The 288,358-nt window shown below is 40.9% G+C and overlaps 3 protein-coding genes across 4 annotated transcripts; 2 read left to right on the top strand and 1 right to left on the bottom strand.

The window, feature by feature from the left end:
• Positions 1-49,406: 49,406 nt before the first annotated feature.
• Positions 49,407-72,139, top strand: TRPV3 (transient receptor potential cation channel subfamily V member 3). The gene is made up of 17 exons (XM_063443512.1): positions 49,407-49,513; positions 52,614-52,697; positions 55,854-55,913; positions 57,640-57,794; positions 59,690-59,866; positions 61,088-61,228; positions 61,493-61,773; positions 62,191-62,367; positions 62,503-62,661; positions 63,333-63,431; positions 64,888-64,961; positions 65,684-65,849; positions 67,265-67,331; positions 67,759-68,030; positions 68,239-68,351; positions 69,518-69,597; positions 71,487-72,139. The coding sequence occupies exons 1-17, from the start codon at positions 49,407-49,409 to the stop codon at positions 71,597-71,599; spliced, it is 2,325 nt and encodes a 774-aa protein (XP_063299582.1). The 3' UTR covers positions 71,600-72,139.
• A 13,533-nt stretch (positions 72,140-85,672) lies between these two features.
• On the bottom strand, positions 85,673-272,247 carry ASPA (aspartoacylase). 2 transcript variants are annotated; one of them, XM_063449350.1, is made up of 7 exons: positions 272,227-272,247; positions 109,233-109,484; positions 103,758-103,953; positions 101,160-101,253; positions 99,318-99,425; positions 91,748-91,857; positions 85,673-87,263 (listed from the first exon to the last, which is right to left on the bottom strand). In XM_063449350.1, the coding sequence occupies exons 2-7, from the start codon at positions 109,463-109,465 to the stop codon at positions 87,060-87,062; spliced, it is 945 nt and encodes a 314-aa protein (XP_063305420.1). In that variant the 5' UTR covers positions 109,466-109,484; positions 272,227-272,247; the 3' UTR covers positions 85,673-87,059. The 2 variants fall into 2 exon arrangements, with proteins under 2 accessions (XP_063305420.1, XP_063305412.1); XM_063449342.1 differs by lacking the exon at positions 272,227-272,247 and adding an exon at positions 110,658-110,961.
• SPATA22 (spermatogenesis associated 22) lies at positions 116,879-151,201 on the top strand. The gene is made up of 9 exons (XM_063441509.1): positions 116,879-116,985; positions 119,599-119,736; positions 121,490-121,538; positions 124,677-124,754; positions 128,292-128,346; positions 128,503-128,592; positions 149,529-149,658; positions 150,120-150,217; positions 150,675-151,201. The coding sequence occupies exons 1-9, from the start codon at positions 116,940-116,942 to the stop codon at positions 150,864-150,866; spliced, it is 876 nt and encodes a 291-aa protein (XP_063297579.1). The 5' UTR covers positions 116,879-116,939; the 3' UTR covers positions 150,867-151,201.
• Positions 272,248-288,358: the final 16,111 nt, after the last annotated feature.

Below are 288,358 nucleotides of genomic sequence, written 5' to 3'. Positions count from 1 at the left end.
CTGCTTCCGGCTCGCCAGGGGCCCTCTCCGGGCCGTCCTGCCCTGGGCCCCGTCCTTCCCGGCCTCCAGTGTAGTGGGTGCCCTCCCGGGCTGCATTCCAGATGGGCCAGGCCCTGGGGAGGGCCGTTCTTCAGCCGCACGCCTCCGCACGCCGGGTGCCACCCTACCCGGTCCGGGGTGCGCACCGTCAGCCTCCGCAGCCGCCACCCGCCGGGAAGCACCTCGCCTAGGCCCGGGCCGCGCCGCGGGAGGCGGGGCCTCAACCACGGGGTCCGCGGGCCTGCTGCACGTGCCGCTTCCGCCCGCGGCCTCCATTCCGCCGACACCTCCATCCTCCAGTCCCGATCCCGGACTCAGACGCCGCGGGGGCCTCCTGGCCCGTTGTGGCCTCTCTCCGCCGCCATCCCTCTCCGCCGCCGCCGTCAGGATCTGGTCCAGTTGGGCCCGAACCCAGCCCGCGTCCAGCCAGCAACCTCTCCACGTCTTCCATGGCCCTGCAGAGGAGACAAAAGGAAAAAACCTACCCAGCAAAGCAGTGAACACAAAGTGCACACAAACTCGGCTAGGTAAGAAATTAAATGTGCTCTGCCTAAAATGGCTGCCTATTTAAGTAGACCAGCCCTATTACCCACAACCACCCAGTCCTGGCCGGCTCCTCCTAAGCCCGCCTCCTAACCCCTGTCAAGGCCCTCCTCCGCTAAGCTGCGCTTTGGCTCCTTGGGGCTACAATATGTAGAATTGTGTGTGTGTGTATACATATCGAGGTGTTCGGTAATGTAGTGATTAAACACTAGTTAAAATATTCAGCAATATCCCCCACCTAAAAACGAAACTTTATTGTTAGTAAATGAAAGACAATTCACCAAGGTCTAAATATCCCCATCCAGATTGCCAAAAATAATCCAGTATTATATGAGGGGATTTGTTTTAAATATGTTTATTGGTATCATATCTTGAGTACTCTTATCAGACAGATTGTTATGAAAGCAAACGGTCGCCTGCGCAGAGGCTTAGGTATCGGTTCAAAAAGGTCAATGCAGAACATCACCTGCGCGGAGGCGAGTTAGTCAGTACATATAAACATATATAAACTTTGCATGAATGCATTAGCACATATTAGCACATAATGCACATTAGCACATAATGAACAGATGTATTATGTTACGCTAGCTGCTCGTGGGCGTTAAGCTTCATGGTTAAGTATCTGATAACTGCGCTTTGCGGGTTCAAACACATATATGCCTTAATAAAAATGCTAAGAACGCCAATAGTGCAAACAACTGTAAGCATGGTATACAAGCTCAGAGTAAGGTATCGGTTCAAAAGGGTTAGTGCAAAGTAACACCTGCGCTGAGGCGAGTTAGGCCGTACATATAAACATATATAAACTTTGCAGGAATGCATTTGTACATATTTCAGCACAGGCTGCGTATAATGAACGGGAGTATTATGTTACGCTGGCTGCTCGTGAAGCTTCATGGTTATGTATCTTATAACCGTGCTTTGCGAGCTTAGACACCTATGATGCCTTAATAAAAATTGAAAGAAACTAATAGTGCAAAAAACTGTACGCACGGTATACAAGCTCAGATTAAGGTATCGGTTCAAAAGGGTCAATGTAGAATATCACCTGCGCTGAGGCGAGTTAGGCAGTACATATAAACATATATAGACTTTGCAGGAATGCGTTTGTACACATTTCAGCACAGACTGCGCATATTGAACAGAGGGATTATGTTACGCTAGTTGCTCGTGAGCGTGAAGCTGCATGATTATGTAGCTTATCACTGCGCTTTGCGGGCTTAAACGCATGTATGCCTTAATAATAGTTTAAAGAAAACCAATAGTGCAAAAAAATAAAAAAAATTTAAAAAAAAATGATGAAATATACATGCTGTTAGGTAAATTAAGCGTACATCTGGGCAGTACCTATGTCTAACTACGCGTGCAAAATTAGGGCTTATTATTTTTATTTTATTTTTTTTTTCATTTGTTTTCCCTGTTTTTTTTTTTTTTTGTTGCTGGGTAAGGCCCCTGGTCCTTAAGTACAGGTCCGGGCGGTCAATCTTTAAATACAGCAGCATAAAAGAGCATCTACATATGCAGAGTACGCTACAGGTATGGTTTAGCTATGAAGCATTGAAAATGAAATATGCAAGATATAGGAGGCAGCGTAGCATAGTCCGTAACGGTCTAAATAGTACAGGCCTGGTTGATGCTATCTGCGTGAAGAGTGAATGCATGAAATAATAAAGGAAAGAAAAATAATAAATGTGAATTATAAAACGGCAGGACCATTATGCAGTCTAACTGGGTCAGTTCAATATGTGGATTGGAGTTACTTCACTGGAGAGAGCGTTATAGCGTCTGGGGGGAGCATCCCATGGCATTGCTATCACACTGTCCCTAGGTCGCCAGGCCTCCTTCCATCACCCCCATGCCGATCCCCGCTCGCCTGTCTGGCCCTCCGCAGTATTGTGGGCACTCAGGAGCACGAGCTGTCCGTTGGACCCCACCACAAAAGTCCTCCGGTCGTCTGCTCCCTGCACCTCCCCAACTCCACGTGGGCCCCTTGAGGTGTATACTCCTGTGTCTCGCCCGGTGCCGGCCACATATTTGGAGCTGGTGCCCAGCCCTCCCGACCACCGGTCCGTCGGGAGGCTGGTGCAGTCCCGCCCCACCGGGCTCACAGCGTCGGGGACAGGGCCTTCCGGGGACCTCCCAGACCCAGAGGCCCGGGTATCCACCTCTCCAGCGGCTGGGGACGCCACACAGGGGATTCGTCGGGCGCTCGGCTCCGCCAGGGCCCGTGTGAGCCGCCCATGGCAGCCCCCTCTGGTGTTTCTCTGTTCGGAGTAGGTCTTCGGGAGGGCTCCATTTCGGTCGCCTTTGCCCGTACAGGCGGTCAGCTCCGACCCCACGCGGTGTCTTCCGCCCTGGAGTGTGCCGCCGCCATGTGGCCGGGGGTGTCCCCCCCCCCGGCCGGTTGGGGGGGGAAGCAGGGGCCGGGCCGCCCCGCGCAACCGCGTGGTCTTCCATCACAGCTTGTGCTTTGTTGCCTCCATGCTGCCTGCTCGCGATCAGTGTGCCGTGGGGAGCCGCCATTGCGATGGTGAGTAGGCCTGCTTCGTTATTCGCGTTGTCCCGGCTCGGAGCCCGTCCTGTTTGGGGTCTCTATAAAGCCCGGGTGCTGCTCAGTAAGCATTTTGTTAGTCCCTTCTGTTTTGGAGCGGTCTGAGCGCTGTTATTTGCAGATTTTTCCGGGCTCAGGCCGGGAGGCATAGTGCTCTGCTGCCTCACGGCTCGGCGGCCCGGCCCCGCCCCTCTATATGAGGGGATTTGGACATTGTAAAATCCAACATTGTTCTCAAGGTTTCTCAATATGTAGAATTGTGTGTGTGTGTATACATATCGAGGTGTTCGGTAATGTAGTGATTAAACACTAGTTAAAATATTCAGCAATATCCCCCACCTAAAAACGAAACTTTATTGTTAGTAAATGAAAGTGTCAGGGTACTCACCTGTGAGACAGACGGCAAGACGTGGTCGCCCCTGGAATTCCCAACAGGGGACTTGAACCGGGGTACTTGTCTATCCCAGCCCTGCTCTCTACCTCTGAGCCACAGCGGCTTTACCTGAGACTTCTGATTCCGGCCTTGTTCATTCTGGCTTGGCTACTACACCGGGGGCTGCACCATGACTTGCCTGCTTCTCACCTGACTCTGATCTCCATTAGCAGGGTATTTAAACCCAGCCTCGCCCTGCACTCATTGTCAAGTCTTTGATCTTTGTTCCTGTGTCGTACCAGTGTTCCTGTTTATTCTGCTTCGTGTATTTGACCTCGGCTTGTGACTCGTTTATTCTACCTCTGGCATCCTTTGACCTCGGCTATCCCTCGACTATCCTGCTGGTTCTGTCCTTGCCTGTCCTGCGAATTTGGTACTGCATCCTGCACAGCCCCCGTGCACAGACCCACAGGTCAGGTGAATTCTTACCTGACCACCTCGGCCTGTGGCTATCTGCAAGGGTGAGCGTCATATCTGCGCTACAGACTCCCAACTCAGGTAAGACCCTGACAAAAGACTTGACCAATATGGAGTCCGCAGAAATGTGCTCACCCTCACTCCAGCAAGTGTCCAGCCTGGCCCAGATTGTTTCGGAGTTGCAGCAGGAACTTTTATCTCTTAAAGGCGCAGTACATCCAGCTCCGGAACCCTTTGTCATCATGCCCGACAGATTTGATGGTAACTACACGTCCTTCCAGTCATTCAGGATGGATTGCGAGGTATTGTTCTCTTTAAAGCCTCGAACTTACGCCACGGATTTCATCAGGGTCAGAGCGGCTATCAACCTGTTGTCTGGACGCATTAAAGCTTGGTCTTACCAAATGTTGCAGAGGAAGAGTCCGGTCCTTGTCAGCTGGGAGTCCTTTATTGTTGCTTTGGACTCACAGTGCAGGATCACTAAGCCCAAGCCAGCTCCAACTACTAAAAAATCGCGGAGTCTACGTCACCACACCCCAGTGATACCCTCTTATGATCCAGTTCCCAGGAGAACTCCAGAGGTATCCTGTGTTCAACTTGATCCTGAGGAACCTATGCAAATTGGACGTGTCCACTGCAAAGTCACACCGGGAGAGAGGGACCGAAGGAGAAGCCATGGTCTGTGTTTTTACTGCGGAGAAGGTGGACACTTCATCACGCTTTGTCCTGTTCGCCCTCCTAGACCTCCTGCTCCAGAGTCGTCTGCCTTTACTACCAAAGTTGCTTCCTGTATTACCACCACTACTTCCTGCCCACTTGAAAAGGATTTACCCAAGGATTGTGTCATTGCTTCTAATGGCACTACAGTCTGTAAAAAAGACCTGGAAGTGTTCGAAAAAGCACTGCTAGCTGCGAGCACTGTCCCTCCCGAAGTGGTGGAAGTTTTTGTCACCCCTACCCGGAACCTAGACCGATCGTCAGCTGTACCAGAAGCTGGTACTGGGAAATCCCGAACTAATCAGGGATCCCATACTGAGGACTTTCACTATGGGGACTCGACGGATTCTGAGAGTGACACTGGTGAGACGGATTACTTCGATGAGGAGCCTGCTTACGCCCAGAGGTCGTTTTTGAAGGGGGAGGTACTGTCAGGGTACTCACCTGTGAGACAGACGGCAAGACGTGGTCGCCCCTGGAATTCCCAACAGGGGACTTGAACCGGGGTACTTGTCTATCCCAGCCCTGCTCTCTACCTCTGAGCCACAGCGGCTTTACCTGAGACTTCTGATTCCGGCCTTGTTCATTCTGGCTTGGCTACTACACCGGGGGCTGCACCATGACTTGCCTGCTTCTCACCTGACTCTGATCTCCATTAGCAGGGTATTTAAACCCAGCCTCGCCCTGCACTCATTGTCAAGTCTTTGATCTTTGTTCCTGTGTCGTACCAGTGTTCCTGTTTATTCTGCTTCGTGTATTTGACCTCGGCTTGTGACTCGTTTATTCTACCTCTGGCATCCTTTGACCTCGGCTATCCCTCGACTATCCTGCTGGTTCTGTCCTTGCCTGTCCTGCGAATTTGGTACTGCATCCTGCACAGCCCCCGTGCACAGACCCACAGGTCAGGTGAATTCTTACCTGACCACCTCGGCCTGTGGCTATCTGCAAGGGTGAGCGTCATATCTGCGCTACAGACTCCCAACTCAGGTAAGACCCTGACAGAAAGACAATTCACCAAGGTCTAAATATCCCCATCCAGATTGCCAAAAATAATCCAGTATTATATGAGGGGATTTGGACATTGTAAAATCCAACATTGTTCTCAAGGTTTCTCAATATGTAGAATTGTGTGTGTGTGTATACATATCGAGGTGTTCGGTAATGTTGCCATATTTTTATATTCTGCATGTTACATCTAATACCATGTGATTGTCTTAACGTGAAACAAATAAAAACTAAGTTTAAAAAAAATAAAAATTGTTTGTTATTACAACCTCGCCAACCCCAGTGAAGACACTGTTTGGAAATTCATGTTAGACTGGCAAGAAGACCTCCAAGAAACTTTTCCCTGAAAAAAGAATCGGAGAAAATCTTCGCAGCACACGAGGGATTAACAACCTGTGCCACACACTTTGAGACATCACGAAAAATACTCTATAGGTGGTACATGGTACCCTCTCGCTTAGACTCCATGTATCCCATGACAACAGACGTGTGTTGGCGATGCCACTCACACAAGGGCACCATGTTACACATATGGTCGTCATGCAACAGTGTGAACACCCTCTGGAAGGAAACCATACAACTGATCCAAGAAGTCACTGATTACGAACTGGCACACAAACTGAAGACAATCCTTCTCAGAGTACTGCCAACATTCCGAAGCCAACAAGGAAAATTATATTCCTCCTACTGAGCTCAGTGTCCACGCAAAAACAAACACCCTCCTACTCAGATTCTGAGTATTTTGGGTGTTATGGAAAGTAATGTTTAAAATGTATCCTTTGTTTCATTATGCAAAGACCCCGGGTGATGACAGAGCAGCTTTAAAGCAGTACTAGCCACTGCAAGTAAAATATAACATAGCAAACTCAATTACATAACAACTGCATGTGGATACAATACCTAGGAAATCTATTGAACGCCTTAAAGAAGTACACACACTACAATGTCAATATGGATCATAATAGATTAATTACACACCTGTCACTTGTAACATCAATTCAGTTGATTCTCTTAAACCTTTAAACTGTGATATAATAAAAAAAACTCGCAAAGGTGTCAATGTTTGTTTGTTGTAAACCTTGTAATAAAGGACTACCGAAACATCATAAGATTAACAATGAATCCACAGGTTAGGCTCGGTCTTAAAGGAGGATATATCCTTTATGAAATAATAATCAAGACTGTTGGAAGTGTACTGACATTCCAACAGAACCCAAAGATACCATAAGACAAAGTAAATAATTACGGAGAGGCCTGTGGTTGACAAACCTTGTCAACTTGTGAAGCTCCGCTGTCAACTTTAGTCAAATCCTAGCAGGCGTCACATCTATGAAGGCTCCCTCTGTCTCGCTGGATCCTCCATAGACCTCAGTTTTCCACTCTCGTGCATGCTTCTGGCTAATGAAGCTCCAGGTGCAGAAGAGGACCAGCAGATTTCAGGGTTCTTCTCCTGGATCAAGCACCCACTGGATCTGTCATTTTAGGGGTTCTTTACGAAATATGCAAAGGGACAGCTTTGCTTTAAGACAATAATATTTCTGACTTTAGCAGTGTTACTGTCATATAAGTGGCCAGAAAACATTATCAATCAGATACCATACTTAATATAAATAGAGCCAACATGCGTATTTATGGATTGTTGTGCAATAGGGTGTAGTATCCACAGCTCCCGTTCCAGACATGTATAAACAGAACGTTCCAAAATAAATGAACTCTGCAACTCTTTAATACATGGCTGTTTATTTCATCCAACAAGGACTTGGCCAAAGCTTCAACCTATTCTTCCAAAAGGTCGAAACTGTTGTCTGGTGCTTGCTGGATGAAATAAACAGCCGTCTATTAAGTAGTTGTAGAGTTAATTTTTTTAATAGTTTATATTGATCAATTACTGTTGCTGGACCATAATTAACCCCTCAGTGTCTTATTCCATTTTTTGATGGACCTGTTCCATCAAAGTACAGCTCATCAGATCATTCATGGTTTGTTTTCTTTTTTTTTTTTTTACTGTCTTTTTATCTATCATAGGGTGAGCCCATTTAAGCTTTCAAGTTCAGTACATTCATTGTGTTCTTGATTTATCTTTGACTGACTGACCCAGCGCCATCCTCCATGTCTATATACTCTGATTAGTACACAAAGCAATGACTGCAATGTCTGAAATGGATAAGAATCAGGGAGTGGAGGAAATTGATCTGAATGACATAATTTATATCCAGATGTAGGTCAATATAGATATGCAACACAAGAAAATAAAATGTCAAAATAAGCAAAACAAGATGCAGAATGTCCCATATGGTTATCTGAAGTCTCATATTTTGAGGAAATTAATTAAACTTGGCATCATCGAAACTGAGCAAAACGAACTTTAAATAAATCGCAAACTGTAGTTCCTCTGAATTGATTTGATCCATTACCTGAATTAATCCCAAGATTCCTCTGATTAGCTCAAGAATACAAAAAGAAAACAAACAAGAAAAAGATATACTAAAAATTACAATACGTGTTCAGGAAGTACAGATGAAAGACAGTAAATAGCATGATGCTGTAATCTTCTATTTATCTTTAATTGTATCTGTTAGATGAAAAGCACTGGAGCCCCAGAGGATTGTGGCTGATAGATTTAAGGCTGTCATGAGTTACGAGTCTACACCATTACAGCTGAGATTACAGAGACAGATTTGCAATACCAAGTGGTAGAAGTCAGACATCAACAAGGTCCATTAGCATTTGATTCTCAATCCAATTAAGTGAATTTTATTCTGATATTTTTTTTTCTCTGAATAAGGTAACAAGATTCTGCATACTTAAATAATAAAGAAAGGGGGGAAATGCTAAAAATTGTAGGCATAAATAAAAAGTAAAGTGAAAAATAAAAAGTCAAGTAGCATTAGCAGCATCTCTGTATTGGGCATAATCAGTCATCATCATGTTAAAGTGATTAAAGCATCTCCAGTCCATACTGGTATGGCCAGAATTACCAAAGCTCTGCTCAGAATGGTTATTCTAGAATAATGTGGGGAAAGTCCAGTTATTTAAACTTGCAGCCAGAGGAATGGAAAGATCCACCCATCTACAACCACTTCCATTCAGCTTCAGCTTTCAGTGCTACTGACATCTTTGGTCAGCAACTTTGATGCACAAGACCGTTTAAACATGTGCGTAGGTAGAGGGTATTGTGTATGGGCTGACCAAAGGGAACACGTTATTGTACCACCCCAATCCCTTTACTTCCATAAATAACCAAACCACAAACTTAAAATAGGTGAAAATAGGCCACAGCTTTATTATATATTATATACATATCTTTAACATCAACTTTAGAACATATTAACATATTATAACTTTCTCAGCAAAATTAAATGTCGCTGAGAAACCACCTTGCCAACCAAACACAATCACTTGAGCAACTACCCTCCCCCTTTTGTCCCAACCAGCATTACGGCATTTCTTGGGCCTTCCATTATGATAATGCTAACCACTAGCCGATCATTGGCTCAGTGGGTATCCATTCCTGTACCCGAGGTAAGGGGAGGGATCAGCCCCGACCATACATCTTTTCACGGACCGCTGGTCCAACCTCCAGTTGGCAAGGGTGATTTACCGTCACACTGTGACAAACAAACAAGAACAATGGACAAACGACGACAGGGGAGGGAGGGCGGGAAGCTGTTACCAATCTGGGTAATTAAGATGGCTGCTTGGTCTGCAAAATACTCTCCTATTTATACTGGGAACACCCCTTTGTCCTAGACCTCCACCCACCATTCTAAGACCTCCTTAATATTTATTTCTATACACTTCTCTCACTCTCACATGTCCCTGTTCTGCCTAGGCCTGGCCTGACTCCTCAGGGTCTTGTTTCTCTCCACACCCAATCAGTGTTTAAAGTAAGAGTAATAGTATAATTTAATAATAATTGGGATTCAATTCAGCTCTACATCACAATTTCATTGCATTTTATAAGAATCTTATACTAATATTTTTCTCACTTTTCTCTAAGAGGTTTAATCCTTTATAATACCTGCCTAAAGTCCTATACTTATGTGGTGACTTGCTCTAAGGCACAGTGTATCTTTATTTCATACGACAATTTGTAGTGTATTCCTACTGAATCCGAATATGCTTAGCGTCATTTTGACACCCAATACTGAGATGGTGCTGGCACATTTTTTTGGTTTATGCTTGCTTTTTTGATACAGTTAATGTTTCAATTTCCATACTTGTTACGCGTGTTACTTCTAGATTATTTATATTTAAGGTCATTTGGATCTTTTATTTCTTTTCATTTCTGCTATTGAGTGCTTTGTTTATATCTCAACTAAACAGCGGACTGGGCTCAGTGCTGGATTAACAGCATATTGGACCTGGTGCTGGGGTTTGTGATGAGCTTAATTACAGAATCTTTCTGATATAAAGCACTGTAATAGCCATAACTCCCGAGTGTCTTGTATGTGGTGGAGGTTGTGCTGGAGGGACACTTGAAGAATGTTATTGTATCTCATTTCTATTTCTGTCCATTATACAAGCCACACAGCTCCTATTGTTGTTCACTAATCATAAACTCTGAATCTTCTCTGCTTGGATCTCATTTGTCCTCTCCTCTTCTTTCCTTCGTACTATCAGGCAGAAGCTCCTGGTATGCAGACAGGGGCAGAGAAATTGGTGGATGTAGTGAGTGACTGTAGAAGAAAGGGGACGTGCCACAATGAAACATGATGACCAGGAGGATGCTGGACTGTTAGGGAGACAGAAGCAGCGGTAGCTTTTACACATTGCACCCCTATTTTATAGTCAGCCAGTCCACACATTTATTTATTTATTACTGGTACTTATAAAGCGCCAACAGATTCCGCAGCGCTGTACAATTAGTGGAGGACATACAACATACACAGACAAATACAAAAGGTAAAGAGGGCCTTGCCCATAAGCTAATATCTAGCCATTTTTTTTTATACAAAGTGTTTAGCTAGATAGCCCGTGAGCTTACAATCTAAAGGATACAGTGTGGATTTGAGACAAGAGGTAGCAGGGGAAGTTTGGAAGTGATGGCTTAAAGAAGTTCACAGAGAGTTGCAGCTATTGGTAAAATATAAGGGGAATGAAGAGATGAAGAGGTAATTGAGTGAGAATCTCAAACAGCTGGAGGAGCATGCTATATATTTAGGAGGACCCTGGGTGAGTGGGTGGGTAGTGCTGAAGAAAAATGCAGAGCTTCAGTATTGTTGGTTCTGGGAGTGTGAAGTAAGGCCTGGGAGTTGTGGGAGTTACTGCAGTATTGTTGGTTCTGGGAGTGTGAAGTGAGGCCTGGGAGTTGTGGGAGTTACTGCAGTATTGTTGGTTCTGGGAGTGTAAAGTGAGGCCTGGGAATTGTGGGAGTTACTGTATGATGTTAAATGCAGAGCTTCAGTATTGCTAGTTCTGGGAGTGTGAAGTAAGGCCTGGGAGTTGTGGGAGTTACTGCAGGATGTTAAATGCAGAGCTTCAGTATTGTTGGTTGCTCTTTGCATTCCTTTTAAGTGCCCTTACTGTGAACAATATCAGAGCAAAAGCATACGAGGAGTAGCGAATAATAACAACAACAAATTTATTTATTTTAGGATCAATGATTAGGCCCCGTGTTAATCCAGCCCTGTGTTATAAATGCTATCAGTTTACAGAGCAACCTCACTCATCCTATGATCAACTGTTCCTGAAGAATAAACTATCAATCTCATAGGACAAGTAGTGGTTGTACAGAATAGGGTAAGTACTGAAAAAAGATTGTCATCACTATTTATGCACCAAATACACATGGGAGTCCATTCATTAAAAAGTGAATTAGAAACTGCATTGCAAATTTCAAGCCAACATGGCTTATATTGAAACTTTATCGACTCGCTGTATTCCTGCTTGGATATTTAACCCATAATATTAAAAATTGGTTTCCTGGTCACCACAATAAGCAATGTAGTGATTAAACACTAGTTAAGATATTCAGCAATATCCCCCACCTAAAAACGAAACTTTATTGTTAGTAAATGAAAGACAATTCACCAAGGTCTAAATATCCCCATCCAGATTGCCAAAAATAATCCAGTATTATATGAGTGGATTTGGACATTGTAAAATCCAACATTGTTCTCAAGGTTTCTCAATATGTAGAATTGTGTGTGTGTATATATATCGAGGTGTTTGGTAATGTTGACATATTTTTATATTCTGCATGTTACATCTAATACCATGTGAATGTCTTAACGTGAAACAAATAAAAACTAAGTTTAAAAAAAAATTTAAAAAAATGTCTGTTATTACAACCTCGCCAACCCCGGTGAAGACACTGTTTGGAAATTCATGTTAGACTGGCAAGAAGACCTCCAAGAAAGTTTTCCCTGAAAAAAGAATCGGAGAAAATCTTCGCAGCACACGAGGGATTAACAACCTGTGCCACACACTTTGAGACATCACGAAAAATACTCTATAGGTGGTACATGGTACCCTCTCGCTTAGACTCCATGTATCCCATGACAACAGACGTGTGTTGGCGATGCCACTCACACAAGGGCACCATGTTACACATATGGTCGTCATGCAACAGTGTGAACACCCTCTGGAAGGAAACCATACAACTGATCCAAGAAGTCACTGATTACGAACTGGCACACAAACTGAAGACAATCCTTCTCAGAGTACTGCCAGACAACATTCCGAAGCCAACAAGGAAAATTATATTCCTCCTACTGAGCTCAGTGTCCACGCAAAAACTAACACCCTCCTACTCAGATTCTGAGTATTTTGGGTGTTATGGAAAGTAATGTTTAAAATGTATCCTTTGTTTCATTATGCAAAGACCCCGGGTGATGACAGAGCAGCTTTAAAGCAGTACTAACCACTGCAAGTAAAATATAACATAGCAAACTCAATTACATAACAACTGCATGTGGATACAATACCTAGGAAATCTATTGAACGCCTTAAAGAAGTACACACACTGCAATGTCAATATGGATCATAATAGATTAATTACACACCTGTCACTTGTAACATCAATTCAGTTGATTCTCTTAAACCTTTAAATTGTGATATAATAAAAAAAACTCGCAAAGGTGCCAATGTTTGTTTGTTGTAAACCTTGTAATAAAGGACTACCGAAACATCATAAGATTAACAATGAATCCACAGGTTAGGCTCGGTCTTAAAGGAGGATATATCCTTTATGAAATAATAATCAAGACTGTTGGAAGTGTACTGACATTCCAACAGAACCCAAAGATACCATAAGACAAAGTAAATAATTACGGAGAAGCCCGTGGTTGACAAAACTTGTCAACTTGTGAAGCTCCGCTGTCAACTTTAGTCAAATCCTAGCAGGCGTCACATCTATGAAGGCTCCCTCTGTCTCGCTGGATCCTCCATAGACCTCAGTTTTCCACTCTCGTGCATGCTTCTGGCTAATGAAGCTCCAGGTGCAGAAGAGGACCAGCAGATTTCAGGGTTCTTCTCCTGGATCAAGCACCCACTGGATCTGTCATTTTAGGGGTTCTTTACGAAATATGCAAAGGACTTGCTTTAAGACAATAATATTTTCTGACTTTAGCAGTGTTACTGTCATATAAGTGGCCAGAAAACATTATCAATCAGATACCATACTTAATATAAATAGAGCCAACATGCGTATTTATGGATTGTTGTGCAATAGGGTGCAGTATCCACAGCTCCCGTTCCAGACATGTATAAACAGAAAGTTCCAAAATAAATGAACTCTGCAACTCTTTAATACATGGCTGTTTATTTCATCCAACAAGGACTTGGCCAATGCTTCAACCTATTCTTCCAAAAGGTCGAAACTGTTGTCTGGTGCTTGCTGGATGAAATAAACAGCCGTCTAGTAAGTAGTTGTAGAGTTCATTTTTTAAATAGTTTATATTGATCAATTACTGTTGCTGGACCGTAATTAACCCCTCAGTGTCTTATTCCATTTTTTGATGGACCTGTTCCATCAAAGTACAGTTCATCAGATCATTCATGGTTTGTTTTCTTTTTTTTTTTTTTACTGTCTTTTTATCTATCATAGGGTGAGCCCATTTAAGCTTTCAAGTTCAGTACATTCATTGTGTTCTTGATTTATCTTTGACTGACTGACCCAGCGCCATCCTCCATGTCTATATACTCTGATTAGTACACAAAGCAATGACTGCAATGTCTGAAATGGATAAGAATCAGGGAGTGGAGGAAAGTGATCTGAATGACATAATTTATATCCAGATGTAGGTCAATATAGATATGCAACACAAGAAAATAAAATGTCAAAATAAGCAAAACAAGATGCAGAATGTCCCATATGGTTATCTGAAGTCTCATATTTTGAGGAAATTAATTAAACTTGGCATCATCGAAACTGAGCAAAACGAACTTTAAATAAATCGCAGTTCCTCTAAATTGATTTGATCCATTACCTGAATTAATCCCAAGATTCCTCTGATTAGCTCAAGAATACAAAAAGAAAACAAACAAGAAAAAGATATACTAAAAATGATAATACGTGTTCAGGAAGTACAGATGAAAAACAGTAAATAGCATGATGCTGTAATCTTCTATTTATCTTTAATTGTATCTGTTAGATGAAAAGCACTGGAGCCCTAGAGGATTGTGGCTGATAGATTTAAGGCTGTCATGAGTTACGAGTCTACACCATTACAGCTGAGATTACAGAGACAGATTTGCAATACCAAGTGGTAGAAGTCAGACATCAACAAGGTCCATTAGCATTTGATTCTCAATCCAATTAAGTGAATTTTATTCTGATATTTTTTTTTCTCTGAATAAGGTAACAAGATTCTGCATACTTAAATAATAAAGAAAGGGGGGGGGGAATGCTAAAAATTGTAGGCATAAATAAAAAGTAAAGTGAAAAATAAAAAGTCAAGTAGCATTAGCAGCATCTCTGTATTGGGCATAATCAGTCATCATCATGTTAAAGTGATTAAAGCATCTCCAGTCCATACTGGTATGGCCAGAATTACCAAAACTCTGCTCAGAATGGTCATTCTAGAATAACGTGGGGAAAGTCCAGTTATTTAAACTTGCAGCCAGAGGAATGGAAAGATCCACCCATCTACAACCACTTCCATTCAGCTTCAGCTTTCAGTGCTACTGACATCTTTGGCCAGCAACTTTGATGCACAAGACCTTTTAAACATGTGCGTAGGTAGAGGGTATTGTGTATGGGCTGACCAAAGGGAACACGTTATTGTACCACCCCAATCCCTTTACTTCCTGAAATAACCAAACCACAAACTTACTTGGTGAAAATAGGCCACAGCTTTATTATATATTATATACATATCTTTAACATCAACTTTAGAACATATTAACATATTATAACTTTCTCAGCAAAATTAAATGTCGCTGAGAAACCACCTTGCCAACCAAACACAATCACTTGAGCAACTACCCTCCCCCTTTTGTCCCAACCAGCATTACGGCATTTCTTGGGCCTTCCATTATCATAATGCTAACCACTAGCCGATCATTGGCTCAGTGGGTATCCATTCCTGTACCCGAGGTTAGGGGAGGGATCTGCCCCGACCATACATCTTTTCACGGACCGCCAGTTGGCAAGGGCGATTTGCCGTCACACTGTGACAAACAAACAAGAATTTAATTAAGATGGCTGCTTGGTCTGCAAAATACTCTCCTATTTATGCTGGGAACACCCCTTTGTCCTAGACCTCCACCCACCATTCTAAGACCTCCTTAATATTTATTTCTATACACTCCTCTCACTCTCACATGTCCCTGTTCTGCCTAGGCCTGGCCTGACTCCTGAGGGTCTTGTTTCTCTCCACACCCAATCAGTGTTTAAAGTAAGAGTAATAGTATAATTTAATAATAATTGGGATTCAATTCAGCTCTACATCACAACATTTAACATATGACAATTTCATTGCATTTTATAAGAATCTTATACTAATATTTTTCTCACTTTTCTCTAAGAGGTTTAATCCTTTATAATACCTGCCTAAAGTCCTATGCTTATGTGGTGACTTGCTCTAAGGCACGGTATAAATTTATTTCATACGACAATTTGTAGTGTATTCCTACTGAATCCGAATAGGCTTAGCGTCATTTTGACACCCAATACTGAGATGGTGCTGGCACATTTTTTTGGGTTTATGCTTGCTTTTTTTTGTCAATCTGTATTTTATTGAGGCATAATAGATGGGGTACAGAATAAAGAGTGAGGGAAGGTTGCAGTTCAAATACAGTGCAGGGATCAATAACAATGGCATCTAACATTCCCATAGCATCAATACTCTTTTTTTATTTTTGATATAATGATTTAGGGTCGCATTTGTAAACAGGTTTAGGCTATATGCAATTGGAGTCGCTTAACGTTAACTAGTTGGATGAGAAGCATGTCACGTATGTCATAATACGCCAGAATTTTAGCATACTTACAACAAGATTAACTGAACAGTTTTTAAAGTAGATAAGTTCCAAGCTAGAGTTAGATTGTTCCATGTTCGTGTTGGGGGAGCGTGGTGCAGGTAAGTTGTGTCGGTAGTGCAGGCTATGTGCATGGTAAGGGTAAGTGTCCTGATTAGCCATCTGCTTGGCTTAGGTAAGTGTAGGTTATGTGGACCCCCTGTGGGATGCACACATTATCAGGCTGAGCTAGGTATCAAATCAGACTAAGGCAGGGTTAGTGCAAAGTAGGGTGCCGCAGTAAGCTTTTACAGCAGTCGTAGAGCACGTAGTGAGTTTGCCTAGGAGGCTCAGTAATCTGGACTGGGTATCAGAATCGGCTGCTTGATCAGTAGGTTATCACAGCGTTTACTAAGGTTTTCTGGCGTTTGAAGGGGGAGCGAACATATGTCTGAAATGCACTCACCATAACATTAAACCGTGTAACCGTGAGCGTTTCTCGCGCATTATACATATACTCCTAAGGGGGGGTTACATGTTCGTGTGCGTGGTGTAAATCGATTGGGCACTACCACCATATAGTATTTCCCCCAACCGTTGCACCCCATAATAACATGCTTGACATTGCCCAAACAAGCCCAAAAAACATTCGCTTAAAAACACATTTTGAAGTAAGACAGAATAAAGAAAAAATAGTGATAAACAGTGACTCTTCGAAAGAAGCCTGGCGTCTAGTGATGCTTTCCCATAACAGGATACCTAATGGTGCTAAGGCTAATATACTATGTGGTGAGCAGTCTAGCGCTTAGGCTTGCTTAGCCGATGCCTAATGGTGGCGGGCTGCCAGACCCAGGCATCGTAAGACCACCTGTCAAAGTACGGTGTCGCCGCCATTTTTGCTTGACTGCATGCTCCTACGGGAGGGGTCAGTTGGACTTGTGAAGTGTGAGTAAACATGAGATTACAAAAATGCAGGTTACAAGCCATTTAAAAGATAACTTCACATCTGTAACAGTGCTCGTGAGAGGAGACCACAGAATGTGCCGCCGGACAGCATGGTCTCGCCTCCCGGGGTATGGTTAAAACATAAGGGAACAAACTAGTATTATTAAACAAAAAGATAAAGTCATGCAATAGTGTAGGAGAAGGAGGTAATGTGGCTTCTGCCTGAGTAGGTGACTGCACTGTGTGGGCTTTGGGCTCGATGCCAGGCTCGACCTATACTAGTAGTTGTCATGAGCAAGGTGTCGCCACGTAAACAGGCAGAGCTGGCGCGTGGCCAGGCTAAACATGTATGTCTAGGTTACCGTGCGAATGGCACGTAGTGGTATCGGCTTGGGAACAATAATAAAGCTATAGCAGTAAAGACCACCACCAACAGTTAACAGAATGCTAGTCTTAGGAAGTGGCCTAGTAGACCATGCATTAAACATATATTGGAGGTATCAGCAACTTTCATTGCCAATGGCGTTCTCGTTTGGGATAGCAAAGCTGAGTAACCCTTAACAGTCCATCAGTGTACTGTCCCAATTGGGGGCATATTGTTTCATACCACTCCTGATGGCGTAGTCCCTATGGCCCAGTGGCCCCGGAGCAGCGTTCACGAGGTGAGTGCGGCTGGGTCTAGTCTCTAAGTGTCCCAAAGTCTCTATGTTGTAACAGTTGCATAGGCCTCTGGAGTGGAGCTCTGGGGTATAAACGGGGCGCTCCGGTCTGGATCCCAGGTATGGGTGCGGTCGGGAGAGCTGGCGTCGCCCCTGTTGGCCGGGTCCACCGGCATTAGCAGATCTTGGGATAGGTTAAGGAGCCGGAGGAAGGCCGGGGCGTCCCGTATATCCTGGATGTTGTGTGTGGTCGTCCCTCTTGTGACCGAAAGAGTCCTGGGAGGTCGCCACCTGTAGTCTATTTTGTGGGTTCGGAGGAGTAAGGTGAGAGGTCTGAGCGATCGGCGCCACGCCAAGGTGCTGCTGGATAGATCCGGGAACAGTGAGAGTTCCATGTTTTCAAATTTGAGGGGAGTCTTGCCTCGGAAGGCTGCGAGAACCGCTGCTCTGTGTCCGCTGGTACGGAGGCTCAAAATGACATCCCTTGTAGCAGTGTTTGGAGCGTTTGGAGGTTTGGGGATTCTGAAGACCCCAACTGGGGTGATCGTGGCCTGCCGTCCCTGTGGCAGGGTTGTGAGCAGCATGCGGTCAATTAGTTTTGGTAGTTCAGCTTCGGCGATTTCGTCAGGAACTCCCCTGATTTTTATGTTTGATGCGCGCTTGGCGTCCTCCAAAGTCGCGAGTCGTTGTTCGTATTGCCGGTTCTGGTGTTCCAGACTTTGCACCGTGTGGTGTAGCCCAGCGATTTCCTGGGCTTGGGATAGCGACGAGCTTTCTAGCGCGGTGATGCGGCCTGTCAGGCCTTGCAGGTCTGCGCGAAGCGCTGAGACCTCCTCACTAAAGCTGTTTTTCAGGTCCGCCATCATCTCTCTCATGACCGCCACGGTGAGCGGTTCTGATTCTGCTCTGTTACCACGGTGTTTTGTCTGCCGCGGTGGGTCCGGGGGTTGCAGATATCCCTCTTCCTCCTCCTCGGATAAGTACTCAGAGAAGTCCGAGCACCCTCCGTGTTGGGCCGCCATGTTGGCCTCAGTGGCTCCGCGTGCGTGCATCCACATTTCCCCGATCGTCAGCCCCGGGGTGGGCTTGTGTGGTACCGTTTTTTTCCCCTTTTTCCCCATCAGGGTTCGTGGTGTGTGCCTGTGAGTTGGGGGTAAAAGGAGGGGGTATTTCAGGCGTTTTTCGCTATTTGGGGCTTGGAGCTCCGTTTACATGTGTCTGTTTGCTTCAGCGTTCAAGCCCCGCCGTCATGCTTGCTTTTTTAATACAGTTAATGTTTCAATTTCCATACTTGTTACGCGTGTTACTTCTAGATTATTTATATTTTCTATGATCAATTTGAGACCAAGGTCATTTGGATCTTTTATTTCTTTTCATTTCTGCTATTGAGTGCTTTGTTTATATCTCAACTAAACAGCGGACTGGGCTCAGTGCTGGATTAACAGCATATTGGACCTGGTGCTGGGGTTTGTGATGAGCTTAATTACAGAATCTTTCTGATATAAAGCACTGTAATAGCCATAACTCCCGAGTGTCTTGTATCTGGTGGAGGTTGTGCTGGAGGGACACTTGAACAATGTTATTGTATCAAAAGGTAAAGAGGGCCTTGCCCATAAGCTGATATCTAGCTATTGAAGCTCTTTTATACAAAGTGCTTAGCTAGATAGCCCGTGAGCTTACAATCTAAAGGATACAGTGGGGATTTGAGACAAGAGGTAGCAGGGGAAGTTTGGAAGTGATGGCTAAAAGAAGTTCACAGAGTTGCAGCTATTGGTAAAATGTAAAGGGAATGAAGAGGTAATTGAGTGAGAATCTCAAACAGCTGGAGGAGCATGCTATACATTTAGGGGGACCCTGGGTGGGCGGGTGGGTAGTGCTGAGCAGAGGCGGCTCTCTAATTAGGCGGTTTAGGCGGCCGCCTAAGGCCTCGCGCTGGCGGGGGCCTCGCGGCCGCCTAAACCGCCTGTTGGCAGAGTGTGTCAGGTCCTCGGTCAGTGACCGAGGACCTGACACCAGGAGGGGGCCCGGCGGCTTGCCCGGTATGCCGCCGGGTGCGAGGCCCCTCCTGGCTGCCTGGCCAGCCACCGCAGACACTGGTCTGCAGCTCCGCAGTGTGCAGAGCTGCAGACCATGTGACTCGCGAGAATTGGCCAATCAGAGCGTTGCCGCGGGTTACCACGGCAACGCTCTGAAATCTCGCGAGATTACACAGTCTGCAGCTCTGAGGAGCTGCAGACCGTGAGCAGTGGCCACCGGACCACCAGGGAGCCCACTGGACCACCAGGGAAAGGTAGGCTCTCCCCCCTCAGGCTCACCCCCACCCCCCTCAGGCTCACCCCCACCACCCTCAGCCTCACCCCCACTACCACCATCACCCCCCACCACCATCACCCCCACCACCCTCAGCCTCACCCCCACCACCCCTCCCCACCCTCACCATCACCCCCACCACCCTCAGGCTCACCCCCCACCACCACCATCACCCCCACCACCCTCAGCTTCACCCCCCACCACCATCACCCCTACCAACCTCAGCCTCACCCCCACCACCCTTCCCCACCCTCACCATCACCCCCACCACCCTCAGCCTCACCCCCCACCACCACCATCACCCCCACCACCCTCAGCCTCACCCACCACCACCACCATCACCCCCACCACCCTCAGCCTCACCCCCCACCACCATCACTCCCACCACCCTAAGCCTCATCCCCCAACAACACCATCACCCCCACCACCCTCAGCCTCACTCCCCACCACCATCACCCTCAGATTCACCCCCCACCCCCATCACCCCCACCACCCTCAGCCTCACCCCCACCACCATCACCCCTCCTCAGCCTCACCCCCACCACCATCACCCCTCCCCACCACCATCACCCCCACCACCCTCAGCCTCACCCCCACCACCATACCCCCCACCACCATCACCCCCCACCATCCTCAGCCTCACCACCCACCACCACCATCACCCCCCACCACCCTCAGCCTCACTCCCCACCACCCTCACCATCACCACTCCCCACCATCACCCCTCCCCACCCTCACTCCCACCACCCTCAGCTTCACCCCCTCCCCACCCTCACCCCCCCACCAGCGTCACCCCCCACCACCATCACCCATCACCACCCTCAGCCTCACCACCATCACCCCCCACCACCCTCAGCTTCACCCCCACCACCATCACCCACCATCACCACCCTCAGCCTCACCACCATCAGCCCCACCACCCTCAGCTTCACCCCCACCACCATCACCCCTCCTCAGCCTCACCCCCACCACCCTCACCATTCCCCCTTCACCCTCAGCCTCACCCCCACCACCCTCAGCCTCACCATCCCCCATAAACCCCCGCCACCCTCAGCCTCACCTCCCACCACCCTCAGCATCACCCCTCACCACCCTCAGCTTCACCACCCACCACCACCCTCAACATCACCCCCCTCACCCCCCTCAGCCTCACCCCCCACCACCCTCAGCATCACCACCCTCAGCATCGCCCCTCACCACCCTCAGCATCGCCCCTCACCACCCTCAGCATCGCCCCTCACCACCCTCAGCATCACCCCTCACCACCCTCAGCATTACCCCCCACCACCCTCATCATCACCACCCTCAGCATAACCCTCCGTCACCACCCTCAGCCTCCCCCACTCACATTACCCCCCACTCTCACATTACCCCCCACTCTCACATTACCCCCCACTCTCACATTAGCCCCCCCACTCTCACATTAGCCCCCCCACTCTCACATTAGCCCCCCACTCTCACATTAGCCCCCCCACTCTCACATTAGCCCCCCACTCTCGCATTACCCCCTCTCACTCTCGCATTACCCCCTCTCACTCTCGCATTACCCCCTCTCACTCTCGCATTACCCCCTCTCACTCTCGCATTACTCACTCTCGCATTACCCCCTCTCACTCTCGCATTACCCCCTCTCACTCTCGCATTACCCCCTCTCACTCTCGCATTACCCCCTCTCACTCTCGCATTACCCCCTCTCACTCTCGCATTACCCCCTCTCACTCTCGCATTACCCCCTCTCACTCTCGCATTACTCCCTCTCACATTACCATCACCCCCCGCTCCCTCTCACATTACCATCACCCCCCGCTCCCTTTCACCATCACACCCCCCGCTCCCTCTCACCATTACACCCCCCGCTCCCTCTCACCATCACACCCCCGCTCCCTCTCACCATCACACCCCCGCTCCCTCTCACCATCACACCCCCGCTCCCTCTCACCATCACCCCCCCCGCTCCCTCTCACCATCACCCCCCCCGCTCCCTCTCACCATCACACCCCCCGCTCCCTCTCACCATCACACCCCCCGCTCCCTCTCACCATCAGCTACCCCATACACATAGGGTCTCAGACAAAAACGCAAACATGCTCACAGAGACATACATTCGCACACACAAGGATACTCTCTGTCAGACACACTCTCAGGCACATACACAGGTAGACATTGCATCAATGTGTATATGTGACACTTTTTTGTTAGTGGGGCCTCATGTTTGTGTTTCGCCTAAGGCCTCATAAAGTCTAGAGCCGCCTCTGGTGCTGAGCTTCAGTATTGCTGGTTCTGGGAGTGTGAAGTAAAGCCTGGGAGTTGTGGGAGTTACTGCAGGATGTTAAATGCAGAGCTTCAGTATTGCTGGTTCTGGGAGCGTTAAGTGAGGCCTGGGAGTTGTGGGAGTTACTGCAGTATTGTTGGTTCTGGACGTGTAAAGTGAGGCCTGGGATTTGTGGGAGTTACTGCAGGATGTTAAATGCAGAGCTTCAGTATCGTTGGTTCTGGGAGTGTGAAGTGAGGCCTGGGAGTTATGGGGGTTACTGCAGTATTGTTGGTTCTGGGCGTGTAAAGTGAGGCCTGGGATTTGTGGGAGTTACTGCAGGATGTTAAATGCAGAGCTTCAGTATTGTTGGTTCTGGGAGTGTGAAGTGAGGCCTGGGAGTTGTGGGAGTTACTGCAGTATTGCTGGTTCTGGGAGTGTAAAGTGAGGCCTGGGATTTGTGGGAGTTACTGCAGGATGTTAAATGCAGAGCTTCAGTATTGTTGGTTCTGGGAGTGTGAAGTGAGGCCTGGGAGTTGTGGGAGTTACTGCAGGATGTTAAATGCAGAGCTTCAGTATTGTTGGTTGCTCTTTGCATTCCTTTTAAGTGCCCTTACTGTGAACAATATCAGAGCAAAAGCATACGAGGAGTAGCGAATAATAACAACAAAAAATGTATTTATTTTAGGATCAATGATTAGGCCCCGTGTTAATCCAGCCCTGTGTTATAAATGCTATCAGTTTACAGAGCAACCTCACTCATCCTATGATCAACTGTTCCTGAAGAATAAACTATCAATCTCATAGGACAAGTAGTGGTTGTACAGAATAGGGTAAGTACTGCAAAGATTGTCATCACTATTTATGCACCAAATACACATAGGAGTTTATTCATTAAAAAGTGAATTAGAAACTGCATTGCAAATTTCAAGCCAACATGGCTGATATTGAAACGTTATCGACTCGCTGTATTCCCGCTTGGATATTTAACCCATAATATTAAAAATTGGTTTCCTGGTCACCACAATAAGCAATGTAGCGATGATACCGGAGAAACTGACGGAAGCCAAGCACAGAGAGATGGACACAGGTTTCTTCAGGAAGGAAGAGATTCTTTATTGGATCACCGATCGGGACTCAGAGGGACTAGCGTCACCAAAATACAGCAAATTCTGAGCCCCGGACAATAGTGCAGGCTCCTTATATAGGCATATAACTCCTCCCATATTAAGCTCCACCCGCACATTCTCTTAACCAATCAACACAAATAAGAATTAACTTCCTGTTTGACCGCATGGCCTGTCCAGCACAATGGAGGAGGGGAATACTATATCCTGTATTCTTGCACATGCTCCGTACACTACTGATCGTATCTTGCCTCGTGCAACCAACTGATCGATACGTCAGCATATGCACGTACACATGCCACGTGGTAATCTCGGCCTACTAAATTTATTTTTACCGAGATTCCACCACAGCGATTAAACACTAATTAAGATATTCAGCAATATCCCCCACCTAAAAACGAAACTTTATTGTTAGTAAATGAAAGACAATTCACCAAGGTCTAAATATCCCCATCCAGATTGCCAAAAATAATCCAGTATTATATGAGTGGATTTGGACATTGTAAAATCCAACATTGTTTTCAAGCTTTCTCAATATGTAGAATTGTGTGTGTGTATATATATCGAGGTGTTCGGTAATGTTGACATATTTTTATATTCTGCATGTTACATCTAATACCATGTGATTGTCTTAACGTGAAACAAATAAAAACTAAGTTTAAAAAATAATAAAAATTTTTTTGTTATTACAACCTCGCCAACCCTGGTGAAGACACTGTTTGGAAATTCATGTTAGACTGGCAAGAAGACCTCCAAGAAACTTTTCCCTGAAAAAAGAATCGGAGAAAATCTTCGCAGCACACGAGGGATTAACAACCTGTGCCACACACTTTGAGACATCACGAAAAATACTCTATAGGTGGTACATGGTGCCCTCTCGCTTAGACTCCATGTATCCCACGACAACAGACGTGTGTTGGCGATGCCACTCACACAAGGGCACCATGTTACACATATGGTGGTCATGCAACAGTGTGAACACCCTCTGGAAGGAAACCATACAAATGATCCAAGAAGTCACTGATTACGAACTGGCACACAATCCTTCTCAGAGTACTGCCAGACAACATTCCGAAGCCAACAAGGAAAATGATATTCCTCCTACTGAGCTCAGTGTCCACGTTAATAGCCAGAAACTAAAAGACACCCAACTTACCATCAACACACGAACTTGCAACCCTAATGTCCTCGACAGCAGAATATGAACTCATTATGTGGAACCAAACGGAAATAGGGAAGTTGAGCCCCACCATAGCCACTGTGGTGGTCCTGCCTACAATCTACCAACTGAGAACCCAACACCCTGATAGGAAACAGGGCTTCCACTTCAGACAACCACACAGCATAGGCATGCTGGGATTCCTAACCAGAGTCCCTGCAGCACATACACGAACCACAAGCCACTGCAGGGTAACCCACCATGACTACAGATACTCCTTTTAGGCTTTCCAGACGTATCCCCGCCCTGGTACCACAACCTACCACCCCTCCCTTCCAGTCGCCCCTTGTTCTCTCCCCCTCACCCCCATGCACAAAAGGCGAGCCCCGATAAAGAGCAAGATCCACCGCTTTGAGCACTGAACGGAACCCTAGAACACTAAGGTACCTGACATGTCACAAACCGTAGGAGATTCCGTAAGACAAGATCACAGGGACAGAGCCCTTACAGATGCGCAAATCTCTTCGGACACCTGTACTGAGCAACCCATACAGACTGACCCCCCGAGTGGCGCTAGGGCATATATGAAAGTGATAACCTTCACACACAGTAGAGCTACACGGTGGAAATAGAACAAGCTGAGTTGTCAGTTGACGTTAGAGATGCTCGAGATACCCGACGACCGTCATGCACACACAATGTACCGAAAACCCTTCGGTTTATAATACGAGATGTACTGTACAATAACTGAATCTTAAGTGTTACCCCCCCCCCCCCCTTGCTTCTCTTCTGTACCCCGGATGTTACATGAAAACAATAAAGAACAAATAAAAAAAAAATTTTTTTTACATGTATTACTGTGTTTCTTATTTTGTAATTCATACGTATAAGTAAATACTTTTTTAGGTCATCTCCTGGCTAATTCTTGCTCCATAAGAGTGGTTGTCTTCGAAGGACACTATAGACACCCAGGCCACCTCATCTCACTGAAGTGGTTTGGATGCAGTGCCCCTGTGTTGAGAAAGCACCCGGAGTGGTGCGAAACGCATCCAGGGCTTCTCTAATCTTTCTTTAGGGTCGGCTTCTTTGGCGGTCTCCCCCCTGTACAGCAGCTGCGGGTGGTCCTATGCTCAGGTTTTATACTTTTTATACTTTGTTCACTCACAACCCTCTTTTTTTTCATTTTTCGCATGCTTGGACCAATACAGCATACATGAGGACTGCTGTTCTAGTATCTTGTCATATGTTTTTTTTCTTTTTTTACTTCAATAAAATTAGCATTTTTTCTATGATTTCGTCCTGATGAATTTTTGGGGATTCCCTATGAGTGCGGATAAAACTTGTCCTGCAGTTCCCCTCGTCCCTTTAACATTGCAACGAAAAACAGAGAAACTGTAATGTTCACATTACAGGGCTAAGTCCACCTCTAGTAGCTGATTTCCAGACAGCCTCTAGAGGCACCTATGCGTGATTAATTCAATACTTTGCTATGGGGAAGCGTAAATGCAGGCGCAGAGCTTGCCGCACATGCGCATTAGGTCCGTCTATCACTGTGACATTGCAGGAGTAGGAAACCAAGCCAGCACTGAGGTAGCCTCGGTGCTGGAAAAAAATTAGTGCACAAAGGAGGTAGGGGCAGGAATAATATGCACAGCATATCTGACCAAAGACTGCATAGTTAATCAAGATGTAGTGGGCATTCACAAATCTTGACATCTTTCTCAAGAGCAGAACATCTCAAAACCAGCATTGTGTAGACTGAAAGCAGCACTGCTATGTGCTGTCAGTTTACAGAGCAAAACTGCTTATACTATGTGTTGAGTGGAGCTTTTCATGGAAGGATCATTTACTTAATCCCGTAAATCATTGCTGTGGTTTATGGGATAATAGTTTCTTCCTGGTGTTTGATAGATCGGCCTGCAGCTAATCAGGGAACCAAGGGAAACGTTAAAAAGAGTAATTCATATTTTTATTTTTATTTCTTTATTTCCAAATTAAAATATAGGCAGTAATTTCTCCATTTACAGTTTTATCAAGATAATTGCACAAATGCACATGGCTTAAGATAATCGTATTGAATTATCACTTACACGCTAAACAAAAAAAGAGTGAAGTGTAATCTTTTACGAATGAGCTGCTTAAGTCATGTTGGTGCAAAGCATTTGCATCACCCACAGGCATGATCACACATAAGAATTTTTCGAAATATGTGATATAATTTGCAAAACATGATCCCTCAGTCACAATCCCCAGGTATTAGAATTGTGTCAGAAAATTACATGAAAGTAAATTGATAAATAACAACGCTGACATAACAGTTACGTGACACTTTATATGGGTACTAATCATAACTTAATTGCCCCTGTCAATATAACTACAATAACCTGTCGTGCTAATGGTGGTTTCCTCTGTGCTAAATATATTCTGTTATTACACAACACTATCTCCCTTTAAGGTAGGTGAGTGATGTCATCTTCAAAAAATGTGGTCAAGAATTTGAAACTCCCTTTTAATTTCATTATGTGTCAGATGAAACGCACATGATGTTGAATGTGTGCATACAGTATTATAATATTACGGATGTTCAATGTGTACATACAGTAATAATAATTGCACATGTGGATAAATGGCAGGACATCATTTAAAAGCAAATTAGCGCTCACCTGCATAAATTATCCCACAAGTGAACGCCGCTTGATCTGGTAATAAAACAATGTCTGCAGGAATAACTGAGTCATCACTGACTTTTTATTATTATTATTTTTAAGTAGAAGATGTAAGACAGTTATAATGAAATAAAAAAAATAATATCGAGAGGTGTAAAGCTTGCATGTGAAGGTGGGGGCAGGGCCATGTAGGCACGATAGCCATGACGTATTATCCCAATGTGCATTGAAATCAGGGCTCTAAGGAAAAATATTCTAGAACGTACGAGCACAGCTGAAAGCCTCCGTACCCATGCATTTCCAGTATATTTCTCAGACATTTTTCTCTGGTGTTCCACCGAGCGGGACACTGGAAAAAAAAAATCCAGGGTACTGGACAGGAAAACAAAATTAGTAATGTGCCACCAGACACTGTCAGGTATTGGTTTCTCACATTTCTTTTACAAATGCTTCATTAAAAAAAAAAATTCAAAAATGTCTTTCAATGCTTGATGAAAGGATAATTACATTAAAATATATATTATAATTTTTTTTATATAACACCTGTACAGGGAGTTAAGATGGGAAGAATGTAGAGACTAACTCTCGGTTTTCTGTCCAACCCAAGATGTATGTATATTATTATTATTATTATTATTATTATATTTATATAGCGCCATCAAATTCGGCTGAAGGATCCTGTCGTATGCTAAAGGTAGCAATTGGTTTCTCCCATTTTTACATATGCTCACAAAAAAAATCTATATGTTTTTTAAATACTTGATGAAAGGGTAGTTTTATAAAAAAAAAAAAAAATAGTTTGAGGTGACAGTTGCCCTTTAAGATCCCACAGGGCACTACGCAGGTTACGACACCCCTTTTCATTCTTGACTTAGTGATGGTGAATTGGGCCAAGCAAATTCATTCCTCATTCCCCCTGGCCATGTAAAGAGTTAGAAACTCTTCAATATCCCTCAGCACTGGGTCAGGTTCCTCCTCCGACGTCAGCCAATGGGGGAAACCTAATGTGCATGCGCTCAGAGTGCCGCACACACATTAGGTTTCCACATAGGAAAACATGAGTCAACACTTTCCTATTATGTTTTTTAACACGCTGGACATCCTCCTGCACAGTGTTGTTTCATGGAATCAAACTCCGTGAAATAGCAGAATGTGCCTCTAGAAGCTATCGGATAGGGAGCAACTAGAGGCAGTCTTAACACTAAAATTTAAACATTGCAGTTTTACATTGCAGGGTTAATGGAACAGGGAAATGACACCCAGACCCCCTCAATGAGATCAAGTGGTCTGGGTGATTATAGTGTCCCTTTACAACTGCTGGCCTCAGTGATTATGATTATATCATTTGATAAGTTTCATGAATTCTTGAGTTTGTAGTTTACGGGTTAGAGAAACAGATTTGACAGCATGCCTAATATAGTGTACTGAAGGGACCATTGATGGGAATAAGTTTATAAAACACGTTTTTCTCTTTGTTTCTATACTTAATTTGTTCTTACTACATCTAAAATATGTTCGATAACCAAACACACTGCGAAATATAATGTTTCTTCTGAAACTACATTGTCTTTTATATTTCATTTATTCTAGTTAGTCTAGTACTTTATTTATCATAAGAGCATGTTTTGTCCATTCCTAATATAATGATAGTTAACTAGAATATTAGTGGATTCCTGAATCATTTATGTTGCAGTTGGTTCCAATGACAAATCCAACTGGAATGGGTTACAAGGAGGCGCTCAACCGGATGGACCAGTCATGGAACACACTTCTAGTAGGTGGATCCTTGTGTTAATTACAGTAGTAATGATATATTCTGTTAGACAAAGTCAGAGTCATTAAACTTTGCAATTGTAAGGATATCCAGCTCGGATCACTTGGTCATTTTCTAGATTGGACTTATCCAGAAAGGAATATTATTGATTGGGTTGTCAAAAGAAGAAGAAGGATCTTTTTTATTTTGGCTTGTAGTGGGAAACAAGCACATTGGGGTAAGTCTGACTACGGAAGATGTTAGTTACCATTCTAGATGTTATTTGTAAATCTTAAGTTTTGAGTAGTTATTAAGGTTTTCTACATGTTAAATAATTGTAATATTATGAACACTGATCTCAAAAACTACTGTGTTGGTTTGTTTCTGTCTATTAAATAATGATTTCATATCCCTTACTATATATATATATATATTTGTGGATACACTTTTCAAATGATTTAATATTTTGACAAATATTTTAATATTGTAATATTTTGATATTTTTGACATATTGTTTTTTTATTTCAATATTGTAATAAAGCATTTTAAAAGTTTATAAAAAACTAAATCATTTGAAAAGCTTCAAGGTGGTCACAGAATGAGTTTCCCCTACACTCATGAACTTGCATGTGTCATTAAACCTACAAACCTCAAGCTTTGTAATGGATTGGCAAAGACAATATTCAAGGAGAATTCATTCTAAAATCACAGCTATCAAGCACACAGATCAGTCATTGAGTAATGGACTCACAGTCTTCATATTCCAGTCCCAGGCGAAACTAAACATCATATTGTGTCATAAACTAGTGATAATTACTGTATGGGGTTGATTGCGTCTAGATTTTACTACTTCACATGAACACATTACCATATAATATTAATGAACAGCTACCAGGGTTCTTACCAACCCACTAGGGCAGTGGTTTAAAAACGGAACAACTGAAAACAATAGAAATTGGGGGAATGTGGGGTGATGCAACCCCTGTTTGACTATATTCTTTCTCTCACTTTTAAATGTGCTCCACATAAGAGAAAAAAAAGTGAGGGAATGTGGTGACATTCTGTCATCAAACTAATATGGTGTCCAGGGGTCATGTGACCAAGCTCATGTATGCCTTTCTTACAGTAGGATAAGCTTTACCCTTTGATATAGTAATTGGGTAATTCAATATCTTTACAAGTCAGGAAAGAGGTAACCACTTCACCCCTATCCCCATTCCTTCCTGTTCCTTCTTGGCTGTGCTACTGAGCAGACCCTTAAGCAGACATGGGCTAATTTTTATCATGTGAACTGTGAGTGGGACCTGGTTAATTTTATAAGATTTTGTTGTTCTTGTTAGTTAGGTTGTTGTTGCTGCTGCTGTTGTTGTTGTTGTTGGGATAGTTAGTTAGATTGTGTGTCATTATTTGTTTGTTGTTGTTGTTTTGTCTCTGAATAAATATTTGTTAAAGTAGACGGACCAGAGTTTGTATGTGTATGCGTACATAATAATTTATAGAGTTTGGTAATACACCACATTTGGCGACCATTAATTTTAGACTTCTACAACAAATGTTTGTGAGGCGCAATAACTACCATATTGATACATAATCTAAGAGCTAGAGAGTTTATAGCATAGGATTCATTTTGTTGAAACAAATATACATATGTGTTTTGTTGACTGTTTTGAATTTGTGTACTGTGACCTACAGAACATATTTTGTTGCAAATTGTAGCATTTATAGGTTTAACTTTGTTTCTGTACAATTTGAAAGTATTGGTGATAAAAAGGGAAAATTGAATAGTTTCACTGCATTGGAACCTTTGATGTTTTGGCCATTTTTAATTGCCCATGTGCTGTATTGTCTCTCTCTTGTTGCAACTAACTAGAACTAAACTGAATCGTTTGTAATTGGTTTTAGATGTTTCTTTTTGTACATTTTGTGGCTTCACTGCATTCTAAGTTTAAATAGCAAACAGTTTTTTTGTTTTTTTTGTTATCTTTTGTCTGCACTTAAACAAAGGCAGAAGGGTGGTTTTGTGCTTTGCTATCTGTGGGCATTTGTTGTATTGAGACTGTGAAGTTTTTTTTCTTAAAAGACAAGAGTTTGTTTGAATAGGTTAATGTAATTAAGTTTCTCAAATGGTTCAATCTCTTTGGAGCCAGTTTCAGTTTTTTTAAATTAAAAGCTTGTTGTTTTTTTTACTTAGTCTGCTGGTCTATATCGATTAAAGACTCAGGGAGAGCTCGGTTTTAAAATGTAATTTCTAGGTACTAAGTATTTTTCTGCAGAAGTACTAGAGTACTTCAAGAATGACATTGACAAACATGATGGACCATATGAGCGTCCAGAACCAGCAGGCCCCAATTGTGGAAAATATGAAGGTTTCATGGATGTTTTGACACAGATTGTTACTAATAAAAAGTGCCATATTAAGAAAAGGAAAAGCTTGGTGGCACAAGCGGTTGTTGCTGCAATAGGGGGTTTGGCAAGCATGGTACTCGAATTGCAGCAAGATAATTTAGTAACCACTAATAAAACGGAAGATGCTCTTGATGAAAGAGATTGTTTTAAAATAGCTGCCCTAAGAACAAACAAAATGATTAAGGGGTTGGAGAAGGAATTAAAGGAAATAGAACAACAGAGAGATGCATATAGTGCTAACATCACTGAACTCCAAAACTTAGTCATGGAATATAAAATAAAAACTAAGGAAAACACAAATTAATTGGATAAGGAGATTCCTAAAGTATGCCCAGGCCAGTCTCATTTTATATCTAAAAGTACAGAACCAGTGCTGGGAACCAAACACAAGGGAAATTTGCCAATTGTTAACTGTGTCCCACAAGCCCCTTTAATAATAACTTAACGCTTTAATGCAAGAGAAATGCCTACTAGTTTCTCTAGACCAGGGGTTCTCAACCCAGTCCTCATGGACCTCCTACCAGTCCAGGATTTAGGGATTACCTGGGTGTGTCTAAGGTGTTTAGAAAAAGGAAAAGAAAAAACACCCTAGACACACTCAGGTAATCCCTAAATCCTGGACTGGTAGGGGGTCCTTGAGGACTGGATTGAGAACCCCTGCTCTAGACAGACAAGGACTATGTCAATCACAGACAAAGAAAATTTCCAGAAATGGTGGGGAAGTTTGCCAAATAACGACTGTAATACTTTTACACACTAGTTTATGGGGGGAGCAAATAGAGCTAAAAAAGGAGGTCTTAACTTAGAGGAATGGACAGAACTTTTAGAATATGCTATGGGTCCTTTGGCTAGTAGACTATTGGGATTCAATAACAGTGTGTCTGATCAGGCAGGAAGAATTGCTGCAACTAATTTCTATCTACTCTGCATAGAGAAAGAAATAGCTAATATTACGATGAGGCCAGCAGATGGTCCTAGAGAGGTAGCTCAAAGGATATTTTTCTGGTATACACTACGCTCACCTCAACAGCCCCTGGTGTTGGGCTCTCCAGAACACATTGCTAAAGTAATGGAAGCCCTTCCATGGGAGTGTCAAGAATTTGTCAGGCTTTTTGATCCAACACCAGCAGTCTTAGAAATGGTACTAACTAGAGCTGACAATTGGTGGATTAAGCACCCTTCCTCAGAACAGGCCTTCTCTGTTTCAGCCATAAGAACATTCAAGGTTGACTCTGGTAGAGATTTAGATGGTAAATGGAGAAGCCAGAGGTGGGACAAGAGGGATAATGAGAACTGGAGACCAAAACAGGACTTTGACAAAAGATGGAGAGATCCACAGAGGGACCATAGGAATAGGGACAGTGCTAAAGGAAGCAATGTAATGGGAGATAATTGGAAGAATAGATGGGAGGAGCCTATGGTAATCAATAATAATTGGAATAATAATAATACCTGGGAGAGGTTAAAAAGGAGAGATAACTGGGAAAATCACAGTTGGCAAGAAAAACAGAGAAACAACGGGAACAGTTATTGGGAGAATAATTGGAGAAGGAACCATAGATGGGATGAGCATCAGACCAATAGACAGGACTGGGATAATTGGAGAAATAAAGAAGGGAATAGAGACTACTGGGACCTAAAGAGACAGACTGAGAGATTGGAGGCAGACGTGAAAGCACTTAGGGAACAGATGAGGGAGGGAAATGCTGATTAATTGGGGGTCCCCAGCAATGAATAACTCCCATAATTTTTTGTTGTCCTCTACATCTGTATGTATGTTTGTTTTTCTTTTGTTTCTATATTTTATCTGTCTCACCGTTATCTCGTAACACTCCAGTTTAACAAGGACCTTAGTATGTATTGTTATATATATATATATATTTTTTTTTTTTCATTTTAAGGATACGCCTCTAAATTCATTAATTACAGTCAGGTGGGCCAAATTCCAAAGAATTTTTGTTTTTATTAGTTTAGCACGCCTGCACTGCCAGCTATGTTTTATTTATTTTTTTTGATGCTGGATTAATAATTATAAATTCATAGATTAAGTGAATTGTTGCCAAATTGAGGCTTATATTTGATCACACTGGAGAGATGTGATAGTGTAACTTTCTGTTGGTTTACAACAGTAAAAACATTAAAAGCATTTTTTTTTTATTTGGTTCCCAACAAATATAGCCTCAAGTTAATTTTTTTATTTAGATTTTTCAATAGCAACAGACAGTTTTCTATAGATTGCACGCTGCCAAACTGTGTAATGGTAGCATTCAATCTACTTTTTTTTCTTCTCTCTCCATCTTTGATGCTTTTTTTTGTTTTTTTGTTTTTTGCTTTTTGTCATTAAGAATATAGGGAAATTAGATTGCCTTAAGTGAAGATGGCATAAATGATAAAGTGACAATGTATGCTATTTGTTCTATTTGGCTATCTGCCGGTGGTTAAATAGTTATGGGTATGAGAATTTGCACCTACGTTCAATTGCGAATACATTTTTCACCCTTACATTTTTCCCACTCACAATCATGTATAATAATTTTCGGTTAAAACTATGTACATTTTGTGATTATTGCATGTATTCATCAGTAAATTATAAAATAACTAATATGGTTTTGTGTTCAACTCTCCATCAGGTGTGGAGTAAATGTCTAAATTATTCGAAATTTTAGGAGATATTTGTGGGTCTTGTACCTACCTCTAAAATTTAAACATAGCCTTAAGACACCACAACCAAATAGATTTTATTAGACAAAACTAGTTAAGCCTTTGACACAAGACAATACGCTGATTACTGTTGTACATATTTGATTCAAAGAACATTTTAATTGGAAGGCCCAGAGAGGCGAAGATAACTGACATGTCCTGTCACAGTTTACTATACAGATGAAGAAGTGCTGGGATTATCAAGACAAACTATTATCCTGAAAATGATTACTGTTCAGATGAAGAGGTGCTGGGATTACACGTCAAACTATTAGCCTGAAAATGGATACTATACAGATGAAGAAGTGCTGAGATTACCAAGTCAAACTATTAACGCAGCCCAGAATGAGGGTAAAGTAACAGCAAGAAGCAGGAATTTGTGTCATTTCAAGGTGGTCACAGAATGAGTTTCCCCTACACTCATGAACTTGCATGTGTCATTAAACCTACAAACCTCAAGCTTTGTAATGGATTGGCAAAGACAATATTCAAGGAGAGTTCATTCTAAAATCACAGCTATCAAGCACACAGATCAGTCATTGAGTAATGGACTCACAGTCCTCATATTCCAGTCCCAGGCGAAACTAAACATCATATTGTGTCATAAACTAGTGATAATAATTACTGTATGGGGTTGATAGCGTCTAGATTTTACTACTTCACATGAACACATTACCATATAATATTAATGAACAGCTACCAGGGTTCTTACCAACCCACTAGGGCAGTGGTTTAAAAACGGAACAACTGAAAACAATAGAAATTGGGGGAATGTGGGGTGATGCAACCCCTGTTTGACTATATTCTTTCTCTCACTTTTAAATGTGCTCAACATAAGAGAAAAAAAAGTGAGGGAATGTGGTGACATTCTGTCATCAAACTAATATGGTCACCAGGGGTCATGTGGCCAAGCTCATGTATGCCTTTCTTACAGTAGGATAAGCTTTACCCTTTGATATGGTAATTGGGTAATTCAATACCTTTACAAGTCAGGAAAGAGGTAACCACTTCCCCCCTATCCCCATTCTTTCCTGTTCCTTCTTGGCTGTGCTACTGAGCAGACCCTTAAGCAGACATGGCCTAATTTTTATCATGGTGAACTGTGAGTGGGATCTGGTGATTTTATAAGATTTAGTTGTAATTGTTAGTTATGTTGTTGTTGCTGCTGTTGTTGTTGTTGTTGGGATAGTTAGTTAGTTTGTGTGTCATTATTTGTATGTTGTTGTTGTTTTGTCTCTGAATAAATATTTGTTAAAGTAGACGGACCAGAGTTTGTATGTGTATGTGTATAATTTATAGAGTTTGGTAATGCACCACAGCTTATTTTTTCAATCAGGACCATATTCAGGGATTCAGGGATATCTACTAAAGTGTGAATTGTTGGGAAAGTGAAGTCTGCTTTAAAATCAGTAATTCTTAAATGTAGAATGCATATACTTATCAAAACACTGAATTTCAACTGATTTATTGAACAGAAAAATTTTGAAAATACATTTAGCTGATTTTTTTATAGGGCGAGTCACGGAAAGTGGCTATATTTTCCCTTTAACAGTGCAAGGGTTTAGCGAACAAATGGTTAAAATCAATAAAAAAAATATATATATATATTTTTTAATATTATAAATTTGGTACAAAACATACATTCATTTGATAATAAACATTTCATAACTTTATAAAATAATTTTATAACTTGACTCCACCATGGTGTTAACCCTTTCTCAAATAGATATAACCATCATGATAGTGTTTAATGGACTCATAGAATTCCTAGAATTGACCATTATCTGCCTGCAAATTCAGTCCAACCGTGAAAACTTAGTAAAAAAGAATTTGCTGCAGATAGTGTCCAAGTCTTATTTTATTATTATCAGTCGTGTATTTCCATAATTTAGTTCCCTATTTATTTTGAATGGGTGCATCTGGAATATAATCACGTTAAATCGGAATCAGGATTTACAAAATCTGAATATTGCTTAATGCTGCCATCATTGTCTGCATTCTGTGGTCCAAATTAACCCCCTATGGTACTGATTATTTTTTTTATAATCCAAACTGGAGGAATTTGACATTTTATTAAATAAGCCCGAGGTGTGTTGCTTGGAATTCTCCAACATTCTCCACTGTTAATTGTAATGCGAATGCAGCATCCACTAGCTACGTGTTTTGACATGTGACTAAGTAAACACAGTGACAATTCACTCCTGGCTCACATGTGTATACACTAACAATCATCGTGATATTAGCAGAACCACGTACACTGAACGTAAGGAATATTTCTTTCATGTTATCCTGTGATTAGTCTCATTAATATGTATTGCTGTTCCACAACAAACCATCATTATACCTTGTAGTGTTAAACAATAATGCTGACTCAGGGATGTTTACAACGTTCTAACAGCACATGGTTTGCTGAAAGCAATTGAAGATTTTTTTCAAAAAAGAATTGTTAACGTATGAATGAGTTCACAACCAACGGAAAAGCTAAGCAGTATCAGGTTTTTTTTTTCTAAAGTGAGCGATTTACAGTGAATTTCAAATTTAAATTAAATGCAAAGATGACTTTGATAATTTTTCCATTTTGGCTATTTTGAAATACAATTGAAATTTAAATCGAATTTACTTTGAATTCTCACTTCAGTTAATAAACCTGAATTTTTTTAAACTCTTTACGGATCGTTGACATTTCATAATGACATCACGTTCTGTTGCGTAAAGATTCTATGTCAGCTGTTAATGAACAAGTAGAATATTGCATTTTGTTTTAGGATCTTTAAAGACACGGTTGTTGTGAATTACTTTTCGATTGATCCTTAAAGGGGCAATTTCAGCTAACACGTTAGGGTGACCAGATTTCCCCTTTAAGGGTGATGACATAAAACTCACACTCTGGAGGTTTTCATTTATTTTACTGGATTACGTGTTTCCAAATCTATACCACTTAAAAAGGACATCTGCTCACCCAATATCTTGATGTTGACTGACTGCGTCTTTAAATTGACGTTGATATGTTAATTAAAGAGAACCACTACTAAACAGCCAGTTCAAGTGTGCTATCGGGCTTAGTTTAAATTGTTCAGTTTCATCCTTGGCTATTGGTGAATAATGTGAAGTGAATAATTTGATGGTTGGTATTTTTTGAGTATTGACGTTCCTTTAAGAATTGGCAACAAGATTGATTTTTTTTAAATTTAAGAAACAGTAGTAAAAAAAAAAGGATTTGTTTCAGTGGTGTGTGAGTTTGCACATGCACTGAGCTCTAAAAAGAAGAGAAAAAGGGTTAGCGCTAAAACCAGAACAAGGCAGCAACTTTAAAAGGGAATCCCTCAAAACCCTTAAAACACAATGAAAAAAAATAAAAGTTAAAAGCTGCGCCACTAAAAAAATAAATAAATTAATAAAATAGTCCAGATAAAAGGGAAAGTCCAAGTAAAATAAGTAAAGTCTTAGCTGGATAAATCTTCTTTAGGTAGGATAGTCTATACAATACTGGATGGAGAACGGTGTCCTCGTTGTCCTTCCGCAGGTAAATCCAATAATATGAAAAGATAAAACAAATATCCAAAATAGTGTAATATATTCACTAAATTGTGACAAATTAAGAAAGAAAAGTATAGCACTCACATTTGGTAGAGCTATAGCTAGCTCTAGTGTGGAACGCGTACAGTGGTTTAGATCCCCGCTTGTAGGATATACTGCAGCTTTTTCTTTTCTTCAAAGGAAAAAATGCCACTCAAAGAGAATAAAAAGACACAACCAATAGTGTTCTCTGTATAAAATAATGAATAAATAAAATAAACGAATGAAATGGTACTCACAAGAATGGAGCAGGCTGACTGCTCCTTGATGATAGCGTAGGTGGAATAATCCCCACCAAGGATTGCTTGGAGTCCCGAGGTAGAAAATGCCAGGTAAAAGATAAAGTGTATATCAAGATTATTGGCACAAACAAAAAAGTGACAAAAAAAATCTTTATAGGCGAAATGCGTTTATGGACATTTTAATTGTGTATTTTATATATAAAAGATTTTTTTTGTCACTTTTTCGTTTGTGCCAATAATCTTTATATACACTTTATCTTTTACCTGGCATTTTCTACCTCGGGACTCCAAGCAATCCTTGGTGGGGATTATTCCACCTACGCTATCATCAAGGAGCAGTCAGCCTGCTCCATTCTTGTGAGTACCATTTCATTCGTTTATTTTATTTATTCATTATTTTATACAGAGAACACTATTGGTTGTGTCTTTTTATTCTCTTTGAGTGGCATTTTTTCCTTTGAAGAAAAGAAAAAGCTGCAGTATATCCTACAAGCGGGGATCTAAACCACTGTGCGCGTTCCACACTAGAGCTAGTTATAACTCTACCAAATGTGAGTGCTATACTTTTCTTTCTTAATTTGTCACACTTTAGTGAATATATTACACTATTTTGGATATTTGTTTTATCTTTTCATATTATTGGATTTACCTGCGGAAGGACAATGAGGACACCGTTCTCCATCCAGTATTGTATAGACTATCCTACCTAAAGAAGATTTATCCAGCTAAGACTTTACTTATTTTACTTGGACTTTCCCTTTTATCTGGACTATTTTATTAACTTATTTATTTTTTTAGTGGCGCAGCTTTTAACTTTTATTTTTATGCACTGAGCTCTGACCAGTACTGATTGGCAGCTCAAATCAGTAATGAGTTATGGTGGCATGGGTGGTAAGAACATACTATGCAAAAGCAAAAACAACAAAAAAGAAAAAAAAACGAAAATGTAAAAAAAACAAACAAGGCACAATAATATGGTTGTTATTGAATGACCTTTATTCCGTACCTGTTACATCAACGTTTATCTGGGAATTTTGTTTTGCTCATTTTTGTTAGTGATGGTCAGAGTGTACCCAACATAACTTAAAAAGGAATATGATACCAAAAAAAATTGTATTTATACAACGTAAATATGATTCTAATTCATGAAACCATTGTTTAAGATCAGAATAGATTTACATTTCAGTGTACGAGTGCCATCCAAGAGTAATATTCTTTGAGGTCACATTTAATTTACTTAAGCTTTGATCTGTATTTGACATGATTATGTTTAAATGGGAATCATATGGAAGCAAAGTTTGGACAGATTTAAGTTTAGAAAGCAGTCAATTTAAAAAAAAAACCTCAATCCTAAGTTGCATTTAAAATCGCTATTAAAATAAAAAACAACTAAACGACAAAGCTAATTTACAGAAAATTGGACCTCTCTTTTTAATATTACTTAACCCCTTAAGGACCAAACTTCTGGAATAAAAGGGAATCATGACGTGTCACACACGTCATGTGTCCTTAAGGGGTTAAAGGGACACTCCAGGCACCCAGGCCACTTCTGCCTATTGGAGTGGTCTTGGTGCCAACTCCCACCACCCTTAACCCTGCAAGTGTAATTATTGCCGTTTTTATAAACTACAATAATTACCTTGCAGGGTTAAGTCCTCCTCTAGTGGCTGTATATCAGATAGCCACTAGAGGGATGTCCATCGGATAGGGGCAGGAGGTTCTGCAGTGCCAGTGGCAGGGTTCTGCAGTGCCAGGAAAACAAATATGTTTTCCTGGCACTGGAGAGTTTCTTTAAAGGGTTCTGAAACCACCATGGCAACTTCTGTGATTTGAAGGTAAATGTAGTAAGGTTTACCCTTGCAGGCAGCATGGTTTTCCCTCATTCTCACCTTCTTCCTTTGCTGAAATCGATTTGAAAATAAAAAAATCCCCTCCCTTCCCTCACCGGCTCAGTGTGAAAAGTGGATAGTTCCAACTATTGTATTGAATAAGGAAATTGGAAAATCTCCATTTAGTGATGCAGAGTTACTTATAGTGTTACTGTCAAGATATTTAAGCTTCTTTCCATTCCTGGAGGGTTATTTTGCAAAGTGTGCAGTCAAAATGAATTACAAACTTCAGGCCAGAGTAGCCAAACTGAAAACATAGCTAGCTGAGAATTTTTCAGGTTTGGCTATTTTGACCCTAATTTGAAATTCATTTTAAATTCTCACTTTAGTAAATAGCCCGGTAAGTGTTTTGTTTGTGCTCTGTTTTGCTAGGGTTGCTCTATATATAAGGTATATCACCTTAACACTGAGTTTTGTTCCTTTTGTGTGTTTTTATTTATGCGTTGGGTTTGTGGAGTGCTCAATTGAGTGTTTAGCTGCTATTATACGTCACGATTCTATAAACGCCTGTTAATAACTTTTCTGTGTGTTTCAAATTTTTCTTCAGTATTCATTGTATGTTGGCATTATGCTCATATATAAACATAATTTGAAAAGTTGGGTGACATTTTAGGAATCTACATTCCCACTAATGCCATCAACTTCCTAACAGCTAGCTAGGTCCTAGAAGAAGGGTATTTGGCCATTTTTATTTATCTCTGCCTTTATGTTCACCTTACCTTCAATATTGCAAGATAAGAAATACTTTCTACTTTATAAAACTTTTTATCATTCCAAAAGGTCCGCATCGGATGAATAAATAAAAAAAGGACTTTGTGTAAATTTGTATTTCTGAACACCAATCTATTTACAAAACTGATTTTTTTTTCTGTGTTTATGTACTGGTAACTCATCTTTGGTTTCAAATATGTTATGCTAATTTAATTTAAACAAAGGCAGATTGAAGAGGTTAAATTATAATCAGAAGGCAAACATTTAACCCCTTAACGACGAGTGACGGAAATGCGTTAATGCGAAATGGGGGAATGCGTTAATGACGAGTGACGGACCTCGTCCGTCACGCGTTAAAATTAACGCCGCGATCGCGCAGTGCCGGCGATCGCGGGGTTAATGCTGTTGCTGGGTCCCTCCGAGTCAGGGGCAGACCGGCAGCAGCAAATCCGGATATCCCAGCCCATGTGATCGCTGTGATAGCCAGTCACAGCGGTCACAATGCTGCTGGGATATCTGATCCGCCTCCCTCCACCTCGTGTGGGTTTGTGAAGTGGAGAGAGACGGATCGGTGCTACATTGTGTCCCTGATTTATTGCAGAGTTATACTTAAGTATAAAATTCACTTTTGTGGAGTTAAAAAAAAAATTAACCCTTTCCCTGCTGCTTGATCACTGCTAGCAGTGATCAATATACAGGTCACAGTACTTTACTGTGATCTATTTTTTTTTTTTTACTTTCAAGGGTTAATTTTTAGGTTTTTTGTAACCCTAAGGGGTTAAATTTTATTATTTGATTTTATTAATTTGTGATTTAGTTATTTTGGTGGGTGGAATTTAGTGGGAATTAGGGTATAAAAAAAAAAAAAAAAAAAATATATATTTTTTTTTTGGTTAGAGTTTTGTTAGCTGTGTTAGCTGTATTAACAATGTTTAGAAAGTATAGCGCGGAGGAGGCTTATGCCCTGTTAGCGGCAGACTCAGAGGCGACTGACACTGCCTCAGAGAGTGAAGCAGGGAGTGACGCAGGGGATGCAGGGGACATGGACTATGTGCCAGATACTGCAGGACCATCAGGAGAAATCGACGATTCCCCTAATGCTGACCATGGCGCAGATGACTGGGTACCCCCTAATAATTTTTCCCCAGACATCCCAGTGTTTACAGGCAATCCTGGCATACAGGCGGACCTGTCTGCCTATAGTGCGCTGGATGTTATGCAGCTGTTCTTGGGGGATGAGATTTTTGGGGAGATAGTCACCCAGACTAATCTCTATGCGGAGCAATATCTGGCACGCAATCCAGACTCTCTTATCTCTAGGAAAGAGAGATGGTACCCAACCAGTGTGCCAGAATTTAAACAATTCTGGGCACTGACCATGTTAATGGGGCTAATTAAAAAGCCCACAATTAGGATGTATTGGGCTAAACATCCTATTTGCAATACTCCTATTTTTGCCGAGACAATGACAAGGGAAAGATATGAAGACATACTAAGATTTATGCACTTTAGTGATAACAACAAGTGCCCCCCAAAAGGTGATCCGCAGTATGATCTTCTTTACAAACTACGCCCTTTAATTGCCCACTTTAACAGTAAATTTGCCGCTATATATACCCCCAATAAAAACATTTCCATTGACGAGTCCCTAATGAAGTTTAAGGGAAGACTGGGGTTTAGACAATATATCCCATCCAAAAGATCCCGATATGGGATCAAATTTTATAAACTATGTGAAAGTGGCAGTGGCTACGTATACACCTTCCGTGTATACGAAGGAAGGGATAGCCACCTTGATCCCCCAGGTTGCCCAGATACAGTAGGGACAAGTGGAAAAATTGTCTGGGACTTAATAATGCCACTACTTAATAAAGGTTATCATCTATACATCGATAACTTTTATAATAGCATCCCACTGTTACAAATGTTGTATTGCTTCGAGACCGTGGCCTGTGGCACTATTCGGAAGAGTCGCACAGGTTTCCCAAAGGCTCTAGCGAACAAAAAAATGAAAAGGGGGGAAACAGCAGCTCTCTGCCAGAATGAACTGCTGGCACTCAAGTACAGGGATAAAAGGATGTTTTCATCTTAACCACCATCCATGGTGAAAACACTCGGAGGGTCGCAGTTCGTGGCAGAGACGAATATAAACGGGTGCCAGTCTGCATACGGCAATATAATCGGCATATGGGGGGCGTTGACCTGTCCGATCAACTGATGCAGCCATATTTGATCATGAGAAAGACCAGGGCATGGTATAAAAAAGTGGGCATATACCTTTTGCAGATGGCAATCCACAATGCCTTTGTTATTTTTAAAAAGGCAAATGCTGGGCTGAAAAGCACTTTTCTTTCTTTCCAGTTTGAGCTAATTTCTAAGCTGCTAGAATGCCACACAAGGAGACCTTCAGTGGAGCCTAGCAGAAGAATTGAGGCAGGTCACTTCTGCTTTAAGATTCCACCAACCCCTAAAAAACAAAACCCCCAGAAAAGGTGCAGGGTGTGTTACAAGAGGGGCGTAAGAGTTGAGACCAGCTATTACTGCCCTGATTGCCCCTCTCAGCCCGGCCTATGTATTGGCCATTGTTTTAAAATTTTTCACACCCAGGCCGAATAAGTAGACCAGTTTTGGGGTGTGATTTTTGGTTACCGAATCTTGGCTTTGTCTACCGTTTATCCTGTCTTCTCTGATCCTTGACCTCGGCTTGTCCTATCGTTGTTCCGTTTCTCTTTACTCCTTTGACCTCGGCTTGTACCTTGACAATTCTCTGCTTGTATAGCCCGGCCATTCTAAGGACCGGTATTACAAGTTTCTCTCTCTGTGTTCTCTCTCTTTGTGGTCTGTCTGTGTTTTGGTTTCGGAATCCATGACAGCTTTGCCCGGGACGCAGATAACTGTGTACTACCCCCGGATAAGTTTACCCCAACTATTCTGTATATGGGGGTATCATTGCACTAAGATGACATAGCTGAGCAACATATTAGGTGTTATACTGCCGTAGCACACATAAGGATAGCAAAATATACAGTAACATCTCCAAGTGTGTGTCAAAAAGGCAGAAAAAATGCTAATTGCAACTAGACTTGGTACAAACTAACAAAAAAATGATCCTACACTAAGGTTTAGAATATACCTTTTGAAATACCCTGGGGTGTCTACTTTAAGAAATGGTAGGCCTTTGTGGGGTAGTTTGAATTTAATACCTGCTAAGATGCTTGGAAATTGCACATAGGCCCAGCGTCAAAATTCAAAGTTCGGTAAAAACTGATATGGCTTGGTCTCCTATATGGCACTGTAGCTTCACAAAATAGTCCCAAAGACATACAATAGGGGTGTCATTTTACTCAGAAGACTTAGCTGAACATAATTTGGGGGGTATGAACTTAGTGGCACATGTGAAATATACAAAATGCCAAGCACAAATGCAATCCATATGTAAAAAACGCACAAAATAATTTTACACCACATACTTTGGCATCTATTGGTGAAAAAATGGGGGCATGTTAAGGCACAATATGCACCTTATGAGATACCCTGGAGTGTCTACTTTAAGAAATGGTAGGCCTTTGTGGGGTAGTTTGAATTTAAAACATGCTAAGATGCTTGGAAATTGCACATAGGCCCAGCGTCAAAATTCAAAGTTCGGTAAAAACTGATATGGCTTGGTCTCCTATATGGCACTGTAGCTTCACAAAATAGTCCCAAAGACATACAATAGGGGTGTCATTTTACTCAGAAGACTTAGCTGAACATAATTTGGGGGGTATGAACTTAGTGGCACATGTGAAATATACAAAATGCCCAGCACAAATGCAATCCATATGTAAAAAACGCACAAAATAATTTTATACCACATACTTTGGCATCTATTGGTGAAAAAATGGGGGCATGTTAAGGCACAATATGCACCTTATGAGATACCCTGGAGTGTCTACTTTTACAAATGGTAGGCCTTTGTGGGTTTTTTTTGAACAGTCAAACTGTTATAATACCCCAAATGGAAGCATAGGCTCATTAAATCCGTCTCTCAAAATTCTACTGTGAGTACTGAAAAGGACAGGTCTCCTATATGGCACTGTAGCTTCACGAACTAGTGCCAAAGACATACAATGGGGGTGTCATTTTACTCAGAAGACTTAGCTGAACATAATTTGGGGGGTTTGAACTTAGTGGCACATGTGAAATATACAAAATGCCCAGCACAAATGCAATCCATATGTAAAAAACGCACAAAATTATTTTTTACCACATACTTTGGCATCTATTGGTGAAAAAATGGGGGCATGTTAAGGCACAATATGCACCTTATGAGATACCCTGGAGTGTCTACTTTTACAAATGGTAGGCCTTTGTGGGTTTTTTTTGAACAGTCAAACTGTTATAATACCCCAAATGGAAGCATAGGCTCATTAAATCCGTCTCTCAAAATTCTACTGTGAGTACTGAAAAGGACAGGTCTCCTATATGGCACTGTAGCTTCACGAACTAGTGCCAGAGACATACAATGGGGGTGTCATTTTACTCAGAAGACTTAGCTGAACATAATTTGGGGGGTTTGAACTTAGTGGCACATGTGAAATATACAAAATGCCCAGCACAAATGCAATCCATATGTAAAAAACGCACAAAATTATTTTTTACCACATACTTTGGCATCTATTGGTGAAAAAATGGGGGCATGTTAAGGCACAATATGCACCTTATGAGATACCCTGGAGTGTCTACTTTTACAAATGGTAGGCCTTTGTGGTTTTTTTTTGAACAGTCAAACTGTTATAATACCCCAAATGGAAGCATAGGCTCATTAAATCCGTCTCTCAAAATTCTACTGTGAGTACAGAAAAGGACAGGTCTCCTTTATGGCACTGTAGCTTCACGAACTAGTGCCAAAGACATACAATGGGGGTGTCATTTTACTCAGAAGACTTAGCTGAACATAATTTGGGGGGTTTGAACTTAGTGGCACATGTGAAATATACAAAATGCCCAGCACAAATGCAATCCATATGTAAAAAGTGCACAAAATTATTTTATACCACATACTTTGGCAACTATTGGTGAAAAAATGGGGGCATGTTAAGGCACAATATGCACCTTATGAGATACCCTGGAGTGTCTACTTTTACAAATGGTAGGCCTTTGTGGGTTTTTTTTGAACAGTCAAACTGTTATAATACCCCAAATGGAAGCATAGGCTCATTAAATCCGTCTCTCAAAATTCTACTGTGAGTACTGAAAAGGACAGGTCTCCTATATGGCACTGTAGCTTCACGAACTAGTGCCAAAGACATACAATGGGGGTGTCATTTTACTCAGAAGACTTAGCTGAACATAATTTGGGGGGTTTGAACTTAGTGGCACATGTGAAATATACAAAATGCCCAGCACAAATGCAATCCATATGTAAAAAATGCACAAAATTATTTTTTACCACATACTTTGGCATGTATTGGTAAAAAAATGGGGGCATGTTAAGGCACAATATGCACCTTATGAGATACCCTGGAGTGTCTACTTTTACAAATGGTAGGCCTTTGGGGTTTTTTTTCGAACAGACAGACTGTTATAATACCCCAAATGGAAGCATAGGCTCATTAAATCCGTCTCTCAAAATTCTACTGTGAATACTGAAAAGGACAGGTCTCCTATATGGCACTGTAGCTTCACGAAATAGTGCCAAAGACATACAATGGGGGTACCGTTGTACTCAGCAGAAGTAACTGAACACATAATAAAACTTTGTACAGGAATAGCACACACCAACTTTACAAAATACACATGAGAAGTTCTTTGTTATAAGTTTGTGTGCGAAAACCCCCAAAAAACACAATTTTACTCCAATATTTAGCAGAGGTTGGCGGTAAAATGGCTACGTAGAAAGTGTCAAAACAACCTTAGGTAAATAGCCTGGGGTGTCTACTTTATATAAATATATACTTTTGTGTGGCAATTTTGTTTTCTTTTATGGCTATTAGGCTTACAAGACAAACATACCAAATTCTAAAATCGCTCCACATAAAAAGTGTATTTTACTCCTTGTGCTTTGTGACCTGTAACTACCAAAAAATCCCAGACACATTATATATTCTGTAATTCAGAACAACTAAATGAATTTATTTTTAATTACTTTCCTTAACCTGCACTAATTATGTACACATTATTATGGCAAAAACTGTAAAAAAAACACACAAAAATTCATTTTTTTGCATATTTCTGTATTTTTTTAATAATAAATAAGCATTTATATATATATGTGTTACATCAAATTAAAGCCCTTTCTGTCCTTTAAAAAACGGTATATAATATGTGTCGGTGCAATGAATAAGTAAAAAGCAAATTGCAGTTGAACGCAAATAGCAAAAAATGCCGTTGTCATTAAGTGAAAGACAAGCTTCTGAAGCTCTGTCCTTAAGGGGTTAAATACCAGTATAATGTCATACCTGCCAGGTAGTAGAACAGTTTCCATGTTCCATGTAAACCTTTCCTGATTCGGTCAACATAAAGAGTCATGTTGTTCACTCCTTAGAAACCTGACATTATATAACAGATACCTGTTTGTGTCATATACAAAATATGTTCCACACAAAAATATGTATAAAATTTACAATATATTACATGACTAGGTATTGTTTGTGTCTTGAAGTTGAAGTCAGAATTGTGAATCAGACAGGGCTATTTAACTAGTCATGTATTTTCAGAAACTGGCAAGGGAATTTCAAAGTTCAGGTCAAAATAGTTGGGATTGAAAGACATTTGAATTGGAGATGTTTTTCCTTTCTTGATCAGTTTCAGACAGACATAGTTCCGAGAATAACTGAGCTTAGTCTTCATCTCATATGAAATCATTTTCAGGGAAAAGGCACCCAGGGATACCTCCAGTGGCAGCCACTCAGATGGCCACTAGAAGTGATTCCTAGGGGCATTGGCGTTCAGCATCTCCATGCACTGCATGGAGACGCTGAACATTTTTCATACAGATGCATTGCTTCAATCCATCTCTATAAAGACATTCTCACTGGCCAGCGCAGCTTTTGGCACCCTGCCTCCTTAGCTGAGATCTTTAGAATTGACAATCTCAGCCAATCCAATGCCTTTCCATAGGAAACCATTGAATTGGCTGAAATCTCAGCAAAGGAGGTTAAGTGGGGGTAGGGCCAGTAACGTTCGACCCGCACAGTGCTGGAATAAGGGTAAATGTATTACCTTTTTAAGATAGGCAAGGGGGGTATATAGTGTTTTTAACACTATATGGTCGGGAATACACGTTTGTACTCCTAACCATATAGTGTTCCTTTAATGATGCTGCTGGAGGTGTAACATCACTCCCGTCAACGTCATTAGTACTTTGTTAGCCATCTTAAAACAAGACTTCCGGGCTGGTTTATGCCAATTCTGTGCATGTTTTATGGGCAGAGTATCATTCATTTGCTGAGAGCACCAATCTGACACTTATAATAATAATTAGCGATTTTTAAAGCGCTTTTCTCCCTGTGAGACTCAAAATACTTTACAAATATACAAACATAAAGACATAAATGTTAGGAGTTTGTGGAGGTCAGATAAGCGGACTGAATGCCTGATGGAAGAGGTGGGTCTTTAGCTTTTTTTTTTTTTTTAAAGTCTGTAAGGTCGGTGCCTCTCTGATTGCGCACAGTAAAGAATTCCAGAATGTCCTGGAACCGGTCTGTCTTTATTTTGGGCACTGACAGGAGGGATTTACTGGCTTACCGAAGTGAACGGGATGGAATGTAGGGTGTCAGGAGCTCTTTCAGGTATTGTGGGCCTTGATTGTTTAAGGCTTTGAAGGTTAGCAGGCCAATTTTAAAATAGGTTCGCCATAACAGGTGTTATGTGGCAGGAGCGAGTTTGATTGGTCAGTACTGCATTGTGTAGTACTGCACTGGCTACTGCATTGTGTACAGTCGATGGAAGATGATGGAGAGAATTTATTTAAATATAGGATGCATAATAGGAAAATGTATATATGATTTAACTGAAATTTTGTGTAAAGACCGATGTTCCAAAACACCAACATATAAAAAAACAATGATGTAAAGTACACAGTTTTAATTGTCTATATTTTTGGCCAACCTTTGTTCACATTTTTCACTTAAAATCGGTGTTAAAAAAAATAGAAAAATTAAGAAAACTTATGGCCATTTATCAAGTACACAGTGGCAATTTTGTGAAAACAGCTTTCTTAAAATACCACCAACATGTCAAATAAAATCTATATTTAGGCTTTATATCAATTTACAGTAAGTACAGTTACAACATGCATGTATATTGTACAGGCACTGCCCACTGCTATTGCACTTAATTAACGTATTGCTAGGATGGAAGTGGATGACATGATACCCGCTAATCATAGCTAGCTCTAATCCTGGACATCTCTGCAGCTGAATCTGATGTCAGATGTTACATAGCTGAATGTTTTACTGATGCAAATCCTTTGACCTCATTATTGCCATAATCTAACCAAGCATCAACTATGTGTCATCGCACCCACAACTTTTGGTACAGTAAGTCTGACACAAGTCGATGGCATTACTTGGTATGCTTGATCTAGCATTAAGCTTGGCCATTCTAGTATATATCTAATTATATCAGACAGACATCATTTTTATATGGCACTTAAAATAAAGTAATAGCACTTTGTATGCTTTAGAAACTGGAGTTGATAAAAACTGGAGTTTTAGTCAACAGTATATACTGTATTAAATACATATATGTACATATATATTTTTATATATATATATTTATATAGTAACATTTTGTTTTTGTATTGCATTTTTGATTGCCTATTATTTAAAATGCTATCCATGTGGTAATGTTTCTTTTGTGCGTAGTAATATTTTTCAATGGATTGTACAAAAGGACTTATTTGTACTTCTTTCAGGATCATGAGTAAAGGTCCAAGTGACGTTGTGCCTCTTCTGGTGAAAGACAGAATTGTGCCTGGAACACCTCCAAGACCACACAAGCATATGGAAAATGGGATGAAAAAAGGGTAAGGCTTGATGAAGTATAATTTAGAAGTCGAGGAAGAGCAGACCAGTTAACCATATTGCTTAGACACTATCATTAAATAGACTGTTCACATGGAAATGTCCCCTTTTCTAAATGCATTATATAGGTATTGAATTAAAAATGATTGCAAGAGAAAAATAAAGCGAAAAAGATGTTCTGTGATAGGCACTTAATATATATGAAGAAAAATATACAAAGGCTATTACCACACTTGTGTAGGTTCCTCACAAACTATACACACTAACAACACAACAGCTGTGTGTCAAACCAAGGACAACACCAGAAGTAAAGTGGAGCGCTAGGTAAATAAACTTGATTTTTCTATTTTTTTATGTATGTTGTCCTGACAAACGATTAACACGAGTAGAGCGGAGATGATGTAACGAATACGTCACTTCTTGTTTGCGAGATACCATATTGATGGAGCAGTGAAAAAATGACATGTAACGAAGATCAGTTAGACAATAATTAATCGCACATCAGTGTGATAGACAGAAAATGCTTACTAAGCTTGTTTAAAACTTTGTTGATAGTTAAAGCCTGGAGTGATTGTATCAAGATGGTTTACTCACTGAACTCGGAATTGTTGCAAAGTAAAATCCAAATGGCAAAATTTAGAAACCGTAGTATTTATTTAGATCAGCTCTTTTAGCCTGAATTTTGTCAGATTTTAATTCCTTACAATTTGGAATTTAGTGGATCATAACAAAGAGCTCACATCCTCTTCTGTGGTGCTAATTATAAAGTATATATATATATATATATATATATATATATATATATATATATATATATATATTTTATTTTTTTTTTAAACCATAGAAGTAAGCGTAAAACAAGGTTATTTACCAAAGTGGGAATTCAAAATTAATTCCATATTTAAGGTCAGAATAGCTGAAATGAAAGCATAGCTGTCTTAATGGGACACTATAGTCACCAGAACAACTACAGCTTAATGTAGCTGTTCTGGTGAGTATAGTCAGTCCCTGCAGGCTTTTTGCTGTAAACACTGTCTTTTCAGAAAAAAATAATACTGTTTACGTTGCTCCCTAGGAACACCTTATGTGGCCAGTCCTCAGACAACCAATGAAGGTGCTTCCTCGGTCAGTGCTACACATTGTGCAGCACTGATGTTCAGCGTTACTAAACTTTCCCTGTAGAAATGCATTGATTCAATGCATCTCTATGAGGATATACTGTTTGGTCAGGGCGGTGTTTGGCTCTGACTACCAGGTCCGCCTCCTTGGCTAAGTTAATCAGAATTGATGATCTCAGCCAATCCAATGATGTCCTATAGGAAAGCATTGTGATTGGTTGAGATAATCAATTCTGATTATGTTAGCCAAGGAGGCTGATCAGGGGCCGGGCCAGCGCCAGCAGAGGCACGTGGAGCTGGAAATAAGGTGAGTTTTAACTATATTTAAGGGGACAAGGAGGTGCCAAGGGAGTTAAATAGTGTTTTTAGCACTATAGGGCCAGGAATACACATTTGTGTGCCTGACCCTATTGTGTTTCTTTAAGCAACTGTTCATTAAGTCCACTAGGACTTGACCTTAAATTTGATATTCTCTTTGAATCCTTACTTTAGTAAGTAACCGTGAAAGTTATCACTACTGGTCAGAATCCAACAATACATACTTCTTACAAATGCATTTTAAAGCAGGAAACTTTGTTTTCCTATACCAGCAAATGAGAATTTGCATCAATGCAAATATTGCAATAACTAAATGAATTCAAATCTAATTATATGTTTAGAATCAGCAAGTAGCTGACCCGGTTAAAGAAACTTCCACACCCTGCAGCTGAGGTACCATTACGTAACATATACATATCTCCAGCTGTTGACTAACAATAGTCAGTAGGAAGTATTAAAGAAAACTGACAACTTTTTTTATCATAAGCTAAAACAAAAAATTCCATACATTGTAGTCACTGTGCATTCATTTGTAATTCCTTCATATAATTAAATAAGTTTTCAGTGATAATAAAACATGATAGTTTTCCTTTACGATAAGAGGTACATTGTACATGTACATTGTTAAAGCACCACTTTTACCCCAAAACTTTTCCCAATTGCTTCTGCTTCACTTCCTATTGCCCCCCCAACCCACACCCAGTAGCGGCAGGTGGGGGCCCTAAATGATAATAGGGGGTCCCCCCAGCCCACAACTATTCATGGCATGGGGGGGACCTAAGTAATAAAAGAAGGGGGGCCTTTTGTTACAGCCCCTGCCCATTCAAAGTGGGAGCCCTAAATGATTATCCCCTAGTCACCCCCTCAATAAATAAATACCATACCTCACTCTAATAAAAGTGTGGGGGTGCGGCAATAAAAAAAATACCTGTAAAAGAAAACATTAATACTTAGCATTAGATGTATTCTCTGTTTCTTGAATTTTCTTTTTTTCAGCCTTATAAAAGGCCAAATAAAAATCCATAATATCCCATCATTAAAAATGCCACCTGGAAATACTCAGTCAGATTATTTTCGGTAGACCCTTGGGTTTTTATGTGTAAACGTAAAGGGGCACTTCATTGCTACATGTGAAGAGCGTGCTTTATGTGTGAAGAGGGACTTTATTTTTTTTATTCTACAAAAAGTGCAGATTTCAAAAGAAATGGCCCTTTTATAAATGAACATTGTCACACCCATGGTTGTCAATTCATAATAAAACATTTTCAAGCCTGCTAAGGACTTAGGAAGTTATTTGAGGAGTTACACAAAACTATTGTAATAGGCAATTCCACTTGTCTATTCATCATGATTATAATGATATAATTAAAATGTTGCTGGGCTGATTCACAAATATAAACACACTGTGGTTCGTCATTAACCCAACTGGTTAGTCTACGTCCTGCCCTTATCTGTAGGTATCATCCTGAGTAATCTGTCCTTCACTCAGTCTCATCACAACGTTCTAGCTAGGTCTTCAGAGCTGGAAGAGATGCTCCACTCGCTAAGGGGACTTTTAATATATTGATTTCTCATTGGATCTCTAAACAATGGGTAACTTTCTGGGTCGCCAGACTCTTGTGCGTAGATTTCACAGGAGTAAGTGTATGTCTGTTTCTGATTTCAGTGACACTCCGGACTTCCCTCTAGTCCCCAGCAAGTCATCGCTGATTGTGTTCACAACTAATATGGATTCTAAAATAAAAATGGGGTAAGTAAGCATATTCAACTCAAAACAATAAACTTTTATTGTAGCCATGTGCATTATAGAAACTCTAAAACCTCACAGAGATTTAACAGGATTTCTTCTTTAATATCTTTAAGAATTATCATTGATAAGTTCTTTTATTGGTTAATTTGCTAAACAACAAACTGTGGCAAAATGAACTCCAAATGGCTACATTCTTGGTCAACTGAACTTATCTCGAGAAATGTCCAATTCTATAAGCTGTATTCACGGTTTGGCTTCAGCTTAAAAAATGTTGCCTTTCAGCTTTCAATTTCTTAAAATCTGTCGACTTGTAAATATTTTCATAAGATCTAGTGCAAATGAATTTTAATTTAATGCAATCACGGTCTGTATACGTGATATGTTATTACTAGCTGCAAGGATACACTTACAATACATTTCTGAAACTATATGTAATTATTTGTCATGTTTTAATCATTCATATGTTGCACATCACAAAGGGTTAATAAATAAGTGGTTCATTGAAATTGCTTTGTCCTTCTATTAAATAGTCACATTTAGCATATTCATAGAAAAATGCCTAGTATTTATTTTAAAAGTGCCTTGCACTTTTGTGACGTTATATTAAAGTAACATTTTGTTTTCATGAATATGAAAAAATCCCAAATATGACAAAACTGAAGAAGAAATAACATTTAGTTGAGTTACAATATTTTACGTAATTATAAATGCTTGCCCATATAAGTCTCTTTTTTAAAATTAAAGTAAGACCGATTCTGAAGCTTATTTCTAAAATCACTACAATCAGAAAGAAAATTCTATTGATTCACTTGGTGATAGATCTACAATTTTTAAAAATTCCCCCCAGAATGCTTTTTAAATACACCCTCCCCCCCATTAAAAAAACCTATTAGGATAGCAAGTTGGAGGACAATAATTCAATAATTTGGTAGTATACATGGGACATTTGTTGACAAAGTTTTAACACTAGATCACTAATTTTGCTATTCTCTGAGATTTCCAGCTTTGAACTGATCCAATTGAGCTCCTGGAGCTCGTCTAAATTACTCCAGCAAATCCGAAACTTCTCAGAAACACATTCCCTATAAATTGCTATGGTATCCATTGAATAAATACAAAATTAATTCCAGTGCAATAAATAAATATGAATAAGTCACACATTCTAATAATGCCCAACCCCTTCTCTGCACTATGCCAGAGGTGTCCTACTCCCCAGTATAACAACAACATTAAACCAACTCCCAGTATTATTAAAAAATTACATCAGCGTCTTAAATTTTAACCCTTCACCTGCTGCAAAATTAGTGAATTGAATATATGGGGACCTTTGTGCAGGCCCCACTTATAGACTGTGGGCCTCTATATCATCACATGATATATTTATATATATACAAACTGCATAGGCTTGCACTCCTGGTCAGTTGCAGTAATAAACGGTGCTGGTCTGGAAAATCGTGTATATACAGCAGAAAGAACCGCACTCCAGGGACTTTGTTGAAAGTTTAAATAAAATTTTACTTTTATTTAATCCATTTAAAATGATGTCAACGTTTCAGCTCCTCCAAAAAGAATCCTTGACAAACTCATTGCCCCCTGCGTTGAATGTTCTTTATAGCAGTGTGGGCAGGGCCGGCCTTAGGTGTTCAGGCACCCTGTGCGAAACAATCTCGTGGCGCCCCCCCCCCCCCCCCTACAAAACCCCTGACCAGATCTTCACCAAGCCCCTGGCCACCACTTCATCAAACTCCTGGCCACCCCTTCCCCTTCATCAATGCCCTGGCCATCCCTTCATCAAACTCCTGGCCACCCCTTCCCCTTCATCAATGCCCTGGCCATCCCTTCATCAAACTCCTAGCCACACCTTGCCCTTCATGAATCCCCTCCCACCCCTTTATCAATTCCTGCCACCCCTTCATCAGTCCCCTGCCCCTCTCATCAATTCCCTCCCCCCTTTTATCAGCCCTCTGCCCCATTCATCAGCCCTCTGACCCCCTCATCAATCCCCTCCTACCCCTTTATCAGCCCTCTGCCCCCATTCATTCACCCCCTGACCCCCTCATTAATCCCCTCCCACCCCTTTACCATCCACCTGCCCCCCTTTAATCAGTCCCATGCCCCCCTTTTCAATCCCCTGCTCCCCTTCATTAGCCCCCTTAATACATCCCCTGCATATTAATCCAACCCCTGGCCACCCCTTCATCAGTCCTCTGCCCCCTCATCAATTCCCTCCCACCCCTTTATCAGCCATCTGCCCCCATTTCATCATCCCCCTGATCTCCTCATCAATCCCCTCCCACTCCTTTATCAGCCACCTGCCCTCTTTAATCAGCCCCATGCCCCCCTTTTCGATTTCCTGCTGCCCTTTATCAGCCTCTTAGTAAATCCCCTGCCAATTAATCCAATCCATGCCAACCCTTCATCAATCCCCTGCCCCCCTTAATTAAATTCCTGCACCCCTTCAACAAAACCTATTTAATAAAAAAGAAAAAAAAAAAAAAGAACAGTCACTCACAGTAAAGGCTGCTGCTCCCTGGACTGAGCTGTCTCCGCCGATTGAAGAGCACCAGGCGCCACCTTCACTCACTGAATTGGATCCTTCCGCGGCTCCCGCTGATGACAAAGCATGTCAACGTCACGCCCCCACGCTCCTCCTCCACACTCCATACAGAAGTGGATTCCTGGCCGCGGCTCTCTTCTCATAATTTGCAAGTCAAGTGCAAAGCAGCATTATGCACTTGACTTGCTCTTCACTTGAAATACATAACTCGACCGGCCTGTGAGCTGTGTTGGCCGCCCGGCGCCCCTGTTGCCATGGCGCCCTGTGCGGCCGCACAGCTCGCACACCCCTAAGGCCGGCCCTGAGTGTGGGCTATCAAAAGGATATTGAAAACTCCTTTCTCATCCATTACATCTGTAATAATTGACTAATAATAGATTGTGGTTGGTTTTGGGGCACTATGAATCTGGGATTTTTGTTCCCCACGGATTCCCAAAGAGTTGATGAAAAGTGGGTGTTGTCTTAATATGTATGGTTGGGTCACTGACAGACGCTCCTTCTGTCTTTGGATATCGTTGTTTTTTAATTTAATTTTTTGTTTGTTTGTTTTGCTTTTATCAATATGTTATTTGAACTTTTATTTTTTCCTCTCCGATTAGTGACAGCAGGAAAAGTGAGGATATTGATTCCCCGCAAACACCTGCAAACCCTTTGCTAAGGTACGGTATAATTTGTTAATACGGTTTGTTGTGTCAGGGTGATATAGTAGGTAGTCGTGCTAACCCATCTGAACTTCATTGTCCACTGCTTTAAATCCCACAAGACCTTTTTCAGTCTTACTTTGTTCCCTCTGAGTTCGAGGAATCAGAGTTGTGACTATATTTAGAATATACCCGGAATCAGTGATGGTTGGTGAAGTTTAAAGATGATGGTGAGCTTGACTCTGCCCCATGACTTGTTGGGCTGTGCACACTTAGCACCATCAACATTTAGATATATGATTTTAAGAAACAACTCTCACTTTAAAGAGGACTGACTCCATCCCCTAGAGTTTTTACACACTGACAGTCCTGGAAGATCAAGCTATACAGAGCTTTCTTTTATAGCATTCATAATCTGACAGCCCAATGCAAAGCCAATGGACTGAATCTAGTTAGAGCAGACTAAGCTTGTCTGAGGGGGTCGATACACAGTACGTTATACATTTTTTTAAAAACAAATAATCTTGATGTGATTTGTATCTGCGGGCCATCTCCAGCAATCAACAAAGGGGAGGGGTATGGATCAGCAGAACATAATCTTTCCCTAATACACTTGTTTTGTCCTAACTGTGCAAATAGATTTAATATTTTTATATAACAAAAACGGGGGGCACTGCCCTATCTGCCCTTGTGAACCAGCCTCTCAAGGCTTTGTCCATCATTTCAAATGGACAAAGAGGGTCACTTCAATTTCTGGGTGTTAGTAGGAGTGTGGCAAGGATGGGAGTATTTTAGGTGATTTACTAAAAACTATTTGTGCAACTAAAATGTAATTTAGAACAAGAACAATGGATGTTATTTTCACAGGCTGATTTCTAAACACATTTATTGTAGTTTATAGATACATTACTGGTAGTACTATTGTTTTTGAGCACTAGTATAAGTTCAGACACCAAAAATACCGAGCAGCTGAGCCCCTACTATTTTATAGGGACTGTACCTTCTACATAGGGACAATTGGGCGGTATCCTAAACCTCAATACTTGCTGCTTCAAGAGACTCACATAACATAGTTCTTCCATAGTTTTCATTCTGATCTTCCACTTACACAACATTGACGATTTTAATTAGATACAGACATTATAGAAACATAAAAACATAGAATGTGACGGCAGATAAGAACCAATCGGCCCATCTAGTCTGCCCAATTTTCTAAATACTTTCATTAGTCCCTGGCCTTATCTTATAGCTAGGATAGCCTTATGCATATCCCACGCATGCTTAAACTCCTTTACTGTGTTAACCTCTACCACTTCAGCTGGAAGGCTATTCCATGCATCCACTACCCTCTCAGTAAAGTAATACTTCCTGGTATTATTTTTAAACCTTTGTCCCTCTAATTTAGGACTATGTCCTCTTGTTGTGGTAGTTTTTCTTCTTTTAAATATAGTCTCCTCCTTTACTGTGTTGATTCCCTTTATGTATTTAAATGTTTCTATCATATCCCCCCTGTCTCGTCTTTCCTCCAAGCTATACATGTTAAGATCCTTTAACATTATACATAGTGACCTTTCCTCCCATCTGATCTGCTGTTCTTTCTTTAGAGTTACTTTAACCCATTTCCTAGTAGATATTAGAATCATTTGATAATTAAAATATTCATGGTAACAGACACAACATACATTACCTAGCTACAAATGATAAAACATTGTCAATGAACTGCCAATGTATTTTACTCATTTAGGGAAGGGACTGGAATAAACCCTCGAGGGAATATACGAAGGCCTCCAAAAAACCTTCTGTTTAAGACAGTTTCTGAAGGTGATGAGGAACAATTAAAGAGGCTTCTCGTAGAAGCAAAGGAATCATCTGCTGGGCTTACAGAGAAGGGTGCACAAGGTAAGATTACTGAGTCACCTGGTTTCTAATTAAATTTGGGAACTCACCAAAAATGTCTTCCACTGTTAATTGAGGGGCAGAATGGGAATATGGCAATGGTAATTAGAAAGGGGATAACATGCCTCACCTTCCAGAGGTCCTAATCTCAGTTTTCTCAAAAGGTTAAACCGAGCCTTCAGCATGTAGGAACCATTAGTGGGACACTAGCCTGCATGGCCTAACCAGCTTACATCTAGCTACTGATGTCCTTATAAACAGTGGTATAAACGGGGACTGATTGTAGCCTCCCAGCACCAATGAACAGTTAAACTTTTAAAAATTGTACTGCATAAAGAAATTATTAGCCTGATTCTGGGAGAATGTTTTACTGTTTTGATAACCAGTTAGTTTGAATTCTGTTTCGGTATGTCAAGTGTACGGCTCTCGGGCAATTAAAACAATATTATGTGTCACATGCATCTCTACCATAATATCGTAACTTTTCATGTTGTATTCATATCTAAACTGTATGATAACAAAACTATAAATAAAGAGTTAAAAAAAGAAAGGGGATAACATTTATTCAAAGTTTTATAAGAAAACTCTGGTCACCTTAACAACATCATCTAAATGAAGTTGTTATGGTGCCAGGAGGTGTCCTGGCGCTTTCTAACCTTAAGGGGTTAAACCATTCTTGAATGGTTTACCCTCAAATGTTGTCTCAAGCACCAATCTCCACTTCCTACATGTGGCATCCAGCTTCTGAAACTGAGAACACTAATTGGGAAACATTGCTCTAGGTAATTGCTGCCTCTTGAGTTTAGTTTCACTGAGCTAAACTACCAGGAAGTAACAGAATAGGTTGTCTGATTGACAGCCAGGGAGGGTGTAACAAGGTTCATTCAAAAATTTGCCAATTTCTATTGAAATCTGCATTTTTCATAAAATACATCACATATACATATTGATGGGCAGCACATGCAAAGGGTTGCCTTGCAGTATGTAGAATTCAGAAGAACGTGTATAATATTAAGTAAGTAAGCAATGGAGAATCCTGCGTAATATGCATTATACATACTGCAGGGAAACCCTTTTCATGTGTTTCCATATATATGACAAAAATTATATGTGTCCCTGAAAACATGGTGGGTCTGATAATCCTTGTTACACCCAGTGCCTCCGTGTGATTGAATAATGTGTTTTTTTTTATTATGTTAATGTGTTTCCTTGCTGCTGTTGAAGTATCAATAAGGGAAGGGTTAAGCAAAATATGAAGCATCATGTCTTGCATTAAAATTAGATTTCAACCTCACCCATTCTTTAAAATGAAGCTGTTACCTCTAATCCAGCAGTAATCTCTGCTCCACCCCTGCTCATCACGAGTCAGGCTCAACCTGGTTAATCTTTTCCACAGAGAAGCACTGAGGTTCTATTGAGTATTTGCAGCCAATAGAGTGCTAAGAGTAGCACTGAGTTCCACGTTGAAGAAGCTCTCAGAATGAGTACAGAAAAGCATTCTTGCAGCTCTCTGATTGAAAGCTGGGAGTTTGCAGCCAGAAAAAATGCCAAAGAGGCAAAGGGGACACTCTGTTTACCCTTAAAACACTTCACCACAAGCGCTTTAGGCTTTTGAAGTATTCCTATTGCCCTAAATTTATATTATGTAAAGTAATGACATAATCACATTACTATAACGATGGCAAATTTTTAATGTCATGAGTCTGTCGATAATTTTACGCAGAATCCTGTTTTGTCCTTCAGCAGTCAATCTGCTTTTGATCTAAAATGTTATCGACTTCTGAGTTTATCTAATGGCCACTATTTTTTCATGGTAGAAAAATAAAACAGGTGAAATAACAGCAAAGTTACTCACAAATCACTTACATAGATATGCCTGTTTTACTTGAATGTTTCAGATTTTTTCATGTACAAGCTGACAGCAAAGGACACCGGAAAAACCTGTTTGATGAAGGCATTATTAAACATCAATGAAAACACGCCTGAAGTTGTGCGTAGCCTCATTTCGTTCGCGGAAGAAAACAATTTCTTGGACAGATTTATTAATGCTGAATATACGGAAGAAAACTACAAAGGTATGTTCTAAACTTGGTATCTGGGTGATGCTTGGGTTCTCACTCTCAATATACCTTCTTTAAGAACTGTTCTTTTTTTCTCTTGTATGTTCTACAATTCCCCGCATTCTAGACAAATTGACCTCTGAATATTATGTCTTCTAGGTTCAAAAAAATTAAAAAAATTCTAGGTTCTAAAAAATAGCTGTTTGAAACTATCTGATGATAACGGATTTCATGTTATTTCCTATATATATATATATATATTAACCCCTTAAGGACACATGACGGAAATATTCCATCATGATTTTCTTTTATTCCAGAAGTTGTGTCCTTAAGGGGTTAAAGAAAAATAATTTGTAATAATTCATTTTACTGACCTTACCTTAGTTCTTCAGCATAATGCAATAATAATATTAATAATAATTTTGTTTTAATAAATAGATAATATATAGATGTAGATACGGCTTTATCTCTTTTTCGCTCTGTTGGTTACTTTTTCTCACTTGATCTGTCAACCAAATGGCGGTAATGATTGCTCCAACAGCTTCCTGCAAAATATATACATGATATTTATATAATGTGTATGTATTGCAGCACTTTGGTTGGCCCATATTTATGTCCTTTTGGTTTGTCTGATTCGTTGGCTGAATCAGTTTTTTTGTTATTGAAATTCTGCTGAGCTGAACCACATGTAGCCAAAACGGAGACATCCTAACACATTTTTGATTTTCGGGGGAAAAAAATGGTTCAGACAAACTGAATTTTTCCACCATTCACAAGTCTAATGTGGTGTTAGAGTGAATGGTGAGCTGTACGTGTTTTTGAAAGTTATGTGTTTGGATGCTGTTTGTGTTGTGTGCATGCATAGCTTGTGGGTAAAAAAGGAGGATAAGATCACTGGTGGTCCGGTGGGGGCTAAGTGTGATCTGCACCATAGAAGCCAGTGCTATGCACCGACACACCTGCCTTAATCATTGCATTGAGCAGGTAACCTAGCACGAGGATGCTGGAAATTGTAAAAAAAAAATAACATCACATGGGATTAATATTTCAGCAAAATAGGCCTAGGCCAGATTTGGAACTGTTGGGTTACTGTTTGATGAATCGGTTATTTATCTTAAATGAATGCAAGATGGATGCATGAACTGTGTTGTGATTTTAGAACACGTTGTAATTGTCTTATAAAAAGAATGGTTCTAGTAAAATTCACATGTTAAAAATATAATTTTTGCCTTTCAGGTCAAACTGCACTAAATATAGCCATTGAAAGAAGACAAAGTGATCTTGTGAAATTCCTAATTAAGAAGGGAGCCAAGATTAATGTGCGGGCTCAGGGACGCTTCTTTAACCCAAAGAATAAACATGAAGGATTTTATTTTGGTAAGTTCTACAAGATACAGAATTTTAAAAAATGTTGGATAATAACTTGTTTGTTCCAGGGGGAGATTAATAAACCTGTAGCTAGAACCGTAGTAAACCAGTAGAATGTCCCCGGTACTTTTATTTGCTTCCAATGGGATTTTAGAGTTTTCTTTCCCCTTTTCTGAGATAGTCTCTTTTCTGTTGAGAAAATATACGATTTATCGTAGTGAGACACCCGATCCATAAGATTAATACCATAGATGCTTACGTTCTACTGCACAGGTGAAACTCCGCTAGCTTTGGCAGCCTGCACCAATCAACCAGAAGTGGTACAGCTACTTATGGAAAACAACAAGACAGATGTTACCATCCAGGACTCTTTGGGAAACACCGTCCTCCATGCTTTGGTGACTGTAGCCGAACATTCCGAGGCACAAAACGCCTTCATAATACGCATGTACGACACAATTCTGATGACCTGTAAGAATAAGTCTTTGGAAAGCATTGTAAACAATAAGGGTCTGACACCGATGCAACTCGCAGCCAAAACTGGAAAGACAGAGGTAAACGTACTGAGTACCTAGAGTTTCATCTTGGACTTTTATATTTACAATAAAATATATTCAATTAAGTTGGGTTGGAAAACAAAATCCTCTCTTAATCAGCTTCTGATATGGTTACATTAACTAGTACGTTCTAAACATGTTCTATATCTCTCGTCAGGAGAAATGCATGATATGGAAAAATGGATGTTTATTAGTATTATAATTAGGAGAAATATCGATTTTGTTAAACTTAGTTAAACAAAGTTTTAGCAATATCAAACAATATTAATATGGACTCTTGCTTGTGAATTCAAACATAGACTAACAATCCCAGTTTAAGTTGAAATCTGCACCACTTATTTAGTTAATCCAAATACTTGGAAAATAATTTAGGTTGCATAGTTTCTAATCAGGGTTTTTATTTTGTATTTTTAGATCCTGCATTACATACTCAGTCGAGAAATAAAAGATAAAGAAAATCGAGTACTCTCTAGAAAATTCACAGACTGGGCTTATGGACCTGTCTCGTCGTCTCTGTATGACTTGAATGATATAGACACTACCTCTCGGAATTCACTACTTGAAATTGTGGTTTACAACACAAACATTGATGTAGGTTTTGCTTTTTTTAATTCCACCATGTGTGCAATTTTATATGTAGATACACAGACCAAGTGGTATGGTGTGCTAGTACTCTTATACTAAAATATATTTATATTATCTTTTTTGGCTTTTTTTTTTTTTTAGAACCGACATGAATTGTTGGCTTTGGAGCCTCTTCAGACCTTACTTCAAATGAAATGGAAAAAATTTGCAAGATATATGTTCTTTTTGTCTTTTCTACTCTCCTTCACATACAACATTGTCCTAACTCTTGTCTCATATTACCGACCGCGTGGAGAACAGGTAAAACACACAGTTAAATTTCACAGTACCATTTTTATGAGGATAACTTTTAATCTATACATTTACAGAATATTTGGCAATAATTATACTTATAGTTACTTGAATGCAGACCTTTCCTGACACCTAGTGGACAGTGAGCAAATGACACATACATTTTCCTTTAATTGGTACGTCTGTTTAAATCTATCTATCTGCAAGGGTCATAATATTATTATAATCATTGAACCAAAAAGAATACACTACATAATATTATAATAATCATTGAACCAAGAAGGATACACTGAATCGGGTCTTCTCAATGCTGGACAAGTCTAAAGTCAGTTTTCTCTAATAAACGTTAAATGCTTTCAGCCAATAAATGAACACCTACATCAGCATCCGACTTCTCCTGCTTAGACTAGATGCCCCACAGATGCCTGGAGAGACCCAGGCAAGAGTCACGCCATGCTAGAACCGCTTTACACATTATCCTGGAATGGTGCCAGGGCACTGCACGCAGCATTGATAGTGTAGTGGTGATGGTGCTTCCCAGCATTCCTTTAATAAATTATACTATTTATTCTTGTTTTGTGTGGTTTTTTTTGAATACATAAAGATTCAGAAATATTTTGAGAAAACAGTAAAATAAATATCAGTGTTTTTAATAACCCATTTTTTTCCCATCACTCTAGGCTCTGTATCCATTAAGTCTGGCTCATGATAAGGGATATCTGCAGCTATTTGGACAAATGTTCATCATTGTTTGTGCTACATACTTAATGATCAAAGAGGTAAGATATTCTTTTGTTCAAAACATTTTGTGAAGCAAGCAGTAATTAAGTGACTCAGTCACCACGTGTCATGATTTAAATAAAATGTTCCTAACCGCCTATTCCAGTAATTGTTACATAAACACGTAACTGGAACAATTACCGTATGTGTTTTCCATGTGCAATTTACATGATTGTAACATATTTTGTCAGATTCTAAATTATATTAAAAGAAAATAAAAACAGTATTTCCTCACATCAGAGAAATACAACTTCAAAATGGATTAAAGGAACACTATAGTCACCTAAATTACTTTAGCTAAATAAAGCAGTTTTAGTGTGTAGATCATTCCCCTGCAATTTCACTGCTCAATTCACTGTCATTTAGGAGTTAAATCACTTTGTTTATGTTTATGCAGCCCTAGCCACACCTCCCCTGGCTATGATTGACAGAGCCTGCTTGAAAAAAAAAACTGGTTTCACTTTCAAACAGATGTTGTTTACCTTAAATAATTGTATCTCAATCTCTAAATTGAACTTGAATCACATACAGGAGGCTCTTGCAGGGTCTAGCAAGCTATTAACATAGCAGGGGATAAGAAAATCTTAATTAAACAGAACTTGCAATAAAGGAAGCCTAAATAGGGCTCTCTTTACAGGAAGTGTTTATGGAAGGCTGTGCAAGTCACATGCAGGGAGGTGTGACTAGGGTTTATAAACAAAGGGATTTAACTCCTAAATGGCAGAGGATTGAGCAGTGAGGCTGCAGGGGCATGTTCAATACACCAAAACTGCTTCATTAAGCTAAAGTTGTTCAGGTGACTATAGTGTCCCTTTAAATGAGAACTGTATTAGAGCCTGAAACCGATACAGTAACTAGAGGACACCTTTTTAAGGTGGGGGAGGGAGAGGGGGGGTTCTATTTCACCTTTCCTTATTGAAAGAGGACCGATACAGCCAGGAAATGGGGCCTCTTACAGCTAATGTTACAGCTGACAAAATGTGGCCACTGTTAGAATGTAGCAAAACTCAGCCAGTAAGAGTGAGTAAGAAAAGCAAGTAAAATATAAGAAAGAGAGATGTAGGTAGGTACCGGGCATTAGAGTTATGGAATATCTCCTCACAGGGGCTTAGAAACAGCGCACCCAAAGGCAAACACATAGCCAAGGTCTCATTAGGTCAGGATAACTGATATTCGGAAAACTTATATGACAAGCCAAAGCTAAAAATATAAAAAAAACAGAATAGCCAGGAAGATGAATAGCGCTGTGGAATATAATGCTTGTAATAATAATAAATAATAATCTGGATATCACAGTAGAACATTTAAGGGATAACTGCACATGTATTAAAGTTCACCAGTTAATAATAATACTTTTTAGGTAATAGACAGCAATACAACTTGCTCTGATGTTCAGATTTTCTGGTTTTGCTCTAACAAGCCACTAAAATATGTAACGTATTGTGTCTTAAACAGGGTGTGGTGATATTTTTGGTCAGACCCTCGGATCTACGATCAGTTCTGTCCGATTCCTGGTTCCATGTCTTGTTGTAAGTCATCATGTAATAAGCGGACAAACGCTAATCACGGCACGTTATAAGTCATACACTCAGTACACGTACACTAACAGGGTAATTCACTGTAATGTGAAATGTAGGGAATTCAAAATTAATTTCATATTGTAAATTAATTTTAGATATAGCTGAATTAAAAACAGATCAGGAGGGAAATGCGATGGGAAACATCTTATACTGGGCTGGGTTTGAAGGGGGTCAACAAGTTAAACGTTCTGAGGCTGTGGTGAATCTTCTCAATCCACCTCTTCTGTAAGACAGTCTAGGATGGAATTGTCTGCTTTCTGCTCATGCCTTACCTTCAGAACCATATATTAAACTTGTGTTAAGAACTTTTGCCTCCTGTTGCTAACCCGATGGTAGGCCAGTTTAGGACATTGGTGATGGTGTATGATATTCCCTTTGGCACTGAGATTATGAATTGAATTGCAAATTGAAAGCTGTCGAATTTTGGCCAAAATAGCTCACATGGAAAAACTCTCCAACTCAACTATAGTCTTACCTGGGCTATTTCACCCTAAATTTAGCAATTTGATTTTGGATTCCTTGCAATTCCCTTATGTCTTTTAACAAACTGTGTTGGAACTTAATCTTACTCCCATTCACACCAGAAAGAATATATGTCATTGTGTTTTATCTTACGATTTATAAAGTCTTTAAAACATGTGAAATATTGATTTGGAATGTCCTTCTATCAGTTTCATACAAGCGGTCCTGGTGGTACTGTCCGTCTTCCTTTACTTATTTGGCGTTAAAGAATACCTGGGATTTCTTGTCTTGGCTATGGCACTCGGATGGGCAAACATGCTTTTTTATACAAGAGGATTTCAGTCACTGGGAATGTATAGCGTAATGATTCAAAAGGCAAGTACTGTTCACATTTTGACATGTATGCGGGGATCGTATATTCACTTTCAACCAAAATGGTCTTAGTAATGTGGACAATTGTAAAGATTGTTCCCTGCAGAGTATTGGTGAGATTATTTTTTCTACAGTTCAAATCTCATCAACAAATGTTCTAAAGTCCTTATTCATTTAAGGAATGGAGCACTTGAAGATGATAAAACCATTTTGTTGAACAATATGGCTGAATATTATACAGCGCTATGGAATTTGCTGGCGCGATATAAATAATAAAATAATAATAATATAGAATAGTTGTGTCCAACAGTATTGTTACATTTTCACTCCTGTTTTGTGGATAAATACTGCGTTAACATTGCATCTGGGTCTGTTCATTCTGGGTGCGTTAACATTGCATCTGGGTCTGTTCATTCTGGGTGCGTTAACATTGCATCTGGGTCTGTTCATAATAGCAAAGCTATTATGCATCCCTGAAGTTCACAATAATTATAGGAAAGTGTTAAAAACATTTCAGAAATTGTTATGGAATATATACAGTTGCCAAAGGTCCTGCACTCTGTGCTCTAGAAATTACATATTCTCTAGAGCATAGTGCTTGATATTTAATACGTCCAAGTGTAGCTAACATGTAGCTCTACAGTTATTGATGGACTACAACACCCATAAACTTTTGACAATCTGTGGGTGACTGAGTATTGAATTAATTTAAGCTTCCAAATACCCAGATGGCCACCTTCTGGAGAATCCTTTAGCTTGTGAGAACTTCTACAATGGTAGAAACCCGTGGTTCCGACTGGGGCAAGATATTCTGCAAACAGACCTTAAGCGCTAAGCTATCTCGTCCACTATATTATATGCCCTTGTATTAGACTTAGGCATTGTTTACATTAAAATCCAAAGTGATGGTGAAGCGCTATATAAAAATAATATTAATGAAAATGGAGATATTCAGTGTAATTGTGGGATAAAACAATATCTTTGTATATACCTTTATTATTTCTCTTATCTCAAAATCTTAGAAAATAGTGTATAGTTCCTTAAAAACATAAACACAAAAACCATATCATAGTGTAAAACTGTAAAGTACAGAATTAAAAAATGTGCAAGAGATTATTCCCACTCACAATATATAGAGCCAAAGGATTTTAGCTCAGTTCTTGCGTTTTTAGGGTCCGTAGAGGCGACCCTCTCCCTTCTTTTAAACCTTTTTTTCTTCTTGTTTTCAATCTAGGATATAGAACATATATAGTGCAATACCTTAGGTAGATTCCTTGTGAATAGTAGAATAAAACTGGGGTACTCACAAACCCAGAGCCATCCAAATTGGCCCAGAGCCATCCTTCCCCTCTCTTTTAGATTGTTTACATATTCCAGGTTTTAACGTGCATGTTTTGTTTTTGTTTTTTTACTTTCAGGTCATCTTGAATGATGTGCTGAAGTTTTTATTTGTATACATTCTATTTCTATTTGGATTTGGAGTTGGTAAATATTTATTTCAATTAAAGTAGCACAATTAATGTTTTACATGTGCGCCATAACAAACTGTACTTATTAAATCTGTTTCTCACATCTTAATGGGTAAGGGAAGACCAGGGGTGACCTGTGAGTAGATTCCAAGCTGTTGCAGCATTAGAACATCATGATGCTTTGCCATTCTTATGCTGGTGAAGCAACCTGGGATATGTAGTTCTATATCAGCTGGAGATCAACCTTTTGGCCACCCCTGGACTTGTACCTTACATTTGATCTCCTATAGAGATTATATACGTATAATTTTATTTATTCATTTTTTAAGATAAGTTGACAACAAAGATAAAGGTTGTTAATTAGCTAATTGTAGTATGATTTCACAGGAATATCGTTTGAAATTCTTAAACTTAGTGATGGTTTTGTATTTTTCACTAAACAGCTCTCGCTTCATTAATTGAACACTGTGTGGATGAAGATGAGTGCAGCGCCTACAAAAGCTTCAGTACGGCGATAGTGGAACTGTTTAAACTCACCATAGGATTAGGAGACTTGGAGATCCAACAAGGTTCCAAATATCCCGTGCTATTTCTGCTTCTTCTCATAGCCTACGTTATCTTAACATTCGTGCTCCTACTCAACATGCTCATTGCATTAATGGGGGAAACGGTAGAGAAGATCTCGAAGGAGAGTGAACACATCTGGAGGCTGCAGGTATGTGTGTGTGTAGATTGTATTTTAAATATTACATATTAAAATAATGAGATGCCGAAGAACTGGTGAATAAAATATTTTTCCATTTTTTTTTAAACGTGAAACTCCACATGGGATACCTTTAAAATATTACCTTTTAAATATTAAAATTGGTCAATTAAGTGCTAAAGTACTAAAGAACATTTTTGTTTTATTTTTTCATTTGCAGAGAGCAAGAACTATTTTAGAGTTTGAGAAGAGTTTGCCAGCGTGGCTGAAGTACAAATTTCAGCTCGGAGAATCGTGTTTGGTTTCGAAAAATGACAACAGAACGTGTTTAAGGTAACCCAATAATTTAATTATTTAATATACTTATTATGTCACACTTTTTGACAACCTGAAGTGTCACATTTGGGTTTGTTCACTGAAACAGGATTCATGGAAAATTGACGAGGAAATTGCAAAATCCAGGTCAAAATAGTCCTAGTAGGAAATAACTGATTTGGAAAATATGCCCACTTAGATAGTTTGGTAATTTCCTTGTTAGTTCTACCCAATTTCTAGTTAAGTGAGTAAGCCCCATTAACAACCCAAACAATGACATACCACTCACTGCATTACTGTTTAAAGATATTTTTGTTTCCTACTGTTTTTATGTTTTCGAGGGCCCCTAGTGGAAGATTAAAAAAATGCAGTTATGATTATTTTATTTATTAAATATCACCAAATTATGCCCCAATGTACAAAGGAAAATTGTTCTTCTTTGCTGAAGTGCCAATCCAGTGAAAGTTAATGAAAGTCATTAACTCTCACTGGATTGTTGTCATGATAATAAGCAGGATGTTCAAGATTTGCAAGAACTTTGGTTGCTGGGAGCTATCATTTTGCCTCCAGCTTTGACTAAGTTTCACATGATGTTCAACTATCTGAACAGCTACAATACCAAAGATTAGACGTAATCTCTTGGACACACAGTCAATTTTAGACAGTGGTGCTCAACAACAGCTGAGATGGTATAAACATTGAGTTGGGGCGATTTTTAAACTAATTAGCAAAAATGAAGAATAATATATATGATACATATTTTTCCATTTCAGCTAGTTTTACAATTTAGAACATTTGGCCAACACTTTAGTTGTCAGTCCCCAATAATTCACTATAAGTGTTTAGTTATGTAATCTCATTGGGAGTATAGAAAAAGTTACTTCATCTTCTTGAGGGTTCAGTATGAGTTATCTATCCATGGTTTAATATCTGTACTGATTTACCAGTCAGAGGAAGCAAGCTGGTTAAAGCCAACCACCATGTTTTAATAAAACCCCAAAGTATTGCATTTATTACCAGGAGACAAGCATACATTTGATGAAAATACACGTTTCAACCTATTAATAGTAACAGAACGTTAAATATGTTGCTATAACACAAAATCCTTTTAATACATCTTAAGTTATGCAAACCTGTTTATTAGTGGGTGACTAACTAGTAACAAATATTTTTTTACGCACTAGGATAAATGAAGTTAAATGGACAGAATGGCACAATCATGTCACGTGTATAAATGAAGAGCCTGGTTTTGCCATGCATGCAGGTAAGAGAGTGAAATTGTACACATATTATCCCTTGTTTCAGCCAGCCTAGAACTATGAGATGGGAACCGCTTAACCCCACATTAGCTGTTTGTAAAATTTGCATTCACCTAACCGAACGCGTGTATGATTTTACAGAAAGCAGTTCGTAAAACAAATTCTTTGAAAATGTAAAATATCAGAGGTCTTTAACCTTCCATTCTCTGTTTCCCTTGATGTGCCTGAATACGCAATTTTAATAAAGGAACAATATAGGCTATATTTGATTTATGTTTGCATTGCTAGGTGTGGCCAAAAAGGTAAAACTCCCAATGTTTGTGGAAGTACTACTCTGATTACCATTTGCCCGCTTTAACTCCTTAATGACCAAGGCTATGTACAGTATATGTTGCCATAGCAATCTGTTCTTTAAAAATGTTATTCTAAAATTGAATGTCCCATTCCACGCTGGCATTAATTATTTTGTGACCTAGTTGGGATAATAACTATATTTAACATATGGTCAATAAGGAATCGAGGTGGGATACTCCACGTGCAAATGGTGCTTACAGATGTAGAGTAATATACTGCTGTTGGATTTAACAAATTCAAGTAAGTGCCCTCGAATCCACTGAATTCCTTCATGCAGTCAGTATAAACTTGAATAAAACCCTTTACCTTAAAGGACCACTATAGTGCCCTGAGGGTGCCCCCACCCTCAGGGACCCCCTCCCGCCGGGCTCTGGGGTGAGGAAGGGGTTAAACTTACCTCTTTCTCCAGCGCCGGGCGGGGAGCTCTCCTCCTCCTCTCCTCCCTCTTCTTCCGTCACCAGCTGAATGCGCATGCGCAGCAAGAGCTGCACGCGCATTCAGCCAGTCCATAGGAAAGCATTCTCAATGCTTTCCTATGGACGCTGGCGTCTTCTCAATGTGAAAATCACAGTGAGAAGCGCGGAAGCCCTCTAGCGGCTGTCAATGAGAAGGCCACTAGAGGCTGGCTTAACCCTATTATAAACATAGCAGTTTCTCTGAAACTGCTATGTTTATAGAAGAAAGGGTTAAACCTAGCTGGACCTGGCACCCAGACCACTTCATTAAGCTGAGGTGGTCTGGGTGCCTATAGTGGTCCTTTAAGCCTAGGTTTAACTCCTCTTAAATATTAAACACATCATGTACCACAATACTAACTGTATCTTCACTCTAACCCAAAACCCAATAATTCTAAACACCCCTTGTACCACAAATATATCCCCTCTGAAGCTTTTAATTCTAACACTAAACACCCTATGTACGCAATCTAACTCTAACATTAACAACACTCTAACCTTAACTCACTCACTATGCTCACAGATTCAAAAACAATAAATTACAAGTGGAAATATGCACACACATTTGCAGATCTCAAATTTGAATTTATGGGTTTTAGATTTTTTATTTTATATCCAGTTAATGTTAAACTCACTTTATCTGTCTTTTTTTGGTAGGGGGAGGGTGGAGCATGGGCCCCTAGCATTACGTGCCTGTAGGCAACTGATAAGTTAATACAGCCAATCAGACTGTAGAGGAGGAGACAAGTCAGCAACACAGCTCATTCTGGACCTTCAATGGCTAAACTACACTGTTACCTTCAAATCTGGAAGGTGTCATGCGAAAATAGGGAGCATGGTAAAGGGGGCGGAGTTACACTGCAGAAAGCAGCAACATATTTTTCTTTTTTATTAAGCAAAAATAAAGCGATTTGGTCAGGTAGAAAAACGCAGCCTGAGGCCAAAACATATTAAATGCACTTATGTTGTTTTGGTGCCCAGAATATTACTTTGACGGTATGGCTTTATGATTTTTATCAGCATTATTATATTTATTACAGAGCAGCAATTATACTTGTCTAATAGTTATATTTCTCTTTATACAGGGAGCTGTGCCAATTTGAATTGGGAAGATGAACCTGATAGCTTTGAAAAAAATCATGAAACTACAATTGACTTAGCAGAACAAAACGAACCAGCAATAGAGACCACTGTTTAGACAATTCTTATTTGATTGCACATTTGTACTGAGTTCTCTCAACCAATGAGTGCCTCCGTGCACTGCTGGACTTAGCTCAGTGCAGGAGATTCTGGGCAGAGGAGGCGGTGTCGGGAGACTGGCATACCCAAGGTATGCTGTCAAACCATTCTTATAAGTTTGACTACTTACACTGGGAGGGCGCCACGGCACTATTAGCACCATAACCACTACAGCGGGCTGTACTAGGTATGGGGCTTGGAATGTTTATTTAGAGCAGTGTTTTCCGAACTCTGGCTCTCAATATGTTTCTGTACTATAACTTCCATGATGCTTTGAATGAATTGGCTAGCCAGAGAATCATGGGAGTTGTAGTTCATCAACATGTGGAGGGCCAGAGTTTGGAGAAACTGCTGTTTTAGAGCATTCGGTTATCTACACCTTGGCCTAACGTTTGCTACCTGTGTTTAAGTCACACTACCTCGCCGATTAGTGACTAAAACACCTGGATGTAGAATTTATATTTTGTTTGTTTTTTGAGTAATATCTGTAGAGCATTTAAATACAGAACATAGAGCTGTGAACTGATCACCATTCCTGTTTTAGGGGATTATTGGTTTTATTGTAATTAGTAGTTTAACATTTCTTTTATTTTATATATTTATAAAAATACGATGTTTACCTGCCTGCAACTTGTGAGTGCATGGTATAATACATTTTATAAAACTCTTGAATATTATGCAATGATAGCATGGATTATGCATTTTAAGCAATATGCTCTTAATTTGGCCAGGAAATTAAAAATTTTACGTCAAAATTGCTGAACTTGGTGATATCGCGTTGTGAATGGATGTCTCATTTGTCTCTTGAATAAAGAATTTATTTAAAAAAAAAAAAAAAGTTTAAACGATTGCAGAATTGGAAACATTCTCTAACTCACCGTGGCTATCTTGGCCAAACATTTCTAATTTCCTGGTCAATTCTGATCCTCATAAATGTTTATTTGTTTAAGCATGTTATTGTGCTGAACTAAAATCTGTATTTAAGACAAATTGAAAAAACAAATAAACAAACAAACAAACAAAAAAACTGCAATATTCTTCACCTCGGTTTTGAAAATATTGAAATGTACCAGAATTCCTTGTTTACTGAATAAGCCCTGTGGTCATTTTTTTAAATCTAGGTGAGCATTTATTAGTGATTTTTTTTTTTTTTGCTTTTATGTCTCAGGATTGTTATTTATTAATAGTTTTTCTTGTTCTGAATAAGTACGGTAAAATGTAAAATTTCCCTGGACCATGTGAATATGTCTTCAAACTAAATAGTTTATAGTGTAAATAGAAATGGAACAATGATAAATAATGCTGGTACAGTTCTTCAAAATTCTTAAAGCAACACTCCTGCTACCATAACAACTTCATATTAAAAATAGTATGAGCATTTTTTAATCTGTACTTGCAACTGATGGCTGGTGATAGCCTATCACCCTTGCCCCCTACACTGCTCGCTTTAGCAGGAGATGCAGTAGACAAGTGCCTAGAGAAACCTCTCTAATGTACACGTAATGTATTATAACTTCTTCATTAAGATTTAGTTGTTATGGTGCAAGAAGAGGGTGTGTACATATATCTAAATGTTAGCAGCCCGTATAAATCTGGTAAAAAGATTTTGTAATTTTTTTACTTTTAACCATGACAGTCAAATAACATCAAATCAGTCATACACACATTTAAAAAAAAAAAAAACAGAAGAGATTATATGGATTTATTACAATTTATTCATTTAGACTGTAAAACTTTTGCTGTAAATAAAACTTAACTCCTAATTTGATGAAGCTTGGAGTCTGATAAATATGCTGCTTAAATTGACATAAGTGTTAGAATGGCAAGAGCTGTGGCACTTCAATACTGGTTTATAAAAGCATTAAAAAATCCGAATTCGTAAAACAATTATTCAAAGAATTTAACAAGCTTAGATTATATTTGGAATATTGTCATGTTTAGCATTCTCAAACCAACATATTTGGAATTCAAAACCCATTTTCTTTATTATATCATAATAGATAAGGTCAATTATTAGATCTTCAATTGTACTGCCATTTATAAATATTTATTGTTTTATACAGCTCATAAATGTTGAATACTACAAATAAAAAACAGTCAATATCTAAAAAAAAAAAAAAAAGATTAAAATAATAGCATTTCATTACTATTTAAAAAATAATGCAGAATGTGTAATTTCCATATACCGTATGTATCATTATTTATTTCTTTTTTTTAGAGATGTTAGGGACTGGCTCTGGGTATCTACATTTGATCTATTTTAAGAGTCCAATCATATTTATATTCGGTTTTTTCAATGTTTTCTATATATTTTGTATATAAAATGTAAAAAAGTTTTTATTATATTTATGTAAACTATGTGCACATTTTACCAGCAATATTAAAATAACTATTTATTAAGTAAACACTGTGGATGCTTCTTTATTATTTATACAGTTCCATCTCTGTGTATTATCTTGAAGAAAAAATAATAATTCCATGGTTTTTTTTTTTTATGAGGAACCAGATCTTGATTGCGACGTCCATGCCCAGAGGAGGGGAGAAAGAGTATGGAAGAGAAATAGGGACCAAACGGGGGAATTTGGGTGATAGATGGGAAACAATTATATACAAGGAACGTGAAAAGTGTTTTGTTTTTTCTTCATTATCTATAGAATTATATAGTACAGTTGCCACACCTATGAAAGATTGAGCCACTAGTTCAGTATAACAAAAAAACAGCAATGTCAGGAGGGGCACTATTGAAATTAAAAAATAAAGATAAAAATAAAAATAGATGTGATTCCTTCAGTAATACAAACTGTGGTACCTTTTAAAAAAAAAAAGTACTCAAGAAAGTACTACAATTTGAAATGTGGCAAATATACATTTTGGATAGAACAGTATAGAAAAGGACAGTGAGATGGGAAAGCATAAGAGAATGTAGGGAGAAAATAGTTCTAAAAAAACCCAAAACAAGATGGATGTCACAAAATATAAAAAGTGAAATGAGAAAAATGGTATGTGGAGTTTGACAGACACACAGGGCATGTGCTATCACTAGGCGTACTAGGGGGTGCAATCTCCAGGTGACCAGCCGGAGGGGACTGCACTGCATAACGCTCCCTCTTATGCCAGTCACTTCATGTAGCGTGGCCAGGTGGATCGCAGTAGAGGATCCTCTGTATCCTCTACCCGGTCTGAAAGGAAGCTGCTGGCTGAGAGCAAAGAGCAGCTGCCTGTCAGAGGGTTGGGGTTAAAAAGAGATACACAGGGGGGGCTTAAGGGGACAAAGATACACAGAGGGTCTTGGGGAATGACAAAGAGACACAAAGAGGGTCTTGGGGAGAGCAAAAGGACACAAAGAGGACTGAGGGGGACAATGAGGCACACAGATAGAGAGACTTATGGGGGGACTGGTTGACAGGGAGACACAGAGAGGCTGATAAGACAACAAAGATACACTCAGAGGCATGGGTGTCCGCAGGAGGGGGAAAAGGGATTGCCCCCGCCACTGGATTTTTCAGCTTGTGCTGGTATTTTTCTTTTGAGATTGAGAATACACTGCAATACCGGCGCCGGTGTGTATGGAGTAAGGCAAGGATAGGAAGCTACATCTTATCCCTGCTTCTCTCTCCTGATGAATTCTGCAGGGGAGCAGCACAGAGTGCAGCCAGCAACTCCCGGACTGCAGAGACAGCCTACAGATTAGGTAAGTGAGGCATGGGTGGCAGTTTGCAGATCAGGCAAGTGAGGCATGGGGGGCCAGACTACAGATCAGGTAAGTGAGGCATGGGGAGGGGCAGCCTACAGATCAGGTAAGTGAGGCATGGGAGGGTGCGGGGGCATCAGGTAAGGGAGGCATGTGGGAGGGTAGCCTGCAGATCAGATAAGTGAGGCATGGGGAGCAGCTTACAGATCAGGTAAGTGAGGTATGGGGGGCAGCCTACAGATTAGGTAAGTGAGGCAGGCTGGGTAGTTAACAGTTCAGGTAAGTGAGGTATGGGGGGGGGGCAGACTACAGATCAGGTGAGGCATGGGGGGCAGTTTACAGATTAGGTAAGTGAGGCATGGGAGTGGGCAGTTTACAGATCAGGTAAGTGAGGCATGAGGGGAGTGTGGAGGGACACCTGCTAAAAAAATAAATCTCAATCTAATAACACATGGACTTAACTAGCTGATAATTGTCACCTTCAGGATTATAAAAAATAATTCAGGACTTTATATATGAAGTCAGAGTAGAAGGATGTAGTCCCTAATTTTTTTTAAAGTTCCATCTCTGCAGTATGTCCCATGTAGTCAGTATTACCACATATGTGGACTATGATACATTAGATAAAAGGGAAATGGCTACAGTCACAAAAGGGTTAACCAGGTGCATTACTTCTCCCCACAGTGTGTTTGGGGCTGCACAAAGAATACAAAATACACTGGGAAATGGCAGTATACCCTATAATAATGAACAAAATGTCAGAAACCTGTTGTCTTGCTCCTAGACTGCAGCTGTGAGTCATGAGAAGCCTGTAGTCTTTCTAGCAGGTCCTATCAAATGGCTCTCAGACATTGTCGAAAAATAGGACTTCTCTTTACTTCAGCACACACATAATGACATAACACAAGAGAGACTAACACAACAGAACAAGTGCATAACTTTACTATGCTGCCATCTACTGGAAGGTGGACTGCATAAAACCCCAATACATAAGACTCCCCCCCCCCCCCCTTCCTCCTCTCCCCCTAGACCTCAAAGTCTTTGAGATAACTGAGAGGGTGAATATAATATTTCTTCTTGGGCGCCCAAAAAGCATGTTTAGAGCTGCTTCACCTGGACCTTAAGTTGCGCCCATCCCTTCTTCTTGTGCTCTGTCAGATGGACCACACGGAATTGGTTCTGCAACAACAACTCCTGGAGGACTAAGACCTGTATCATCCAGTGGTTCAACATCATCTGGGATCACAGAAAACCCGGTATGACTGGGACCGGCAGCAGGCACAACCTCATCACTCTGTTCCCAAATCTGATCGACATGCCTTCGTAATATTCTACCATCAGGAATTTTTACTTTGTATGACAAAGGTCCTGTGGCCTCAAGTACTTTTGCAGGTATCCATTTAGGCCCAGAAACATAGTTCCTGGCATAGACAGCACTGCCAGGTGCAAATATTCTCACAGCAGAATCATTATAGTTCTTATTGAATAGCAATTCTTGCTTCTCTTGTAACTCAGATGTCAAATCAGGATGTAAACGATCCAGACAAATTTTAAGACACCGGTTCATAAGGAGCTCTGCTGGACTACTGTCAGGGTACATTACGACAGGGCCAATGGATCCTGCAGGTACAAACACTCAGGTTGGTCCTTCTGACTCTAGGTTCGACGCCATGGATCACAGAATGGACCAGATGGCTCTAGCACTACAGGCGTTACTATCTCGTTCTGGTAATCAACCAGAGGAGATGCGTAATACTTCTATCTCTCCTGCGAGTTCAGGTCTAGAGGTAGCCACTGTAGGTGCTTCTTCCCGTATCACTCCACCTGTACGTTATGGTGGTTCTCCAGAGAAGTGTCGTGGTTTCTTAAACCAAATAGGTATCCATTTCGAATTACAACCCCGCTCCTATCCTACAGATAGGGCGAAGGTTGGATTTATTATCACATTACTTGTTGAGAAAGCTTTGAGATGGGCCAATCCATTGTGGGAAAATGATAATCCGTTAGTATATAATTATAATGCCTTTGTAGCTGCTTTCAGAAGAACTTTTGACCCTCCAGGTAGAAAGGTCAATGCAGCTAGATTACTGTTGCGCCTTAGACAAGATAACCGAACACTTGTGGATTATTCACTAGAGTTCAGGTCTTTGGCGGCAGAGGTTAAGTGGAATGAACAGGCTTATATAGATGTATTTTTAAACGGGTTATCAGACATAATCCTTGACGAGGTTGCTACTAGAGAGCTTCCTGAAAATTTGGAGGATTTCATTTATTTTATTTCTCGCATTGACGAACGTTTAAGAGAGAGGCAGAACACTCGAGAGAGAGACCGTAGACCTTCCTTTAAACTAGCTCCTTCATTTCAAAGTTCTGAATCCACAACCTCACTTTTTCCAGAACCTATGCAGATAGGCAATACTCGCCTCTCAGAAGAGGAGAGACAGTACAGAAGAAGGGAGGGGTTGTGTATGTACTGTGGAGTCAGAGGTCATTTACGCCTAAATTGTCCTAATCGCTCGGGAAACGCTCGCACCTAAGTTTCTCTAGAGGACAGGCCTTGGGTGTTTCTATTTTGTCCTCTAATCTTAATTATAAAGATCACAGGCTTCTGCTACCCGTTTCTTTAACTTGGGAGAAGGGAGTACTAGAAACTATGGCATTGATTGATTCCGGAGCTGCTGAGAGCTTTATCGACCAAGTTTTTGTTACCAAACACGCTATCCCATCCCAGTTAAGGGAGACACCCTTGGCCGTTGAGGCCATAGATGGTAGACCTTTAGTTGAGCCTGTTATTTTCCGTGAAACCATACCCGTTAAATTAACTGTTGGTATCTTACACGAGGAAGACATATCTTTATTGCTTATTTCTTCTCCTTCTGTTCCCATAGTCCTGGGGTGCCAGTGATGCATTTTGGTCTCTGTAATGCTCCGGCAGTATTTCAGGACCTGATCAATGAAGTTCTTAGAGAATTTCAACATGACTGCGTTATTGTATATCTGGATGATATACTTATACACTCTAGAGAGATTGAGACTCACCACAGACAAGTCAGAAGGGTATTGCGCAAGCTTCTTCAACATGGCCTGTACTGCAAATTGGAGAAATGCAGCTTTGACCAATCCCAGATAAACTTTCTTGGTTATGTGATTTCTGGGGAAGGGTTTAAGATGTACCCGGATAAGCTCCAGTCCATTTTGGATTGGCCTTTACCCAGGGGTCTCAAGGCCATTCAGAGGTTTATTGGATTCTCCAACTATTATAGGCGCTTCATTAAGGGTTACTCTTCAATTATAGCTCCTATTACCAATATGACCAGACAGGGGTCTGACACTAAGAACTGGTCTTCTGAAGCCCTCCTTGCCTTCAAAACACTCAAGGAACTGTTTGCTTCTGCACCAATTTTGGTTCACCCTGATACGACACTGCCTTTCCTACTCGAGGTAGACGCCTCAGAGACAGGTATAGGTGCTATCCTGTCCCAAAGGTTAGGTGTGGATAAGCCCTTACATCCATGTTTTTTTTTTTTTTCCAAGAAACTATCAGGTCCTGAGAGCAGATATGACATTGGTGACAGGGAACTACTAGCAGTTATCATGGCTTTAAAGGAGTGGAGACATTTATTGGAGGGCACCTTACATCCTGTTACTATTTTGACAGACCACAAGAACCTGTCCTATATTGGGGAGGCCAAGCGCTTGTCCTCCAGGCAAGCTCGTTGGTCTTTATTCCTCACGCATTTCAATTACGTGCTCACTTATAGACCTGGTTCTAAGAATTCTAAAGCCGATGCTTTGTCTCGACAATATGAACCTTCTGCGATATCGGAGCCGGTTTTGTCTTCTATAGTACCCAGGTGCAATATTATCGCCAACACGAGTCTTAAGATTCACTCTCCGTTGCTTGGTCAGATCATGAAGTTGCAGCATCTGGCGCCTAGACAGACTCCTAGGGCAAGGCATTTCGTTTCTCCTGAACTCCAACTGGAACTCTTACAATGTTTTCACAACAGTAAGGCGGCCGGTCATCCGGGTATTCGCAAGACATGTTCCTTGATCTCTAAAGATTTCTGGTGGCCTTCTTTACGGAAGGATATTAGGGATTTCATCGGAGCATGTGAGGTCTGTATGAAGACTAAGCAACCTCATACGCTTCCATGTGGGTTGTTACATCCCTTGAACATTCCAGAGAGACCATGGTCCTGTTTGGCTATGGACTTCATTGTAGATTTGCCTGTTTCTAAAAAACAGACTGTGATCCTCACGGTGGTTGATAGGTTTACTAAGATGGCTCATTTCGTGCCCTTAACTAAACTCCCGACTTCTCCTGAATTGGCGGAGATATTCGCGAGAGAGATTTTTCGCTTACATGGGATACCTTCCGAAATTGTTTCCGATAGAGGTTCCCAATTTGTTTCACGTTTTTGGAGACCCTTCTGTTCTCAACTAGGCATCAAATTGAACTTTTCTTCTGCCTATCACCCTCAGTCTAACGGAGCTGCTGAACGTACAAATCAAAAGATTGAACAATATTTGCGTTGTTTTGTTTCTGAACACCAGGACGATTGGGTCGGTTTGATTCCTTGGGCGGAGTTTGCACACAATAATCTCGTTTGTGATTCTACTCGTTCCAGCCCCTTCTTCATGAATTATGGCTTTCATCCTTCCATTCTTCCCTCGGTTTCTCCTTCCCAAGGGGTACCGTCGGTTGATCTTCATGTTGCCAATTTGAGGAAGTTGTGGGATCAGACTCGACAAATTCTCCTACATAATTCCATGTTGTTCAAGAAACACGCTGATAAGCACAGAAGGGCGGCTCCGGTTTTTGTTCCAGGTGATAGGGTATGGTTGAGTACAAGAAACATTCGTTTAAAGGTTCCTTCTATGAAATTCGCTCCTCGTTACATTGGTCCTTACAGGGTTCTGACTCGAATTAACCCAGTTGCGTATCGCCTAGCCCTTCCAGCTGCCTTACGCATTCCTAACTCCTTTCATGTCTCCTTACTGAAACCGTTAGTCTGTAACAGATTTTCCTCCACTATATCCCCTCCTCGCTCTGTTCAGGTTGAGGGTCAGGAGGAGTATGAAATCAACTCCATCATCGATTCTCGAATCTCCCGGGGGAAGTTACAATATCTTATTGACTGGAAGGGATATGGCCCTGAGGAGAGGACTTGGGTACCTCAGGAGGATGTACATGCTCCTCGCCTCCGCAGGGCTTTTCACTCCCGTTTTCCATCTCGTCCCGGTTCCTTCCGCCCGGTGGGCGTTTCTGAGAGGGGGGGTACTGTCAGGGTACCTGTAGTCTCTACCTCAGAGGAGGTGAGAGACTTAGACGTTTATCCTCCCAGAGGGGTTGTTTCTTCCGTTCCTCGCGGTTCTCTCTGCCATTTACAAGCCGACCGCGAGGGATCCACTTCCTTATATGACGCGACGCTCAGTAGTCAACGTCATGACGCCAACCCGGGTCGACCTGTCAGTCAAGTCCCGAGCACTAATCAGGACTCGTCGGGGGCGTGATTACCCTCTAGAATCAAGGTATAAAGTAAGGCTTTCGGCATCTGCTCATTGCCCTGTCGTGGTTCTAGCCTGTCTAGTCACTCAGTGCTCTTGTATTCTAGTTGTCTCGTTGGTTCTGACCCGGCTTGTTTGTACTACCCTGTTTACCTCTGTTACCCTTTGACTCGGCTTGTCTCTCGCTTACCTGTCCTCTCGTTCCCTCGACCTCGGCTTGTTCTTAGACCATTCTCTACTTACTCCTTACGTTAAGTCCGGCCATTCTAAGGTCCGGTATACGTACCTACCACCTGTTTGTACTCTGCGTGTTGGATCCCTGTCCCGATCCTGACAACTACTACCAGTGCTTGAGCATGGTGTCACATGTTGTTGCAGAAGGAAATTTGCAAGTCTACGATTCCAATCTCCTTCAATAATTCTCTTTAATGAGTCTTTGGTAGTCTGAACCATACACTCAGCTTGACCATTTGATGATGGGTGAAATGGTGCAATCGTAACATGTCAGAAAAGATTCCTTGCCATGAAAATGTGGAATTCTGATGAGGTAAATTGTGTTCCATTATCAGACACAATTGTATCTGGCAACCCATGTGTAGCAAACAGCCTCCTTAGAATTTTTATGACTCTGACTGAGGTAGCAGATGTAACAACGTCTAACCATTTTGAAAAGGACTCAACAACTAAAAAAAAACATGTGTCTATGAGAAGGACCAGCAAAATCTATATGTAAATGGGACCAAGGTGACCTAGTCACTTCCTAAGGATGTACTGAGGCTTTAGGTGGAGCATGACGAGTGGATTGACATGGTACACAGTTCTTCACCCACTTTTCAATAACTTCATCCATTTTACCACTCTGTTTCCCCATAATAGGCACCCTTTCTAAGCAGATAATTCATGTTGGCGCACTACAAATGGTTTGAACTTGTCTTCCACTTTTGATTTTGGCCACCCCCTCCAAACCCAGTTGAGCACACGGGACAATAAAGGATCCTTGGCAGATATACAAGCAGTCACTTGCATGTAACGGAGGGTTTAGAATGGGTTCCAACATGAGGACCTCAGAAATAGGAGGCACAAGGAAGTCAGGAGAAGGCAAAGGTAATCAGCTTAATCCATCAGCATGTGTGATATCCTTGCCAGGATGATACTTGAACTCACAATCATAGGCATTCAGCATAAGGGACCACCTGAGCATGTGTGGTGAAATAATTTGAGGAGTGGCAGTATTGCTGGTGAACAGACCCAGTAAAGGTTTATGATCTGTTATAATAGTAAACCTCCGCCCACACAAATAGTCACAAAATATTTTTACACCGGACACAATAGCTAAAGCCTCCTAGTCAATTTGGGGCGTAATTCTTCTCTGTAGTAGATAAAGTCCGTGAATAAAACGCAATAGGAACCTCAACCCCATTTCTCAAAGTGTGGCTCAATACAGCCCCTATGCCATACGGAGTAGCATCGCAGGTGAGGTTGAGCGGTTTCTCCAAATCATAATGTACAAGTACACTGAGAAGACAACTGTTTTTTAGCAGCGCTGAAAGCGGTAGTATGAACGTTAGTCCACTTCCATTGAGCATCTTTATCTAGTAGACGATGCAAAGGTTCAGCAACAGTGGCTTTATCAGGCAGGAAAGAATGGTAAAAAATAAGCAACCCTAGGAAAGCTTGCAGTTCTTGTTTGTTTGTTGGAACCGGAACTCTATGGATAGCTTCACCCTTAGAATCAGTTGGATGAATACCCTGTGCGTCAACTCGGTAACCAAGGAAATCCATGCTGCTTACACTAAAAACACTTTTCTTTTTTAAGTTTTAGACCAGCATCAAGAAAACGTTGTAAAACAAGTTGCAGCTGTGCAGCCATTAATTGTCTAGAATCTGCTCCAATAAGAACGTCATCAAAATAAAGCACTACACCTGGAAGTCCAGATAAGAGGTCCTCCATTAAATTTTGGAATATGCCAGCAGCAATGGAAACTCTAAACTGCAAATGTCTTGCTCGGATAGGTCCTTTGTGTGTTATTATCGTTTGTGCATCAGCAGCCTCATCATCCACATGTAACTACTGGTAGGCTTGAGCCATATCCAACTTGGCAAATACTTTTCCTTTTGCCAAAGTAGTTAGAATTAGATTAACAGCTGGAATTTGATAGGGATGCTCTTGCAATGCTTTGTTGATTGTACATTTGTAGTCAGCACAGATTCTGACATCCCCATTTGGTTTCATCACCGGAACTGTGGGTGTACACCACTTTGGGTGTGTTATGGGTTCAAGTATACCTTGTTCCACAAGACATGTAATCTCAGCATCTATTTTTGGTCTGAGAGCTAATGCAATTCTGCGAGGCTTCTTCCGAAATGGGGGTACTGTTAAATCTAATACAAAAGAAACAGGAGGGCCTTTAAACATGCCAAGACCTTCTTCAAAAACTGCACTAAATTTATCAATCACATTCTGTAGAATATCTGTGGATACATTATTTACTTCAGTTAATGAAATTCCTAAGGGTTCAAACCACTTTCTACCTAGCAAACTTGCTCTTTGTCCCTTAGTACTTATTAAACGTAAGTGTCCTCTAAATTTGCCATATTTTACTGGTATAAAACAAGCCCCTTTAACATTCACAGCCTGTTTGTTGTAGTCCACCAGATGAATATCACAAGGTACTATTGAAGGAGAATTATGAGGCCATAACAGTTTAAATGTATGTTCTGAAATCAAAGAAAATGCGCACCCAGAATCTACTTCCATTTTGCACGGAACATCTTGCAGCATAATTTCAGTGTAAACCTTCAGTCCTGATGGCGAATTTTCCACTTTATTCACATAGTCATTTGAGTAAACACCTGTAGTCATTTCACTATCTGAAACGGTATGTGGAGTATTAACAGAGTGGGCTGCGGTTTGTATTGTATTCGCATTCTTATATTGGGTTTGAATTCCACTGGATTGTCTTTGGCAAACTGTCTGTATGTGACCTGTACTTTTACATGTGTGGCAAACTGCATTTCGAAAACGACATGTATTACGCCTGTGTTTTCCACCACAACTATAACAAGTTCCTGTGACATAAGTGCGTGGTGAAAAGTCTTTTGATTTAACATCAGTCTTCTTCACTAGATTTATTTCAGGTGAGTTATCTTTGCTGGAGGAGGATTGTATCTCTTTTGAATGGACATATGCAGCCTGATTTGCAAGCGCTTCCTCTTGCGCAATAAAAAAAGAAAATTCTGTCTTGCAAGAAGTCTCCTCTGCAGTGCTTCATCATGCAGTGCTTCATCATGCAGTGCTTCATCTTGCACCCCACACACAGGCCTATCCCTTAACAAGGATTCTAAGCTGGCACCAGAATTGCAATTTTCAGAGAGCCTGTGCAGGTCTGCAATGTATGCTGCAATGCTTTCACCTGGTTTCTGATTTCGTCTATTGAAATGGAAACGCCTCACTGTTTCCGATGGGGTGGGTGCTAAATGATTTTTTAACAATGCCAGTATTTGTTCAAATGAGTAGTCTTGTAGTTTAGCAGGAGATATCAGTGAGCGGACAGTATCAAAAGGCTTGGATCCAATAACACTCAGCTCTCTTCTTAATTGCATCAACCACACACACACACACACATAATGACATAACACAAGAGAGACTAACACAACAGAACAAGTGCATAACTTCACTATGCTGCCATCTACCGGAAGGTGGACTGCATAAACCCCAATACATAACAGGAAGGAAGACAACCAAAGAGGCTGAGGGAAAGTAAAACACACAACGGGGAAAGTAAGAGACACACAAGGAGTAAGACACAAAGGGGAAAATAGAGAATAAAGTAAACTAAGGGGTGGGGGGGTAGATACACTAAGAGGGGTAAAACATTCCACTCCAGGACCCTTTATTATTATTATTACTGGCATTCTGGTGTTTTCAAGACTATAGCTGTGAATGTCTCCAAGTACTGTGGCAACTGCTGTGCACGCTACCTAGTACTATGGTGGTAACTTTGTGTGCAGTCATTTTTATAATTAAGTCGTAGTGCCTTGATCATGTGTGTATGACTAATGTGGAGCATTGAATTTACGATGTATATGCATATGTATTTTTGAAATCTTTGACACTTTTGTTAAATGGATTTAAATATATATTTAGTGCACAGATACAATCATTAATGCATTAGTATTTGCAGTGTGTAACAATGAATTGCCTTGGCCTAGATGTGCATAGAAAGACATTGAAGACAATGAGTGTTGAGAGTCTAAATTCATTTGAAGTCCAAATTAGTATTTTTGTTCTATGATTCTTTTCTTTTCAAGGTTGGCATGATGCTGTAGGACATCCACGAATATTAACTAGGGCAAAAAAGGGAAAAATCTGAGACAAACATTGAACTTCTTATACTGCATTAACTAGTCACTATTCATAGAACAAACTGTGTTTGTCGGAGAGTTTGTTAACTCATTGAGCTTCAATTCTTTCAGGAAGATAAACTATAAATGCAAGGAGTGGACAAAAAAAACAAAAACGTTTCTAGGACAATGGAGGAGACATCCCGTTTCATAGTCTTCTGTCCAAAATGTCCCGTAAAGAAAGCCCAGTGCACAGTTTATTTGAGATGGGTCATGACTGCCTTGCATGCCTGTCTGGGACAGTCTTATATGGCAGGTATGGATTAGAGGAAAAATGTATACAATGTTGGGGTGTAAAATGTCTTCCTTCTTACTTCCTCTTTATCCTAGGCATCAAACTGCAAACAGCTTGTATAACCCTCTGGCCCCCTTTTTCTTGGTCTTGCCAGCTTTCTTAGCTCCTTTTGGCTTCTTGCTCCCTTTGCTCTTACCTGTTGGATTGTGTGTTTTGTTTCTCAGTTATTGTCACAGCCTTGGAGTCTGCCCTGGCCAGCACCTGGATTAACAGTAGTGGAAGCTAGAACAATGGGAGAGGGGGTTCCTGTTGTTTGTATTAGACAGCAACCGAACTCTGGGTTATAGGAGACTTGCTTGGGGACCAGAGTCCAACAAACTTCAGTCAAGGATTTCAAGCTCAATTATACAGTTTGAATAAATAACGCTGTGGCCAAGCCTTCCCCTTAATTTGGTATTGGTGTCTTTATGGGGGGATTTGGGGGAAAGTGTGGCTTGGTGGTCCAGTCATGCATTGTCAGTGAAGGTTCAATAATGTTAAAATATGGTGATGAAGGAGGCCATGGAATTATTGGCCTTTTTGATGAAAATATTCTTGGCTTTATAAAGCAGATGTATGGACTATTACCATTCAGAAATATGAAAACACAAGGATAAAATATCTCTGGTATAAGGTGCACATGGTCATCTAAAATGGCACCATATGTAATCCATGCAATGCAATAATTCAACATGCCTATGCAAGTGTTGGGCATTAAAGCTGACTCACCAGGTTTATCAGTTGAAAAGAAGCATGGTGGGTTTTGAGCTACTTGCTAGGTAACAAACAAGACGGGTCACGTATTACAGCATTGTAAAGCTTTATCATGTTAGGAAGTTTTTGTTATAAGCCCATAGAAACCACAGTTTCAGTTCTGTACAAATATTTAATGGGGTATTTTCTGACAACTATCATCTGTATTTTTTAACTTTTATTCCATCTATTTGTGGTAAAATTTGACTTCTTCCTCTGTACAGTTTGTCAATATTTTATGTTTCTTTGACTAATGCAATTGCAATCTGGGCTCTCTGATTTTCTTTGGCTCAATTAAGTCTATTATCTCATGTAGCGTGCAGATCTCTTTAATAGTAGATACATAATGCTAACTGACAATCAAATGAACATGACTGAGCTTTGCAGATGCATAACTGTAACTTAGTTCAATCAATGCTATACTTTTATAATTTTTTGTGGGGTCACAACTACTTTGGGCATTACTTTCATCATGGACATCAATTTTACCTAGATACTTCCTGAGGTATTATCTGTATTTTACCCAGCAGCCCTCCAGTTTACAGTAAACCAATGATTAGACAAAAAAAATCACAAGTCTAGCCGTTTTGGACTGCGTTTTGCAGTTCAGAAGGTAAAACACATGAGAAGCAGCCCTACGACAGCTGGGTAACTAAAGGTAACCAACAACAGCTGAAGGACTGAAAAGTTGTATTGTAGGTCCACTGGATTAAACATGTAGACATTTTTCCACTATCACCAAACACAAATTACTCTTCTGAGAGATGGAAATATCAGGTTCTGTTGTCACTGCTGTATTGATGAACATCTCAAAGTTTGTGCCTGTAATGTTACTTTCTGTGTTTTTGTAAATGCGTGATTTTTTTCATAATACGCTGCTTCGTTGATAAATGTTGGGTATATAGTTGATTCTCCTTTATACATTATTTCTTTGCAATCTGGTGTTACAAATATAGGATCACCTGGATTTAATTCTTGCCAGTCACAGTCCTGTAAAAAGACAAAATAATAAAGAAGTCTACTTTCATTTAATATATAAAGAATAAGGGATGAAGGCGAAACCACCTCGTACCACGACGGGTCGTTCTCCTTCAAACCACCCCAAAATAAAACGACTATAGAAAATAAATAAATTTTATTGAGAGTAACGGTATATAAAAAAACCAAATAGCCTAAGGACTCATCAGGAAAATCTGGCCTCTTAGCTGCAAAGTGTATCAGTCAACATTAAATAACGCAATGTAGACTTAGACGAAGTTGATGCCAGAAGTGGTGAAAATATAGACCACTATTGAGTGTGGCACTCTAAACTTTGCAGAAGGCCAAAGATTAGAAAATTACTGGCCTAGAATTAAAGTCAAAAAGGGGGAAGGGGGGAAGGGTTATGGGGTTTAAAGGAATATTATGTGTCAATCACTTAAAACCTAAGTAAAGTTACTGCTAGATGTGATAGTTATAGTAACATATCTTTGGGCTTCCTTACCCGATGGAATTTTTAAACCTTGACTTTGATTTTACTCTACCAATAGTAAAATAAGACTCTTCAGTTTATCACAGCCTTTTTCTTTTGGGGTGATTCTTTTGGGGTGATTTGAGGTAATTGGGTTTGGTATTTACGTTGGGTAGTTGAGCCTATGATACAGAGCTATTAGTAGGTGGATTTATCCAGTCCGTGTGTGTTTGGACTTATCCCTAACCTATATTTTCCTCTTCTACTATATGATCTCCTCTATCCTTTCGATTTCTATTATGTGCTAGCTATTTTTGCACTCTCTGACCCCATACAAGGTCTGGCCTGTACTGTAACCATCACTTTTTTGGTTAAACTGCTACATTTAATAGCGATATGTTACTATAACCTTTTTGACTTTAATTCTAGGCCAGTAATTTTCTAATCTTTGTCCTTCTGCAAAGTTTAGTCCACATTATAACCATCACTCTTAGCATTTAAACTTAACTTAATTTAAGTTTAGAGTGCCACACTCAATAGTGGTCTATATTTTCACCACTTCTGGCATCAACTTCGTCTAAGTCTACATTGCGTTATTTAATGTTGACTGATACACTTTGCAGCTAAGAGGCCAGATTTTTCTGATGAGTCCTTAGGCTATTTGGTTTTTTTATATACCGTTACTCTCAATAAAATGTATTTATTTTCTATAGACGTTTATTTTGGGGTGGTTTGAAGGAGAACGACCCGTCGTAGTACGAGGTGGTTTCGCCTTCATCCCTTATTCTTTATATATTCTGTGCTCTATGCAGGGTTATGCCCTTGTCGCCACCCCTATAACCCATTCCTTTCTGTACCCCCTGCTAGTTTTCTAGCTAGGGAGTACTATTATCTACTTTCATATAATATACTGTTGGAATAATCTAACTACTGCAGTGCTCGCCCTAGTCACATGCAGCAAGCATCAGAATCAATTACATAAAAAGGAAGACTAAACTATAGGGGTAAATCTGTGAGAAAGAAGACATTGTCTCTTCAAACATTCTGGGACTGTGGGCAGCTCATATAAAATTTGATTTATTGAGTAACAGGTCATTTCAGCATATTTCTGGAGAAATTAATGGGATCTGTAAACACACACAATCTAATCCTAATTTATATTTAAGGGACACTATAGGCACCCAGAGCACTTCAGCTCATTGAAGTGGTCTGGATGAAGTGTCCCTGTTGCACTTAGTGCTGCAATGTTAAACATTGTGGTTCAGAAGGGCGGAGCCTGACCGCGAGTGAGAGCAGTCGCCATCTCACGGAGCTCCGTAGGTCCAAGCCGAAAATAGCTTGAATTTGAGGGATTAAACCCATCGCCCTACCTGCAATAGGCTGTTAACCTACGGAGTGTGAGAACCGGAGACAATCTATGCCTTTCATCCAGCCGGCGAGAGGCAAGCGGCAGAAACGCAAACCCGGGGCCTACACGCACTCACGGAGCCCGACCTGGTCAGACCTGCTGGATTGCTGGCAGCCTCACGGGGACCCGGAGGCTGAGGACTTCGCTGACACCCTCCAACTACCCTTCACACAGATGGGCAGACGATCACAGAAGGCCCCCCTGGAGCCACAACCAGGTTCCAGGGACATAGGGGCCTTACTGCAGCGAAACCAGGCAGCTAAGATGGCGGACAAGGCAGATCACAGACCAGTAATCTCTCCTGCAGAGTCTGCTCGCCCAGACCCACTACCAGAGCAGGTACCGGGCACAGCTGTGAATGTGGATGGATCGGCGCTGGTCACTCAGCGGGATTTCCACAACCTAGTACAGGAGATCAAGTCCCTCCTGGCAGCAGACGTGGCAAGTATTAAGGCAGACATACAGGCGGTGGACACTAGGGTGAAGGCCTCGGAAGAGGATATAGTCACACTTAAGCAGGGACTCTCAGACCTCCAAGCCACAGTCTTGACCATGCAAACGCATCAACAAGCACTCTCACTTCATTACACAGCCCTAGACGACAGGTCTCGGCGAAACCACCTGAAAATTAGAGGGATTCCTGACACAATCACGCCGGACGAACTACCTCATTATATGAGGCGCCTGGTGGCCTCCATACTGCCCCAGCCCCAAGCCAAGAAATTCTCTATAGACGGGATATACCGCCTACCGGCGGCAGGTGGCGCTACCTCTACATTGGTGAGGGATGTGATCGTCCGCTGCTCCACCTCACAGGATAAAAGGCTCCTGATGACAGCGATGCATGGCAAGACGCCACTACCCTTTGAAGGGTCCAACCTCTCATTCTTCCAGGACCTTACGAGGTCCACACTGCAATGGCGTCGATCCCTGCAAACAGTCACCAGCCATCTAAGAGCAGCAGGGTTGGAATACCACTGGAGATCCCCCAGGTTCCTGGTGGTCACTCATAAAGGGACTGTACATAAACTTTCTTCGCTAGCTGAGGCGCCTCAATTCTTTAAAGCCCTGGGTCTCCAGGTCCCGCAGACCCACCCGGAATGACACCCCGGAACCAGAACAACGGTACCCTCAACGACCATGGTCCACCCGACTCTACGATCCGAAACCTGAATACCCCAGGGGACACTCCAATACCATGAGGCTCATGCACAACTGTTTAGCTCTGTTAAACCCTGTTATTCTGTTATTCTTATAAGCATAACTATAAGGCTCCTAGGTTGACATGACCGCGACAATACACCCACTACAGACGCACTCTCGTAATACCATAATTGGGCGCAGCCTAATGTGACTGTACGGACATCACGCACACGCCATAGACTGCACTCAACGCCCCCCCCCCCCCCCGCCACCCCCTTGGTTAGGGGCGCATATAGAAGACGGCCTGACTCCATCACCTTGAATTTGACACACTTGACCACACGGCCGATCTCCCTAAGCCAACCATACCCCCATGACTACATATTAATGCACACGGAATTGGCGCAAGGACACATACCACCACTCTGACTAATGTGAAAGCTTATCTTGTATATCTATGTATCCCCCACCCTTCCTTTCTATTCTGTAACCCAAAATGCGTTGATATGAAAGAAAAGAAAAATGTTTCTCAATAAACAGAGATTGACAAAAAAAAACAAAACATTGTGGTTCAAGAGAAACTGGAGAAAATGTTTACATTGCAGCACTAAGTCTGTCTCCAGTGACTGTCTACCAGACATTGGAGGCGTTTCCTGCATCCAAACCAATCTTTGGTACGGTAACGGATGATGGACATCCTCACGCTCTGCATGCATGGAGACATCCAGCATCAGATTTTTCCCCATAAGAAAGCATTGAGGTCCTATGGGAAGGTATAATGCTGCTCGGGACTGAGGAGGCGGAGCCGCACCACAGCGCTAAGGGACATCAGCACTGGATTTAAATAAGGAATGTGTTTTTAACCCTCTATTGACAACCACATGGGGGGTGGGAGGAGGGGAGAGGGGCGTGTGAGGGAAAGGGGAGGCAGAGGAATATAGCTTCTTTGTATTCCTGGCACTTATAGTATCCCTTTAATTCAAGAAATACATTTGTATCAAGAACATAAAGGTTAGCAAGATTCTCTGAGGACTAACGGGACTAGCAAACCACCATGGGAATGGGTTTGCTTAGAAAACGTATCATATATATTAAGACACACAATATTTTAGCTGGTCACATATACACTCACAGGATTAAATGGATACTGCAGACCAGCGCGCACTCAAGTGTTTTAAAATACAAAAACGTAGAGATGTTTTTCATGAATGGAACTAGACTCGGCTACATGCACAGATACTCTCAAAAATGTGTGTCAAAAGCAGTTTTAACCTAGTGTTAATTTCCCAGGACAAGAGTTTTGCTTTTGATAAGTAATCTTCCTAATTATGAGAAAACTAAATGGGCGGCCTTAAATAAACTATTAAAATGTGGATCATTAAATGACCACAGGCTCTCCCTCTTTTCTTGAAATCTAGAATGTTATATCTATGTACTGACAGATGACAGACAATGTAATGAAACAAACTGTACCTGGAGTTTACTATGAATGCATGCAATAAGATCACCATTTTCATCCCTGGGGTATACTTCCTTTTCCAGAACTTGGTATGCATTGATACTGCATGGTGCAAACACTCTACCTACAAATGACACAAAGTGGCATGTTTTAAAAGATTGCATTTATATAAAAAAAATATATACCGTATTTTTCGCTCCATAAGACGCACTTTTTTTCCCCTCAAAAGTGAGGGGAAATGTCTGTGCGTCTTATGGAGCGAATATGAAGCTTTACTTACCTGTCTTGCAGCGTTGGCCGGCAGCACAGGGCGCACCGCGGTACTGGAACTTGAATTTCATGTTCCGGTTTCCGGCGGGACTGAAAGGAAGTGTGCACCAGCTGAGTGCGCACTTCCTTTCAGTCCCGCCGGAAACCGGAACATGAAATTCAAGTTCCAGTACCGCGGTGCACCCTGTGCTGCCGGCCAACGCTACAAGACAGGTAAGTAATTATGGGACAAGGGGAGGGGGACCGTATGGGAGAGAAGAATATGGGGAGGGGGATGAAGTCTATGGGGAGGGGGGGGAGATGAAGTCTATGGGGAGGGAGGGAGATGAAGTCTATGGGGAGGGGGGGGAGATGAAGTCTATGGGGAGGGGGGGGAGATGAAGTCTATGGGGAGGGGGGGGAGATGAAGTCTATGGGGAGGGGGGGGAGATGAAGTCTATGGGGAGGGGGGGAGATGAAGTCTATGGGGAGGGGGGAGATGAAGTCTATGGGGAGGGGGGGAGATGAAGTCTATGGGGAGGGGGGGAGATGAAGTCTATGGGGAGATGGGGAGATGAAGTCTATGGGGAGGGGGTGGAAATGAAGTCTATGGGGAGGGGGGGAGATGAAGTCTATGGGGAGGGGGTGGATGAAGTCTATGGGGAGGGGGTGGATGAAGTCTATGGGGAGGGGGTGGGTGAAGACTATGGGGAGGGGGTGAGTGAAGACTATGGGAGAGAGGAGAAGACTATGGGAGGGGGGGGACACTATGGGACAGGGGAGAAAAAAAAATATTCTGTACAAACTGTCCCATAGTAAGAAACACTATGGGACAGTTTGTTCAGAATATTTTTTTTCTGGGTTTCTTCCTCTAAAAACTAGGTGCGTCTTATGGTGAGGTGCGTCTTATGGAGCGAAAAATACGGTATATTTAAAATGATTTTACCCATTCCAATGCACAATTTAAATAGTTAATGATTTGATTACCCTCCCTTCCCCCACACTATTTGACATTTTATTTTGTATTAATATAATTATTGCAAGTTTAAATTTACTATTAAAAATTACCTTTTCTGTCGCTAATTACAGCGGAAAGGTAGCCCTGGTATAGTTGTGGGAATACAGTATAACACATTTCCATTAGGTATAATGCAAATATTTGCATAGGGTAAAAGCCTGGCATAGCTTCCAATTACTATTTCAAATATCTTACATTTTATTTAGGATGAGTATCTGAAGATCTGGTTATTTAAAGAGACCTAAATATCAAGAGTCGGGGGCGGGGCCGGGCCGCCGAGCTGAGCGGTCGCAGGACAGCTCAGCTCCTGCACATAGGGCCGCAAATAGCCCACAAAAAGCCAATAAAACGCACTTTTAAGGGGAAATCCCGGCAACTACTTACCTGCGACCCTCGATGTAACCGGGCTGCCGAGCTGAGGTGAGGCTTGCTCCCGCAGTTCTAGTCCCTCGGAGGATGGGGCCCGCTGCACCAGGCGAGACCCATGCTGGCGGTGAGTGAAGCGGACGGCCGCCGCAGCACTATCCCGCCCGACGGAGCCCGACCCGCGTGAAGAGCCGGCGGATCCGGTCCTGCTTCCCCCCCACCGGACCGGGGGGGTGATCCCAGTCCAAACCAAACCGAGCCAGACTCCTCTACCCTCGGAGACACGGATAACGGGTAACCCGCGACCAGCACACAAGATGGCGGTGGCCATGCGAGCACAGCAAGCTACCTCGAGCACAGGCCGACCAACAGCCTTCCTGTATTCCTGCATGAGGGGTAATGCCACACGGAGTCCTACACACCCAGAGATGCCCCTGACTTATGTCACCCTCCAACTACCACACCTATGCATGCCACCGTTTAGAGGCCCGCTCACTCTTCTTCTGAGCCGGGCGCTCACAGGGGAGGAATTTTCCCCCCACAGCCTGCCATACACCCAGGGAGAAGCCGGGGAAACTCCTGCTGTTTCGGCACTGATACCTTTAGCCGAACAACTGACCGACTACTGTACCGACCCAGCGGAACCCTGGGCCCACGGACCTGGTGATGGGCCCAATGGCAAAAGGCAAGAGCACCTACACAGGCCTCAGGCCAAAGACCAGCGGCCCTAGACAGCAGGGCAGCCACCAAAGGGAACGCGGCGTAGCGACGCCAGCCCACAGCGACCATCAGCAGACCCGGGGCGCACATCAGCGGACTGACACCTAAGACCTACAAGCCAGGAATCGGCATGGGCCAAATGGGACTGTTCTGTGGACTAGTAATACCTGTTCTCTCTACGTCCCCCTGCAGGAACTCTCACCAACTCACGCTTTAGTTAACCAGTTATGCCACCCCTCACTGATTCTGGAGGGGCTACCATAAAGAAGCCTGCTACCACTCTTGTCTCCCTGCTTACCGCATGGTATAATGTTATCTGGGCTGCAGAGATGCTTTTGCCAGCTAGCTTAACGTGATCTCCCATATAAGCGTGTCTTTAAACTGCATGTAACCTATGGTGTAGTTTTACCGTGTTTTCCAGTAGCCAACACTGCAGAATCTTATGAGCCATACTATACACCTTTTACTGTAATACCCATAGTGTGACATCAGTACTTACAATAGCAAACGTAGTAAAGCAGGTTCACCCATCTAAAGCGAGGACACTCAACGTAAATGTTAAATTAATGCTCTTAACTGATTGATATTCATTTGTATTAACAACAAAAAAAAAAAAGTGCTCTGTTCATCTATTACCCTATGTAACAAATGTTTTGAAACCTACGTATGGAATGCCGTTGGGGTACCATACGTAAGCATGTAATTTCTATAAGCACTGCAAAAATAAAGATTTACAAAAAAAAAAATATCAAGAGTCACCAATATGCTAGCTATTCAAAAAGTTTAAGTTAAAAAAAACAAAAAGCAAAAGTACAAATAAACTTGTAACCTTATTAGATGTTCTAGGACATTTTAGTTCAACTTGGAGTGTAGACAAACTTATCGGTGATAATTCTACCAGCTGCGGGAGAGACTCTTACAAAATAAATATTGCGACGTTTTTATTAGCATGGCTTATGCAAGATGCAGTGACTGATCCCATGTATATCCCAGTGTAACACTAGAGTCACAGATTGTGAGTTCTTTTTTGTAAGCACATTTTTTATTCTGGTCGAATTGTGCAATATTACCATAGATTTTCTTTTTCGGTTTAAAAGAGAATTCATTTGAATATGATGAACCAATTTTCATACCAGAATGTGTTCTATGGCATATATGCATCAGCCTCTTTACTGAACATTTTATATTTATTTTTTTTACAAACATATTACAACAGACTTATTACAAAACACTACAAAAATAATACTAACACAAAGATAATAAAGGGTAATACTTATCAATAATAAAGAAACAGCTTCCCACAGATCACCTCCCAAGTGGTGGTCTCAACAAGTTGTAGAAATATACAAAACACAGTATATATGTATATGCATATAGTAAACTCCAGGTACAGTTTGGGATTCAGCTGATATATAAGATGTTGGAATAAGAAGTGCTCCAAAGGTGCCTCCCCAGAAGTAGATGGGTGGCGGATATTCTTTTTCAGGATGATGGTATCACCGTAATCAGGAACCAGACAGGACCCTGAAAGGTAGATAGGCATAAAAAAAATAAAAAATGACTGGGTAAATTTTTTAGAAAATTTAAAAAAAAGTTTTATGTGTTTAGTCCCAACATTGGAACTTCCTTAGAGACCAAATTGTAAATTAAAGCAACAACAATTATGATGCCCCCAAAAGCAGCCTAATCCCACCCTCCAATGAGTCCCCTTGAATTCATTGGTGCTTCAGTGGGTGTCTTCTTGTCTTTCTAGTCCAATTAGAGGGTCCACTCTCCACTTCACCTGTTTCTTCATTCGTTGTAACGAGCATTTCTTCTCTCAGCGGATTCAACTTCCGTGTGTTCCTTTAGGTCTAGTAATCCAAGATGGCCGTGCGTTCCACTGTGGATCCGAGAAAGTAATAAGATCTCCTCCTGAAATTACCTGGGGATTGGATAGCCGATTCAACAGATGAAGAAAGAAATTAAATTGTCATGCTCTGCTAGAGAGAGTCCATCCACTAAGGGAAAAGTGCAATTAATGATTCCGTTAAAGATTATTTAAATATATTAAAGAAAATGTATAATAAAATGTATAATAAAAAAAAAGTGCAATATATGTATCTGATTTAGCATATGATATTCACAGCTATCTCAATTCTAAGTTTATAATATAAGGCAGCTAACCAGTTAAAATGTAGATCAACTCAGTTGATTTATTGTCTAATTTTAGAATTATTCAATTGGACTGTGAATTCGTACATATTATCACATTGAATGTTAGTTCCACACATACCCATTGGTTGCCAACATGGTTCATAAATCAATTCCCCAAAAGAGTATTTAAATGATGTCATAATAAAGGGATCGGCTACCTATATAAAGCTTATATGCATCCCCATAGTTTATATACAATAGTTGTAAATCGAATTTTTTTTTAACAAATTAGCAGAGACAATATGCATAAAACAATTTACAAAAAACAAACCAAATATATATATCAACATTCAGTCCCCTAGGATGTTGATAGGGTAAAAAAAAATCTCAGCGAGAAACCTATTCGATCCACAAACTGCAAAAATTTAACACTAGGGGACTGAATGTTGATATAGATCTGGTTTGTTTTTTGCATATTGCCTCTGCTAATTTGTTCCAAAAAAATGTTGTTTAATTTTTTTTCATTTTTTTTGGCCGATTATAACTATTGTATATAAACTATGGGGATGCTTTATATAGTTAAGCAATCCCTTTATTATGACATAATTTAAATACCCTTTTGTGGAAAGAATTTATGAACCATGTTGGCAACCAATGGTTATGTGTGGCATTAACATTCAATTTTAGAAAATGTATGAATTCACAGAGTTCATGTACATTTTAACTGGTTAACTGCCTTATATTATAAACTTAGAATTGAGATAGTTGTGAATATCATATGCTAAATAAGATACATGTATTGCACTTTGAGATTTTTATTATACATTTTCTTTAATATATTTAAATTGTCATTTAAGGGAATCAATACTTTAAATTAATTGCACTTTTCCCTTAGTGGACGGACTCTCTCCACCAGAGCATGACAAGTTAATTTCTTTCTCCATCCGTTAAATCGGCTATCCGATCCCCGGGTCATTTCAGGAGGAAATCCTATTACTTTCTCGGATCCACAGTGGAACGCACGGCCATCTTGGATTACTAGACCTAATGGAACGCATGGAAGTGCATCTCAGACGGCACTTTCGGTTTTCTGCTGATCAGTAGAATTTGAATCCGCTGAGAGAAGAAATGCTCATTACAACGAACGAAGAAACAGGTGAAGTGGAAAGTATACCCTCTTATGTAACTAGAAAGACAAGAAGACACCCACTGAAGCACCAATTAATTCAAGGGACAAGCCCTATGTAAGGGGACTCATGGGAGGTGTGGGATTAGGCTGCTTTTGGGAGCATCATAATGGTTTTTGTTTTAATTTACAATTTGGTCTCTGAGGAAGTCCCAATGTTGGGACGAAACACGTAAAACCGATATTTAATTTTTTTTTTTACCCAATAATTCATTTTTTTATGTCTACCTACCTTTCAGAGTCCTTTCTGGTTCCTCATTACGGTGATACCATCATCCTGAAAAAGAATATCAGTCCCCCATCTACTTTGGGGGAGGCACATTTGGAGAGCTTCTTATTCCAACATATTTTAACATGAAGGCCTCAGCAAATGTATTCTGTAGTTTATTGGATTATTATCAGCAATTTAAGACTAAACCTAGAATTTTTGGAATTTACGGTTCTAAAAGAAAACAAGAAAACATGCCTTAGTGGGAGTTCTAAGACAGTGTCATGGTGTCAATATATTATGCTAGATTTGTATATATATATATATATATATATATATATATATATATACACATATACATATACACACACACACACACACACACACACATATTTTTAACATTATACAATAGTGTGGTTCAGGTTTTATACAGTTGGTACAGTAAATACATCGTAAGGGAGATTTGCAGAATTATGTAATTATATTCCAGTTTCCGGATTCTGGTTCCACCATAAACAGTTGTTGTAAAGTAAAACATACATCTTGCCCGACAAAGAGAGAAAGAGGAAGCTACAACTGGCGGCAGAACCTATTTTACAACTACCATCATTCAAGATGTGTTCCCCTGCAGACTGCCATGGCCAGGAGCACAGAGCACACTGCACCCCGAGCCTCTTCGAACTAAATTTATCGCAGCTCCATTGCATGAGAACACTAGTGCAGGGGTTATCCATGGCATGTTAGTTCCCTTATTATATCAGCAGATGAAAGTTGCCATATTTCTTAATGTGAATGGAAGAGCACTTCTTACAGTGAAAAACCATTCCTACAAAAAATTGGTTAATTCAAAAACTGCAGAGAAGCAAACAGAAGTGCTGTACCTTTCTTTATTCGCTTTATAGCTTATATCCCAAGTGCTCTGCAAATTATCCTGTGCATTCCTAATGCGCATGAAGCAAACCAAATAGCATTTTGACTTAATGATGCCAAGGTGGAGCTGGAAAAATGACAGGCAACCCCAGCCTAGAAGGACCTAGCAGTGACTACATGTCATATTTCTATGTATTCTGAATGTTTATAATGATGTAGAAGTCAGTGAAACTGTTCATATTTTATTTGATTATTAACCCCTCACCAGTCCATTTTACTCTATGCACAACACTATAACAGCAGATCCTAAAAAACTATCCTAGAAAATAATCAAATATGAGGATTCAAATGGCAAAGGAAAATATTTACCCTGTAAAAAAATATTGCCATTTCTGCGGTACTACACAAAGTCCCATATACACAAAAAGGTTAATTTAATATTTTAGGCTATATATTGCTTTAGCTCCATTTAGCTCACCAGATCTACATACTATGGTGGCAAAATAAACTGAAGAAAGATATTTCGACAGATTGAGTGTGTAACATTGTAGAATGCCTGGGGAGCCAGAATTACAGGATGACTCTAGGTGATAGCCGGTTTTACATCCACAGTGAAAATGTAGAAACAATAGAGGCTCGTGCAATAAGCAGCATGGGCCCAAAAACAATCAGTCTAGTGTCCAAAAAGAAACCAGTCATATAAGTCACAATGTAAGCTTGAAGATCAAGATATCTCAAAAGGTTTTGAATTTTATTTTTTTAATATTTGACTCAGATTAAAGAAGATAAAAAAAACATAAAACACACACACACACACACACACATTAGTACCTTCATTGAAATACTGTATAAAATCAAGGGCATATTTTACGATCCTCCTCATTTGGTCTAGAATATCCGCTCTAACAATACCATGTGCCTGAGGCCCAACTTCCACACCTGTCAAAAACATTGTAAAGCAGCATATGTTATGAATTGAATAATATTAAACATACATATCTAACTTAAATTTGTGGCATTAACATAAAGTATTTGTATTGTAAAAGAAGTAGTAATCATGTATGTTGTACACGTTTTGTTTAATTATGTTTGTTCTCGTGGATGCAGATTATACAAATTACTTCTTACGCAATATGTCACATTCTGCCTCTTTCACACTAAAGACTCCACAGTCACACCCCCTCCCCCCTCCCCCCCGCCACCCAGAAAAAAAAAATTGGTACTCAATTAAAGAAGCTCTGTTATGCTTTTGTAACTTAATACATAACATATAAACAATGTTATAAGGATTATCCACCCCCGCCCCCTCCTCTCTCTTATTGTTATGTAAGTATAGGCCTTATGCATCTTCTTTCTGAAGTTACATTAATTAGCTTTCAGTGGTTAAAGGGCACCGTCACCGTCTTGGAACTTTGCAGAATTCAAAGAGACCCCAATGGTGACATTGCTGTTGGGAGTCTGGTGGCCGTGGTGCAGGTAATGGGAAGTTCTGAATAAATATATTGCACTTACACATTTCTGGAGCTCAAGATCAGTTCCAGATCACAGCGTATGGACGGTACAATCCCCGTCCATACTCTGATGTGGAGCTGATCTTGAGCTCCGGAAAAGTGTGAGTGCAATATATTTATTCCTTATATTCTGCCTCTGCTGTTATAGACATACTACACAATATTAGTATTCAAGTCCCATTTTGCTTCCTCCCTTATATTGGCTCCATTGGACTCCACACAAGGATTTTAATTGTTAAGCGCTGCTTCCCTACATCCCCCTTTTTACTTGCATCAATGACCAGAAAGAAGAGACTCTGGTTTGGGAAAGCTTTAGCTGCTGTACACATAAGAAACAAGCGCCAGAAATCTCACTTGCTGCTATAAATGGTAAGTTCTACTTACCTAAATCTCTCCAATGCGGGAGAGGCCATCTTCCTCCGGTGGGTCCTCTTCAGCTCCTGTCATTTTAACGCTAAAAGCCGTCATCACTGCTATATTCTGGAGCATGCGCAAGAGTACAGCATTGAGGTCTATGAAGGATCCCACGCCTCCACAGACAGAGGATATTCCCTGCAGCAGTTACCGATGCCGGCTGGGAGATTGGCACTTCTAGACAATGTCTGCGCTACCGCCATGAAGAAGTGTCAGGTATAGGAAATATACAGAGAAAACGTATTCGCTACTTTGTCTCAGTAAATCTCTACTGGGTTGGCATTTCAGTGGATACTCAAAAATAGTATTTCTGATAAATATTTTATGATATATTAATTTTTCAAGGGGAATGGGGGGGGGGTGGGGGGGGGGGGGTGTGACAGTGCATCTTTAAGCCTGACCCTTTATTTGTACAGCTAACTACATGTAACTTAAGTGTTGACTGGCCGGCCATCACACAGGCTGGAAAACCAATGATCATGCTGATGCTACCACAGCTACTAGTAAAATAAATCATGATTTTAATATCTTTCCATCTAATCAGAGTCCAGCATTGTTTTAATGGAATCTGACCAGGTTCCAGAAAGATCTTTGAAACCTTCTCTTGTAAATGAGATATCTTTCACAATGGGGCCAGGGTTTACATTTACTGTGAATGCGGTTAGAATTTGTACATATAGGCAGCAGCAATTGTTTAGTATTAACTTGACATGAACCTTATGTAGTAATCGCTATAGAGGTTGCTTACCAACAGGATGTTTTGATATAGAGCGGGTTGTTGAGTATTTCATGCCAGGGTGGTCAAGCAACAGCACAGTACACTGCAATGGGGCCATGGAGTTCTGTAATATCAACAATGATCAGGATTCAATGCTGATGTTCTGTCATATTTTGTGTTCATCTCAGGTTTTATCTGTTGCGCTCAGTCCTCTTACAATGTCTAGACTGTGTTAATGCAGTAGACTGTTTATGCAAAACACAAGCTAACAACAAAATTAAATAATATAGCTTGTCACAATGTATCTACGCCTCAATTCCCATACTACATTTTTTACCTTTTTCCATAAATAAAAATTACATACAATTTAAAAGAAAAGAAAAGTGAACAGTCTTTACTTGTGCCTACTTCAATAGACATTTCTAATGAATAAGTTTACATCCAAGAAAAAAAAGAGTAATAAAACTATTTTCCTGAACGCTGATAAGATAAAAAAACAACAATTAATATTAGCGGATCATTGATGGGACAGTTTAAAATGCATTATTATTAGGTAGTTTGACCTAAGATCGGGGGAGAGAGGCTGCAGCTACCGAGTAGAAAAGCAGCTACCAAGGGAGACAGTGTGTGTATTTGTATGTCATAATCTTTGTGTGTGTGTGTGTGTGTGTGTATGTATATCTCTGTGTCAGGTTGTATGTATACAGTTCAGTGTCTATATCTATGTGTGTGTCAGTGAGTGTGTATGTAAAGGTGTATTATATCTGTGTAAGCATGTAAGTATGTATGTGGTAGTGTAAGTGCATACATCCCAGCAAACACAAACATTATATACAAACACACCCCTGTATTTAAAAGCCAACACTACATACAAACACACCCCCTGTATTAAAAAGCTAAAACTATAGTAGTGAATTATGGATAACCACACACGAAAAGGATTTGGGAATTGTTATAGAGAACAAATTAGGCAACAATATGCAATGTCAATCTGCAGTTACCAAGATTTTGTCATGTATAAACAAGGGGATAAATTCTCGGGATCAAAATATAGTTTTGCCTCTTTATAAATCGCTGGTCAGACCACACCTTGAATATGCTGTGCAATTTTGGGAACCTGTTCTAAAGAAGGATATCATGGCACTAGAAAAAGTGCCGGGATGGGCTACAAAATTGATAAAAGGAATGGAGCATTTTAGTTACGAAGAAAGGTTAAAAACTTGAAATCTCTTTAGTTTGGAAAAATGGCGCCTCAGAGGGGATATGATAACATTACACAAATATAGTTGGGGCCAGTACAAACCATTATCTGGAAATCCATTCATAACAGGGCTTTACATAGGACACAAGGTCACGCATTTAGGCTTGAAGAAAGGAGATTTAATCTAAGGCAAAAAAAAAATTTTTTCAGTAAGAACTATAAAGGATGTGGAATTCTCTGCCTGAAGAGGTGGTTTTATCAGAGTCTATACAGGTGTTTAAACAGAAATTTAATAAATACTTGCAAAAAAATAACATACAGGGATATAATTTCTAATTAGTGGGAGAATAGCTGCTTGATCCAAGAAGATATCTGACTACCATTTTGGGGTCAAGAAGGGATTTTTCCCTAGTTTGTTGCAAAATTGGAAGCGCTTCAGACTGGGTTTTTTGCCTTCTTTTGGATCAACAACAAAAACATATGTGAGGAATCCTGAACTTGATGGACGCAAGTCTCTTTTCAGCTATGTAACTATTTACAAAACACCAACACTACATACAAACACACCCCTACATTTACATGTAAACACTACACACAAGTACACCTCTGCATTCCAATGGCAACAGTACATACAAATACACCCCTATATGCATACAAACTCTATACAAAAACATGGTACATTCAAACGCACAAACTCTGCTCACAAATACTACCCTGCAAGAATGGGCAAATGGTAAATCCCTAGCTGGCATTGCATTGTGGGAGTTCAACAGATGAAGATCTACCTATTGGCCACCCTTGTGCTAGAGGGGGCCTAAAAATATTCTTCTCTACATTAGTACATCAACTTCAACTGCACCTGTAGTCCGCATGAACTGTGGATGAAACACAAACAAAAATGGAGAGAATGACTATTCTATGCCTCAATTACCAGTCATCTCAGGCACAAATTAAAAACATGGTTTTGCGCAAAAATAAACGATATGGTGTAGTCAAATCAACTGACGATACAAATATCGCTTTTTCCAACTTTGGCTTTTCAAATTATTTTTTTTTTTTTTTAATTAACTTTTAAAATGATTTAATATTATGAAAAATATTGTTATATTTTGATATATGTATATATCTTTTGATAGTTTAAAAAAATAATTTAAAAAGTTTATCCAAAAATAATCAAATCGAGGCCTTTGTCAGATCCTGCACTCACTGCACTTGGTAAGGCATCTCTTTTTAAATGGTATAACTGCAAATGCAGTGGACTTTGTGGTAAGCCTATAACTGAATTAAAGGGGTACTACTGCGGTTAGCAGTCCTCCTTTTTAAGTTATAGTGTTTGCATTCCATAAATAAATAGATTTTTAAAAAATGGGATTCCTAGACCATATGTTTACAATACAGTACAGAAGAAACTGGTATCACACACATACCTGGATATAATGACTCATGTGTATAACAAAATCATCTTTGGAATCTTCCAGGATTAAGGTTGAACCCATGTGTGATGTTGTATTGTGAAGATCAAATATCACATCATATGCTTGGTCACTACCTTTAGGTCCAAATCGGCAATTAATTTCCTTAGCTCTTCTTACTTCATAGAGCAAGGTTGGTGTAATTTCTTTTCTGCAATATTGGGTATATTGAAAATGGAATCACTTTGTGATCAATTGAATTTAATATCATACAGTTTACAGACAGACCTCTAATTAGATTTATATAAAAAAGTGGTTTTATAATGTTTCTCTGAAATATGTAGACACCAGTTTATTTTTTTTGCTGCAATTAACTAGTGCTATAAAGACAGACTAGAAAGTGGCATTTTGAATTAATAAAGCTCAAACTTGGAGAGCCAGCCATCGAAAGTTGAAGAATTGGGTATGGCAGGGTTTCTTTTTTTAATTAGTATTTTATTAAGTTGTTAGCATAGTCGCGCGCTATGGATTGAGACCGGCAGGGGAGATCTGAGGATCTCCCCTGTCGGCTCATGCGCGCCGGCTCTGCTCTAAGCCTCCATAGGCCGGTGGGGACATCAAATATCTACCTTACAGACCCACAGAAGCATGGAGAGGACCCGGGGAGTTCTAGCCAGCAGCTCCGCCGGGTTCCTCTCGCGAGATCTGAACGTTGCCATTTCGCGAGAGTGAACTCTAGCCCCACAGGCTAGAGTTCACTCTCCACTGGACCACATGGCAGCAAGGATCCCCCTCCCTACATAAGGTAAGAAGGCAGATGGGAAGGTTACTAATCTGCCACCACCTCCACAATCCCTCCAAACATACAGCGTACACACACACACACACACACACACACAGCACCCTCACTAACACACACACACACACACAGCACACAAACACACACAGCACCCTAACAAACACACACACACACAAACACACAACATACTACCAGCACCCTCACAAACACCCTCACCCATGTAGCATACTACCAGCACCCTCACACACACACACACACACACACAGCACCCTTACACAGCAGTGTATGTATGTGTGTGTATATACATACATACATACATACATATACAAATATACACGCGGCGTGAGTTTGTGCTTTAGGGTGCACACCCTAATGCAATAGGTTGCGCACGCCTATGGTTGTTCGCATTATACAACCTTTCCAAAATATATGAATAGAAAAACATATTTGAGCACGATAGGGACACAGATGGGTACAGTAACTGAAACAGAATTTTGTATTGCATTATCTATATTTCTCACATTTGCGTATGCTACTGTATATAGAAAGTGGAATTAAAAAAGGGCCAAGCAGCTGTATATGGCTCATCATGAGGAGCATCAGATGGTGTTAGGCACTGTGTAGACAGTCAGGTGACAGTGGGAACTGATGACTGGGACTCTGAGCTGTGGTTCCTGCCTCTTGGTAGCACGTCTTTGTGTCATGTTATGCTTGCGGTTGGTGATGTCCCCCTGCTCATCTGTCCTCTGTGAAGACGATGAGGCTGTCAGGATCCCGCGGGCGGCTGCGAGGGGAGGCTGCAGTTCGCTCGCGGCACTCACCCTCCAGCCGTCCACGGATCCTTTCCCGGCATACACTCGCTGGGCGGCATCCTTCCAGCCTCGGATGCCGCCCGCGTCCTCCTCTCCGTCCCCCAGCAGCAGCATGCATGACGCTAAACGCTGGGGGACCGCCCACTCTTGTACACGCCGCGGTCAGCCACCTGACCCGGCGTTAAAGGCACAGTGCCTCAATCACAGTGGGAGGTATACATATCTCCCACGTGTGATTACTAATTCGGATTGGAAATTATCCAATCAGAATTAATCTAATGGTTTAAATACTTACCTTTCTTGTTCCTCCCTGCCCTGTTGTGGTCTTTGCTTGCTAGTATTGATACTGAACTTGTGTTTTCTGGTTACGTACTCTCTGGCTTGTTAATCTGACTTTCTCCTACCCTTTGACCTCGGCTTGTTTCTCGTTATTCTGTCTTCTGGTTCCCCTTACTCGGCTTGTCTCCTGACTATTCTGTGTGTGCTTAGCCCGGCCACTCTAAGGTCCGGTACTGCACCTTTTCTGTGTGTGTGTGTGTGTGTGTGTTAGCGTGTTGGGTTCCCCGAATCGTGACAGAGGCTTCTGGTTGTGACTGGGTGTGAAACCCTTGCCTTGTCAGCTAAGAGGGATCCCTCCATATCCCAGCGGTATCGGATGGAAGAGTCTTGCAATCTTCTGGCTATTGGTGCCAACCTCCCCTTTTTGTTAAGACGGAGAATGGGATAGCGGTGTATATAGCCACTCTGTGACCCCTAGCTCAGTTCATAATCTCTGACCTTGCTGACACAACCCGGGTCACCGCAATAATGTCCCTGGGTGCTTCAATGGGTGGAACAGCAGATTTCCGCACTCAAAACGCCAAGGTGATAGAGTGTTTTGTAGTTGCTTTTAATGCCCATGGAAGTTATCAGGTCGTGGACATATGGTAGGAGCCTCCCACTGTGGATCATTTCACAAATGCCTCTGAGATGCAGGTTCCTTTGCCTGTGATGGACCTCCAGCGTAATCACCGCTCAGCTCAACTGATGCACCTGAGAGGTAAGTCCTTCCAGTTTGTCATCGGTGGCTTGAAACTTCTCAACTCTGGAGGTCTGTCGCACTTCCAGTTCCTGGACTCCTATTTTGGTCTGGACCACCCGGAGATCCCCCTTCCAGACCTTCTGTAGGTCCACAAGGAGCTGCTTTATGTCCCCTTTTGTTGATGGTGACTCGTCCTCGTTGGTAGTTTATGGTACAAAGTAGGACTTGTAATGTAAAGGTTGTGAATTTTATCCTATATGGTGGATTTTTAGTATACTAAATCAAGTATCGAATATCAATTCTTTATTTTTCAAGAAGTGTATATTAATTAGCAAATTTATACTTCAATACCATTTATGTACATATTCTTAACATACATTTGTGCAAGTTTTATTGAAACTTAGACAAACTAATTTTAATGTCTAATTATATTTGGGCTGAACATGCAAAAGTGAATAGGTTGACTTAACAGTCTGTTGGTGTCAGGCTATATTAATACCCAACACGCAGTACTTAATTTAACAGGTAATAGGTATTATTAACAGGTATTATTAATAATCATAAATATAAATATTACCAGGCCTTAGAGTGGCCAGACACAGCGCTATGTTGAATAGTATAAGACAAGCCAAAGTCAGGAACACAGAATGAGACAAAGTGCGATAAGACAAGTCAAGGTCAGGGGACACAGAATGAAGAATAGTCATACACAAGCCAAGGCCAGAAAACCTAATGCTACAAAACAAGATAAAAGTGCTCTTGGATAACCATAGAATAGAAACCACAAGTGGGCACAGTACAGAACCAAAAAAAGGATTTTATACCTTTAAGAGGGTAGCCATTGGTAATTTTGCCCCATGTGACACCAGAACACACACATGTATGTTTGTGTCATTAACTATGTCAAATAGGCAGAGCCTTTTGATAGAGACATGGGTGGCGATCACAGTGAGCACGCAGACAGCATCATGATGCGCCACAGACACCCATGTTGGATAGGTGCCGTCACTGTTGATCCACGTTAAACTATATTTTAGCTGCATGTAAATCTCAAACAATGTTCCTTTTAGTATAAAAATCATCATACAGAAAAATAAAAAGATTCTCTCTCTCTCCCCCCCCCATTTAAAACCTATGTAAGGAATTGAACATCAGCTGCCAGGGCAAAACAAAGTCATGAGTGACTTCATGTAGATACCAAGCTAAGCTCCAATACCAGTAGTGTGTGACTACTGAAAATGTGCCCTCTAAATCCTCGACTGCCAGGGGGAAAAAACAAATAAATGCTAACTATAAGGAAGGTTCATGGCTACAGGCCCAGGAACAGATTTCCTAACAGCAAACTCACTGTTCCCCATGCCAGTCATATATCCCATAACCTCCAGTCTGTAACAAAAGGGCATAGTTTCTACTAAAAGGGGCAATGCCCTGCTTCTAACTTACGTCAGCACTCAAGCTACTTACTTTATAACACATCTTGTTTCTGCTTTCTCTTCTTCGGTATGGAGAATACTACAGAGTGCCATGAAAACATGCAAAGAGTACGGCAAAATTATGTACAGACCTCACGCTCCCACCAGAGTAAGACAGAACAAGTCCTGACCTGACCACCTTAGTTCATGACAGATTGACCAGAACATCAAATGTCCTTTGTAGTTGTAGTCTAGAGTCAAACATGAGACTAACCACACAGCGTCAGACTGGCGGGGGAAGGGCGGCGATCGGGTAAGTGAACAGGAATACCGCGCACGTACTAGGTACGTCCGAGGTGAGGGTGGATGGGGTTAATACATTTTTTTTTATTTTTTTACATTTTATCGTTACTGAGTTCCTCACAGGCAGAGCATTGGAAGCCTGCCTGATGAATTTCGATGCTCTAACACTGACAGGCGCCACGTGGGGCAACCCGGAAGTGATCACTCGGCAGTCAGGAGAGGTACTGCAGGCAATACTCTTAGAGAGGCTGGAAGCGATCACGACCGCTTCCAGCGCTCAGAATTGCCGCGGACGTACCAGGTTTACGACCATTATTTGTCAAGGAATTTGTCAAGGAATTAGCTAGACAAATCAATATATTTGATTTATATAAATATATATATTTTTAAATATAAATATCTCTTGCACTCACGCTTAAATGTCCCTTTATTGCCGGGTGCTAGTAAGCCAGGGCTTTAGTATTACTTTAGATAGGATTGAAACGTGGATCATGTTTTAACATTTCTAAATAAAAGATTGGACTTTTTAACCCTGTGAGTGCTGCTACCTCTTTGGACACACACACACACACACATATATATATATATTAATATTTGCAAGCCTTTGACTTAAACACACTACACACAGAGCTCGGAGAAAACTAGAAATACACTATGTCACACTAGTGTATTTTGCACTGCAACCAAGTTCACAATTGTTATAAAAAAAAGAAATGGGTAATTGTAGCAATCTCCACCCGTGCGTTCTTGGCCTACATTTTACAAACTTGGTTGCCCAAATCACCACAACACTAGTTCACAATACAGAAGAATATTTTATTTATTATTTTGTTTTAAAAATAATTTCTTTGTGCGTTTGAACAGTTATTACAGAGTAGCAATGTCATTTCAGAAATGTAAACAATGCAACTATAAAAAAGCAGATGCTGCTTCTGGCAGAAATTAGGCCAGTAAACATGACATAAATAATGCATCACGTCCTTTCTCTTGCACATTGAAATGTGGTTTTTAGCCTCACAACAACTTATTTGTCTCAAAGTCTGGGTGGATAAAAAACAAAACACACAAACAAAAAAAAACAGACAACTTGATGTTTTTGCTGCACACATTAAAGAGAGATTAACATATAGAATAAAATCTTACCTAAGGTGTTGATCGTCAAAAACTCTGTTCAGGTCAACATCAATATATCGAACGCATTTCTCCACAGCACGTGGGTTGGTAATAAATGGCGTCACCTCCATTCCAGCTCTGGTGATCTCCCCAATATGTTTTAGCCAGTGTTTAACTAAAAAGACACCTGATAATTCATTGCCATGAGTACCTCCAAATATAGCTACTCTCGTCACAGGAGAACACCCATTGCTGAGTGCCATATTTAAAGGATAGTGATAGCTGTAAGAACAAGCACAGGTTATATTATATTACATTATGTTATTATAATGACACTGGTTTTCCCGTTCATTATAGTCCAATGACAGATACATTTAGGTCACCAGGCTTACAAGTGAGCTACAACTCCTTGCAAACCCTTGAGAAGCAAGAATGTGGATAACAAAGGATTGTAGATATTATGATACAATACTACCTGAAAGTGATTATTCGACTCACTGTATTAAAGCGGCACTGTCACGCTGTACTTACCTTTTCCCTTATTAGCCCTTAATAGGGAATACATGGGGTGGGTGGCCCACTGTAACATGGCTGTGCAATATAAAAGCAAACACAAACAAACAAAATTATGCCGGGCGCTGACACTCTCACAACTCATTGGTGGCAGCAATGACTATAGTAGCAAATTCAAACATACAAAACACCCGCTACTCCTGGGTGGCAACCATTACTATAGACATTGCTGCCGCCCAGGAGTAGTGGGAGTTTGGGTGCAGGACTTAATTTTGTCTATTTGTATTTCCTTTTGTATTACACACCTATGTTACAGTGCTGCAGCCCACCCCACATATTCCCTACTAAGGGTTAATAAGTGTGTAAGGGTTTAGAAAAAAATAACATCTAATTAAGGATTTTACCTTTTAGCTGAAAGAAGCAAATTTCATTGTTAATTCAGGATTCACATAAGAGGTTTTGCCTTGACGTGGCAGATGAGCTTACACTTTAATGCCATTGGAGTGATAAAACATCCAGTTATTTAAATGTGCATAGGGATTTGGGATAGTGCACAAGTAAATCAACCAATAAGTAACCCCCGTCAATCCAAACTACAACTCAAAGCTTGCACTCAGTCTTCATCATCAGACTACAACTCCCAGCATGCTCTGTTAAATAAAATATCAGAAAATGGTTGTGCCTGGAAAAATCACACTGCCTTTTTCAGTTACCCAACACCCATACATACGAAATATCCAGTGCTCTGAAGACTCGACTTACATTTCCTTCCAAGCTATTTATACACAGGATCTATGTAACAATGTTTTCTTAGTTTTGCTTAAGTTACTTAGTTGCCCTTTGAAACTTGCACAGGAACATTAAAACTATTCAGCAATCTAGCTTTGTAATAACTGATCATAGATCACTTATTATCAGAGAAAAAAAATTACTTGTACAGACCTTTCAATTCTTTTCCACCAGTGCAGAACTCCAGGCAAACAGTCTCTCTGAGAGTCAGGAAGAGGTCCAGTTAAGGCAGCCAAAAAAAAAAACAATCTGGATGTTCTGCTAGTGTGAAAAAGTACTACTGGAATACAGCTTAATTATCCACAGACACTCTGTACATAGTACAACAAGAAACAAAAGATGAAACACGCCTTAAATTCACTTCCTACAAACTAAATAATCCAGAAGTGATTGTATCAATCACATTGCTTTTGCAAACACAGGAACTGCTTTGTCTGCCACTAAACTGCTTGTGTTTGCATTCCCTGTGTTAATAGGTTCAGATTGCTGCACTTCTATTTCACCAATGTTTAAAGTGATTATTATGAACAATCCTGATCACAAAAAAAAAAAAAAAACTAGTATGATGTAACTTCTAAACATGAACTGCAGGGGAGAAAAACACCATTCAACAGCCAGTACTGAGCATATACTGTCTGTGACCCAGAACATGCTTACTGCAGCTTCTATAATCACTTGTTAATGCCCAGTTAGAATTTCTAGAGTAACTTCAGTCCTACACATTTCTTTTTGTGGTATATAATGTATTTAAGAAACAGATTTTTGTTGTACAAAATGAAGCTAAAATTACTTGTTTGTTAGAAAATCATGAGAGAGAAACTATCAATAAATGATAATAAAACACGCGACATTCTTACTTTCCTTGTTAACACCCTAAAATGATTGCTCAATACATTCACATCAGTAAGCCCTGAGGCAGACTTAAGAAAGGTTAACTAATTAAAGGAACACTATAGTGTCAGGAATAATAAAAAACAAACAAAAAAAACGTGTTTTCCTGACAGTATAGGTTTAAAGTGCTGTTTAGGTACGTGCCCCTCCCCCCTTTGCCCCTGTTAAAAATGTGTTTTATTTACCTTTTTCCAGTGCCACGCGGATCCCCTCACAACTGGCTCCACCTTTTTTGCTGAGATCATCAGTCTTGATGATCTCAGCCAATCCAAGTATTTCCCATAGGAAAGCATTGGGAGGCTATTGCGCATGCACATAAAAATTCTGCGCCAATCAGAACCTCTTCATAGAGATGCATTGTCAAGGAGGCTTTCAAGGAGACAACTGGTGGAGATAAACTCAAAAGGTAGGTGACAGCTCAGAGCACCTGCCTTGCAAAGATTTCTCATTAAGCAGCATTTAGAAGTCTGGGATTGGACAGCCACAGAAAGTCTGGGCTGGTTTAGAAGGGGAGGCCTGGCAAAGGCTTCAGGCAAGAGAACCGCAGCTTTTGAAAGTTGTTTTTAGCTATACCTGCAATGAAAAAATGCATAAATAAAGGCATGCATGTTTTTATCGGGGCATATCTTCTAAACAGTGATTTATTTATTTTATTTTTTGGTTTGTCAGTAGAGTGTCCCTTTAATGTCACATTTTGTTCTATACATAAGAATATTTGTCCACATATGCTCAGAGGTGTCCACATCCTTCTGTATCTCTTTATTCCCTTAGGTCCCATGCACCACATGCAACATATTTCTCTCCATTAGCAAAAGAAAAAAACTGAAATGGGTTAACTAGAACAGTGCACCCAAAAACAGAATCTAAACCCTAAATGGATCTGCTCCGCCAATTAATTGCAAAGAGTTGCCAATAATGGAGCATAAAAATAACTAATTACAGTATATATAAATCTTTATTAGTCCCTCTTAAGGGAAATAAATTAAATAAAGTGAAAAAAGGTATGTGCACAGTGACCAAATTATAAAAATAGGATCATCAGTTAATCTATCCAAACAATAGCACTCACACGGTATGAAAAACTCTTGGCTACTATTGGAGATAAAATATTAACAAGAGCTTATTGTGAATAGCTTCCAAATGACACCTTGTCCGCAGTCAGCTAGACATACTAAGTGTGGGCTAAGCTCACAATGTATGCTTGTCTCCTAGTTAATGTTGAAACAGCTAGGAAGAACTGTTACAAACAGCTTATGAGCGGACACAGTATTCTTAAGTCGACTATACAAAGTGTGGGCTAGAAAAAGAATAAGAATGTATCCCCTGAAAATAAAGACTGTTCGCGTGAACCTTAATTGAGCGATGTGCTTACAAGTTACAATTGCACATATATTGCTACTAACTAGAGTTATACATAATAGGTACAGTCAAAAATAAAATCAGGGGCGGTAGGGGATGTTATTAACAGCCAAGGCAGTAGATTGCAGAAGGTATATAGGAGTATATGGGGAGCAGTATAAGCCGAACTAGTAGTGTAATCTCAATGCTAGTCGGTGGATAACACTGTCCCCCCAATTAGAATACTCCAAATGGTCCCCAAATGCAATAAGGGTATCGGCGTACTGAGGGGAAGGTAGAGAGTGGACGGCACTATAGACCGCATTAATAATATAATCGGAATATTAGCCTATGAACCTCTTACCTCCCCAGTTCACTCAATCTAAACCCCAATGCCACGCTTAATAAAATAATATACGAAAGGAACGTGGGGTGATTAAATTGGTCTGGCCAGACAGAGCTCAGAAATCTCAAGTGCTCGCTTGGCTTGTACAAAAACCCCTCAAAAAAAGGCGAGTATCTAGAATGCTCTTTACTCAATCCCCATAATGTGTTCATATGAATAAATCCTAAGAGAACTAAAGACTTGTTGACAGTAAAAAGTCGTCTTTGCACGGCATACTGAGGATGGCAACAAAAGTCTCCCTTTAAAGTCTCCCTTCAAGTAAGGTATCTCAGATTTAAAACGAACGGCTAGAAGGCTAAATGAAAAATGAGTGCAACAAGCCCTAGTGACTCAAAAATAAATAAATCCCCAAACCCAAATTCTTAATAAAGTAGATAGTGATCCTAAGTAGAATATATAGTAGTATCAGTTATGCTCAACGCGCGTTTCGGCGTCAGCATGCGCCTTTGTCAAGAGCTCTCCATTACTTAATTCCTGCTGTGCTCCCCTTCCCAGGACAGCCATCAAGGAGATATGGCAATGATCATGCAAGTACCATAAACGGTCGCGTTGGGGAAATTTAGAGGATATCTTCAACTAGGCATGTTTCTAACAAATTATAGTTTAATCAATTAACTCCCAGCATTAAATGTGGAATGCTGGGACAGAAAGTTTAATAATGGTCACCAGATTCAAAATTGCTGCATAAAGGTGTATATTTATTTAAACATACAATATTAAGCCCTGCACTCAAACTCCTATTACTTATGGGTGGTAGCAATGACTATAGTACACATCAGCCCCAATACATACAATAAAAAAAAACAAAGAAAAACGTTACTTGCACACAATCCCAAATCCCTATGCACATTTAAAGGGACACTATAGTCACCCAGACCACTTCATCTTATTGAAGTGGTCTGGATGCCGTGTCCCAGGTCCACTTAGTCCTGCAATGTAAATCATTGCAGTTTTTGAGGAACTGCAATAATTACATTGCAGGACTAAGACTGTTTCTAGTGGCTGTCAATCAGACAGCCACTAGAGGCGCTTTCTGATTACTAACAAACTTTTGGTCGCCTGACGCTGGACGTCCTCACGCTCTGCAAAAGGATATCCAGCGTCAGTAAAATCCCCGTAGGAAAGCGTTGAAGCAAAGTAGGCCTAATGCACTACTGGTGCTCCTTGCGCGTGTGCTTTAGCCCCTGGGTCGATGATAGAGGCGAGCGCCAACCAAGTGCCGAGGGAGATTGGTGCTAAAATTGGGTAAGTGAGTAAGAGAGGAGGGAGGTTTAGAGGGCTCTATATTGTTAAGAACACAGATTTGTATTCCTAACGATATAGAATAATTGGAGATTTTTTTTAGTATCACTCTCATGGCCATTCAAAAGTAAGTTCACCTGCCATGTCAAGGCTAAACATTTTAGTTGAGTCATGCACTAATAATTCACTTTGCTGCATGCAGCTAAAAGGTTAAATCTCTAACGAGTCAGAGAGGAGCATATTTCTACATCCCTACATATTTATTAACCCTTAACAGGGAACACATGAGATTGGCGGTAGCACTGTAACATGGCAGTGTAATACAAATGCAAATACAAATATGCAAAATTAGTAACAGTGTGTGTAGGGGGGGGGGGGGAACAGTGTGTTTAGGGGGGTGACAGTGTGTGTGTGGGAATGATGACAGTGTGAGGAGATGGTGACAGTGTGTGTGTGTGACAGTGTGTGGGAGGAAATCTGTGTTTTAGTGACCAGCCTCCATAGAAATACCTTAAAAAAAAAAAAAAAAAAAGGAATCCACTCCCTGGTGGTCCAGAGGGCTAGCTATCCAAACTGCAGCTCGGTCAGGTGCAAATTTGCAGACCACGTGGTAGAAATCTAGCGAGCTCCGGCATTTGAAGTGTCATAGCATTGCAATGATAACCTGTGGCAACGCTCCAACTGGCCAAGCTCGCTAGACCCCTACCACATGGTTTGCAGCTCTGCACCAGGGGGAGCTGCAGACGGGAGGTACTGGACTCTCTTTTCCCCAGGCAGACTGAGTGGAGGGAACACGCAGCTGGTGGCATACAGGGCAAACCCCTGGTCCCCCTCCCGTTGTCGGGTCTTTGATCACAGACCTAGGACCCGACAAGATCAGTCTGTCCTAAAGCCAGTTAGGCGGATGTGAGGCTCCAGTCAGCGTAAGGCCTTAAGTTCCTACCTAACTGGAGAGCCGTCTCTGTAAGAGATTATTGACGAGATGCACCCTATTGTAATATATTCAATCACAATATTTCAATAAATATAAAAATACACATTTGCAAAACTATAACAACTAAAATAGATCTATAAGAGATTTATCGCCACTTCTGGCCCTCCTGCCAAGGTACTGGAACAATAAAATATTTTATTGGCGCTAACATGTCCTGATCACGCCAATGATACCATCCAAAATCATTCTGCTTCGCTCCCAGTTTACCGACACCTTAGTCGGCCACTGATATTACACTATGTCGCTGTGATTGTCTCCTACCAATTTCATCCGCTGGACTTTCTTATGGAGACCTGCATGCAGTTATCTTAACTCACCAACCCTTATATACCCCCTACATTACTTTATTAAGTAAGGCTCTATTTTAGCCATGTAAACCCCCATGGTAATGGCTTACAGGTCTCCTAACAACAAGCAACATAAAGTGTCGCGCATGCGCTTAAAACAAAAACAAAGAATATGACACCTCTGCTTCTGATGACACTATGGATTTTTCTTTTCTTTATTTTTTAAGCTATTAAAAACATTTTGTCACATACAAGTTGATTATAGCATGTTTTATTGTGGCTTTCACCTGGGTGGCAAAAATGTGTTCAATACATATAATAAATAAGATTGAATATCACCACCCCGCACTGTGAATGCTCTTTAGCATTGTGTTTGTTAAGTTTTACCAAAGGAGGGTGGTGATCATCATATATTTCTAGAAACTAAACTGCACATAATTATTTAAATCTTTTATTTTGTTATTCACTAAAGAGAGAACTGCCTGGAAAGGCAAAATAAAATTAGCCAAACTGGAAGCATAGCTTAGTGGGAAAATGCTTCCAGTTTGGTTAATTCGGCCATAAAGTTTAAATTTACTGTGAATTCACGCCAATTCTCACTTTGGTGAATTACCCTGTATATGACCCGCCTATGGTCTGCACACAAGAAAATGGGCATTACAATAAATTAGGGAGAAATGACCAGCAGACCTCAGTCATTACTCAGATATTGACCTAACTGGTGACTTTACTGCTAATACATTATTAGGGGAGGGAAGCTGTTCAGAAACATTTTGATTCATGTCCCTGTGAGTGATTGGCTTACACTGGGCTATGAACAGGAGGTATTACTAATCCTGACTGTAAACCTAACATGGTGGCATGGCCCTGCCTGTGGTCTATCACTTCATAATGACTGCTTTGTAACAAGCCAGCAAACTCAACGTGCTCACACTACACTGAAGAGCTCAACTGGCTCCTCAGGGAGTCACTAGGCTAAGACTTTTAAGGCGCCCGACGATTGGCTATGAAGAAAAAAAGGCGCCCGACGATTGGTTAGGAAGAATAAAAGTGGGCGGGGTTAAGTAATGAAAAACAAGGGTAGAGCTGAAAGTGATGACTTAACACGCGCGCAGAGGGAAAGGACTTGCCACCGCGCGCAGTAACGGCCGCAGGAGTTCGGGTTCAGTTGGCGGGAAAGCAGTGTTGCGCGCTGTGCATTGTGGGTCCCCGTTCCTCTCACACCCCGTGTGTTGCTATAGTTACCGGTGTGTCCGTGCGAAGTGCTGAGAGGGAACATGAAACGGAGCTTTCCGCCCAGCACCACACCCAGGGCCTCCTCGGGTAGAGCAACTTGTATTTAGTCACTGTAAGATGGAGAACAGGGGACATAAAGCGTCAGTCCTGGCCTGTGACTGATACTCCTTCATCGTGGGCTGTGTCTGAAATTAATGTATATCTGTAATAAGAATACCATGTGACAGTTTATAGAGAATGCTCCTTAATTGTCCATTATTTACATCAAATTCGTAACAAATCAGTTTTATTTTTTACTATGAAGGACACTACGCACCATAACCACTGCAAGCCAATGTAGTAAATATCTGTTTTCTTTTATCTGTGCAGTTACAAATATACAATACCCAGACTATGTATACAATACCCAGACTATGTGCCTGGAACATTTGTTTTGGGGCCATGGTCCCAGGTGGCACTTTAAGGAAGGGGGGTAACAATTTGCCACCCTCACTGGGTTCAGACCCTATTAAAAATCTTTTTTTACAAGTAGCGTGCAGCATAAGTGAACTGCACTCAAACTAAATTAACATGAAAGCACCTCTGAGCATCTGTAAGAGTATTTTTTCGTAAGGGTGTGTGTGTGTGTGACTGCATCGATGTGCTTGGACCCAAGCAGCACAATGTCCCTGTTTGGAACCAAAGCAATGAAACATGTTATGCTGAAACAAATCTGGAATCATAATAATAAAAAACAAAACTTGTTTCCTCTAATAAAATATATACTAAATTGATATGTATGGGCTAAAATGAATGGTATTCCTCAGTTCGGTGTGCAGCTCAATATAGTAAATGCCACCATATAAAATCTACAGTGTCAATATACAAAATCCACACACCTTTTTTATAAAGACGTTGCAACTCACTTCACTGACAAGATCTCTACAATCAGGGAAGAGATCTCTCATCTTTCTTCTTCCCCTTACAATACTTCCCCTAACCCCACTCCCTCTGCTGTTCTATGTTTATTCGCACTTGCTGCAGTGGAAGAAGTTTTTGCTCTGCTCCAATCCTCCCTCCCCACCACCTGCTCCATAGATCCAATTCCCTCGCATCTCATCCATACTCTGTCTTCAACTCTGCTGGACCTGCTTCAGTCTGGTTTCCGCACTAAGCACTCTGGAAACGACACTGACCAAAGTATCCAATGATCTAATCACTGCAAAATCTTGTGGTCACTACTCTATCCTAATTCTTCTTGACCTGTCTGCGGCCTGTCTCCCAGCGCTCTTTCAGTGTTTCTTTCTCTGCCTCTACTTCTTCTCCCCAACTCCTCTCTGTTGGTGTCTGCCAAGGTTCAGTCCATAGTCCCCTACTGTCCTCTATCTATATTGTCTCCCTTGGTAAACTCATTAGCTCCTTTGGCTTCCAATATCATTTCTATGCAGATGACATGCAAAGCTACCTGTCCTCTTCTGATCTTTCCCTATCCCTCTTGACTCGTGTCTCTGACTGCCTTTCTGCTATTTCTAACTGGATGGCTGCCCACTTTCTTAAACTCAACTTGACCAAAACTGAAATTCTGGTCTTTCCACCCTCAATTGTTGCTACTCCTGTGTCTGTCTCCCTCCAAGTCAACAGTGCTACCATCAGCTCCACCACGCAGGCTCGCTGCCTAGGTGTTCTCTTTGACTCCGACCTCTCCTTCACGCCTCATGTTCAGTCTATCACCAAATCCTGTCGTTTCCATCTCAAAAACATTGCGCGCATCCGACCCTACTTAACGCCAGATGCGACTAAGGTGCTGATCTATTCCACTGTCCTTTCTCGACTTGACTACTGTAATCCGCTTCTCAGTGGTCTTAGCTGCTCCCAACTTGCGCTGTTACAGTCCATAATGAATGCGACGGCGAGGCTCATCTTCCTGCCCGCACTGCCCATGCCTCACCCTTCTGTCAATCCCTACATTGGCTTCCTGTAAGATATAGGGCTCAATTTAAAATTCTGATTCTTGCTTTCAAATCTCTGCATTATGCTGCTCCCACCTATCTATCCTCCCTAATACACAAGTATGACCTTATGCTCTGCTGAAGACTTACGTCTATCTTCTGTCCGTACTCCCACCTCTAATGCTCGCCTTCAAGACTTCCCAAGGGCTGCACCGTTCCTGTGGAACTCACTTCCCTCCTCCGTTAGATGCTTACCTAGTGTCCACTCCTTCAAAAAATCATTAAAAACCCACGTCATAAAAGCGTATCAATTAAACTGTTAATAGCTCCCGACTGATTCCTCTCTTGCAACTGTAATTAGTCTAATACTATCCTTACCTTTTGTATCACATTACCACTCTCCCTCTAGCATGTAAGTTCATTCAGCAGGGCCCTCAACCCCTCTGTTCCTGTGTGTCCAACCTGTCTGGTTACAACTACATGTCTGTTCGTCCACCCACTGTAAAGCGCTGCAGAATTTGTTGGCGCTATATAAATAATAACATAATAAAGGGTTTTAAGCAGTAAAAATGGTGCTGACTTTGCCACTGTTTCTTATTTTATGCATGTGAATAAATAGGTGATCTGAAGAGAGTTTTGAATGCTGTAAGTAACTGATGATTTAAATAACTTTCTTTGTCCATGTCTCTCTAAAGCAAGAGGAATGTGCTTTAATTTCAGTAGCATTACCAATGAATTTCTGCAAAGCATTTCTTTTTTGTTTTCTTTGCAGGTTATTTACCTGTACCAATCTTCAATCAGAAAAAAAGAATCAGGCAGCCACTAACATCAGCTCCACAAAGAAATGAGCCCAGTTCTAGTTGTTTTCATCAAGCTCCAGACAGCTATGATTTTTCTCCAGTGTCAACAGGTGAAGTATCATGAGCAAAGTGTGGAAATGAGTGTTGACCAAAACAATTCATTAAAATAGACCAATACAAAACCCACATTTACCCTGAAAAAAAAAATACAGATATATATATATATATATATATATATATATATATATATACAAATATCTTTAGTAAAATCATCTAGTTGGGTTATCTTGGAGTTTTTTTACTCTATTTATTCTATATATAATACAAATAGAGCAAAGCTTTCTTTCTTTCTTACATTTTACACATTATTGGCATCTCCCCAAGTTTAGAGAATACCCCCCCCCCACCCCCCCCCCCCCCATTCAATGCTAGTTGTCCTAAATTGTTCTTTCGGCAATGTATCTCCGTTAACCCCCAACACATATTGTCAGAATTTAGACATGTATTTTATTCTTAAAATTAAATAAAATGAGAGGTGTGGTTCAAGTAAACAGTGCAAGAACCCATAGAGTAAGAATACATCTAAACCCTTAAAGGGACACTGTAGGCACCCAGACCATTTCAGCTCAATGAAGTGGTCTGGGTGCTGTGTCCCTTTTGCACTTAGTGTTGCAATGTAAAACATTGCAGTTCTAGAGAACTGCAATGTTTACATTGCAGCTCTAAGACTCCCCTCAGTGGCTGGACAGTCACTAGAGGGCTTCTGGAATTGAAACAGACATTTGGTCCGTTATCTGACACTGGACGTCCTCACGCTCTGCATGAGGACCTCCAGTGTCAGATTTTTCCCCATAGGAAAGCATCAGAATGCTTTCCTATGTGGAAATCCTAATGCGAGCACGGCCATTACCGCACATGTGCATTAGGTCTCCCCGTCGGATGATGTCAGCGGGGGAGGAGCATGTGCGGAGCCTAACCCAGCGCCGAGGGACATTGGCGCTGGATTCAGGTCAGTGACTGAAAGGGTTTTAGCTGCTTAAGCGCCAAGGGAGGGGGGCACCTTAGAAATCTACTAAAACGGCTTTGTTTTCCTGGCACTATGGGATCCCTTTGACATGTATTGATGGAATTTAGAGAAGTGTTTTATTTTGAATAAATTATTGACATATCTGTTTGTAAAGCCCAGCAACATAAATGTGAGAAATCATCTAATAAAACATCTTGTAAAATGATCATCCTAATTTTATAGCTTGATTTTAAAAAGGCAAGAACTATGTGCAGTCTTTCCACCCCTTCTTTCTCCAGGAAGACAAGAAGGTTGGAAATGCACATATAAGCTTGTGAACATTGACTTGCTCGCTGTTTCCTTTCACTCATCCAGAATCTTCTTATTCATTTTTTTCATACTCAACTGACAGCAGTTGGCAAGTCTGTAAGAATGTTAAAAGCTGGAGTACCATAAAAAGGGGTGGTCTTGTCTGGTTACAATTACATGTTTGTTCGCCCACTCCTTGTAAAGCAATACAGAATTTAAAGGCGCTATATAAAAATAATAATAATAATAATTCCAGTGAGATTATTTAATTGTTCTGTTTTGTGTGCAACCAACAAATTTACACTATTAGTGCCTATGGGCAGAAATAAAAATGCATGCTTGCTACTCATTTCTTATACGGTGATGTACCCACTGGGAACAGTTTTATAAATTGTTCATACAATTAATATGGGTTAATTGTGTTAATGATTATCCAAATCTTCAAGAAAATTATTTTTGCTACTAGAGTTGCTTACTGATGTATTGTGGTGTATTGGCAAATAAATAAAAAGTAAACAGTTTTGATTGTTATATGTTATATTCCACAGAAAACGTAATTCTTCAGCCAGTTAATCCAGGACAAAAAATAGACACAAGGTAAATTAACCCCTTAAGGACAGAGGCAATTGTCCAAGTTCTGTCTGTTCAACAGTAATTATGTGCACCCACACTTGTTATATATAATGTTGCTTAGGAGAAATAGGGCTTTCACTTCACATCAAAATATTTATATATGAAACACAATTTAATATGAATACAATCTAAAAGAAAGTGTGGAAAATTAAGACATTTTATTTTCCAAGTTCTGCAAGGCTCTTTAACTGTGAATGTCATAATACTGTTAACTGTTACTGCAATAAAACACACATACTTGTATGCTGTGATGTTCCACGAGTACGATGATGCTCCCCCGTGTACAGGTTTCATGGTGTTTTGAAAAGTTACAGGGTCAAATAAGGAGCTTGCCCATTTAAATTCTTACACATTAAACTTTGCAGGACTCGTTTGGTGTGCCTGTGTTGCCTTTGAGACCATATGGCAGCCCAGCAATGAAAATTAACCCCATAATGGCATACCAGTTGCAAATGTCCAATCTTTTCTTTTTTTTAAATTGCCACTTAGTCACAAACCCTGGCCAAAGTTAGTGTTCATGTTTATTTGGCATTTGTCACGCAAAAACTGCACTTTCACCGATGATATTGTTATGATATGTTTTACTGTTTTAAAACACTCATATTTTGTTCAGCAGTGTCTCACAAGTAAAACAGTACCCCCATGTACACATTTTATGGGGATTTGTTAAGTTACAGGGTCAAATATAGGAAATGCAGATTAAATCTGGTATTTCTGTCTAGGTTGCGACGCAGGTCCCCCAATATATAAATTTACTTATGTATAGATAATTTATACATACACTTAGAATTAAAGGGATCCTATAGTGCCAAGAAAACAAACCCGATTTCCTGGCACTATAGACCCTTTGAGTCCCCTTCTCCCTCGGGGCCCCCTCCTTCAGGGCCCCTTCCCTCGGTGCCAAAGGGGTTAAAACCGAAGCTCGAAGTGGTTACAACATCAGTGTAACCCAATGCCTCCCAAGCCATCTGTAGTCTGGTGAAGAATGTTTCTACAGATTCATCTTTCCCTTGTAGTATATCTCCTAATTTATGGGCTAGTTCCTCTGTCTTTACCTTAGCCCATTCTCTCATTGCAGTGACATAGTATGCTCCAGATGCAGACTTGGTTCTAAACCATTCATCTGTTTGCATGTTGCTTTTTTTGAGGTTATCTTCATGGGCATCTGTATATTTAGCAATTATTCTAGCCCAAACGGGGCCAGCTTTTAGTGCCACAATCTGTTTTAAATCCATCCAAGTACACTGGTAAGTAGCTTGAATTGTGGCTAGAGACTGGACTAGAGCTAAGGGGGCCTTTTCAACATCTGCCAAGTGCTGTATTATTGCCAGTTGTTCACTGGGTGTCCAGGGCTTATATTCTTCCCAGTATTGGATACCTGAGCTCGGCTGTCTGTTCTCATGGTATACGCTCTCAACTTTGGGTATTATGGGAGTAGAAGATTATGGAGCTAATGGCCCCACTGGGGTGTTTATGGGGGCAACTAGGGGTTCCCTTAAGTCTGGACTACCTGCCTGCTCTAATGAACCCATAGGTCTTACTGGGACTACTAGGGAACCATATGAAGTCCCACTGCGTAATATAACTGGAAAGAGAGGTTTTGATCTCCGTAAAAGGGAAATCGCCTGGCCTTTAGGGACCAAAGGAGTCCCTGCAGTAACCTGGTAAAGGGGTGGGTTTACAAGATTTTTCCCAGGATCTTGCCTACTCTGGGACCCTAGAGGTCCAAAACATTGATAATATGGTACACCTTTCCTGGTGGTTTCTCTACAACCACATTTAGTTAATTCAACAGCAGTATCATGCCATTTTTGTGCGACTTCTACTAAGTCATTATCTTCTAACCAACCTCTGTAATTTGCCATAAATTCACTCCATATATGTGGGTCTAGAGTGCCCTCTGAGGGCATGTCAGCTTACCTTCCCCCGCTGACATCAGCTCCCGAGTGGAGCCGAATGCGCATGCGTGGCCAGAGGAGCGGGCACATTCAAACCCATTCATAGGAAAGCATTACTCAATGCTTTCCTATGGGGATCTTTTTTGACGCTGGAGGTCCGTGATGCCCATCAAATAAGTGCGATTTACCTAGTGTAAATTGCGGAAGCGCCTCTAGTGGCTGTCATGGAGTGTAAACATAGTGCCTTCAGTGTAAACATAGCAGTTTCTCTGAAACTGCTATGTTTTCAGCTGCAGGGTTAAAACTAGGGGGACCTGGCACGCAGACCACTTTATTGAGCTGAAGTTGTCTGGGTGCCTATAGTGGTCCTTTAAATTGTATAGATATATATATTCTAAGTGTATTTTGATATTTGTATGTATGTGTGTATATATATATATATATATATATATAATTTTTTTTTTTAAAGTGTATTTTGATATAATTTTTAAAATATTATAACAAAATATAATTTGTTGTGTTCAACAATAATAACAAATAATATTTCAGTCATAACCAGAGTTCCGTTATATCTGAAAGGGATTGTTGAAGTGTAGATAATTTTAGCATCTAACTTTTTTTCCCCTAAATTTTGTTGGTCATCATCTCACTGTTTTGTAAATAAACCAACATATATCTCCAGTTGGAGAATTATGCCCTGACGAAAACCGCCAAGTTCCAGACATGGTGATGCTAGATGTTTGTAATTAATGCTTGGAAGTCTAACAGCAAATGTGTTCTACAATTTTAATTATATCCAGTATGTGTGAATGCCAAAACTGTTTGTTTTGGTTTTGGGTTTTTTTTTTTTGCAAGGGAGCGGTAAGTAGATCAAAAGAAGGAGAGGAGAAAGAAGAGACAAAAGTGTTATAATTTTTTAACACATTTTGTATATAGTGTCCTTCCAGCTATTTCATCATTCTAGTGATGATAGGTTATATGATCAAAGCATTTGGTTGGGGTCCGCTGTGTGTGTATCCGCTGTGGAAAAGAGAAAAAGAAAGGGAGAAGAGGTGAGGTCAAGAGGGAATGCCGCAGGTCCTTTTTAGGAAAATTCCTCTAATCTAAAATAACAAATATAGTAATTAATTTAGAAAAGAACTGTGATATCTCTGGGTAGAGATGTTTTATAACTGTTGATGTTTTATTTTCATGTTTAATCAAGCTTGCAGGTTTTTCAGCAATTGCAGCACCCTTTAGCTCATCAGCAATATAAATTCAACACAACTGGCTACAGCAAAGGGTAAGGTACAATTAATGCCTTTTTTTCACTTACCAAGAAAAAATTGGTATTTCAAATCTTTTTTTCTTTCGGCACACGAATGGGTTTTATATATGTTTCATGTCTGTTGTCAGTCTGAGAAGTGCTGCTGTTCAAATGTGCAAAATCAGAGGTACTCTCCCTCAACTCAGTCTGCCCACCATCCCACAGTTACTACCCTAGTATAAATCCCTCTGTCTGTGTCATTATAGGAACCAACCCCACATATGCTCATTTGATTCTTTTGGCCTTATAGATATACTGACATTTTGTCCCTGCTCAATTATCTTTTCACACAATGTGGAAGATTATCAAAGTGTCCTGTGATCATATCTAAAAGGCGAGATGTCATCAATACAATGTGCCTGTTGGTTTCAATAATGATATCCCCAATTGTACTACTTTAGACCACTATTTAGAACTTTGATGAATCTCCCCCAGTGTGTGTATTACACACTCCACATAGCACACTAGTTTGTCACCAAGTTCTATAAGGTAAGTGCTCTGTGACTATGAGACTATGAGGAGAAGCTTTCACACGAACATCAAGTATCTAGTTTAGGACTCTGGAGACCAATGCAGTGATTTTGATATGATCTTAATGTTTTTACCATGTCGAACTGCATGTTAGTAAAGGTTAAATGTTAAACACGTTACTTTTACAGGGGGAATAATGCTGAGTAAACCTCCTTGCACTTTGTTCTCATGGCAGCTTTGCCACTCCATGATGCCTTGCTCTTGCTTATCTACACAAAAAAGCCATATACACATAGGTATGCGTTTGGGCATTGTGTGCACTAGCACGGCAAGGTTTCATTTACAATCCATGCCTTGCTTTCCTATTATATTGTCTAGTGATATATTATTATTGTTAGTGTTTAAAGTACCTCAAGCCAGTACTAAAAGTGCTTCAGCCTGGCGGCGTCACATGACTCCTTTCAGCCTATCGCAGTTGACCATTGCTGATGATATTTTTATGTTATCAGTAAAGAATAGAGAGCACAACCATTAAAAGCAAATTATCTTTATTATCTAGATCAAATGTACAAGGTTTCCTTAAACAGTACCAAAAGCAATGGCAATCATATCAAAATAACAATCTATGCATCCAAATCCATCATGCTCCCTTGATGAAGGCTATTTTGCCTAAACGTTGGGGGCATTTTCTTGATTATTTCTCTGTTCTCACCATTGCTTTTGTTTTTCTTTTCCTTGTGGTATGTATTTTTATGTTGGTTAGGTTTTGTTGAATGAATCATTGTAAGCCTAATACTTTGTATATTATCATTGTGTTGCTGGTTTTGCCTTTTTTTTTTTTTAATTCTTTATTTTTGTAGTGCTTAGAGTTACAAAACACGCTTATATCGCCATGATAGCTGATACAAGCCAATGGAATAGAATAAGATAAACAGTAGCATGGCAAGCATTAACAGCACATTTTTTTCTAGGTCAGGTTAGGTAGAACTGGTTACAACCTTAGGTTCATCCAGGCTAATTATTGTGAGGAGTAATCTTGACAGTTTAAGTAAAATCAGAAACATTCCTGGACTAAACATGGTTAAAGCATTGAGGTTAGCGGTGCCTCTAGGGCTAAGTGAGTGTGTTAGCTTCGGTAGGATATTGATGCCTATTGCCCCGTACCATTTATGTAGCCGGTGAAATTATCAGGGGGGTAGTTGGCATAATAGCCTGGAGCCTGGTGAGGCATTGCTATGTTTCGTGCTTTTGAGTCGCATGTGTATATAAAGGGGTATATGCTTGAGGGTTGCCAGGCAGGCGGGCTTTGCTTTGTTAGGTGGGTAGGTGACTAGTTGTCTGTGAGTGGTGTGAGTAATAGGGCATTGCACGTGTATGAAACAAGTGAAACAAGTGTGAGAGAGATTGCTAACTACATAAAAACGTTCAAAACAATGAGTCCTCTTTAAGGTTCTGCGTTGCCATTGTATCTCTGTGTAGGCGGTTGCTGTGTTGCATGGGTAGCGTCCATTGCATCAGAAGTATGAACCTCTGTGACTCCCGACAGGTGAGTTCATTATCAGCCTATGCCCAGCGCAGGGAGAGATGTTGGGGATACTTTGCAGTCCTGCTGGGGGGTTGCAAGGTACAGCGTCGCTGGTTCCAGCAGTCGGCTCGCCAGCCCGTCGTTGTGGGTGTCCTCTTTAGTGGTGCAGGTAAGTGAAGTCCCCCTCTGATACTCTGGGGCTTTCCGCGGCATCAGGTGGGTTCGGAGCCATGAGGGTAGCTTGCCAGTGTGTTGTCTCCATATGGGTTTTGGCTTTATGCCGGGGCTCTGAGAAGCTTGCGGGCCACCTCGGGTTGGGATCTTTATGCGGTGTGACCTTGCCTGTTTGAGTGCGGGCGGGAATGGTCTCCTTCTCCGGCGCCATTTTGTAAGTCTCGTCAGGCGGGGGCCAGTGCGGCCCTGGCGGGTGCGTACGAGTTCTCCGCCAGGCTTGTGCGCTGGTTTCTTGGCTTGCCGCTCTCTGCTTGTTAGCTTCGCCCAGAAGGCGTTGATTCAAGCTTGGCCAGGGTTTGGTATCTGTCTGTATGACAGCTGTGGTCACATGTGGCGTTCGCCATTGTGGAGGCCCGTGTTGCAAAGGGCTGCCTGTGCGGTTCCGTCGTCAGTGCTCGTCGTGGCCCTACTGCCTGAAGGGTTTGGACCGGGATCACCCCCACCGGTCCTGAGGGGGGGGAGCGGGTAGGCAGTGGCTCGGTGTCTCCAGCATATGGGCGAGGAGAGCGGCCGTCTCCCCCCAGCTCCATCCACCGCGGGCCGCAGCCTGCCGCCTCGGTTACACGATTATGGAATGTGCTCAAGTTTGGTGTCAGGTGATTCACCGGGGGTCTCCCAACATGGGTAACGTACCCCGGTGTCATTGCCGGCTTAAAAACTGTGAGCTTTTCCCTTTGGAACAGTTTGTTTAGCGGGAGCTTCTCCTCCATGAGACTGTTCCTCTTGCAGGTCAGGCCCCGCCCCCCGGTTTTGGCTTTTTTAATACACGTGATTTATGTTTAAAAAAAATTCGGAGGGATTGCGTACATTGTTATTTTTATATCATTGCCATTGCTTTTGGTACTGTTTAAGGATACCTTGTAAATCATTGTGCTCCTTATTCTGTATTGATAGTATGTTGCTTTGGTCAATTGGGAAATAGGACCATTGAGTGAGCACCCTGATTTATGTATTTGTTTTTGTAGATATACTACCTTTCTAAAACAGAATAGATATTTCTATCTTAGCCATACCTCCAACAAGGGCTTTGCTGTGGGCATCGTTTCTCAGTGTTAAACTGTTTGAAAACTGTTTGACACTGGACCTAGGGATGGTGTAAGGGGACTGGAGCTTCTATTATCCTTTTAAGTAACTTTACTGATATTATAAGAGACTGAAATTAAGATTTCAACTTTCTCTTCAGCAATATTTTTTTTTTCTGGAAAACAACAGTTGATGGGGCTTACTCGACCCTTAATATTATTTATTTTCTAATGTCAATATTTAAGCCAGTGCATTTACAGGTCCACAGGAAAGAATCAAACGTCCTGGACCCAAGAAGACTTTGTACATCAGAATGTAAGAAGAAAATTAATTTCTTATTCTAATCCTTGTAATGCAGATTCAGGAAGTTAAAAAGAACATAATGATTTAAAAGTTAATTTAGAAAAAAAATTGCCTGGAGAGACAGATTCTTTAAAATCCAACAGATCATTTTATTCTTATGCTACACAGTCAAGAACTAAGAATCAAGTATATAAACACACAACCAAGCAAAGTAAAGACCCCCTGTTTGCTGATATGCCTGAGGATGAAATGGTACAGGTAAATTCTATACATACTTTATATGACAATTAAAAACATTTGACCTGGCTTTAACATCTTTTCATTACATAATTACTGACATTTTAACAATTAAACAAATTGCCATAGGATGTGTATGTAGGAAGTTTTTTTTTTGGATTCACGATGAATAGAGATACATTCTAGGCACTTTAAAGGGACACTCTAAGCAACATGCCCACTACAGCTGTCCTGGGGCATTGTTTAATCACACGGTTAAGGCCCTTTTTGGCCACATCGATATTGCAAATAAATACTTTAGCATTATCAGTGTGAGTTTTGTCCAACTTCAACAGCGTAGTAGTCATGTAGTTAGTTATATATTGCAATCCAAAATTTGTATTTCATGTCGAAGAGGATCCTTTATCAATGAAGTCAATTCAATTATATCACCGTATAATTGGTTGAATTAATGTGGCACTCAAAAAAAAAATCAATCTGCAAAAAATGCATAAGGCAAATTTTATACATTTGTTCCTGGCGAAGAAAAGGTGAAAATATCACATGTCACCCCAATTATGTTTAATTCCCCTAAATTCTGTATTATTGATCTCAACATGTTACCAATATTTAAGTAGCTACTTATCTACCAAAACAAATGTAACACTCATCTTGATACATCTATTATGGTGAATAGCTACAAATAGGGCTAGATATATATCAGGGAGAAAACAGTAAGGGCAAAGAATATAGGGAATAAGGTAAAAAACTAAACTGTATCCCTACTGTGCCCTTCAAGGTTAATTTTTCACCTTCCCTACTCCCTAATTTTTTTTGCCCTTACTTTTTTCTCCCTGATATATATCTAGCCCTATTTGTAGCTATTCACCATACTAGATGTATCAAGATGAGTTTTGTATTTGTTTTGGTAGATACGTTGCTACAATATCTATAGAAGGCTATTACCTTGTGATAGGACAGCTCTCCTAATTGGATCTCTTCTGTGTGAATAGCACTGACAGTTAGATCCTTTATGACAAATTCAATATATTTGATCATACTGATTTCAATTTATTTCTTTATTTACGTTTCATCTAGTAGGGACTTTGTTTTTATGTATTAAAGGGACACTGTAGTCACCAGAACAACTACAGCTTATTGCATTTGTTCTGGTGAGTAGAATCATAACCTTCAAGCTTTTTGCTGTAAACACTTTTTTTTTTTTTTCAGAGAAAATGCAGTGTTTACATTACAGCCTAGTGATAACATCACTTGCCACTCATCAGATGGCTTCTAGAGCTGCTTCCTATCTCAGTCTTGCCTAGTGTGCATCACAGCATATCAGTGTATCCACCCTCTGAATGCAGACACTGAACTTTCCTCATAGAAATTCATTGATTTAATTAGTCTCTATGAGGAAATGCTGATTGGCCAGGACTGTGTTTGACTTATGCTGGCTCTGCCCCTGATCTGCCTCCTTCACAGTCTCAGCCAATCCTATGGGGAAGCATTGCATTGAATACAAGTAAGGTTTTACTATATTTAGGGAGGCAAGAGATGATTTTAACACTATAGGGTCAGAATATATGTTTGTGTTCCTGAACCTATAGTGCTCCTTTAATTCACCTTTATATTTGTATTTACTTTTTAATATTTATTTAAATAAAAGCTAAGTTACATTAATGGCTTGCTTCTTCCATTAAGGGGTTTCTGATCACCCCCTCTTCTTTTTTTGTGCTTTAATATTAAAACCAGGGGTTACACCCCCCCCCCCCCATTTTCTTTCAAAGCAACCTGATACACCCTCCCTTAATTTTTCTTTTTGTTACTAATATCTGTCTTATGTTGTCCTCCACAAACATTTGACTTATTAATTTTTTCCTCTGGTCAGCATATCCCTGTTTATGCTGTAGTGCTATATGTCTCTAAATATTCTTTATATATGTGGTGTCTCTTTTTCTGTTAATTCTTACCACCAATTGGAAACTCAAATAATCCCTTTCCATAAATCTGTGTTACATGATTTGACTTACTTGAAATCAGTCTATAACTGATAAGAACATACATAATACAGCCTGGACTATATAGGAGCGCATGTTCAAAATAATTTTGTAAGAACTTTTTAATAAGATTTTTGTATATTTAAAGAGACTAAATTGTACCAATTATTATTGTTTCTCTTGTTTATGAAAGTATAAGTATTGGTTTAAACATAATCTGTACATTCATATTTCCTTTCCACCATACTATATAGAAATCCTTGCAGTGTTCTTAGTTTTCTATTGAAGTAATAAGCAGTAGGAATGTGCATGGGCAAAAAATTTGGTTCGGCATTCCGAAATTCAGTAATTCAGTTCAGTTCGGCACTTCCGAAATTCGGGACTTTGGCAATTCGGCACTTCCGAAATTCGGGACTTTGGGTAAATGTAGCAAAACGGGTAGAGGTAGGATTGGGGTTGGGTTAGGAGTAGTGTTAGGGTTAGGAGTAGTGTTAGGGTTGGGTTAGGGTTGTGTTAGGAGTAGGGTTAGGAGTAGGCTTAGGGCTGGGTAAGGAGTAGACTTAAGGTTGGGTTAGGAGTAGGGTTGGGTTAGGAGTAGCGTTAGGGTAGGGTTAGGGGTAGAGGTACCCTAACCCCACCCTAACCCTACTCCTAACCCATCCCTATCCCTACTCCTTACCCAACCCTAGCCCAACCCTACTTCTAACCCTACCATAACCCTACTCCTAACCCAACCCTAACACTACTCCTAACCCTAACACTACTCCTAACCCAACCCCAATCCTACCTCTACCCGTTTTGCCACTTTTCAGAAGTCCTAAGCACTTCGGCACTTCCGAAATTCTACATTTCGGCAATTCGATTCGGCACTTCGGAAATTCGGCACTTCGGAAATTCGGCACTTTGGCGGTTCGGTTCGGCACTTCCGAAATACGTCACTTCAGACATTTGGACATTTGGAACTATCTGAATGTCCGAAATTCGTCCGAATTTCCATTCGGACTGAACCGAATTGCACATGTCTAATAAGCAGTCAGTTTGTGCCCAGAGACCTGCTCATTGTAGTCCATATTTTCTTAATCAAGTGGCCACACGTTGAATGTTGTTACAGGTTCTTGATATCAATTGTTACACGGTACCACAATGGCACTTTGTGCAGAATATAGCAGGCAACTATCATATCTCATTCATGGAGATTACAACAGTTAACCACTGGGCTTGAATTTTACTCATGGGTGCTATATGGCGCTTGTAATGTTTCTTCAACCCAGCTGAAAAGAATGCAAAGGTCATACTGCTCATGCTTACTACTACATTACATGCAAATCACACAGAGTTTTTACTACAGTACCTACATATTTCCTACATAAGTCACTGAAGAGAACAGCCTGTATCTAGGTATGTAGTAACTGATAGATACCAGATCAGGTGCGCAACTGCACTGGGGCCTCAGCCAGTAAAGGATCCCGCTTTCACCAGATGTAATGAAAATTAGGAACAGCCACCGTGGGGAAACTTTATGACAGCGCTGGCATCACTTATAATCCTGCTGTGCAAGAGAGGGACGCTAGGATGCTGAAACCAGTTAACACGGCCCAGGGAGGAAATTTATATTCTACTTGGAGAGAGGGTTGAGTGTGTGTGTCAATGTACATATGTTTGCCTGTGTGTCAATATTTGTGGGCTGTGTGTAAATATGCAAGTGTGTATCTCTTGGAGTGTGGCAGTGTGTGTATGTGTTCACATTTCTTGGAGTGTATCTGTATATATCTGTGTATACGCGTTAGCATCTCTTGGAATGAATTTGTTTGGCAGTATTCGTGTGTGCATATGTATGTGTGGATACACGCCTGTATACAAACACCAACACCACATTAAACACACCCATGTATTCATACACCACCAACGTACATTATAACAGTTTGTACTTAAATACCAAAGCTACACACAAACATACACCCCTGAAATCAAGTTCAATCACTACAAACAAACACACCTCTGCATCCAAATATTATAAACAGACCCCTGCATACAAACACCAACACTGAACACACAAAAACCCCTGCATTCAAGTGCCGTACCAACACTACACGCAAACACACCCCTGCATTCAAACAATATAATTATATACAAGTATGCAAACATCTACAAACACACATTTCATACAAATACACTCCCACATACAGTAGTTGAGGATCCTCTCTTTATTAGTTCCATCACTTTTCTGGATATCCCTTTATTAGTGATTCCCTTGCTTACAGAAATTTTCAAATGCTGGCACTGGTCTGTGTATGTTTTTTATGTGCTAGCAAGGTAGTAAAATTGCCATATATGGATTTACCTAAATGACTTCACGGCTGTTAGCCATGTTGGGGAGGTCAAGTCCAAGAAACTTTTTAAACCTTAATTTTTTATTTTTTTTATTTTTTTTAGCGAGGAAGTGATGTCCCTGAACCTCTACCAAAAAAAAACAAAGAATGCTGCTGAAAACTTGAGGTTGCCTGTCTGGAAAAGTATTAGGCCAGGCAGGTGATTAGTTTTAAATTAGTGGTGAAGGGGAGCCATATATTCAGTGCTATTGGATGAGTTGGAATAATTGATCATCCTAAGCAAGATATTTGTTTGTATAACATTTAAAGAGCCCTGGTATTATATATGTGGGTACTACAACATTTTAGCTTAAAAAATATATATCTACGTTATCAATTGACAATAATGGTGTCTTTCATTTAAAATATTATAGAAAGAAACACCAAAGTTTTTTTAAGGACAGATTTGAGCTTGTTCAAATAGGATGTGACATTTCATGTGTACAATTAGGAAAATTCCTCAGATTTTCCCTTTTTTTAATGTGTCCAAGCTCTATAGTACTGTTTTCTTAGTATTCAATGACAATGCATTCAAAATTTGAAACTAAACGACTGTTAATACATTTTTAGAATTTAGAATGTGATACCAGAGAAGAACCATTCAGACCATCTAGTCAGCCCAATTTTCTAAATACTTTCATTACTCTCAGGGCTCGACAAATCCCTGGTTGCCTTGGCTGGTAGTATTTCTGTCCTGGCGCCTGGGATTTGCTGGCCCATTTAGCCCCCAAGCTGGTCGGCTGCCTATGAGTGCAGGCGGCTGGACGGCTCATAAAGAGCATGGGCTTACGTGTGTCCGGCCGTTTCAGGAAGAGCATGGTGTCACGTATCCATGGGGCAAAAACTGAGATAATTACCTTCCGAAGATCAAGGGGAGTGCCGCTCGGCGGTCTTCTGCCATAATGCCTGGTTTGTGCGGCATGTCGGTGCACGCAGGCCGCTGTGGACCCACGCAATTATATAGCCCCACATCCGTCCATGGTAAAGACGACGTCGACGTGCAGGTGATGTCATGCAAAAGACGTACAGGCACATTTTGGGGTCAAGGGCTAGGTACAGCCAATTGTATCTGCAAGTGGGTTAATTAAAATCACTTATTCCTTAGCTCATTGCCCTGTCGTGGTTATCCGAGAGTGTGTTATTCTGTTTTTTGACTTTGGATTCGTTTGGACTTCCCTGATTTCTAGTACCCTTGACTTCCTTACCGCTTTGTGTCTCGTTCTGTGTCCCTGACTTCAGCTAGTTTTCAGTCTGTCGGCCAGCTGAAAGAGAGCATTGCCGTGCGTGCGGGCGGTCGGCTGGCCAACTGAGGGAGGGAAAGGCTTGGTGGGTGGGCGCGCGTGCGCACGGGTGTGAGACTCCTTTAAGATTGAGCCAATTGGACAGGCGCGCGAGGGAGCTGTAACCTCGCACTCCCTCTAGTGATGCCGGGAGCCGGAATATGACATCATTCCGGACCTGGCATTACTAAACAGCGTTCTATGGAACAAAGCAGAGAGATGACTGAAGCCCCACTGGACCACAGGGAAAGCCGAACCACTCAAGCTCTCCCAAAAGGTAGGGAGGCTGTGTGGTCACATTATTGTGTGTGTGTGTCTCAGTGAGTGAATGTGTCTGTGAGTGTGTCTTTCAGTGAGTGTGTCTGTCTGTCAGTGAGTGTGTGTGTGTCTGTCTGTCAGTGAGTGAGTGTGTGTATTTAGGTGACCGGAACCACTCCAATGACAAAGGAAAGGGGTTTTTACTCACCTTTTTCCCCCACAATGTTCTGGTCTCGCCACAGCTGGCCCTGCCTCCATGACTGTGATTATCAATCTTGATGATCTCAGCCAATTCAATGCTTTCTAATAGAGAAGCATTGGGAGACAACACGCCACGCTGCGCCAATCAGCATCTCCTCATAGAGATGAATTGAATCAATGCATTTCTATGGGGAACTTTCAGCACCTCCACGCAGAGCATGGAGACGCTAAACGTAGGTGCTGCGCACTGTACAGCACTGACCCAAGATACACTCTAGAGGCCGTCTGAGTGACTGTCACTAGAAGTGTTACTAAGCAACAATGAAAATACTGCCTTTTTTTTTTTTTTTTGAAAAGGCAGGATTTACATTGAAAAGTGTGCAGGGACAGGTTATAGACACAAGAACAACTACATTAAGCTGTTTACTATACATTAAGCTGCAGTGGTTCTGTTGACTAATGCGTCCCTTTAAGAACTGGATATTTTACATTGAAAAGCCTGGCTCCTAACTATATTTGCTGGCTCCTAGATTCCAAGCAAATTTGTCAAGCTCTGCCTTATCTTATAGCTAGGATAGCCTTATGCCTATCCCACGCATGCTTAAACTCCTTCACTGTGTTAACCTCCACCACTTTAGCTGGCATCCACTACCCTCTCAGTAAAGTAATACTTCCTGATAGTCTTAAGTTAGAGGGGCAAAGGTTTTAAAATATGTCCTCTTGTTGTGGTAGTTCTTTTAAATATAGTCTCCAACTACCGATCTCTACTGGAAGCGAGGAGACACCTGAAGAGCCTGCTATCCAGGAACCTATCGCATTCGCTCCGTAAATCCCGAAGATTCTTCTGTGAGCATTCAAACAAATGTGGGCGTATGCTGGCTAGAATGTTACAAAAGAAACGACGACTGTCACAAATAACCATACTGCAAAAGGCGAATGCGCCCCCCAAACGAAGACCAGCTGGCATAATGTCGGAATTCCAAGAGTTCTACACCAAGCTATACAACCTGCCGAAGGACGCTAGGAGGGAGGCGACTCAGCAGCGACTGGTCGAGATCCGGGAATACTTGGAGCAGCATGTGTCCCGGAAGCTTACGCAGGCCCAGGCCGAGGATCTGGATGCCCCTATCACATTAGAAGAGCTCACGGGTGCCCTCAAAGCCGCGAAGATGAACAAAGCCCCGGGACCGGATGGCTTTCCTGTATGATACATACGGACCTTCGGGGAGATCCTCCTGCCGGAGCTGCTGGCGAGCCTCAATTCCATTTTGGAGGGAGGGAGGTTCCCAGAGGATACCCTCATGGCAACGGTAGCGGTGGTGCCGAAAGATGGGAAAGATCCCACCTCATGCGCTGGCTATAGACCTATCTCCCTACTCAATGCAGACCTCAAACTATTCACGAAGATTCTCGCCCGCCGAGTAGGGGAGGTGGCTCTGGACCTGTTACACCCAGATCAGACCGGGTTCATCCTGGGGCGAGAGGCGAAGGATAATACAATTAGGGCCCTCAACCTCATACATGCCACTAAGGAAACTGCACGCGGGGGCCTCCTACTCTCCACAGACGCCGAGAAGGCTTTTCATAGAGTGGACTGGCAGTTCATGAGGGAGACCCTACGGGTAATGGGCTTTGGCCCCAACATCCAGACCTGGATAGCGGCCCTATATATGACCCCGAAGGCCCGCCTGAGGATAAACGGAGCCCTGTCTTCTCGATTAGCAATGGGACGCAACAAAGGTGCCCCCTGTCCCCCTTCCTGTTTGCCCTCACGCTAGAATCGTTCCTGGTGGCGGTCAGACGGGATGGAGGTATCACAGGGTTCGCCATGGGGGGAGGAGAACATAAGGTAGTTGCTTACGCAGATGACCTGCTATTTTTTATTGCAAACCTAACGGTGACACTACCGAATCGACTTCGAGCCTTTCAGACATATGGGGCGCTCTCAAACTTAAAATTGAACACGGATAAGTCCGAGGCGCTACCGCTCTATCTACCCCCTGGCCTGACGGCCCAATTGAAGGCGAACTTCCCCTTCAGGTGGTGCTCACAGCGCATTAAATACCTCGGCATCTGGCTGACGAAGGACTTGGCCAGGCTGTTCCCCGACAACTTTCTGCCCATACTGGCGACGCTCGGGACGGATATGAAGAGATGGGGCGCAACTTGTGTGTCCTGGTTCGGTAGAATAAACGCGGTCAAAATGAACCTTCTGCCGCGGCTCCTGTATTTGTTCCAGACAATCCCCATCAACCTCCCCAGGATCTTCTTCTGCTCCCTGACCACGGCCATCAGACAATTTGTGTGGGCAGCGGGCGCAGCCAGACTCAGGCATACCCAGTTGATTCGCCCAAAATGCCAAGGTGGAGTAGCACTGCCTTCGCTCCAAACTTACTATCAAGCAGCACACCTCCTCAGAGTGGTGGACTGGCACGTACCTGACACCGATAAGCAATGGGTCAACCTAGAACGCGCACAAGTCAGGGAGTGAATACCTTGGGTCACGTGGCTACTGAAACCCATACAGACGAGGGACATCCGGAGGCACCCGCTCATAGGGGCAACCCTGCAAGTGTGGTCCACTATACGCTACAAGTTAGAACTAACGACTAACCCGACCCCGCTAGCCCCGGTGATCTACAACCCTAAGATTGCGGGAGGGCTGGGAAGCCCGGACAAACCATACTTAGGGGACTGGTGCACGGAGTTGGGACATGGGTTGCGGGGGTGATGGCGGACTCCCCCCGCCCTGGCCGACATCCCCCTTCCCTTCTTTCCTCCCCCACCCCTTTTTTTTTTCTTCTCCTCCCCACACATGATTGACCTTACACCAACAACACCCAGACAGATAACAGATACTGACCCATTAACGCAGAGTGCGGGGCACAGGCTCCCGGGCGCGCACATGAACCGTACACGACAGCAGTACTGCCACTACATTAAGCCAAATACACGATCAGGACGAAGGCGGAGGAAGGGGTTGGACCCCCCAGACAAGATACCCTTAACCCAACCTTCCCCTGTAGGGACACACCGAAAACGTTCTAGTGTTCAGTTTGCGCAGTTGCGCTCGGTTGTTCAGTTTAACACAGAGGCTGGGAGAGGCAATACAAACATGAAAAAGGGAGCTAGCATTACCGTATGTATTGTAATAGACTTGGATTTTGTAAGCTTTCAAGTTGTTTATTTACTGTACTCATGTATACTATGCTTCAATAAAAACGAAGATTGCCCCCAAAAAATATATATAGTCTCCTCCTTTACTGTGTTGATTCCCTTTATGTATTTAAATGTATCAGTGTTTCCCAAACCAGTCCTAAAGTACCCCCTACCAGTCCAGGAATTAGAGATTACCCAGTTATCTCAAAGGTGCTTTTAGAAATAAAAATTAAAATAACACTTTAGACACGACAGGGTAATCCCTAAATCCTGGACTGTTAGGGGTACTTGAGGACTGGGTTGGGAACCCCTGCTTCAAGCTATACATGTTAAGATCGTTTAACCTTGTAAGTTTTATTCTGCAATCCAAGTTGGTTGTTAAGTGCTGGCTAGGTTTGATGTGGTTATATTATTTACATTTTAACAGGCATTTGGAAGGGTAATTTATTTTTAACCAGATCTTCAATTTAAGTTGTTGTTCTTTCTCTATGTAATACTGCCATCTAGTGGAGCATGGTGTGTACTAGTGTTATACATTTCATTTAGCTAAAGCGCAGTATGAGTTTAATTATTACTCCAGCATGTGTGTTTCCTTCTGTTGAAGTAATGAGTTTGACAGTGATATAAGTTGGAAATACAACTTTTTACCCATCCCTGTTTCTACTGTTGGTTAAAAAAAGGGTGGGTAAACAACCCCGCAAGTGATTTTGAATTGTAATGTAAAAAATGAAAATCCTGGAGAATCAAGCTATAAATAATCATGTCAGTATCTACTTTCATAGTCATTTAATTATCACTTAAAAAAAAAAAAAATTTTTAACCACTACTCACTGACTTTTGTAAAAAAACAAAACAAAACAACACATTTATTTAAAACTTTATTACAAACAACAAGCTCATGTCTAGATTTTTGTTCAAAGATAGTTAAGAAATTAACAATATATCAATTTACACTCAATGGCAGTACCACCATCTCTATCTCAGAAGTTCGCTGCCTATGTGTTCTTTTTGACTCAAACATCTCCTTCACACCTCATGTCCATTCACTCGCCAAATCCTACTGTTACCATCTCAAAAACATAGCTCATATCCGCCCTTACCTAATGCCGAATGCGGCTAAGGTCTATGCCGCTATTCTTTATCGCATTGACTACTGCAATCCGCTTCTCAGTGGTCTTACACATTCCCAGCTTGCCCCATTACAGTCTACAATAAATGCAGGGGCGAGGCTCATCTTCCTTTTCGCCTGCACCACTCATTCCTCCCTCCTTTGTCAGCCCTTACACTGGCTTCACATAAGATTTAGGGCTCCATGTAAAAGTTTGGTACTTGCTTACATATTTCTACATAACGCTGCTCCTACCTACCTGTCCTCACGTAATCCACAAGTATGTCCCGTACAAGCCTCTATGATTTGCCAAAGACCTGTATCTATTCTCTGTTCATACTGTCACCTCTGACGCCCACCTGCAAGATTTCTGTAGGCCTGCAGCGTTCCTATGGAACTCCCTTCTTTGCATTGTTAGACTCTTACCCAGTATCTGTTCCTTCAAAAAAATCATTAAAAACTCACTTCTTTTAGAAAGCATATCAATTAATGGGACACTATAGTCACTAGAACAACTACAGCTTACTGTAGTTGTTCTGTTGTGTATAGTATGTCCCTTCAGATATTTAATGTAAACACTGCGTTTTCAGAGAAAAGGCATTTTTTATACTACTGCCTAGAGAGACACTTCCAGGGACCTTCACTCAAATTGCCACTAGAGGTGCTTCCTGGGTCAGAGCTGCACACTGACGTTCAGCATCTCCATGGAGAACACTTCTACTGACAGTCACTCAGACGGCCTCTAGAGTGCATCCTGGGTCAGTGCTGTACAGTGCACAGCACCTACGTTTCGCGTCTCCATGCTCTGCATGGAGACACTAAACATTCCCCGTAGAGATGTATTGATTCAATGCATCTCTATGAGGAAATACTAATTGGCATAGCACTGTGATTTCTCTCGCACGCATGATAGCCTCTCAATGGTTTCCTATGGGATTCAATTGGATTGACTGAGATCTGTAAATTAAATGAAAATGTAACTTCACTTTACTTGTAATCATGAGAGCTGCTGGCATAAGTGGAAAGGAGAAGAAATGTTATTGTTTGGATGGAGAGTCCCCTTCCCTAATCAAAATAGGTAACTGATCTTCTGGTGTTCTTTCCCTTGATCGTTTGCCTTGTGACTCACTGGACTTTTTCTTCACTAAAAATTTGTCAGTTGAGACCTGCTGTTGCCTATCTTTTAAAATGTGTATAAAGTAAGGCATAGCATTATTACTGAACATGTTTGTGACATGACTTACAGAAGCTTTATCAGGGTAATATTTTTCAACAAAATTTTGCACTTCAACCCACTTTGCACACATTTCTTTGATCAGTGCACTAGGAACATTTTCTCTTCCTTCCAGTAGCGGATCCAGAGTCTGATCTCGGGAGGGGTACTTGTAGATTATTTAAAGAAATAATCAATGCACAATAACCACTACAGCTCTGTGTAGTGGTTATGGTGCCAGGAGTGCCAGGACCCCCTCCCAGAGAAAATAGTCAAACCATTTAAGAACATTTTTACAACTTACTTGAGGTCTGCTGGGATATGTGGCTGTAGTAGGGCATAGGAGCAATGGTGTGAGTGGTGCAATGTGTGAGGGGTGCAGTGTGTGTGAAAGGTTCAGTGTGTGTGTGTGTGAATGTGTAGGGTGTGTGGGGCAATGTGTGTATGGGGGCTATGTATGTGTGTGTGTGTGAGGCAATGTGTGTATGGGGGGCAGTGTGTAAATGTGTATGGGGCAGTATATGTGTGCATGGGGGCAGTGTATGTGTGTGTATGGGGGGATGTGTATGTGTGTGGGGGCAGTGTATGAATGGGGCACTGTGTATGTGTGTGGGGCAACATGTGTATGAGGGGCAGTGTATGTGTGTGTGGGGCAATGTGTGTATGAGGGGCAGTGTGTGTGTGTGGGGGGGCTGTGTGTGAATGGGGGGCTGTGTGTGTATGAGGGCAGTGTATGTGTGTGTGGGGCAATGTGTGTATTGGGGCAGTGTGTGTGGGGCAATGTGTGTATGGGGGCAGTGTGTGTGGCTGTGTGTGTGGGGGGGCAATGTGTGTATGGGAGGCAGTGTGTGTGTGTGTATGGGGGCAGTGTATGTGGAGCAATGTGTGTATGGGGGCAGTGTGTGTGTGGGGCAATGTATGTATGGAGGGTGAGTGTGTGTGGGCAGTGTGTGTATGGGGGGCAGTAAAGGTGTGTGTGGGGGCTGTGTGTGTGTGTGGCAGTGCGTGTGTGTGGGGCAGTGTGTGTATGGGGGGGCAGTGTGTGTGTGTGTGCAGTGTGTGTGTGGGGGGGGGGCAGTGTATGTGTGTGTGGCTGTGTATGTGTGTATGGTGGGCAGTGTGTGTGTGGGTAGTGTGTGTATGGGCGGGCAGTGTATGTGTGTGGGGGCAGTGTATGTGTGTGTGTGGAGGCAGTGTGTGTATGTGTGGGCAATGTATGTATGTGTGTGTGTTTGGGGCTATGTATGTGTGTGAGTGGGCAGTGTATGGGTGTGTGGGGGGCAGTGTATGGGTGTGTGGTGAAGAGGGCAGGGGGGCTATTTCACAATTTAAAAATAAAAAATAAAAAATATTTTACTGAGGGAGGGGGGACATTTCTGGTGGTCCGTGGGGAATCCCTGGTGGTCCCAGCGGTGAGAGTGAACTCTAGCCCGCAGTAACGCACCGTGCTCGCGAGAGAAGGACCCGGAGGAGCTGCAGGCTGAGCTCCCGGGTCCTCCCTCCCCTGCCAGCTGCCAGCACGGTGCCTGCGGACTGGGGAGGGAGATCTCTGATCTCCCCTCCAGTCCGTGAAGGCACATTGCAGGGCTGGCGCTTAGACAGTGCCAGCCCTGCATTAGCCGGCAGGGGAGAATCTCGGGAGGCGGGGAGAGGGGGGCAATTGCCCAGTTGCCCCCCTCTGGATCTGCCAATGTTTCCTTACACCTCCTCTGAAGACAATTCCTCAGATGCCATCTTTTGCTGCTCTCTCTGAAGGTCTTGGAGTTCTTCTGTTGTGAGTTTGTTCTAGTGATTCTCCACTAACTCCTCCACATTTTCATTATTCACCTCCAAGCCCATCGACTTTCCCAGCTTCACACACGTGATCTGTAAATGTACCCAAAATAAAGCACGTGGGGAAAAAAAGAAATATTTTGACATAGATTTGTGATGAAATGGTTAAAATGTCAAAATGCACTTAGTTATACAGACTGAGGTTTGTACATTCCAAAAATTTTTACTTTTTGTATGGATTCTGTGACTACTGTAATCTGAGCAGGCCAAATGTTGTAATCTAAGCATGCCAGGTTTTGCAAAGTTTAACACTGTGATTCACTCCTAGCAATATTAGTTTTAAAACTTCTAAAAATTAATTGAAATCCTAGAGATATTGGGCATTTTAACAATCGGGACTAATTGTGTATCTATTTTGAATTAGTTTTCTTTAGTTGCACTTGTTGTGTAGAAATGATTAAATTTAAGAAATGTGTAGGCTTTTTAAAATTTTATTTCCATTTTTTCACAGTTTATACCTATTTAAAAGGACACTATAGTCACCTGAACAACTTTAGCTTAATGAAGCAGTTTTGGTGTATAGAACATGCCCCTGCAGCCTCACTGCTCAATCCTCTGCCATTTAGGAGTTAAATCCCTTTGTTTATGAACCCTAGTCACACCTCCCTGCATGTGACTTGCACAGTCTTCCATAAACACTTCCTGTAAAGAGAGCCCTATTTAGGCTTTCTTTATTGCAAGTTCTGTTTAATTAAAATTTTCTTATCCCCTGCTATGTTAAAAGCTTGCTAGACCCTGCAAGAGCCTCCTGTATGTGATTAAAGTTCTATTTAGAGATTGAGATACAATTATTTAAGGTAAATTACATCTGTTTGAAAGTGAAACCAGTTTTTTTTTCATGCAAGCTCTGTCAATCATAGCCAGGGGAGGTGTGGCTAGGGCTGCATAAACAGAAACAAAGTGATTTAACTCCTAAATGGCAGTGAATTGAGCATTGAAATTGCAGGGGAATGATCTATACACTAAAACTGCTTTATTTAGCTAAAGTAATTTAGGTGACTATAGTGTTCCTTTAAAATTTGTTTATTATATATACATTTACAGTCTTTAAAATTTAAATAGTTAAATAGCTGAAAAGAGACATGCGTCCATCAAGTTCAGCCTTTCTCAGATATGTCTTTGCTGTTGATCCAAAAGAAGACAAAAAAACCCTTCAGATTTTGCAAAACAATAGAAAAAGATTCCTTCTTGAGAGCAAAAAAAGGGTCGCAAGAGTATTCTGAGAACGGACAGAAATAGCCTGCCCTTCGGTGGGTCCCCGCTCAGAACTCAAGCTGGTTTTAGCTCATCTTGTGCCATTACAGAGAGAACATATCTGAAGCATATCAGACTGGTCCCACCCATACGGGCAGTCCAGATGCGAAATGCCAGCAAGGTCTCTCTGCACGAGAGATACAGCAACCCCAGACGATCGTTTCAGCCTTGTTAGGCATCATCAGTGAGGCATAGCTGATATCTCTCTAGGCACCGTGAGCAAGGGGTCCACGTCTGGATTACCCTTTAAACTTATGGAGAGCAAAAAAAGGGTCGCAAGAGTATTCTGAGAACGGACAGCAGCCTGCCCTTCGGTGGGTCCCCGCTCAGAACTCAAGCTGGTTTTAGCTCATCTTGTGCCATTACAGAGAGAACATATCTGAAGCATATCAGACTGGTCCCACCCATACGGGCAGTCCAGATCCGAAATGCCAGCAAGGTCTCTCTGCATGAGAGATACAGCAAGCCCAGACGATCGTTTCAGCCTTGTTAGGCATCATCAGTGAGGCATAGCTGATATCTCTCTAGGCACCGTGAGCAAGGGGTCCACGTCTGGATTACCCTTTAAACTTATGGAGAGCAAAAAAAGGGTCGCAAGAGTATTCTGAGAACGGACAGCAGCTGAAATAGCCTGCCCTTCGGTGGGTCCCCGCTCAGAACTCAAGCTGGTTTTAGCTCATCTTGTGCCATTACAGAGAGAACATATCTGAAGCATATCAGACTGGTCCCACCCATACGGGCAGTCCAGATTCGAAATGCCAGCAAGGTCTCTCTGCACGAGAGATACAGCAACCCCAGACGATCGTTTCAGCCTTGTTAGGCATCATCAGTGAGGCATAGCTGATATCTCTCTAGGCACCGTGAGCAAGGGGTCCACGTCTGGATTACGCTTTAAACTTATGGAGAGTAAAAAAAGGGTCGCAAGAGTATTTTGAGAACGGACAGCAGCTGAAATAGCCTGCCCTTCGGTGGGTCCCCGCTCAGAACTCAAGCTGGTTTTAGCTCATCTTGTGCCATTACAGAGAGAACATATCTGAAGCATATCAGACTGGTCCCACCCATACGGGCAGTCCAGATCCGAAATGCCAGCAAGGTCTCTCTGCACGAGAGATACAGCAACCCCAGACGATCGTTTCAGCCTTGTTAGGCATCATCAGTGAGGCATAGCTGATATCTCTCAGCTTGAGTTCTGAGCGGGGACCCACCGAAGGGCAGGCTATTTCAGCTGCTGTCCGTTCTCAGAATACTCTTGCGACCCGTTTATTTCTCTCCATAAGTTTAAAGGGATAGACGTGGACCCCTTGCTCACGGTGCCTAGAGAGATATCAGCTATGCCTCACTGATGATGCCTAACAAGGCTGAAACGATCGTCTGGGGTTGCTGTGTCTCTCGTGCAGAGAGAACTTGCTGGCATTTCGGATCTGGACTGCCCGTATGGGTGGGACCAGTCTGATATGCTTCAGATATGTTCTCTCTGTAATGGCACAAGATGAGTTAAAACCAGCTTGAGTTCTGAGCGGGGACCCACCGAAGGGCAGGCTATTTCAGCTGCTGTCCGTTCTCAGAATACTCTTGCGACCCGTTTTTTTCTCTCCATAAGTTTAAAGGGTAATCCAGACGTGGACCCCTTGCTCACGGTGCCTAGAGAGATATCAGCTATGCCTCACTGATGATGCCTAACAAGGCTGAAACGATCGTTTGGGGTTGCTGTGTCTCTCGTGCAGAGAGAACTTGCTGGCATTTCGGATCTGGACTGCCCGTATGGGTGGGACCAGTCTGATATGCTTCAGATATGTTCTCTCTGTAATGGCACAAGATGAGCTAAAACCAGCTGGAGTTCTGAGCGGGGACCCACCGAAGGGCAGGCTATTTCAGCTGCTGTCCGTTCTCAGAATACTCTTGTGACCCGTTTTTTTAGATTCCTTCTTGATCTCCAGAATGGCAGTCAGATATCTCCTTGGATCAGGAAACTTTTACTCCCCTAATTAAAATGTATATTCCTGAATTTTATATTTTTGCAAGTATTTATCTAATTGCTCTTTAAACATCTGTATAGACTGGTAAAACCAACTTTTCAGGCAGAGAATTCCATCCTTACTGTTCTGACGGTAAAAACCTTTTTTCTTTGCCTTAGACTAAAGCTAATTTCTTCAAGTCTAAATGCATGACCTTGTGTCCTATGTATAGTCCTGTTAGGAATAGATTTCCAGACAATGGTTTGTATTGGCCCCCAATATATTTGCATAATTGCAGTTTTTCCAAACTAAAGATATTTAAATTAATTAACCTTTCTATATAACTAAAATGCTCCATTCTTTTTTATTAATTCATAATTCTGTAGCCGGCATCTTCACTTTTTGTAAGCCATAATATCCTTCTTTAAAACAGGTTCTCAAGGTGCGGTCTTACTGATGATTTCTAAAGAGGCAAAATTTTATTTTCATCCCGTGAGTGAGTGCCCCTATTTATACATAACAAAACCTTTCTGGCCTTAGCAACTGCCAATTGACATTGCAGATTGTTGCCTACAACAATTCCCAAATCCTGTGCATTCTTTACCCCAAAGTGCACAACTTTGCATTTTTCTGCATATACATTTCATCTGCCATTTGAGTGCCCATTCCCCCAATCTATCTAAATCCCTCTGCAACAAAGCAATATCATGTTCACATTGTATTACTTACAGAGTTTTGTGTCATCTACAAGCACTGAAACGTGGTTTTCAATGCCTACTTCAAAAAATATGTTAAATAGAAGCGGTCCCAGAACAGAATCCTGAGGGACACCACTTACCTATTTTGTCCAGCTTGAAAATGTACCATTAGTGCCAACTCTCTGTTTTCTACGTTTAAACCAATGTTCTACCCAAACACAAGAATTTTCATCTAGACCAATTTCTTTTAGTTTGAACACTAACCTATTGTGTTGAACTGTATTGAACTCCTTGGCATAATCCAAGTAGATCACATCCACTGTAACACCCTAATCTATACTTCTACTTACTTCTTTGTAGAATGCAATTAAGTTAGTTTGATATGACCTGTGTTTCAGAAAACTTTGACATGTACCATCATGGCAATTGTGTTCCCTGATGGCAGTGGCCTCTTTCAGCAGGATAATGATCGCTGCCACACTACAAAGATTTTTCAGGAATGGTTTGAGGAACATGACAAAGAGTTCAAATTGTTGTCTTGGCCTCCAAATTTCCAAGATCTCAAGCCAATAGAGTATCTCTGAGATGTGCTGAAACAAGAAATATGATCCATGGAGGCTAGACCTCGCAACTTGCAGGTCTTAAAGGATCTGCTGCTAATGTCTTGGGTTCAGACACCACAGGACACATTCAGAGGTCTTGTGGAGTCCATGGCTCGACACATCAGAGCTGTTTTGGACTGCAGGTAAGGGAAGGGGGATCTACACAATGTTGGGCAGGTGGTTTTAATGTTGTGGCTGATCAGTGTAATATGTATGGGAGCACTTGAACAGAAATGGTGACATTTTGGCAGGATGTATGCATGGCAAAACGCTCTTAATCACAAATGTGTTAGATCTCAAAATAGCCCTGGTCCTTAAAAAGTTAGGGATTCAAGGAAGGTTTATTTAAAAGATTGTGGAAATTAAATCCTAGTGATATGAACAATTCCTGAGATTCAAATTTTTCTACTGCATGTTTGGATTTTATTAAGAATAACTCAGAACATTGGAAATGTTCTTCGGAATCTTGAAGTTCTGAAATGCTGCCTAGATATGAAACTTTCTCTAATTTCAGCTTACAGAAGCAATTCCTTTACAGTTCCTAATTCTCGCCTTGACTACTGTAATCCGCTTCTCAGTGGTCTTACGTGCTCCCAACTTGCGCCATTACAGTCCATAATGAATGCGGGGGCTAGGCTCATCTTCCTGTCCGCCCGCACCTCCCACGCCTCACCCTTCTGTCAGTCCCTACATTGACTTCCTATAAGATATAGAGCTCAATTTAAAATTCTGTTTTTTACTTTCAAATCTCTACATAATGCTGCTCCCACCTATCTATCCTCCTTTATACACAAATATGTCCCGTCTAGGCCCTTACGATCTACTGAAGACTTACGTCTATCTTCTGTCCGTACTCCCACCTCTGATGCTCAATCTTCAAGATTTCTCAAGGGCTGCACCATTCCTTTGGAACTCGCTTCCCTCCTCCATTAGATGCTCACCCAGTCCCCACTCCTTCAAAAAATCGTTAAAAACAAACTTTTTCATAAAAGCGTATCAATTAAACTGTTAATAGCTCCCGACTGATTCCTCTTCTGCAACTGTCACTAGTCTAATACTATCCTTACCTTTTTGTGTCATTTTACCCCACTCCCTCTAGCATGTAAGCTCATAGAGCAGGGCCCTCAACCCCTCTGTTCCTGTGTGTCCAACTTGTCTGTTTACTACTACATGTCTGTTCGTCCACCCATTGTAAATCGCTGCGGAATTTGATGACGCTATATAAATAACATAATAATAATAATAATAATTTCTAATAGTAACTTGTCTGATATGGTTACAGAATTGTATTGAACAGTACTGGATGCATTTTTATTGAGGTAGAAATCTCAGTTACCTGGAAGCCACTGGCCAAATTGTCTTCTCCTTGACTGCCTAAGATCTTTATTCCCAGGCATGCACACATGAACATCCAATCACAACACACACAGATACTAACTCCCATCAATACACACAGCCAAAAACTCATATGCAGACAGCTCAACAATCCCATGCACACAGATTTGCACACAAATGATATACAGTCTGCTCTCACTCCTGGCACCTGTAGCATTGCTGAACTCTCGACGGTGGCTGCCCCACTGCACAGTGCTATGCCTGGGACTTGGACATTCCTCTCTAGTACAGAACCAGTGCAACCAGACCACATAAAAGTATTTACAGGGCCCAACATTTACCTTTCAGATCCATACTATTAGTTGTTAACTGAACTTTATTATAAATAGATAGATCTGTTTTATATAATGCCTAAATGGAGAGAACAGTGTGCAAGATACATTTCCACATACTTGTTAGATGTATTATAGAACAAACAAAGATGATTTTTTAAAATTTTTATATTGTTGGGAGGTATTGAGATTTATCTGCTTGGGATATTTATCTGTCTGTCTCTCTGTCTAGCTATCTGTCTATATGTGTTTTCCAAGTGAGGTGACTTTGACATTTCAGCTCTGTTGAATAAAAAATCTAGAATTACTGCAAATAATAGCAACTATGGTTATTGCCAGATAGAACATCTGATGACTTTGCTTGATACATTCATTCTTCTGTGTTGAGTTGCATATTATACCAAATATGCCCTTTTCCAAAAAAAACTAAACAATTTCTATGTGGATGATGCATATTTATCTGTCCTCTCCTGATCTATCGCTGTCCCTCCCGACTTATGTCTCTGACTGCCTCTCTGCTATTTCTAACTGGATGGCTGCTCACTTCCTTAAACTCAACCTGTCAAAAACATAACTTCTGTTTTTTCCTGCCTCAAGTATTGCTACTCCTGTTTCTGTCTCCCTTCAAGTTAGCTGCGCTACCATCAGCTCCACCTAAGAGGAACACTGCCTAGGTGTTCTCTTTGACTCCGACCTCTTCTTCACCACTCAAATCCAACCAATCGCGAAATCCTGCTGCTTCCATCCCAAAAACATAGCGCGCATCTGCTCCTACTTAACGCCGAAGGCAGCTAAGGTGCTGGTCGATGCCGCCATCCTCTCTCGTCTTGACTATTGCAATCCTCTTCTCACTGGTCTTATGTGATTCCAACTTGCCCCGTTACAGTCTCTAATGAATGCGAGCCTGCCTCTCTTTCAGTTCCTGCATTGGCTTCCCATAAAATATAGGACTCAATTTATAATTCTAGTGCTTGCTGACAAATCTCTACATAATGTTGCTCCCACCTATCTAGTATGTCACGTCTAGGCCCCTACGCTTTGCCGAAGAATTACGTCTTACCCTTCTGTTCCTGTGTGTCCAACTTGTCTGGTTATAATTAGGTGTTTGGCACTACATTAGTAATAATAAACGTAATGGGTGAAATTGTGGTAAACAGAACACATGGCAAAAGAGGCCATGGTCACAAATGTGTTGCAGCTCAAAAAGATCTTTGTTCCTCAAGGGGTTAAGATGTAATGTCAGGTGTTAGTAGATTGTGAACAGTTGTAAATAAGTATTGTGGAATATGTATGTAAAGATTGAATGTAACTCGAAGTCATATTTGTGCATTCAGAATTTGGTTAATTGTACATTATGTAACATGCTTTCTCTTTTTTAAAGGCTGTTCCATTGCACCAGATGACTGTCAAAGAAAAGGAAAATTCATTGCGAATATTACCTGCAACAATAGAAAGCATGAAACATTGGAGTGAATACACAGACAAGATCCCCCTGTTATTTGAGTTGTTGGGTAGGTGTATAACAAATTAAAAATAGTAAATACATATAAAATGGTAGATCTATTGAAAATTGTATGACACCATACAATTTGGGAGTGGGGGTTGCAAGGCACTCCTGTCACCATAGCCACTACAAGAAGTTTGGAATGTTCCTTTAAAGTGAAGTTCATACTGCTCTTAGCTGAAAGAACTAAAACAAAATAAATAGGGGAGATAACTTGCACATAATTTTTTTATTTCAAAGTGGCGTTTAATAATTTGTGGAAAATAGTTCATTTAATATTTTATTCATGATGTCACCCTCTTAAGTAGTTATTACAACTTGGTTGACTTACATCTTGATTCTATCGAATGCACAGAGGTTACTAGGGAATGATGCTTGGCTCACAATTGTAATGACGATTAAAAATGTTTAGGAGCAAATGTAGACAAAAACATTTTATGTTTTCTTTTTCCCTTTTTTATTTTCTAGCAACACTTGATTCTGCTGTAACTTCTGGAGATCATGGGTCAAAATTATTTCTCATGCGTGATGGCAAGAGCTGTGTTCCTTGTATTTTCTATGAAATAGTATGTTTTCTCTCTCTCTATTATAATGTTAAATATAGCATTGTCACTTCCAGTAATATAAATTAGTTTTTACAATCCAATAAAGATAAACAGACCTTGGCAAAAAAAGTTTTCTCAGTCAGAAAATTGTAACTAGTCAGGAGATTGAAAGTTACTCATATGATCAATGTTACTGCATCTTTTTAACTTGGTTGCTAGATATTTTGACTCATAAGAGGTAGACTAGTGAGAATTTCTAGCACGAACTGTCAAAATAATGGTTATTATTGCTATACCAGTTAATAAAAAAGAAAAAAAAAGATGCAAGCAGTCCAACCCAAAAGCTAGTAACATGGGATTCTAATATCATATCATAACCGATCTTCAGGACATATATAATCACAATTAGGAGATGAAAGATAAATATTTATTGAAATAATGGCTCCTTACAATATCTAATATACCTCCTTCTTTTTAGGATAGAGAGCTACCAAGATTAATCAGAGGTCGAGTTCATAGGTCAGTGGGAAACTATGACAAAAAAAGAAACATACTGAAATGTGTGTCTGTGAGACCTGCTTCTGGTACAGAGCTACAGACCTTTAAAGAATTCATTAATGCTGCTAATGAAGAGATGGAAAAGTATACTAAAACATTCAATGAAATGTAGTAGATTTCATTTATTTTTTTCTAGATGCTTGCAATGGATGCAAAATGCACAGTAATTGCATCACAAGATATCTGAGTTTGTGACGAATGCACTGTGATTGAAAGTTGATATGCTTGACAAAAATGTTTGTGACGAACTGAGAGTAATTTTTATTTTTACAAGTATCTGTTGCCTTCTGTTAATAGAATATTCTACCTGCTTTAGCTCAGCAATAATAATCCAGAAGATCATTTGTGTCTAAATGTGCTGCCTGTTTATTCAACAAACACATAGAACATTAATAATAAATGTGAGGCATCATATGAGTAGCTGCGTATAACAGTACATTTTAGCATGTGTAGACTATGTATAATAAAATTATATTTACTTCAAAGACAGGCAAAAAAATTATTTATGTGACCTTTTACATTCTTCGCTGGGTGTGCCATGCATTATTGTAATTTGTTATATCTAATGCACTTGAAGTCTAGAGTGAATGTGCTTTTAGATTTTTATTTTGGTTTGAGATTGTGTTTGTTCACCTGATTTATTAAAAACTGTCAATTATCTTGTAATTTTGCTTGACGTTTTTTAAATACATTTTTTGTTTATTTTATGTATATATTACTAGTCTCATGCAATGTGGACCCCACACATTAAGAGGTTATTGACACATAAACTGGTTCATGGACTGCAGGATAAAACTTACCAGGAAAGGTTAAAGGACCTTAATATGTATAGCTTGGAGGATAGACGAGACAGGGAGGAATCAACACAGTAAAGGAAGAGACTGTATTGAAAAGAAGCGAAATTACCACAACAAGAGGGCATAGTCTTAAATTAAAGGAGCAAAGGTTTAAAAATAACTGCAGGAAATATTACTTTACTGAGAGGGTAGCAGATGCATAGAATAGCCGTCCAGCTGAAGTGGTAGAGTTTAACACAGTGAGGGAGTTCTTATCTGCCGTCACATTCTATGTTTCTTTGTTCTTCAATAAATTGTTGGTATTCATGATAAAATTGAAGTTGATTACATTTCAAAATATAGAACAAATTATCAGTAGAGCAATAGCAATGCTAAGTATCTGACTAACTAACTCATATGATAAAATCTAAACACATAGAATAACAAATGAATGGAAATGAAAATAAAAACTAACAGTTAGAAGAAAAAATAATTAAATGAGGTCCACAATCAGTGTAACTAACCCGTTGCCTGTTGTTACATTGAAGTTTCCCTAGAAAATTATTCTTTATAGCTGAGAGGTTACAAAACAGGCTGGTAAACTGTATCTACATATAACACAATGGTGTACGGGTGGTAGTGTTTGGTTTTTATTTTATTTATTTACGTGTGGTTTAGTATAGTGTATAGACTTGTATTGTGCCATTTTGGTGCTTGCTATCTTTTTGCATCAACATTTCCATGTCACTGCAACCTTGAAGTTTAACAAAATACCTTTGCTATTGGGAGCAGGCTTATAGTATAGTTTTATTTATTGGCATTTTATGTGTAATTTAAATGCTATTTTGAGTTTATGCTAGATTAATGTTATCTATTTTGAGTTTATACTGAGTATTTTTTATAAAAGAGAATAAGTACATCGTGGTTCTACTTGTTTAGGTGGTTGTGTGTTGGGGGAAGGATGTATGGCTACATTGGAGTAAGCATAAGGTTATTGAGTATTGGATATAGAAATATGGTTAGCTGGGTTTGAGAGGAGAAACAAAGGAGAGTTTGAGCAGTAGCAGTAAAACCGTTTTGGTGCTGGTACTTAGATTTGGAACTAAGAAGCCTGTGATTGGGTTGGAGAGTAAGAATGGCACTTGGGAAGAGCAATAAGAGATTGATAGAAAATCTAAAAATCTGCTCATATTCTCATTACATATTTCTCCACAACCAAAGTTATGTTTTTATATGATTAACAACAAAGCACAAATTGGGAAAATCTAATATTTTCATATGGTGGCTTATCGCTTTTTGTTAGTGGATTGGTTACTATTTTGTCTTTCCTGATTCTTTTTTGTAATGCTGACTTATTCTGAATATTATTCACATCTTGGGTCATGTTCAAGTGCAACTGTGAATTTCAGCATTTGGTTTAGTTAGGCCATTACCAATAGCTTTTTTTGTGATTGTTATTTTATTTTTATTTATTTGTTTTATAGTTTAGTATTATCTCAAATACTGTGCTGTAAGCTAATAGCTGTTAAATAACACACTGTACTGCCTTGTAGCTGCCAGGTTTTACGATAAACTAATACATAAAACATTTGTAAAAGTTATTGTGAATGAGGCTCACATTTGCAGATGTTTAAAAGAACAAACCACACAATTGAATCCATCAGTTTGAATAAAAAGTACTTTATTAGTGTGACAAAATCAATGAAAAATATATTTTAGTTAACCGCTTAACATTGGAATCTAAACATTTGAGTATAAATAAAAGGCAAAATAATAATAACAGCCGTTTTGCTCTGAAGACACTACGAAGGAACTTGACTTCATTATATATATATTTTTTTCTTTTTACAAATATTCACTGAACAGACAAAATGGATTTTGGAACAATATTTTACAGAATGTACAGTGTTTTGCAGTTAATAAACATCCCTGGTACATAAGATTTTGTTCTATTGATCTTTTATTAAAAGGCACAGGCTGGTACGGTGGCAACATGTTTGTGAATATATTATTTATTACAATATAATGTTGTCATTTGTGACGCCTTATACAATATCACAAAACATTCAGAAAGTATAATTTTGTGCATGGACAATATAAACGAAGTCCACAACACTACCATACTAAATGATGTTGTTTATTATGCCATCAACATCATGGGCAGTGTGGTAGATTGATTGATATAATAAACAAGTACATTTAACATAGTCACGCTGTAAACATCCTATATTTACATATGCTGTAAGGTTAACCAGACCCTCTTTGATTCACTTGTACCTTTGTCCAATATAAGTTAGAGCACTATTGACTATTATGTAACTCAAGTGGTCAAATCAGGATAAGATCTAAAATCGGTGCTGGTCCATGCCTTTTCAAGATTCCCTATATAATATAGAGATGCTGCAATTTTTGGAAGAATACGGAATTTTTTATTATATTTTTTAACCTAATGAACAATTTTGTTTTCAAGATTTACATGATTTGCAACGTAAAGTAATGAAAGGCATATTTTGTTATTTTTCTACACAACAGAAACATTTAACAACATGTATGCAACCCCTTAAGGACTGAAATTGTAAAATATGTTATGTTGTACTTTAAAGGCATTTGATTTGAATATAATTCAGTGCTAAAAGTGGTGCAAGAGGAAAATAAATGGTTCCCTGGCTGGTGGAGTTCACCAACACTAATCAAGTAATACCCACTTTACCCAGCACATTATGCTATATATTCCCATAATGCAGTAGAGTGTGCATTGATGATAATGTGTGAGCATGAACACCCACTGCATCTTTCCCCATCCAATGAGTGAAGGCAACTTAATGGAATAGCGGATAGAGGATCTGTCTGTCTATCCCAGGGGTCAGCAACCCATGGCACATGTGCCATGCATAGCACTTGATGTGTTTTTGCACGCACTCAAGGCTGGCCTATCATGAGTTCCAGTGAAACTTCAGATACCTGCTAGTGCAACCCGAGCAGTGATTGCAGTTGGTCAGGGACAATCCTCAATTTATACATTGCAGCACTTAGAAGAAGTGATCTCAAATCACTTCCTACCAGCAACTGTGAATGGGAATCCGCACTGGAGTAGAGCAGTCCACAGCAGCTATCACAGCTCCTGCCCTTGATCTGTACCTGGCCAGCCCGGTCACCACTGGACCCCAGGGAAGCCACCCATACTGCTAGATATACACAGAGCTGCAGAGGAAGCATTCTTCTCATACAAATAATATAAGGAACCAACACACAAACACACCACTGACAATCCACATACATGCACACAACCAGACAAGCAGCCTCTCACATGCAATACCACAAGCAGTACCAGACATACACACCACCAAACACACAATGTGACATATCATCCAAACAAACAAATCCACAAATAGCCCACAATCATAGGTATCAAACATAATACCACAAGCTACTCATAAACATATATAATACAAAAGCCCACATACGCAAAAATACAACATTACAAAGCAACTGCAGCACCCATAAATAACACAAGCGAAATACGGCACCATACACAGCTAATTTTAAAGCTGTGTTATTTTGGCACAGTACTACTTAATGGTTGCCAACCCCTGGTCTATAACTTAATAAGGGAGGAACACATGGCAGATTCCACCTAGTTAATAGAGTTAGTCCAGTGTTTTCCACTTTTATTTATTGTATTCCAGAACACAGGGAACAGGTTACAATGAAAAGGATGTTCATGAAGACCCCCCACATTGTCATTAAATCATATGCCACTGCACAGCTTAATGCAAAAATCAGGCATCATGAGCTAAGGACTCCTTGATTAGTATGGGTGCAGGACCTGCTCAGTTTTCTGGACCTCATAACACAGCATATGATGTGGGAGCATGGGATAGCATGTGAATTTCTAACAGAAGCCATGGCACACATTAGCTGCTCTTTGAGAAAACAAATGTTTTGGAGCAACAGTTGATGACAGTCATTCAGCATTAAAGGGAATTTTAAGCTCAATTTATCCAACTTGTTTTTACAGTCTTTGTATAGGAATGTGAAATTAGTTGTACACTGTATGAGCACTGCAAGAAACTGTGCAGGGCTCCATATAAATGAAGAAGCTTTATTGGTGACTACAATATATGGGATACGTTTTATAGGGATTTGACACAGTTAAACATGGCGCTTTACCAATTAATTTTTTTAATCTTGTGAAATTTTACAAATCTTTTATTTTATAAAATGAATCCAGCCTATAGCAAGTTACTGGCTTGTGTTACAGAATTTAAGTAAAGATGCGTTTTAAGCAAAAACGTAAATATTTTACTTTTAACGTACCCTTCATTACACATGATATGTTTCAAACTCTTTTGTGTAGGCGAACAAGAGGGACATCTTATAAAAAGGTTGTGTGTCATGGAATCCACACATTTTGGAAAACAATGTGACTTGTCTGTTGTGTTGCGTAATGTAAGATTTGCACCATATAGTCAATGGTGTATGAACACAATCCCAGTGCAGATCAGCTACATTCTCTATGGTTTATAGGCTATTGTACGTCATTAACCTTTCCTGCATAAAACCATCATGTTGCCAGGTCTCCATATCCTTTAACCACTAGGCATGTTTCGTCCAGGTGGAAATCAAGTTGTTCAGGCCACAATTTCACTTCTATGGCCCAGACTTTGTTGAGTTTTACTGTCTGCAATTAGGTGACATATTGAGGTGTTGAAATTAAGACACTAGAAAGGAATGATATTTGGTGGAAGAGGAGGAATAAGCTTTTCAATTAATGGTTCAATGAGAGCTACATTTAATGATAGCAAATGCTAAAAGCAAGTAACGGATTAATTTAAATCAATGAAAGACAAGAATGAAAAGATTCAGCGAGAGGAAACATGACAGGGAAATGGAATGAAAGAAAACCAGGTGAAACTAAAAAGTGTGTAAATAATGAGAATTGGATGAAAACAGATGAAAGTGGGAAGAATATTTTATTTAGAAAGAAAAAAAAAATGGAAATTATAGATTTTTCTTTTCAAACTTTACAACATCCAGTTGCCTTGAAATAAAATGTATTTAAAATGTTACTGATAAGCCCACAACTGTATGAATGTACCTCTTCTACTGCAAAGATGAATTTATATGTCTGCCTCCTAAATTCTGCTAGCATGGCCCGTGGATGTCTTAGCTTTATTTATTTTTTCACAGAGTGAAAGTGCAATTGTTTACAGTAAATTTTGTTCAGACCTGAGTGTGAAGCGTAAAATAAAAGACTAAACAATGCAACAGGTGATGTACAGTTTAAGGAAGTATACCATAACGTTAACGGCTAGTATTAAGCTACTGCAAACGTTTGACATATATATATGTGTAAAAATTTCCATATGCCTGCACTCCAGTAAGTTTTCTATTTAGAGCCCGGTGCTTGTCCGCAATAATATATAATTGTAGAAAATGATAGCACTCCAATGTCTTGTTGAAGGTAAAAAAGGACAGTCCTGATGAAATTTGCATTTTGAACTAAAACATTGATTTGTTTTACTGGCAACAACCTGAAAAAAAAGTTAGGTTTTACCTTTTTTTAACTTCAACAAGACATACATATACTACTGGGGTGGTTGGGCTGGCAAGATAGACAATATAATTTACCCCCTGTGCTTCTCTAAGCTGATGGAACTGGGTCACTAAAAGCAACTTCTTCATGTTTAATAATGTTTCTTCTCCATCTACAGTCTTTCGATAGAATATCACAGAGTAAATAGAGGTACAGCAGGCACTAGCCTGATTTCCTGGGGTATTTAGTGTACACTGTGTTTCTGAAACACTGTAACACTCATCCAAAACGTGCCAGCCTGCCCTTGATCTCATTTATTACATGTCATGTATTAGGGAGAGAAGAAAGTTATTTTAAACATATTTATGATTATGAGAAATCACTGTCAAATTTGAAAAAATATAAAATGTATATTTCATACACATTTTGTGACTTAACCATGGACATAAGCAAAACCTATTGTGTTCCCTTTCATCATTAATCATTAAAGGTATTAATAGTATTGAACAATGTATAATTTTGTTAACTTTTGACCAAAAGATCTTCAAAAAAAAGAATCAAAAGAAATATTTTTCAATATACAGGTTAATGTCCCTAATTTAAATTTAAGGTTAGGAGGTAGACATCTTGAAATGAACTGGCAAATGAAGGAAGGCGTAATAACAAGAAAATCAGTGTCAAATAAAGTTGTTTAATTCCCAGGCTCGAAGGTTAATCATGCTCAAGGAAGACGATCAATGCGGTTTGTGGTCTGACCTACATGTTAGCCGTACAGCTGCAAAGAAGTGCTCTAATACCGTATGTCCATCCTTTCCGATCATAAATGGTTGTTTGCAAAAATACTATAAAATTGTAGGAATCGGGGTTGGGGATGTGTGTTCTTTTGGTGCATATTTAGCAAAGAATGGCAAAAACACAGATAGCATGACTCCAACAATTGCCAACATAAAACCCCATCCAATCTGACAGTCTCCTGCATAGTATATGCTTGAATTTTCACAGTACTTTTTCACAGTAGTAGAGTTGAGGCCGAATGGAAACACCAAAATGCCAGATCCCATCATGAACACTGGAAAAAACAAAACAATTAAATGTAAATTTTCTGAAGTTTAGATATGTACAACACATTTTTTTTTATTTTGGCTGGTAAAAACATAATTAGAATGCAATGGTACTCATTAGTTAGGATATCATCATAACCTACAATATAGTTTAAAAATGATGGCTGTAATAATTCAGATTCACCACTAGGCGTCCCTAGTGGTGACTCTGAATTATTACATCCATCACTTTTAACCTATATTATATGATCTCCAGCCAACACATGATGATCTGATAACATCCAGAAGACTTAACCCTTTTGAGGGAAATTAAATACAAGGCATGTTTCCTTTATTGAAATTGTAAGTGACCATTTGGGACTATACTTTTGACACATTATCCACACAGTTATACACTATGTTGTAGTGCTCTTGGTTAGTTTAGCAGATATATTTTTGTATATATATGCGTGTATATATCAGTCTGTGTGCATATATACTTGCTGTGTGTATTTATCCATGTGTGTTTGCTTATGATCCTGTGAGGGAATATGAATTTGTGACTGTGTGAGTCTATGTGTGCGTTTTTGTGTCTATCTTTGTATACGAGTTTGTATGTATGTCAATGTGTCTCTCTGTATATGTGTCCGTGTGTGTGTATGAATGTATATGTTTAATGAATGTAAGTATGTTTGAATATGATTGCGTATGTATATGAAAGCCGGTACTTTCATATACATTATGAAATTTCCCTAACTAAAAGGAATTGGGTGGTGCAGAGGGAGACCCTAGATGTTTTTTTTTGTACAGTTACAGAATGGGGAGAGTGTCAAAATAAATTTCTGCCCTGGGTGCCATGTAACATGGTACACACTTCTGTATCTAGCCGCTTTGCATGAGAAGGTTGCTTCACTCTGCAGGCTGAAAATGTAGCTTTTTTCACAATTTCCTGCTTTAAACACTCATTCCAGATGCAGGGGTGGGAGGCACCTTGGCCATGCCAGACAGATATATACATGTACACCCGGAAGATGTCTTAACCTGGCAACATCTTGATGAGGTGAAGAGAGCGAGACTGATCAGTGTGATTATGCAGAGCAGACACCACACCTGTGCCAGGTTTGTCTCTCCTGCTGCTGCACATGATGCCCTGTTTCTTCCATAACTGAGAAGGGTAGGTAAAGGGGTGGGGGAAGCTAAAGAAACTCCCCTAGTTGAGAGGTGTGCCAAATAATGCAATCTGACCATATTATTATAGTAGGTGTATAAACAAAGATTGCCTACTTTGCAAATTTTTTGTATCATTGTCTAAAAGTGTTTGCTGGTTTAAAAAATAATTGTCAGGTGAAACATGTTGATTTAAATATAGCATTCAGTTCTAAATGAATTACTAGTTATTCTGTTTATTCAGGGCAACTTGACTAAAATTAGCTGAATTCCTTCAAATTCAAGAAAATAACCTGATTTTTTACCCAATCATCTTGCGGCAAAGTCTGCCATACTTAACCAGAGTGAAATATTTTTATTAGAAATAATTTTGAAGAGTGTTATGTATTGAACAATGGAAATCTGCCAAAATACTTGCAAATTTGAAGCCAAAATAATTGGTTTTTTTTTTTTTTTTTTTTAAATATCCTGCTCAATCAACCGATATATTATTTTCAACTTTAACACTATGGAAGCTTGCCACCTCTCATAATAACAACAACTATATTTATCTGCATTCCTCTGCACAAGTATAGCAATCTCTCGTTTTATATGCTGCCTTGCAATGCTAATCCAATTAATTTTAGACATCTAAGCATGGAGCATGATGGGAGTTTTAGCTATAAATAGTTGGGCTTGCGATGGTTACCAATTTTGGTTACAGCAGTAATATTAAAATTGCTATATGCAATTCTATTTTGCATTATTTATATACACTTTGGACTGCACTTTATACAGCAAATACACTATATTACAAATCCAATCTGTCAGACCGAGACAAACTGTTCCATAAACCTACATTAAGTCAAAGGGATTTATTTTTGTTGAAACCTGTTTCGTGAGTGAATTATTCTTCAATCTACTGTTACCAGACCTTTGTATATATTTTATTTTTTTTATCTTATTTAATGTTTGCAGGAAATCTTTAAAGCAGTATTTATATGCGTGCAATGAAAAAGAATAACAGCAAGGGACAAAACTCAATTTGATTTTGAAGGTCAACTGTGAAACAATTAAAACATATCTTTGACAAGAAATGGAAGATGTAATATATATTGTTGCACTATACCTCGCTTTAAAGGAGATCGGAGCCAAAATAAGCATCTCCTCTGCTTTGTCTAGCTATCCAGCTGGGGAAATGGCATGGCTCAACTGGCGCATAGTGTGCAATCAATTCTCAAAATGGTCTTTGTTTTAGAATGACATGACAAACAGAAAACAATGCTATAAGCGAGGGCTCTGCGACGTGGCCTTTCTCTCACAGAAATTATGGCTTTGGTTGTGTTACATTTTCAGACAATAGGCAGAGGATAGAAGTTTGCTACCTTCTTGGGAATATTTTACTAAATAAAAAAAAAAAAAGGAGCAAGTAACAATAGTGTCCTTAGTGTAAAAAAATATTAATTTCACCACTTCTGTTGTGCAACTGTGTTTCTGTTCCCGATCAGCACTAAAATTATATAAAGTCCAGATAAAGAAACACTGGGTACTGATTATAAACTGGGTTTACCAGCGAAATTCCACTTATTTGCAGAGTATCATTAAGAAGTAAAAAAATGTTGGGGTCCCTACCTCAATGAAAATATACAAAAAAAAAAAATTCACTGAGGCAAAGATAATATCCCTGAAGGGAAAAGTATGAAAACAAAGTCTACATAGAACAAGGTAGCATAAAAGGGACAAAATGGGTTCAAGATTGACAGGATGTAATGCAGGGCCAACATTCCCTCTCTGTCCCTAATTTAGTCCCCAGACTTTGCATCAGTTTACTATCTGTTGAGGAAGATTGGGAAAATAACACACCTTGGCCGTCCAAAACAATTCTCTTATCCATACTTTTAAATTAGTTTTTTTTTTTTTTACATTTTTTTTATATTTGAAGTTTTCCTGATGATGTTTGCTTATAAACTTCAATACCAGGTACTCTGTTATAAAACTGATCAAGTTGATATATTTAGCATATATCTATTTATTTTCTCTGTTTGTTTACAACATTGAAAAAAAAAGATAAAAAAAACACTAAGATACTTAGCACGCACCTAAGCTCATATTACACAGCGTAATGATATTACCCATAATATAACCAGCTGAATAGTATTATTATCAGTATGTAGATAGTAATTATTGGATGAGACAGTATTATCTATACCTATACCGAAGGTTATTGTGCTTTACCAATCTTCCACATGCATATACATATGCAGTATATATTATCAGTATATCGTTAGTGAGCTTACTGTCTACATATACATTCTAAGAAATTCAATAAAACTTCAGTTGTATTATGGAAATGTCATGTGTAAATAACTGGCGATAGATTTTCTATCTGTCTACGGTATTCTTTTTAGAATGACTGTTTTATGCCGTGTTGATTGCAATTGAATTTAGACTATTAAATTCAATAGAAAAAGGTTAAATGGTAAGCAACGTATAGAAGAAGGCACCACATCATGCCAGAGCACTTATTAAAACTGACAAGTGAAGCATGATTGCAAATTGTTGAAATAAGAGATTGCCAGTGGCCACAAAGAGAATACTGAATGCACTTATATGTAAATTGAAATTATGTTCTGTAAATTCCAATAAAAGTTCTCGAATTGTTCTTTTAGTGAAGGTGTGAAGTTTACGTTTTGGAACGAAGTGATAAAACAAAACTAATTTGCCAAGTTAGACTTGAGCAGTTTTGATGTTTTCTATTTCTTAACTTTAAACATTTCCTACCGAAATGTCAAGTCTTAAAATAAGGACACCTGGAAATTGAGGTACCTTTACAACTTGTTTCTGCAAGGCACAGTAAAAATACACATATGATAACTCCACATCCAGCTCATCAAATGTGGCCAACTATGATGTTTAGTCAGCATATAGAGTTTAAAGGGGAACACGACTTCACCGGAAACTACACCATAGAATAACATTGAAATGTGTTTTTTTTTTTTTTTAAGAATGACTATGACAAATTGTATAACACCATGTGTCATTTTCTCTGACACAAGATTTTTTTTTTTTTGCTTTAGTGGTTATGGTGCCAGGAGTGTCCTTGATGCCCTTTCAGAGTAAGTAATCAAATAATTTAAGAATGACTTCAGAACATACTGGGTGCCTTTCGCTACCTCTCCTTATGCTGAAAACTCTTGCAAGGAGCTCTAATGAACTAAAGTCCTGCCATGGTAGGAGCTTCTGGCAGCAGAGGAGGTTGGGGCAGATACCAGGCATGTAGTGTGATAAACCACTCTTAATCATCTTGATTACTTATTCCTGGAGGGTACCGGGACACTCCTGGCAGTATAACCATTACAGTAAACTGTAGTGATTGTGGCGTTTGGAATGTCCCTTTCAGTTAAAGTAATAAAACCAAAAAAATAGTAAATCAAAACCATAACACGATGTTATTTTGACTTCCATTAGTCAATACAACAGTGGCACAACCAGAACATTCTCTTCAAGCACTTATTTCAGATCACGATATGGCTTGTTTTTATCAAGGTACTATCCCGACACACAAGCTAGAGGCAATAATTAACAAAGAGATAAGTACCATATATACTCGAGTATAAGCCGACCCGAATATAAGCCGAGGCCCCTAATTTTACCCAAAAAAACTGGGAAAACGTATTGACTCGAGTATAAGACTAGGGTGGGAAATGCAGCAGCTACTGGTAAATTTCTAAATAAAATTAGATTCTAAAAAAGTGTGTGTGTGTGATGCAGTGTGTGTGTGATGCAGTGTGTGTGTATGAATGCAGTGTGTGTGTGTATGAATGCAGTGTGTGTATGAGTGCATTGTGAGTGTATAAGTGCAGTGTGAGTGTGTGTATGAATGCAGTGTGAGTGTATTTGAGTGCAGTGTGAGTGTGTGTATGCGTGCTAGTGTGTGTGTGTGTGTGTGATGCAGTGTGTGTGTGTGATGCAGTGTGTGTGTGTGTGATGCAGTGTGTGTGTGATGCAGTGTGTGTTTGTGTTGCAGAGCCTTGGTGGGGGGTGGGCATTTTAATTTTTTTTTGTAATTATTATTTAAAAAAAATTTGTTATAATATTATTCTTTTTTTATTATTATTATTATTTAATATTATTTTATTTTTATTATTTTTTTCGTCACCCCTCCCTGCTTGATACATGGCAGGGAGGGGGGCTCTCCTTCCCTGGTGGTCCAGTGGCATTGGCAGTTCAGTGGGGGGGAAGGGGGCTGGCAGAGAGTTTACTTACCTCTCCTGCAGCTCCTGTCAGCTCCCTTCTCCTCCGCACCGGTCCGGTCAGCTCCCCTGTCAGCTCACAGTGTAAGTCTCGCGAGAGCCGCACTATGACCCCGCGGCTCTCGCGAGATTTACACTGGGAGCTGACAGAGGTGCTGAACGGACCGGCGCAGAGGAGAAGGGAGCTGACAGGAGCTGCAGGAGAGGTAAGTAAACACTCTGCAGCCCCCACAGCCCCCAGTCTGTATTATGGCAATGTAAATTGCCATAATACAGACAGTGACTCGAGTATAAGCCGAGTTAGGGTTTTTCAGCACAAAAAATGTGCTGAAAAACTCGGCTTATACTCGAGTATATACGGTATGTTTTACTGGACCTTAGAGTGGCTTAACGTAAAGAATAGAGTCCTAATATAGAATAAGGATAACCGGAGACAGGTCAAGGATAGGAGGAGGTAGAATAATCGAGTACACAAAGCCAAGGTTGGGGATTCCAGAGGTAAGAATACTCAAAAATGCATATTTTATATGTGTTTTGCCCACAAGTGATGCGCCACTAGTTTTTTTTAAGAATTATGTCTGGATTCACACTACTTAATGTATTTATTATTATTATTTATTATTCACACAGAGCATTGTGTAGCTGTGGCAGATGTCCTGCTATTTTACTCTTTATATTTTTAGCAGGCCAGATTAAAGGGACATTAAGTCACCAAAACAACTTTAGCTTAATGAAGCAGTACTTGTGTATAGATCATGCACCTGCAGTCTCACTGCTCAATTCTCTGCCATTTTGAAGTTAAATCACTTTGTTCGTGCAGCCCTAGTCACACCTGCATGCATGTGACTTGCACAGCCTTCCTAAACACTTCCTGTAAAGAATCATCTAATATTTACACTTCTTTTATTGCAAATTCTGTTTAATTTAGAATTTCTTATCTCTTGTTAATAATGGCCCCTACACGATCCTCCTGTATGTGTAATTAAAGTTCAATTTACTGAGCAGGAGTTAAAAACTTTTAAAGCAAGTTAAAAGCAAGTCAACATCTGACTAAAAGTGAAACCATTTTTTTCATGAAGTCTGTGTGAGTCACTGCCATGGGAGGTGTGGCTTGAGCTGCATTAGCAGAAAAAAAAAGTGATTTAACTCCTAAATGGCAGTGAAATCAGCAGTGAGACTGCAGGGGTATGAGCTATACACTATACCTGCTTCATTAAGCTAAAGTTGTTTTGGTGACTATAGTGTCACTTTAATTTTAGTTTGCAAGTTTCATTTTGATCCTTGTGTAGTTAGTTGAGATTCTAAAAGCTGGTATAGCAGTGTTCTGTGAAAATTAAAAGATGGCACGGGTTGCAGGATATGTGAATGTGCTCTTCAGTGTTTAATGTGCTGTGAAATATCCCTGAAGTGAAAAAATACGTTTTCTAACACTTCCACCCACTTATGAATGGAGAAATGACCTCAGAGCTTTTGAAGGATTACAACGATTATGGTAGTTACTTATCTGAGGCTTCAGAAGCAGGGAGAGAGAAAGAGAAATGCTGGAAAAAATCCAATTGCTTTCTACTGGATTTTTAGATAAGCCTGGTAGGTCTTTGGCCAAACATACTTCCCAAGAGCAAGATGAGACAATGAGATCACTTTTAATGCCAGGCCTTGTGTAAGGTTGCTAGGAATTAACCACAAGATAGCACTGGCTGTGCCTCTTTCGATGATACAGGCTGTCTTTAGGGCCTACAAACTAGATTATAGCTTTTTAATTCACTTTTGAAGGAAGGCTAGTAGAAAATGGTAGTTTTTTTTTTACATTGGTTCAAGTCTGCTGAGAGCTCAGAATGGGGAACAATAGCTTACTGATCTGAAGAAAAAAACAACAACTATATGTCCTGAATGCATCCTGAAAGCTCTCTCGATGCTAGTGATCTTTCAACCCCTTTACGTCACGTGATATAATTATTCTGTCATGGTTGTTTTACACTTAAAGGAAGAGTCTGGACACCAACACAATTTAAGGAAATTTGATTGGTTCTGCCCCTCATATTCATGCTGTGTTTTTCTTCACATTCACATCTCTTTAGATTTTCAAAAAAAAAAGGAAAAGACAAGTTTTGTGTTTTCCGCAGTATAACTTTGGCACCTTAGGCAGGCATCCCTTTATCTTCCTAACTGAATGTTACGCAGTATATCACAGCAGTGGTGGAACTAATGTAGAAAGGGCCCTAGTGCAAGAATTTTTGGGGGCCTTCCTATCGCAAGAATGGAAAAAAGGTAGATCCCGTCTGTCATACAACCCCCCACAATGCTTTGCCAGCTGTGGATCTACCATTTGCCTGTCCTTGCAGGGTTGTATTTAGCACGGTGTAGTGTTTGTATTTTTGAATGTTTGTATGTTTTTGTATGGAGTATGTGTGTGGATGTTGGGGTGTATTTGTGTGTAGTGTTGTGTTGTGTGATTTTTTTGTACTGTGGCCATTTGAAAGCAGTTTTACTTGTGTGTAGTCTTTGTCTTTGAATGTAGGGGAGTGTCTGTAAGTAGTGTTGACATTTACATGCAGGGGGTGTATTTGTGTGTAGTGTTGGCATTTGAATGCTGAGATGTACACACACACTGCTACATATACCCACACACACATATATACACATACTGACGCAGATTTGGATACACAGGCATGCAGCTACACACATACAGATACACAGGCAAACACAGATACACAGGTGCACACACTGACACACAGATACACATACAGACACACAGATAGATAAACTGCCACACATACAGACACACATGCAAAATGTATACATTTTAAACCACCCTCCTGTTTCCTACTTTTTGGGTGCAGGAAGGTAGCTTCTGTGTTATCCAGGAAACCTATTCTAATGATAATTTCTGCAACTATAATTGGGAGGTATGCCAGCGTCACATCCCTTGTGGGAAAGTGTGTCACTATGCGAGAATCAACACAATTCCATTGGAGGTCTTGGGTGTGAGTGTCAATTTGACGTGCATGCCAAAGGAAGGACAGAGTGTGGAATTAATGGCGTCATCATATTAAAGGCACAACGATACCAAAGGTAAGATTCACCAGTCCCCAGGCCTAAAATGGTTGCGGGGGGGTCTCATTGTATTTGCCTACTCCTCTTACTGAAGAGGTTAAACACAATCAGAATATAAATGTCACAAGTGTAATTTTTAATATATCGTTTCCTCTTCAGTGTTTTTTATCTGCTGCAAGCCACATAGCAAATATATGTGATGGTGGATATTCATAACTGCATTTTATTAATTTTAGATTCATTCGTTATTTCACCCTTGCTCTTTGTTTTTATAGCAAGAAATAAAAATTGCAGTATTTAAGGATTGCAGCTGTGCTGGGATAGCACGCTATCCAGAATCTATTTATTTATAATGCCAGTACGACATGCAGCTGGCTAGATTTAAGAACCCGCGTAAATGTTTTCATACGAATTGAATAGGAGAAAAATATAGTGATTGTAAATCTAGCTGAACTAACAATTTGAAATCCATCTATCACGTAGGCTCGGGGCAAAATTACATTTTTTCTTTCCAGTCACTGCCATGCATTATACATAAAGGTAACAAAATTAAATTAACCATTTGCGATCTAGAGAAACCAGCAACCACCTCTACTCACGCACAGCTGAATAAAGTCACGGTGCTCAAACAGTTACGAGAGAAAATTGCCCAATTCTTCATTTGGAGATTGCAAATATTTGGCAGATTCCATGGCACCTGTGACAGCGGCACTTAGCCTGTATCAATTCCAAAACAGACACCAATTATTATATCTTTCTGGTTTTCCAGGGAGTGATGGGGTTAGTTTACATGGCAATCACAGGTTGCTGCATGAAATTTAATTTAGCAGGCAAATAATGAAAAAAAAGTTATCACGATTAACGTCAGAGATATCTTATTTTTATTGTTGCTCCATGTGCTCCGTGGCTTTTGAACCTCATTACTGAATCTGGTAGGGCGGCTTTGCCAGTAGATCATAAAAAAGTGATCATAGCCATCGCTTCATTTCACGCACCTGGTTCTGACATGTCATTTATCAGTATCTAGTGGCCTGTGATGGACATTTATTTCTCCAAATCTCCTCCTACCCTTGACTTCTTTTTGCTGTATGATTTTTCAGGCCAGGTGTTTGTTCGTGTGCTAGTGTGTTTAATGCCTATTGCACATCAAAAATAAGGAATGGACTATATTGATATGCGATACGGCATGTTCTAAAGCTGCTGGCACAAATGTTCACTGGTTCATTGCAAGTAGGATAAAAGCCGAGCAAAATCTTCTAGAATTCGCTATTTTGTAGACACGTTGAGAGCTGATATTTTAGTGTTGTATTTGTGTGATCTGGAAATAGTGAGATGAAGCAGGGAATGATTTTCAGACGAAGACGAAAATGTTAAAGGAAAAATATGATTATTTTTTTTTTTACATAAAAGCAGAGATTTATCATGGTAGAAACAGGCACTATTACTTCGACTGTGTTATGGTTAGTCCGTGATGAGGAAAGCATTCACACATTATGGTATAAAACAGGGGTAGACAACGTTTGGCACTGTAGATGTTGTAGGCAACATTTCTCCTGATCAGAAGACGTTCTAGAATTTACGAGGCTTTAGACAAAACATGAACATTAGGTCCCCAAGGATACCTATGATGAAAATAAATAATACATGCAAGCGATAATAAAATAAACTGGCCAGGGTTCCTGGTGTCTAGTGGTCAGGACTCTTTCCGGTTTCCTTTCTGAGTGTGGCATCCAAATATTATCTTGAAGAGGGTCTGTGTCCCTCAGAACACATTCACCTGTGAGATTTGAGTCTGTCCTTATATGGCTCTGATCCATGTGAGTGTATGACACATATCATAATACATATACCTGAGCACCTAAAATACTACACTAAATGGAGGAAGTGAAGAGTAATCACATTCTCCCAGCACAGCGCCACCTGTGGCTGCATGGGGAACAGCTGTTTAATGTAATGCTTGCAGGATGGCCAGCTGCCGCAGAACCTCTTTGTTCCCGTCTCTGCAAAGGGCTCCAGGCACTGCTTGTTGTGAGTGTGAACCACTGTAAATTAGGGGCAGAGGGCAGAGGGCACTTGCACTGCGGTAAAGATGGGTCTGGGCAGGAGGAGAGTGCAATCAGTGCACTCCCCGTCTGTGGGTCTCCAGTAGACTGGTGCACCTGCCCAGGATCAGAGCCGGTGCAAGGAATTTAGCCGCCCAAGACAAAAAAAAAAAATGTGCCGCCCCCCCCCCATGTGACATCACAATGCCCTACCCATCTGCCATATCTGCCATATGAACTAACGCCAGTGCTGCACACAGTGTGTGTTTAGATTAAAAAGCCTGCAGGGACCAGCTATAGACACCAGAACCACTTCATTAAGCTATAGTGTCCATTTAATGTGAGTCAAATTATAGATTAGTGTCACTAATAATATACTAGATTGCCTACTTACAACCAGATGAGGATGATGATGGGCTGCAGTTTGGCTCCACTGGTCTGGTGTAGACCAGGATCTCTGGAGGCTGTTTGCAACTGTGGTCACAAAATTCAATGTTCTGGGAGAATTGGAAGCAGCTCCATTTTTTTGGGGCCCCTTACACAGCTCAAGGTCTGGGCCCCAGGGCCTGACGGTGAGTATGCCCATAAGGCCCACTCATAAGTCCACTTATATGTTCCACCCACCCATGAGTTCGCTCACAGGGAGTGGAGTGTGTAGGGGATGTGTTATGTGTTATTGTAGAGGACCTAATATGTGTGCTTATGGTATGTAGTGTATTGGGATACCAGTTTGTGCAGGTGATGCAGTGTGTTTGCGTGTAGTGGAAGCAGTGTGTATTTGTGTATAAGGGATGTATTATGTGTTTCTGGTTGTGTGTAAGGGATGCATTGTGTGAATCTGTGTTTGTATGCATAAGGGATGCAAGGTGTGTGTCTGTATGTGTGTGCATTGAGTGTAAGAGATGCATTGTGTTTCTGTGTGTATGTAAGAAAAGCAGTGTGTGTGTTTGCATGTGTGTGTAAGGGATGCATTGTGTGTTTCTCTGTGTGTAAGGGAAGCATGTTGTGTTTCTGTGCATGTATAGGAATGCATTGTGTGTTTCTGTGTATGTATAGGGATGCAGTGTGTGTGTGTGTGTGTGTGCGCGTAGTGTGAAAGAGCTCCCTGTCTTGCCCCCTGTCCTATAGAGCTGCCCTTCTGTACCTTAGAGCTCTCCCCTGCCCCTTAGTGGTCTCTCCTCTCCCCCACCCTCCCTTAGCGGTCTCTTCTCACACTCACCCACCCTACCTGTGCTCTTCTCATACCCCCTCCACCCTCCCTGTGTTCTTCTCACTCCTCCCTCTATGTGTTCTCCTCACCCCCCTGTGTTCTTCTAACCCCCCTCCTCCCTGTGTTCTTCTTACTCCCCCCCTTGTTCTTCTTACCCCCTTCTTCTTATTACTCCCACCTTCTTCTTATTGCTCCCCCCTTCTTCTTACTCCCCCTTCCTCTTATTGCTCCCCCTTCTTCTTACCCCCTCTTCTTCTTCTTAACCCTCCTACTTCTTCTTACTCCCCCCTTCTTCTTCTTACCCCCTCTTCTTCTTCTTACCCCCTTCTTCTTCTTACCTCCCTTCTTCTTCTAACTCCCCCTTCTTCTTCTTACTCCCCCCTTCTTCTTCTTACTCCCCCTTCTTCTTCGTACTCCCCCCTCTTCTTCTTACTTCCCCCTCTCCTTCTTACTCCCCCTTCTTCTTCTTACCCCTTCTTCTTCTTATCCCCTCTTCTTCTTCTTACCCCCTTCTTCTTCTTACCCCCTTCTTCTTCTTACTCCCCCTTCTTCTTCTTACTTCCCCCTTCTTCTTCTTACTCCCCCTTCTTCTTCTTACTTCCCCCCTCCTTCTTACTCCCCCTTCTTCTTATTACCCCCCTCTTCTTCTTACTCCCCACTCTTCTTCTTCTTACTTCCCACTCTTTTTCTTACTCCCCCTTCTTCTTCTTACCCCCCTCTTTTTCTTATCTCCCCTCCTTCTTACTCCCCCCTTCTTCTTACTCCCCCCTTGTCATGGCCGTTACCGGTAATTCCTGTCTCTTCCGGGTTGACGGACTGTTGCCACTCCCCCTCTCTGACGCGGTCTCGCTGCGCTACATAAAGCGACCGCGCCAGACAACAGACGCTGGATTAATGAAAAGCGTACCGCGGACTTAAACCGGCTGCAACTCCTCTCTACAATTTTCCTGTGTACCGAACCGGACTCCTACTCGACTGACCTCCTTCTCCTTCCCTCGATCACGGCTAACACTTTGACTCCTCTCGACCTCTCTACAACAGAACCTCCCCGGAGGGGACTCTGGGACCAACTTAAAGCCTCTGGAAGCTAAGTTACCTCGCTTATATATACGAACTTTTCCTCTGTCTTCTGAGCACTCAAGCTTTAGCCTGCTCGCACGTTCTCCTATCATTATAGGAGTAATTCCTATTCATTAACCCCTCAGTCTCCAGCTGATATGTTTTCTACCAATTAATCTAAATCAATTCTCTGCAAGTTAATATCAACTACCTTACTTCATTGAATTATTGATGCAAATCAATTGTATAAGACAATCTAAGAATCACTCACCAATTCTGAAGTATTTAAAGATACAGCACCTATGTTCCTCCAATCAAAATATTAAAGACACGGTATAAGTGAATTCTCTGGTGAGCTGTCATCTCTTTATTTCCTCAATAGATTACATTCACATCTATTCAGTCTGAAATCTGCAGTTGAGCTCCATCTGACTATATGTGAACTTGACAGATTAATCCAGCCTTTGTAATGGATCCAGCAGATTTCGATTCAAAACTCACTATGCTGAATCAAAGAGTCGATACACTTGCTCAAGGCATGCAAGATCTCCAGGTTACAAATGAACGGATTCTTACTTATGTCAGAGACTTACAAACCCACACTCCTCATACCGTTATGCACTCAGCCAGTGACCCTGCTGTCTGTAATCCCGAGAAGTTTTCTGGAGATAGATCGAAATACAGGGAGTTCCTTAATTCCTGCAAACTATTGATTGCTCTAAAACCTCGATCTTATCCCAATGAAAGATCTAAGGTTTGTTCAGTTATCTCCTTCCTAAGAGGTGAACCTATGGCCTGGGCCCACTCCTTCTTGGAAAATGATGATCCCATCTTAGACTCATTGGACGAGTTCTTTGAAGCTATGTCTCTCCTTTACGAAGATCCTAATAAACAGTCTACAGCTGATCTAACCATCCGAACTCTCCAGCAAAAACAGAGACCTGTCGAAGATTACATAGCTGAGTTTAAGAGATGGGCAATAGAAACTCAATGGAACGATATAACCCTGCGCAACCAATTTCGAATTGGGTTATCCGAAGGAGTAAAGGATGAACTTTCTAGAACTGAACTTCCTACGACTCTAAACGCTCTTATTCAACTATCAATCAGTATTGACAGAAGGCTTAGGGAAAGAAAGGCCGAAAAAGCTCTCTCAAGTTCATCAATTAGGAAACCAGCTGCTCCTCCAAACCCAGCTGTAAAACCTTCATCACCTAACGAACCTATGGAAATTGGCACTATAAGAAGTCCTCTCTCACTAGAAGAAAAAACTAGAAGACGACTACTTAACCTTTGTATGTACTGTGCAACCCAAGATCATTTAATCCCGGACTGCCCTCTATTGAAAAGACCACAGAGTGGTAAGCATGCTCATACCACTTCTATACTGAGTGCACTCCCTTCTAAATCAACCACTCAATTTTTCTCCATTTCTCTCATATTACAGTGGGACAAAGAAAGAATAACGACTGATGCCATCATTGACTCTGGGGCTAACGGGGTGTTCATCGATTCAGCCTTTGTAACCAAAAATAAAATTCCTTGTGTCCGTAAAAGCACTTCTGTTTCTGTCAGAGTAATTGATGGCTCCCTCATAGCCTCGGGTCCTATCACAAAAGAAACTATTCCTGTACGAACAACCACCCATAACACTCATATCGAATATCTTATATTCGATGTTATCTCTTCTCCCCTTTATCCGGTCATCCTAGGAATCAATTGGCTAAGGGACCACAACCCTCAAATTACCTGGTCTCCCTTTTCTCTCGCTTTTAACTCAGAGTACTGTAAGGAAACATGCTTACAACATATTCCACTCCTCCAAACTATTGAAGAACCAACTATACCTTCCTGCTATTCTGAGTTCTCTGATGTATTCAGTAAAAGGGAAGCTGAAACACTCCCACCTCATCGTCCCTACGACTGCCCTATCGACCTCATACCTGGTGCCCCCATACCTTTTGGGCACATCTATCCTCTCTCTGAATCTGAATTAAAATTCCTCAAGGAGTACTTGGATGAAAACCTCCGTAAAGGGTTCATTAGACCCTCCAGCTCACCTGCTGCCTCCAGTATGTTTTTTGTGAGGAATAAGGACCAGACCATCCATCCCATCATAGATTACAGAGCTTTAAATAAGATAACAGTGAAAAATCGCTATCCTCTTCCCCTGATAAACGAGCTGATTGAAAGGTTGAAAACTGCCACTATCTATACTAAACTTGACCTCCGTGGGGCATACAATCTCGTTAGAATCAAAGCTAACGATGAATGGAAAACTGCCTTCAGAACTAGATATGGTCTCTATGAGTATCTTGTGATGCCTTTTGGCCTCTGCAACGCCCCTGCCACCTTTCAACATTTCATAAATGACATCTTCAGGGATCTTCTGGACGTCTGTGTCATCATTTACTTAGATGACATTCTTATATATTCAAATACACCTGAGGAACACAAAAAACACGTGAGATGGGTGTTATCCCGACTTAGAACCCATAAATTATACGCTAAACCAGAAAAATGTCTCTTTAACGTCAATGAAATAACCTTCTTGGGTTACGTTATCACTACTCATTCGATTGGAATGGATAGCTCAAAAATCAGTTGTATCCTCAACTGGCCCATTTCTTCTAAAAGAATTACAACAGTTCCTGGGGTTTGCTAACTTCTACAGAAAATTTATTAAAAATTACTCTGATGTAGCTCATTCCCTTAATTCACTTAACAGCAAAAAACATGTTTTCAAATGGAATGAAAAGGACCAAAAGGCCTTTGATGAGTTAAAAAGAAGATTTACAACTGCTCCTATCCTTCAACTCTCTGATCCCACATGTCTATATGTCCTTGAAACAGATGCTTCCGAAACTGCCATCGGAGCTGTTCTCTCCCAACACAAAACTCCTCAAGATCCTCTTCATCCTGTTGCTTTTTATTCCCGTTCCATGTCTCCGGCTGAAAAGAATTACCCTATAGGAGAAAAAGAATTATTAAGCATAAAATCAGCCTTAGAAACCTGGCGACATCTTCTAGAAGGAACACAAACTCCTATAATAATTTATACTGACCATAAAAACCTTGAATATCTTCACTCCAATAAAACTCTCTCTGCAAGGCAAGTAAGATGGAACCTCTTCTTCTCCCGGTTTAATTTTCAAATCGTTTTTTAGACCTGGGGCTAGGAACAAAAAGGCGGATGCCCTTTCCAGAATTCACCAAGAACCTGAATCAGAATCCCCACATGCAGTCATCGGAATTGCCACATCCCTTATAGATGACATAAAAGGCCTTCATCCAGATGCTCTTGAACTTCCTAAATCAACTAAATTATCGTTGAAGGACGGTCTCTATTATTTTCATGATAGAATTTACATTCCTCCTCCATTTAGAAATAAAATACTTGAATTCATTCATGACTCTCCTCTGGCAGGTCATCCAGGTATAAAAAAGACCCTCGAATTATCCAAAAGATATTATTGGTGGCCGCGCCAGGACATCACCATTGAATCCTACGTGAAAAACTGTTCAACCTGCCAAAGATCCAAACCTGACCATCATCAACCCTTTGGTCAGTTGATGAATCTACCGGTTCCAGAAAGACCTTGGCAATCCATTTCCATGGACTTCCTGGTAGAACTTCCCCCTTCTCAACACCATTCTACCATTTTAGTAGTAGTGGACCGATTCACAAAGATGTCCCATTTCATTCCTTTGAAGAAATTACCTTCATCATCAGAACTTTCAAAAACATTTCTCGATAATATTGTGAAACTTCATGGACTCCCAGATGAAATCATATCAGACCGCGGAACCCAGTTTACCTCTAAATTCTGGAATGCATTATGTACTTCTCTTTGTATTCAACGTAAACTATCTTCCGCTTATCATCCTCAAACCAACGGGCAAACTGAAAGAGTTAACCAATGCCTAGAACAATATTTACGTTGCTATTGTTCCCACTTACAGGATGATTGGATGACGTGGTTACCCATGGCCGAATTTGCTTATAACAACTCAATTCATACAAGTAGCAAGATGACTCACTTCTTCTCCAATTATGGATTTCATCCCTCCTCATTTCCTTCTCAAATAATTCCTTCATCTAACCCCGCTGTCTCGGATCAAATTTCTCATATGTCCTCTTTATTTCGACAGTTACATGAAAATCTCAAGGTGGCATCCTCTAACCAGAAGAAGTTTTTTGATGCTAAGAGACAACCTTCCCCCACTTATAAAGTTGGCGATTTTGTCTGGCTCTCCTCAAAAAACATCTCCACCAACCGTCCTTCAAAGAAACTGAGTTCCCTGTTTCTTGGTCCTTTTCAAATATTGTCTATCATAAACCCTAACGTTGTGAAATTGAAGCTTCCACCTACTTTTAAACTCCACCCGGTCTTTCATGTATCCTTGCTCAAGCCCCATCATCCCGAGCCTTTCCAAAGAGATGTAATCACTTCTCCTGATCCTATCTTGGTACATGGTAGTGAAGAATACGAGGTCCAAAAGATTCTTGATTCAAGGATCCATCGTGGCTCTTTACAGTACCTCATTAGATGGAAGGGTTATGGAGTTGATAAAGATTCATGGGAAGATTCCTCTGAGATTCATGCCGACAAATTGCTTACAGCGTTCCACAAACGTTATCCATCCAAACAACGTGGATAGCACCCGGTGGGTGCTCCTTACAGGGGGGGTACTGTCATGGCCGTTACCGGTAATTCCTGTCTCTTCTGGGTTGACGGACTGTTGCCACTCCCCCTCTCTGACGCGGTCTCGCTGCGCTACATAATGCGACCGCGCCAGACAACAGACGCTGGATTAATGAAAAGCGTACCGCGGACTTAAACCGGCTGCAACTCCTCTCTACAATTTTCCTGTGTACCGAACCGGACTCGTACTCGACTGACCTCCTTCTCCTTCCCTCGATCGCGGCTAACACTTTGACTCCTCTCGACCTCTCTACAACAGAACCTCCCCGGAGGGGACTCTGGGACCAACTTAAAGCCTCTGGAAGCTAAGTTACCTCGCTTGTATATACGAACTTTTCCTCTGTCTTCTGAGCACTCAAGCTTTAGCCTGCTCGCACGTTCTCCTATCGTTATAGGAGTAATTCCTATTCATTAACCCCTTAGTCTCCAGCTGATATGTTTTCTACCAATTAATCTAAATCAATTCTCTGCAAGTTAATATCAACTACCTTCCTTCATTGAATTATTGCTGCAAATCAATTGTATAAGACAATCTAAGAATCACTCACCAATTCTGAAGTATTTAAAGATACAGCACCTATGTTCCTCCAATCAAAATATTAAAGACACAGTATAAGTGAATTCTCTGGTGAACTGTCATCTCTTTATTTCCTCAATAAATTACATTCACATCTATTCAGTCTGAAATCTGCAGTTGAGCTCCATCTGACTATATGTGAACGTGACACCCCTCTTCTTACTCCCCCCCTCTTCTTACTCCCCCTTCTTCTTCTTACCCCCACTCTTCTTCTTACTCCCTCCTCTTCTTCTTCTTACTCCCCCCCTTCTTCTTACTCCCTCCTCTTCTTTTTCTTACTCACCCCTTCTTTTTATTATCTCCTCTCCTTCTTACTCCCCCCTCTTCTTATTCCCCCTCTCCCTCTTCTTACTCCCCTTCTTCTTCTTATCTCCCCTCCTTCTTACTCTCTCCCCTCCCCTCTGCTTACTCCCCCTCCCCTCTTACTCCGCCCCTCTTCTTATCCCCCCTCCCCTCTTCTTCTCTTCTTACTCCCCCTCCCCTCTTCTTACTCCCCCCTTCTTCTTACTCCCCCCTCTCCTCTTCTTACTCCCCCTTCTCTTCTTACTCCCCCCTCCTCTTACTCCCCCCTCCCTTTATCCCCCCTCTTTTTACTCCCCCCTCTTCTTATTCCCCCTCCTCCCCTCTTCTTACACCCCCTCTCCCCTCTTCTTATCCCCCTCTTCTTCTTATCCCCCCCTTCTTCTTATCACCCCCCCCCCTTCTTCTTACCCCCTCCCCTCCCCTGTAGCGTGGCCAAGCTCCTGTCCGGTCTGCGGTGCCCGGCCGGAGTAATAGGAAGGTGCACGCTCAGTGTGCACTTCCTGTCAATCCGTCCGGTTACAGGAAACAGAAACTCCGCGCGGAACAGGAGTTTCTGTTTCCTGTAACCGGCCGGACTGACAGGAAGTGCACACTCAGTGTGCACCTTCCTATCACTCCGGCCGGGCACCGCACCCCGGACAGGAGCTCGGCCACGCTACAGGGGAGAGGAGGGGAGAAGCAACTGCAGCCGCCTGAGGCTCTTTACAGAGCGCTCAGGCGGCTGCAGCATTAGGACCGGCCCACCGCGGCCGGTCTTAAAATTATTTAGGGACGGCCTGGGGGGCAATTGCCTCTCTGCCCCCCGGCCCAGCCTGCCCCTGATCACTATCCTATAAGTTGTAAGAGTAAGTCATTTTGTAAGCGCTCCACTCTAAAATGGTGGCTCCGCTCCACTCTAAAATGGTGGCAAGTTTTTCTAGGCAAATTTGTTCATGCGACCAGGACAAGGGACCTTCTTGCACCATAACATAGCCTAGACCAGAGATGGCGAACCTATGGCACGCATGCCACAGCTGGCACGCCGAGCCCTCTCTGTGGGCACGCAGCCATAGGTCCCTGGTAGGGTGCCCACAGGGCCAGTGCTTCCCATAGGCGACTTAGGCAGTCGCCTGGGGCTCACCGGCCCAGAGGCTGCCAGATTTGAGTGACCCGGTAGGAGGGAAATGCACAGCGCTCCCTCCTGCCACTCCCTCTGAGTAGCATGGCCGGGCTGCGCGGACCGCGGTACAGGAACTTCAGTTTCCTGTAACCGGCCGGACTGAAAGGAAGAGCTCACTGAGAGAGCACTTCCTTTCAGTCCGGCCGGGTAGAGGAAACAGATGCTCCTGTACGGCGGTCTACGACGCCCGGCCACGCTACACAGGGAGGTAGGAGGCACAACAGGGAGGGGGGTTAGCACTAAGGAAGAGAGGAACACTAAAAGGGAGGGAGAGGGAGGGAGGGAGAGATCACTAAAGGGGGGGAGAGACCACTAAGGGGTGGGGGGAGAGAAGTGGCCACTAAAGGGGGGGGGACACCACTAAGGGGGTGGGTGGAGAGGAGTGACCACTAAAGGGGGGGAGATGAGAGACCACTAAGGGGTTGAGGGGAAAGGAGTGACCACTAAAGGGGGTAGGGGGAGAGGAGAGATCACTAAGGGGATGGAAGGAGAGGAGAGACCGCTAAGGTGGTGGGTTAGAGGAGTGACCACTAAGGAGGTGGGGGAGATGAGTGACTACTGCGGGGAGGGGAGAGGAGAGAACCACTAAGGGTGGGGGGGGGGTGAGAGACCACTAAGGGGGGAGGCGAGAGGAGAAACCACTAAGGGACAGAGGGTAGGGGAGAGCTGTAAGGATGGAAGGGACAGCTCTTAGGGAGGGGAGGAGAGAGCGCACTAAGGGACAAAGGGGTAGGGGAGAACACTAAGGGACAGTGGGGCAGGGGAGATCACAGGGTGACAGGGCAGAGAACTAAGGGACAGAAGGGGACGGGAGAGCACTAAGGACAGGAGGGGAAGGGAGATCACTGAGGGTGTCTATGTATCTGTGAGTGTCTGTGTATCTGTGAGTGTCAGTGTGTATAATTGCCGTGTTTATTTGCCATGTTGGCACTTTGAGGAAAAAAAGTTGGTTTGTATTGCGGTTTGGGCACTCCGGCTCCAAAATGTTCGACATCACTGGCCTAGACAATAGGTAAATGTAGGTTTAGTGATTGCAATATAAACAAACCAGGATTAGATTAATCCATACTACTACACAAAAATATAGGAGCTTATTGTTTTCACCATAGTGTTCCTTTAGGTATCATGCAGCAATGCCTCAAACTACTTCATTACTGTCAGTATAGATTTATCTCATATAACTCATATAAAGCCCAATACTTTTTGTGCTCAGTTAATGCAATATGGAGTGGGTGAGACTTGCTGCACAGAAGTTGAGTTGTATCTACAAGTGGGATCTCATACCATCATAGTGTGACTTCTCATAAATCTGAATTATTCTAGAAAAGATATATTCTGAACAGTCTGTATTGTCATTATGTTGTACCATGTTGTTTCCTATGTAGTCCAAAATAAATTGACCCTGTCATGACAGCTTTACTTTTAACACTGTAAAATTATATATTGTATCGATTAAAGGGACATTGTAGACTCCAGTACCACTGCAACTTAAAGGAACACTATGGCATTGGGAATGCAAATATGTCTTCCTAGCACTATAGTGCCCCAGTTGCTGTTTATGTGACCAGATCCCTACTGCTAAGGTTTAAAATATACGTTTACATAAATATTCAAATATTCTCCTTTTTCAGGATTGGTCTCCCCAGAGAATCTCCACCTCCTTGTCTGATCTCACAGGAAAGTATAAGCAGGCTAGTACGCATGCGTGGCAAAAAGCTGCACAGTTACAATCTGATTGAAATAGAGTTTTACTCCACTATTTTGCAGTAGTTCCTCTAGTGACTTTCACTAGGAAAGCCACTAGAGGTAGGTTAATACTGCACAACCACAATTCAGCCGAACACTTCTCACAGAGGTATATTGAGTCAATGTATCTCTATGCAGAGACACTGTTTGGTGCAGGGCATACCAGCCCCTCAATGTTTCCCTATGTGGAAGAATAGCATTGACTGAGATGATCAGTAATGATGGGGGGCTGCCAGCGGCGCACATACCGCAGTCGCAGGGGTCGCAGCTGCGACCGGGCCCCTCACTCCAGGGGGCCCGGCCGCCCTGGGGACCCCCGCGACCAGGTACCAGCTGCCAGGTTTGGCGGCCCCGGCCGTGTGGCAAACCGCCGGGGCCACATATGGAGAGGTCCATCGGGTGGCCCATGCTGTCAGGGCCACGCGATGGATATGGATTATCAGGGGGCCCGGTCAGCGCTGGGCGCTTTAACAGTGCGACTGGGCCACCTGTGATTACATCACTGCTGGGAGGAAGTGATTCCCTGGTCACTCCTCCCAGCTATCAGGACCCGTGCGGGAGGAAGGAGGAGGAGGGAGTCAGAGTGGAAACTCTAACTCCCATCAGACTGAGCCCCCAGGGAAAGTCACAAGGTAGGAAACATTTTGTATATGTATGTCTCTGTATGTGTCTGTGTCTCTGTATGTATGTGTGAGTGTATCTCTCTGTATGTGTTTGTCTGTGTCTCTGTATGTATGTGTGTGTGTGTCTGTGTGTCTTTGTCTCTGTATGTATGTGTGTGTCTGTGTCTCTGTATGTATCTGTGTCTCTGTATGTGTGTCTGTGTCTCTTTGTATGTGTTTGTCTGTGTCTCTCTGTATGTGTGTGTGTGTGTGTCTCTGTATGTATGTGTGTGTGTGTCTGTGTCTCTGTGTCTCTGTGTATGTGTGTGTTTCTCTGTATGTGTGTGTGTCTGTGTCTCTATGTATGTGTGTGTGTCTCTGTATGTGTGTGTGTCTCTGTATGTGTGTGTATTTGTGTTTGTCTGTGTCTCTTATTTGTGTGTGTGTGTATGTATGTGTCTGTCTGTGTATATATGTGTGTGTCTGTATGTATGTGTCTGTCATGGGTGTATGTATGTGTGTGTGTCTGTCTGTGTTTATGTTCGTGTGTGTGTGTCTGTATGTATGTGTCGGTGGGTATGGGGGGGGCACGGATCGGGGGAGAGAGGGGAGGTGGGGTTTGGGGGGGCCCACGATCAGTTTCGCACCGGGGCACCATGGATTGTGTGTATGCCACTGGGGGCTGCATAAAGAAAGCACTCCTTTAAAGAGCTATTAGCTATTTCCCCTTTCCAGTGCTGTAATGGCGTCATGGTGTAACGCGCGTTGCACCTCAGTTGGACTTGCTTAACCCCTTAAGGACACATGACATGTGTGACATGTCATGATTCCCTTTTATTCCAGAAGTTTGGTCCTTAAGGGGTTAAACAGTGTGCCCCTTCCCTCTGAAACCAACATACTGGCTTGGAAACGGAAGGCAATTTGTCAATCTGTTCCTATATTTCCCTGGCAAAGCATGCTTTCTTGTAGTTCAAAACTAGCCACTGGATAATCGCAGCAACTACAGCTCAAGCATTGCAGCTTCAAAGTGTATGTTTTGCTTAAAATATGTTCAAATCTATAGCTCCTTGACACACTAATTAAAAACCGTTTACCTCTAATTTAACATCTTTCCTAAAATTGCATGAAACTTATTAAATACCAAGACGTTTTCTAAATAATAATAAATCCACTCAGACAAAGGCACTGGTTGTATAAAGGGGCTACTTAGGACTGTAGGACTAAGCGTCCCCTGGTCTTGTGATTTTGATGTTCCACTGGTTTTGACCCTGGGCCCTGAAAAACCCTAAAGCCAAAGTGATATATGTGCATGAAGGAGTACCCTTGGTTACAATGTTATCCTGACCAGTGCACACTAGCTACATATATGGGGAAGAACTAAGGTTCGTTGGTTGGCTTTTGTCCAAACATGCGTTGACTTCACTCCTCACCTACTAAGGATAGATGGGAAAAAGTCCCATCTGGTTTTAGCAGAAGTCCTTTATTATACAAGCGCATAATGACCTTGAGATTAACTTTTATATTAATCAAATGACTAATAATTAAGATTACCACACTTTTATTTTTTGGTATTTGGGCTTTGTTTTCTAATAACTCTGTTGGATATACTGGTAAAAATTTATTTTGTTTTTGCAAGGATTTTCTTTGCGATTTCAAATATTGAGAGTGCCTTTATAATTTTTCACTGCCAGTATAAATTAAAGCTACCAATAGCATTACAGTATAAATCTAAATTAAATATATATACACACATGGTTGACTAGGGACATCAATAGGGGGTTCAGTCCATAATAACTGAGATGCCAAAGATGGTGTATGGCTGTGTATTTTTAGCAACTCATTGGTGACTAATCTTGTATTCTGACAGCTAACAAAGTATAAACCAGTGTATAAGATGCTCTCATGTGTGAAGGAAATTTAGAACAGGCCAAAATAAACAAATCACATTTTTATTTGCTGCAAAACCATCACAAGATTAAAATACAGCTTCAGATTTATTACACTACAATTTCTGGGAAGGAAGTAAAAAAAATACGTAACAAGTGTAAAAATAAAAGTAGTTTCGGAAACTTACTTAACATAAAATTACCAAGATGAACACTGTATCTGCCAATAAACATCATCGCTTCTCCCTCCTTGTATGGATCTGCGAATTCCACAATTTGCATTTATATAGCACCATTCATCTATTTAATATGTCAAACCATTAAATAGTCATAACGACATGCATGCGGGCACCTCCGAGGCATGAAGTAATTGTATAGCTTTAACAGAATGAGACTTGTTTGAGGATTATCAGGTATCAAGGACAAGGACAGAGTTGATGAGCAGAATGAAAACCCCATATTGTTTACAGGGGACATTGGCAGAATTTTGCCTACTGTTTCTTTATAGTATTGTGACTGTATCACGTCAATGAACAATCTTGGTGCCTATATTCTACAGCTTGGGTATCCACTCCTCAGCAAAAGTCAAGTCTTATGGTTATATCTCCTACCACATATCTTAAGCCAGATCTGCTCATGGCTCACAAAAGTCATTGGGACATCTTTGAGGAACACTTTAATGTATATAATTATATTAGTTTTAAAGTTAGATGTGGTTCTTGCTATGTTTAGATTTAGTACCCGCACTAATGTTTTAAATAAAAAGGTCAACTAAAGCCTTACAAGACACTCTATGAGATCATAAAAATGGATAAACTTGGTGTAATCTAATGCTTCTCGGAGAGACAAATTGTAGGACTACGTTGCATGCACAGCAATTGCAGCCCTCCACTAGTCTGATGCTTCTCATAGAGAAGCATTAATGTCAATACCTGACATCCACTACAGGTATGCAAAAGAGAAACGTGACAATGTCGATACACCAAATCCACAACCTGCCTTTGAAGTGTGCCTTTAAAAAGCATCTGATATGCCAAAAAAATTCTTCAGCCAATTAGTGTACTACAATATTTACATACATATAATACAGTATTATGGATATATTTTGCAGGACACTGTTAGGAACATTTCCCTGCCATTTGGTTCAAAAATCAAGTGACTGAGGAGGTAAATTAAAAAAATCAATATTTATATAAATATTTTTTAATTAAAGGAACACGAACATGTATTCCTGACCCTATAGTGTTAAAAACACCATCTAGCCCCCGTGGCCTCCCTTGCCCCCCTAAATTTAGTAAAATCGTACTTGTATTCTAGTCTGCTGCTGCTGGCTCTGCCCCTGATATGGCTGACATCATCAGAAGTGTTAATCTGAGCTAATCACAATGCTTCCCCATAGGATTGGATGAGACTGTCAAGGAGGAATATGAGGGGCAGAGCCAGCACAAGCCAAACACAACCCTGGCAAATCAGCAGCTCCTCATAGAAATTCATTGATTCAATGCATCTCTATGAGGAAGGTTCAGTGTCTCCATGCAGAAGGTAGAGACACCGCATGGCAGTGTTGGCAGTGCTGCACACTGTGCATGCTACCCCATACTACCATTTTTTCCTGTCTACTGCTCTAGATATGGCTGCACAAATTAAAACTCACTTTAAGTGCCACTGATGCCTTCAACTCTGGCACTATAAGCTCACCCATACCCATATTAGGCATGTGCATGGGGAAAATGTTCGGATTGGTTCGGCATTCCAAAATTAGGGATTTTCGCAATTCAGGACTTCGGCAATTCGGCAACTTCGGAAATTCGGAACTTCGGAATTTCGTGACTTCGGCACCTCGGGACTTCTCTTGCAGCCCCTTGGTAGATAACTCCCTAATTCCCATGATATTAGGGAGTTATCTACCAAAAGGCTGAAAGACCTAAATTGGTCTTTCAGCCAAATTTACTAATACTAAGTAAAAATTACTTAGTATTAGTAAATTTTGCCATGTCTAGTAAACAGTGAGCAGCCAGTGACTGCTCACGGTTTAAAAGAAAAAAAATTGTGCCCCCACTCCTGAGCGGCGGATGGGGGCCCTAAAGTAAAATGATGGGGGGGGGGCTATTGACCTCCCCCCTGGCCCCCACCCCTGAGCGGCCGGTTGGGGCCCTAAATATTAATATGGGGGGACCTAATGTCCTCCCCCCTGGCCCCCACCCCTGAGCGGCAGGTGGGGGCCCTAAATACTAATAAGGGAGGGGACCTAATGTCCTCCCCCCTGGCCCCCACCCCTGAGCGGTGGGTGGGAGCCCTAAGCAAGAATAAGGGGGGGACCTAATGTCCTCACCCCTGGTCCCCACCCCTGAGTGGCAGGTGGGGGCCCTAAATTGGAATTAGGGAGGGGACCTAGTGTCCTCCCCCCTGGCCCCCACCCTTCAGCAGTGGGTGGGGGCCCTAAATACTAAAAAGGTCCTCCCCCCTGGCCCCCACCACTCAGCGGCGGGTGGGGGCCCTAAAAAAAATGTTGTCCCCCCAGCTGACTAGGGGTCCCCAAACCCCAAGTCACCCTCTCCCCCCCCAATAAAAATTATCCCCCTACCTTACCCCCCTCACCCTAAAAACTAATGAGGGGGGGACCTTTAACTAAGTACCTGTTAAAAAAAAAAAAAACTTACCATTCAATGTTTTCTTTCTTCTAAAATATTCATTTTTCAGCCCCCAAAAAGGCCAAATAAAAAAAACATAATAACCGACGCAATTATATATATAAAAAAAAAAAACGAGTGCCAAAAAATATATAATCCATCTTCACCCATGGAGGGCTCCGCGCAGACTGAGCTCTGCAGGGCAGGGGAAGGCTTATAAAGCCTTGCCCCGCCCTGCAATTAGGCTCAGAGCACTCTGATTGGTGGGGTTTATCATTATCCAATCAGAGTGCTCTGACAGGTAAATGAAGAGACTGACAGATAAGTCTCTACATGTACCTGTCACAGCACTCTGATTGGTTGGTTTGAAATCCACCATTCAGAGTGCTCTGTGTCATTTTACACAGCGTGGGAAAGTTCTTTGGAATTTTCCCACACTGTGTCATTTGACTCATAACTCTCTTATTGGTTACTCGCGGTATAGCGAGTAGGGGCATAATTTACTAATACTGAGTAATTTTTACTCAGTTTTAGTAAATGTGACTGAAAGACCAATTTAGGTCTTTCAGCCTTTTATTAGATAGCTCCCTAATACCGTAGGAATTAGGGAGTTATCTACTTATTCATTCCTGTCATTACATTGACTGGCTAAGTAACTTACATTTTATATGAATGTATGTTACTTGATTGTTGTAAGTGTTGCAAATGCTTACAGCTGAATCCATGTTTGTATACTTTTTATTTAAAATTGTTTACAATGTAACATTCTTCTTCTTTCACTGGGTAAGTATATTAGTACTTAGGCAATACTGTGCTTCGGAACTTCGGCACTTTGACACTTCGGAACTTCGGCAACTTCGGGACCTCAGCAATTCGGCACTTTGCCAATTCGGACATTCGGAAGTACCCAAATGTCCGAATTGCCCGAAATTTGTCCAAATTCATATTCGGACCGAAACGAATTGCACATGTCTACAGAATATAATTGGAGAAAATCCCGCACCACACCTGACTTCCTAAATTAAAAATTCATGCTACATTCCAATACTTATTCATTAGAAGGTTTAAAACTATGTCCAATGAACATTGACTCTTTTAATGTATCACGCCCAGAGAGGCCGGTATAAAAACGATAGGGCAGCAGGATCCAGTACGTGATCTGAGGAAGCCGATTGGGCGAAACGCGTCATCACGCACGACGTTACCACGTGATCGCTCCGAAACCCGGAAGTATCTGCCTGCTGTGGCTCAGTTTGAAAACCGGCGAGTTTCAGCTAAATTCCTTGCGACCGCTTTTTTGGGGATATCTCCTGCACGGGCGACAAGAGCTTAATCACTTTGAGTGGTTTTTTATATGTGTACTTACAAATAAATTATTTCTGAAGGATCCAGCTGCTGTCCTGATTGTGAAAGGTCTCTAAGTCCTGAGAAAAGAGGACTTATGCCAGCATAGTTAGAGCAGACTTTCACTGCTCTACCATTGTGAGTGTTATTCAACCTTATTTTACTTTATACATTTAATTACATACTACCCTATGTTTTTTTTCTTGTGTTTGCTTTATATATCACCCCGAGGGGTAACCAGCGCCATTGTTGCATTTTCCAGCCACTATTTGTAAGTGTGTATCTCTTTTTTGGATTTATGTTCTCACATGTTGCACATTGCACATGCACTTTATAATATTGATATATCATATGGAATGATATTTTATGTTTTACACAAACTAAGTGTTTTAAAGGTATAGCGCACCTTATTTTTGGATTGTATACTTAGTGGTGTTTTGAGCTATTTCTCACTGTAAGGTGCAGCTTTATAATTAAGAATATTGCTTCACTTGTTAAAGGAAAATATTTTACGTTCACTATCACTATAATCACATACCGCCTTCCTTTTGCTTGTATATAATTTTTCTTTATTTCTTTATATTGTATTCCAATACTTCTGCTCTCTTCCTTGCTAAGTAAGATATTTTAGCTCTCTCATCACTGCCTGCTCTGATGATCCTAAGTACCCTAGTCATACTTTTAACTCTCATTTCCACCTCACTGCAACCCCACCACTAACTAACTTTACAACTAGTGATTGTATATTTCACTTTACTAACAAGTTCCATCAAATTAGGATACCTTCTCCCCTCAAATACTCAGCTTATATTATGTTGCCTCTTCCATTCTTAACTCTTACCCCTGTCTCTGAACAAGAGGTTTCTAAACTTCTTCTGTCCTTTCGACCCACCACCTGTCCTCTTAATCCCCTCTCCTCTCACTTGATCCAATCTCCTTCCCCTAGTCAGTCCTTTAAAAAGTCACTTAAAATAAACCTCTTCAGGAAATCCTGCCATCTTTCTGGGTGACACACCTCTCATTACAAATGCCTGCCCCAGTTCCCTTAATTCCACAACCGAGCTCACTCTCTCTCCTTCCACTGTTTAGTTCAACCACTAAATCTACCAATAAACTTTTACTAGTATATTTGGAAACAGGCATCTTATCCATCAATCCCTCCTCCCTTCGGAATTACTGTTATTTCTCTGGTGTGTCTATATACCTTCCTCGTAGATTGTTGGGTCATTTGAACAGGGGATTCTTTATCTCTCGTCTCTGTTAATATTTTGTATGCCAATTACTTGTTGTCAATTATCCTCCAATTTATCATTGTAAAGTGCTGTTGGTGCTGTATAAATAATAATATTAAAAGTAATATTGATCGGGCTCTAGAACACGTGCGTGTTTTTGGTGAGTCCATAATTTGGATATTAATTCTGCTTCAGGAATTCAAATTGCAGTTTTGTGCGAAATGAATCTCCAAGTTTACTGGACATGTGCATTGGCCAATTTTGAAAATAACCAGGTATAAAAGTACCCTGTGAATTCATAATGGACACACCTAGGAACTCCCCTTTTCAAGAAAGGTCTGGATATGATTACAAATTACTGAACCTCAATGCAGTCCACAGGGAACCACCAATCATCCAGGTTTTGCCAGTTCTCTATTGGAACAGAAATGGGATATGCTTAAACCTGGTCTGTTTATGTGCCTGAAGGTATTCTGATTTGATTTTCAGCTTCATTATTTTGCCACGGACAATTCCACTTTTTACACTAAGACAAAAGAGCAGCGGATTGGTACCATTAAGGCTGTAAGTATTGCAGAATACACTGTTGAATAATATATGCATACACTAGTAGAACAGTTATCTTATTTATCACATGGGAAATTAAGAGAGAAAATACTTAATTTTCTTAATTAGGTTTGTTTCTTTATTTTTAAAAATGCTAGTTCATCTACCATTTGAAATAAAAAGACAAAGGTTTTATTTACAGGAGGAGTATAGATTATATTTCTAGATGTTTTCTACTGCTGTTTACAAAGAGTTGACACTCCGTTTGTTTAAACAGCAGAAGATTCATTATAAATATAATCAATGGAATAGTTGGTTACAAGAGGAGCTTTTAATTTAGAAATTATCGGCCAAGGAAATAATATGATCGATCACAGAAAGTAAAGCTTTGAGGCTCCGTTGATGACAGAAAGCCTAACTGATGAGTGCGGTGAAGACATTACAAAACCTAACAAAATAAACTTCTGAGGGAGAGTTCAAAAGTAACAGCTGCAAGCTGAATCTTCTTCAAACTCACAGATACAATCCACTGCCAACCGCACCACATACAAGCTGCATTATGACTTATTGCTGGCACCCCAACACTCCCATGTACTCTACTTTAAGAGGTTGTGCCTTCTGCCAGTCTCAGCACAGGTGATGCATCTCCTCACTGTCAGAGCAGGGCATAAGCTTGTTTTTTTTTTTTATTTCAGTCTGTCCTGACTATACTAAACACCTGGTTTGAATGTGGTTCACCAGGCTGGTTGCCAGGAGCCATGGCCTGCACTCTTCCATATTTACCTTGGCAAGTTGGCAGCATCTGCTCTTTGAAGTCTGGACAATCAGTCAAAAGACTGACATCTTGTCACTTTGGATAAACACTTCGACAGATCTTCCTCTGAGTCCTCTCCAGCTCATTGGCAAGTTTCACAATTGTAAAGTTGTGAATACACTACCTGCGTCTACTCTGGAACCATCTCAGATGGTAGTGGACTGCCTTATTATGTAAACATATGTTCTTTTTAAGTGCAAACTGAAAACAAAATCTCCTTTTGGGAGAGTGTGTGTTACAAAAGAAGTGTTTGTGGTGAAATCTGTGTATAGCAGCTCTGTACACTAATGTGGATTACCCTTTATTCCACATGCAACTAATACAAAAAAGGAAATTGGTATACAATATACATATACCTTAAGTGGAGTGCTATAAATGTTGAGTGGTTACCTCAGGAGGTCTTGATTGAATCGTGTACGTCAAGTAAAGATATACACGAGAGTTTCTCCCCCAGGGGACTGCAGCTTCAAAGGCCAGCCTCTCCCTGGACGGTCCCCTTGCTACGGGTATCTTCGTTGTTGGTCTAATTAGGGCGATCAAGGCAAGTTGTAGTGCCTGGATTATCGGTTTGTTGCAGGAGCTTCTCCTGCCTGCGACCGTCCCGCTCGGCGGTCCGGCCCCGCCCCCCTCATTCACTTTTTTATCACCTCTGTTATTGAGTGTGGACATTTTCACCAACCTTAGCGAGCAGAAACTTTCTCTGGAACTTTTCCTTAATTTTTATCTTACACCCGAGTGTAATATTACACATCTGATTATTTCAGTGTTCTGGACACACACCAGAGGTCTCTATAGTCTTCTACATATTCTTCTTAACAAATCTTGCTGCCATAGTGTCTATTCTGAAAACGGATATCAAAATAGAAATATTTGTGCTCCCTAAACAAAATCAACAACTCATGCAACCAAAATCACAAAGAAAATAACCCGAGACATTTGAGGCCCAACAGATAACCTGAAATAATATTTCTCTGAACCATTGTCTTGGGTCTGAATCCTATTAAAATTTTAGTGTCTCGATTTCCAAAATATGATGCTAAATTAGAAGATAATAAGGTAACAATTAATCTACAAAGTCCTCCAGAATTGACATGCTAGAACTGCGACAAAGCAATAATGAGGATATGATAAACTCGCACCAAGACAAAATCCAATCACAAGCTCAACAAATGCATCATTCCTCTGACAAAATTGATGACTTTGAAAATTGTAGTAGAAGAAACAATTTGCGATTCATAGGTTTACCCGAATCCATCAAACCACAGGTGACATGCCTACAGATAAACCCTTGTCCTGTGAATATTAAATTATTAAATGTTGATAAAAACAGTCATTTTATGGGCCTATAGGAAATTACAATCTCAATTCATCAGATACTACTTTTTTCAGAATTATTCAACACTTGCCACTTGCCATATAAATTAATACCCCCTCATATGCTTTAACCACACCAAGAAGTAAACTTTCTTTTCGACTTGGGTATGGCATATTGGAGTGAATTCATATATTTGTATAAATAACTCTAGAACCTCTCTACCGAAAGCAGACCATACAAACAGAGAGGTCACTTTATCACGCTTCTCTGACATAAGATCCTAATCCTACATGATAACTCATTCTACCCATTTTTTCCCCGGTGTTTCAAACATCTTCTAAATAAACTACTTGGAAAAGAATCACTATAAGCACTGTGAAAATCTACTAGGACAGTAGATGGTGTTATATGTAAACAAATCTGAAATACGTTTTTTGTTGTGTGTGTGTGTGTGTGAAAAATCCTTTTCTGATTAGTTTGATAGACTGCACCTCTCTTGATATACTGGATGGAAACCTTCCAGTGCCTATTAATTTGTCTAAAAATAACAATATGAATTCTAGTTCCCGTACAGAAATAATGAGAGCCAGCCCTGAGCTAGGCTGCCAAGAGACTTTGAAGATAGTTAACAAGTTGAGATGTATGGTATCATTCTTTTCTCTCCAGGTGTGAATGTATTCATCTTGTCTTACATATGCCCTTACAACATCCCATCATCTCAATTTAAATGTCTGCAGAAGTCACAAAATACTTCCTCGTAGCAATATAGCATACCAGCGCACAAGTGAAGGCTGTCAACAGCCTGGCAACTGATATCCTGTCCATCCAGTACTGTTTAATGAGGCCCGCCGCTATCAAAGGGGAAATAGGGACAAGACAAAGAGGAATTCTTTGATTTATAGATCTTCAAACCAACTTAATGCATTTTACCCTGAAGTGCTTAGAATTATTGTATGAGCATGGCACTAAATACTTAATAGGCCATTAAACATAAATTAGTAACACATAACATATAACCCATTCAAAGAGCTTTACATTTGGATGTACTGAGTACAAGACTAGTCAATATTCATGAAATGAACTGTGAAGACAGTAACTCTATTAGAATACTACTTTTTTGAAATTAAAAGCAGACAGGTTCGCTTTAACAGAAAATAAATAAAAAAAACAGAAAATATATACATGTATTATTATTAAGATACTCTTTCTCAGGAAGCCACCACCACTGTGATATCATTCTCCTGGGCCCTCCTAACTTCCGTTTCCTCTCGTGTTTAATTGGCCCTACTTGAGAACTCTACTCCAAGCTGGATAATCTGACCCCAGTGATGCGAGCAAACTTGCTTCATTGCCCGAACATCACAACAAAGTGGTAGATGTTATTATGTTCCTTTTCTCTTCGAGCCAGAGCAAGATGCACTTGCTAGCAGAGTAATCACTTTAAGTTGGTAACTACAGGGCATGTGCTGCAGAACTGCCCTTAGGATGGTTCTCACGCTCCCACCCATCAATCATTTGTTGATTGGTTGGCATGGAACTATGTGCTGAGAAACGAAGGACTATATTTTCATTATTTTTTTGTTTTTATGTATGTGTAGATGAATCTTAAATTCTTTTCATTTAATGTAAAGTTTCTTGTAACAAGGCACACGCACTTTTGGCGTAAGGTTTGGCCAGTGTAAAGTTATACATGTCTGTACGCACCTTTCTTAGGCATTTTACCCTACCATACAAGAAGCCAGACACAGGCCACTTACAGTTAAGTAATAATAATGCAAATTAAACATGCAGAAAGATTCCACCTCTACTTATCTCCTAACACAGAATAGAAAACATCTACAATGGATGAGAGATTATGAGCATAATCACACATAAAGGAGAGGTTTAAGAAAATCAAATCAGCATTCATCTTGTAGAGTGGGAACCTTAAAATATACAATTTTAAATTGAAATGTGCCACAGTTTAATTAGTTACTTTGTTCCTCTCCTATCTACACAGAGGCGAGGTTAATGAAATGGCACCGTTATGTCTATTATAATGGCCCAGGCAGAATTCTAGTCAGAAGGATTCATCTTGGTCATCATATGAATAGGCGCAAGAATGAATTCAACAAAATATTAACACCTTCTTTATTAAAACAACATTCTAGACTGGAGACTGGACCAAATACATAAATGTGGATCTAGGATCCAAAATGTATTGACAAGGTTGTTACGTTAGCCATAGATTTTAATGCATATGCATTGCTAGTAAAGCAAATCTAAAGGTTATTGGATATAGTTTGTATTAATGAAGTTTGTGCATTGAGATACACCAAGCAAATTCTGACTATGTTAACTCTTATCTGTCATGAAAATGGGTTCCCAGCACAAACTAGGGAGAATTTTGTTACATAACTGGGGAACCAATGGGGACCTCAGTGACTGATGTATAATAAAAATATGTATTTCTTTCTCCATTTCTCTGATAGAAGAGGTGCCTCTCATGAACTATAATAAGTCACTGTTTTGCTCAATCTGTTACACACACTGCAAATGCATAATTCATAGAATAATAAATAAAGACTCCAAGCACCATAACTGGCAGATAGCTCTAAAACAGTTTGACTACTTACAATGGGGGGTGGGGGGGGGGGGGGGAGGGAGGGGGAGAAGGGGAGCTAGGGTACTATTGGCACTATGACCACTAAAGTGAGCTGTAGTAATTATGGTGTTTGTAGTGTTCCTTTAATAAACTACTACAACGTGTTTATTACCTGTACAATTCATAAACTTCCAAAAGGAAATCAATGATTAAGTCCAGCTGGTTCCTGTAAGACTTCCATAATTAATAAAAGGAACGCTATTGTTACCAGAACAACTACAGCTTAATGCAGTTGTTCTGATGAGTATAGTCAGGCCCTGTAGGCTTTTTAATGTAAACACTGCCTTTTCATTAATGCCTAGGAACTCCTCTAGTGGCTGTCACTCAGACGGCTGCTACAGTTGCTTCCGTTGGGCAGCACAGACATCAGCGTCTCCATGCTCTGCATGGAGATGCTGAACTTTCCTCATAGAGATGCATTGATTAAATGCATTTCTATGAGGAGATGCTGATTAGAGAGCATGGTGTTTGGCTCCACCCCCTCCCTGTCTGCTTTTCTGAAATCATCAGAATTGACGATCTCAGCCGATCCAATGCATTCCCATATGCTATGCTTTCCCATAGGAAAGCATTGTATTGGCTGAGATTGTCAATTCTAATGATCTCATCGAAGGAGGTGGATGGGGAGGCAGGGCCAGCACCGGGAGACCTGCGCAGAGCTGGAGTTAAGGTAGGACTTATTCATATATAAAGGAGGTAAGGAGGGACAGCGGCCACCTATATAGTGTTTTTAACACTATAGGGTCAAGAATACACATTTGTTCCTTTAACTCATTCAATTTTGTTAGCAACATAATATGTCTACACATTGTAGAACAGCACTTTAAATATACTGAAAACTGCATGGTGCAGCCATAGTTGCCCAGTAAAATATGATTGATCTGGTAGTTCCAGTCACCAGTGTTTAATTTCTGAGACTTGCCCTTTTGGAATAATGGGTCGTCCAAACAAGCACTTTAGCTGTCTACTCTGTATAGGCCCCACTTAAGAATATTAGCGCATTTCCATAAGCAAGACCTGGAAGGGTTAAATAGTTTTCAACAGGAAAGTACTGAATCGAAATCCATTACCTTAATGATAATCTGATTTCATTGTCCAGCGGGAAAACATTAATTGTCAGTAACACATGCTGAACTATTGGAAAATTCACATCATTTGCATATATTTCCCACAGGTAAGCAGTGTCCCTCTCTACGCTCCGCTCTCCAGACAAATGATAAATAGCAAAACGCTGACAAATTCTGTGCTGTGCATTTTAGGAGCCGAATATAAATGGATGCATTCGTTGTGGACAAAAATAAATACGGAATGCACAGTGTGTTTTGTTATTTTACCTTAACTGAATTTATTAATTGTACGTGAAAGATTGTAATCGTGTGACCAAAGCACAAGACTGGAAACTGGAACCGAAAGGAACGCGTTTGAAATCTCATTTGTCACGGAAAAAAAATATACAAAGAAACGGGGTGTTTTCAGAACAACAAACCACTGTTCATCCGCGTAAATAAAGTGGTTTAAATGGCACTGGAAAATAACACAATTTCAGAGTCTCTATTCACCCAATTTGGCTATTTTGCTACGAGAGGCTCGGGGGCGAGAATATCTTTGGGTAGCATTGTGCATATTTTTCGTGATTTGCTTTAATGTTTTCACAAACAAGAATAGTTGTCTGTAAATAATGGCTATACTTAAATCAAAGAACGTTTGTGATTGGGACGTGCAACCCTCTTATGTCAATTAAATAGTAAATCAATATTTAAGACACTAAGCACAAGTTGCAAAAGAAAATCCCCAGCTCTGTTATTTTGGCTTTTTTTGTGTGATTTCCTAGTCAATTAACCACAAATCATGTAAAATCAAGCAAAGTATGTTCAAATTCAGATGAGAAGCACATTGAGCCGCATGGCACAACACGTGTCAGGCTTCACTTGCTGTGTGTGTCTCTCATATGACTTTGAATAAACTTTGTTATACTCACTTGAGCTTGACCACTTTCCTCTTTGTTAATTTTTTTTTCATTGCATTTTTAGATGGGAATAAGTTATCTTTTCAAAAAATGTGTGAAAGATGGATGGTTTTGGTTTAAAAGTTAATACGGTGGCTTGGCTGACTGGCTTAAGTGGTTATTGAATTAAGAACTATTTATGTTTACATTATTATATTAATATAAAATGTAAGTGTATATGATGGTTATTTAATAATGTTATGGAAAATCTGCTATAATAAATGGCACTTACTTATCTGATTAAAAAATAATTATCGGCATATTGTTAATTTGTATCTGTGTGATATGTATGATATTGATATACATGCGGGAAGAGAGGTGTCCCCCAACTCAATATTTGCCTAAAGTGATGAAATAGATAAAACAATGAGAGATCTCGTCTTTGGGTAACAAGTTAGATGCAGTATTATTCACTTCTAACAACATCTGTATCATAGGAGATCGTTGAGCAAATTAAATTTGTTTCTAACATTAAAATTGTTGTGTTTTTTAAGCTTAACATAGGCAGCCTGCTACACATAATTACCAGAGGATGAATTAATTGATAGTTCTATAATTTTAATGTATGTTCTGGCAAACTCCTCTGAGCTGCACCTATTATTACATTTAAAAATCACAATGATTTGTTATTATCCTCACTGTTGTATAGTCCCAGCTTGCCCAATCATTCACCTGTCAGTGGCAAAAATCTCAACTTAAATATGTATACATATGAGAGTCCATCCCCCCAGAGCTGGATTGGCAATTAGGTAGCCTTGACCCCAACTCCCTGTCCAACTACCGTCCTATCTAGCTACTGCCTTTTGCATTCAAGATCCTTGAAAGAGTTGTGTATGCGAGATTGACAGACTTCCTCGAGTCCAAATCTCTGCTGGACCCGCTTCAGTCTGGTTTCCGCGCTAAGCACTCTGTGGAAACGGCACTGACCAAAGTATCCAATAATCTACTCGCTGCAAAATCTCTTGATCACTACTCTATCCTAATTCTCCTTGATCTTTCTGTGGCTTTTGACACTGTTGATCATCAACAGATTCTTATCATCCTCCGCAATATCGGTCTACAAGATATTGCTCTCTCCTGGTGCTCCTCCTATCTCTCCCAGCGCTCTTTCAGTGTTTCTTTCTCTGGCTCTGCTTCATTTTTCTGTGGATGACATGCAAATCTATCTGTCCTCTTCTGATCTCTCCCCATCCCTCTTAAATAGTCTCTCTGACTGCCTCTCTGTTATTTCTAACTGGATGGCTGTCCACTTCCTTAAACTCAACTTGACCGAAACTGAAATTCTGGTCTTTCCTCCCTCAAGTGTTGCTACTCCTGTGTCTCCCTCCCTCCAAGTCAATAGTGCTAACATCAGCTCCACCATGCAGGCTCGATGCCTGGGTGTTCTCTTTGACTCCGACCTCTCCTTCCACCTCGTGTTCAGTCTATCGCCAAATCCTGCCGCTTCCATCTCAAAAACATTGTGTGCATCCGACCCTACTTAACACCAGGTGCTGGTCCTTTCTTGCCTTGACTACTATAATACACTTCTCAGTGGTCTTACGTGCTCCCAACTTGCACAGTTACAGTCCATAATGAATGCGGCGGCGAGGCTCATCTTCCTGTCCGCCCGCACTGCCAACGCCTCACACTTCTGTCAGTCCCTACATTTGCTTCCTGTAAGATATAGGGCTCAATTTAAAATTCTGGTTCTTGCTTTCAAATCTCTACATAATGCTGCTCCCACCTATTTATCCTCCCTAATACACAAGTATGTCCCGTCTAGGCCCTTACGCTCTGCTGAAGACTTACGTCCATCTTCTGTCCGTACTCCCACCTCTGATGCTCACCTTCAAGACTTTGAGGGCTGGACCATTCCTGTGGAAATCACTTCCCTCCTCCGTTAGATGTTCACCCAGTCTCCACTCCTTTAAAAAATCATTAAAAACCCACTTCATAAAAGCGTATCAATTAAACTGTTAATAACTCCCGACTGATTCCTCTCTTGCAACTGTCATTAGTCTAATACTATCCTTACCTTTTGTGTCACTTTACCCCACTCCCTCTACCATGTAAGCTCATTGAGCAGGGCCCTCAACCCCTCTGTTCCTGCTTGCCTGGTTACAATTACATGTTTGTTCGTCCACCCACAGTAAAGCGCTGTGGAATTTGTTGGCGCTAAATAAATAATAACATAATAATAATAATAATAATAATAATTTGCCCAATAGTAGAAAACCACCCTTTTTATACACGGAGTACATGCTACTGCATCTACCTCCACAGCCTATGGAGCAATTTATGGGGCAATATAAGAAATTCTACATTCGTCATATTAATGTGCCAAAACATTCATCCCTCTCATATGGAAAAATGTCACATCTCGCATCATTAAAGAATAATTCTCAGCAGTGAACTGGATCTTTGGAGGATATAATATATACAGGGTACATCTAAAATTCATCAAAAAGCACCAACATTATCTGCAACTCTATAAAACAAGCAGCCGCTACATTTCAAGGTTATTACAAGGTGAAACACAAATGAGAACAGTCAAATAAAAATGGACTTGTCATGAAAAAAACGACCTGTTCATACTTTATAGGCAATAATATTTGACCTATACATTGTGATATTACAAGGTTAAACACATTGGAATGCATAATATATGCATGGTTATTTATTAAGCAGTTAACTATTAGGAATTTACTAGGGAATTGCAAATTTAAGGCCATAGTAGTATTATTGGAGAATTTCTCAAAATCTGTTATTTTTTACCTATTGATTATACTTGTTTTTAAACATTTTTGTATTAGCAGACCTAAAAAAAATTATACATATATATCTGCACGTTGTAATCCATCTCTGTAACAGCATATTTTTAGCACGTGTTAGTATGTGTTCAAACTGCAGTTTTATATCAAGTAAACAATTGTAAACAAGCAAAGTAAAGTAATCAAAGTAAACAAGCTGTGCAGTTTTATGGCAAAGGGATCACAAGACAGATCCTTGCATGTCATAAAAAGTAACTGTAAGGACTTGTTTGTGTTTGTGTTTGGTACATACACCCACGTAATTCCTCTTGGTCTAAACAACCGGAATTATTAAATATTGGAGAACTGACAACGATCTCACGCATTTTAGGCCAAAACAAAGAAGCTGGGAATATAGCGACATTGTAGATTTATATTCCCAGTTTGGCTACTTCACTCTACAATTTTAAATTCCCAATTTCCAGTTTAGGGAATATCTCAGGCTTTATCTGCGATTACATTGTTAAAGCATTCAAGATGTTGTAGAGAGTGGATGATACTATAACATATTCCTCCTCAAATTGTGGTATTTGTGCTCAGCGGTCTGTATAACTGACTCCTGCAACATGCTGATGGAGGCTGGCTGCTGCGGATCCACGCCAAATTATAGCCCCACGTCCACCCACATTGATGACGATGTCAGCGTGCATGTGACGTCACGTGGAGACGCGTGCGCACGTTCTAGGGTCAAAGGCCGACATCGGCCAATCAAATTTGTAAAGGGCTTATTTAAACGCAATTTTACTTTTCCTCATTGCCCTGTCGTGGTTTCCCTTAGTGGTTCCTGAGCGTTTATTTCTGGTCATTGACTTTGGCTTTGTTTGACTTCCTTGTATTCTGGAATCCCTAACTTTTGGATTTCCGTTGCGTCCCATTCTGTGTCCCTGACCTCGGAAAGTATCCTGACTATTCTTTGGTATAGGCCCGGTAAGACTTATTAAACAAACTGTAGAGAGGATCATCATATATTCTACTCCCAATGTTTCGGAATAATCAGATACATTTCTTATTGTAATTTTATAATAATGTATCCTCTCTACAGTTTGTTTAATAAAGTTACAGTGTATCACTGCCTATGTTAGGATACATGTTTATCTAGTGTTTCCAATATTTATATGCTTTTCCTCAGCGATACCTTTTTCCTTTTTGGACATATCTAAAGGTACATGTCTACAGTAATTAGTGTTCTTTTTTAAACACCAGGTTGATTGGGAGCTTTCCCCCTTTTCTCTTTTTAAAGGGGAGCTATCCAATCTGCACATTTCTCTGCAATTCTCATGTAAATATCGCGGTTTAAGCCCACATTTAGGTGGAACTGGTACCACCACCCTGACCCATTTCCCAAGTCTCTAATCCAACAGTTTGTGGATCAGGGACGACGGGATTCAATACATAGTTTTCCTATTTTCTTTTTATACTAGTATCTAATTAATAAAATTACACCTAATTTGACTGCCTTTCTATCACATTATAAGTCACACAGCCCCTCTAGCTCTCCCAAAATCCCATTGCCAGGATCTTGAGACAGAAGTTGATAGATGTGCAGTTTACCAATTACATTAAGTTCCTATATTTGACTTTTTTGTATAAAGGATTGCTCAGTGACGATACATTTGATTTTCCATCAATCACAGTTCATTATGCAGTGCTGTGTGTGCAGATAGCTGGGATTTCATGTCCAGTAAAGGCCATTTGGGACTTTTTAAAAACACTATAATTGAATATATGATGACCTATGCAGAAAAACAATATACACACAGGCTTATTTATATCAACATCCTCTATATTCATACACCTAGCACTACATTAAAAGTTGCAAATTCTCAGAGTAAAAGGTCTGGGTGTCACATTTTCATTTGCCCCCACTTCAAGTCGTGCGCTCCTATCACTGTATACAGCAGGAAGTTTGTGAATCCCTCGTAATTATCTTGATTGCTACATTTATTGGATCTAACCTTAACATCTTACATCTTTATAGTGAATAAAGAAAGCCTGATTAAACAAATGACTCAAGAACATCTCAAATGAATATAAATGCACGTGTGCCATTTCCAAAGAAACCTTTGAATTAAAACTGTTCCACAACAAACCCAAGTGAACCGGTGGGTGATTGGAACAAAGGCTTCAGAAGAAAAATGTATCTTTACTCTTTACATGTGCCTTGTATTATATAGACACAGCAGGTATGTGACAATGTGGCAATTCTTCTCTCGCAGATCTTGAGCTAATGAACCATCATCACACGCGATCTGCGTGACTGCACAATTTTAGTCAGTTAGCAAAGACCAGACTATTGGTGCACAGTCTCCTCTTACTGTTGCTGTAGTTCATGATATAGGTTTTCAGATGAAATGGGTTGAGAAAATCTAACCTCAACCATCAGACAAAAAAATCTAGCACTTAAATGAATACTGCAATCACCACAATCAACTGATGCTCTCAGCCAACAAGCTAACGGAAGTTCCTGCTGAGGCGCTTCTGGCTCTCTAGCGTTGGAGGCGGAGAGTTGCGTCTAGCAGACCTGAGTTAATAAATAAAAATGTTCAAAAAAGGTTTGATTTCATAGAATAGTTGCGTTCTGGCACTCTTACCGCTGTGACCAATGCAGTGAGCTGTGGTGGTCATGGTGCTCGGAGTGTTACACTGTAATATGCTCTGTCTTGGCCTGCAAACTGCACAAGAGATTCTTAACCTTTCTTTGCACTAACACTCATCTTTCAAAACTCTAAATTCACATTCCTTAGTCAATAGAATGTAATTATTTTATATTTCTCTGCCATGTCCTTTCTGTAAGAGGTGGCTCTATGGATTCTATAACAACCTTATTCCTTTGGATAAATTGACTTTATTTTGCTAAAGGCAAAAGTTATAATAGTATTAATAAATAATACTGTCTCTAAAGTTCAAACCCTGTAAATCCATAACTTACTAACATATATATATATAAAGAGTTGTAAGCTGCACTCACGGTCTCTGATAAAACTTCAATTCTTTATTATATTCTTTAAAAATAGATTGACGTTTCAGTCCTCCATTCGGACTTTCCTCAGGATCAAACACAGAGCAGGTACCACAATGAACAATTGGGCTGCCCAGTGCGTCTAGACCCCACCTGAATATGTGAGGGGAGGAATGCAGCTTGCTATGTGTGTGTGTGTGTGTGTATTAGGCAGTGTGTGTGTTTGTGTGTGTGTGTTTTAGGCCTGTGTGTGTGTGTATTAGACAGTGTATGAGTGCATGTGTGTGGATTTATTAGGCAGTATCTTTTTGTGTTTGTGTATGTGTGTATAACTATGTGGGTGTGTGTTTATTAGGGTGTGTTAATGTGTATTAGGCAGTGTCTGTATGTCTATTAGACTATGTTTGTGTGTGTATGTATTAGGCAGTGTGTATTAAGCATGAAGTTTGTATCAAAGATGGGAAATGCCGGGACTTGCAGTTTGGGCATTAGACCGGAAGATTTGTTTTAATTCTTTTAGGGCTGTCTTGGGGGTAGTTGGTGCCAAGCAGGGAGTCTACCTCCAGCAGGCATACTGGGATGCTGTAACTAGGCCTGGCTGCAGCTCACAGTGAGGTGTGAAGAGCGGCAGCATCCAACTGCTCCTCACAGTGCTCACGACTCATGCGACTCAGGGATTCAGCAATGCCATACCCGGCAGCCAACACGTTATAAAGGGCAAAGTGAGCATGTGACAGGGTGCTGCAGGTAATGTGCAGGTGTGTGTGTCAGATAATGTGTAGTTTGTGTTTGTCTGGGTCAGTGTGTGCCAGTGTGCTTCTGTATAGGTCAGTGTGCAGTGTGCTTGAGTATGGGTCAGTGTTCAGTGTGTTTGTGTATGGGTCAGTGTTAGTGTTGGTCAGTGTTAGTGTATGGGTCAGTGTTCAGTGTGTTTGTGTATGGGTCAGTGTTAGTGTATAGGTTAGTGTTAGTGTCCGTGTGCAATATTTTCTGCAGTTGAGTTCCACTCCAAATCCAAAGGAGGCATAACAATGAGTTGAACTAGGGAAACTTGGGAAAGCGGTGATCGAGTGCGCATGCGCACAACTGCAGCCCAGAACAGAGGCTTCTCAATGAGAAGCTTCTGATTGGACAGCTTGCAGAAAAAAAAGCATATTTTCTTTTCGGTATATTTACTAAATTGTTAAAAGAAATCAGTGGAGTTTAGTGAATAAACATGTATAACTAGCTCATGAGGGGGCGGCAAAATGGACCTTTTATTAGGGTGGCATAATTCCTTGCACTGGCCCTGGATTCAACTTATCTCTATGAGGAGATGCTGATTGGCCAGGGCTGTGTTTGACTTGTGCTAGCTCTGCCCCTGATCTGCCTTCTTGACAGTCTCAGCCAATCCTACGGGTAAGCACTGTAATTGGCTCAGGCCACCACTTCTGATGATGTCAGCAGACAGCAGGCAGCTTAGGGGAAGAGGCAGGAACTGCAGACTTGAATAAAAGTAAGATTTTACTATATTTAGGGAGGCAAGGGGGGAGCAGGGGGTTACATGGTGATTTTAACACTATAGGGTCAAGAATATGTCTGTGTTCATGACCATATAGTGTTCCTTTAATATATCTCTGCTCTGGAAATATACTGTTGTTAGAGGCGTTCAGTCCTGCCAGTGCACCAGTCCTGCTATTTGCTCTCATTTTCTCTCTCTTGGAATTGTGATAGGTGGGTTCTCAGCCTGTGAGAACCAATGTGGGCAGGTGAATATCACTGATGTCTATATTTCTTGTGCCTGGTCCTGGTCTGTTGATGCCCTTTAAGGACTTTCACTATTTTTTCTATATCACTCTGAAGTGGACAGTCTGCGTGAATGTCTTGAGACAGAAATTTAGCTGTAGACACAAAGTGTCCAACATGTTGCATTGTGCGGTTAATATACCCACAGGTAAAGGCATAAATTGTCACTAGCTCCATGGTCAAACAAGAATAAAATCTGATATTTTCTCACAGCGCTCCCAATAGCCGTAACACCCGCAGACGTGACATACATACGAGAACACTACCAAATACCTATAGCAAACACTGCAATAACATTTTTGGGGATACAGCTCACCGCAGACCCCACACACCTATACAGAGCCAATTATACTCCCCTCCTCAAAACTCTCAGCACGGACTTAAACAAATGGGTAGACAAACCCTTGTCGTGGATAGGAAGGGTCCACACGATAAAGATGAGCATACTCCCCAGACTCCTTTTCCTCTTCCAGGCATTACCCATACCTGTCACAAAATCTGACCTAGCCCCCCTACAAAAGACAATAGGAGACTTCATATGGCAACGCAAACGACATAGGGTTTCCCGGAACGTTCTGTACAGGCCCAAAGATGGGGGAGGACTGGGCCTGCCCCATCTACACAACTACTACCACGTGGCCCAGATAGCCCAGATAGCCATGTGGCACTCGACACCGGGAGACCGCAGATGGGCAGACCTAGAGGCCGGCATTATGGGAGCAGACTTACCCCAATTTTATATATGGCTACCGAAAGAACACAGGGCCCTAATACGCACCCAATGCCCGGCAATCCTAAACTCCATACGGGTCTGGGACGCCACAGGTTTAAAATATAAACTAACAACCTCACCCTCCCCAATGATGCCAGTCCTGAGAAACAGGACTTTCCCATCAGGAATGCGAGCCAGAGACTTCAAGAATATAGAGAGGGCGGGCCTACAGAGAGCTATCCACCTGTACGAGGGCGACCAGATACTAACATTCGAAACCCTGGCAGAAAGGACCAGGCTAACACCCTCAGAATTCTTTCGACACATCCAGATCAGGGATTTCGCACAACACAACCTAGCAAAAACTGCAGCACAAACTAAACTATTAGACAAAGTGTTCCAGAGAAGGGTGGGCATAGATCCATGGGTGTGCCTGTTATCCAGACCACTAGACGAATGGTCAGGAAGGGACCAAAACTCCTACGTAAAATCACCCTGGCAGCTAGACTGACCATGGCACAGACATGGCTTAAACCTGAAATCCCCCAGATCCATATGGTGATACACAAAATAAGAGACATTCACGTCATGGACCACCTCACGGCACTGGTGAGAGGCACCATAAAAGCATATGAAAAGGTCTGGGAACCCTGGAAGACCACTGATAGAGAGAACTGAGGCTAGAGCAGGAAAGGGGGCACCGCCACCACTGACCAACCCCGAACGTAATCCAGACGAAACTCTGATCTCCGCCTGAGGGCCCCCTCCCCTCTCTATCCGTTACTCTTTTTTCTTATGTGTTATCGGGAGAATTGGAGACCTCAAATTGATGCCATCCAACACGAGCGGAGGGCGGCCAAAACAGACGAAGCATTATACTAAGGTCTCCACTCTTCTAATTAGTTAATTGTTCATTGTATATTTGTCAACATGTGTTGCCAACAAAAGTACACCTAAGTTTGAGCCAATGAAGATAATACTGTAAGAATCGCATTATACGATGTATACTTGTACTCGACAGTATAAATGTATGTACTATGTTATGCATATTTAAATGCCAAAGTGCAATGTAACGACACACCAAAAATAAAATAATTTCAAAAGAAAATCTGATATTTTCTTATACAGTTACAACTTTATATAAATAGCCAATTTTGTTTTAAAAACCTTTGAAAAGTTTCAAGAACTCATAATTCACATCTCTAATCCGTAGGATATCCAATTCATTTCATTTCATTTGCTTCCCCGGAAAGTGACATTTTTATATGTCCCTTTCTATTCTGCTAAAAGACGTGACCTTGCATGTTTCACTTTTGAAGCAGCCTCCCTATACTGTGAACACGGCAAATTCCTCTGCTGTTTCTGCTACCCACACGCTCTTAAAAAAATGCCAACCCGTGACCCTAAACGGACATAATTTCTGTGATTACTGGGAATAGATTTAAATTTGGGTAAAAGCAAGGACAGCATGCATTTTCCCAATTTCATCCTTCATTTCACCGGCAGATGTTAGAGCCTTTGAAACCCTTGTCATTTAGAATTATCTGTTACCGCTGAAGATACCTGTAACTTGTCATTCTGAACCAAAGACTTTGTGCGATTTCGAAAATGTCACCTGAGGATTGAATATCATCAAATATAATCATGTGTGTGTCGGAAGGGAAAGAGTAACCATTATCAATGAAAAGGGTTGAATTTGCCAAATCGACAGCAAACATCTAGTCAAACTATCTAGTTCACTCAATTTGCCATTCCTAATAATTTATATTTTTGTTCTGTAACGAAATTATTAAAAGAGAAACAAATCAAAGAATATTTTTGGTAGATCGGTTGCATTATAAGCTGTATTTTGTCAAGTACTAGGAATTATTTTGAAAAAAAGTCAAAGATTATGATTATTTATTTTAAATCTATCTCACTGGCTGCCATCTCGTTAAAGTTTGCGATGCCATAAAGTATGACTGTATGGAGACACAGCTGGGCGCTGTTATAGCAACAAATAGTGAAACATTTTAGCTCCAAAGTCTTTGTTAGTTAAATCTGAACATAAATGCCATAATTTGCTCAATCCCCAAATATACATATTTATACCACTCTGCTCATATTGCCCAAAACTGAATGAATACTGCCAATGTAAAGCCCAATGCTTACTTAGATTCAGAAATGAGAGAGAGTGAGGCCTGCATTATCCTGTCAATGAAGTTCAGCAGAAAGGAGATAATATTTATTGCCACCGGCAAAATCCTTCATGAAATGTAATGTCAGTGATACAGTTACGATGGATTATACTTTTCTATAAAGGCCTCAAATTGCAGCTTTTCTTTGCTTTGAACTTTAAATCATGCAAAGGGAAGATATTACCATTTTTCTGTATTCTACTTTGCATTATAAAAACACTTGTAAAACTACAAGGATCCACTCACTCCCTTGTATTGCTTGCAGTATTTATTCGTTCACATGGTGACATTAAGACAACGTGGTCTATTTAGTTAAAAGATCACTCCAGACTCCTAAACAACTTTAGCTTGCTGAAAGGATTTCTATGTGAAGAGTATGTCCTCTTTTTTTCCATTTTGCAAAAAGTGCAGATGTCAAGTGTCAAAATTAACACTTTTATAAATTAACCTGGTTACACCCCCTTGACTTTCAAGCAGACAACAGGTAATGTTACTTCCTGGTTTTGTTAGCTCAATGCAGCTGACTTCAAAATGCAGCATTTGCCCAGAGCACCTGACTTACTAAGAATTCTCATTGAGCTGTATTGGGAAGTCTGATTGGACTTCTGATTGGGCGGGGCTAGAAGGGGAGAGCTTGCAAAGGCAGAAGACACGAGACCTGCAGGTTTTACAAGCTGGTTTTAGATAAATCCCTATTGAAATAATACATAATTAAATGCATGCATGTTAATTTTGGCTATATCTACTAAACAGTGATTTTATATTTATTTTGTACTTGGGCAGTGGAGTGTCCCTTTTAAGGACTAATTACCTAATTTCCCAATAAATCAATATACCAAAATTAATACATGCATTTGGCATCACATCTAGACTAGTGAAATGCACTTTTGATAAAATAAATTCTATTCTGCAGATGGTGCAAAATGCGGTGGACTGTTTACAAACGAATCTTACACCAGTACTCCACTCTCTGCACTTGCTGTCTGTAATGTGTTTAATCTGTTCAAATTAGGGCTGTAGCTAGTACCTACTTGGAGGAGCTTTAAGACTACTCCATTCTGAAAAGCTCCCTTCAATTGGCAAATCTGTGACAAGTGAGGGTCCCAAGAGTTAGTGTAACAACTATTGGTGCTCCAGTATTTTTTTTTTTTTTTTAGATACTGTTCTAGTCAAATGGCCCATAAAATAGACTTCAAAGCCTGTAATCAAAATAACAGCAGTGAGCTTAATTGTAATACATGATTGATTTATTGCGTTCCTCTTTTGTGTCTGATGCTAAGCTATGATATGGAACACATTTTAAAATTGAATGTTCAATCTTTCAGCCAATGTGCCAACAATAAAACTATTATTTTAGTTCCCCTAAATTAAAAAATGATTAAGCTGTGCATTCTTTTGTCAGTGTGATTTCTGACCATTTAATGTGAACAAATGTGGAGAATGAACTATGTGTCTCATTTGTGTCTCATTTTATAACTGCTTTACCCCTCCATCTTTAATACCAACACCAATAGTGTTTTGAATGTGTGAATTGGTAACAAACAAAGCGACCGTCTTCTTAAACAAGACATGGATAACTCTAACAAAACAAACGATATGATGGTGCAAGTGCCTTTGTCAAAAAAAAAAAAAAAGCAAAACAATAATTTTCTTTTTTCTGGAATATCTCCCATGATTTCTTCTGTAAATGTCCTGTTAGTATATTGAGACACGGTTTCATCATTTAAAGGGACTCTCCAGGGAGGCAAGTTTACTTACCTGGTTCCAGCGCCGGGAGCCTCGTGAAGCCGCGCCCCCTATTTCGTCAAAATGACGAAATAGGCGGGCGCGAGCAGGGAGCAATCAGACGCATCCATTTGGAAGCGTCATTGCTCCCTTGTGCGCATGCGCGGCTTCGCCACACATGCGCACATACTTCAGAGGGCTGCATTTATGCCGCCCTCTGAAGTCCTGAGCGCACTACCGCGCATGCGCGTGGTGTGCGCGGCTGCGAGCTGAGCTGAGTGACAGCTCAGCTCGCGGTCTTTGCCCGCCCCCCTCCTCCGCTGACAGGCTGGAGAGAGAAGGCGCGCACACAGTGCCTTCTCTCTCCTGAACACGTCAGACGTATTTTAATACGTCTGACGTGTCCAGGGCCTTTTTAGGGCCCTGCGTGATAGGAAGTCCCTCTAGTGGCCGTCTGAGTGACGGCCACTGGAGGTATTCCTATCAATCAATGTAAACACTGTATTTTCTCTGAAAATACAGTGTTTACATTAGATTGCCTGCAGGGAGCTTTAGATCATACCTGAACAACTACATTAAGCGTTTTACAAACGCCAGAGAATAGCACAGAATTTTTCAAGTTAATAAAAAAAAAAAAAATAGAAAAACCAGCAAGAGGATTATTTTAATAATCTGATACAATATATGAATTTATGTTCTAGATTTACAGTGCGGCATGTTAACTATACTAGACTGCTACTCTACTCCTGCAGATAATGACAGTCAGAGAAGAAGAGTAATCCTACAATGGACACTTTATCTGGTACTGAACACGACCTCACAGTATAAACCTCTAAAAATAATGAGGTGATAAATGTTTAAAAGGAAAAGAACATCTATCACATGGTTAGTTTTAGAGGTTTGTACTGTGGTGTCCTTTTCAGTCCCAGATAGAGTGTCCGTTGTAGGATTACTCTTGTGTTGCCAATAAACCATTATTATGGGGTTCATGCCCAGGATAACTTGGTACTATAGACACTCACCAATCACCACATCTGGGACTTTTGACTTTGGAGGTGATTTTTCTCTTTTATGTCTTGAGGTGCAGTCATGGGAGAAGTACAGGAAGAGAGTATATCTCCAAATTGCACAATGGTAACCTAACCACAGGAGTTTTTATGATCCTACGAGTGAGTGTCTGGACCTTTACTTTCAGTTCAGAAAATACCCAATAAAAGGAATTTTCCACCCTGCACAAGGCTTGTACGATACATACTATTCAGCATTTTAGAATTTTGGATTAAAGAGACACTATACTCACCAAAGCAGCTAAAGCTTATTGTATTTGTTCTGGTAAGTATAATAATTCGATTTAGGCATTTTTGCAGTAAACACTGTGTGTTCAGAGAAAATTCAGTGTTTACATTGCAGCATAGTGATAACTCCACTGGCCACTCCTTAGAAGGCTAATAAAGGTGCACTGCCATTCAGTGTCTCCACCCTCTGCATGCAGACATTGAACTTTTCTCATAGAGATGCATTAATTCAATTCATCTCTATGAGGAGATGTTGATTGGCCAAGGCTGTGTTTGGCTTGTGCGGTCTCTGCCACTGATCTGCCTCCTTGACAAGCTCAGCCAATCCTATGGGAAAGCATTGTGATTGGCTCAGAGCAACACTTCTGATGATGTCAGCCAAGCAGGCAGATCAGGGGCAGAGCCAGCAGCTGCAGACTTAAACAAAAGTAAGATTTTACTATATTGAGTGGGACAAGGGGGCTAGATGGTGGCTTTAACACTATAGGGTCAGGAATACATGTTTGCGTTCCTGATCTTGACCCTATAGTGTTCCTTAAGAAAAAAAAGGCAGGGTATGAAATCGGCATATTAGCAACCTAATCACTTCAGATATCCACATGCAAAAATCTCAGTCAGTCATTACCATCCAGATTAAATAAAGCTGACACAGATAATGTAAAAATATATATTTAAGGAGAGGGTGGATCCCTGGTGAAGAGGAGATCTCTTTTCCTAAAGAGTTGAGAACAATCACAGGGACATATCCCATAGACTATTAGCAACATAATAACTATACTGGTCTAAAGTGGTTATGTTACTTTCGTCTCTTTAGATCTAAAAAAAAAAAACTTACAATAACCTCCAAGTTTATATTCTACAATAAGATTGCTCCTCACCGTTATGAGGATCTGAGCAGCTGGCAACGTATGTAACCAACTTTGTAAGGCAACTGTGTAAGCTGTTAGTTCAGATAAATATTTGCAAAGATAAAGGACCTAGTTAGCTGTCATTGAAAAAGGACAAAAACATTTTTTTTCTTATTAATGATTTTCATCTTAACAACTAGAGTAAAAAACAAAACAAAATAGAAGTTTGCTGACATTAAAAACCATTAAAGTTCGTGTATAATAACGTTATTAGGAAATGTTTAACTTTTTTTCTCAGAGAAATTCTGTAAAACAGATCATTTGTTTCTCGCCAATAGGCCGTAAAGTAAGTGGAAAAACTTGTAAGGCATACGTCGGTTTTGTAAAAGCAATCATTACTGTTAGACTGGCCCTTTCCATAAAAGAATTGTTCAACTCTTTCCAATTTCACAATTCAGTAGCATCTGATACGATGAAAGAAGGAATAGGAATGCAGATTTTCTTTTTAAGGAGATAAATACCAAGATTATTAAAATATTTTTTTTTTACAATGTACATGTTTCGATAAAGTTTTATTGTAGATTAGCAGTGATATAGCATGGATAATTGTGACTGGAAGCAGGAGATTTTGAAAAGGAATCAGACCAATCTGACTGACAAAGACTGGTGTATCAGAAAACGACTGACAAAGACTGGTGTATCAGAAAACGACTGACAAAGACTGGTGTATCAGAAAACGACTGACAAAGACTGGTGTTGCGCTTGCGTCATGGTGTATCAGAAAACTTAAAAAAAGATGAGGGATAGGTGGCTAATTGCATGTGAGGAAAAATCTTGTTCCAGCAGCAGTGGTCTGGGAGTGAAAACAAATGGAATCCTGCTTTTGCTGTGACATTCCTGTAAGGAAACCAAGTTTAGCCAAACCGAGTTCGGTAGTTTCCTCCCGAAAAGTCAGAGCCTAAGGTAGGGAGAGTTCGGTTCGGTAGTTACAGGAAACGAAATCCATACGGAATATAACAGCTGCATAAGATAATTCCCTTGTTACAGCATACGAATTCCAAATAACAGTCAGAGTCCAGGTTCAGGATACAAGCAGAACTAACGTTTATTCACATACATGGCTTTTTATGCAGGTCCCCATGCAAGGGGACATCCCACAGGGAGGAGTAACATTTATCCAATCCTGAACAGTAAAATTATAAAACACACCCAATACAAACAGGCAGTTCCCTCCCCTAGTCCTGGAGATAATCAGGTCTGATATAGTAACAACCTAATTATCTCCAGGCTGAAAATACACTGTTTTTCCCCATTTCTGGAACACCCCTTTATACCTGGGGTATCCCCACAAATCTTATGTCCCCTGATAGCCCCGATCTGGGTGACCAACATATCCAAATTTCACCCAGATCGGTTCAGGGGTTCGCAAAAACTATGGAAGTCCTTTGTGACCGGTTCACTGTGGGTGGGCTGCCCAAAATAGTTCCAGAGATTCGTGAGGTTTTGCCGGTCACTTTAGAAAAAGGGAAAAAACGAACAAAAGTACCAAATGAATTCCCCTGGCTCCTAGCAGCGATTGTTCCCCTCATTCGTGTGCATATTTGTACCGAATAGCGCTCTCCTAGCTAATCGGTATCACTAGTTCCAGCGTTCGTATGATTGAGACCGGTGTTTGGGAAGTCGAGTGTCCGATTTTAGTTCCAGACACTCGATGACCAAGTCCCGCTGCCTTTGTTTGACGAAAAAAAGATGGCCGCGGTTTTCTCTGCCACGTGGCGTTCGACAGTACGAACGCTGACCGCACACATAGAGGGTGAAAGTGATGCCGGCTTTGAAGTTAAGTGAGCCAGGGGTGGTCTCTGTTCGGCAGTCCCATCTGCCGAATGAAAATACACAGAAAAGCAAGAACTATGCAAAAAAATACCGAACAATATAGTCATTTCTTCACACTGCTCCCCTATAAGTCCATAAGTCGGCATACCCGCCTAGACCCTGTCGGGTTGGCTTGGGGATGTCCGAGAAAAGTAGAGGTTTAGGAGTCCAGTTCGGTCTGGCGTGACAGGCCATCCGCATTACCATTTTGTTTGCCGGGCCGGTACTGCATAGTAAAATTATAAGGTTGAAGAGCTAGGCTCCACCGTAATAGCCTGGGATTGTCTCCAGCTACCCGGTTAAGCCATACCAGGGGGTTGTGGTCAGTCATAAGGGTAAATGCCCGCCCATACAAATAGGGCTGTAGCTTCTTGAGTGCCCACACGAGGGCCAAGCATTCTTTTTCTACGGAGGTATGCCACCGGGTGTTCCATGCCGTCTGTTCCCACTTGGCTTAGCACGGCTCCCAGTCCGAACATGGAGGCATCTGTGTGTACAAGAAATTGTTTAGTGTAGTCGGGTGCTGCCAACACAGGAGCCTCACTCAATGGCGCTTTAAGCTTCTGGAAAGCGTCCGTGCACTCTGGGGTCCAGGAAACCTGTTTGGGAAGGGCCTTTTTGGTAAGGTCGGTGAGGGGTTTGGCCAGGGCGCTGTACTCTGGGACAAACTTCCTATAATAACCGGCCGTCCCTAAGAAGGCTAGTACCTGGGTTTTGGTCCGAGGTTGGGGCCAGTTCGCTATGGCCTCTACCTTAGCTGGTTCTGGACGCTGTCTACCGGAGCCCACCCGGTGGCCGAGATACTGTACCTCGGCCAGTCCTACGTGACATTTGTCGGGTTTTAACGTGAGCCCTGCGAGGTGAATTCGTTTGAGTACCCTGGACACATGACCCAGATGATCTCCCCATGTGCGGCTGTAGACGGCAATATCATCTAGATACGCGCATACGAAGTCCTGAAACCCCTCCAGGAGCCTATCGGCCATCCTCTGAAATGAAGCCGGGGCATTCTTCATCCCAAAGGGCATAACCTTGAATTGGTATAGCCCGAAAGGGGTGACGAATGCCGACTTGGGGATGGCCGCAGGCTCCAACGGGATCTGCCAATAACCTTTGCACAGGTCCAGGGTAGTCAAGTAGTTCCCCCCCGCCATACGGTCTAAGAGCTCATCTATTCTGGGCATGGGGTAGGCGTCTGTTATGGTACGATCGTTAAGCCTCCGATAGTCTACACAGAAGCGCGTGGTGCCGTCGCGCTTCGGTACTAGTACTACCGGGGAGGCCCAAGGACTTTGCGAGGGTTCTATTACCCCTAACCGTAACATATCCCTTAACTCGGTGAGCATACTCTCACGCACTGCTTCCGGGATCCGATATGGTTGTTGCCGCAGTGGCGTCTCTCCCTGGGTTTCCACGCGGTGTACCGCAGCGGAGGTATAGCCGGGGGTGGCTGAAAACATCTCTCGGTATCTCTGCAGCAGTTGCGTGGCCTCACCCTTCTCTAGGGGGTTTAAATTTTGACCCAAGCTTACTTGGTCAATAGTACAGGGAGCGGTGTCTAGTAAATCTGGGAGGGGTAGTCCCTCACTATCTTCCGTGGCGGGGGCACACACGGCGCCCACATCTTCTGTTCTCTCAAAATATGGTTTGAGCATATTCACATGGAAGGCTTTGGTCAGCCTTTCATCTGAGCATTTGCTCACGATGTAGGTAGTCTCGCTAACCCGTTCTACTACCTTGAATGGTCCCTGCCAGGCTGCTTGCAGCTTATCCTTTTTAACTGGTCTCAAAGCCAATACCTTCTGCCCTAAGTCCAGCACTCTATCTTGGGCTCCCCTATCGTACCATTTCCTCTGGTCCTCCTGGGCCGTCTGCAGGTTCTCCCGAACCGATGCGGTGAGCGCCCGCAGACGGTCCCGGAACTCCAGGACATACTGGACGATAGGGACTCCCCCCTCATCTGTATTGCCCTCCCAGTGTTCCCGTACGAGCTCCAGTGGGCCCCGAACTTTTCTCCCGTACAGGAGTTCGAAGGGGGAAAACCCAGTGGAGGCCTGGGGCACCTCACGGTAGGCAAACAGAAGGTGGGGAAGGAACTTTTCCCAATTCTTGTGGGACTCCGTAAAGGTTTTTAGCATCTGTTTTAGAGTGCCATTGAAACGTTCACAGAGCCCGTTAGTCTGGGGATGATACGGGGCGCTGAACAGGGGTTTCACTCCACAGCTCTGCCACAATTGTTGTGTCAGGGTAGCCGTGAACTGAGTTCCCCGATCGGAAAGGATCTCCTGTGGGAAACCTACTCGGGTGAATATTTGAATAAGGGCCTCTGCCACGGTCTCTGCCTCTATATTGGGGAGGGCGACTGCCTCCGGGTATCTAGTGGCGTAGTCGACCACGGTTAGTATGAACTTTTTGCCCGACTGGCTGGGTCGGCTGAGGGGTCCTATTAAATCTACCGCTACTCGGTGAAAGGGCTGTTCTATAATGGGCAATGGGTGAAGTTTGGCCTTCCGAAGGTCTCCCCTTTTTCCTATCCTTTGGCAGACGTCGCACGTCCTGCAATAATACTTGAGGTCCTGGGTGACCCTGGGCCAGAAGAATGTTTGGGTTAACCTGTCCCTTGTCTTTTTAACCCCTAAATGTCCTGCTAGGGGAATGTCATGACTGAGTTTTAACAACTCAGCCCGGAATTTACGGGGTACAATTAACTGTCTTTTGATGACCTGGGTGGCCCCCTGTCCCACCCCCTCGGTCACTCTATACAGCAATCCCTTATACCACTCAAACTTTTCGTGCGGGTTGTTCCCTGGGGTAACGGCCGCTGCCTTCCTATAACCCTCTAATGTGGGGTCGGTACGCTGCTCTTGTTCAAACCCCTGGGGGGTATCCCAGAAGGGACAGGGAGGATCGGGTAAGGGGGGTATTTCGACTCTTACCTGGTATTCCTCACAGTGCAGTGGAGCTTCCAGTCTGGCTTGAGCTCCGTTGGTAACCGGGTATGCCACGGCAGGGGGGTCTCGGGCTAGTTGGGAGGTCAAGCATCCCACATCATTTCCCAACAAAACCTCGGCGGGTAGTTCTTGCATAATGCCAACCTCCAGCTGTTTGGACCCAGAACCCCAATCAACAAGGATATTGGCGGTGGGCAGTTTGTGGATAGCGCCCCCAGCCACCCTCACAGCGACTGTGCGTCCGGTGCGAGCTTGCGCTCTGATCGTGTGAGGTTGCACCACAGTCAAAGTAGCCCCAGAGTCTCTCAGAGCCCGGGCCCCCACGCCATCTACGGTAATCCATTGGCGGTGGTGGTCCCGGTTGTCACCCCCAGCTTGCACTGGGTTGACCTCATGTAACACACTCCACTGTTCTTCTTGGTTAGGGACACCGGTTGTGCTTTCTTGCTGCACACAATGAGCAGCTGCCCTGGGTTGTTGTGGGGGTTGCCTTTCCCAGCTTCCCCGGTTTAAGCGAGGGCACTGATTCTTATAATGTCCTGGTTGCTTGCAATAATGGCACACTGCAGGGGGTCGAGGTGTGTTTGCTGGGTTCGTTGAGGGGTTACTCATGGAGGGTCTAGGAGGAGTAGGGGTTGTTGGAGCCGTGTAGTGAGGCTTAAAAGGTGGTCTGCTCACCCCTAGCTCCTTCCTCCTATTATCCTGATACTCATCCGCTAGCCTGGCGGCTTCCTCCACAGTTTTTGGTTTTCTATCTTTAACCCAGTCTTTTATGTCCTCTGCAGAGTGATTAAAAAATTGCTCCAGTAACATCAGTTGCAAAGCATCCTCCAGAGTGGTTGCTTGGCAGCCCTTCATCCAATTGCGGGCCGCCCGTTGTAGCCGAAACGCCCATTCCGTATGGGAATCTCTCCCAGTCTTCCTCAGATCTCTAAACTTTTTCCGGTATGCCTCCGGAGTTACAGCATATCTGGCCAACAAAATGTCTTTTATTTTTTCATAATTATGTATGTCCCCCTCAGGTACTGCTCGCAGTGCCTTGGCTGCTCTACCTGACAATTTACTGCTAATGACTGCAGCCCATTTCGTGGAGTCTAATCCCTCCAGTGCACATTGGCGTTCAAAGTCTTGCAAGTAACTGTCAATTTCCATCTCATTGTCATTAAAAGATTTAAAGGCTGCATAATTTACCTTCTTTGGTATTTCCCCAGTACTTCCCGGGGAGTGCAGTAAATCTCCCTGTGACGGTCTGTCCCGGTCCTCTCGCTCTTTTTGCGCTTGTCTGGCTTGTGCCATGACCTGTAGAACCGCCTCTGTAGTTGGGCTGGGTCCCAACAGACTGAGCATCCATCGGATGTCCTTTTGCATCACGTTTTCTTCCTCTTGATCCATTTCTGTATTGCTGGTATTATCGCTCTGTATTAATTCTGCAATTAACGTGGCTTTTGTCTTGTTACTTGCCACTCTGCCTCGAGCTTCCAGTAAATCCTTTAGTGTGGTTCTTTTAAGTAGCTGGTACTGCTGAGCCATTCATTCCCTTGCTTGGTTTGCAATGTCCATTCGGGATTCGAATCCCTCCGCTTGCCACCAGTTGTAAGGAAACCAAGTTTAGCCAAACCGAGTTCGGTAGTTTCCTCCCGAAAAGTCAGAGCCTAAGGTAGGGAGAGTTCGGTTCGGTAGTTACAGGAAACGAAATCCATACGGAATATAACAGCTGCATAAGATAATTCCCTTGTTACAGCATACGAATTCCAAATAACAGTCAGAGTCCAGGTTCAGGATACAAGCAGAACTAACGTTTATTCACATACATGGCTTTTTATGCAGGTCCCCATGCAAGGGGACATCCCACAGGGAGGAGTAACATTTATCCAATCCTGAACAGTAAAATTATAAAACACACCCAATACAAACAGGCAGTTCCCTCCCCTAGTCCTGGAGATAATCAGGTCTGATATAGTAACAACCTAATTATCTCCAGGCTGAAAATACACTGTTTTTCCCCATTTCTGGAACACCCCTTTATACCTGGGGTATCCCCACAAATCTTATGTCCCCTGATAGCCCCGATCTGGGTGACCAACATATCCAAATTTCACCCAGATCGGTTCAGGGGTTCGCAAAAACTATGGAAGTCCTTTGTGACCGGTTCACTGTGGGTGGGCTGCCCAAAATAGTTCCAGAGATTCGTGAGGTTTTGCCGGTCACTTTAGAAAAAGGGAAAAAACGAACAAAAGTACCGAATGAATTCCCCTGGCTCCTAGCAGCGATTGTTCCCCTCATTCGTGTGCATATTTGTACCGAATAGCGCTCTCCTAGCTAATCGGTATCACTAGTTCCAGCGTTCGTATGATTGAGACCGGTGTTTGGGAAGTCGAGTGTCCGATTTTAGTTCCAGACACTCGACGACCAAGTCCCGCTGCCTTTGTTTGACGAAAAAAAGATGGCCGCGGTTTTCTCTGCCACGTGGCGTTCGACAGTACGAACGCTGACCGCACACATAGAGGGTGAAAGTGATGCCGGCTTTGAAGTTAAGTGAGCCAGGGGTGGTCTCTGTTCGGCAGTCCCATCTGCCGAATGAAAATACACAGAAAAGCAAGAACTATGCAAAAAAATACCGAACAATATAGTCATTTCTTCACAATTCCCAATTTTGGAGTCTTATCCCACTGTCCCGCTGTAATTCGCTGATGTCAAACATCTCAGGACACCAGGGAACTGTCCCGGGTCATCACATCGCAACTGCATCATTACACGAGCTTACTAACTGCAGAGGTAACTAGGACAAATCATTGAAAAGATTTCTAACATATTGTGATAATTTCTGATGATAATTAAATCAAGGCCTTAGTTTGCTGCATTATCAAACAATATAAAATTGTGCAGATATTAAAGTTAATATTTAGGCGTTAGTTTACCTCAACATGCATTGTGCCTTGATGTGCCCTGTGCGATTCTTCCGTTATAATCCCTAAGTACGTCAGGACATATTTCCTTCCAAATAAACTAAGGGAACAATTTAAATGGGAAGGAAACGTTTAGGATGGAATGCTTCTAGTATTCTGAATACTCTGAATATATTTGCTATAGGATTCTGACACAATTGTGTACATACTCCATAGAGATCACTATATTTTATTTCTAAATAATTAATTCAACCGAAGTAAGTAAAAGTAAATCTCTCGTCTTGAGTATTACGATAAGACTTTGAAATTGTGCTGATGAAGAAAATGTCTAAAACACAGATTAAGGAACAGCGCACAGTTTGTTTCCTAAAATAGGTCACTTTAAGGATTACATTTCAAACTATATTTTTTCGGGTGTGCGCAGTTCCTTAATCTATATTTTGTATATATTTTGGTTTTCATGCCAGCAACACTACTTAGAAATGCATATTCTGGTGTACACCCAATCCCTCTTTATTCGATGAAGAAATCGTCTTCATTATTTACTGAGAGCACAATATTCGACATGTTTACAGTGTATTAAATTAAAACCTAAATGATTTCCCATAAAAATTGGCTGCATAAAAAATGCCTTTCCCAATTTAACTGAAGTAGTAAAACCGACATGACACATTGGTCCCAGTTAGACAGTAAAACGTTTGTGGTAAAAAATATTAATATTGTATGGGGTTTCAGGCATTATAATTTAAAGGGACATGTCAAGCAACTTAAGAGCCAGTACTTCTTGCATAAGGTGTTATTAGCTTTCTTGTGCCTGTATAATTGCATTTAATTACTTTTAGATTATGCACATGCCAGTTTTATTTCCATTACCTTCGACCTTACAACCTTCATAGCTTTGTATTAGAGAATCTGCATTATAGTTATGTTGATGCGCAGCTGTGAATTGCTTCATTTACAAAAAAAACATGGATAAAGCTATTCAGCATTGCCGACCTAATAGAAGTAACCTTGCATTCACGCTATATTTATCTCCATAATGGTTTAAAAAGTGGTGTGAGACCCAGCCTGGAGTGCCTTTTTAATCTGTACAGAAACAGTGGACCTTCTGTATAAATAATGTTAAAATATATTTGTATGTAGTTCAGAGGACACAATAGGCAAACAGACCACTTTATTTTATTGAAATGTGGCCTGGGTGCACTGTCCCTGCCCCCTTAGTCCTGTAATGTAAAACTTTGCCATTTTAGAGAAATGTTTACATTGCAGCACTAAGAATGCCCCCAGTGGCTGTCTACCAGACAGCCACTAGAGGCGCATCCTGGAGTTTCGCTGAATTTGATGCTCTGCATCAGATAAAACCCAATAGGAAAGCACTGAGGAAATGCTTTTTTCTATGGAAAAGGCCTGATGCAAACTTGCCGTGCATTAGGTCCCCCATCGGATGACGTCAGATTAGGCGGACCACAATCCAGTACCAAGGGACCTCGGTTCTGGAATTGTGTAAGTGAGTAAATGGTTATGTAACCCTTTACATCGCTGGGGGGGTGAAGGACATGGAGGCTGAGGAACACATTAGGGTTAGGAATAAATATTTGTGCTACACTTTTACATTGTTAAATTTTATGTTGAAAATGTCACTATATCCTAGTGGTTATATTAGTGCTAATGGTTGGTTACTGCTGGTTAGGTCCTAGGCCAAGACACCTGCCTACCTCAAATCCTTAAGCCATTTTAGCAAAGTCTAAATCCAATTTTTTTATATAAATTAATTTACAGTACTCCGCATAGTTATTTTGAAGCAATCATTTTAATTGTTTAGTAATTAAGTTATTAATGAGGCAATAATGGAATACTTTGTCTTGTCGCAATTCTTTCTGCAAAGCTAACTGGGAAAGTTAATTAGCTTCCAGTGCTTAATCCCTACTTCTTTTTCATAAAACGTATGTATAGCTTGTTTTGACAGATTGGCCTGAGGCTGACCTCCGTCCTCAACCAATATCGAGAGTAGAAAAAGCCAAAGAACATTCTGGCAATCCAACCTGGAAGAGATACTTAATACTAAATCTAATAAAAACAGATCTTGCAAATACACAACAATAATTTTAATATAGGCCACATAAAAAAAAAAATAAAAATAAAAGAGAGAGAATACAAACACAACAACATATTGCCAAATTTGGATAAAGGACAATGTAAAGGCAAACACATAGAGCCAGTTTCATTTTAATCATATAATTACAGAGTGCTGTTTTACAGTAGAGAGTGGTTACATAATAGCACTATGCACATTAGACCAGAACAATAACTGTATCGTAGCATAAACATCATTTGATGTGCTGTATAAACCCATTGGATAAATAGCTTTTGTGAATTATATGGTTGGAATACTACCATTATCTCCATAGTATTTTTGTGTCTTTTATTTTTTACGTTATTTTATTATGCTGTCTACAGAAAAGTCAAGTTTAGTCTGATTCCGATACAACCTACTATTTGCTATAGCTAAACATAAACTACTCTCTAAATCCATTTCCATATGGCAATAATTACAGGTTTATCCGGTTTTGTCTGTAATTTTCATATGAACGTTGCTTTCCAGTTCTAATTTCAACCAAATTCACCAGCATTCCATTACGGCCTCTGTTAACACATTTTATTATATATGATTTAACTGTCATTTGATTGAATTTTCATTAATTTGCGCTATTTCAGCTGTATAATACCATGTCTGGAGCATGTGCGCAACCGAGCCCATTCCATTGTTGTCAGAGGTTCAGAAATGGCTGCAGTGCAGTGTGTAGAGAGTTTAAAGGGACACTATAGTCACCAGAACAACTACAGCTTATTGAATTTGTTCTGGTGAGTAAAATCATTCCCTTCAGGCTTTTTGCAGTAAACACTGTCTTTTCAGAGAAAATGCAGTGTTTACATTACAGCCTAGTGATAACTTCACTGGCTACTCCTTAGATGGCTGTTAGAGATCCTTCCTGGGTCATGGCTGCCTAAAATGCATCCCACATTCAGTGTCTTCTCCCTCTGCATGCAGACACTGAACTTTCCTCATAGAGATTCATTGATTCAATTCATCTCTATGAGGAGATGCTGATTGGCCAGGGATGTGTTTGAATCATGCTGGCTCTGCCCCTGATCTGCCTCCTTGTCAGTCTCAGTCAATCCTATGGGGAAGCATTGTGATTGGATCAGGCTACCACTTCTGATGATGTCAGCAGACTGCTTGTTTTTCTGAGTCTAACAGCATGCAGAGTTACAGCTTCAGGCTTGAATACAGTAAGATGTTGCTATATTTATGGAGGCATGAGGGACCCAGGGGGGCTAGATGGTGGTGTTAACACTATAGGGTCAGGAATACATGTTTGTGTTCTTGACCCTATAGTGATCCTTTAAGGTTATATTGTTCATACTGAGGGTTACTGAAATCCAAAATAATGCATTTAGGAGATAGCAACATTTAGGTTTGAATCAGAATTAGATTTACATATCTGTAGTCCTAATGCTACTGGTGCTCCTTATCATTTTGCCCTCCACCCATCTGTACAAATTACAATTTTTTTTTAAAATACTTAACCAAATTACTCACCTTTTCTCCAGTGCTCTCAACAATGCGCCTACGATTCCTCCATAGAGAATCATTGTATTCAATTATTCCCTATGGCCAACCATGACAGCACCGTGCATGCTTAGATGACGTCATGGTATGTTACGATATGAGAGTTGGGAATTAGGATTCTCCCCTCTCATAGCCAGAGGGCTTGGAGTTGTGGCTTGAAGCCGTATTTCTAAGCCTTTTATAAGTTTAGTATTGACTTTAGGGGGTTAGGATGGGGAGTTAGGGCAGGCAGCAGGCACTATAACAACTTCAATAAGATGAAGTTGTTAAAGTCCCTACAGTGTCCATTTAAGCTATGCCTACTGCCTTCCAAGAGTCCTCCATTAGGAGGGTGCTCTATCTTTCTAAGCCCAAACCCTTTGTCCCGCTTTGCCCACTCTTCAATCCTATTCTAAGAGCTCAGAATATATGACGTTTGTGAAAGTATCACTGAGCTAAATCACCCTGGCATGTAAGTTTGTAGAAACTATAGTTAATATGTTTAGAAATACGTGTGTCCAAATAACATACTTTGTATTTTTTTAAATTACGGAATCAGTTAATGACTCAGTCGTATATGAGGTCAATTAATTACTTTTAGAACACAATCTGGTGCACGGCTAAACATGTAGTCACGCACACATGCCACTAAAGCTTAAAGTGTTCCATTTAGGCCAATTGCCTTAAATCAAGGTTGCCTTAGGGCCAGCATTCTAGGGATGCTGTTTACATTGGTGATGTACCTGGCCATAAAGCAGACATTGTCCCAGGGCACGTTTGCATGCCAGAATAAAAGGCTGCCTTTCGGGGAGGAAATGGTGGGTTGATCATAATATGAGCAACGTATGGGCAGACATGCTCTGGAACTATCTAATGTAACATGCATTAACTCTGCACTTTCTGTGGTGAGGTAAGACTGGTAACTTGTCATAGTTACCGTGTTCATCTCCTCCATATACTGACAAACTTTAATGAAACCAACAAGGGCAAAAGAGCAGCTAGGAAAATATCAGAATGGGCTTGGTTGGGTATCTATATATTTATCTTTTTATATTTCTGAAATTTTGGTCAAAATTATGCAAGTTGGTTGACAAATCACCACCCTTTCTGTTTAAAAAATAAGAGTGTTTGCATTCCATGAAATATCCTTTGTACTTCTCTTAGTATTCCTGCACAGGTAGATGTCAGAGTAATTTTTATGCCCTAGCACGTAATTCACATTCTCTCTCTCTCTTCGAGGGATTTAATGTCATATGACAGCCAGATATGATTGCCTGCACTAAAAATCATCCGGGATCATCGCCATTTGATAAATTATCTTGGCGGCTGCCACCTAGATCTGACTAAGGGTCAGTGACTTTAAGGAGAGCTGCTCGATGGAAGACTGGTGGTTATAAGAATGGTGTAGTAAGTCTGTTTTGTTTTTTTTTGTTTTTTACTAACGCAACACTAAAAAACAGGGAACTGAAGCTGAGCAGAACATATATGAAGTAAAATGACATCTCAAAATAAGTTATCTTTCCCACTGAATGATGTATTGTTGTGCTCCCAAGCCCTACTATCAAGGGGTGACCCAATCCTCACTATCCTATGTTCAGTTGCCCTTAAAACCCTTAAAACCCGCTGCATGTTTTGAATGTTTTATATGTTGTTGATTTATTTTCTGATTTATTGTTATTGATTTATTAATTGATATGCCATTATCTCCCATTATTGTATAGCTTGTGTTACTCTTGATATTTTATTATTATTTTTTCTTAATGTTTTAGTTATTGGTGGTAGTTTTCACTTGTCATCCATTGGCCTTGCAGTACATGCACATCACCAGATTGTACCAAAGCTAGTGGTATCACAGTGTGCTGCAGTGGTTATGGTGCAATAAGAGCTGAGGATTCCCTGGTAAGGAGTCAAACCATTTTAGAACAATTTGACCTCTTACCAGGGATCATAGATCATGCTCCTGCAGTCTCACTGCTCAATTCTTTGCCATTTAGGAGTTAAATTATTTTGTTTATCCTTGTCCTAGTCACACCTCCTTGCATGTGACTTACACAGCCTTCCTAAACACTCATATCACAATATAATTTTGCCTCTTTATATATTGCTGGTAAGTAGTGATGCACCGAACTGTTCGCTGGCGAATAGTTCCTGGCGAACATAGCGTGTTCGCGTTCGCCACGGCGGGCGAACACATGCGCGGTTCGATCCGCCCCTATTCGTCATCATTGACTAAACTTTGACCCTGTGCCTCACAGTCAGCAGACACATTCCAGCCAATCAGCAGCAGACCCTCCCTTCCAGACCCTCCCACCTCCTGTACAGCATCCATTTTCATTCTGAAGCTGCATTCTTAGATAGAGGAGGGAAAGTGTAGCTGCTGCTCATTTGACAGGGAAATGTATAGCTAGGCTAGTGTATTCAGTGTCCACTACAGTCCTGAAGGACTCATCTGATCTCTGCTGTAAGGACAGCACCCCAAAAAGCCCTTTTTAGGGCTAGAACATCAGTCTGCTTTTTTTTTTTTTGTGTAATCTAATTGCAGTTGCCTGCCTGTCAGATTCTGTGTCAGGCTCACAGTGGATACTGTGCCCACTTGCCCAGTGCCACCACTCATATCTGGTGGCACAATAGCGTGCATTTAAAAACCCACAAACCTTTTTTTCACTGTAATAGATTGAATAGCAGTTAGGTGTCTGCAAGCGTCTGTGTGTCAGGCCAACAGCGTGTACTCTGCCAGTGTGCACAGTGCCACTCATATCTGGTGGCACAATAGCGTGCATTTAAAAACCCACAAACTTTTTTTCACTGTAATAGATTGAATAGCAGTTAGTTGTCTGCAAGCGTCTGTGTGTCAGGCTCACAGTGGATACTGTGCCCCCTCGCCCAGTGCCACCACTCATATCTGGTGTCACAATAGCATGCATTTAAAAATAAAAAACATTTTTCACTGTAATAGATTAATTAGCAGTTAGTTGTTTGCAAGCGTCTGTGTGTCAGGCCAACAGCGTGTACTCTGCCAGTGCACAGTGCCACTCATATCTGGTGTCACAATAGCATGCATTTAAAAACAAAAAACTTTTTTCACTGTTATAGATTGAATAGCAGTTACTTGTCTTCAAGCGGGTGTGTCAGTCCAACAGCGTGTACTCTGCCAACCTCTGCCAGTGCACATTGCCATTCATATCTGGTGTCACAATAGCGTGCATTTAAAAAACAAAAACTTTTTTCACTGTTATAGATGGAATTGCAGTTAGTTGTCTGCAAGCATCTGTGTGCCAGGCCAACAGCGTGTACCCTGCCAACCTCTGCCTGTGCACATTGCCACTCATATCTGGTGTCACAATAGCGTGCATTTAAAACCAAAACACTTTTTTCACTGTTATAGATTGAATAGCAGTTACTTGTCTTCAAGCGGGTGTGTCAGGCCTACAGCGTGTACTGTGCCAACCTCTGCCAGTGCACATTGCCACTAATATCTGGTCTCACAGTAGCTTGCACGCATAGTACCACTAATCAAAAAAAAAATGACAGGCAGAGGCAGGAAATCCCACAGGGGCCATCGTGGTCATGGTGCTGTTATTCCCTTTTGCCCTAGAATAATGCCCAGTTTTCAGAGGCCACGTACCCTGAACTTGAAAAGTTCTGAGGACATAGTTGACTGGCTAACACAGGACACCCAATCTTCTACAGCTTCCGCTCGGAACCTTGACGCACCATCTTCCTCCAGCTTAGCTTCGGGCACCTCTCAAGATACCACTCACCCGCCTGCCGCCACCACCAACACTAGCACCACAGCCGCTTCACTTGGTATGTCAGAGGAGTTATTTACACATCCGTTTGAAGAATTGAGTGATGCGCAACCATTATTGCCAGAGGATGTAGATAACAGGGATATGTCTCAGGCAGGCAGCATTACACACATGGACGTACGGTGTGATGATGATGATGTTGTATCCACTGCTGCTTCCTTTGCTGAGTTGTCAGATACAAGTGAAGCGGTTGATGATGACGATGCGTCCATGGATGTCACGTGGGTGCCCACTCGGTAAGAAGAAGAACAGGGCGAAAGTTCAGATGGGGAGACAGAGAGGAGGATGAGGAGACGAGTTTAAAGCAGGGGGAGGTCGTCGCAAGGAGCTAGTGGCACAGTCAGACAGCATGCATCGGCACCCGGGGTCAGCCCGACAGCACGCCAATCAACGCATGCTGTGTCCACCACCAGAATGCCGTCATTGCAGAGCTCAGCAGTGTGGCATTTTTTTTTGTGTGTCTGCCTTTGAAAACAGTGATGCCATTTGCAACCTGTGCCAAAAGAAACTTAGTCGTGGGAAGTCCAACACCCACCTAGGTACAACTGCTTTGCGTAGGCACATGATCGCACATCACAAACGCCTATGGGATCAACACATGAGTACAAGCAGCACACAAACTCAAAGCCGCCATCCTCCTCCTGGTCCAGCATCTTCAGCCACATCAACCACTGCTGTCCTCCTTGCCCCCTCTCAACCATCCGCCACTCCGTCTCTCGCCTTGAGCAGTTCCCGCTCATCTGCCCACAGTCAGGTGTCTGTCAAGGACATGTTTGAGCATAAGAAGCCAATGTCAGAAAGTCACCCCCTTGCCCAGCGTCTGACAGCTGGTTTGTCTGAACTATTAGCCCGCCAGCTTTTACCATACAAGCTAGTGGAGTCTGAGGCGTTCAAAAAATTTGTGGCTATTGGGATACCGCAGTGGAAGGTACCCGGACGAAATTTCTTTGCACAAAAGGCAATCCCCAACCTGTACTCGATTGTGCAAAAGGAAGTAATGGCATGTCTGGCACACAGTGTTGGGGCAAGGGTCCATCTGACCACTGATACCTGGTCTGCAAAGCATGGTCAGGGCAGGTATATCACCTACACTGCGCATTGGGTAAACCTGCTGACGGCTGCCAAGCATGGAATGCGTGGCTCTGCAGAGGAGTTGGTGACACCGCCACGACTTGCAGGCAGGCTTGCTGCCACCTCTTCTACTCCTCCTACTCCATCCTCTTCCATAACCTCCTTGGCTTAGTCCTCTTCTGCTGCAGCGTCTTGCTCCACATCAACGGCACCCCCCCAGCTCCCCAGGTACTATTCCACATCCCGGATACGGCAGTGTCACGCCGTCTTGGGTTTGACTTGAAAGCAGAGAGTCACACCGGACAAGCACTCCTGTCCGCCCTGAATGCACAGGTGGAAAAGTGGCTGACTCCGCAGCAACTGGATATCGGCAAAGTGGTTTGTGACAATGGAACAAATTTGTTGGCGGCATTGAAGTTGGGCAAGTTGACACATGTGCCGTGCATGGCACATGTGTGTAATCTGATCGTACAACGCTTTGTGCATAAGTAAACAGGCTTACAGGACGTCCTGAAGCAGGCCAGGAAGGTGTGTGGCCATTTCAGGCGCTCCTACACGGCCATGGCGCACTTTGCAGATATCCAGCGGCGAAACAACATGCCAGTGAGGCGCTTGATTTGCGACAACCCGACCCGTTGGAATTCAACACTCCTAATGTTCGACCGCCTGCTCCAACAAGAAAAAGCCATTAATGAATATTTGTATGACCGGGGTGCTAGGACAGCCTCTGGGGAGCTGGGAATTTTTTTGCCACGTTACTGGACGCTCATGCGCAATGCCTGTAGGCTCATGCGTCCTTTTGAGGAGGTGACAAACCTAGTCAGTCGCACCGAAGGCACTATCAGCGACATCATACCATTTGTTTTCTTCCTGGAGCGTGCCCTGCGAAGAGTGCTGGATCAGGCCGTAGATGAGCGTGACGAGGAAGAGGAAGAGTTGTGGTCACCATCACCACCAGAAACAGCCTTATCAGCATCGCTTGCTGGACCTGCGGCAATGCTGGAAGAGGATTGTGAGGAATGTGGAGGAATGTGGCTTTGAGGAGGAGGAGGAAGACCAACCACAACAGGCATCCCAGGGTGCTCGTTGTCACCTATCTGGTACCCGTGGTGTTGTACGTGGCTGGGGGGAAGAACATACCTTCATTGAGATCACTGAGGAGGAGGAACGGGAAATGAGTAGCTCGGCATCCAACCTTGTGCAAATGGAGTCTTTCATGCTGTCATGCCTGTTGAGGGACCCTCATATAAAAAGGCTGAAGAAGAACGACCTGTACTGGGTGTCCATGCTACTAAACCCCCGTGTATAAGCAGAAAGTGGCGGAAATGTTACCAAATTACAACAAGTCGGAAAGGATGCATTTGCAAAATAAATTAAAAAGTATGCTTTACACAGCGTATAAGGGTGATGTCACAGCACAACGGGAATCTAACAGGGGAAGAGGTGAAAGTAATCCTCCTCCTCCCACGACCATGCCGGCAAGGACAGGACGCTTTAAAGACTTGTTGTTGATGGAGGACATGCAGAGCTTTTTAAGTCCTACGCATTGCCACAGCCCTTCGGGATCCACCCTCAGAGAACGACTCGACCGACAGGTAGCAGACTACCTCGCCTTAACTGCAGATATCGACACTCTGAGGAGCGATGAACCCCTTGACTACTGGGTGTGCGGGCTTGACCTGTGGCCTGAGCTATCCCAATTTGCGATAGAACTTCTGGCCTGCCCCGCTTCAAGTGTCCTGTCAGAAAGGACCTTCAGTGTAGCAGGAGGTATTGTCACTGAGAAGAGAAGTCGCCTAGGTCAAAAAAGTCTAGATTACCTCACCTTTATTAAGATGAATGAGGGATGGTGACAGTGGGCGAAACATTCGACTAAAAAAGGCCTGATGAGATGAGCTGCCTTGGGCTAAAAATGGTGACCCTATGTAGGAGGAACAGTCCCTATTCTGCTCTGTGTCTGTGTGTATCAGGGTCCCTGAGGACAGGTGTCAATCCATATCTGCCAGGTGACCCTATGTAGGGGGAACAGTCCCTATTCTGCTCTGTGTCAGTGCGTATCAGGGTCCCTGAGGACAGGTGTCAATCCATATCTGCCAAGTGACCCTATGTAGGGGGAACAGTCCCTATTCTGTTCTGTGTCAGTGTGTATCAGGGTCCCTGAGGACAGGTGTCAATCCATATCTGCCAAGTGACCATATGTAGGGGGAACAGTCCCTATTCTGCTCTGTGTTAGTGTGTATCAGGGATCCTTAGGATAGGTGTCAATTCATATCTGCCAAGTGACCCTATGTAGGAGGAACAGTCCCTATTCTGCTCTGTGTCAGTGTGTATCAGGGTCCCTGAGGACAGGTGTCAATCCATATCTGCCAAGTGACCCTATGTAGGGGGAACAGTCCCTAATCTGCTCTGTGTCAGTGTGTATCAGGGATCCTTAGGATAGGTGTCAATCCATATCTGCCAAGTGACCCTATGTAGGGGGAACAGTCCCTATTCTCCTCTGTGTCAGTGTGTATCAGGGTCCCAGAGGACAGGTGTCAATACATAGCTGCCAAGTGACCCTATGTAGGAGGAACAGTCCCTATTCTGCTCTGTGTCAGTGTGTATCAGGGTCCCTGAGGACAGGTGTTAATCCATATCTGCCAAGTGACCCTATGTAGGGGTAACAGTCCCTATTCTGCTCTGTGTCAGTGTGTATCAGGGTCCCTGAGGACAGGTGTCAATCCATACCTGCCAAGTGACCCTATGTAGGAGGAACAGTCCCTATTCTGCTCTGTGTCAGTGTGTATCAGGGTCCCTGAGGACAGGTGTCAATACATATCTGCCAAGTGACCCTATGTAGGGGGAACAGTCCCTATTCTGCTCTGTGTCAGTGTGTATCAGGGTCCCTGAGGACAGGTGTCAATACATATCTGCCAAGTGACCCTATGTAGGGGGAACAGTCCCTATTCTGCTCTGTGTCAGTGTGTATCAGGGTCCCTGAGGACAGGTGTCAATCCATATCTGCCAAGTGACCCTATGTAGGAGGAACAGTCCCTATTCTGCTCTGTGTCAGTGTGTATCAGGGTCCCTGAGGACAGGTGTCAATCCATATCTTCCAAGTGACCCTATGTAGGGGGAACAGTCCCTATTCTGCTCTGTGTCAGTGTGTATCAAGGTCCCTGAGGACAGGTGTCAATCCATATCTGCCAATGACCCTATGTAGGGGGAACAGTCCCTATTCTTCTCTGTGTCAGTGTGTATCAGGGATCCTTAGGATAGGTGTCAATCCATATCTGCCAAGTTACCCTATGTAGGGGGAACAGTCCCTATTCTGCTCTGTGTCAGTGTGTATCAGGGTCCCTGAGGACAGGTGTCAATCCATATCTGCCAAGTGACCCTATGTAGGGGGAACAGTCCCTATTCTGCTCTGTGTCAGTGTTTCAGGGATCCTTAGGATAGGTGTCAATTCATATCTGCCAAGTGACCCTATGTAGGGGGAACAGTCCCTATTCTGCTCTGTGTCAGTGTGTATCAGGGCCCCTGAGGACAGGTGTCAATCCATATGTCAAGGTGTCAATATGTCATATGTCAGGTGTAAATCCATATGTCAAGGTGTCAATATGTCATATGTCAGGTGTCAATCCATATCCATTGTGATTTAGGAATGTTAGGTGATTTATGCCCTTTATGGATTAAAACCAGACTCTGCATCAACTGTGTAATTTTCCATGGGAGTTTTGCCATGGATCCTCCTCCGGCATGCCACAGTCCAGGTGTTAGTCCCCTTGAAACAACTTTTCCATCACTATTGTGGACAGAAAGAGTCCCTGTGGGTTTTAAAATTCGCCTGCCCATTGAAGTCAATGGCGGTTCACCCGGTTCGCCGGTTCGCGAACGTTTGAGGAAGTTCGCTTTCGCCGTTCGCGAGCCTTAAATTTTATGTTCGCGACATCACTACTGGTAAGACCACACCTTGAATATGCTGTGCTATTTTGGGCACCTGTTCTAAAGAAGTATATCATGGCACTAGAAAAAGTGCAGAGAGGAGCTACAAAATTGATAAAAGGAATGGATTATTTTAGTTACGAAGAAAGGTTAAAAAATTTAAATCTCTAGGGGCAGGGCCTGACAGCCGAGCTAGCCAGACGTGTTTGCTGAGAGCTCTGGCCCGACTGAGCCTAAAAGCGACCATTATCAGCCATAGTCGTAGTTTTTGCTGCTCAATACGACTGTGGCTCACTGCTAAAGCGAGTGGGGGCTCGTGGAAACCAGTCCCGTGCTTTTCTGCCGAGATACACAGCACTCCACACATGTAGCCTAGCGTGATATGCAGCCTAATGGGCGGGAGATCTCCTGACATGGGGGTCCTGTGGGGGTCATCCTAGTCCCTGCTGGAGAAATCATCATACCTGCAGTGGGGGAGTATCCTGCTGGAACTAAGCCCGCATGCTGAGTCCAAGATGGCTGCCAAGCCGCAACCTCCGAATCCTTAAGAGAGCCCAGAGACCTGGAGAGAGCACTTTGTGGCTAAGCTCAACCGGATCTGCCAAGATTCTGGAGGCGTCTAGAATGCAGTCCTATTCACTGTACCTAACCTGCAACACTGAAGCTGAAGCAGCAGCTCACTGACCCGGCGTAAAGTTGGGGCGCAACATGGAGGTGCGCACACCTCGCCACCCAAATTACCAGTCTCTACAGGCATCAGGATGGAACCTGGTCCAGAGGACCTGGTCCAGTTCATGGACTATGTTACTTGCTGGCTGACACGGAGCAGGACTGCGCAGGACTTTGGGGCTGGTGGCGCACATGCATGCAGAAAGGTGGACTCCTGATGCCCAGGTGTAGCAGCCTACCATTAGTGGGCATCAGCTGATCAATCCCATACATAGACTGTTAGGGTAGTGTATAATGCTTAAAGTACGGTTCTGTATAAGGCAATTAACCTCCTGGCTTATTCTTACACTCCCTCTTCTTGAAATCCAAATTTCTCTTTAAGAAAGCGCAGTAGTATACCAATGCTCCCAGATCCAGTGGGATTTCTAACTTAATTTTATTTATATGCCAATAACATTATACAAATATATCCAGGGCCAGTACAAACCAATATCTGGAAATCTATTCATAAACAGGGCTATACATAGGACACAAGGTCACACATTTAGGCTGGAAGAAAGGAGATTTCATCGAAGGCAAAGAAAACTTTTTTTACAGTAAGAGCAATAAGGATATGGAATTCTCTGCCTGAAGAGGTGGTTTTATCAGAGTCTATACAGATGTTTAAACAGCAATTTTATAAATACTTGCAAAAACATAGCATACAGGGATATCATTTCTAAATAGCGGGGTAATAGCTTCATGATCCAAGGAGAAATCTGACTGCTATTTTGGGGTAAGAAGGATTGTTTTCCTAGTTTGTTGCAAAATTGGAAGCTCTTCAGACTGGTTTTTTTTGCCTTCTTTTGGATCAACAGCAAAAACATATGTGAGGAAGGCTGAACTTGATGGACGCAAGTCTCTTTTCAGCTATGTAACTTCCTGAAAATAGAGATCTCATGTTTAAATGTATTTTATTGTACCTTCTTTTAAATTTACAATTTCGTATTTCCTGCTCTGTTAAAAGCCTGCTAGATCCTGCAGGATCCTCCTGTGTGATTGATTAAAGTTCCATTTAAAGTTCAATTTACAGAGCAGGAGATATATTTCAGTTTCCGTGATGGAGAGACAATACCTTCTAAAATCTGAGCAAAGCCTTTGTTTCCAGGCACTTATTCATACATATGGAAGTAGATAAATTCTTCCCAGGGTTTGCATATCGAAGAGGTTTTATCTCGAGCTGCAAGCTTTGTTTGACTTCCATATTTCCAGATAATGTTATCATTGCCATCATCATGTGGCCACTTAAAAGGCATTTAATTGCACTCTGCAGTTATCAGTCTATTTCTTTTTGCTTAAAAGATGTGTTATCCTTTTCCAATGCTGGGCATCAAAGAATTATCGCAAGTTGTATGTATTTTTAAATGTCTGATGCTTCACTCCATAGTAACGAGGCAGTAGAATAGATGTATTTAGTTTCCCAGTCCTTTCTCAGCTTTTACATTAACTAGTTCGCACCTTCGTGTTCAAATTCTCCAAGCTGTTACCATGGTGCACAAGTACATTCCGGTAAGATTAAAAACAAGGCGAGGAGAAACTATGAGAGGAGAACTTTGTATTCTGTGAAGCACTACACAGTGGATACTATTCGGAACTTTGACTGCACCACTACCTTTATTCTATATTGTCATTTGTGCTGGACTTTCCATTTTCGCTGCAGCATTAAAGGAACATTTATATTAATAAATCTACTCTGATGATTTTAACCGTGAATCAAACATAAGCTGAATTCTAGTGAAATATGGCTGAAATATTCAAATTTGCCTTTTATGACTAATCAAATGGTTGAAATGGCAGACTTTTGTAGAAACAGATGAATTTGACAGAGGAACACCAATCAGCTACCATTTGCATGCTTTGCGAATAGACCCCAGTGATTTTTATTGTCTTATTATTATATTGTCTTATTTATTGTCAGATGCATGGTAACTTCTCTCAAGCCTACAGTGATCCTTTTTAAGCTTGTGGTAGTGGTGATAGTACCCAGGATTGCCCTGACATACCTCCCAACACCAGGGACAGGTGGACATGCCTGAAAGGCGGCCTAATCAGTGATGTGACTCGTGTCACTGGTGACATCCTTAGTGAGATATACTCAGAAAAGAGGCATGCCTGCCCACTGAAGGACAGAAGGGGCCTGTCTGGCTGGCCCATAAGCCTCCAGGGCCTTGCAAAGGAGTGCTGCTGAAGCTCTCTCTCTGCAAGGTCCTAGTGTCAAGTTCCTTGCAAGCGCATTTAATGATGTGCTTGCACTGTGCTGCCTAATGATTGTTCTCTGGTGTCCCTGGATGCAGGACACCTGGGAACTAAATATGAGACGATGGGACAGGACCCTGAAATCATGACTGTGCTGCCAAAATAAGGACTATTTGGGGTCCTGCTCTTATGTCCTCCCAGAGTAAGGGGTCAAACTCTTCAAGAGAGGTTTGAAAACCTACCTGTGGACCACCAGATGCAGGTGCTGGTCACCAACTCTCCTGCAGCCTGCAAAAAGCTTGCATTGAGGTATGCCCTGCCGTGCTGGCTCATTGGTTGAGAACATCAGCTGAGCACCCTTAACCAATGTGCATTGCCCAGCACTGCCCGGCTTCATTCAGTGCAGGAGCTCCTGACTGCTTGCAGAGGAAGCAGCAGCGGGCTCTGGGTGGACCACAGGTAAGTTGTCAAACCACTCATAAATGGTTTGACTACTTACTCTGGGGGGACCAGCACATTCCTGGCATCATAACCACTACAGCGCTCTTAGAGTGTTTCTTTAACAAAATAGCTAAAATGTTTATTTGGAATTCTGTAGGTTAGTGGGTTATGATTTCCCCTTCTGATGCAGTCAGTGCAGCATTAGAAATGTGTGCAATATACTTGACTCTCAAAGGGGCATTAAACAGATCAATATGATTAAATGTTTCTTTGTTTGATCCATGCCATTTGCTTGTAAATGAAAAGCAAGTACCAACGAGCAAATACATCTTCAGAACAATTATATGATTGCCCAGTACTTTCTTCACCTATCAGAAAATGATTACCATGGAAGTTATTAAGTCATATACCAGCCTACAGCACTGATCTGACAAATCGTAGAAAGTGTCATGATGCATATAAATCTTTTTCAAAAAGGTCATTGCAGAGATTAGCCAAAGTCACAGTAAATAGCTACATATTGGTTGCTGAAACCAGATTTCTGTATATTAAACTGTGCAATCTAACTAGAAGTATGAATTTAAATGGGCCTTTACTGTTAATAACAATGGGCAAAACTACCGTACATGATGCCTGGATGTCATGATTGACTTGCCTCTCTCTTTCACCCTCATTAATTAATCCCTAACCTTTCTGAATCTTCCACCTGAAATGCAAGGTTTGAATCCAGCATATTTTTCTTTTATACCCACAATATGGAATAAACCAATATTTATTTGTACATCATACTGCAACTTTCAAATATCTTTTCTCGACTGTGTTTAGTGCAACAGATTTAGTAGAAGCTGTAAAAATAAATGAGCGATATTAAACTAGAAATCAGAGAAGGATAAAATGTAAATAGTTAAGCACAGTATAAACATGTTAGTGTTTTCTTTCTTTTACATCATCAATATGATAAATATTCTTATGTTCCCTGTAATGGATCAAGTAGAGAGAGTCCAATCATTTCTGTGGATTCACAGATGTGGTAAGCATAGCTGCATAGATACGTAGCTGAAAAGAGACTTGCGTCCATCAAGTGCAGCCTTCCTCACATATGTTTTTGCTGTTGATCCAAAAGATGGCAAAATACCTAGCCTGAAGCACTTCTAATTTTGCAACAAACTAGGAAGGACAGAAGGAGCACACAGGTAAAGGAGCAGTTTGAATCAGAAGGAGCACAAAGGTAAAGAAGAAGAAGAAGAAGAAGCAGAAAGGGGCAGCAATGATTTCATGCTCTGCTCTGTTCTGATGTCTGGACTTGGCTTCTGGTATCCAGTACTCTTTTTTGCTAAAAAGCTATTTGCTTTTTGCTTTTTGTTTTCCTTGTTTTTTTGGTTTTCTAGTCTGTCTGGTTTTCTTTATGCTGGGATTCCTGGGTTCATTCCTATAGTTCGTCCCTGGATTTCCCAGTCTCCAGGTTTCCTTTAAATGTTTGTTTTATGTTGCCACACCCGTTTGTTTTCCATCATTCCTTTCTGTTTCAGAGCCCTGCAGGCAGCTGCTCAAAGCTTCTGCCCTTTCTTGCAGGTAAGTGCTATATATGTCTACTTAGGATGTTTTAGCATACATTAGGCAGTGTAGGACCTGCCAGATATGGGGTACAGTGGCGTTGTTGGCAGGCTTATGCAATGTATGATCATATAGTGTGACTAAATCCCCATGATTTTCATATGTAGTACTTAGTTATTTCTCCTCTTGTTTTGCCTTTGTTATCTTGTCTTGTTTTAGTTTGTATACCCAGCCCATGTACAGTCCTGTCCAGTCATGCCCATGTTATGTTCATGTTTTCCTCATGTCTTGTGTAAATGTTCTGGGTTTAGCTTACTATCCTTCTCTGGTTCTGGGTTCAACTAGTTCTGTCTTGTTTTCATGTTTGGTGCCTATCTCTAGTCTAGCCTTGTTTCTAGTACTGGATACAATCTTGCTGCAGAGCCTCCCTATTCAGCTCCTGGGAGGTCTGCTTAATTTCCAAGCTTCTAGTTCCTGGTATCCGCTGAAGCTGATTCAGGGTCTTGGTATGTGGCTGCACAAACGCTTGTGCTCAACACCAGGGGGCGTGCGGTTACCCTGCACCAGACCCTGCTAATCCACCTCCACGCTGAAGACTTCCACTTAACATTAGGCATATTGGGTCCCGGTCCACGCGCCGCCTGGACACCGTGTCTGGGTCCCGGGCACCGGACCGCCACCCTGACAAATGAGCTGGAAGGGGCAGAAAGCGCAAAAAGGTAAAAAAGGCGAAGGAGCAGTAAGGAACACAAATTAGCAGGAAGGGTCAGCAAGGAGCATGAAACATCTGCAAGGAGCAGAAAGGGGCAGCAGGAGCAGGAAGGGACAGAACGAGCACAAAGGTAAAGGAGCAAAAAGCATCAAAAGGAGCAGAAAGGAACAGCACGGAGCAGAAAGGGGCAAAAGGAGCTGGAAGGGGCAGAAAGAGCGTAAAGGTAAAGTAGAAGGAGCAGAAAGGAATAGACATTAGCAAGTGTCAGCAAGGAGCAGAAAGGGGTAGCAGGAGAAGGAAGGGACAGAAGGAGCACAATGGTAAAGGAGCAGAAATAATCAGAAGGAGCACAAAGGTAAAGTAGGAGAAGGAACAGAAAGGGTCTACAAGGAGAAGAAAGGGTCAGAAAGGGGCAGCAGGAGCACAAAGGTAAAATATGAGAAGGAGCAGAAAGGAACAGCAAGGAGCAGGAAGATAAAGTAGAAGAAGGAGCAGAAAGGAACAGCAAAGAGCAGGAAGGTAAAGTAGGAGAAGGAGCAGAAAGGAGAAGGAACCGAAATGAGCAGGAAGGGGCAGCAAGGAGCTGTAAGGGGCAGAAGAAGAACAAAGGTAAAGTACGAAAAGGAGCAAAAAGGGTCTGCAAGGGTCAGAAAGGGATCAGAAAGAGAAAGGAGCAAAAGGGCGCACAAGAAGCAGAAAGTAGCAGAAAGGTAAAGGAGTAGAAGGTGCCAAGGAGGAGAGAAGAGAGTGTCAGAAGAAAAAGAAGACTGTATCAAATGAAGGAGAAGAAAATGAGATTTTAGCAGGAAGGACAAGTGAAGTGATCCCTCTACTTCATTCTGGACACCACAACATAAGGCTTTGGTACCTGGGCCTGGCAGGGAAACTTTGAACCTTCTCATCTCCCCAGGTAAAAAAAAATATCAGTGTTAATGTGTTCACTTTTATTTACTGAGTTTTAGAAAGCACAGAGTGCCACTGGCCAGCTGGCACTCTAAGCCAATTAGTAGCTCCCCATACATAAAAAAGTAAAACATTTTTAGAAACTGGGAACTAGTGATTGGCTTAGAGTGTCAGCTGACCACTCTAGCCAATCAGCAGCACCCATGCCTGACGTCAATCTGCATTTCATGACACTCTGTTTCAGAAGCCGAATACCACTGAGCAACCAGGAGATCTGGAGCTGGAGGAAGCCTTTGGGGTTAAACCATTTAAGAGCGGTTTAACCCCTTAAAGGAAAGAGAGTGCACAGGGGCCTCCTGGCATCATAGCATTTTCATTTAGATGAAGTTGTTATGATGACCAGAATGTTCCTTTAATTTGACAAACATGTATTCCTGACACCATAGTTGTGAAAACACTATTCACCCTGGCTTTATGTGATAATGACTATACCTCTCCCCTTCATGACACTGTCAAAAAGGGGCCAAGCATGGATGTCATTACAATTATGCCCCCCACCCCCCAGCAAACATTCCTGCGGACGCCCATGGTTCCCAGTGCCCTGTCTCCTCCTGCATCCTTAAATCTGACCTAGATTAAACTCCTGGGCAGATGTGAGAAATCACTACAAGTTTCCAGGACTAATTTTTGCAGGGACAGGACCTTAAAATGTGGTACTGTTGGCACCTATATCCAGAGCGGGTTATAAGATGCTTCCTTTATGAAGCTTTACTATCTCTTTAGACACATTTATGTCTCTGGTTACCAAGTAAAATTACATCTGTACAGTTTTGAGGGATATAAGGGCATGTGGATCCAGGACAGGCAATTTTGTTCTGCACTTCAAAATACCCTATCATCACCTAACCATCATAGTGGCGTGGTCCAATCCCTGGTGATATAACCAGTCAGCGGAGTATCTGTGACCCTCTGGGTCTTGCACATGCCTTTGTATTACAGTAAGAAGGGACTGCACATGCTGAGATGGAGAAGGAAAGAACGATCTGTGCTGTTTGGGGTGCAGATCCCCCGCTCTTTAAACCACCAGATTCAGCAAATGCACATCCTGCAATCTCTATTTATATGCCAGTGACAATATCTTACGTTGTGTTTAGACATTTTAATCAAAGTCACACATTGACATTGCAAAAGGACACTGGATGACAGCAACAGTGCCCTTATTACACATAGGCAGGGCCGTCATTAAGACAAATACAGTCTGACTGGAATTGTTTTGATAAATTAAACTTCCTGCCTCCGTGTCACTATTGATCAGGTAATCTTTTAAAAAGGGAAGCTGACAGAGGATTTATAAGGTATTGTTGCTGTTATCGTCTAAAAGGCAAAATTAATTTGTTTTCTTTGCTCTGACAACACATCAGTCAATACACCGCCGTACTTCGCTAGCACCCTGCGCACGTAATTTACAGAAAAACAAACACTTTTGGCAAATGTGTTTATAGAAATATCAAGCCACAGCAGGAAATGCTAAGCTTTGGGTATCACGCTGACAGTAATGGACTGCGCTACCCTGTAGCTACCACCTGATTTCTCAGCATGTTCTATAACCTAACTGCAATGAAACATTTAAATCAGAACCATCTACGTTTAAATGCATTTTTAAAGTTTTGCAATAACCATTTACCATGTAGTATAACACCTTCATTTTATACAGGTATCCACTTGTTCTCAATAAAGCTGCCGCAGTTCTTCTATCTATCCATCCTCAATAAAGCGTTGCCTCTCTTTAAAAACATTGGAACCTGAGAAATCATTAAACCTGTCACAGCTAAAGAGGGCTTATTTTATATTTACACAGAGTAAAATTCTTGTGCTATTAAAATGTCTCAAGTGATTAGCTACATTTCGGTGTTCAATACACTACAAATCGGTGTTTAGTGGATAAATCTCAATGTGATACCAAACATTTTCCAGCAGGCATTGCAAAATATGTAAATCATTCAGAAAAAATGGGCACGGGGGCACACCCAGAATATGCATTTCTGAAGTAGTGGTAATTTGGTAAAAGATCAAAAACTATACAAAATACAGTTAAAGGAACAGCTCACACTCAAAGACAAATAGACAGTTTTACATTTTACAAGGCTACTCAAAAATCACCTGTCCCAGCAAACAAGCCACATCGTGCCAAGCCCACCACTATGTCACAGTACCCCAATATCGGTGGGTCCTACACTAAATTTAACATGGAAGATTTATATGTTAACTTGCAATACTTACTGTTTAAACTGCCTTCAGAGACTCTCCTCAATTTATGCTTTCCTGTGGTCACTGCCAAAGGGGCACTACAGCATACTTGGGACTTAAAATTTGAAGTCTGATGCTACTAGCCAGGCTTAAATATTACTTGCCACTGCAAGCCATAGCATACCTAACAGAGGTATGTACGCCAGTGCATGCAGATACACATACACTTAAAGGACCACTACAGACACCCAGATCACATCAGCTCAATGAAGTGGTCTGGGTGCCAGGTCCCTCTAGTTTTAACCCTGCAGCTGAAAACATAGCAGTTTCTCTGAAACTGCTATGTTTCACTGAGGGTTAATCCAGCCCAGTGGCGTACACACAACCCATGGGGCCCCGGTGCGAAAACTGATCCGTGCCCCCCCCCCCCCCCCCACGCGCGCTTACTCTGCGCGAACTGGCGGTGGGCACCTGGTCAGAGGGGTCACAGGGCTGCCACCCCTGCATGTACGACAGTGCATGCAGATAGACATACACTTAAAGGACCACTACGGACACCCAGATCACATCAGCTCAATGAAGTGGTCTGGGTGCCAGGTCCCTCTAGTTTTAACCCTGCAGCTGAAAACATAGCAGTTTCAGAAAAACTGCTATGTTTCACTGAGGGTTAATCCAGCCTCTAGTGGCTGTCTCATTGACAGCCGCTAGAGGAGCTTCTGCGATTCTCACTGTGAAAATCACAGTGAGAAGACGCTGAACGTCCATAGGAAAGCATTGAGTAATGCTTTCCTATGGGCGGTTTGCATGCGCATTCGGAGCTGAGTGGCGGAGAGATCCCCAGCGCCAAGGGTGTCCGGCGCTGGAGAAAGGTAAGTGCTTAAGACATACACACTCTCATGAACAGACGCATACACACTAGCTAACAGACACACACGCTCAGTGACAGACATACACACTCACTCACTTACAAAACACACACTCACTAACAGACACACACAGTAACACACTCACTGACATACTAACACTAACACACACACACTCTAACACTAACAGACACACACACTCTCTAACACACACACTAACACACACACTCTAACACTAACAGACACACACTCTAACACACATATACACTCACTAACACACACACACACTCACTAAAACTAACAGACACACACTCTAACACTAACACACACTCACTCACTAACACACACACACACTCACTAACACTAACAGACACACACTCTAACACTAACACACACACACACTCACTACCACTAACAGACACACACACTCTCTAACACAGACTCACTAACACACACACTCACTCACACACACTCACTAACACACACTCACTAACACACACTCACTAACACACACTCACTAACACACACACACTCACTAACACACATCACACACACTCACTAACACACACACACTCACTCACACACACACTCACACACACATTCACTAACACTCACACACACACACACACACACACACACTCACTAACTAACACTCACACTCACACACTTTTTTTTTTTTTTTTAAATGTAATCCCCCCAGCCTCCCTACCTTTAGAAGTGCTGAGGGGATTCCCTGGGGTCCAGTGGTGGTGGTGCTGCTGGCCGTGGCATCACCGGGCTGGCGGGCGCACGAGGGAGCACTTTCCCCTGAGTGCTCCCTCTTCAGCTCCCTCGCGCGCCGCGTACTGATACCGGCGCCGGAAGATGACGTCATCTTCCGGCTCCGGTATCAGTGCGGTGCGCGAGGGAGCTGAAGAGGGAGCACTCAGGGGAAAGTGCTCCCTTGTGCGCCCGCCAGCCCCTTCAGCAGCTTACCCTAATCCAGTGCCAGGCTCCCTCAGGGCTGGTGACCTCTCCTCCCCGTCCGACGTCAGCTCCCCCGTCCGACGTCACTGGAGCCCAATGCGCATGCACGGCAAATTCCGCGTGCGCATTCAAAGTGTCCATAGGAAAGCATTTTTCAATGCTTTCCTATGGACGCTCTGCGCGATGGAGGTGAAATTCGCCTCCAGCGTCGCAGATGCGCCTCTAGTGGCTGTCTTCCGGGTTGGATTAACCCCAAATGTAAACATAGCAGCTTCTCTGAAACTGTTATGTTTACATGTGAAGGGTTAAAACCTGAGGGACCCGGCACCCAGACCACTTAATTGAGCTGAAGTGGTCTGGGTGACTATAGTGTCCCTTTAAGACAGTCTGCACATACAGACTCCAGGCACCATGACCACTTCAAATCACTGAAGTGGTCATGGTGCCCAAAATAACCCTTTAAAGGGTTAAATCCAGCCCCGACCATAGTGAAGGTTGATTCTGTTATAGTGGTACAGTCAAATGGATACACACAGGGATGGTGGTAACACGAAGACATATTGCTGAAGTTATTAACAGAATCAGTATCAAATAGATTTAGAGACAACCCAAGCCATTTTTATTCTGGATTCCTTCTACCATATGTAATAATGTAGCTTAACTGATCTGACCAATCCAGAGAAAGGTAATGATATTGTGACAAAGTTAAGCACCTGTAAGTGATGTAGTTAACATTCACAATCAATCATCTCTCGCAATCCTCCCCTGCATTTCAATGAGAAAGCAGCTAGGATCCTTATCTTCAGTCTCAAGATTAACGACTTAGCCAAAATGCTGTTTATTTCCTACAGCGGCTAAGGCAGCTGCACGAATCGGTTTCGTCTTGCTTAGCTAGCACATTGGGGGAAGAATAGGCCCACATTACATTTTTCATTATGGAAGAAGTAATTTAGTTGTACATTATAAATATATAACAGGATATCGTACAGCTGGTTTCAAAAATTGTCCTCGGCTTTCTTTTTGTTTGTCAGCCCCGACTGCAAATCTAAATGTTAATTCATCTTCTTATGACACAAAGATAACCCCTAGATATATAAACATAGCTTCAGACATTGTGCTTTTTGCATGATGGAGAAAACACTATTTACACAAATAACATTCTAAAACAAACAAACATAAGTGGGAGCTGAGCCTGCTACAGTAGCCAATGCCAGGTATATTTTTGTAAAAGACTATACAGCAATCTACACTAGAAACAAATGACTGATATACATACAAAACAAAGAAGTAGTGCGACATTTTGTAACACTCTTTTTATTGGGCTGACGAAATGTGGGTGCGTTTTATCAAAGTATTCTGTTCTAAAAAGTGGCACAAACATGCGAAAGGTGAGGAGAGCTAGTTCGTTGGTCCCATTAGTTTTCATGGCGATTGTCCCAATTAAGTACATTAGACCACTCTTTAGATCAAAGCATTTTGACATATCTCCCTATTGGTATTGTTTTAACTCCTTTATTCACTTTATTCCTTCCTGGCCATTCATTATCTTCGTCTCAAGGAAGATATTTCATGCAAGTTGCGGGAAATTATCTCTAAGTTATCTGTGAGGTGCAAAGACTGTTTTTTTTTTGTTTTTTTTAATGATCAAAAAAGGCAGAGCTTATAACAGTGATTGACAGGTAACCAAGATGGAGACACTCAGGTCCAGGATTGAGGTAAATTTAGAGGCGAGATTTGTACCTGTTAAGGGACACTGTAGGACCCCAGAACACTTCAGCCCATTGTGTCCCTTTTACACCTAGTGCTGCAACGTAAAACATTGCAGTTCCAGAGAACTGCAATGTTCACTTTGTATCTCTTTCTGCCCTCCGTTGCTGTCTACCAGACAGCCACTGCAAGGCTTCCAAAATCGAAATGGGACCTTTGGTACGTTATCTAACACTGAACGTCCTCACGCTCTGCATGATGTCCTCCAGTGTCAGATTTTCCCCATAGGAAAGCATTGAATAATAGGGAGCAGAGCTCCCTAGAAACCTATAGTGCCGGGAAAGTGGCTTTGTTTTCCTGGCACTATAGGATCCCTTTAATTTTACTTGCTTGGGGCAACTCAAATAACTGTTTTCACCCTTCTCAACCATCCACCTGCCATTGTGAAACTTTGAAACTCGTCTATTTGGCTTGGTTGGGATATGGATCAGATGTTATGCTTAAATACTTGATTCATTTTTTTCTCAGACCATAAAACTCTCTTCCAAGACTCCCGTGCTATCTATGTGTATTTTCTATGCTGTATAGATAATTCACAATCAGTATTATTGAGTAATGGTTTCTTCTTTATTGCTCGCCCCTACAGACACAAAAATTGTAAATCAGAAGAAGGTCACGGATAACTTCATGGTGACATTCCAAATGAGTGTCCTCCGAGCCAAGCTCTTCAGTGACAATCTCTTTTTGTTGAGAAGGAGCTTTCCACTGATCTTTGCTTCGGCACAACTGTATCCCTGACATATTTCAATAAACTATTAGTCTTCATTCGTGCATTGATGTATATTGTTGCACATATATGCAGAATATACTGAAAGGAAATTATTCAAGCTGAATCACTTGGACTGAACATGTCCAACTTTATTTTATTCATTTTATGAGCTTTAAAATGTGTAACTCTCTTAATTAAAGACTGCAGTATAGGCTGAATATTTATACAAATAAGAATTTGTTTTAACTCCAATTGCTTAGAGTTGTTGTGGCAGTAGGCACAGTCTTAAATTAATGCTTTGATGAGCGTAATCTGGAAATGTTACAGTGGGTGGATGGGGAATGCTTTCAAATGCATGTGTGGTTATTTATTTGATATTGCGGATGTGATTTGGGGTTTGTGTAATAATTGTTAAAGCAAAACTGTCAGTTTTGTAAGGACCTCCCAAGGTGACATGTCTGCTTCCATATGTCTACCCAGTGTGGTTGTGAATCACTATGGAAGCCTGCTATGTTTCTCCTCGACTATGACTTTAGCTCTCGGTGGCTTTATCTCGAAGGAGCCCACATCAGGACATCACTGTTGTGGACATTACCAGTTTTTCATAAAGAGCCTATCATTACGAAAACTCAAAAATGAGACAGAGACTTAAAATATGCAATTTGTTCCAGCAGAATAATGTTATGAAATATGCAATTTAGCTCTGTATGCTTTTTAGATTTTCTCATTTAATCCACTAGGATGAGTCACACAACCAGATATACCGACCTGTAATGATACTAAAATTAGCAGATAACGCTTGCATTACTATTACTGCAATTTTTTATTTTTTTTTCCCCCACAATCTCATGTTCTACCCCTCAAAACAGAACTGATTTAGTTGCTGGTTCCAGAATCCTGATGTTCTCTTACTTGTTCCATTTCTGACAATCTTTGCTCATTGTATATAGCAAGCATGTTGTGAACTGAGACAGTTTAGTTTTACCTGTCTAGTGATTGTTTGTAGCAAACGTAACCCTACCTTTTAAAGGGACACTATAGTCACCAAAACAACTTTTGCTTAGTAGAGCAGTTTTGGTGCATAGATCATGTCCCTGCAGTCTCACTGCTCAATTCTCTGCCATTTAGGAGTTAAATCACTGCAGCCGTAGGCACACCTCCCTGCGTGTATATTATACGCCTTCCTAAACACTTCCCGTAAAGAGTCTTCTAACATTTACACTTCCTTTATGCAAAGTCTGTTTAATTTAGAATTTTGTATCTCCTGCTCTATTAATAACTTTCTAGACCCTTCAGGATCCTCCTGTAAGTAATTAAAGTTCAATTTACAGAGCAGGAGAAAAACTTTTAAAGTAAGTACATTTGATTGAAAACTGGAACCAACAGGGGAGGTGTAACTAGGGTTGCATAAACAGGAATAGAACATTTATTTAACAAATAAATGGCAGTGGGTTGAGCAGTGAAACTTCAGAGACATGATCTATACACCAAAACTGCTTCTTCAATCTAAAGTTGTTTTGGTGACTATAGTGTCCCTTTAAGATCTGTAAAAATATTTGGCAAGACATGCTCTTTTTTTATGTTCACAAATATATGTTTTTTGTTACAATATAAAAATGTATACGGGTAAATAAATATCAATTTAATTTTCTACCAGGATTTCTTTTTAAAAAAAGTAAGCATCATTATGGCGAAAAAAGACCTTATTCTCTACTATAACTCCATTAACACGGACAAATGTTTTGTAATGACATGACGTGCAGAGGTTTACCCTAGGGGTACATTTAAATGCTGTGTACTGTATTATCACTATCAGCTAGACTGGCAGTTGTATTTTCTAAGGTTCAGAATACTAATAGAGTGTACAATAATTTTGCCCTAAATGTTGTCCTAATTTTAGCACATATTAAAATTCTGTACCGGAATATTAGAGATAAAAGTGTACAATCGAGACAAATAAAAATAACCACTAAGGTGACAGACACGATACCCCTGTACTATCTGCTAAGTGTCCTGCCTTGCTGGAATTGCCAGAGAAATAAGTTATATGACGGTACTCTGTATGATTATTTTGCACTGTACATTGCAACACAGAAATCATTCCTTCTCTGTAAAATCCAATTTCCTCAAGGTTCCAAGTGAAGACAATTTCCAGAAATTCGACCATAAAACACTGACGCTTTTAGTCACCATGTTCTTGACATTCAGAGGAAAAAAGGCATTTTGCTATTTTTAACAAAATCAACGTTGTGCACTTGGTCGAATTTGATTTAACTCAAAAATTCGACTTTTCTTATGGAAAAATTGCTTAAGTGTAAATGTATTTTATTACATTCATTCTTCAGTTTTAGGTGGAAAAATCTGACCTAATACCTAAGCATTTCCCTGCAATACAGAGTAACTACATAAAAAGACAAAGGCTCAATAATTAGATTCAACCTTTTTATTGAGCATATTCTTACAGCTAGCATTAATCTGCTCCACTACATTGATTTTTCCCTTTCAAATTGACCTTCATGCCCCTAGGCCCGTCTAAAATGTTACACCTACGAAAATACAGGGTTTTGTTAGTGTGATTTCTCCCCTTTGTCACCAAAAGGCCACATTTGAGAATATTTTATTTTCTTTTACCAGCATTATCTACAGCTCTATTACAAAAGGAGCATTACAAAGGTCTTGAGACATTTTTCATTTTAATAAACCTAGCCCTTTAGCATTTATTAAATCTGACCGGGGCTGACCATGAGGGTGTGCAGCAGCGAGAGTCTCAGAAACGAGATGTTACAGTCTGGCCACTGATGGTCCCCAGCTCCCCACATTCAGTGAAACAGAGCGAGTCTGAGAGATTTTGTGATTCCGCTGCCGTGTCCAGAAAGGCACAGCCAGGCCACAAACACACTGCTGGTCCACATTACTAGTTGTTAAATGACAGCGTCAAGTGCTTCCAAAAGCTTGCTGGGGGCAACAGAAAATGTAAGAGCCACGTGCGGGTGTGGGGAGGGTGTAAAGAATCACACAATGGGGAAACGTGGATGTAAAAAACAAAAAAGGGGGCAGAAGGAGACATACTGTGGGGTGGAGTGGGGGAGGAGAAAGCTTGGAAAGAGCTACATAAGTGGGTATGGAAAAGCCACTCAAAGAGGAAATCGAAGGACACAAGGATCCCCAAAAATGGAGAGATTGAAGAAGTCACACAAATTTGGTATAAAGGAACCACAAGAAAAAGGCTTGGTGATAAAAAGAGCCACACAGATCAGAATATGGGGGATTGAATAATACATAATAGGGAACAGATTGGCAGATGAACATAACGGGGAAGAGGATTACAGGAACACAAAAAATGTGAAATATAGAGTGGTTGAATAGTGCCAACCAAGGATAAGATGGACAGGTGTCAATCCTAAGCCTTGCAGAGAGAGCCTGAAGGCCTAAGGTCAACCCAGAAGGGAAAGCTCGATTACACCCAATAAAGAAGTTTATTATGTATCAGGCAGCCTAAGTGGCCACATGTGGTATTGCAAGTCAAGAAGGCACCTGCTCAGATTACTTAGAATAGAGATCTCAGGATGTACATGCTCCCATGCTCCCCTTATTTATTTTTTTTGTTCATTCTTTTTTTAAACTTGAGCAGTAGTCAATGCAGTATGCAATAACAGTGAATAGATCACATGGATGTGAACATGAAGAAGCATCGGTACGTGGATTTTTGTGACAATATGGTCTGTACTGGCAATAGAGTGTTAAGTTATTACAGTACAATTACATGTGAAAAAATAAACATATATAAAAATGAAATATGTTTGAACATAGAGCTTAAAATATTTGCAATAAAAATCAAAAACAAAAAAAAAACACATTTGGGTCAAAGATATTGCATTCAAACATTCAGGCATTTGTTGCAAGACCATGCCACTAGACCACAAAACCATGCCACTAGACCACAAAACCATGCCACTAGAACCTTCTGCTTGATAAATGGCAGTTATCGTAGTTGTAAGATAGTTGTCCACCGTCTATGAGGGATAGTGTGTCATATTTACATTATCCACTCCTCAAGTTTTTGTTCCGTTCTGGGGATATTCCCATCTGGAATTTATGAGCGTCAGAGAAAGGGAGAATGATAGGGAATGCTCCCCTTGTTTTTGTCTGTTTGAGTCATGCAGATGACTATTTGAACAGAATTTGAACACAATTCACATTTCAATTGAAAACAATATTCCAACTGTCTTTATGTTGCAGATATGTGGATCTTATTATCATAGTGCCATTTCTTCCTGATTTCTAGTACTTTGTTATACATCCATCTCATATATATATATTTATTTATTTATATAACTCAGTACATTGAATCAAAACACAAGACGTGTATATGATGTGATATGGTACATCGTTTCAAATGCACTAAATCGAACTAATTAGTATTACTCATGTCGTCTCACCTAAAGTGTTATCTTAAAATGAATGAGATCACAGTCAAATAACTAAGAGCTTTTCACTTAATGCATGCATATCATTATAACATCAACGACCCCGAAAAAGAGAAAAAAACAATCACTCACTCCTAATATACACAACAAATGATGTAAGTATCCAAAAACAGTCAGAGGGACAATAGATTCATGGACCCTTCACAGAACAGGAATGTGATATCATGCAGTTATACCCTTTTCCAACCGGGATCCCAGAATACGCCTCTGCTTGTTGAAATCAGCAAACATTAGGGTTGATAAAGTGCTCTCCAAAGCTTTTGAACTCTATGGAATCTGGCCAACTGAGCATCAATTCCACCCACAATTACACAACCACCGTTTAGTACAGCACTTTGCACCTGAGTTGTGACGCATTTCTTTGCATTGTTTCTTGAGTTTATTGATCAATAAAATGCGCCCCATTAATTCTTAATAGTGTAAGGTTTGCAATTAAGTCTTAATTTCAAGATGCCAAAAGGAAATAGATAAAGCAATCTATTCACTTAGCTGTGTTAGCTGGCTTGTAGTTGTCTATCTAATTCCAGTCCAGCTTCAGATTTTAATGTTGTAGAACTAGTCTGCCTAAATATTAATGGATCTGCATATTACAAAACAACATTATAATGTTAAATGGAAAAAAATAAGAGTTTCAAGTTCACAGTTTGGCATCATTTGCTCTGCTTAAGGGCAATGTGAGTAGTGTAGTCTTGTCAGATGGTTCTGGACTGATAAAAGCTAATGTGTATATGTTGGGTCACTTTAGTGCTCTTTAGTTCAGAGTTGAAACCCTTATTTGTTACTTTTCTGTGTCACCAAGGTGAAATTACACAGAATGACAAGCTGAAGATGGCCAATGCAGTGTGTGTCCATGTAGTAACATCTGCTAGATTTAAATTCCTGGCATCCCTATGTGTCCCAAGTCATACGGTTTTGTAACAAAAATTGAAAGGTAAAAATAACCTTTTTCTGCATTCTTATATACACAGTACAGGCTCCGCTTACCGCACTGTTTAGATTTTATCTAGAAAATGTTACTATACAAATTTGTATCCAATTAGCTGCTGTGGATATTTGAAATTACTCATTATTTGCGTCTGTACATTTTCTGGTGATCTGGCCAACACCATGTATAGAATGTAGATATAACGACCCAAAAATGTCCTTGTCATCCGCATAATTTGTGGATATAACTTCATAGATATATATATATATATATATATATATATATATATATATATATATATATATAACTATATTCATATTAATAATGGTAGCTTCTGACTGTCTATTTTAAGGTCCTCCAGTCAAAATCTAAAGCAAAATCTAAAGCAAATGTAAAATATACATATGCATCTCCCCAATAGAAATAGAAAAAGAAATAATAAAAAAATAATAGCATATATATTTATTTATTTTTTTTAGCTTTTTTTAGTTTTTTTTTTCTAATTTTGTTATTCCAGACTTGATGGTACAAAGAAACCTCCACTTGCTACAATCTGGTAACAGAGTGACGGGGTGTTCTCGCAGAGCTCTGCTCCACAGTAGCATCCAAGAGTAATACAGGCTATTAAACGCCTGAGCAGAGCTAGCCATCTGCTGCAGGTCTGTACAGAATATCTGTCCGTAATTCAGTGCAGAAAAAGAACCATAAATACACATAAAGGCTTCTTGTGTGACTGCTTGGTAAGTCGTTGTCACAGTCATTACATTTTATGTGCCACAAGGTACCGAGCTCTGTTTGTATTAGTTGGTTTTTAACCAGTCCAATGATCTGCCGCAGCTGCACCGGCAGCCACAGACAAAAGATGCCCTGCTGTTATTGTATCAGTGTGTGTAGGAATATGTAAACATATTTATCGGTGCATTTTGTAGTCAAATTGAATTATCTATCGATCTATCTGTCTGTGTGCCTGTCTGTTTGTCTTTCTGTTTGTCTGTTTTTCCTTCTGTCTTTCTGTTTATCTGTCTGTCTGTCTGTCTGTGTTTTCCCCCTTTTGCTGAACTACTTTGTAAATCCACCCGCTATTTTTTTTTTTTTTTTTTTTTACAGAAGCATTATTGTGGTGAATTGAGAATTATATTTAGGCCAATATCAGAGTTAAATAGTTTCCCAGCTTTGTAATTTTTTTTAGTTAATTCATAATTTAAGAGAGGAAAATTAATGGTGAATTTACTTTACAGTTTTACAGTGCCCTGCCTCCCCCATTGTAAGTAGTCAAACCTGTGCTAAAGTTTTAGAATGGAGTCAGCCACACTCTGCTCCCTACTCCACTACATCTATCATTGCAGTCTAAGTGCTGCGGAGGAATATGAAAACTAAATAACTGCTCAGGATTTAAAGAAACACTGCATGTATTTCTAATGCTATCATGTCTCTTCACTGTTTAGAGTCAGAGGAACATTGGGGATGAGAAGCGCATGTGTGGCGCTCTTCCAATCAAATGCTCTCTATGAGAAGCATTTAGTGTTGGGGACATTTGAGAACTGAGAATAGTTTGGTTCTCACAGTGGAAGCGCCTCTAGTGGCTGTCTGGAAGACAACCACTAGAGGTGAGTTAAGCCCTGGAAACATTGCTGTATCTACTAAACAGCAATGCTTTAGGTTGCAGGGTTAAAAAACTAAAGGGCCACTGGATTGTGAGCATCGTGGTTCTCGTCCTCTCCTCCCGTTCATCTGAATGCTGCTTTAGGAAGCCTCGCACCTTGTCAGACTTCCTCCATTATAAAGTCATCTTGCTTTCAATCAGCCCAGTCCTTACCCTTGCTAAACAATCATATTTTTCTCTTTCATAAGTTCATACCCCCACAATCCCAGGCGTCTTTCTGATATACCTTCAACTCTCTTCTTTGCCCTGCCGTGGCCACCCTCTAAACTAACTATTCCCCTGAGGAATGTGCTTGAGGGAGCGCCAAACGTATGTCATGCCTAATGCTTTCGATGTTACGGTGAGTGGCAATTTCTTGTTTACTTTTGTATTGGTAGGAGCATACTTGTGTAGATTCATTATCTATATATAGAAGCAATACTTCTTTGGGGAATCTCTTTGTTAAGCAGAATACGGCTTACCTTCAGACTGTGTGATTCTAGGGACTTTCTGCTTGTACTTTGATTAATCCTCTTTAGTCCTCTTTGTGTCTCTAACTCTACAGGTATGTAGGTACACCGAGTTGTTTATGATGTACCGAGGTAGTCTCAGAACGTTTTGTATTTTGCCTATAGTTCAGTATTTTGAGAGATTCTCAGATGAGATATTTAGCAGGCTTTCCCTTTTTCACTTTTAATTATTAAGGTTAGTAGTAAGATACCTCTTCTATTTATTTGATATATGCCCCCATACGCTTCTGTATGCTTCTTTATAATCTCCCTGCTCAGGGCTTATAATTTAAGGATTCTTTAGATTGGGGTGCCCAAAAAGTAGATCCCCAGATGTTTTAAAACTACGACTTCCATGATGCCATGTCATTCTAAAGGCATGCAAAGACACGCAAAGCTTCATGGGAGTTGTAGTTCTACAACATCTGGGGATCTAACTAACGTTTAGGCACCCCTGCTTTAGCTAATGGTACAGTTTATATACATCCACTCTCCTCTTCCTTTACTCTTTATTTTAAGATGGGTTTTCTTTGCAGCTTTTGCTGTTTTTATAAGCAGACCATCTGAGCGGTATTATAAATCCCATTTGTTTACACACAATCACTTTTTATTTATAATAGGGGCTCAACCTCCATACAATAACTACTGCCAAATATTTTTCAAACCATATTTATTTCTATTTTCTTCAATCCCGTTTGGTCTTACTTGCTAGAACCTTTCTTGTTCTTTCGTGAAGCAATTGTATCCAACATAACCTGCAAAACATATTCCACTAAATGGATAAACAAGCTAAGCTTTTGCATACTAATTTCACTTATTGCTCATTGCTAAATATAGTTTATAATAAACCGAACAATATACTGTAAAATCATCTGCTCGCGTAGACTGTTGCAGTTATTTAAAATACACCACACGTCTTTCACAGCTTGTGTTTAGATAGAAGATGGCTGTAGATTGTGAATGTATGCCTTGCGCTCATCCTCTTTAACTTAATGGAAAAATATAGTCAACACTATAATGCAGAGGATTAAGTGAGTTATCAGGACAGGTAAAGCCAATGAGTCTGTATAAAGGCCACCCTCATTGAGATCATTACCGCAACGAAACGAAACAAAAATAAAAAAATGTTAAATAACAGTAAATACATAAAATATCTCACTAAGTAAATAGTGTGTGGGGGGGAATAATCTTAATACCAATACTATTAAATGTCTTCTTTTTTCATACCCAAAAAAGGCTATTGTCGAGCTATTAAAATGTAAAAAAGGACCCATTGCAAAAAAAAATTCAGACAAAAAATAATCAATCTTCACCCCACAAGGGCTTCGTGCAGAATGAGCTTGTAGGATGGGGAAAGCCTTGTATGGAAGCCAACCAATCATAGTGCTCTGACAGGTAAATCTTGAGACTTACCTGTCAGTCTCAAGATTTACCTGTCAGAGCAATCTGAGTCCTTTTGCACGGCACTTCATTATTTTGGGCCTCCATCTGTGGGGCCAATGGGTGGGGGTTGGGGGTAAACGATAGGTTCACCCCTTTATTAGTATTTAGGACCAACACACAGGTCCCACTTTATTAGATTAGCAACTGGGCAGCAATAGTTGCCGAAATCGCTAAAAGGAAGGGCTTTCTTAGTACTAAACAGCTCCCTAGTTTGGTAACCTTTAAATATGGCAATCCCAACAGGGTACCAATTTAGGGAGTTATCTATTGAAAGGCTGCAAGATGCATTCGTGGCCTGCATCGGAACTTCATTCATCCAAATGAAATTCTGAAACGAAAATAATGGCCACATTTCATCTGAAAATGAATGAACAAGTGGACTATTGTTCGTTTTGGATGAAACTATTTTTTTTTTCGGTCCGAATGTATTTTGACGAAATTTACATTTTGTCGGTGTCCAAGTCTAGTAATTAGTTACTTAGAATGTCCCTTTAAGGTACACCAAATGATGCTAGTCATAGATGGGTGCACTATAATATGAACAGTCTGTACATGGATTGGGGTGGCATTGATTGGGTGAACATATCAGCTGATGCTCTCAGTCTTTCACTGCCATATAAATATAAACAGAATTGATAATGCATATTTAAAAAATGTAAGAAAACTACGGAAATAAAGTGTTCCCCTCCCCCTCTTAAAAAAGAGAACTACCCCTAGACACAAATCTAACATATCTGTATCCTAGAACTAAGTTACCTCTTAACGTTTCCTAGTTGTCGATGTCTATTCACCTTTTACACTGTTAGCAAACCTTAAAGGGACACTATAGTCACCAAAACAACTTTAGCTTAATAAAGCAGTTTTGATGTATAGATCATGCCTCTTCAGCCCTAGTCACACCTCCCGGCATGTGACATAAACAGCCTTCCTAAACACTTCATGTAAAGAGTCATCTAATGTTTACACTTCCTTTATTGCAAATTATGTTTAATTTAGAATTTATTATCTCCTGCTCAGTTAATAGCTTGCTTGACCATTCAGGAGCCTCCTGTGTGTGATTAAAGTTCAATTTACAGAACAGGAGATAAAATTAAGAACAAGTAAGTTATTATCTGATCAAAAATTAAACCATTTTTTCCATGCAGGTTGTGTCAGTCACAGCCAGGGGAGACATGTCAAGGGCTGCAAAAACAGAAACAAAAGTGATTTAACTCCTAAATGGCAGATAATTGAGCAGTGAGACTTCGAGGGCATGATCTATACACCAAAACGGCTATGTTAAAGGGACTCTCCAGTGCCAGGAAAACAAATCATTTTGGCACTGCAGGTCCCCTCTCCTTCCCACCCCTCATCCCATGTTGCTGAAGGGGTGAAAACCCCTTCAGTGACTTGCCTGAGACCACCGCCGATGTTCCTCGGCAGTGGTTTAGAGTCCGCCCATGCTCCTCCCCCGCCGACGTCAGCCGGCGGGGGAGACCGATTGCGCATGCGTGGCATTAGACCTCCCCATAGGAAAGCATTGAAAATGCTTTCAATGCTTTCCTATGGGGATTTTAGCGACATAGCGTGAGGACGTCCAGTGACGCTATAGCACAGAAAACCTGTGCTATAGACCAGGAAGTGCCCTCTAGTGGCTGTCTGGTAGACAGCCACTAGAGGAGGAGTTAACCCTGCAAGGTAAGTTTATGAAAACTGCAATAATTACACTTGCAGGGTTAAGAGTAGTGGGAGTTGGCACCCAGACCACTCCAATGAGCAGAAGTGGTCTGGGTGCCTAGAGTGTCCCTTTAAGCTAAAGTTGTTTTGGTGAATATAGTGTCCCTTTGAAACAAGCAAATGTATTCTTCTTTTTTTTGTTATAGAGTAAAATTGTCAAGTTTACTGAACTGCGATTTATGTAACTGGATATATGGTCTCCTAATACTTTGGCAAATTGTTGCTTAAGTGGTTTTTTTTTTTCACTTGTTGCAAGTTCGAATAGCCAAGGGATACATTAAAATTACAATTATACCTAGTTGCTGCATTTCAGTTTTACAGCAGTGGGAATTTTAATACACACAGGTTTATGATTTAAATTTTCGTTCCTTTTTTCCCATTATTTTATGAATAAAGCTTTAGGCATTAGTGTATGATTAAGCGCTTATTTATGATTGGTATTTTTCCCTTCCCTCCTTCCCCACCTTAAGTTCTGATCTGGCTGTGTGCTGGATTGGAATTTAGTCATTATTGTCACAACTGATATTTCTAATTTGGAAGCGTAACTTTTGTGACCAGCCTTTCTCTGACCAATGGTGCTAATATTCTAGAGTGCATTCAATTATTAAGGTGTCAGTTTGTAGGCACTGATAAATATGTTTCACCTTGTTGAGTGCCATGGTAGTGATATGTAGATGCATGATGAACGTGTATGTAATTTGCTGTGTCGTAGCTGGTTTTGAATAAAACATTGGATTTTGCAATAAAAAATAAAATAAAAATTGTGCTGTATATGAAAGTTTGATAAGATACAGATTCAAATCAACGTTGCATGCTGCCAGAAAGAAATGGTCATTATTATTATTATTATTATTTATATAGCGTCAGCAAAATTCCGTAGCGCTGTACAATGAGTGGACTAACAGACACGTAATTGTAACCAGACAAATGGACGCACAGGAACAGAGAGGTTGAGGGCCCTGCGCAATGAGCTTACATGCTAGAGGTCATCAAAGTGAAGTCCAAGCAGTGGTTAGTGGCCGTAAATGACCTCAAAGTTTGAACTGTAAGATTTGCCCCATCTCACCCCTTGTCTAAACACTCCTTACACATAAATATATTGGTGCTCCTGACTTACAGTACGATTGATTTAATTATCCAGAATTGTACCGAGTGTCAAGTTGCTCAATATTTATCGCTTGCTAAATACAATATACTGGTTCACGTCTTTACGAGACCTACTCAGTATAAGAGAAAGCAGTCTTAATCCCATAAGAGTCATACACAAGCAAGGCACTAGTGAGCAATCTTAGAATACGTTACTCAGGCCTCAGGCAGAATAGCACTAATTACCTACTTCTAAGCAGCGCCTGGAATCTCTAAGCGGATACAATTCCTGGAAATCCCCGTTTGAACTCTAGTCAATCAAACCATACAGTACTTTTCATTTTGTGATTGACTTTTGCAAAGGCTCCTCATGGAATGGATTGAAGTGAATTAGTACATCATGTCAACCACATAATCGTTAATATTCCTCCACTGTATATTTTCAAGGTTTTCAAAGACACCGCGTGTTATTTCCTGTGTGTTGTTATGAGGTAAATTAGCCTTTTTTAAAACATTGTTCTGCTGTATTCCTACCTACAAAAAAAAAAAAAAACACCCTCTCTCCTTTTGGTGTTGGCTCACCATAGGCTTAGCTTTAAAATGTGAGCTTCACGTGTTACGGATATCTCATGGAAGTACAAACCTATAAATATGATCTCATTTCCAGAAATAAAAAATTTCCAGTCTTATTGATATTTTTCAGGTATTGGTTTCAGAATCAGTGGTGTGGCACTATGCCTTATTCTCCTATTTAAGTTAACCATATTTGTATTTTATTTTAAAGCTGGGGTATGTTTGAATTGGTCCCTTTGTTTTGTTTTGTTTTGTTTTTTTCTTGTGAACATTTTCTAAACAAAACACAAGTTGTTTTAGTAATTAATGTGCTCATCTGTCTAATACCTTTCCAATAAGTCTGCTAGGGTGACTCAACCATATTCTCAAGACAGATAAAGAAACAAAAAAAAACTATTTTTATTTTGTAGGCATAAAAAACCCAATATACAATCACAACACACAATCACAATAGGTCAAAGAATGTGTGTGCCTAAAATGAAAAAGGCACCCAGACCATTGTTATCTCGCATTCATCACTTTGCTTTGACTATTCTATAATGAAAATTGTCAATGAAATAAATAGACGAAAAGCAACCAGCATTGCAATTTTAATTAGCATTTTAATTAGTTAAATAAAAAGAAGCACTGACGCAATTTTATGTGCTTCTTTACGGTTTATCGATAATAATTAGTAAATTCACCAGCTACCCAAAACAGATACGAGTGGCAAATCAAAAAGGTTGAGTGTGCTCGGTAACACATAAGGTTATGTTGTAGGACTTTTATGAACTATAAACAAAGTATTCATTAAATCTATATTCTAATATTGCCCAAGACTTTGACCTGCAGTCAGAGCCGGCTTTAACATGGGGCAAACGGGGCAGCTGCCCCGGGCTCAGTTACTCCTGGGGTGCCAAAAGCAGCAGGCCTGCACACTGAGGGGGCAGTGGTGGAGGGGGGATCAAGCCCCCTTCCCTGAGCTCGCAGGGAGATGAAAAGATCTCCCTGCCAGCTGTTATAAATGTACTCCCACGTGGTTCCGGCGCATTGTGAGTGTCAGAGCACAGGCGCCTGGTTCCCAGCCTGCGCTCTGACATCATCACAGTGTGCCAGAACCGCACGGCAGCCCCAGCTGCACATCTCCCTATCCAGCGCAGAGAGGAGAGCATTCGCTTTGAAACTCAAAAGCTAAGCAAGCACTGGATCCTCACCTGGGGATAAAATGTTATGATATGGGGAAGAGATATTAGAGCAACAGAGTACATTGCTTTATACTAAGCCTGTCTGTGCAGTAATAAAATGCAATAGGAGTGTGAGATTGGCAAGTCCACATTAATTTGCCACATGTGCAAAATCACTAGCCCCCCCAGCCCTGTCTCATTAGCCCCCCCAGCCTTGTCTCACTAGCCCCACAGCCCTGTCTCACTGCCTCCCAGCCCTGTCTCACTAGCCTCCCCCAGTCCTGTCTCATTAGCCTCCCCCAGCCCTGTCTTACTAGCCCCGCCAGCCCTGTATCACCAGTCACCCAGCCCTGTCTCACTAGCCCCCCTAACCCTGTCACACTAACCACCACTAACCCTGTTACACTCACCACCCTCTCACAATCACTTAGAAACCCCCAACGCTCACATTCAAACCCCCAACCCTGTCACTCTCACTCCCTAACTGTGGCATGCTCACCTACTCTCACACCTACTCCCCAAACCCTACCACACTTACCCAACGGATGTATGTGTATGTATCTGTGTGTCAATTTGTATAAGTATCAGTGGGTGTATCTCTGTGTATGTGTCAGTGTGTGTGTAGCTTTGTGTCTGTGTATTTGCATGGCTGTTGCTGTGTTTGTCAGTGTATCTGTGTGTGGCAGTGTAAACACTACACACAAATTCACGCCTGCATTCAAAAGCCAACATTCACACACACATACTCCTTACAAAAACATGCTTATATTCAAACACACACACATTGCTCAGTGCTAAATACAACCCTGCAGGGATGGGCAAATTGTAGATCCCAAGCTAGCAAAGCATTGTGGACTTGTACGACAGATAGGGATCTACATTTTGGCCAACCTTGTGCTAGAGGCGGTCCAAAAAAAATTCTTGCCCCTGCGGACCCTCAGCAACTTGTCAGTGTATGTGTGTGTGTCAATATGTTTGTCAGTGTATATGTCTGTGTGTTTTAGTAGGTCTGTCAGTATGTGTGTGTGTATGTGTCAGTGTGTCCGAGTGTGTATCAGTATGTCTGTCAGTATGTGTGTCTATGTGTCAGTACGTCTCTCCGTGTTTGTGTGTGTGTGTATGTCAATATATGTGTCTGTGTGTCAGTATGTCTGTTAGTGACACACAGAGTGCATGCCAGGAAGTGGGGAGGCAGGGTCCAGGGTGCCCAAGCAAATGCTTGCGCAGGGTTCAACCATTATTAAAGACAGCCCTTCCTCCAGTCCCATGAGAATATAGTTACACACAACATAGCTCTTCATTTAGAGTAAAGGTGACCCAGGGCAGATCCCTAGCTGTTGTAGAAGATATAAACCTGTATGTTTATACAAAATTACATTTTGTGATGCTGGCCCCATCCTTTTGTTTTTAATATTCTATGCATTCTTTTTTTTCTGTTCAGCAAATTCCTGTAGGTATTGTTTTATATAATTAACCCTGGGCTACCAATGAAATAGTTTGTGGAAAGTAACGTATGTCAGAATCTTTATATACAAAAAATCTACAACCATATCGCGAAGAACCAAAGTCGGCCTGGGAAGGTGAAATCAGCAAGGAGTTGCGGATGGCCTTTTATAAGCCATCTCTCTGCATTGGCCTGCGTGTGGCATTTTCTTCAGATGGATGAGTCAATAACAAGGAGACAATTGTTTCAAAAAGGCATGAAATTCAGTTATATGCCATGCTCCATTTAGCATCGGAGGATAATCAGGTACCTGACGTGCTCATAGGAACAGGCGGAGGATGGGCAGGAGAAGGAGGGGGAGAATTGTGTCTTTTCCTACCCAGACCAGCGGGACACTGCCACAGCATTAACAGTGTTAAAGGCCCCTGTATAAACAGACCCTTTACAAGAATTACTACAACCGACCAGGTCCTAGGATGAGGGAGGAGCAATTTGTGAATCCGATTAGAGATCAGATATAAACTAATTTTTAATTTACATTGAGATGTCTAACAGTGGAAGTGGAGACATGGTTAAATGCTGTGATAATTGAGCTATCTCTTACCCTCAGGGATACTGTTGCATCCCACTGTCCTTTCGATACAAATGGCTCTTTTGTAAGACACAAGGAACATATATATTAATTATATTTATGATGTTGAATAGCTTGATTCAGAAGCCAGCTTTGGTAAGACTACAGGCTAATGCTCATTTAACCTATGACAGGCAGCCTGCCCATTAGGAACCCTGCCAGCCCAGTCAGCTTCCTAACACAGCTTAATTTAATGAGCTGTCCGCTGCCCATTGTTGGGTATACAAATAAAACTGTGCTGTGCCGTATCTGCTGACACTGTTCTAACCCCATCAGTCTGGAACTCTGGGAACTCGTTGTATTCAGCGTTACGAGAGGCTTTTCAGACCATTCCATGTGTCTCTGAAGAGAAATGTTTTAACTCAATAAGTTAATATTAGACTTGTGCACAGCAGAAAAATATGGTTTGGCCAAATCAATTATTACAAACAATATATTTGTTTCGGTAGCCCCATATCCATTCACATGGGAATTGTCTGAATATATTCTATCATGTATATATTTTCCCATACATTGATAGGCATATTTTCTTGCCATTTGTTTCATAGAACAAGTGAGAAGAAGTAACCAATAGAGGAAAAAATTGTAGATAAATAATATTTATTTTGTTAATGTAATTTAAAAAAAAAATATTTGGTATATCTCCCCTTCCCTGTTTCCTACCGGCATCCAGGGAGGGGGCAGCATATTCCCTGGATGTCCTGTGGTGCTGCAGATGGTCTCTGCCTTCACCTCTGCCGGATGAAGGCTCTTCACGCGAGTCCCAGCACCACGTGGACTCTGCCAGCCGCGGAGGTGAAGGCAGAGAGCCTCCTTCCCTTCCTGCTGCTCAAACTCTGCATAGACCCGAGGAGGGAGATCAAAAGTCCATGTAAGGGGTCTGGGCTTGCAGGCCTTCAAGTGGCCTGGGCCCCTTACAAGTGAAAGGGCTGTAGCCGCCGACTGGCCCACAGTCACAGGGATCAGAACTGCGTCCGGGCCCCCAGGAGTGACGGGCTTGGTCACAGCTGTGACAGGTATGCCACTGCTCTCATCAATATACAGTTGGCATATGCTTGACAAAGGCTCTGTTGTGGGTCGAAACATTGCTTATATCTGCTTCAATAAACCTGCTCACTCTGGATTTACTTTGAGTGCCTGGACCATCATTTATTTTCTGAAAATCACATTGTGAGGATTGGCCAACCTCAGGCCTGGTTGCAACCTGGGATCCAGGAGAACGCGGTGTCCTTTATGGTATTTCCTCTACATTCTAAAGTCCCCCGCCCCCATCCTGGTCTCCACCACTGAAAAGCTCAAAGTAAGCAGGTGTTGGTCTACACAGATTTCTCAGTTGCTGCAGGAGCAGTGAGAGACTGTTTGTTTCCGCTTAAGTCAGAAAGTGTTGCTTAAGGGAGAAAGCAGCGTGAATTTTAAAAAGTGTCATCTGGTTAATGAAAATTCCAAAACTACTTCAATTTAATGACTTTGAATAAAATAGACAAGATTTATTTTTAAAAGTAAGTGGCCTTTTAAATGAGTGAATATTCAATTTGATAGTATCTGAGCCAATGTGTTTTGTATGTATTAAGTAGTTCAATTGTATCTGTTAATTCCCAGTTATAGCTATAGGATACATTCACACCAGGGATCCAAACAGAGCAGAAATGCTGCATGGAGACTTTGCTGTCTCGGATTCCAGATGCGGTGTCCATATGCTGATGTGTATGATGATGTCGCAAAGCAAAATATATTAATATATTGCTGCTGGTAAACCAACTTACTCCAGAAATTCTGGAAGCCCATTCTTCTATCTTGCCCACATCAGTGCGGCATAATGAATTAAAATCCAGCAATCCCTATAACTCATGCACCCCGAGGCACAGGATCTCCAAAAATAATTCCCTATAGTCAAAGCATTTAAAATCAAGGCACACAGAAAAGGAATTATTATGTATCAATGTATAATTTAGCACAATTCAGCTGCAGCTTTTAAATACTGTAGATCTCAGCAAAGCCACCCAAAAATAACGTGTAATATATACAGACTGTGCCAGGGATTTTCCAGCAACCACGTGTTCGTTTCCATTAATTTAAACTGAGTGGTACTGGTTACCTTATATATTGATCTTGTAAATATTAAAAAATAATAAATAGATTTGCTCCATAAGCCCCTCTCTCTCTCTCTCATTCTGCAGTATTCCCCTTTAACTCCGAAAATACGGCTGTACAGGAATTAATCTATCTATACCATTATAATATGTATATATTTTGCAGTGCGATAATTGCCCCATTTTCACTGCCATCTGGTTTGTCTGATTTGGTTACCAAATCAGTTTTCAGAATATGAAATTATACCAAGCTGGACGAATTGAAGGAGTCCCGAAAAAAAATCTATTTTTTCAGGAAAAATGGTTGGAACTGGATTTTCCATTCACAAGTCTTGTGATCATCATGATTGGCTGCGTAACGTCTTAGTCTAGGACAGTGGTTGTCATACCAGTCCTCATGCACCCCTACCAGTCCAGGATTTAGGGATTACCCAGTCGTGTCTAAGGTGTATTTTTTTATTTTTTTATTTTAAAAACACCTTAGACACAAATGGGTAATCCTTGAATCCTGGACTGGAGAAAGGGGCCGGAGGACTGGTTTGTGAACTACTGTTCTAGGGCAAGGCTTACTGTAGACTGTGTGTTTGCAGCAAACATTGCAAATGTGGGCATCTTTTCCATTTTTTTATTATCTGTAATTTATCATTTTTGCATATATATATGTAATGTGTCATTATTTAAATACATTCAAAATCAGTCACTGCCATCCTAGATTGGCCATTTGCATTTGAAGTACGGCTGCTGTGAGCTAGCTTCTCCAAACAGAAGGAACTACGTTTAAAACGTAACCTTTCAAGTGCTCTTTTTAATGCAAAAATTATTCATCACAGACTAACCTCACCCAGTACTTAACTCGGATTTAGTTTTTGCCGGAAACTCAGTGTCTTCCTTTGGGTGGAGGATGGTCCTATTTTTGGAAATGTCACAAACATCAATGGCTTCCTGGATGCCAAAGGAATGCTTTTATGGAAAATTTACTTGTAAGCAAGTTTTAGGGAGAGAAACTAATTTGGAACGTGTTTACACATCGTGCTTTAGTGTGTTGCTCTGTTTACTAATCAGGTTTTTACAAGTTAAATAAAAAATAAAAAAAGATTTTTATCTTGCTTCCTTGTCCAGAAAGAAATGGGCTTTCCATAATTATTTATTTTCTAAAAACTGCTTTGGGTTATGACTGTAAGAATCTTACAGTCATGTTTGGACTTTTCTATTTAATGTAAAAATAACCCTATTATAAAAAAAAAAAAAATAGCTACACAGTTATCAAAACATCAGAGCGTCTCTATAAAGGAAACTGGCGCTCAGGATTCTGTCATTTAATAAAGATAAATGCAGATTGGCCTAAATCTTGCACACGGGAGACTTTTCTTATCCTCATGGATTTTGATAACGCTGACAGTTATAAATACAATTCAGGTCAGACATATTTAGAGCTAGGCTGTGGGAGGCAATGCCTAAGCGGTCTTCTTATTCACTATTACAGTAGGTATAAGGAACAAAGTGAAAACATGTATAAAAGACATTAGATACAAATAGAATATTATTATTATAATTATTTTTAAAACATGCTTATTGTTAAAAGAAAACCTGTATAATGGGCGTATTATAATTACCAGATGCCCAGCTTGGCATGCAGATTATCATTAAGGTAGGGAAGAAATAACCACATGGGATTTACTCATAGTTACTATTGATATGTAGATGCTACTGGGAATTAAGTTGGAGAATCCTAGATCATAAACTGATACTAAATATAGCCTCTACAGTTGTGGTAGGTGATCCCTCTTTCTCTACTGGGTTGTTATAGCACAGCTCTGTCTAGGAGGGCCTCTATAGGAACCTTAGGCTGGAAGTATTAGTGTGAAATAATGTCTTGGGTCTAACAGCCATCAGGACATATCTGTGGAAATGTACTTCTTATTAAAGGGTTACTCCAAGCACCATGACCACTTTACTGATTTGGCGTCATTAGCCAACAAGAGTTTTGGGTGGCTAATGTAAAGCCTTTGCAAAATTGGCATCTGATGCAAAAATGCCAGACATGACCTCCCTCTATGTTCTTCACTCAACCTTCCCTTCCTGATCTCCCTTCCAGTGAGGGGGAGTGACATCAGCCATGGAGGATTAGATACATGAAGAACTTGGCCTTGGTGGTGCATCACGGTAAACTCTAGCATTCTTTCGTTCTTTTTCCTTTTTTTAAAAGCGTGGAGAGGGCGAATCAGCAGAGCAAGAGTTACTCTAACAAATGCCAGTATTTTGTGAAAATACAGTTTTTTTGGTTGGAATAATAACCTTTAGGAACCTAAACACAAGCCTTTTAGCCTTAAAGATTAAGTCTAAGCACTATAACTACTGCAGCTCATTGTAATAGTCATGGCTCCACCGAGAATTATATTATTGCTTTTATTTTAATTTTTTTTGTCAAACCAACTGGAAACAGTTTGACAAAAAACAGTAGTCTCCCCCTCACTGATAGCCGATCCATTCTTCATTCAGCCCGATAATGCAGAATTTTTATTTTTAATTAATAATGACAAATTCCTGCCAAATTGCATGTCTGAGAGCACTGAAGGTGAATTAGCCATCAAACCCACTACAAATCCATAGTTCCCCATTAGGATACTAACAACCATTATTAGACTAAACTATCTAACATTAAAGTATTTTTTTTTGTTAGAGGAGATAGAAACATGTCCTGTTATGACTCAATTAAATTTAATCACTGCTTTCCATGCTGTGACTCTACCTCCGTGTTCCTTGGTTCTCTGTCTTATCTTACACAAGTCTTTGTAATGTAAGAGCTGATACAACAACCACTCGGGCACCATGCCCAGCTCTTCATACATTCTCCCATCTGCCTTTGGATTTATGGAACACAGGGAAAGCTACAGAGCTGCCAAGCTTTGGTCTCATAGTAGGGTGGTATGGTAGCATGCTAAGCATTGTCTCTTCTAATAATGTGAGAAAACTCAATTCTAGTAAGCTAAGCAGGCCCAATACAAGACAGTTCAGCTGTACCATTTCATGAAACTGAAGATGCTGCCAGTTATGGTAAACTGCACATATGTAAATCAAGTAGCTCTCTCCTAATTCTATTTGAATAGATCTAGGTTGTATACAAAAAGCTTTATGTATCTACAAGGCAACAAGTAAATCTGTACATATGTACATGTGTATGTATTGGGATATTTGTACACACAAACAAGTGCACACATATAAGTTCTAGGGTTTTCTAGAAGCGTTCATAGTTCCTATGTATGAAGCAGTGTATATATGAATAAATGAAAACATTGAAACAAGAGTTCAGTGATCAGAGGACTCCCTGAATCCAGGCACTCGGTTACGATACATACATATAGCATTTCCACAAGTCCTTGCACACTGAATATTCTTTTCAATGCCTGGTGCATCTTGCAGCTATAGCCAAAATATACGGTAAATGTAAATAGTAAACGGCTTGCACTCACGGTCTTTTTGTAGTAACATTCCTTTATTTAATATTCATGTAAAAACAGATCAACGTTTCAGCCCTTGTCCGTGGCTTTCTTCAGGATCAATGCATATACATATATATATATATATATGTAAAGACACTCACACACATGCACACATGTGTCTTAACTACTAAGAACCTGAGTTTTGGGTATGTTAAAAAAAAAGTGTCATTAACACCTGTGTGCAGAGTATTTAGTACTTTGTATATTCTGTGACTGTGGCTACATATAGGGTCTTCCTTTCGATGACCCTTTTAACATTACCTCTTCCCTTACATGTCCCTTACATGCCCATCCCCTCTACAAAGGATGATTACTCATCATGAGTAATTCAGTCGACAAACAATGAATAATATGTTTTTCCTAGCAACATTGCTTGTCCGTAAATATAATTATAATGAATCATGGCACTGCAGATTTTTGAAAACTGCATTTCCATGATGCTTAGCAAGCCTTTCCTCGGTGGTCAATTAGGGAAATATACTTCAGATCTGTTCTTCTACTCCAGTACACTCTGCAGGGTTATCAAACATCACACAGGAGACACCAGTAAATGAGCCCCTATCCACATCAGTGCTGCTCACCTTAAATAGTAATATTATCACGGATGTTATGACTGAGTGCCTGGGTTCAGGGAGTCCTCTGTTCTAATATGAACTCTTGTTTCAATGTTATCAATTTATTCATATATACACTGCCTCATACATTGGAACTAGACTAGGGCATTCGTATTCGTACTAATAGATTTTCTGATGAAAATTGTCATTTTCGTACATTCGTACGAATACCAAATAACGAATGGATAGACGAACAAACGAATAGGCGCCCAACAAAATTCTTCCATTAGCCATTTGTTTGTTCATTCATTCAACCTTTTGTATTACACTGTTTGTGTAATTTAAAAAGAAGAACTGGTAACCAAATGAACAAATGGCATATTCGGAACTATGAGCACTTGTATCAAACCCAGAATATATGTCAAGATTGCAATTGATCCAACACGTAGTATTAATATCACACTTAGGAATAAGGATAGTGTCTTACCGGACCTTAGAATGGCTGGACTTAACGTACCAGAGAATAGGCGAAATACTAGCCGAGGTCAGGAACACAGAACAAAACACAGTTGCAAGGAATAGCCAATAGTCAGGGATACCAGAAATCAGGGAAGACTAAACTAAGCCAAAGTCAATAACCAAAGAAACACGATCAGAAACACACTCCCGGATAACCAGCAAAGGGAAACCATGACAGGGCAATGAGTAGGAGAAATGAGTGAGTTTAAATATCCCTCTTGTGAATCTGATTGGCTTTATCTGGCCTTTGACCCCAAAACGTGCGCGCACGTCATCTGCATGACGTCACCCGCACGTCGACGTCGCTATTACCGTGGACAGACGTGGGGCTACATAACAGTGTGGATCCACAGCGTCCGGCGTCCACCAGCATGTCGCAAAAGCCCGGCTATATGGCATAGGACCGCTGAGCAGCACTTCTCCTATTCCTGGGAAGGTGATTTATGTTGTGCATGGCATATGGAGAGGATGTATGCGTGACAATATATTCAGTATAAATATTTTTATATCCCCTTAATTCTTCATATTTACCAAGAATATCTCTTTGAACTTTACCCCCCCTCTCTTTTTTTCCTTGTACTTACTCTCCCATTTCCCTCTATCCCTTCCCATACTTTGTTAATTATCATTCATTCTATTTATGTATGAGAATTTCTCAGCTCCCAGACACATTTTATGACATTGTACTTTATTAACTGTTTATCTCCGTTCGGGCATTTAATTTCTTCTTTTTTTTTTTTTTTCAACTTCCTCATTAGATACTGTTTTACTGTATAATAAACAAATCTTTGTTCCTCAAATGTATCTACTATTCTTTGTACCATTTACAATACAGTCTGAAAATTCAAACAAAAACACAGCAATCAATGCTGTATGCTTTATTAGCTGATAAGTCTTATTATCAGTACCTTGGACACCCAATTAGAAACCATCTAATTCATTTTACATAAGACATATGTTGTTTTTATCACAGAGTAAAAGAAAGAACAAAAGAAGAGGTGGACGCATGAATGGAAAATTCAGCTATGGGAAAACATTATCCTAATATTCTACTAAAAATTACAAAACTATAATACCATACAAAATAAATATAGATTTTACCAATGCATAGACATATGGGTATGATTATAAGCCATTTTAACTACAGTATGTCTGATATAAATACACAGATGTTTTAAGGCTCATTTTCTTTATTCAAAAATAGAATGTTTTTAGCGTATCTATGTGTGAGATCTTTTGCAGTGTTCTGTTTGCAGGTATTTTGTTAGAACTTGGATGTGATGTATTCAAGAATTAACAATGCCGAGTTTATCCTCATCGCCTAAATGACACCCCCAAAATGTCACTTTCCTACTTTAAAACGTCTTCATTCAACTCAAGAAAAAAATTGCAGATGTTAGAAATGAAACAGCGTTTTTTTCCCTTTCTGGATTCATTGAGATTTTTTTTTTTGATCGATAGTGCCATGCTGCTTTCTCATTGCGTAATGATTCTTCATTTATAGCTTTGTCATTTTCGCAATTGCCACTGTCAGCAACACAAGTCATGCTTTCAAAAATAAATTGACAGGTCAATGGTTCCTCTCGCGTCACTTGTAGCGACCTCTCATCTATCTCCTCTGAGGTTAGGCCTGGGTTGGAAAACATGCTGTTCTCAATTATAGAAACCCCCATTACCCTCAGTCATCTCCACAGCTGATGTTAGACCATTAACCCCAGTTAGAGAGGTTACGGGTGATGACAATTCTAGCAGGTCGTGCAGGCTCCAGCTCATAGCTATACAATACAAAATGAAAGCACGTGTATTATATATAATTCTAGGAAAATACATTTACTGTAATAAAAAAGGATAAAAAAGGTACAAAGGGAACCTGTGTCATAAATGAAACAACCACGGCATTCCTGATTGTATTGATTGTTCTTGTAAATATGCTATACATTTTGTAATACATTCGTCGTGCTACTGTCATCGAGTTCTCATTGTCGTCATCAAAAACAGTAATGATTTACTTTGGAAAAAGAAACGAATATCAGATAGAATGAGCAAGCAGCAAAAATAATATTAGGTATTCAAGAGTGTACGTTAATTGTCAAATCAACCCCAGAACTAGCAAATTGCATACAGCGAAATTCCACTGGGGATCTTTCTAGATCTGCTCTTTGGACAGTATTATCATATTAGCAGGGATTTAAAATTGGCTCATAGGAATACTTTCTGTGAACTTCCATATAGAAATCCTGGATTAGGCGAATCCCTATGTACCACTAAAAGCTCGGCAGATACCCCCTTAGCCAGCCTTCATGAACAGACCATAAAGCATATTTTGACATCTGGAATATTGATTGGTATATTTATTAAGAATGATAAACAGACACCATATCGTTTTAACATTTCTCTTTTTCTCTTTCCGTTTCTGTAATTCTTCGTCATAACATTCCCTTTCAGAGACATTATCTCATTAGCCAAATTAAAATGGTAATTTACTGGGGCCGTTTTAGTTTCAGCTCATAAGGTCAAGATAAGTAGTTAGCAGTGTGCACGCTGAATTCTAAGATGGAACTCTTCAGGCTGACCCATTAGCCTGATCGAAATGGCCCAGTAAATTATCATATGTCTATATTAAAGTGCTCCTGCCATGTATTGATAGTACTTTCATTATACAGAAATCTTGAGTGCTGAACTCCGCTGTGTCCCAAAGACATGACTCTGGAGAGGACAAGTCTTGCCAACATCAGTAAGGTCTGTGATCCCTGATGTTCTTGGCAGGCTGTTAAGCACTCAATATCCAAGAAATGCCTGTATATGATATGACAAGGACATGGAGGGAAGACATAACAATACATTCTATATCATTATAGCACGATCAATGACTGTGCTTTAAATATATGTATATACATGTACCTAAATTTTAATCTATGAAGAGTGTTTCATCCCTAACCAAAGATCATCTGTGACCTCACAAAAAAGGATTTAGGTATAAACAAAGGGTTAATGATGAGATTTTGGAAAAACTGATTTCTGGATCACCTCCACAGGGAAGAAAAAACACCTCTATCCAAAGATAAGGATAAATAAATAACCTTTTATTTAAGTGAAATAGACATGCGGCCAGGATACACAGTGGGTGGAGTATAACGATCACCACTGACGTATTTTGTAACTTACTGGAACTTCGTCAGAGATAATGAGATTTACCAAACTGGTTGATAGTGGAAATCTCTAGGCAAATTACATTCTTATGATGTAGAGCAGAGATTCTTAATTCTTGGTTTCAGACCCCAAATTGGGTCACCAAGCTATTCCACTAGGTCCTCACTGATTGGAACAGAAAAATCATGCTCATCAAGCCACGGACATCTTCCGAAAGTAAATTGGCACCAGTAGAAATGAGAGCCTTCTAACTTTTGAAGGGTCTAATAAAGGTATTTTGTTAAATTTATTTTTTTACTGGTATATTTTTTATATGATTTAAGAAAAGGTCATCTATCCAGTTTTATAGTCAAGGGATGGGTTGCCAAGCTTTTGAAATGCTCATAATTTGGATACCTCTCAAAAAAGGTTAAGAACCAAAGACGTAGAGTTTCATTTGCCAAAATAATTTCTAGGTTACTAAGATAAAACACACATGTAGCCAAGAATTGTGAAGATTTGACAAGAAAACTATAATTTTAAGCCAAAACAGATAAATTGGAAACATCCCCCAAGCTATTTTCCTGTTTGGCAAGCTTGGTCTAAAAGCTCATTTGTTAAATCTCTGTAATTCCCAGTGTGGTGAATAAGTCCCTTTGTTAATCTCTCCCAGTATCCTTAAATGACAGCGAGATAATAATATTAATTATAATTTAACAGCCATATAAAAATGTCTGTATCCAAGTGTGTTACGTTCTCAGTTGAGATATGACACTGTTTCAATTCTCGGAGAAAATTAAGCCATGTGATGTTTGGGTATTATTGTAGGAAGAACATTTGTTCCTAGTACGTGTATCTTTTTTTTCTGGTGTCATGCTAAAGTTAGTTACCCATAGAGATCGATTACATGGTTTCTCTCGCTACTGCACAGACTAGCTGAAGATGGCTGCTGTCTGAAGAGCGCTGTCAATTTTGGGGATCTTTGCATATTTTGCAAAGACCAGTCCAGTGCCTACGGGGTGTAGTGGAGGGGAGTATTACATACCTCAGGCTGTCTTTTGAGACACCGCAGGTCCTCTTTGGCTCCTGGCAGTTTAGCCAGGAGCCACGTCAATGCTGTACTCATGCATGTGTGAGTATACAACACTGAAGTGAGGTTTGTGGAGAATCCTGCAAGACCCTCTATAGACAGAGCCTGAATTCCACAGCTGTCACTCGTGATAGTTGCTGGGATTAGACACAAATTGACAGAGGCACACGACCCATGGGGCCCCGATGCGAAAATTGATCCATGCCCCCCGCACTTACTCTGCGCGGGCCGAGGCCGCAACACATGGTGGCGGGCACCTGGTCACAGGGGTTGCGGGGCTGCAACCCCTGCGACCGCGGTATGTATGCTAGTGCATGCAGATACACACACACTTAAAGGACCACTACAGACACCCAGATCACATCAACTCAGTGAAGTGGTCTGGGTGCCAGGTCCCTCTAGTTTTAACCCTGCAGCTGAAAACATAGCAGTTTCAGAGAAACTGCTATGTTTTACTGAGGGTTAATCCAGCCTCTAGTGGCTGTCTCACTGACAGCCGCTTGAGGCGCTTCCGTGATTCTCACTGTGAAAATCACAGTGAGAAGACGCTGGACATCCATAGGAAATGCTTTCCTATGGGCGGATTGAACACGCACGCGGCTCTTGCCACGCATGCACATTCAGAGCTGAGAGGCGGATCGGGGCGGCGCGATCCCCAGCGCCAAGGGAGTCTGGCGCTGGAGAAAGGTAAGTGCTGAAGGGCTTTTAAACACACACACACTCTCACAAACAGACGCATACACACTAGCTAACAGACACACACATTTACTGACAGAGACACACTCAGTGACAGACATACATACACTCTCACTGACAGACAGACACACATACACACTCACTTACAAAACATACACTCTCACTGACAAACACACACTCACTAACAGACACCAAACAGACTCACTAACAGACACACACAGCAACACACTCACTGACACACAAACACTCACTGACACACAAACTAACACACACACTGACCCTCACTAGCAGACACACATTAAATAACAGACACACACACACACACACACACACAGTAACACACACACACACAAACTAACACACTCACTGACACTCACACACAGTAACACACACTGACACAAAAACTAACAGTAAAACACACACACACGCTCTAACACTAACACACATACACAAATATCTGTTGTTGTTTTTTTTTTTTTTAAATGTGATCCCCCAGCCTCCCTACCTTTGGGAGTGCTGAGGGGATTCCCTGGGGTCCAGTGGGGCTGCCCAGAGGCCAGTCCTGCGGGCACATGAGGGAGCACTCTCCCCTGAGCGCTCTCTGCCCAGCTCCCTCACGTGCCGCTTACTGATGCCGGAGCCGGAATATGATGTCATATTCCGGCTCCGGCATAACTGAGGTGCGCGAGGGAGCTGGACAGAGAGCGCTCAGGGGAGAATGCTTCCTCGCGCACCCGCCAGCCAGCCCGCCTGGTGACACCAGGGCCAGCCTCGGGAGGCCCTAAAGGGGGCCAGCTCCTGGGCACCCTAGGAGAAGTGGCTGGCCACACTGGCGTACAGACCGGGCATCAGGGCAGCCGGGCCCCCTGGTGGGCCAGGCCCACTACCCCTGCGACCGCGGTATGTACGCCACTGGACAGAGGGGTTTCTACCTTTGTCAACTTTTGTCAGCCTCAGGCTTTAGCATAAGGCAAAGTTGAGATAGAATTTTACTGAAAAGTGACAGGTCTGTTTTAACTCGAAATGTTCTATCTCATCATGCTTTAGAACACGCCAAAACCTCACCTTAATACTTTACATTACAGGACCTCTATAAATGTTGCATTCAGCCAGCAGCTCTCTTCTGTGACAGAACTCTGGATTAGCAACTTTTACTCAATACCAGGAGTTTCTCTTTCACTCAGCTTAAAGGGATCCTATAGTGCCAGGAAAACAAAGCTGTTTTCCTGGCACTATAAGCACTTACTTGAATGCAGCATTGATGTCCCTCGGCGCTGGGTCAGGCTCAACCCACTCTCCTCCCCTGCTGACGTCAGTCGTCGGGGAGGACCTATGGCACATGCGCGGCAATGGCCGTGCGCGCATTAGACCTTCCCATTCGAAAGCATTATTTAATGCTTTCCTATGGGGAAAAACTGACGCTGGAGATCCGTGAGGAAGTCTAGTGGCAGATAATGGACCAAAAGTCAGTTTGGATTCCGGAAAGCGCCCCGAGTGGCTGTCTGGTAGACAGCCACCGGGGGCTGGCTTAGAGCTGCAATGTAGACATTCTCTGAAACGGCAATGTTTTACATTGCAGCACTAATTGCAAAAGAGTCACAGCACCCAGACTACTTCAATGAGCTGAAGTGGTCTGGGTGCCTACAGTGCCTACAGTTTGGTCCTTAAGGGGTTAAGGTTATACAACGTCACTTCAGGAGTCAGCATGTAATCATGGTAACATTGCTTTGGGGAACCTGAAATTGATACAATCTTGAATTACATGAATTACAGTGTAATTGTATCAACTCAATCTGCCAGAAAGCATAGTACCGACCGCTACTTACATCTACGTACCGTTACCTTCGTTATGCACTGCTTGGTAACTACTCAAACTTTCTGTCTAGCTATTACTTCATGTAGATCGACTATGCTGTTTATGTTTCAGAATGGGATACAATAGCTTATAACAATTCTTTACCAAGACTAATAGGGCAACAGCGCCAACATTTTAACCAATGTTCGTAACTTAAAGACCAGGGACAGGTAACCTTTGTCACTCCAGATGTTCTGGAATGCACCGCTCATAATACTCATACAGCCATAATGCTGGCAAAGCATCAAGGGAGATGTAGTCCATAACATTTGGAGTGACAAAATTAGCCTACCCCTATTTTAGACTATACTACCATAGGTTACATTATATGGTGATAGCTTGATTTCCAAAAACAACTGTTCTTAAACACCAACAAAGCTGTCACTATATTCTTGGGAACAGAACATAAACCATGTGTTAACTAATCCCCAATTAAAGGTACACTGTATGCAATATCACCACTACGGTTAATTATAGAATTAATGTTGGCTTGGGTGCCCTATTGTTATCCACTGCTATAATGTCCAACCAGAAACAATTCGATATAAACCAGATTTCTTTTATTGACCATGCTGAATTAACATTTCAACTTTGTTACTATCAACTTTGCCCAACCTAGATGGGGGTGGTTAGTTGAGTGCTGGCCTAACCTGTATAAGTTGGACAAATTTGACATTGATAATGAGAGGTGTTAATTCTAAATCATCAATGCAGACAAGGAAAGGACAGACTCTGGGTACCATAGATTTACATCAAACTATTCATAAACAGTTAGGTAACATAACTGTAAAGCTGTAAGGTCATATTGCTGAGACTGTCCCTTTAAACATCAACACAATGTCAGATTACATCTCACTGTTATCTCATATACCTTTCACTTATCTGGATTGGTCCATAAACACTTCTCTGGACTGTTTTAACACTACATGAGGAGTTCTGCTCCCTGCATCCCCTACACATTCCACTTTCAGAAATGTAATCTAGAATTCCCATTACAAGGTAGTGGCATGTGCAGCTGTTTCTTGGAGAAAATTAAAGAAAACAGTCAATTTCTGAGATTTACAAATCTGTATTTCAAATTAAACCATAATGTATACTGTTTAAATGTTTGATTTCGTTACTATTTAAATATGTGACCTTGTAACAGTATAGTATTTGGCAAGCACCCAGGACAAGCAGCACTTTGTTAGTTTAGATAAATAAGTAAATATGTAAGTAGGTAAATGCACAATATTTATTTTCTCTCCCATGTTCGTTCACGGATTGCTGCTTTAACATTTATCAACGGCTTACCTGCTGCTGTCTGCATGTAACCCGCCAGGGTGCAGAGCCGTCTCTCACACAAGCCGCTGGGCAGAAACAAGGTCACGATGGCCAGAAAGCAGCTCATTACCAGCAGGGCACAACCTCCACAGCAAAGCACAGCACTCGTCTGAAGAAGAAATTGTTACAGTCAGAAATCATGTCTGAGTAATTCAAGCACAGTATCATAAAATGCATTATCAATGGACAATTACACAGTTACATAGTTACATAGGCTGAAAAGAGACTTATGTCCATCAAGTTCAGCCTTCCTCACATTTGTTTTTTGCTGTTGATCCAAAAGAAGGCCAAAAAAACCAGTTTGAAGCACAATTTTGCAACAAGCTAGGAAAAAAATTCCTACTTGACCCCAAAATGTCAGTCAGATTTATCCTTGGATCAAGCAGTTATTACCCTACATTGAAAGATTATATCCTATTCTGTTTTTGCAAGTATGCATCTAGTTGCTGTTTGAACATCTGTATGGACTCTGATAAAACCACTTCTTCAGGCAGAGAATTCCACATCCTTATTGTTCTTACAGTCAAAAAACCTTTTCTTGTTGCAATATTAGTCTGAATAAATGCTAAACACATACAATGTTCTGTGCGGAGACAGTCTCTGCGCTGCTAATCTCCACGCCTCCCACGATCTCACTGGGGACGTGATGCGCATGTGCAGAGACCACAACACACACATCCAAGCTTCCCCATAAACAAGCTTCTCCATAAACAAGCTTCCCCATAAACAAGCTTCCCCATAAACAAGTGTCCCCATGTACTCAATGCTTCCTCTGAGATGCTGCGTCACGTGGCCAGTTTTATTAGTGGCTTTCAGTATGACAGCCAGAAGAGGTGTGTTTAACCCTTCAAGGTAAACATTTAGTTTTCTGTCAAATGGCAATATTTTACCTTGAAAGGTTAAACATACAGGACCACTGCGCCCAGACCACTTCAATGAGATGAAATGGATGACTTTAGTGATCCTTTTAAACTGCTCTTTGCGAAAATGAATACAGGTTATCATATACTGTGTCGATTTAAACCACTCTTTCCTCAGTCTTTTATCCCTTCTTCTTATCTCCAGCCATCCTCTCCCCTGCAGCCCATCAATGTTTTTGGGTCTCTTTCTAAGTATCTCTCCCCATTTTTATCCTTTCTTCGACCAGCTCATTATTCCCCAACACCAGTTTACTCCGATATTGCTTTAATAACCATCAACTCTCTCCAACCCAGACAGAGAGACAGGGACATATAATAATTGAATCAAATGTATGATGAAAATGAAGATAAAGGATAAAAGAGAGGGAAAATGACATTTTACAGATTTTATTGAAATACTCAGAAGTCCCAGAGAATCCCCCCGTCCCCACCAGTAGGTCCCCCCCCTCATTATCATTATGGCCCCCACCCACCACACAGGGGTGGGGGCCTGGGGGGAGGACAGTAGGTCCCCCCCTCATTATCTTTATGGCCCCCACCCGCCGCCCAGGGGTGGGGGCCAGGGGGGAGAAGGAGAGTAGGTCTCCCCCCCCCTTCAATCACTTTTGTAGCCAGAAAGAGTCCCTGTGGGTTTTAAAATTCGCCTGCCTATTGAAGTCTATGGCGGTTCGCCCGGTTCACGAACATTTGCGGAAATTCGCGTTCACGGTCCGCGAACCGAAAATTTTATGTTCGCGACATAACTATTGCTACATACTATCTCTGATAATTCAGGTTATTCCTGGAAGTGGGACCAGAGGTAGAATTGTCATGTTTACTAGAATACAAGACCTGACTTGTCTGAATTAAAGCCACAGGGATGGGGTTTAGACCTGAACAAATAAAACACATAATCTCACACGTAATTTCTGAAGTATTAATCTCCTTGTAAGGTGTAAATGTATGTAGATAGAGTATATTCATAATTCATTTACATCCATGCATTTGGAACGAGTGGAATGAGTATGACTGGTGCTAGAATGTTCACTCTATTCAATGCAAATAAAACGAGAAAATTATAGCAAACTTTTAGATTGTTATTAAGTATATACCGTTATGTCCAAACAAACACACTTAATTCAGATTTGGGCTGAATTCACTGCATTTAATAAACTGGTAATTGTGAAGAACTAACAAAGGGATTGTAAATTTTAGATTAAAAAAAAAACATTCTCCATGTATAATTTCATGAGTTATTTTGTCCTAAAGAATACATTTCTCTTGTAATTTCTGCACAATTCCAGGCCTGGTGCCCTCCAGAATGTTTAACCTATTCACATCAATGTTCACTGTATTGGAAGACACAGCTCTTAGCAGCAAGTCTACGAAATCAAACTAATGCACACAGAGGAAGCAAATGCAGAAATGATATCAAGACATCACTGCATTGGCTTTCTCAAACATCTCAGCCTCCAGGAAGCTCTAGAAATGGCCCGTCAACATGACCTTTTCAGCTCCCATTAATCCTGGTAGTGCTTTGCGATACATCTGACTTACACTGTGGATTCAAGCTACATTACTGGGCTTAGTAGCCTCAAAATATTAAATTAAACCAGTCACATGCAATACACTTCACATTACTCGGTACAGGGAAAAAAAACTTTTTTTGTGAACTGCTTATCAGTTTTTAAAGGGACACCCCAAGCACCATAACCACTAATTAACTTATTGAAGATATTAGGCTGCCATGGTACTGTACCTGCACCCTTTAGTTTAACTAATTTGTCAAACTGACAAAATAATTAGTATACAACCTGGATGCAATGTCTGGCTATCTGACATGGCCAGTGGCTGGAGATCCAAATCATGTTCTTAAGCCTTACGTTATCAGTTTGACAAATTAATTAAATAAAAGGGTGCAGGGACAGCACCATAACCACTTCTAGAAGCTGTGCTCCTGGTGGTACAAAGAGTGTTCCGTACCATCGCAAGCATAGATCCACTGCAAACAACAACTAAACCAGTAGTTTCAGATAATGTTGCAGGAAACTGTAAAACATCTGTATTTCATGGGCCTGAGATAAGTTTCATCCTACGCATCCTACGTCAATGTTAACATTGACTTTTTGAAGCAATAACATAAGATTAGATGCAACGTTCTTTGATTAAAGGCTCATTTTCTATTTGGTCTACAACTAATTCAGAAAACGGCAATTAAGACTTGGTTTAGATGAGAGCCCATAATGGACGGAGCATAATGAGTTTCACAGCAGGTATATTGGAAACTATTTATAAAAATAATTTGAAAACTTCTTAACCATTAAAACATGTCAATGGAACATATCATTAGTTTATTGTTATCATTTATCTCTTGTTAAATGTGTTTTTTTAACTGAGAGGCTCATTTCGATTAACATTTTTTTTTTTTTACCTAAAAAATTAAATATCAGCGTTTTACATTCTTAAGGAACTTTCTATTGCATTAATGCAAAGTTAAAGTGCAAATGAATTATTAATAATCAGTATGGATTCTCAGTTAGTGATGTTTTGCATTTTTGATGTTTAAGAGACATCAGTGCCTCAACATCAGTGATGGATCCCAAGGAGGGCCCTCAGTGTAAATTAGCCCACCTTTAGGTGCAGTCTTTCAGATTTTTGTCAAACCATATCTGTATTTGTAAAAAAAACTGAGGCTCTACCACCACTAAAACCCTGTCCTCTCTGTCCTCTCTGATTCTGCCAGAATAACTAAGAATTGAATTTATTCACTATACATGCTAATTGTACGGAAATGTTGGACTATACATACTAGGCCAAGCATGTCAAACTCGCGGGCCGCTTGCGGCCCACAATGAATATTTTTGCGGCCCGGCGATCCGCGAGTTTGCCATGCTTACCAAAGCAGAGTAGGTACCTGCCCGACCCACATTGCAGGTGCCTACTTTACCAAAATTGCTCCCTTGCGCATGCCCTCTGTAGTGATGCCGGAATATGATGTTATTCCGGCACCTGTCATCATTAAACTACGCGCGTAAGGGAGCAGGGAGACTGAGCTCCCAAGGGAAGATCAGGTAGAGGCCCCACACCAGCTCCCAAAGGTAGGGAGCAATAAATAAAATGATGTGAGTGTGTGTGTGTGTATGTGTCTGTCAGTGTGTGTGTGTGTCTGCCAGTGAGTGTGTGTTGGTCAGTGTTGCGATGGCTGCGGCTTGACAGTGGAGGACCTGGAGGTGCACAGAGGCACGCAACGCCATGTCACATTCTGACGTGACGTCAACGTGCTCCACCTTTACAGGTTTTCAAGGAGTAGCGGGACCATTGGGGGTGTACCAGAGGCTGGACTCCGAAGTCGCATATTGTCAGCAGTAATGTGAGTCTGCTTGTTGGCTAATATTGCTTTTTGTTTTTTTTTTAAAACAAGGGCTGGGGTTTAGTAGAGGGGGGTGCTGGGATTTAGTAAAGAGGGGGGTGCTGGGATTTAGTATGGGGGGGACTGTGAATTAGTACTGAGGGGAGGAGTGGGATTTAGTATAGAGGAGGGTGCTAGGATTTATTATAGAGTGGGGACTGGGATTTAGTATAGAGGGGGGACTGGGATTTAGTAAAGAGGGGGTGCTGGGATTTAGTATAGAGGGGGTGCTGGGATTTAGTATAGAGGGGGTGCTGGGATTTAGTATAGAGCAGGGTGCTGGGATTTGGTATAGAGGGGGGGACTGGGATGTAGTATAGAGGAGGGTGCTGGGATTTAGAATAGAGGGGGGCACTGGGATTTAGTATAGAGGAGGGGACTGCGGTTTAATAGAGGGGGATGCTGTTTTTAGACTCAAATGAAAAATTAAGAAAAATGAAAAATTAAGATTTAGTTTTTTTTTTGCGGCCCACATAAACTTAAACCTTGTTTATGTGGCCCATGCTAGCCTTTGAGTTTTAGTTCATGCTTTCACTAGGCTAAACTGCTAAACTGCTTTCACTAGGCTAAACTGCAACCCAGCACTCACAGTCTATCACTGCAAATATATGAAGTGGTTATGGTGCTTATAGTTTACATTATAACCATTTTGTATTGTGCAAATCCTTTGATCCAGCCTCAAATAGAGACACTAAGGAGCCCAATGGTTTAGAGAAACCCATTCAGTGAAAGGAGGCCTGGAGAGGTAGTATGACGTGGGTAGTGCACGGGATGCAGGGATTCCTTGTAGACTTTGTAATGCACACATTAGTCAGGAATTAAAAGTCTCTGAAATATGGTTATAAACCCAGCATGAAGATCCACTGCACCCAGGGCATAAATTATCCAATGGAAACACACCTGTGCTAGTATTCACATATCTGTTACCACGGTTTACTATTATCAGGATCCCTGTCTGTCTTGCAGTTTTACTGCATCTAATTTTTGCAGCCTGATGCAAGCTCCTATCATCCTCAGCAGTACACCATCCTTTGGGTAATCCGTCGTGAAAATATGCTGAATTACGTCAGTTACCTGTGTTACCCAAACCTAGTTTCAAAGGTGATAAATATTATATTTGTACGATAATGCGTATGTTCTTGAATGCAGATGGTTTGCGTGGGATACAATGATAGCATAGTGCAGCCATTTCATTCAGTGCACACAGAGCATTAGCCTGGGTCATCTCTCGGCTTGCTTATAATAACTGCTCAGGGTAATGTAAAGCACTAGATTGGATTGCCGTATGATACATCACAGGCTACTCACTTAAGACAGTGCAGTCATATTATAGATGCCCGGTGATTGAGCACAGATGGTTGTGAAAGACGTGCAGTCCTGACACATAATTACCAGCTGCCCAGGAAGACCTGATTTCTGCTGGGATGTCAGGCCTAGTTAGAATTACAACTTATCTTCACGTGACTTTATTTTTTATGATCTGGTTCTATGAAGCCACGGTTACTATGGCAACCAACCTAATAAAACCTTCTGCATCTTCCTTATCACTGAGAGGGTGATAAATCAGGGCTTTGTGTGGGTCATATAAGCACGCTCCCTCTACTTTACAGAGTTTTGGGGGTTTATATACCAGCCTACAAATTGTAGGGTATTTGAAATTATACGTACAATTTAGGCAACAATTGTTACACTAGAAATATTGCTAAAGGGGAACTGACACATCTTAAAATTTTAAAATATTATTATTTAACAAATATGTATGTGTGAGGTGTGAAAAATAAAATTCAAAGCATAATTAAACACTTATTTACTTGAAAATAGAGGACTGCCAGTTTAGTACTCTGTCAACTATTATTATAACCCAGGGGTGCCCATACAGTAGATCCCCAGATGCTGTAGAACTGCAACACCCATGATGCTTTGCATGCCTTTAGAATGACAAAGCATCATGGAAGCTGTAGTTTTAAAACATCTGGGATCAACCTTTTGGGCACCCCTGTTATAAACGCTGTCCTTTGCACCTGGCAGTCAGCACAGCGTAGGAATACAGAGCCCAGGGAAAAAATGACACAATGCTACTATTTCTCCTCTTCATTTGCAATGTTTGCCCTGGCTTTGCCTTGTCTGAACTGGAATATGATGCAATTTAATACTTAGAATTTCAAAAGAAAACAAAGTATTTCTTGAAAGAAGTTTAACACAAGTTATAAGAGATTTTCAATGTTTTATTTAATAGTGTAAATTCCAGAAAATTGACAATTCCCCTTAAATTAGAGAAATTTTTTTTTTCAAATTCTGTTCTTTTGAATTAAAAATATTTATTAGTCCCAGTTTGGTGTATGAACCTATTAGTCCCGTGAATATCTCCCTTCGGACCCTCTGCATTCTTGTTATTTCTAATACACTGCTAAGCGAATGCAAATGTACCATCTTGAGTTCCTCCAGTGTGGTACAGTGGGTTACATCAATCGATTGTTAAACAATTCCCTTAGGAATTATTGTGACGGCAAAAAATATACATTTCAATTATTTTTGTATTCATATTTTTACCACTAAAAGTGGTTACATTGCAAAAATATGTATATATATAACACAAAGTTCTGATTTACGTTCCTTAATTATAATATTCATAGAAGATTAACGAGCGAATATATTATTTACAGCAATATATAAAAAAAAAAAAAGAGACGTAATTTATTTGCTTGGAAACTAGACATAGGGAAAATACAAGGGCATTTATAGGTCTCCTTCTAGCTTTTTTTTAAACTGATATAAAGACTGCAGATACCTGTGCCAACCAGACTCTGTAAATCTCCCAATGATATTGTAAGGTAAATGCATGCATAATTTAACAGCCTAAGGGCACAACTAGAATAGGAAATGCATTGCTGAAAGTCATGTGGGATACGCACACGCACTAACTCTTTAAGGAACTTAGCTTTGCACACACACAAGCCCCTTACATAACAATCTCAGACCGGATTTGTATCTTCATTGAATAATGCAGTTGGGTCAACGCCGAGACTATGGGGTTTATCTACTAAACAGAGAATCGCGGTAAATTGTAAACTGAACTGCAAAATTTAGGCTAAAATCATGATTTACTATATACTTTAATTACTGTTTTGCCATTTTGATCTGATGTTTGCATTTGTCTTTCATTTCTTTGCAAATCTGCAATCCACTCTTATGTTTGGCTTGGGTGATTTACCTCTTTACCACTGGATTATATCAAGAATCTCTTCAAGTAAAAATGTTTCAAGTCAATGTCTTGTTAAAAATGCCATTCAGTTTAATTATGGCCATTTAGTTCTAAATATCTATCTATCTATCTATCTATCTATCTATCTATCCATCCATCCATCCATCCATCCATCCATCCATCCATCCATCCATCCATCCATCTGTCTATCTATCCATCTGTCTATCTATCCATCTGTCTATCCATCTATCTATCCATCTGTCTATCCATCTGTCTATCTATCCATCTGTCTATCCATCTATCCATCCATCCATCCATCCATCCATCTATCCATCTATCCATCCACACTAATCATAAATACCAACATAAGATAACCCACTCGGGACTGCTGTAAGAGAAGGAATTCTGCAATACAGATGAGCATTATAATGTATTATTTAGCCCCTCTAACACTAGCTGTGAGTATATCAAGTAAGTAGGTTTCTGTCTATAGGGGTTTACACAATGTTCTTATCCCTAATGATCTGGTTAAGACGACCCTTGAACCAGAACTTGGCCTTTGATCAAGCAGGGTCATCATCTTGTTATAACTTCAATGTACACCTGGGGTATTGTTGGTAAAGGTCAGTTAAATGACAGTCTGCCATTGGGAGAGCTTTATTTAGCCATGAATTTGATACAGTGGATCTGTTAGGGGCCACCTCCACCGACTCCATATACTGAGTTATTCACAGACTGGATAATATATTAAAGTGTGATTTTTTTTTAAAGTAAATTAAAGGGTTTTTAACCCCTTAAGGACACATGACATGTGTGACATGTCATGATTCCCTTTTATTCCAGAAGTCTGGTCCTTAAGGGGTTAAAGTAAATTTAAAATGTCAGGTCAAAATACCTGAAAACATAGCTGGACATTACGTAAACACTGAATTAATATTTTGCAAAGCAATAAATACATAATTTCAATTTATGATAAAAAATGTATATTCTATATTTAACCACTTAAGGACCAAACCTCTGGAATAAAAGGGAATCATGACATGTCACACATGTCATGTGTCCTTAAGGGGTTAAGGAGATATTAGAGCTTAAAATAAACCTGCTGTGTCAGGTTCAGTTTAAAGATTTCCATCCTGTAGTGTATGAATGCTACATACTACAGGGGAGCACATTTCATGTCCAGCCCAGCAGGACAGAGACATTATATATGTCACTACTACAGTAATCCTAATTCTGCCTTGCACTTTGCAAATAAGACAGGTATAAGGTGTAATGCACAGTGAGAAGCAATTATTCGTCATATAATATTTTATCTTGCCATCCTGTACAACACTGGCACTAATGTGAGAACGTTGATGCATTCCAAGTTTTACATTCAAATAGCTGAATTTGAAAACTTCTAAAACTCTAAATCAATTCTGTTTTCAGTTCGGTTATTCGTTTTAAATCCACTTTGAATCCCTGGCAATTCTCTCTTTAGTGAATATAATGAGAATTAAGTCTGAAGGACAAAGCTCCCTAGTATGTGCTGTCTTTCATGGCATCATTAATTCAGATGGATAACATCCTACCCAATTTAACGATATTAAAGATGATCAAAAAAGGAATTCCGTGTATAGAAGAGCCCGAGTTATTTACAGGAGACAATGTAACTGGAATATCGTCATTATAACAAATTTCTTACAATGCTGCACAGATGGGAAAATATGGACTAATTATGGTACAACATGTCTTTTAATCTTATTGGCAAGTTCTCTTTATCTAATTATAATATCGATTTACCGTAAAGAGAACATGAAATACTTGTTAGCTGTAAGAACCCCAAAAACATAATAGGCAAATCAACGTTTATTTTTATGATATTTCAGAATATTAGTAATCCGATTCTCCCGTTTCACTTTACATTCATATGTGGATTAGACGTCCTGATTTCTTAGTATTCCTCCCTATGTTGAAAGCAACCCCAGTGGCTAATGCTAAATATAAAAGAGTTCTGAGGTCCAGCACATCAAATATTCATTGCAATAAATATTTCAATGCAAGGAACACCCGCCTATACGCATCCCCCACTCACGAGGAGTTAATTGTTTCATCTCTACTATGGTGCATCCATCAGTACATTAAACACGCTTCCTTAATGAGCCTCATTTGAGTTCAGTATCTGAGGATGATGGCAATAACGGTTTGACTAAAGAGATGCACTTGATGTGGACCCAGGACATTAGCCCTGGCAGCACAAAGTGTGATGGGAGTTTCATTACATTTAAGTGCTGGAGGTTTCATAGACCTGTTTTATAATTTGTTCCTAGATCAAAATATTTCTATTTTAAATAAATTGGGTTTTTTTGTTTTTTTTTCTTCCATAATCTTAGGGTGAGTTTATCTATTAAAATTAATTTGTCATTCAAACGTAACTGAAAAAGGAAATCTTGTTTTTTTTTACACACCGCAGACATTTTAAATTGGCGTTTTAATTAAAACTGACACCTTTGAGCTAAAACGTTGATAATGTGATTGTCAGATTTTTTGACACTTTTAGGTGACACTATGCAAATTACATTTAATTTTGTGAAATACAGAACTGCAGAATTTAGTAGTCTACAAAAACCTACAACTTGGGAAAATGATGTGAATTCTTCATATTGGCTCCTTATACCCAAATACTCTTTACATTATAGCAGCATAGCATAGGTACCTGTCATTCACTATGGATTTCTTATGTACAATCACTACTGCACCATATCACACCCCTTTAATGCAAGTGGGTATGTCTAGGAAACTTTGCACCGACAGGTAGACTAATATTTAAAGAAACACCAAAATATATGCCCATGCTTCCATGATGAAAAACATAATTATACCTCCCAACAAATTCAGATGGTCCCCCTAAACCTGGGAAATCTGGGAAGTACAAGTTCACTTAATTCCCTTAAATTTAATCTTATCAGGGTTGTTCAGTAAAGTGGGAATTGTCAGGTTTTCAAATAGATTTTCAAACTTTAGACTAAATTAGCCAAACTGGAAGCATGGCAGTCTTAGAGAACCTTATCACAATTCAACCATATTGACTTTAAATTTGAAATATACGTTCCCGAAAACTCTCACTATAGTAAATAACCCAGCATATGTGATATTTGGCCTTTTTGTGATGTAGCACAGATGACTATCTGGCAGGATCCTGTACCTGAATCTATAATGCCCACGTGGGAATGGAGGAGATTTACCAGTGAATAGATGAACAGGGCTTCTAAAGGCTTTATACATTCAAAAAAACACCAAACTGCTTTGAACACAAAATCCCTAGACAGCGAGTCAAGTCTACATTTGTATCTCTGATCCAAGAATTGGAGCACATGCTAGGTGATAACTATACTATGTCTAACAATGAAATGTTTGATAAAGACATACGATAATGATAAAAGGAGCATTAATTCTATTAAAAATCCCAAACGTTATCGAGCGATCTCAATTTTTTTTTCCTTATAAATATAAATCCTAGTCAGGTATCTACAACCTTTTTTCGTCCTTTTTTTTTTTTTAATACTGGAAAATATTATACCGTAAAAAAACAACTATATTGAACTATAAACCCGTTCAATACTCACTGCAGATGTTATCCATCCTTCTGGCAGGCAATGGCTTGATGCAAAATTGTCCTACTTTCCTAATATCATTTAAAATAGAAGATTTCATGTTTTATAGCTAATGTATGTTTATTTTGCAGTGCATAACCTTGCTCTATGGCATGACCATCTTCAATCCTCTTTAGTGGGCAAAAACATGTAAGTAATCAGATATTAACGTGGGAACATAAACCGGAAATCATGCACAAGCAGAACTCCTTTTTTAGGGTCCTGTCCTGACGTCCCGATTTTGTTCCCTGCCTGTTTTTTTGTGTGTGGGTTTCCAGTCAACATGGCGTGTGTTGTGAGGGCATGCCTATTATGGGCTTTGCTGGTGATGCAACTTGCACCAGGTGGGGCTCTTCCACCGCGTCCCAATTCCGCATCTTTCCAATGTAAGGAGTTTTTTTACAAGTGACATCTCAAAAATCTGATGGTCTTAGCAGATAGGTGGTGCTTATGAGGACCAAAGAGGTCTAAAGATGGCCACCCCCATATTCTAAGTTGCTAAGTAACCTTCATGTAATAGATTTATTTAGTTTTTTAAATTCCTCTAATTATCTGTTTTCCTGTAAAAGGTTACCGGTATGTATACAATTAGAAAAGGAAAGACAAGAAAACTGAATTGAAAAATTCAAACAAAAATAGCTTTGTTGGAATATTTTTCCAAATATCATAATCTGACCTACATTTTACAATTAACTTAAATTTACTGTTTAGTGAATAAGCCCTCTTCCACGCACAACAATCCTGCCCAAGTGATATCACAGAGGAGTGTCAAGTGTTAATTTATCTAATATGTGTTCTACAAATATACCCGAACACAGCTGTGCACCACAATCAGAAAGATTAGCAGCTGCGTACAATGTCACAGGATCTCCCCCATGAACTCATTAATATCCCTGTGCATCGTGATCTGGCGTGGGAATGGGGAGGGAATCAGCTTCCTGTGTCTGCCTTTAACTTCCATCTCTCTTCCTTTCTTTGTCCGTGGACTTCCTGATCCTCGCATCAATCTTCTATTACCAACTCTGCCTCTAACACAGGTTAAGGAATCGTACTATTACATCACATACAGTACACACACACAGAATGTCAAGCTGGGGATTCTGGGATAGTTGTGTAAACATAATTTCTCGAGTTTCAGTGCCCAAGGAGGACTTTTCAAGTTTCAAGGACTTTCAACTTTAGATATGTAGATGATGCATAACTGTAATCTCTCAGTAATCTCTCTCTCACTTTTCTCACTTAAAAATATTAGGTGACTTACTAATATTATATGGAACTAGATGTAATTTAGAACAAGAACAAAGAAGCCTCGTGTAAGAGAGCGCAGCTTAGAAGAAAGAGGTCCACGACAGAGGTAAAAGTGAGGTGGGGTTTTACGGATGTTAATTAGAGGAAGCCAAGTAGGGACATATATAAACCTAGTTTTTGTGTTGAACATCCTCTTTTACCCTTTGAAAAGTTTTAACTCCAGCCTGCCCTTTACGTTCATGTTATTAATATGTGATATTATTAATACTTCTTTCTTTCAGGTTATCGTCATGCTACGTTGCTGTTTACCCACTGGGATGTCACAGCTCTGTTTTCCTGTGGCCTGATATTGCTGGCACTGGACCAAGTTAAGGCAGTATATGCCAAAGGTTCAAGGTGGTGAATTTTATGTTTCTAGTTTTCTAAGGCCATGGGTCCTAGGATATGTGTTTTTGTAATATATAATTCCCTACGCGTTCCTCGAGCTGGGCTGGTTTATTGCGGCTGAGGTGGATGTGGGCCCTATTGGTGGTAAACAAATGTTTATGTTTATTGTCCATGTCAGGGATCACTAATGTATTATGTTATAATGTTAATAAAGGTTAATTTAATATTTATAAATTTATGTTAATAAATGCTGTGCACCAATACTTTCCAATTAATTTGTTGACTATCTACTAATTGGGGTAGGGGTTATAATATGTATTATTATGTATTATGGTATTAATTACATTGAACATTATTGCTGGTGTACTTTATTATATACTCGAATGGCTTACTTTTAAGGATTTAACCATTCATGTGCGCAGTTTCCCTCTGCCCTCTCAGATTCTCTTTCCTAAAATCTTCAGGTGCGCTGCTGATTGGCTTACAGCGGTTAGCTGGGGCTCTAAGCCAATCAGTAGCTCCCCTATTCCTAAAACAGCTTGAAAAACATATGTACAATTCATTTCCCCAAAACCATTTATTTATAAAACAAGGTGGCAATTTATCTCTCTCCCCCCATTTAAAAACAACGATCATCTGACAACAACCAAATTTGGATACAGTGCAAGGGAGAGGGTAGTTGTTATTGTGCAGGTGGTGACAGCTCCCTGCAACAGTTATAAAAAATATATTTCGAAAAAAGCACTTTCAAAGTGCTAAGACAGGTGTGCCCAGTAGCATTGTACCCTAGACAGATTGATAATAATAATAACCCTGATTTCGTAGATCAGCCACATGTAAAGGGTTATAATTTGTGTCATCTGGTCTATTCTTCACAGTTTTATTTTAAGGTATAAACCTCTTTTCTCAGCAACCTTTTTTTTCAGCAACCTGCAACATGGTAGTTGAAAACATGAAAAATGACAAATTGGTAATAATCTTATATTTATTTATTTATTTTGCACCATACAGCCGTGTCATGCTTTATGCTATTAAAGGAGTACTCCAAAAACTTAAAACACTTTAGCTTGCTGAATAGCTTTATGTGTGAAGAGTGTGTGCTTTTTTCATTTTACAAAAAATACAGATTTTAATAGAAATGGATAATTTCACAAATTAACCTGGTTACATCCCCCTTGATGTCATTCAGACAGCAGGTCCTGTTACTTCCTGGCTTGGTTAGCTCAGTGGAGCTAAAATCAAGAGGCAGCAATTGCTCAGAGCACCTGCGTTGCAAAGACTTCTCATTGAGCTGCATTGGGAAGTCTGTGATTGGACAGCCACAGAAAGTCTGGACAGGGTGTCCTAACAATTTCAGTTAAATAGCCCAGAAAATCTCTGGGTTGCTCTGGACACCCTAGAATTCCCATCTCAACGCTGGGTCTCTAAGGAGACTACATTATTTACTGTGAATTTGAGAGTGCCTGGTATCACTGGCTTGACCCCAAAAGATCCTACTCCCCTAAAACATCTGTTAATTCTTTAGCCACGTCTGCAGGCTGTCATTCCCACCATGGGTGTCAATAAGTTATATAATACTGTATAAGTAACTACATTCAGATGTAGGTTGCACTCTTAATATCCCTGATTATAAAGCTTGGGAAAAATAAATTTAAAAAATGCCTTTTGTGGGATTGGCAGAGCTACTTTAACGGATCATTATAGGGTCAAGAATACGAACATGTATTCCTGACCATATAGTGTTAAAACCACCATCTAGCCCCCCTGGGTCCCTCATGCATCCATTAATATAGCAAAATCTTACTGTATTCAAGCCTGAAGCTGTAGATCTCCATGCTGTTTGCCTCAGATGTCTGCTGACAACATCAGAAGTGGTAACCTGATCCAATCACAGTGCTTCTCCATAGGATTGGCTGATACTGACAAAGAGGCAGATCAGGGGCAGAGCCAGCACAATTCAAACACAGCCTTGGCCAATCAGCATCTCCTCATAGAGATGAATTGAATCAATGCATCTCTATGAGCAAAGTTCAGTGTTTTCATGCAGAGGGAGGAGATACTGAATGTTTGGATGCATTTTTGGCAGCCATGACCCAGGAAGGATCTCTAACAGCTATCTGAGGAGTGGCCAGTGAAGTTATCACTAGGCTGTAATGTAAACACTGCATTTTCTCTGAAAAGACAGTGTTTACAGCAAAAAGCCTGAAGGTAATGATTCTACTCACCAGAACAAATTCAATAAGTTGTAGTTGTTCTGGTGACTATAGTGTCCCTTTAATTAATCGACAATTCTCACTTCATTAAGTAACCTTGCAAACATTTTTCTGTTGACTAACACATTTAGCTACATTTTTCATATTTTTCTAGAGACACATTTTAATATTTTGCCACCTGGAGAAACTTTCAGTTTAATTATAAGCATAGAGTTCTAACTATTGGAAGTGTTCCAATGTATATATTCTCTCATCTCAAAACAAACACAAGAATCTTCAGTTTGCCAGACACTACTGGAACTTCAAATGGCATCGAGTTCTATGGTCAGATAAAAACAAAATCGAGTTTTTTGGCTCATATAGCCCCTACACTACAGCTCAAATACCCCCTATACTACATGATCATTACCTGCTACAATACAGCTTCTATAGCCCCTACACTACTGCACCTATACCACCTACACTACATGACCATTTCCCCTACAATACAACTTCTATAGCCTCTACACTACTGCACGTATACCCCCTACACTACATAACCATTTCACCTACACTACTACACCTATACCTTCTACACTACATGACCATTACCCCTACAATACAACTTCTATAGCCCTATAATAGAGCTGCTATAGCCCCTACACTATAGCTTCTATAGGCCCTACACTATTGCACCAATACCCCCTACACTTCAACTCTTATGTCCACAGCACTATAGCCACTAATCCCCTTTATACTAAAGCCATTTACACATATATCACAGCCTCCAGATGAAGGCTACAGCCCCTTTACACCACAGTCTTTAGATAGAGAATGAAGCATACACACACACATACACATTAGCGCCCCTAGATACATACGACAGCCCCCAAAGACAGACACACACAAACTTCCCAAGTGTAAGTATGTAAATAAACACTGCAAGCTTTATAACCCAGAGAGCTTATGGTGGCCCCTAAGGGTAACAATTTGACAATTTACATAGGTCCTCCTTCAGAAGATGTCTTCATACCGCTACATCACAGCCTATACAGTGCCAGCCTCATTGACTGAGAGCACTCAGCTGATGCTCATTGCCAATGAGCACAGCCTTAGTTAGCTCAGTGTAGCTC

This window comes from Pelobates fuscus, chromosome 1, assembly GCF_036172605.1.
Source record: "Pelobates fuscus isolate aPelFus1 chromosome 1, aPelFus1.pri, whole genome shotgun sequence".
Taxonomy (NCBI): Eukaryota; Metazoa; Chordata; class Amphibia; order Anura; family Pelobatidae; genus Pelobates; species Pelobates fuscus.
This window is presented reverse-complemented; position numbering and strand designations above follow the sequence as displayed.

Coding starts and splice junctions, on each gene's coding strand:
- TRPV3 (XM_063443512.1), top strand. CDS start 49,407: ATGAGTAAAGGTCCAAGTGACGTTGTGCCTCTTCTGGTGAAAGACAGA. Junction 49,514..52,613: donor GAAAATGGGATGAAAAAAGG/GTAAGGCTTGAT, acceptor TTCTGATTTCAG/TGACACTCCGGACTTCCCTC. Junction 55,914..57,639: donor CCTGCAAACCCTTTGCTAAG/GTACGGTATAAT, acceptor TTACTCATTTAG/GGAAGGGACTGGAATAAACC.
- ASPA (XM_063449350.1), bottom strand. CDS start 109,465: ATGGCACTCAGCAATGGGTGTTCTCCTGTGACGAGAGTAGCTATATTT. Junction 103,954..109,232: donor TTTGACGATCAACACCTTAG/GTAAGATTTTAT, acceptor CCAATATTGCAG/AAAAGAAATTACACCAACCT. Junction 91,858..99,317: donor TATACAGTATTTCAATGAAG/GTACTAATGTGT, acceptor TGTCATTTGTAG/GTAGAGTGTTTGCACCATGC.
- SPATA22 (XM_063441509.1), top strand. CDS start 116,940: ATGAAACGGAGCTTTCCGCCCAGCACCACACCCAGGGCCTCCTCGG. Junction 128,593..149,528: donor CTGAGGATGAAATGGTACAG/GTAAATTCTATA, acceptor TCTTTTTTAAAG/GCTGTTCCATTGCACCAGAT. Junction 150,218..150,674: donor CTTGTATTTTCTATGAAATA/GTATGTTTTCTC, acceptor CCTTCTTTTTAG/GATAGAGAGCTACCAAGATT.